A 288,358-nucleotide genomic window follows, 5' to 3' on the forward strand; every position below is an offset into this window, starting at 1 on the left:
GGAACTCAGAATATAACTGGAAGTCCAGAGAAAACCACTGATAGGGCTACACATTGATTGCTGAACAAAATCCCAGAGTTTTTCAAGACTTGTTCTTACACTTTTGAAAATTTGTTCTTTTACTGTTGAAAAAACCTTTAGTGTAAAAAAGTAGAATAAACAGCATGGAAAATCATAGGCTCATGGATCCGTAGTAGTGATACTAGTACTAACGGGAAGGCATGCAGGTGGACCCGTGGGGAATCATCATACAGAGGAGGTGGAGGTTTTCTGCCTGTGATTATCTGGATAGTATGAAATACTGAAAAGACCAAGTTGTTTATCTTCATGATTGGAGGTCAGATCCTCTCAGCAAAATATGGTATGATGGAGACTGGTGTCATCCCTGCCCCATCAACATCATCTCACTCTTTGCAGCACTCAGCTTTGACGCCAAAGACCTCTGCAAAACCCTCAAGAGCTTAGGGCTACTCTTTGTGCAAATGTAAAGGTAATACAGGATAGAATGTTATTTGCATATCGCAAGCATTGTATTCTGTGCTGTCCATACCTTTTCAGAAGACCTAATGGACCCTTTATTTCCAAGCCATCTGATTTTATGCATTGTTAATGCATAGTGAGATAGCAAGTAGTTGACATGTAGACAGAACTCCTTACAGGTACCGTGTCTCTATATTAGAATTTTAGGTGCTATTAAGGTACAAATTGTATAACCAGAATAAATTACAACTTTTGTCCAACAAATTAGCCAGTGTCAAAAATGAACTTCCAAAAACTCAGAAGCAGTTTTCTACTATCTTCTCCAACCTTCTGACAGTCCCTTGACTATTCCTTGAAAAGACTGACAAGGCCATTAATCCCTGCAGTCTGACCTGGCTAGTACCAATGATAATGAAAGTTGTGTGTGTGGTAAAGGCTGGGCTTTCCTGCACCTTTTTCCTTAAAAGAAAAAAAAAAGTATAAAAAAAAATAAAACAGTGGGCTGAGTGTATTAAGAACAGAAAAACGGTCATAGTGAGCGGTACTAAATGGCCACTTATCCTTGTATCCTGGCCCTGTCAGTGGCAAAAAGCACATCCTGCACACTTTTCAAGTGTAAAGAAGATAAGAACAGGGCAAGCACATATAATCTTTCCCCAAGTACCTTCCTGGATTCCATCATTTTGCAATTCAAAAATCCCTTGAGCAGGATGCAATTTCTATGTATAAGAATCCTCACCAGATTACTCTTCCATAAATTTGTCTGGACTTCTCCTGAACTGAACTGAACTGAACTGAACTGAACTGAACTGAATTGAACTGAATCGAATCAAATTGAATGGAATGAAATTTTCACACTTTGCTTTTATGCTCAGTGTAGGCACTTGCAACCAAGAGGCTGCCCAGTAAGTTCTCTTTTCACTGATGGTGGGAAGGTGAAGAAAGAGGCTAAATGGACAATCTATGACACTCAGTTGTGGAATTCAGTTTGGCAAAAGTGAAAATACTGATTTTCTCAAAGTTCTTTCCCCCAGGCATAGCAAGGGCCAGCTTTCAACAGAGTAGGAGGGTGTCTCATCATTTGGTATGATGGAAAGCCCGTAAGCTAGCCCAAAAATTGTTACTGTGATGCAATCAGTCATTCCTCTAGGGGTAATCTAGGAAGATAATACAAAGTGTAAGATGGGTACAAGACCCTCTAGTGTTTGTCAAGAACAATGACTGATGGTCTGGAATAGAGATTACTCAGCAGAATGTCTCTGGTGCACCCTGGGCAGAATGCTGCATCACAGTGGCCTAGTGGACCAAACATCTTAGGCCATGTTAATTCTGTCCTTTTTCCTCTGCACTATATTTTTGTTCTGTGCACCTGGCAAAATGGGGTCCTAGCTCATGACTAAGCCTCTTGGAAAAACACAAATTAAGAAATAATAGCTGCTTATCTGTGAGATGAAGAACATACACACCCTAAAATACCTGCAAGGATTTCTATAGCTGGATTTGAGAGTCAGAAGAAAGACACAATGCAACCTATAGGCTATGTCCGTCTCTTTGAGGGGACACCTTAACCATAAATGAAAAGCAAGTTTATGATGTTACAACCCTTCTGGAGCGGTGAGTATACCTCCTTCAGTTCATCCTCTCCTCACTTAAAAGGGCAGCTGACAAACATTCATGTCTGTTTTCAAATCAGCCTCTTCTCAAGACCTTTTCTTTTTCTTTTGTTCACTTGTTCGCTTGTGACATAATGCCCAAGTGTAAGGATTAAGAGCTGACAATGGTAGCATAAAATGAGTGTTTATTGCAATTGCCTAATTAGCACACTGAAATACCAACTTCTGAGGTCAAAATGCTTCACGGATGTATGGATTTTATTTGTTTACTACAATTTCAATGAAAGTTAGTTGGAAGTTACCTCCTTTGCTTTAGGTTTTACAACTAGACTACAACTACTCAAAATGTTTGTAAGTAGAGATAGTCTTGCATATTTCTAAGTTGCTGAAACTTATACAGACCTCAAATGCATCTTTTTTCTCTGAAACAATATTCAGCAAAAACCAAGCAATTTCTTTTTCCCAAAGTACAGATTACTCCTATGATTAACCCTTAAAGCTTGTAAAACAGAAGTTAAACAGTTTAAATTGTTTGGGCAATGAATTACCATGTCGCACGACAAGGTTTCCTTTATACTCTGTAAATGAAAGTTTTAAAATGGAAGGGGCAGTTATATGTAGCACAAATAAAAGACTTGCAGAAGAATCTTCAGCCAAAAGAGATGATGGATCAGATGAGATACCTTGCAGAAGCTCAACTGCAGTCCCACTTGGTGTGTCATTATTCTTTGCATACTTTAATTAGAAAATACTTCTGTTATAAAACAGAAGCATGTTGTGGTTTATAAAATATGATTTTAAAATGTGCTTGATAGCTTCTTAGGTCTTAGTACAGTTACATTGGCAATTTAGACTGGCAAATTAATATATAATTCTGGTGCAGAACCACCTGCCTCAGCAAACCTCATCTGTTCTCACATTATTTTACCTCCTATGTAAAACTGCAGTAGTGGAAGTTTTCCTAGTCTTTTGTTAGATAAGTGGCATAGTTCAATCTGGCAAAAAGCACCCATGCCATCAATGTGCAATGGCATTTTATATACTATCACCTCCTGTTGTCTGGGTAATTTTAATGCATTGTCTCTGATAAGATTCCTTCACAATAAAATTTGAAACATGCATTAGTGATTTTAACAAAAAGAATAATTAATAGTACATCTAAATAAGATTTGAGTTTTAGGCACTAAGGAGTAAATTCAGAAGGTTCTCTGAATGTGTAGGCAACGTGCAAAACCACATAATCAATGAATGGAATTCCTTATCCTACAGATGTCATAGACGCATCATGTTTTCTAGCTGGGAATTTAGCAATGCAGCATCAAGTCCAAAAGTGACTTCTGATACCCTGCAGCTTTCATTTCCAACTTGTACCAGAAGGCAAACACGATCGAATACATGCCCAAATCCAAGGATGGTATTTAAAATACATTTCCAAAGTAGTTACAAGTAATTATCACTGGAGTGAAAGTTTGGTAAAGCTGCAGCAGCTTGAGTTCCTGAGGGGCCCTTTACTGATAGCTGTGATGATCTATAAGCTCCTAGTAATTGCAGATAGAGTCTGCTCTGTGATACTGCTTCTGCTTTGCATCTGACTTGTTTATTCCTTCTTCTAGTAATATACCCAAATTCAGCCATAAAGTTCAGAATGACTTGCATCAACAACATTTAAAGCCTACAGACTAGAACTCTACTTGATCTGGCTCAGATTGTATGCATTCCCGCCATCTTCCTTCTCTTAATCCTTGTATTGCTCTTCTAATGAGCTCCTTCTAGCTGTTTTAATGGCAAGCAGAAACCAGCACAGAGGTAGAGAGAAACCCTTTAAGGAAATCATTCCGACTCCTCAACATTCAGGAGATGAACATCTTGCTTTTATTTGATTCTCATCTGAGCTGCTTAAAAGCAATATTCATCCATGAAATAGTTCAGAAATTAACAACCAAAGCACGCTCCCTGTCTTTTCTTTAATTGTTCCCGAGTAGCCTGGCTGATAGCAAAACAACATATTACACTTAAGAAGTTAACTTTTGGGGAGGAGATGTAGAATCAGTTTATTGTCTCTGTTCTGACAGAACCTACATTTTAAAACTTTCAAATTGCCTTCACAGTTTTTTATGGGATGTTTTTAGACATAAGGATCTGTACAGATCCTTTATGAGTATATCAAGTGGGTTTGTATTATTTCTTCATTTAAAAAATAATATAAGGTACTTTTATCCCTTCTATTTAGCTGCATTTCAGGAATGGATCATTCCTGTTCAGGTGTGGCGCTGAAAGGTGGTAGTGGCTACCAATAAGAGAGTCTTTGATGCAAAGATAATTACAGCTTCAGACCACTGTTCCTCAGCTTGGGAGTTTTGGAGGCAGTGACAGCCAAGGGGCTCCCAGGCCTCACCGTTCATCTCCATACCCGGTGAGCACCAGGCTAACTGTGCAGCCATTTGTGCAGCCATTTACCATACTGTAAATGTTATAGCTTAACTGAGGCCAAGTTAAGAAACAATCACCCAAAAGAAGAGGGCAGTTATTTTGACTGGATTCTTTCAGTACTTTGGTTACTGCAGTCCAAAAGGCAGCTGTACCCTGAAAATGAATGGGTGCAGCAGAGGGAGGAGCAAAGACAAACTCTAAGCCTACTCTAAGCCTCTAACTCTAACGTGCTGTTGAAGCCCAATCTTATGAAATTACAGCCCTGGAACCTTTCTCTATCTCTGCAGCACTGTTTTGAGATAGTTATTGTGTAAAACACAGCGACAGACAACGTTCAACACCACAGAGCTCAAGCTCTGTGAGCTAACAAGCAAGGATAGAACTGAATGTAAAATACTGCATAAAAATAATGCTCAACACCTTTTCTCCAAAATTTTTTTCAGATTGCCTTCAAACATTACTTATGTTAGTCTCATGACACTCCTGTTGGAGCATAAGTTTTTTTAGGGTGATTTTTCTGGGTTGAATAGGAAGCCCAGAGGACTTTTCTACATTTAATAATGTGAGTCAGGCCTAAAAATAGTATAAAACCTCAGATTTATCATTAAGCCACAAAGCTACCCTTTCATTCTAAGACTATGTTAGAGCAAGTACTGTTCAAGTACTACAGTGCAATGTGAGTAGATATGATGAAAATATAAGAACATATATGATTCTAAGGCTTCTGGCCTTAAGAAAGGAAGGAAGGGTGGTTTTGTGGTGAAAGACTAGCCTGGAACTAAGGAGTTTAATTAGTGTCTTTGCCTCAGGCTTCTTGGACCGTTTAGGACCTGCTTTCAGAAAAGCTATATATCCACAGCTTTTATTGACTGCAGCTGAAGTTGTGCACACGAGCTCTGAAAATCAGTCTCTTAAGCTCTCAGGACCACAGTCTGAAAACAGAGACTACCTGATGACTTCAGCAGCAAGTTAGTTATTATTTCCCTTTATTCCGATGTGCACATAGGGTGTTTTTACCAACTTCTGTTTTCTAGGGTTCTTGTATACCATCTCCACTTTTCATGTAACGTTGGTGGTCTTTCAACGCGTCTTGGAGTTTAGCACTTCTTCACTTAAAGAATTCAGCTTAATGCCTGCTTGGTTTATACTGCTTGAGTCCTTTATACAGCCTTCACTTTGAGACTGAATTCACTGAAGTCTCTCTAGCAGAGAAAATAAGTACCTCTTGTAAAGCCTGACATGCTCATGTGCCCTGTGCCCTAGTATATAAAGGGCAGATTAATTCCAAGCTATAAAAATAAATAGCTCTGTTTGTTCTTAAGAGGATTTAGATTGAGCAAAGTTGCTTTACAAGTATATGACTTCTTAATATCGAAGTTGGGAAATGAAACAGAAAACATACCATCCTCTCTCAGTTCAAAAATTTCTGCTCTGGTATTTTCAATTTAGCTATTCCCTGGGCTTGAATTTATCCAGATTTCATGCTTTTAGGTTACTATAGCCTTTTTTTTTTTTTTTTAAATGACTACAAAAGAACTCCAAAACCGAATCTGTCATGGAGAGATGAAAGAGAGGCAGTGAGGGAAATTCGTAACATATATCTAACTGAACAGCCCTAGTGGACCATTCCAAGAAGCACAGCAGTCTCTAGCCCCTTCCAAGCAACACTCCCCACTAGCAGTGGGGAATTCTGTGATGGTATTTTCATATGGTTTTAAAACAAAATCCAGCCATGGAGTTCCATACAATTGTGTGTGTTTGATCTTGCACACAAGGCTTTTGAAAGTAGCCTTTTCTCCTTTTCTTTTTACAAACATTAGAAATCCCAGACAGTTTTTTGGAAGAGTAGGATTTAATCCCTCTACTCTTGGCCCAGATTGCTCTCACCTGCTTATTCCAACACCATGCCATAGGGAGTAGAGCCCTACCACTTCCATTCTAGCCTGATGCGGCTACATCAGGTAAGTGATGAGGTGTTTTCAAGTTTGAGGTGATGCTGCAAGTGCGTAAAGGGGAAAGGTTATGTTCATAACACAGACAGAACATGCCCTCAAAGGAAGATCACAACAAAGAAAATAAAGAGGCAGGTGTGGTTTGTGAAACTGGAATGAGAAACCCTCATGGGACAACTAGTAGGTTTCGGTGAGGTTGTAACAGGAAGCGAGAGCAACAACCCTCAATCAAGAGCTTCCTCTGGAGCTGGGAAGTGTCATGTGATGCATGAAGACAGCAAAGGGTGTAGCTGAAAAAGGAAGCTAAAGGTGTCAATAAGTACAGAAAGATGGGGTTCCAGCTTGACAAAACTTCCATAAAAAAGAACAACTGTAATTAGAAGCAGAGGTAAGTGAGAGATAAGGAAGGAATTCAGCGCTGAAATATAGTCCCAGTGTAGATATAATTGGGGAGGATATAGGGGCTAAATGAAGCAGACTATATTCCTGTAACATAGGGCTGTGCAGCCACGTTCGTCTCCCCAGTTAAATACTTTCCTTTGCCAAAGCTGCGGACAACTTCATGACCTTCCTCTGTTCTTGGCATCCTTTCCATGCAGCAAAGACTCTCATGCACTCTTCTCAGTTTCACCACGTTCCTCCAAACCATCCATTAACAGGCTCCTTAGTATTTAAAGAAGTAACAAATTATTTTGGCTTTAAGTAAGCGTGAAGGCTGTGGTGCAACTCATCTATGCAACAGGTATATCACTTTAGACCAGTCCAGAATTACTTGTTTCTTTCTTAACCTGTGTGGCTAATGACAGCTCTGTCACACTATTCCAACTGGGAATTTCTAGGTACTGGAACAATGTTGTTTCAGGTACAAGAAACAATGCAACCTTCCAATAAGGCATGCTGAAAGAGTTCCTGTCACAGTAAAATCAGGAAGGTGGCGCATCTTACATGATTGTTCCTTAGAAGTTTTTGATAAGCAGTACCGTTTGCTGAAGTAATTAGCGACAGCACCAAACGTGCATGGCAGGATCCATGGATGACAACACTGCAAGACAAACTTTGCAGCTGGCGCCTTCCATCTCACGACTGCCCTTCTCTACGGTAAGGCACCGCACAAGCGCAGAGGCCCAGCGCCGGGACCAACCTGTGGTGGGTGCAATTAAATAGCTGTATATACCAGCGCCTTAGGCGTATTATCTTTTGGTAGAAACCACCCTTCCTTATTTTCCCCTCACATCATCAGGCACGCATGGATGGTTTTCGACCACGTGCTGACTGGAAACGCATACTTTGCAGTTACAGCTGCCTGGAAAGGACGCAGCGTGCTAAGGCCGCTCCTCCTGCGGGGTAAGACACCGCCCCGGCCCCCCGCCCCAGGGCGCTCCCAACGGGCGGCCACGCTGACGCGCTTCCGCCGGCGCCGCGGCAGCGGCCGTTAACGGTCGGTTCCGGCGGACTACAGGTCCCAGGGCGCCCCGCGGGCCGGGGCGCGGGCGCGGCGGCCATGTCGGGCGGCGGGGTGGCGGCGGCGGGCGAGGTGGCCGACTACGAGGTGGCGGAGCTGTACACGCGCGTGTTCCGCGTGGGCGCCCTGGGGCGCTGCTGGCGGCAGCAGCTGGGGCCGCCCGACCTGTCGCTGGCGGCGGAGGCGGAGGAGGAGGAGGAGGAGGCGGCGGCGGCCGTGGCGGCGGAGCTGGGCTGCGCGGTGGAGACGGCGGCCGAGCTGCAGGCCGTGTGCAGGTGGGCGCTCTCCCGGCGGCGGCGGCGGCGGCCCCCCCGCCTCCTGCGGCGCTGCCCCCCTGGCCCCGTGCCGTCTTTGCCGCCTCGGTGCCGTGCGGCGCCTCGTTTATTTATTTCTTCCTTCCTCCGGAGTCAGTATGCTGTGGAGCAAGGGTGCGTCGTGTCTCTGGAGGATAACGCTGTGCTGGCAGAAGCTGTCAGCTTGGGTTGTGCCTTACGGTGTGGCCTAGCAGTCAGGAGCAAGCCCCTGAAACGTTCACTAGTCACTTCAAATGCAAGGTGGAAGCTGTTCACCTTCACACGCGGAGTAGAATGACCTTAGTTTCAGGTATGGGGTAAGAAGGAAAAAAAATCTGTAAAGTTAAGTAGAACTTAACACAGTAGAATGTGTTGAGCTCTCTTTGAGTTTTACTTCAGTGGCCTGCGTGTGTGATACATACAAAGAAATGCAGGTGTTGTGCAGTGGGTACATGCTCCTAAATATTTTCAGAGTTATACCCCAAACCGTGGGGATAACTTTAGAGCAACATGAATTATGATGAAGCCAGTAATAATCAAGTTAGTAAGCTAAGTCACTAACTGAAGTTAGTGAAGTCACTAACTGGAAAAAATTCATTTGATAATTGTTGTTTATTTAAAGGATGATGATGCCTGAGGAGAAGGAGGGAGAGGGTTAGGAACGATTTTTGCCTTAACAAAAGGCAAGGAGCAAGTAGCTGTAGGAATAGGAGCCCCAGAGCTCTGAGTTCAGTATCTGAGCCAAAGTACACCTGCATGACAGTGTTGTGTCTGATGGTGACAGCTTTACGAGCTTTTCAGAAATTGAGACTTTCAGAGGCGCTTTTAAGCCAGGAAGAAAACACTACTTACTGAATTATATCCCGCCTTGACTGTAGAGGAAAAATTTGCCAGATGTTCTTACTTCTAATGCTGGCTCAACTAAACCAATCTTCAGTTGATTGTGGTGGGTTTATTTTTTTTGTTTTTTTACTATTATGAGGCTCACTAGAAGCAGAGGCTGCCGTTAACATTACAGAAGGTGCAGCCATTCTCATGTGGCAGCGACTCTGTGAATTATTCCATAAGGTTTCCCAGGGTAGGTGTAGTTCCTGACTGCTCCTATTCTGCAGGTGGTTCTCTTCAGAAACACTATTGCTTGATTCTGTCTATTCCTATTTTTGCTTGAATGTTGGTCCCATTTTCTATACTTTGGTTATTTTTACCTTCCATGATTCCACTTTCTCTTCTCTTCTTCCTTCCATCTGTGACTGCTACATTTCGTTTACTGTCTGCACTTTCTGGTGTTACAGAGTGGTGCTCTTCATTTGCTGCTCACTATATTGTGGAAAGTGGTGCTGTCTGGTGAAAGATTTGAGGAAGAAAAAGAGGACAAATGATCTTTCTAGGGGAATGAGCAGGTCATCTGGCAGCAGCCCTCTGGCTTTGCAGGAGAATGAAGATAAATCTGCACATCCTGGCGTGACATTTACCCTGTGCAGGCTACAAATCCCAGTCCCTAATCTCCACGTGCTTTTGCTTTTCAGATTGAATGGTCCTAGTCTCTTGAGTCTCTCTTTACATGGGCCAGCCTCAAATTACTACCTCTCATTACTTTCACTCGCCTGCTGTGTGCTGTTTGTATTCCTCCTATCAAAACAGATGACAATATTGGACCATTCTAAGATATGTTCTGTGGAGTCTCTGGGTCGCATTTAGTATTGGTCTGAATGTAGTTTCTATGTACTGAAGTGAAGACATCCTCGATGTAAAAACTTATTTTTTGACTGTGAATTACAGCTCTTTGTGGAAGTTAAGCAGGTTTCCTCTGGGTAGAGGAGAGATGGGAAGGTGTGGGTACTCCCCTACATCTGTTTTAAAAAAGCAAATGTCAATGGGTTATGAGAATCTTTCATGAAGTCAGGATTAAGTTTTTTAATGTCCATAGAAAATCTTGTTTAGAATATACATGACATAATACACATACAAGTATTCTTGATGGTTAAGGGTTTTCTACTGAAAAGAAATGGAATAATATTTAACTTGCTGTACATCCCAATAAGCTGTGATTGAGACAGTGATTTTTTTTTTCCTCTATAAAAACGAAACAGAATGCAGGGAGATTGAGGAAAAAATCATTTTTCACTCATTTGGATCTGAACTGGGAAGAATGCTATTCTATTTGCTTGCGCACTGTTCAAGCTGTAGGCAAACAATCACAGTGTAGCTTGTTTGGGTTTTCATCTGATTTTGAGCGGATGTGAGATACTACCCTTAACTGTGAGATTCCATCAGTAATTCTCTTAACTAACCAAAAGATTCTGAGGGTGTAATTTTAAGTTTTATTCAAATGTCTTGGCAGTCTGAGTGCAGAGAGGTTTGCGTTGGTTTTCATTATTGATGTTTGGGTGATTTAAGTCTTTTGAGTGGTGGAAAAGCTAAGTTCTGTTACTCTGTTTTGCCTGCTGAGTGATTTGTTGTATACGTGTAGGATAGGCTTAGACTCAGATCAATGTGGATTTTAGGTAGGTCAAGGGAGGTGAGGTTTACAGGTACCTTATTCCACTTCAGCCCTAATTCACCTTCTTGTTTTATTAGAAGGGGTGATTGTAAATATCTCTAGGGACGTGTTATAAAGCTGCGTTAAGCTAGCATTAGCGTCTTAACGTATTAGTATTTAGCATCTTGCAGTATTAGTGTCTCAAAGGTGATGAAAGTACTACCCTTAAAATATATGCAATTTAGAGGGCAATATAAACACTGTGTCTGTTTACCAGGAAAACATCAGGCAAAATATTAAAGCATCTTTTAAGTACAATTTCTGAAAGTGAGAAGGCTGATTGGGCTGCCACAGTATTCTGAGAAAAGTAAAGTCATGGTGATTCAAAGGCTTCAGTGGCAGTTTATTTCCATCTCCAAATTTCTGCAGACTTTCACTAGCCTTCTAAAAACATATTTCTAGGAGACACCAATTCCATGTAACTTTTTGCATTCTTTTCTCAAGGGAGACCTTCAAATGTTGTTCCTCATCGCTTTCCTACAGTTCACCTTAGCATTCCTGAAACACTTGGGCTAGTGTCTTTGGCCATTGTTTTCCCCCCCTCGCATGACTGAGTGCGCTAGTAGTTGTTTATAGGATATTTTTTGTGCTGTCTCCGTAGGGATGTTCTCTGCAGGGTCACCATGGAATCCCATACTCGCACCTATCAGGAGCGATTTACGCCTGACTTTGCACAAATTTTGTGTGAGTTTCTCCTTGTTCTAGCTACAGTTCTGTCGTTATAAGGAAAATGAGAAAGCAACTTACCTGCCTTCTCTTTTATATTATGTCTGCGTGGAGTTGCTCACTGGAGAACTGTAGAGCAGGAGCACAGTGAGCACCATGCAGATAGCACAGCTAGAAGTCCCTGGTGCGTTCTGGGGCTGTGCTGTGTGGGGAGGAGCGTGCAGTGACTGCTGCCACTGGGTTCTGACATCACACCTGTGTATAAAGGGAAACTGGAAACTGTCAGCTTTGGTGCAGGTGAAGCTTTGTTGCAGGAGGTAATTGACGTTTTCTGATCCTGCAGACAACCTACTTCTTTTTTTTTAAAGAATATACAGAGATGTCTGCAAAACGTCAGGTCGTAACTGACTCGAGCCTCTCTGCTGAATGGGAATACTCACCTGCGTGCAGGGAGACTTAGATAAGCAAGTCCGAGTGTGCTGGTGGGAGATTGATTTTTTTTTTTTTTTTTTTTAAATTGGGCACAGGACGGTCCATTGTAAGTTGCGTTACCCAGCAGGGGCTATATATTGCTTAAATACGTGTCAATTCATATCACTAATCTACACTGGATGGAGGAGAACAGCCCCATCTAAGAGGTTGCCGCTTGTTCCCTGTTTTCATGTTCCTCTCCAGTCTGTTAATTAAATTACTATTCCTGAGCACGAGTGCAGTTTGCACTTGATTTAAGGCTCATTTGTTTCTGCCTCTAGTTCCTTCAGTGGGAATCTAAGGATAAGGTTGATTCTTTTTACAGGAGGTTGTAACTAATTTATGCACACCTTGTTTTAAAAAAGGTGCACCTGAATGATGAATCCCCTTGCCTCACTAACTTAAAAAGAAGATTCTTCCATTTGGAATAAAATCTCTAAGAGAGGAAGGTTAAAATTCTTAGTGGACTGCTGGATGGTAAGAAAGTATTGAAACGATAGCAAGTACAAATCGTCTTAAATGCAAACTGGCCTTGTTGGGTTGTGAGAACTAGGTCATCTACACAGAACCAAAATTTTATCAGACTCTCACTCTTTGTAGGCTGAAATCAGCTGATTCCAGACTTGCCAATTACTGTATATTCCTATGCCTAAGAGTTTTACTCTTAAGGCTTATTCATTACTGCAGTGATGCTGTTACCTAGCTTAATATTGTTGATGTGAAAGCCATGATTGTATTCTTTTCTTATTAGCATCTTATAAAATCATAAATTATATTCAGAGTAGATGGTACTCTCTAAATCTTTATTTTCTGAGCTCTGCCAGTGGTTAGTTTGTCCATATATAGAGGTGGGTTTGCATGAGAGCTTCTTGGGTTTGACACTGGACACTAACTTAATGCTGTGAGCGCTTCTTCTACATACTTTGCAAGCAAATAGGAGACAGAACAGGCCAAGCCTGATTCAAAGGGATTGATACTTTTCTATTTTAAATAATATTTTCTAGACAATTTGTAAGTTAGACAGACAAAGTTCTTTTCTTATTAGTACAAAGTGACTACTGTATTTGAACCAGCATTGTGTTGTATGTTTCTGAATAAAACGGTAACAGATACTTTTACAATAGTGTCAGTATTATAGCAGCCTGTGGTTGGAGAGTTCAATCTGTTTGTGCTACGGCTTAGGGGAACTTTATATTATTAAAAATATGAAGGGGGCAGATATGGTATCCTACAGGATTCAGTTTTGTGGCATCTTTGCAAGAAGTTGCACCTCCATTTATGTTACAAAAACCTGATGTTTTGTAAATGTTTTGTTTATTGTTCTAGTGTTGATATGTTAATGCCTCCTGATGAAGAAAAGGACCCAGAAGTAATTCCTGAAGACAGTAGTCTACTAACGCTTCGGTATGTTGTTGTAGTGCACTAAGAGAACCCGGATTTAAAGACAAACAAACAAAAAAACCTAGTAACAAAAGCACGGCTGGTTACATGTTCCTATTCCAGGCAGTGGTGTGCTTTCTGAAGCAGTTTCCAGAAGTGCTCTAACTTCAAAAACACCATGTCCTGATGTAATAATTGGTATTAGCCTTCTTCTTTAATGTTTCTTAGGAATGTTTTAGTAAGAAACACGAAACATGCTGTCTGTGTTGAAGCAGTTGGCTGAAGCGGTTGTTACTTAACGAAAAGACCTGGGGAGTTCTGGCTATAGATGCCTCTGAAATAGCACCTGAATTTTGAGCACGCCTTCATGCTCAGGGGAACTTGACACAAGGATGTAAGGGAGGTTCCTCCAAAGCCTTATGAAATAGGTCTGTAAGCTCTTATTTCTAGTGGCACACAGTCATGCTGTGACACGCAAAGTGTAAATGCTCAAGCTGCAGTCTTTTATCTCTTGTATCTCTGTTATCTGTCCCTGTTCTTAATGGAGTTCATTAATTTGACCAGTGCATTTCCAGGGTTTGAGCCGTATGTGTTACAATTACATCACTTACGGAACTGTAAATTCACACTGGGCCGATTCAGACCTTTGTTGTGCTTGAATTTCAGTTTGCTTAGTACTAATGCGAAGAAATGTATGCTAAGGCTGCGATCAGTGTTAGTATTATTGAAAACTTACCGGAAGGTCTTGAAGTAAAAGGACTCGTCCTGGAAGTTAAAGTGGGCTCAGTAGACAGTGGTTAAATGTATGCATTGCAATCGATATTCTGTGTCTGAGAAATGATACTCTTTCTTCTAGAAATGATGTCCTGGTTTCTATGCCAGAAAAGTATCTATGCCTTGGGGTTATGAAGGTTTATTTTCCCATCTTGTTTTGTACTTGAACAAGAGCTGAATTCCTCTAGAGTGGGAGGAATAGTTGAAACAGCTTCCTCATAGGTAGCAGAATATTTTTTCTGGGAGAGGCTGCTCACAGAAGATTTTCTGGACAAGTGTTGTAAGGCTGCCCGCTAATTGGGGTGACTCTTGAATATGGCGGGAGGGGAATCCATAAGCTGATCTTTGTACCGCCAGTTTTCTTTAAGAGTCAGGAGAGAGGGAGTCACATAGTCTCTCATACTAAGACTGCCAGAAGTCCTGCTCTTTGAAAAAGGCATGGTAGTAGCTTCTGTGATGTTTGAAAATCTGCCTAGAGATTAGCTGTTAGTGTATAATGCTATTTAATGAAGTTTTTTCCTATGTTCCTGCCCCTCAGAATTAGAAAGAAGGCACTAGAGAGAAGAGAAGAAACCATAATTGTGGATCGGGCTTGCAGACAAGAAACACTTGCTTATGAGATGGTAAGATAACCTGTCACCTGACAGGATCTCACGACACTCTAGCACAGCTAAAATCCAACCTCTGGTTGCTTCTTTTCTTTTTCTTTTTTTCTCTCTCTTTCCCGTGCGTCTGTATGTTGTTTATGCAGACTATGAGTTTGCCGGTAATGTAACCAGATTAGAGAGACTTTATAGAAAAGTAATCCACATGGTAACATGTTAGAGACAGGAACTCTTCTCTTAAATAGTACCAAGTGTAGTAAAGAGGAACTCCAGCCCATTACTACTGTGTGATTGATTATTCTTACTTGTTTGCTACCAGAGCAGTGTGCAGGGGATCCAGTGTTCGGAGCATCACAGGAATGTACTGTGGAACTAAACAAAATGCTTAGTGTCTTTCCTGCTGGAGTCCTATTTTGGAATGTAAGCTGTCATGTATAAATGGTTGTGGCCTGGGTTCTGCAGGGCTGAAAAAGAAAGACAATAGGGGCATGGTGATGGTAACTTCCTAATTCTGAGCTGCACAAAACACGTTTCTGAGCCACTCTGAGCTGTCAGGAATTAAGAGTGCAGTGATCAGCCCCTTAAAAGCCATTTTGGAATTACTCTAACTGTTCTTTTTACCTTTTCTGAAGATTTTGTTCACAACCAGTAAAGCTAGATATCCTAGATAGAAAAATTAAGTTCTGAAATCTCCAAGTGCTGGAGTCCGTTGCTTGAACAAGAAAGACAAGAGCCACTGTTAAAGGTAGGAATGGAAGTACAGAGAGGGAGGGACATCACTTGTGACTTTCCTTACGGTTTCCTGATCTGTCATGTCCGATCTTCTTTCAACCGTCTGGAGGCCCAAGTGCAGGCTTTCACAAACGGTGTCGTATTTCTATTTCTGAAGGACAATCATGTGGTTAGTTACTTCATCCTTTAAGGAGGTTATGGTAAGTGGTTTGTGTGCCGGAGGCAGTTGCGACCGAGCTGTGTGACGTAGAATGCAAAGGGTAACCCAACATGAGTTTGGAATCTGTTCACACTAGGAAATGATGCAGAGGGATAGAGCACATGTATTTCTGCACCGACACCTAACAGCAGTATCCAGTTCTGTAACTACATTTGAAGAACACTTTGTGTTTGTGAGAAGTGTTTTTGCATCTGGCATTCTCTCTTGGTTCGTTGCAGTAGTAGGAAGCTATGATTGCCACAGAAAGTGCCCTCCCTCATCTTCACATTTGAAGCTATGTCTTAAACAGACTAGAACAGAAATGCTTTCAGTTCTTCTCTAAAATATAGCTGTGTAGCAGGGCAGTGCTGGATTTGGGGGTTGGATTTTGACAAAATTGAGACCCCCAACTATGTCCAGCTTCCTTAATAAAAGATGGTTTTGCACTAACACTTGTTAGCCTCACCCTGTGGCTAGTTTCTAGGTCAGTCTTTCTCAAGCTGGGAGTTGTGATTCCCCTTTTGGTGGGAAAGCATTCAAAGGGTGCTTCTGAGTGAAGTGGTAGAAATTGACAGCGGTTGGGCTCCACAAGGGCAGAGGAGTGGCTAGCTGTCTCTAATTCCTGGAAATAACTCAGTTACTCCAGAGCTGAAGAATGAAGTAATTACAGCAGTTTCTCACCTCCATATCTTGGAAGAACTAGACTATTGTGATTCAGAAGGCTACACTAAGACAGAGTTGAAAAGGAGTTATAGTTAGGACAGAGTTTATCAAACTTTTATCCAGGGGATATATCCACAGTTACCAACATAATATGTATGCATATCTTTATTTTTCCAGGAGTCTCATGCAATTGGAAAGAGGCCAGACAATCCAGCAGATCTAGTGGAGGAGGGAGAACTGCTTTTGACTCTAAATATCTTCTATCCCGTCATATTTCAGAAGGTTGGTACTGAATTTTCCACAGTAATGCCTTTTCCATACTCAGACAATGCCCTGCTTCCGCCAGCAGTTAAAATCAGTGAGACCACTGAGGGAGTGTGTTATTACACAAGGTAAACCCTCAAGCTGTAGTAACTTCTCAAGACCTTGTTAGAATATGACTTTAATTGTCTTTCAGTGATTTACAGAAAGAAATGCTTACAGTAATTACTCAGTAGTTACTTAATTTCACAAAAGGCTCAAAATGTGTAAAACATTTGGAGTAAGTGTGCTCAAGCTTCCTGTCTTTCGTGAGCTTTCTTGTTGGGAATGTAACTTTGGACCTTCAAAAGAACTCTCTAATCACCTGCAGCCTTAAGAAAAGCTGAGACAAGATGCTGTTTTCAGTGTTGTATGGGGAGTGTTGTGCCACTGCTAATGACCCCAAGTGATCACTGAAGAGCGGTTCTAATGCTGAAGGATGTTTTTTATTTGAAGCTCATATGCTGTTTTTTCTGTAGCATAAATATCACAAACCTTATCAGACAGTCCTTGTACTGGGCAGTCAGAAGCTCACTGAACTGAGAGACTCAATTTCCTGCGTCAGTGACCTCCAGATAGGTGGTGAGTTCAGCAGTCAGCCAGATCAAGCACCAGAACACATCAGCAAGGTAAAACCTTCTGCTTGGAAAGCCCTGCCTGTGTAGGGAATTTGGAGAACATGCAAGAGAGAGGGAGGGAGGATTTCTTTTCAGCATAAATTTAGCTGGAATGGTTTTGATTGTGGGTTACATCAAAAGTAACTACTGTGTGGTGGCATTGCCAAGCTGAACTGTTTTGTGCATTCTTGATGGCACGTGAAGAGAAATATCTTTAGTGCCAGCACTGGGCAGTATTACTAGTAGCAGTAAGTTCGTGCATAGACGTGTGCCTGTGGACTGGCTTTTCATTGAAATATGTTCTAAAATGCCAGAAATAAAGTGAGATGGTAAACCTTTGGATTTCTGTTAACTGATAAGCTTTGGTGTTTGCAAGTGGTTGCTGAGCAAACGTAGAAATGAAGATGATTTCCCTCTGTTCCCCACCCCATTCAGTTGCTGTTCTCTTGGGGTGCACACAAAGGATCCATGAAAAATTAAAATATGGAAAGACTTCGCACCTTCTTGTTTAAGAACACAGAGACATCCCAAGTATTAGTCTTCACTTGTGCAGGAGTGAATGGAAAGATATGAACAAACCTTTCTACCACTAGCTGGTCAAACAGTAGTTGATTAGCTCTGAGTTCAGAGGCTCAGCTCTCTTGTGGTCAGGCAGAGGAGTCATTTGAGACTGTCGTGAAAGACAGGGTTGAGACTTGGTTTTGTGACACAGATGATTTCTGTAAAGTAAATGAATAACACCGTGTCTGGCCTGCCATCAAGTGTTGATAATAAGCAGTGTGCGTTAATTCCATTTGTTTGCGTCAACGATGATTGTGAATTTACAACTTGCAGTGGAGTGTTGGCTCAGCGTGTGGAAAGTCTTCATGATGAAATTTGCATGTAGCTTCAGCAAGATGGTAATTAACTGTCAGTGGGGGAAGGATTTGCCTCCTTTCAGGCAGGAAGGGGAGTGGCATCCTGACCTGCCAGAAGTACATTAGCTGTTTGAAATAGAAGAACAACTTCTGACTAATTAAAGAATCGGAGAGGCAGATTTAAATCTGAATGGCACTCCTAGACTCCCTGGAAGAGGCTATATGTATAAGTTACCTGTTGGTGTCAGCCCTGGCTTCTCTTAAAGTGCAGTTAAGAGTATACAGGCTATGCAAAAGGACCAAGTTCCTGCTCTCATAAGTTAGGTAAACATCTGTAGCTTGTTACCTGGTACGGAGACGGTAAGAGAAGCTTTTTTGATTTTTTTTTTTTTGTTAGTATAAATAGGTTTAGCTTCTCTTTCGTTCCTCCTCTTTGTGTTTTTTTTTGTCAGCCTTTGCTTTTGTGCAGCAGTCATGGATCTTTTATGCAGAGGCTACTACTCCCAGGGTTCCCTGGAGAAATCTGATGGGGGATCTCTCCTCACAGACTGAGGGATAATGCAAGGTGTGAGAGGAAGAAGCATCTCTGAGCCATAATTGTGGCTAGCGTTCATCAGGAAAGATCTGACTGAAATTCCTAAGAAGTTTATAACAATGCGTCCAGTGACCGCCTTCTGTTCACTCTGATGGATTGCTGTCTTTTGAAATTTAGGGGAACTTTAAAGCAGTGACTGACTTGGAACTGTGTGACCCCCAAAATTGGTAAGGAGTTGCCAGAGTGTAGCAGTATTTAGGCTTTATATGTAATTACTCAATAGTAACCTTCACTTATGTGTAAGCTTGTACATGCTTACCGTAATTAGAGGGAAGGGTGTAGAACTTGGGTCTACCTCACTGTCTTAGGTAATCCTGTCGCTATCTGGATGTCATGCACATCTGGGAGGTACTCTGCCAAAATGCTCTTGAGGTCCACAAATGAAAGGTTCATTCAAGTATATTGCATATGAACAGACCTTTTAAAAGGGCTTTGTGCAATACCTGAGTGCTAGTATGTAATTAACAGATAAGTTTTTTGCCGGAAGGTAAACAGTACCTCTGCTCTTTGAAGAGCAACTGGAAATATTGGAAAATTTGTGTTTTGTAACCTTTTTAACAGTTCAACTGTACATGTACACAGTGTATTTTAGTATCACTTTTGTGTTACAGATCTGCATAAATATACTGCATATGCAGAACGTGTCCCTAAGCAGCAGTCTATTATTCCACTCTGAAATGATTCCACATGGGTTCAGTCAGTGTCTCTAAACTTCCCTGTACTTCCAGTAATGAATGCTGTGCAAGGCAGCTTGCCCTTTTCCCCAGGCCAGGATGGGTTTGTGTGGTAGCTATGTCACTCTTGTGATAGATGTGGTTGTTATTTTTTTGCTGTTGTTTTTCTTCGGCAAAATGTAATAAACTAATTGGACGGTATGGTTCCTTACTTGCTTTTGGTTCTGGGTCTGGGGCATCTCCCTGCTTCAAGATCCACTGCACAAGGCTGTTTCCTGCCTCTTCTAACTGTTTGCTAAGCCCTCTACAGGGGTTGTGTTCAGCTTGGTAACATACACTGTAATCTGGCCTCAGTCATTAGGAAATTATTGAAAAGGAACCAAAACAACTTCCTTTTATATGCCAGAAAGAACCTGGAAGAGCACAATTCAAAGGTTTAAAAAAAAAAAAAAACTTACATGGATGAAAAAGCACAGCCTTTCCTAGTCTTTTTCTCTCTCCTCAAGTCACTTGTTTCTATAAAACTGTTTTGACAGCAGCAACAAAAAATTAAAATGATGAGAAACAAATGTTTGTCTTAAGTTACCAGTTACTTCTTTTTTAGATGCTAAATTGCACGTGGTTTTAAATTAAAAATTTGTATGTTTTCTTTTTCTCTTTTTGGCTGTAATATGTCATGTTAATCTGTTCCACTTCTTTCTGCTGTTATATAGCTGTTTTAAACTTCCAAACCCACACATAATTAACATTTTGTAAAAATACAATTTGTCTCTAATTTTTAGTTTTAGGAGAGGACAAATCTATGAATGTTGTTGTGCAAGCAGTATAGATAGATGAACAGAATGATACTTGGTTGTGTTGTCTTAGTGGGATGTTTTCCCCTCCTTATCTATTTCGTGAGGTTGCAGGTGCCTCAGAACCTACACGATTATTTCTGTATGTGGATTAGTTATGTGGTCCTGCTGCAGAATTTATTACATGTGTATGGAACGCTAATGGATTAGCTTAATTTCTTGAGATGATTCATGATCCCATGAGTCCTGGCACTGCTGAGAAGTGCCATAAAATGCTAATTGTCTTTGGTAGAGAAAAGAGTGGTAAAAACAGCCTGTCTGCATGTGACAAATTGTGTAACTAAGGGCGCATTTCGAAGATGATGGATTTCTTTCTGAGACCCCAAAAGTGGGATGATTCAACCTTCTGAAATTGGATGTCTGTCTTTCTTAACGTGGATGTGAATTGGGACTTGCTCCCAGGTGGCTGTTTTCACTGCTTGTGTGTTTGGAGGGGGAAGGAGAGAGGAGGATTGCAACAGTTCACTGTCATCCCAGCAAGAGCTGTTTTGTAGCAAGGTTTGTCCTGACCTTGCTAGGTGGGTGGGGTTTTGGGTTTGGTTTTTTTTTTTTTTTTTTTGTCAGTGCTTGTGTCCTTGTTTTGTGTTTTGATAGAAAACTGTAAGAGCTAAGATGGGGATAGTGGTGAAAGAACTAAGATAACCTGTATTGGCTTTAGGGTAACATTAGCAAAGTGACTCCATAGTCAGCAGTTGTGTAAGCCTTTTTGGGTCATCAGCATCTAAAACCAGTGCACAGCTTATCTTAGGAAGCTATTGAATGAGGCATTTTTATGTAGTTTAGATAACTAAAGTGCACATTCTTGTCATGGTTTTGTAATGTTTTGAGTGTTGAATCTCCTGTAACACTAATGCAGACTTCTCTTTCTCTCTCTCTCTCTCTCTCTCTACTTCTTTCTCTCCATATCCTTCTCCCTCTCCCTCCCTCTCACCTTTCCCTCCCCCTCCCCCCCACCCAGGAGCTCTACAAATCTGCCTTCTTTTATTTTGAAGGCATCTTTTATAACGATAAAAGATACCCAGAGTGCAGAGATCTGAGCAGGTATGGTATATACATTGACTAGGGAAAACCTTTAGGGAAGGAAAATTTTATCTCTTTTTTTAATGATTTGTGGTGTTTTTAGGACTGGAAAGTCTAGTATATGAAGCTAGAATGGACTTTGTATGCTACCTGTTTGTTAAATAGATTTTCAAGTAGTTGTTTATTTTTTAAATTTACTTGCTTCTTCTACCTACTTCCCTTCTGAAAAGGGGAAGAACGCATATTTTTCCTGCAGATCCAGTTTTTGCTCTGTTGTGATAGGATGCTGCAGAAAGGAAGACATTGACAGCTGCCAGTCTGTATTGGCTTTTTAAATGACGTCTCTGGTTGTGATGATCACCAAAGAAACCTCACCTGTGAGGTAGATGATGGGGTAGGAAGAGAATAAGCTCTACTGTGTAGGGGCTGTTTTTCTGCTCAGTCTTGGAAATGTGCCGAATGCCTTCACACTAAAGTGAGCAGGAGATTCTATGACTGTTGAGGAAAAGAAATCTGAGAGGACACTGACAAGAGCCTTGGATTTCTTTTATTTGGAGGTATAGCTCACACTAATTGAGCCTGAGAGCTATCCATTTAAACGTTACATACTTGTTTATTGTAAGGAAGTATGGGCTTTTTGACACATTGATGAGACTTAGGAGATCAAGCTGTTAGAACAGGTGGTATGGAAGAAGCATATGTTTGAACTCGGTTCCTGTTTTGCTGGACTTTGTGTGTGACTTCAAAGAAATGAATTACTTGACTCCTCTTTCTTTTTCTGTTCATGAGTGATGATGATCCTCATGGAAGAGTTTGTTATATGCTGTTTGCAGAAGTGCTAATATTGTTCTGGAAACACTTTCAAATCTTGTAGAAGTACAAGTCTGGTATGTATGAGTGTGCTGAAAGGCCAAGAAATAGTTGCAACAGTGGCCACTGCCCCTCCATTCCTAAGTTTTGGAAATCTAAATTGTGCCGTTGTTAGGCATCTATTTAAGACAAACTCTTCAGGAAAATGCCTGCTGGGGCTTTAGAGGCAAACGTCTGTAGACAGTGCACAGTTCTGTGGGGCTGTGGTCTTACTATGAAGTTATTTCATATTACTATGAACTGCTGGGAACTGTTGTGATTTGAATCTTTTAACTGTATCCCCGTGCAAAGTTTTGCAGGTTCCCTAAAATGTAAGGAAAGTGACCTTCCTTTCCTGTGCACTTGCAGTTCTAGCTTTGCTACACTGATGACCTTTCTGTTTTCAGAACAGTTATTGAGTGGTCAGAATCTCATGATAGAGGCTATGGAAATCTTCAGTCTGTCAAGATGGAAGACTATACATTTAATGATTTGTCCCTCAGAGTTGGCTTTCCATACCTTTTCTGCCACCAAGGGGACTGTGAGCACATCATCATCATCACAGATATAAGGTAAATGGCTGCTTTTTGGGAATTCTCTGGTAGTTGAAAGCAAGCCTGCTGTGGAAATACTTCAGACGTTGTGTTAAATGTTTGTTAGAATACCTTTTTTAACAGTAATCTGTAATACTGCTTTCTAACTAGCATGACACGACCGCAGTATGGGAGGAACGGCACCCAAGGTGAAAAGCACTTTCTGTACAAAGCAAGCATGTGGCATATCTGCATACTAATTCTGGGGCACTGGGGAGCACAGTGCTGACAGCGCCTCTGGCTAGAGTTAGCTGGGCTTGTTAGTTTGAACTTGGTGCCAAGCAGCGGGACGTAAGAATAGAACAGAAGAATGGAAATAGTGGGCTGAGGTGGTTAGGCGAGGAAGGGAAAGAGGAGTTGATAGTGGCCGTGAAGTGGCAACTACATCAACAGTTTTGTTGATTATTTTTATTGCATGTACTTCACTCGGCGTATGCTCAGAGTATGGTGGGTAGCATAACACTGGCTGGCTGTGGTGGGAGGAAAATCATTTTCTGTTTCCAGAAGCCTGATGTATCTAAGCGTTGTTAATACATTGTACTTCTGAAGAGGAATACAACCCAAAAAAGGCATAGGTGTTGCAAGTAGATGATGTCAGGATTATGAGCTTCTAAACATTTCCTGATGATGTTTATGTCTCTCTATTAGTCTGTGTAGGAGACATAAGCTTTTGAGCGCTCTGAATTGTATCTTGAATGCCTGAAGTAGATGGTTTGTATACTTCTGAGTTGCTCATACAGGCTCCTAACTAATTTACTCCTAACCATAAAAGCCAAGGATGGAGCAGTCAAAGCTCCAGGACTTTATCGCTGTTAAGAGATGCTAAACAGAAGTTTCGTCCTAGTTTGCACTAGGATCTAAATCATGCCTTTATCGTCAATATCCATGCTTACGTTCGGATCAGTTTAAATGTGGCTGTCTCTTTATTGTGTCTTTTTTTTCCCCAAGGCTTGTTCATCATGACGACTGCCTGGACAGGAACCTCTATCCCTTGCTAATCAAGAAACACTGGTTATGTACCAGAAAATGCTTTGTGTGCAAAATGTATACAGCCAGGTATGCTGCGTTCTCCATCCTTTTAAGATGTCGTCTTCAAGAAATCTTTCTAGGTGCCTCTAGTAACGTTCTAAAAAATCTGAGCTCTGTGTATATTTGTGCTATGCTGTGCAAAATAATCTTTATGCAAAAATTCTTTGATATCTGAATCCTATCTTGATCTGATCTAAATATCAGATCTTCAGGCAAGTTGTCCTCTCACAGCCCTGGAAAAGGCTTCTTGTCGGAAGTATTCACTGGAGATGATTTAGGATGATCAAAAGAACTGGAATGAAGAGGTTAAGTCTCTGACTTGAATTCTTCTGCATACATAGAGCTAGGTTCCTGATCAGTTACTTACTTTTGAAAATCTAACTGCTGGGAGAAAATGCTGCATTTTCTGTTCTGACAGGATGAGTAATTCAAATTCCTTTGCAAGAAGCCTTATGGAGCTTTCATGCAATCCAGTGTATATGTAGAGGGAAGTTTGGATCTCGGCAACTTAACTCCAGATTTTACCGTATTACGTTAGAAGAAGCCGTACGGCTTGCCCCTGTACCCTCAACAGAAATTCATGACCTCTGCATGAAAGCTCTGGGCCATGCAGCTGTGCTTGAAGGAACTTTGATGCGTGTATCTTCTGCAGTGAAAAGAACAGAACACGAACTTGGTGCTCCTTCTGGTATTTAATGCTGTTTGCGTAGATAGGAGAAAGCCCATCATTAGGCATGGCAGAAATCAGTCTCAGGGAGCTCTACAGAACTTAACTAGGCTTCCTGATTTCACAGAATTCTAGATTAACTATTTCCAAAAGCACCTGCTGCCCTTCTTTCTGCAGGGCAGCTTGCACTCTGCCTCAGTTTGACACAGCAGGTGTACCGTTACCTTACTTATTTGGCCTTAGTCTTCCCTGGAATCAGGCAAAGAGGCCAATTCCCATCATGGTGGGAGCCCGTTTCTAGTGTTTTTAGTAGAGCCCCTAGGATGGCTTCACAGGTGGTTATAATCTGTGAGGCCTTTAGCCATAAGGGGAGGTGGAGCCACAGGGTCAATGTAGGGGGAAGATGGGATGGGGAAGGCATTACCAGAGGTGATGTAAATGCATTAAATTAAAACCAGGATTAAGCACTAAGCTTATGTGGGGAGATGCTAAACCATGGATAGCCAGAGCTGCTTTGGCTGGCTGTCCTGCATGTTCTAATCTGTGCAGATAGCATCTTTAATCACTGGAGGCCTTGAACTGTCAGGGCCTCTGAGTGCTACCATAAATTGCTCCGTGACATGACAGCCCATCCGTGTGCTGGCAACTGAGTTTATGTTAACTCTGCTGCTTGCTTGGGTGTGCGGCAATCGCCTCCTTGTTTTGCCTGCATCATCCAGGCCCTTCCTGTAGCCCTCTAAATGGGTTTGGTTCTTGTTCAGAGTAGTTTGGGACAGTTACAAGTCTATTCCATATCAAAGGCTCTTCTTTAAAAGATAAATCTATTTACCCTTAATGACTGAAATTGCCATAGGGTGGACAGGAGCTTCCTGTTAACATTTCTTTTTGGTTACTCACTGTACCAGCTATGCAGGTTTGAGGAGTTGCCCAGGAAATGCTGCTGTAAGCAGTGTAAGACAGCAATTGGGGTTGACACAGAGTGGGTAGGCATTTGGAAAGAAGTTGTATGCCTGGGGTGGGAGGGAGGTGTGCAATGTATGTAGGACCTGGTCAGTATAACTTCATTGCTGATGTTTGCTGTCCATCCCCAGCTTTGAGTAAAATGTTGATATGTTTGTCATGTATGTGTTAGACTTTCATGGAAAACACCTCTATTTTGTAACCTGTAGGTGGGTAACCAACAAAGACAGTTTGGCACCAGAGGATCCTTGTTTCTTCTGCGATGTTTGTTTTCGAATGCTCCATTATGATGCGGACGGCAATAAACTGGGGGAGTTTCTTGCATACCCTTATGTTGATCCTGGGATTTTCAACTAAAGCTGACATCAACCAGAATGAATTCTGTGAGATGCCTTGATGAATCTGTTGCTGTGGCTGTTAAAACCACCAAACAGCTTGAGTGTTTTGGTTGCTGGCTTTTGGGTTAGGCTTTTATGCCTCTCCTATGAAGTGGAAGGAGCCTTTTGGAAGCATACCTTTTTGGTATGCTTCTTTTCTGACCGGTAAATAAAAGTATGATTGTAAAAGATGTTAGCATGGAAAAAATGTGCTCAGACGTGTACTTTATTTTAATAAAGAACGTTTTTGAATATGCTTTGACTGCAGTATAGTAGTTTGGAGACTACAGCCTTTGAAAGTCGGTATGTTTAAAAAGTACCTTGCAAAAGCAGTCAGTTTCTTGAGAAATTCTGCACATTCAGGTCTCTAACTTGAAAGGATGACAGCGTGGTCTTTGAACATCTTGCCTTGAAAAATTGGGCATTTGCCATCTGTGAAAAAGGGTGGCTAGTAGGTGCACTGAGTTGGTTGAGAGGAGAACGCATTCGAAGAGATGGGTCAAAGTGCCGATTGCTTTTGAGATCTTTCCTTCAAATAGAGGGTACTTGTTTCTGTAAGCTACCATTATCTTTGCCTTCTGGCTCTGAGGACTGACCTTGTGAGGAGTAAAATACACTTCATTGATTACCGATTTGTGGCCTGCCTTTCCAATAACTTGGTTAACTTGGTGTTTAGAGGGTATGCAATTTTAACAGTTCATGAAGTAGTGTTAATTGTGTACTTCTCCTTTTTTTTGGTATCATTCTGTTTGTTATTTTAAGTCCTGTCACATTTTAATAAAAATAACAAATTTGTACTTATCCTGATGATTTGATGTTATACTGAAACTCTACTTGCCATGGCAGAATATATGTAACTAGTGTCTTGCTTTTTAAAGCTGTCTGGAATTCAGAGCAGTTCAGTGGAGACCTTTCCTGTTTAGGGAAGCTAGTAACACTAACTACTTTTCTTGTGCAAACGTGAGACAGTTCTCCCAAAAAGAAAAAATGTTTTGCTTAGTGTAAAAGACATTTTACTATGATAACCTGCGTACGGAAACACATTTGATGAACTGAATTCTTCTACTGAGTCCCGTGACCATAGATCATGGAAGTGGCTACCTGATTATTTTAGAGGTCTTGAAACAAAAATGTTTCAAATAAACATTTGCAGGACTCAGTTCAATATGACTGCTTTCCAGTGGTATATTAAGTCATGTGAATATACACCTGTACTTTTTTTTTTTAAGACGAAAAAAAGAGAACGTGAAGAAAAATGCATCACCTTTAACTCAGTCAGCTGTTGGTCTGCTTACTTTGAAAACAAAGTAGTGAATCTAGCACTTATGACAGAGGTCATTTTAAGATTATCATAGTTTCTATCTAGAAGTTAAATCTATAAAGATAGGAATAGCAAGTATGTTTGAGGTATTTAGGCTTTATCTGCTATTCTGTTTCTCTTCAAGCTTGACTGCGTTGTGGTGCTATAAAAGCTTTTTTAAAAATCCATGAGAGTACAACCCTGATTGTGACTTTATTATTTTCCTCATCAGCTGCTACTCTTATCTTCCCTGGCCCCCCTCTTCTTCAGCTGTCCCTTGTTAACATATGGGCTGTTCAGTCCCCTTTGGCATTGAAACTGTGATCAGATAGACAGCTGGTGTAATTTCTAAAGCTATTATTTGCTTATTTGGTAGCTTATCATGCTGAATTCTAGGAAGGCCATCAGTATATTTTTAGGCTTTGTGTTTTAGCAGTAGGGGGAAGGGAAAAGACAAGATAGGAGGAATCCAAAATGTGAATTTAATCTTTAATTAAACTGATTCACCCCAGTATGCTATCCTTTGCCCAAGGCATTTACTTTCTTTCCATTAAAAAGTTATGGTTAAAGACATTTCAAAATTGCTCTATCTGTGGGTGAAAAAATCTTGTTTGGGCCAGGCCCATACTTCCCAATAAGGGAAGGAGAAGCTGGCAACAGTTCTGGGTGTGGGAGTTGCGTGTATCTGTGCTTAACTACAACATGGGGAAGAGCTCATCTTAGAGGCTGTTGTATGGTGTGTTCTGGTTCTATTTCGTATTGAATGATTCTGCTAAAATGAAAAAGGAAGGGAAAAGGTTGCAATAAGTAACAGTTTTTAAAAAATCCTTTAATTCCCAGGAGCTGTCACAGGACAGCCGGATCTAGCTTTGATTTAAAGTTTCCTTTGGAATGAGTTGTCTGAGTGAAATCCAGTATTCGACCCAGCTGCCCATTCATAATTAAATTTCTGTGATGAGTATTGGTGCTTTGGTTACTTGTTACATGCTGTTAGCATTTAAATGATCACAACCTCAAAGTAGGCTTATTACTGTATGATGAAAAAAAAAGACTTATTTTAATAATCTCTTCTCCATGTGCTTTTTGTGGAGGAAGGAAAAGATTAAAAAAAAAAAAAAAAGGACAAACAGCAGTTCCTTTTCCTATGCCTTATTAAAGTGAGCTGGATATAAGGTGATGCAACTTGGTAATATTTGGAATCATACTCAAATGAAATTTTAAGGACCCTGACTGCTGGCATGCACAGTCTTGTGTCTGCACTTACTGAGAAGCAAAAAGGCTGGAGTATTAAAAACTAGTTGAGGCTAGGTATAATATATATATATTAAAGAAATGATTAGTAAAAAGCTCTTAGGATGATCTCACTTTTATCCATCTATAAGATCCTGTGAGGGGAAAAGAAGTGTGCTGAAAACTTTTCTTTCTTGAACATTTCCAAAACAAATTTGAAAGCAGGGAGATAACAGCACTCTTTAAAAGGCTTAGCTAGGCAGAAGTCCTCTCTGTCCCTGCCCCCCTGTTCCCCTCTCCCCCTAAAAAAGAGGGGGGGGGAAAAAGGCATTAACCTGAATCTCTGGTTTTGGTGTTATGTTTTGAGCTTTTTAAAGGCTTGGTAATTTGCCAGCGTGCACCGTTTTAAGTTACCTCAAACTTCCAAACAGTCTTTGAGTTTCTTGCCTAATAAAAATTTAGTAGTGCCAGAGAGATGATGAGACAGAACACCGTTTATCGTGTTGAGGAAAAGGAGCGGCCCCTCTGATTTTACCGCTGGTGTAAAGTTACCAAGCAAAATGTGATTCATATAGACAGCATCACTTTCCAAGTGCTACCTGGGCACTTTTAACACTGTCACAACAATCCCTGCTCACTTGAATGACAAAACACTGAGCAGCCCTATTGAGTTGCTTAAGCTATAGTAAACTCGACTCTGGAAGTAGGGGTCACTACTGTCAAAACTAATCCTGCTTTAAGTTTTATGTGTTATCTGTGTCTTGTCCCCTTTCTGCAAAAGAAATGGCATTGTTCCTTGGGAGATTACAGAAGTTTGACTTACCTACTCAGTTCTCAGCTCACAGAAGTGGTATTTATATCTTTCTTTAGGCACAGCTGATGGGAGAGCATTGGTCAAGATGCTTAATCCGGAAAAGTGAGACAGTCATTTCTGGAGCTGATTGAATATGAACTACTTTCTCCTGATTTGTAATTCAGACAGTAAATGGGCACTAAATTCAAGCAGTGAAAGCCTGAACGGATAATGTGTTATAGTGTCTTGCAGTGTATATGAAGACATCTTTGTCTTCATGTCACTTCTTTGCAGCAGTGGAACGGTTGAGCCTATGTCTGTTAAACAGTTGTGAAATGTTTATTAGCTCACTACACTTTCTTCTAGTAAGACTGAGAACAAGGTACCTGGCATGGTTGTGAAATACACAGTGCTTCTTTTTTGGTCAGAGGGCCTTGGGTACAAAGGAATGGTAACCATCATATACTGACTACGTGAGAATTCCCATTTATTATGAGCTAAGATCTTTACAGAAAGACTTTTGTGGGAGAAACATGTTCTTTTACTTTCCCAGGGTACTAAATAAATTTTGTGACTAGCCGTGTGTAGAAGGATGCAAATTCTGTACTGCAAAAACCACCTGTATTTGGAAGCTGAAAGAGAGTGCTGTCATCTGTTGATCCAGCTCTAGAGTCATTTTGCCCCCTTAACAGTGGTCTGTTGCAAAACACTGCAGATTGCTGAAACTCCAAATTTGTGGAAGCTAAACACCATGTCTGTGGCCAAGAACTTCACACTGGGAGTTGTCAGGACTATCGTTATACCAGGTTTGACTCAAGGTACAGCCTTCAAAAGCTGTAAGGTATTGAATTTTGTTATACAAATATATATTCATTATGCATGTGAAGAGCCTCGCCAGTGATCTTAGCGTTTAGTTGTGTAAGTACTTGCATGTTTTTTGCTGGGGGAGGGAAGACGGCAAGTAACTTCATATACGCAAAATCTAACTATATTTTTGCAAACTAAAACTTTTTTCCATGCTGGGGCTTACCTTCTAGTAATCACATAAGTGGATTCTGCTCGGTAAATACAAGCTTCAATATTTAAATCATTAACCTTTTTAAAGGCCTGTAGTTTGAGACTTTAGTTTCTCAAGGCAGCCAGCCTTACTATAAAGTGCTACTTACTTCATCGTATTGCTCTTAGTAGTAAGTTAAGTCCTGCAAGTTTATATTTGAAGGTCTTGTGCAAAATAATTAGCAGAATGAAGGCCTGTACAGCATGTTCTGAATTAGTTAGTATGACATGATGTTTCAACTCTGAAGTGTGTTCTTCAGCTTAAAAGCCAGCTTGGTTTTACTGAGTGGTAACTGGATCAAGGCACACGTATAGAAATAACCAGTCCGTCCTTCAGTCCAGCTGCCTTCTGGCGTTTTTGTAGTTTGTAGCATGAAAGAACTCTTTTTATAAGCTGTTTGGATGACTGGCTATGGTTGTCAGTCTACAAATTTAGACTATCTGACCTAATTATAATGTACGTATCTTCTCTACCTGTGCCACCTCACTCCAAAGTTGTTTTCAGCCTGAGTCTACTGACCCGTTCCTATTCAATCTATGAAACATACTAAAGAAAAGTTGTCATCAGGGGCCTTATATTTAATATGTGAGGGCCTCTGCCTCTCTTAGAATATGCAAATCAGTATATTAAAACAGCAGAACTTGGTATATGAGGTGTGTTTTTTATTTGTTTTATGCCACTGTATGTTTTGTACAAAAAGTAATTTATGAGCATGCTTCTCCGAGCAAAATGGAGGCCTTCCCTTGACACTCTTCACAGCTCTTTCCCTCTTTGGTTAAGACAGTGGGTAAGATAGAATACAGAGTTTGCAACTTATGGCAGAAAGGTGGTAGTGATCAGTACAGATATAAACATGTACGTATGCTTCTATCCACTGACACAGCACGAACGACTAAAAAGCTGATAGTGAAGTACTACAGAACGGTAGGGGTAAAACATCTTTGCATATATAAAACTTAAACTCCTCAGCTCAGTGTAGTGAATTAGTCTTTAGAAGGCATGCAGAATATTCTAACATTATTAAACTTGGTGAATAAATGCAGTAAAACAGGCATCTAAATTCAACTGCTGGAAAGTAGTGTTTTTAATATGTACTGTAATTACCAAACCATAATTTTGCCTAGTCTTAATATTGCAACCAGTTTACAGATTAATGAAACTTAAGTAAATGTAATAGGTTCTGGTAAAGACAACATACAAGCAGTAACAGCATCCAGGTGTACCACTGCACGAGTGGTCAGTTAAGAGTTAGTCAAACTACTTCAAAACAGGCATTAGCAGCAGCCTGTCTGTAGTAACTTCATGTTGCACACATGGTCTCAGGAGGAGTGGCAGAAAAAAACCACTCACCTTCACAGATACTGTCGAGGTTAAAAGCAGTCAATGCAACAGGTAGTGCAAGCTAGCAAAGATGACAAAGACTGGTTATTTAGTCAAAGAACAGCATTTTTAAAGAGAATGAACTTTTAAGACTGCTTGTGCAGTAAATATCAGATACTAGAGTTCTGGATTCAGCCTTTCCATCCTTTCTCCTGCATGTCTGGTCACTAGTAAGGGTTATTTTTGGTTGTTTCGAACACATACAGGAAGAGGAGGGGAGGCTAGGCTACGACCCCGAAATAAGATTAGCATGCAGTTTCCTTTTCTGGCCTACTGTTAGGCCAGAAAAACACTGACAGTGCTACAAAGATGCATTTTTGTCTGTTCAGAATTAGAAGGAGAACAAGAAGTTACTTTAGAATCTGTAGTGCTGGACTTCAGCGCAAAAAAAAAAAAAAAAAAGCATTAATCTCAAAATAAATGTCATCTTCACCTTCTGAAAAACAGAAAAGTTTGAGAGCAGTACTACAGGAATTACAACTTCACCTGGCCTAGTTCATGAAATATGTAGGACTGATGTTGCATATTTCCTATTACTGAATAGGTAAGTGTTGCTAAGTGGCAAGCTTAACACTACTGTAAAAGCAGAATGGCAAACAAGTAAGAATTGTACCAATCTGTTGAAGCTGAAGTGGAAAAAAAATTCTGTATTAGATGCCATCCATAGCAGTCTTGTTTTATGTGTAAGCAGAAGTCCCCCCTTCCTCCTAATGCTGTGGTAAAAAGGAGACAGGCTGCCTGAAGAGGCTACGGCAATTTTACAAGGCTTGTAAGCAAGAAATAATCTGACTTTCCATTACTTGATACCATGCTGTTTCGGTGGTTCTAGGTTACTAAAAGTTTTCGTTGAATAGTGTGAGTTAAAACCTTCACAAGCACTGCTTGGAAGGTGTAGTCACATTTTTCTGCTGCTGCCTTGAAGGTGATAGAAATTAGTTGCCTTGTATTTTAACCTCGTTATCCTGTCAAATACTATTTTCTAGTCGCATACAAATTTCTCCTAGGTCTGATGTTAAGGCAAGGTGCATGTTTCGCGAGAAAATTTTCTGTGTAGCTCATGCACATCGCATGCTTTTCATGCCTTTAAAAACTTCTCTTAAAATTCTTCGCCAGTGTTTCTATAAAACTGAACTTACAAATCCCCAAGCTAATGCAATGGCCAAGCTCTTCTTTTAAAACTGAAACTAAAAACAGGTTATTTATAGTCCACATGAATATGTCAGTTTATACAAGTTATTAAGAACCAATTTCCTTACATCAGTTTAAATTCTTTAATTTTAGAAGCTGTTCAAGACAAGTGTTTTCCAACCAATGTGTAGCAACAGGTTCAGTGAAAACACCAGAGTTTTTCTAGTATACTTATTATACGAAAAGCAAACCATGAAAAGTCACATAGCAGTAAATTGGCACAATGAGTTTTGCAAGAACAGAACTAAACTTCTTTTAAAAAAAAATGATCAAGTATACTCACACGTTAACATTTTAACAGCTATAAAAATGCTGCTTCCAACTCCTACAAAACACAATGAAAAGACATCCTGACAAGCGTTGAAAAACTATGCACAAACAGGTCAGTATCATAGGATGTGAGGAGGTTTTATACAAATGGAGCGATCAGGCAGTTAAAAGTATTTACACTTTTTCCTGCTATTAACTAGACAAACATACAGTAGTCAGATAAAAATATACTACAACTCTAATTCATGTAACATTTGTTTTCTAAATGGAATTTTGTCTTCATGTTTTCAAATGTGTTACATGTTAATACTGGATGAAACTATTGGCAAAAGTGTTTAAGTATTTTTAAAACCAAGATTAAAGGGGATTTTTATTCCACAAAATTTAACATTAAAATACTATGCTTATAAAATTATTTAAAACTTTCAGCAGTCTATAGATTTCAAATGCAAAACTTAACAATCTTCTTTAATCTTATTTAAAAAAATACACTCCAGTGGTGTCATTTGTTTTCAAAGGCAGATTCTTTTGATGGTTTTTCAAGCTCTCTCTCTTCACCAGATGTCCTAGAAACATAGTAAAGCAACGTTAATGACCATGTAAAAAAGCTGAGAGCAAGTCCTATTCTAGATGACTTGTGTTTAGTAAACTAAGTGGTGCTGATATACGTTCATCAGTAGATGAAGTCTGGAGAACTGAAGCAGTTAGCAATGCTGTCTGTCTTCCCCTTAAGATGATTGCCCCCAAACATTCAGGTAAGCCAGCAGTGATTCATACTGCATTAATATACCACCAACCTGTGAATGGCAGTCGTTCAGAGGTTGATTTGTGTTCCATTCAGGTGTTTCTCCTTGGTCTGCTGCCAAACGTGTATTAGCTCATTTGAAAAAGCACCCTAGCTTTTTTTCATGTGACATGTGCACATTTAACTTATATTACCAATTATGACTTTTCTCAGTGCTATGGAAAAATTCAGCCTGTGCCCCAGACTTTAAGAAAGTAACCCAAGGAAGCAGTATATACCCCTGTCACCACAGAACAGAAAGTGGTTCTCAAGCACCAATCACTCTGGACAATAGTAAGTTATGAAAGTCCGCCATCTTCCAAAATTATTGAAGTATTACATCTTCAGAAAGGTATGAAAATGTTTCGTCTTTAACAAAGAGTAAAGGTACAGTGCTACCTAGAGTTCAGAACTGAGACAGCTGTGATTTGAGAAGAAATTTGCAAATCATTTCCTTAGATGCAAGGTGGAAACTGTTGTGGTGTTTTTTTTATGTTCATGATTTGTTCATGTTTATTTTGCTTACCAGTATCTCTCCTTTAAACAACTTGTTTCAGGCATGATGTGCAAGTATCTGGAGCATCTGCCTTTAGTTTGCTTTGACTGATATCATGGAGTGTCATATATGCACCCAAATATCCTTTTAATTTCAAATATAAAGGGCAAACTGACTGAGTATGTCTTTTTGCCACTGCAAAATCCAACTATTGCCAGGTTCTGCAGGAAGAAGACAGGGAACAGCCCTGAAAACTTTTACGTTGGCGAGCCAGTTCTTAAGTAGTCATTTATTTTCAACTACTTGATCAAATATTCCACTGCTGAACTGCTTTGTTACTGATTTCAAATTACTCAGCTGCTGGCCCACTGCAAGTTCTTCTGGCCTGGTTTCAGAAGTATGAGAACAGTGATGAAAAGGAAAGCTTTCTTCAGCAGATACAGCTGGACAAAAAGAATCCATGGTCACAGAAGGGCTGTGCCTCAGAGAAAAAGAATTAGTGCTGCAACAAAACAGTTCAGCTCCAGGTTGATTTTAGGCCTTTCCTTCATTTTGCACAAAATTCTGTTAAGCATTCCTTATGTTGCACGAGAGAGATTTGTTTGTCTGTCTTGTTTAAAAAGTACTAGCTTATAACGCAGAAGAGAGAGATACAGAGTTGCTGGGGCTAGTTTTAAATATTTACCTCCAGAAAAATCCAAGCATTCGTATGGCTTTTTGATTGGAAACAGTAAGGTAAGCATGTCGTCCTCTGTAGAGCTGTCACACTTAAGAGTTCTGAAATTTCAGAAGTGTGAGTTCTAGCATGCAGTTTACCTGTATATGGGCAATTCTATAGCCACATTATAGAACACTGATCAGAGTAGGTGGCTTTTCCACTGATTTGAATAAACGATTTTGTAAAACCTTGATAAATCCTTTTAGCTTCTGTACAGTTTGGTTCAGACATCCTTTGCTTCCAACTTAACAGCATCAAGTAGCCTAAAATACAGAAGGTTATACTTTGCTCCGTCTCAGTCCAAACTCTTTTTCCTCCTGACAGGCCATCCCTTAAAATTTCCTCTGCGTACACTATAGAATTGAGTGAAGCAATTTTTGAAGTGTTCATTCAAAACCTGAGCAAAATTAACATGCTATTATTATTCTGTAAAGTTGAGAGAGAACCCTGTAAAGAAAACAGTAACTGAACATGTGTAAATAAATCTGTGGATGTTTTATTTATATTGTTTTGCTTTAGCAGAACAAATGCTTAGTGCAGTAGTTAACTCACTTTTTCTTACTGCCAACTTCATGCTTATCTTTCTTTTCCTCAGTGTTATCTCCATTGTGTTGTGTTTGGCTGGTGTCTTGAGTTTCAGAGCCTCCATTCAGTACCTTGGAACCTTTAAAATTGAAGGGGAGGGAAAAACAGTACTGCAGAAAGCAAAACTGTGGTAGAAGACGACCCAAAGAATTTCTCTACCATGTGTTATCAACTCTAACGCTAGAGATGTTTTTCTCTGATCTTGATACCTAGCTGCTGAAACAGTATAAAGGAAAGAACTGATATGATTTCAATTTCCCAAATTCCATCTGCCTAGCCTCCTCCCATGATTTTTCTCATGTAAAATGAGAGTGTATATATTTCAAGAGATTTCTGGTTCTTTCTGTGTGTGCCAGACTACAGATAATAAGACTAATGCTTATTTCTATTCCAAGCAGTGAGAAAATAGCACATAAGCAGCAATACATTTTGTTTTTTCTGTAGCCCAGTCAGACAACTTTTGGAAATTTCTGATAGTTTAACTGGAAGGAGTTATTAGTTCCATGGATTCTCATTTATTTTCAACTCTAATGAATGTGTATATAAACTGTCGTATTTTGATTATCTATGAAGTAAAAAAGTTTAGTGTATAAGAGTAACTGTGGTAACTACTTGAAGAGTAAACATACCCATCATGCAGTTGTCATAACCAATATACTATGTAGTTGTATTTAGTTAACTCAGAGCAGGAATATTTATCCTTTTCTGAATTACTGGGATGAATAAAACATTTTGCCCTGCTATTATAAGTGAATGAATTTTTGGGTGAATTATTGTGGAATGTCACTCTAGGTTTAATTCAGAATTGACGCTCCATTTTATTCAAAATTGCAGGTTTACAAAAAAAAAGAAATCTCTATTAAACTACCATGCTACTTCAGAAAAAATGCAACACACTATTCATCTCAACATTTACAGGCTAAGAAGATACTAATAAAGAGCAGAAAGACCATTTTAAGGTGACGCTCCAGTAGTTAGATCTATTTAGACTCTCTAAATCAGTCTGAGTTTATTGCCATGAGAAGAATTCAATGAAGTAACACGAGGGCTATTGTCGCCTTGTGACAGAGTAGATAGATGAAGAATAAGGAGTTAAAAGTAGCAAATGAATTGCTATTTCATTGCTTTTAATTTATTATTTTGTTGCAATTGTAGTACTTGGTAAGGATGGTACAAGTTCAGCAGAATGCAGCAGTTCACGTTTTTAAAAGGGCATAGGAAATACCAACGTAAGGAACTAGAATTTCTCTTCGTAGCAAATAGAAAAATCCCTTTTCATGAAGCATCCAGCTATTCTGAATGAGCTTGTTATGTCTCCGTTTGACTGATGGACAAAATGGTATTCCAGTGTTTTCTGCTGAAGTCGTGTTAATTTTACTACATAGAAAAAATCTTGGAGTAGCTTCATTAGTCAGATCATTCAACTTGCAGTAAGTCTTTGAGCGTAGATTTTTTTAATTCAAATATTTAACCATGTCTGTCACAGGGGCTGGGAGAAATCTTCTATGTGGAAGTTTCACTACATCATATGTTGCTTTTCTCTCACCATGAAATATCAAGGTAAGTTTTAAGATCGTCTTTGCTTCCTGAATAGTTACAAATACAGTGCTATTTCAACTACAGTTAAGCTGAATCCTTAACATCCTCATTTACAGCAACTTGTTTATTCCAACTCAAGGCACCATAGCCTTCAAACAATTTCACTGAATTTTTCTCTCAGGATTCAAATTCAAAGTAAATCAAAATTCTGTCCAATCTTGTGGAGATGAAGTATATAAAGGATTTTAATAGATGGGTACAGCTCCTACATCTTCAAGGATCTAAACATCTTTGCAGCGCTGCTTGCCAGTGTGTCTGCCTCTCTTTGTCCCTCTATGCAAAAGTATCTTGGTACTACATTCCCTTCATAAAGGTGTTTTTTTTTTTTTTTTAACTCTTAAGTTACTGGATAGTTTTTAGTATGGGAAAACTTTCAATATTGTGCTGTACTTTATTTCATGACAAGAGCTCATGATTAATCTTGAATAGTATGGCCAAGAGCATAAAGGCCTTTTCTTCCCAAAGACAAATATTCCTTTACTGTTAGACTGCACCACTGTTAAGGAGTCCCTGACTATGCTACTGATCACGCATCGCAAAAATGCTATGCAGATGGCCATGGCCAAAACCTGCTGCTGCATGTAGTAGCATGTATATGAAGAGGCTAGTAGAGGGAATTAAGCAAAGAAAAGGTGGAAATATAGGCACCAAAAGTCACTCGAAGGATAGGAGGTAGTATGTTGTTCTCCCTAACATTCCCCCCCCCCCGCCCCCGCCCCGCAAGGTAGTGAAGTTAGGAAATTATAAAGTAAAAAATGCTGCATTCTCACTTTTTACAAAAGCCCTTCCCTTGAAGCAACAAAGAAAACAGCCATGAAAATATTCATAAATTTTGCCCTTGAACTTGATAGTTAGTTATAACAATATTGAGTATTTCAGATAATATAAAGGTTTTAACTGATAGCTAGAATTCCTTCATCTTCAAACATCGTCTGAAGTTAGCTCACCATGAATAGAGACTGGGTGACCAGAAACAAAAAATAAAGACATACCTGTTTGGTCCTTTTCCATTTTTTTGTTTGTTCCTTTCTTCCACTGTTCTTTGGTTTTGTTGGCTTCCTCATGCTGCTTCTGCTCAGCAAGTGACTTATTTAGCACTTGAGAGAGAACAGAATCTCCTTCCCCAACTAGAAACATGGTCTTGAACTTGTTATACAGCATTGTAGATTTCTCCATGATAACCTGGCTAACTTTGAATTTTCGTATCTAAAACCAAAGCAGTAAAACAATCAATCAGCTCTGTTCACATAGCTATGTATGTATTCAGTGCTAGATGAAATTCTTAATTTATTTTGCTTAAAACTGAAATGAGATTATGGACTTTTAAATACTGTAAAGTAGTAAATAAATCCAATTTCATTTAAGAAAATACATGTTTCCCTTTTGAAATTATATTGAATAATATTGTAGATCTCACCTTCTTTAGAGTCAAAATCATCTCTGTATGTTTCTGAGCTTGCTGCATTGTGACTTGAAGGGATGCAAGCTCATCAAGAGCCTCGATACATCTCTTTACATCCTGTATATAAACAAAGTGGTGGTAGCTTACATGCTAATAATCCTTAATTTGCCACGCTAAATTCATTTCCATGCTTAATGATACTTTCCTATAAGATCCTTAATTTGACTATGTACTTAAGTTTAGAACAATTTATACAGTCACACTTGCAAACAAAGATTACCGCTGGGTGCATTTCAACTACTATCATGCCAAAGACACATGCTATTTGAATAACCTGTAAGTAATACTAATTTTATACTTTCATTATACAGCCTCAAGCTTCATGCTGCTTTTGCATTTTCAGTACTTTAGTATCTAAAGTTGATTCCCCATATATTCAACCCATTCCATATGTAATATTTTCCCAACTGATCAGCCACTGAGAAAGTCGCAAAGCAGCTTAAGTGGACTGCAGCTAGTGTATAGAACTTTATCTTCATAGTCTTTTCAGTTAAAAAAAATTGATAAATGATGCACTACACAAGAAACTCAGAAGTTACAATGTGATCTTGTGATCCACTTCCAAGAACCACTGCACTGAAATCTTCTTAGAAGACCTTTAAGTCTTAACTATCAGTTGCCTTTTCTTCAGCTTCTCTTGCTTATTTCATTTTCCATTTAGAACTAAGACGATTCATCTCCAGCACAGCTCATGACAATATTTTTCATATTTATAGAAAGTTTTAGCTTCTGTTCTCAAAGGAAATAGGGGAAAAAAACACATCAGGCCTACTCTAAGTAGAATTATTATTCTTATGTTTACTTAATAAATACGATTATGATAAATTAAGTGTTCTTGCCCTAGCTCTACAATCAATTTTCCACTTATCCACATTTTAAGATGTTTGTTCTATTATGTCTCTGAATTCAAGATTTTTGTTGTTCTGTTTTTGTTTTTGTTTTTTTTTTTTAATTTCAGGGAAATTTAATATCTGGGTTAGGCCAACAGAGTAATATATTTAAGCCAAAACATTAAGTTGTGATTTAAAATTTTAAAGTGAATTATTTCAATTCAAAATATTGGCATTGGTTTAAATAAAATAGCTGAATATTAGGCCATACTGAAAATGAATGTATAATGCTTAATTCTGACAGCACAACTTCCTGAGTTGAAACAGCTGGCTACTGCTTATGCTACAGTGCTTCTCTGCCTAAATAGCCTTCAAAAAAAAAAAAAATTCATGAAACCAAAGGCTGAACCCCTTTCAATACTTTCTATGCCATGGTACTCTGAGAAGATCGCATAATTAGTCAAAGAAAGTCAGTACATAGAAAGGAGAAGGGGGTTGGAAAGAATAGAGTCTTCTACTTGTCTTACTCAGTTATGTAAATATAAGTGGTCTTCAAAGGTTTGCATCCCCTGAAAGATCTCAAATCAGAAGAGAGACTGGTTAAGTATTTTTGGTGTGGTCCCATGATTTGAGCTGTCAATTACAGGAAAAAAAAGCAAACCAGAACAAAGACGTAGATACCCTTGGATTCTGATTACACCTGGTACTGTTGTTCTAAAGCACTAAAGGTCTAGAAATTAAAATAGACTTAAAAATAAAAGGTTGAGGGTAGAAAGCTATATTCCTGCCCCATCTGTTTCCACCAGCTAAGGTTAATAATGGACTTGGGATTCCATTGGTGTAAGAACTTAAAGTGAAGTACGTAAGAGAAAGTACAATGCCTATTTGCAGAATCACAGAACAGTTGAGGCCAGCAGGCAGCAGCTCTGGAGATCTAGTCCAACATCCCTGCTTAGGGCAGGGTCAGCTATGGCAGGCTGCTCAAGACCGCATCCAGTTGAGTTTTCAATGACTCCAAGGATGGACACTCCACAACGTCTTTGGGCAACACGCTCTAGTGTCCAACCATCCTCACAAAAAAAAAAAAAAGTTTTTTTCTTATATTTAAACAGTATTTGCTGTATTTGTGGCCACTACCTCTTGCCCTTTCTCTGTGCACCATGGAGAAGTGTCTGGCTCCGTCTTTTTTATACCCTCCCTTCAGATGTTTATATGCATTGATAAGATCCCCTCTCTCTTTTCCTCTCCAGGCTAAACAGCCCCAGCTCTCTCAGCCTCTCCTTGTACAAGAGATGCTCCAAGCCCTTAATTAGTCTTTGTGGCCCTTCACTGGACTCGCTCAGCTATGTCCCTGTCTCTCTTGTAGCGGGGAGCCCAGAACCGAACACAGCACTTCAGATGTGGCCTGACCAGTGTCAAGTAGAGGAGAAGAATCACCTCCTTTGACCTGCTGGCAACACTTTTCCTAGTGCAGCTGAGGAGGCTGTTGGACTTCTTTGCCATAGGGGACCATTGTTGGTTCATGTTCAACTTTGTGTTCTCCAGGACACCTAGGGCCTTTTCCTGAAGGCTTGTTTCCAGCCAGTTGACCCAGCCTGTCCTGGTGTGAGGGACTGTTCCTCCCCAGGTGCAGGGCTTTGTACTTCTCTTAATTGAAATTGAGGATGCTCCCAAAAGCCCCCTTCTCCAGCTTGTTGAGGACCCTGTGAATAGCAGCACAGCTGTCTGATCTGTCAGCTCTCAGTTTTGTCTTGCTGAGTGTGCGCTCTGTCCCGTCACCGAGGTCGTTCTTGAAGTTAAACAGCATTCACCCCAGTATTAAACCCTGCAGCATGCCACTAGTGACTGGCCTCTAGCTAGACTTCATGCTACCACTCACAACCTTCTGAGCCCAGCTGTTTAGCCAGTTTTAATCCACCTGTCCACTTATGTAGCCCATACTTCATCAGCTTGTTTAAGAGGATCTGACAGGAAGCAGTATCAAAAGCTTTACTCAAGTCAAAATAAATACCACCCACTGTTCTCCCCTCATGCACAAAGCCAGTCATCTCATTGTAGAGGCTATCATCAGGCTGGTTAAGCAGAGTTTTGCCTTCATAATCTATGCTGACTACTCCCAATCGCCTTGTCCTTCATGTATATGAAGACGGTTTCCAGAAGGATTTGTTCTGTCACTTTCCTAAGGATTGAGGTGAGGCTGACCAGCCTGTAGTTCCCTAGATCCTTCTCTTTGCCCTTTCTGGGGCATATATTTGCACAAGAATATTTGCTTTCTTCCAGTCCTCAGGAACCTGCCCCAGTCACCATGACTTTTCAAATATACGTGAAAAGTGGCCTCCCAGTGACATTATCCAGTTCCCTCAGCACTTGTGCATCCCATCATGTCCCATGGACTTTACGTCCAGTTTGTTTTACTGAGAGTAAGTTTGGACTTGCTCTGCACTGTCTCATGGGTTTCAGGGACCTGGGATTCCTGAAGGCTGCTTGTACCAGCAAAGACTGATGTAAAGAAGACAAAGGACATGAAGAAGGCTGAAATACTTAATGCCACCAGTTCCCCTGCCCATTCAGCTGCAGGCCTGTGTTTTCCCTGGTCTTCTCTTTGCTGCTGACGTATTTGTAGAAGTCTTTATTGCCTTTTGCATCCCTCACCGTATTCAACTGGAGATGGGCTTTGGCTTTCCTAACTAACTCCATCCCTGCCTGGCTTGGACAGTGTCTATATATTCCTCATGGGCCACCTGTCCCTGCTTCCACCTCCTGTACCTGTTCATCTTGGAGTTTATTCAGAAGCTCCTTGTTCATCCATGAAGCCTTCCTGCTGCCTTTGCTTAAGGAGGAGGGAATCCTTGAAAAATCAGCCAGCTCTCCTGGACCACTCTTCTCCCCATGCCTGTCTCCCATAGTACTCTTTCAAGCAGGCCCTTGAACATGCTGAAGTCTATTCTGCTGTAGTTCAGGGTTATGATCCTGCTATTTGCCTTGTTCCCTCCTTTCAGGATCCTAAATTCTGCCATCTTATAGTCATTGTGAAAGTCAGGGGCAGCCTCGGCTGCAGTCCCAAACAGTTCTTCTTTTCAAGTATGAGGTCCAGCAGAATGCCTCTCCCTCTCAGCTCCTTGATTGTCTGTGTTAGGAAATTATTATTATTCATTCCAGAAGCCTCCTGCATTGCTTATGCACTGCTGTGTTACCCCTCTAGCTGATATTGGGGTGGTTCAATGAGTACCAGAGGCTGTGAACCTGAGGATTCTTCCAGTTAGATGAAGGCCACCTTATTTTCTACTTCTCTCTGATCAAGGTGGTCTGCAGCAGACACCCACAGCGTCACCCACGTTAGTTTGCCTGCTAATCCTCAGCCAGGAGCTCTTGGCTCACTCATCATCTGTCTCAAAACAAAGATCCATGCATCCCTGCTGCCCTGTAATGTAAAAGATGATTCTTCCTGCTCCTCACCTTCCTGGCCTGTCCTTCCTAAAAGCCTGTATCCATCCATTGCAGCATTCCAGTTGTGTGACCCAGCCCACCAGATCTCTGCGATGTCAGTGAGACCACAGCACTGCAACTAATTCCTCCTGTTTGCTCCCTATGCTGTGTATATCAGTATACAGGCACTTAAGCGAGGCACCCCACTGCGCTGATTTTCAAGAAATGGTTCCAGATCTTTCCTCATAATGCAGTCCTCTCGGCACTTCCCTGTGTGCATATGCTTGGGGTGACCCCGGTTCAGCCCTGTTTTGTTGATTACAGTGTCCCTTCTGTTCACGTCACGCTGCATCCCTTGCTTGCCAACACAGTCCACCACTTCCTCACTGGATTGCTGATCATCCTTTCCATCCCTTGCTGTTCCTAGTTTAAAGCTTTTCTTACCAGGCTGGCCAGCCAGCTGGCAAAGTACTTTTGCCATACTTAGTCAGGGGGATCCCACCTCTTCCTAGTAGTCCTTGATCCTCAGAGAGGGTCCCATTACCATAAAAGCTAAAAACCCTGTTGCTGACACCAGCTACCCAACCAATTGTTGACCCACAGGATTTGTCCAGTCCTTCACAAACGCCTTCCTCTCACCCATAGGATAGAGAACACCACCTGGGCTCCCATGCCTTTGACCACAGTCCCCATAGCCATGCAGACACACCTGACACTTTCCAGGTCACCCCTGGCCATATCTTTGTTCCAGGCAAAAGAGCAGCAGCAGATAATAGCCTGAGGGCTAGATAAGCCTCAGCAGTCTTTCAGCAACGTCCCAAATACAAGCCCCTGGCAAGCAGCAAACCTGCCTGGATGACAGGCCAGGTTAACAGATGGGGGCCTCTTCCCCACCACAGGGAGTCTCCCACTACCAACATTCATTGCTTCTGGTGCTCCTGCATGGCTCAAGCTCAGCTGGCACAGATGCTTTATTTGACTGAATTTTGTCTGAATGTTTCTGGTAAATAATTTATAATAAAGTCTTTTTAAATAAGTTTCAACAATCTATCTTCTAGTCTTTACAATACCCTCATTTGAACAGTATAGCTGTCTTTCAAACTGAAGAAATTCTTTTCCTTCTCGGAATATTAAGAGAAACATGTATGCCAAAAGTGTTTCCTGCCAGAATTGAACATATACATCAGTTTAAAAAAAAAAATACTTACAAGATTATCAATTTTCAGCGAGTTTTTAATTTCTGCATGTATCCTTTGAAGCCTAGAATCCATTGAAGTTTCTAAAGATTAAAAATAGCATGTATGAATATTTATTAATGATATCAGGTTTGTTTTTGCAGAAACCTTTCTGCAAACCTAAACTCGACACAGACTGAAAAAAATATGGACAGGCAATCACATCAAATAAACCCAACAGGCGCACAGATGAATATAGTATGGAGCTTACGATCAAAAATACAGTATTTAGCTTTTTTTCAGTTGGACACTATTAGCAGCCTATATAGTTTTCTTCTCAGGAATTACAAATTGAAAATTATTTTCTATCACAATATCCAGCTGTCACAAAATCCATTTGTCCACCAGGTTAAAAGGAAGTTTCACTAAATAATAAGAGTTAAAAAGCTGGAAAGCCTTTGATGAAAGGGTATCTGGATACTGAAGCTTTTCTTTTTCCAGTCAGTTGCACAAAATCATTTCAATCACAGTCCAACTCCATCCAATAAAATGGTTTGCAATAGACATCATCTGACAGGTGTGTGAGACAAATGAAGATGCCATCTTGCTCATTTGCACTGAATGCCTGTTTGGATTTTTGTAATATATCATTGACTAGATCCTGAACAATACTGCAGGCAACATTGTTTTTTTTATATAAGTCTAGTCTGTCCTGGATGGGTTTAGATAAAAATGTCTTCCCTGCCAACACTGCAACTGGTTGGAGTCCATGCCACTAGATCTTTACTCTGTAACAGATTAAAGCCAGTGGTAGTTTGGACTGCCCTTAAAAGAAAAAACATAACTAAGGGAATACTAAAAAGGGAAAATACTTATCCTTATAAAGGTTAGGTTATAAGTCTGGGTTAATGGACAAAACCACAGTAATCATCCTGGATCTAAGCTTCTTGCTTGGGAAGAGGTAATTTCTAAATACTTGCAAGAGGCTCTTCAGATTATTCTGCTATGAAGCAACAGAAAGGAAAAAGCAAGAAGAGCAAACTAAAGAGATTCAGTTCAAAGAATCAGAACTTTTGCTTTCTGTTCACCAACAGAAGTGATCATCTGGAAAGGTTTAAAAGCTCAGATGACAGTAAAATGGGAATAGTGAAGACCTGTTCTGATGCACTGAAGAAACAATGTTTAACAAGAACGCGCAGCTTCACAAATCTGAAGGAAGCAGTCTGGGATCAAATGTACTGGACTGAGATCCCCAAACCCCCTTAGCAGTAAGTTGTTTTATCCAGATAGATACTTCTGTTCAAAATTCAAGATGACCAAAAACATCTGTTTAGCTTCTTTAAACTAACCTCTCTTCTTCTCAGTCTTCTTAGCTTCTGGCTTCTTGCCTTCTTCTTTACTCTGCCTATCAAAAATGTTAAAGTATGTTTTTACAATGTTGTCTTTTAAAGGCCGTTCCTCAGTCTTTAAAAAAAAAAATTTAAAAATAAGATGCCATGTTGTAGGTACTGTCTCACCCAAACATTAGCATGTTAAAACATAAAAGCTAAACCTCGATTTTCAAAGACTGAAATAAATTAGTGAAATTTATTTATTCATCTAAGATATTGCAGGTAATAAATCTTCCACCCTGACAGATGTTTTCTCCTAGAAGCAGCAAATTACAGTACTTAATACAATTTACAAATATGTCTTGTTTTTAATCTGGTTTGTTTGTATGTGAAGATTTGTAAAACTGCATTGTATGAAACAGATTTATGGAGAGAGAAAATATTTTGAATGGAATGACAAATTTTAAACTGCCATTTACATTTACCACAGGGAATTATAGGAAAATATTTATCTTTCTTGAATCGTTCCTATGTGACTTATTTTCTCACGTAATCAACAGCTAAGCATCCTACAACTGACTGTAATGTATCAATGATAATTTTAATATAACCAATAGCATAATAAAGGAAAAAAGGTTATTATAAATTCAGTGAAGTCTCCTGGCTGTTTCTCTAATTACCTCACTAAAAATAAAACCAGGACTCAGGAAAATACAAAGCTTGGTTCCATCTTAGTTACAGGAGGAATACACGTTATAAAAGCCTTTCAAAGAAGCTTTTTAACTCTTTATTCAGAGATCATGAACCCCTGTTCAGCAAGTCCTCAGTCTTGTCTTGCTGAGGAGTTTCAAAGCCTCACTTTAAAATTTGCATATTTCAGCATGCTATGATTAAATATTTTGTACATGATTTTCTTCTTGTCACAACAGTACGCATCCAGAAGTTCCGTCCTGCCTCTCTGACATCTTCCATGTTCCTTTCATTTTCTATCCAATTACAGAATCAAAGATTTTCAAAAACATAAGATTTTACTTCAGTCAGCAACTGCATAGACCTATGCCCTTAGAAAAAGTGAGACTTCCATGGCTTTGGCAAGAAGCACTGCTATTAGGCTTATATAAATATTAATAATACTAATGAAGTCGTCACAAAGACTAGAAAACGGATGTTAAAGTAATGAGAAAGGTAACAAAAAACACCCCAGCCTATATTCCGCATATTCATAGAGGAATCTTGAAGGCAGACAGCACAAAAGGAAAAAAGTCTTCACTTTTAATTAATATTAAGTTTTGCAATTAATATTGGTCATCAGCTATAATCAAAGCTATGCAGTCACTAAGAAAAGTGGCTGCTTTTATTTTACTGAAGCAAAGCTCTATCTGCTCTCAAGTGCATGAAATATGAGAGCCATTTAAAAGTAGAAGAGATTTAATTAGTATAATCAAATCAATGCATGACAGTTTACTGCAGAAATCAATCAGTACCTATCAGATTTAAACAGTAAAACATTAAGAGTAGGAAAAAAGGCAAGGACAATTTAGTCCTTACCATTTCCTTTAGCTGGAAACGCATAGATTTGCTGCAGGTAAGAAAGGGAAGTATATTAGGTTTCCAGGGAAGGAATGAATGACAGGAAGAGGAGGAGGAGAAAGAGCTAGAGGATAAAAAGCCCCAAACAAACTAGATTTCTGTTAATATACGGGAAGAAGTTAGAATTTTGTTGTTACAAGTGAAGGGGACCATTCTCCTCCTCCTGTTTCTCAGGACTTTTACCTTGTTCTCCCTTTCTTCTGCCCTCCCACCAACTGTGGGAATGGGAACATCATGCTCTTGCGGTGGCAGCTTCTTCACCCATTTGCAGAATAGCTCTTGAGAATGGGTCAGATTTCTTCCTACTGTCCCACCCCCCAAGTTTCTGGCAGGATCTTCTCTCCATGCTCATGCTTGATTCATTTGTCATAAATTATCTTCTGAATGCAGACTGCTCTTGATATCACTCAACTGGCTTTGCAGTGCCAGAGTAGCATAAGTCTTAATTTTTTCCTTGTTCTGTCTGACGGTGTGTGCTCCAGCTGCCAGACAGAGAAGGAAATGTTTTCCAGGGAACCCTAGGCATTCCACAACCTGATCAAAAATCCATAGCCATGGACTAATAGATCCTACCAGTCTCTCTAATGTATTCCAGACTTAAGGTAAAGTACATGGCTGTGCTGAACAATGATACTTCTGAAAAGAACCCACCAGCTGTCCTCGTGCTAGAAATTCTAAGTCACTGAAAGATGGACATTGCTTAATTTCTAGGTTCAATTCTTCCCATCCTCCCACAATTGTACATATTGATTTAGAGGAGTTTTTTTACTCTCCACGGAAAAAAGGGTAAATACTGCTAGACAAAAAAGGGTGGGGGGAGAGAACAACAGAACACAGTGCAAACTACATTGATTTTTTTTTCAGATTTTGTTTCCTCCTGTCAGTTTCAAAGTATTCCTGCAACTTGCAGACATCCCATATTAAAATATACTCACGGCTCAGATTCCAGCTGTTCCTCTTGCCTACGTTTTCTTTCTGCTACTTCTCTCTCATGTTGGCCTCTTATAATATTTCTTCTGTGAGCTGCCTGAAAGCCTCTTCCTCCTTTTTTCTTCTGTTTTTATGTAGCATTTTTGGATTGAAGAGGAAAGAAGGAAGGATTTTTTAGACTACTAAAAAGCAAGGCTATTAAATCATTGTCTACGTAAACAGGTAAACCTACCTGCTCTAAATGTCTTTGTAGCAACTCTGGTCAATGGAACAACCTGACAAGTTGGCTTTCCCTACAACTGAATACAAGACCTCCATATACTGGTAAGTTCTGAAAGATATTACTGCTTTCTCCCTTTTTCCTTCTCCCGTGTACAGAAAAAAATATCCTAAATACCACGAAAATCAAGAAATTCCAAATGATTGGCTAGAGACAGCTCTATACCTTTCAAAAGTGTATTTCATAAAAACTAAAGGCTTTCTTAGAACCATTAATGGAAAAAAATAGATACGCATTCAAAAAAGTATATATGGAAAAGAGCTTTCTGACAAAGTGAGTGACTGCTACATTTAAATCCATCTTAAGAAACAATGTCTTAGAAAAAGTGCTTTTCTTGGAAAAATACCAAAAAAGGTTACTGAAAGAACTATTTGACAGACAACTGCAAATTTTGCTCTACCTATCTATATTAGCCAGCCACAGGGCTCCAACCCATACTACACAAAATTGAAGATCTAGCATTAGTTTCAAGAAAAATCTTCACTGAACTGCTCTCTTCTGTAAGAAATAGATCAGTAAAGCAAAATATACCTTGTCACCTTCTTGCTCTTCTCCATCATCTTCAGAATCAGAAGCCGACACAGAACCAACTTTCCCAGCATTTTTCCTTTTTGGTTCAGCCTCTTTCTTTCCTTCTTTTTTGTCAAATTCCTTCTTTGGTTTTTCTTCTTCCTTCTGACTCTCCTCATCTTTTTTCCCTTGCTTCTTGGGCTTTTCTTCTGGTCCTTTTTTCTTCACTTTCTCCTCTTCGTTAACACTAAAACATAAGCAGTATTTATGAATGATTGCATTCTCTTAAATCAGGATTTTGAAAAAACTATAGAACAGTAAGTTACAAAGTTAGTTTATCCTTAGCTCTTTAATGTAAAGATTCTTCCAAAAAATAGTTTTTTCTAAAACTATACCCTATTATCTATATGTGAAAGAGAAATACAGTAATAACAGTATGGAGGTCCAATGAAACAAACATTGAAACAACTTAAAACCTCCGCAAAAGTTAATGCTCAGATGTTCTTCGTATCCGTAAGTGTCTGTAGGAGGCAGGACTATTCAGCAGTGCAAACACTGTAAACTAACTTTATGAAGTGTATACAAGGTGTACATATAGTGAAACTGCACATTTGCTAGCCTGTAGAAAATGCCAATGCTCAACTTTTACTTTTTCTAGTAACTGAAGTACAAGTTTGTCATGAAAACGAAATAGCATAAAAATGAAATTTAGGTAGCAGATCAGTAAGACAGCTGGAATTCACTCAGAAATGACTTTTGAAACAAAAATGTAAGTTGATAATTTAGTTTTGCACGATCTTCTCTTTCTTCTTCACAAATATTCCCTTCGCAGATACCTCACTTTTATACAAATAACACAGCATTACAGATATATAAGGACTTTTGCACAGGTTGTATAAGTTAGAAAGGTTAAGATCTTCCCTCTCTTGTTCCAAAACTGTACTAACATGAGCTACTATCTATTAATTGCCTGAGCTGTAAATAAAAACATGAAAGCAAACAGTAATTCATACTGAACATTGCAAGGCAAACGCACGTCAGGAACTCAGTACTAATCATGCAAGCTTGTCAAAAGCAGCCATTTGGTTTACAATGAAGAAATTTTACATAAAAAGCAAAAAAAACCAAAAAGCCAACAACTCACAGGTCACTCTCTGAAGGACAAGGTGGTTTCACCAGTTTGGGTCTCCCTCTTGGTTTAGGGATCTTTACTTCAGAAGCTAGTATTTATACAGAAAAAACAGGTTAGTCTAAAGCCATCATGCAGCCTTGTCCATGAGGACTGATTCTAACTCAAAAGACAGAAGTAATACCTGAATTTGAATATCTACACTACTAACTGTGTTACTGTAAAAAATTCAGGTGTTACAACTGCGTATCAAAGTTTGATCAAGATCTCTTTGAAAAATTACAGAGTTATTCCATAATTTAGAAGCTCTTAAACCACATGCTTAAACTACTTATTCCTGTGGTTTTTTCCACTTCTCGTGCACTCCTTATCATTTCAAATGTTGCAGTTAATATAAACAAGTCTGAAATTTGAGAACCAGAAATAAGTAGGGAAAAAAATAACTCAGTGGGCACATCTACACTCAGCCTATTTACTGCTATTATTTTTTTAGAAATATCATGGAGCTTCCATTGCTGCTCTTCAGAAGAGGTCACTGTCAAGAAATTCTACTGCCACAGTACAGTATAGGGCAAAACTTTTCATTTCCTCAGCTTCACCATTATTAAAGCACGATAAATACTCTATCTGCCTGCTTGGCATATATACCTTTCAATTCTGTAAAAGAAAAATACTTCGTACACTGCTTTTACAGATTCAAAGTTCAAGAAAGTGCTTGTCTGATACAACAGTGAACATGCGGTTAGGAAACATAATACTCAGTGTCTGAATTCCTGCTGGTGTTAGTATATAGCTCTACTAAGCAAGAGATGCATCCATCATGGAAACACGAGGTAATGCTGCCTCTTCCAATAACGTGTTTCATACAGGGGGAGAAAGCACCTCTTCTTATCCTTTCCTGGTCTTATAGCCAGTAGTTAAATGAGTTTTGCTTATATTAAAAGAGAACAAACACATAAAAATATAAAGAGTGTTTAGTTAGCAAGTGTAATGAAATGTGTGGAGGACTAAAGCAGTACCTCTTTCCTCGCAGCTTCCAAGGCGAATGTAATTAAGTCTAGTTAACTATGGCTGCACTTTTTTATAAGTTGTTTTCATAGCGTCAACAGATACAGAGTTTGAAGTATTATCTGTTTCCCAGACTAGATGCTTATACAGTGCGCTTAACTGCTGAAAGAACTGTCTTCTCCTGTAGTAGTTAATGACCAAGTCAAACATATCTGCAAGCTTACCACAAAAATTCCAATAAATTAGATCATTGCTACTTGGAAAACACCACTGTAGAATTATTAGCAAATGGTTCAAATTATACTTTTTTTTTTTTTTTTAAAAAGATAGTTGTATTTCTTCTCACTTGTCCAATCCACACAGATTGTTTTTAAATTTTATTTTATTTTATTTTATTTATTTTTTTTTTAGGTAAGCCTCACGAGCTCTTTCCTTGATTTTCTTGTCCTCCGAGCTCCACCTATAGGCACAGTCTTGTTTTCTTACTTACGTTTTATGTGTAGTTAGACATAATTTAACTATTCATTTCATAGCCCTTTGATGAAGATAAACTTTTTATGGCACAATATGGAACAATAATGGACAAAGAGTTCTTATGGTATACTCCACAATTTAGGGGCATTCTATGAAGATTTTTCTAAAGATGACCTGTAAACAAATATAATGATTCTTACTCAGACGTCTGAGCATAAATGCTAATGATTTAAATTCAGTTTTGTCTTGAATTCCTCAGTTTGAGATGCCAGATGTTTTATCATAATAACCAATTATCACAAAATTGCTTTTCGTATTAAGAAATACTCTGTAGTACTTTCCGGTAAGGGGACAGTGAATCCTCTAACTACTTCTGTTAAGATATCTTTGTGGTGACAAATTTATATCAAATCCTTCATTTAAAGTTACCTGCTGGCCTTCCTCTTTTGGGGCTTACTTTTGGAGCCACTGCCACAGCAGCTGCTGCCGCTGCTGCCACTGCTGCTGCTGTTGCCACTGCTGCTGCTTCCTCAGCTTCAGCTTGTTTCTCAGCCTAATTTAAAGAATGCAATTCACAAGTGAAAACCATAGGGCATCTATTTTTCAACTGTTTCCTGAAACAGCAGTTTAAAGCTGCCGAAAATGTATTATCATAATATTGTGTCCAAATACTAAACAATAAGAATTCCAAAATTTAATAAAAGATTATATTTAAATCTCACGCACCTCACCCTTTCATGACTAACTCATACAGTAATATTTTTGTACCGTTTTTAACCAGCACATTCGACTTCAGAACGATGGCCTATCATGGCACAAAGCACAAAAATGGTTTACAACCATTTTTAAGGTCACCATAAAACTGGCTTTTGGCATGCTGTTATGTAGGTAAATTCACTTCTCCCAAATACAATTTTCTTTCAGATGCTATTATCTCCCTGTAGCTTCGCTGAATCATACCAGTAGATGGAGCCATTCAGAAAAACACCAACTTCCAGGTCTATAGCCAGCTGTCCACAATGAAAAACTGCTATTAACGTTCTAAAATCAGTATGTGCCAAACTACACTAACTGAACACAGTGAACTTCAACTACATAGTCATTTTAGGGGGCTGGGTTGGAAAGACAGACAGAACTTACGACAAAAGAAGATCCTGATAAAAGGATACATGTTAGTCTCCCTGCAAAAACATCCAGTAAATGCAGATGAAAAGAATCCAGAAAAATTCCAACTGAAGAAAATATTCATGGAAGTTAATATTTATCTGTCCTGAATGGAGAAGCATCAGCTAGCAGCAACATGGGCAAATACATATTTATCTTACTATTATTCATTGTGGCCACCATTAAATAATAAAATACCTGTTAGAATCTTTTTATACAATCCCTGGACAACAAAACGCCACATTTCTTTTTAATACGATTAAGGAATGTATTCAAGAGTGAATAAGCATATAGCCAATCCTCCGTTCCAACCCACAAGCACCCCATTCCTTGAAATACCATGTTATTCTGTTCAGCAATAGCCTGTAGCGTGGTGAGTTTCTGTTAAACCACTGCCACACACAGTGTGCGCCACACAAGTCTTAACTCAAGCTACTTCACGTGACGTAGGAAACCTTCTTGGGCATGGATGCCCTTTTAATGCCAAGAATCAGAAGACTTGAGTGCTTTAAGAAAAGGTAAAGAATAAGAGGTCTTTTGGGACTATCATCTGAGATGTCCCTGTTTCCATTTACAAACTGAAATCATATGCATGCACACTCATTCTTTCAAATCCTCACTGACCCAGACTGGACAATTTTTAAAATTTTAGGTTATGCACATGTATATGTATTTACATAAGGTATAAAGTTATAGCTTTTAAAGATTCAAGTCATTTCTGTTAAAAAGAAACAAAATCCAAATACTGCCTATTTCTTTCTCCTGAGGCAAAGGATATTCAGCATGCTACTCATCTGCAGCACAAGGCACTAAGGTTACAGCTACACCTTGTCATTCATCTCTGCTGTCAGCATTAATGTAACAAGTTAAAGTAGGAAATGGTTCGAAATTAAAATTATACTTTGCCCCACTTTAATCTAGTTTTCAGTTGGATCAGTGCCCTGATGTGGCATGTGTGACCACATGAACATTAAAGGTGGAACAAGCTGAGCAAGCAACTGGGACTTCTTTCAAACGTAACCCAGATTTATAACAGGTTGAAGAGGTCACAAAAGCACAACCTCATGAAAAGAGCGAGCATTTTAAGTGTTGGATTTAGGGCAGTGAAGATGTTAAGTAAGTTTTCCAGAGTTTCTAAAGAGATTGTTTTGTTAGCAGTTGAACAACAGTTTGTCTTCAAATTTATTCCCCATACTGAAATTCCCCATACTGAAGTATTTGGAAAAAGATGGGAGCTCCCAATTCTGCATTAAGTTTAACCAGAACTCAGGGAAGTAAAACAGCCTCTGGGAATACTTTCATTCCTACAGATTTTTCAGCTATTTGAAAGTAAAAAAAAAAAAAAAAAAAAAAAAGAAAGAAAGGAAAAAAAAGGAAGAAAAAGGTCAAGCATCTTCACTTGTGCATAATTTGTCATTAAAGAAAACAGAATATCCGGGATCATCATGTCCAAAGGCTCTAATAAGTTAAAGTAATTGAGCATACTGTTACCTTTCTTTTTCTTCCTCTTCTAGCAACTTTAGGAATAGATGTATCATTTGTCTTCACCACATCCTGTGAAGATAAAAGGACAGAAGGACTCTTAGCAGTTTTTCTTTTTTCTTTTCTTTTTCTTTTTTTAAAAAGTTTCTCAGGGTAATCACGTAACTGACGGTTCTGGTATACATTTAAGGCAAAAGTTTCTTAACGCACTTGAAAACACTTTCTGCTTTTAAATATCTTTTTTTTGAAAGAGAGAGAAATTTGATTACCAGTTAAGAAATAATATTGTTTCTTTAAAAAAAAGAGAAAAAAAAAGGTATGTAGTCATATTTTAGTGAATTTGAACTCTTTATCTAGTCCTTTGAAAAAGTACACTTGCAACCAAGAGTAAGTGATAAAAAAGTTTCAGCTGCTTTAACTTATAGAGAAGCCAGACTACATTTTCCTCTCTGATGAAAGCTTTAACTCCTGTTGACTTCAATGAGATGTATAAACGTAACTGAATGCATATGAGGTCTTACATTTTAAACTGCTTCTGGACAGTCACACTGGTAGTAATTGTAGTTTCTCAGTATTCAAAGATTAAATTTATGAGTCAACTGATATAGCACTGAAATGTTTTCCTTGATATGGAAAAAGATAAGCTTTCACGTACTTCACTGCTTGGTTTTTCAGAAGGTACTTCATCTTCCTTTGTTGAATCCATCTCTTTTTCTTCTGTTTCAGCTTCTGCAGGTAAGTTACTATCCTCTTTAGGAGACAACTGCAAATTGAAAAATCAACATAGCGTAACTAAAAAAAGTATAGGAAAAAGAAATTTAGAGAAATAAAAGTGGAACGAGAACAGACTAATAACCATCAGCCTGCTACTACTAGCCTGCTTTGCTAAAATAATTTAAATCTGGATATACACTGCTTTTTCAGGGAGACAATAAGCACCTAAGCCAGGACCACTTTCGCTCCAGGATATAGTTGCAGATAATAGTCAGAACAGGTCAAAACACAGCAGCGTGCCAAGATGGAACTTCAATTCCAATTTGTGTTCATGACAACGTAACTATGTTTTTTTTTTTTTTTTTAAACCATATCACTGTTTCATCAGCACTTCTAAACGTTCATACCACTATTCAAGATTCATTTGGATCACTGTTTGTTCTCACATATATATGAGTAAGAGTCACAGACCACATTTATCAAAGGACATCACTCTACTGAATAGGGACATCCTGCAGTAGACAGGCCACAAACAAGATGTTTCATCACTTGTGAGCTTTTTTTGTGCCTTTTTTCATGTTTGAGAGCATTTAAATTTGAAAATCAAGCATTCATAGTAGCTTATTTGGACACGATCGTCATATCCTTGCAGCCAACGTACGTGCATTTTTTTTTTTTTTTTACATCTTCGGTGTATCTTTTTAACTTTCAATGCTTACAGCCTTGTCCCACTTGCAAGCAACGTCTGTGAATTTCCCTTTTCAAAGCAAGTACAGCTCTTGAAATTTCAACATTGAACAAACAATTCAGGCAGAAGGCTATTGTGCAATGTTCATAGTTATTTGAAGACAGGCAGTATCACTAATTCTTTCTACAGATTAGAATTAAGAGAAAAGAATCACTGGTACACTAAAAACCTGGGCAACCAGAGAGAGTACAATGATCAGTTTAAAAGAATGTTGGAACTACATTAGTATCAAAACAAAAGGAATGAGAGATTTACTTGCAGATCTGATCCATATTTTGCCCTAAGCTGATTAAAAGATTAAAGAAACGTATGTAAAAAGATCCCTTTAGGATCTTCCATTCCATCTTTGCACTTAAAGGACTCTCTATATGGTCCTCCTACTTCCCTTTGAAAATGCCAACTTGGGACAGCATTAAAACACTTTTCAGGGGAAACATGGGCCTAAGACAACGCCACCCCTTCCCACCACCCTTGCACAGCTTTCACAGTGAGGCAGACTGGTTAACCCATCCAGTTTAAAAAGTTTTCTTCCAGCAGTATTAAACCCAGGGGAATAAAAGCTTTTATCAGCACTGTACATAAGGAGAAAGAACAACAAAAACTGGTTAAGTAATACCACCAGAAAGTTACTTATCAAACTGTGCTCCTAAAGTATAGCAAAATAGAAGCCAAAACACACTAATCTTCCAAATATGGAAGCATTAAATGAAGATTTAAAGCAAGAAGTTGGGAGAAACAATCTATAAATAAGAACTACTGACAAACATCTGCAGACTCCCACTTGTTTTAACAACTCTGGATATCATCTATCAGTATAGCACCAGTAGACCAGACTTTTATCAAAGGTCTCTTTTTCCACCACTTGAAAAAAAAGCTATATAGAGCTATAAGACTCCTCCATGAGGAACATTTGCTATGTCTCTAACACTTTGGAAATTCTTCTGTTTCAATTATGAATCAATGCTGAAAGACATTGTCAGCTATGTCTACAGAAAGATAGCATTAAAGTCTGGCAAATAATCAAAAGGCAAACTATCAGAACTAAGGCAACTCTGTCCAAAAGAGTCTGGCAGCGCTGTAATTAAGGACACTGATATCCTGTAAGGTCGTTACTTCCAGAAGTGACTCAGAAAGAACTGATACACTATAAATGTATTAATACTATCTCCATCAAGAGCTTTGTGATTTTAGGACTCTGTTCTCCTTTTAATAAATCTGAAAAGAAATCATACACTTATTTTCCATACCATGGAAACAAAACCCCACATAAACAAAACGAAGTATTCAAGGATGCAGAGAGTCCAAAGATATGTTCTACACTCCGTAACATCATCAAGTGCATAATAAACTAGAAGGTTCCCCTCTCATAAAAGGGATTTCATACAGCACCAAAGACATTTCAGAGAGACATACGTTTTCTTAGTGTAGATACAATATGTTTAAAAAGAACAGAATCTTGTTTCAGAAGGATTTTAAAACATGGATGCGTTTATGCAGCCAAAAAGCTAAACTTTGCCTATGTAAACTAGTACATACCAATTACTGACAAACACTTTCCTGATCTGGAGTTTGAGTGATACAACTATGAAATCTTTTATGTGCATTCACACTACAGAACGTGGAGTAAAATCAAACTGACCCATGAAGTCCGTTTAGTCAAATACACCAAAGTGCTGTTTCAGCCTAGACAGAACCTAATGCTCTGTTAGGCTCTTCAACCAAAGGTGTCACAGCTAAAGAGAGCCCTACCTGTCTAGGCTATTAAGCAGTCTTCAGAAAGGAAAAAGAAAGCTTAATGGTAAACCTTGGTAATCACTTACTTTCACGTAGCCAAGAAATACTGTATGAATTTTGTTCAAGTGTATACTGATTTAGAAAGATAGATTTGTAAAGAAATTCATTTTCTAAAATATCTGTATCGCCTTAAAAGAGATAGAGAAGAACAAAAATAGAGTATATGCCAGAAAACAAGCAAAGAAAAGGCAGTCACAACAGTAAAGCACCATCACTTTAAAGTATTTAAGTAAGAATTTTTCAATATAGTTTTTGCTTTAAAAAAATTGTTTTTTGATAAAATAAAAAAACATGAATGTAGTTACTTACTTTTGGGACAGCAGGCTTTCTCCTTTTGGCTCCTGCTTTTTCTTCACTCCACTCAGCAGGCTCCTGAATGCTTTCTTGACCAGCTTCTTTGATAGGACTGTTAACAGCTAGATGAGACTTCAATATAAAAACATCACTGTTAAGATGGAAATCCCTTTCTGAACTACAGAGTAACGATATCAAGAGATGTTCTGCCATTTGTAAGTTACTGAAGAAACCGTAAGAAACCCTCTACTAGGGCTACAATAATAAAAAAAATATATTTTTTACATCTTTTGATTTAAATTACATTTTCATTAACTAACTTTCAAGCTCCCAAGCAATAACAGTAATTTATCTTCACACTACAAATACTGCAAGGTAACATTTACCTTAAGTATAAATTAGAAAGGAGCTTTGAGCCACACACAATTTGTGAAGCTCCTCGGCCAAGAGATGTAGTCACACTATAAATCAATTTCAGTATAAGGTACTGTCTCTGAATGGCGGTGAACATAAGGCAAACTCCACATGTGTTTTTGTCTGTGTATCTGAAAATGTAATAAAACCATTTAACAATCCAAAATCCGCTATGGAGAACTTTCCAGGCATTGTAAAAGAAAAAAAAAAAAAGGGAGGGGGCAAACTAAAAAGACCCCCACCACACTGGGTAAAAAAGCAAGTCTGAGCTCCATCCTGGCCAAAAAGTGCATTTTCATATTAGCTATCAGTCCTAACCGAGCAAGGAGAGTACTATCTATTCCGAAAAATATGAGCAGAACAACATAACAAAAGCTAAAGAATTAAATTCAAAGATATGGAAATAGAGGAGGGAAAGGCAAAATTACTATTTTTAATTCCATTACTTTGTGGACAGCATTTTCACTCTTAAGCATTAGCTCTTTTGAACAAAGCCAGCAGAACTCCCTTGACTCTTAATTTTTCCCGCACTGAGGAAATGGTTTTGGATTTAAGCCCAAACCACAACCTCCCTTCTACGCTCCACCTCTCCTACTAACAGTTACAAGCAACATCTGCAAAGTACTGCTTTCAGAACATTCCAGCTAGTTCTGTCAGTTAAACTGAAAAAAAAATGTAGCTCTCTGGACTTAAAGACAAAATACACCTAGTAAAGTGGAAAAAAAAAAAAGTTGAAAAAAAATTTGTGAAAAAGTTAATCTCTCTTCATGAATGACTGATAAGTTTATCCCGTTCATACTATCTTGTATCCAACCTAAAAATTCAATTTTGCCAACATCTCAATAGAATTATCACACTCTAACCTTATTCTCTGTACCCAAACACTAAATTCTCTACCCAACCTTATTTTTAAAGCTCTAACAACCATATCATCTTTATATTGCACCATAATTGTGCTTCATGTTACTCTTTTAATCAAAGAATTTGCATGTAGAGCATACACAAAGATCAAACAACATCTTAAGATACATCCACATAAGTCCAACAGTACAGATAAAAAGCTTGTGTCAGCCTCCCTACAACCTCATGTAATGACTCTCGCAACATGCTATTTGGCCATAATATGTGTCCAACTTTAATATTAAATTACTGGAAAAATATTTTTCTCAACTTATTAGCTTAATCATGTTAACTTCCCTCTGAATCTTCATTCTTTTTCACCAAATATTTGTGTGATAACATTTATACCAGTATCTTTACATCAACATCTTCACTTTCAAGATCACTCACTGCCTATGCTGACACTCTTTTATACCCCCTCTTTGGCAGCCTGGGATCCCAGCTTTTGTCTTTGCCTATTTTAACCACTGCTGCCCTTAAAGTAGGCACAGGTTTCCCCATGAACTCCCATAAAATTGCAATACTATATACAAGTGCTCTTAAACACGTTTTCCTTCCCTAACTGAAGTGTCTATAAGCCTCCACCCCTCAAAGAAACCCTTAACATTAATTAGGACAGAAGTAAAGATTATTTCACTTCAGGCAGGTGTGCCTCCTTTTCCTTACTGCTAGAAGGAAGACTCGTACTCATTTCTCCAGCTTAGCTAATAAGATGCTAAAGTAACACCCTCACAAATTAGGAAAGTTGCAACATAGCCAAACACCAAGGGAACTAGCAGAATGTAAGAAAGGTAATTCTTAAGTGTCATCATTGTGAACTATATGTTATACTGCAAAACATGTACAGAAATAAAGCTTATTTCAGCATATCAGCTGAAAACAAGTAAAATGAAACAAAAACAAACATCACTCTCCCTCCCGCCTTGGGTAAAGTGGCACCTTCCTTCATCTTATCTGTGGTTTTTGAAGGAAAAGTGACACAATATTCCATTCTGAGAATTAAGTCCCCAAAATAGTGCTTTGTGAAAAAACATGGAAGATCACACAACTGATTTGAAAACGATCAATGTTCACCAAAGTAAAGCATCTCTGAATTAGGTCCTACTGGCAGTTTTATTGCAGATCAGGTAAACCTTAATTTGTCTGTTTTATAATCTGATCCATTTTCTAAAACGGCAAGTTTAGTCAGCTATTTGGAGATGTTCTCCTTCAGCACCAACAAGAACTGCCCACAAACAGGAACAGGAGCTGGCTGATTCCTAATGCCTTGATTTGCTGCAAGTGAAATCTCCTTTTAACAATGCAAAGCACAGGATATAGAGAGGGTTAGCAAAGAAAGTTAAAGTGAAGATTCAGAAGAAAATTTATCCAAGTCTACTGCATTGCTTCATTCATTCTATAAAACTGAATAAACAACAGTGAAGTAGTTATTAGGGCCCTGTAGTCTTGTTGCTTTAACTGGTGAGCTGTCACTACTAAGTGACATTTCTTCTTTCAGTATGCTTAAGGCTGTACAGGGGGAAAATTTAAATGTGACTTGTGGAAAGAAAAATGAAGAAATGAAAGGGGAAAAATAGCAAGGAACAATTCAATGGCTCTAGCCAGATCCTGACTTGTTCACAGCAGTCTGAAAGAGCTGGCTCTAGCCAGATCCTGACTTGTTCACAGCAGTCTGAAAGAGCTGTCACAGAATCTGAAGGTGTCCCAATGGAACTCAAGAGACGGAAAACACTGCTCCTCAGAAAAAGCTGCTCTGCTGGACAGTATGTATGTATCTGTTGATGGCATGTTTTACGTATTTCCCTTTGGAAATGTAAGCTATTTAGGAAAGTGTGAACTGCTATGAAAGCAACTCAAAGCACTGTTTAATTGAAGTCATTGGGCCTTGCTATAAGACAAAATATTAGAAGGGCTCTTTGTTGTGGATTATTTAAACGCAGATTTTCAACTTGTTTGGACTGACTGGTGACATAAAACTCAGTTACAGTTCTCAACTGCCTCAGTTATCCTAAACCCTGTCACAGTGAAAAAAGTGAAGAGGTATAGTGATTTATATTTTTCAGTAGCAGGAAGAACCTGTCCCCTATTAATAAAGCCCTTCCTCACTGCGACATAGGGATTATGATATTTTCATATCCATAGCAGAAAAAGATATTCCTCCAGAATAAAGCATCTTATCTGCTGATTCCACCTCAGAATCTCCAACTCCTTCTCTATACAGGTTCTCCTTCAAACTAGGCACACAGTAACTTGGAATGTTTTATGGAGGAAGGAATAGCTACTGCAAAAATACCTGAGATGCCAGAGTGCTAAGAGCATCGAATAACCAATTTTTGTTATTTTTGCTGCAGTGTTGTCTACAGCATCCAGTATGCAATTAGGGTCCACTGTGCATAGCAAAAACCTGCTATGCAAACACTGTGCATAGCAAACAACCTGCTATAGGATGTTTGCAGCAAGTAGGCAAAGACAAAACGAGCATGTCCATTTCTTGGTCTTCAGACTAAATTTGGGGTTTCTTGTAGATAGACAGATATAGAGCTCCAGTTTAAGCCTGGAAGACTCACCAAGAGGTCAAGAAATGAGGAATCACTGACAGATAAATATTGAATCAAGCATGTTAAGTGACAGTTTGGGGGCAAGAGGGAAGTGCTGCATTGCTTCCAACCACTAAAAGGAAAATGTAGTGCACAAAGTAATCATGGAATGAAATGTGACAGAGATATCTGTGGAGAAAAACACTTGGGCTTAGAGGGTAAAAGTATGGTGGCTGAGGTTCCAAAAAATCATTACTTTTGAAGCATGTTTTTATAGCACCTATGAAATTTGTAACTTGAGACGTATTGTGACAGAGTAGGATTTTAAAAACACATTCATCTTTTAAAAATGTTAGCCCTGTACTCTGAAACTGTCAGCATGATTCCTCCTGAACTTACTACTGACATCTCCAATTATACAAAAGAACCATTTCTTATGTTACAAAAATACAAGAACAATTGTTCAAAAAATCCAGCACACTCTGGATGACTCACCTGCTGATGAGAGAACTTCACTTTAGGATTGTTGTCAATTTCCCATAACCCTTCATTAAAACCTTTCCTTTTATTTGGTTTGCCATATTTATCTTTATTTTCAGAATAAGGGAATATATCCTTTGGTCCCAAAAAAGCCCTTCAGGAGAGAGAGGAAAAAAAATTACCACAAAATCTCATGTTTTAACATGGCTACTCTTTTCAAAGGAGAATAAGCACCAGATGTTATTAAGATGCAAAATCCATTACGGAGGCACCTGATTCTACTACATAACCATCTTAATTTTCCTAAACTTCTGCCTTCAACAGCCCTAGTTTTCCCTTACTGCCACCACACAGCGCTTTTCTCTTGCTTAGGATGTGTCTAGGGCAAGAAACTGCCAATGCTGTGTCCCATCAAGATTACAGCTGATTAAGACAACCAACTACTGTGAACTAGAACAATTAAAAACTAAGCAGCTCATTTATGCACAGAAAGAGTAGTTGCTTCCTTAGGGGGAAAAAGGCTAAAATTTGAAGAATAAAGAATTGTTAAATCCTGACAAGGTAACGTAAGAAAGCAATTAAAAGCAGAAGATATGGCTCCAAGCCAACAAAGAAAAGTCTGTCAAAGTTATTAAATTAGAAGCACTATAGTTCAAAGATAAAATTTAAGAAAAAAATTCAATGTATCTGAAATGAAAAAGCAGTATCGGCGTACACTGAATGCCCAGGTCTTTGTAAGAATCCTACGTAATTCGGTATTAATCCCAGAGTTTTCAGTGTGTGAAGGCAGGACTTTGATCATTGGATTTGCTTATGTAAGTCATAAAAATATGAAACTGCTCCTTACTTTAAGGTTCTTCAACCCTATCCTTGACAAAACACACATTAAAAAATGTTTTTTGTTTACTCTATTCTCTTAGTAGAGGACTTAGGATAGTTTTTATATCCTTGTCTTCATCTGGCATCCCCTAAAACAGCCAAGCCCCACAACACAGTAGTACCCCTAGTGCCAGCTGCACAGCTAAAGCTGTTGGCTTAGTAGCTCTCCCTGTCAAAGTAACAGTATCCACACTGATACTTTTTTCTAAGTATTACTTCTTCTAAACCGGACTTGTGAAAACAAGGTAACAAATTACTGCAGACCAACATTCTGGTGTGTGCTGAAGAACATCAAGGCATACTTCGTTTCTGTTGTACTTCTATCTGGATTTCACAGAAGCCAGCCAAATGATGCTAACGGAAAAAGATGACTTTTCAGTGGTTCATTTTCACTGTGAAAATGAACTGACATTCATTTTCATGTGCTCATACCCAGCTCAGTCCAATTTTACGTATGTAAGATCCAACTATTTGAGAAGTGTAGCTACTTGCTTTATGAAGTAGCGGCTCATGGAAAAGTTAAATGGATATCACGAAGCTCCACTTTCCTATTTTCTCCATCATCTTTAAAAAGAGATACTTGAGACTGACATCCTATTGAATAAAAAGAGAAGCTATAAATCATCTAGAAAGCTTAAGCATTTTCTACCCCAGCAGTAGAACACTTACCTATGTGCACAAAGTATTAAGTGGCAGGTTAGACTGCAAATCACCCACCTCTTTGCAAGAGATGGTTAGAAAGGATTCAGTCAGCATGGGAACCATGCACCTGCAAAGTCTACTTAAACAGAGCAAAAGGCTGGGGAGAGAGACAGAAATGGCAAGAGACAAAATAGGGAACACTATCTCCATTCTTCCCTGAAGGGAAGCATTTTTCCAAGGCTTGTAAGGCTCTTCCCACATTGCTCAGGCTCCAAAGAACATCAGGAAGTGACTACCCTGAAAAGGTCATGTAGCCTGTTAGGTTGCTGAAGTTAACCTCATCACGTACCAAAAAGAAAAAGGACCAGGAAAGCTTGAACAGCAGAGACATTACCCTAATCCATAGAGTTCTGGAACTACAGTTCAGAGTGCGACCTTCTGCTTGCCTGTCACTAGCTAAAATTTGCTAATGTGATTTACTGGTACAACAGATCCAAACAAAGCTTTTATTAATATACAAATATATTCTTCATTACTATCCTTGAAAAAAAGTGTACTATTCCTATGGTAAGACAGCATAAGAATAAACAAAACATACCTCAGTCAAATCCCAAAAGCCTATTTTAAGAAGCATCTCTATACACTGCACAGCTGGCAGTGGCACATTTAGTTGGGTCTGGCAAAACTTCCAGAAAAATCAACAATGGCAATCAAAATACAAGCTTATACTTGCTTACAATAACTTGCAAAAATGAATTAATATTTTTCCTAGAAGTCAGGTGACAATCAATCTGGAACAAGGTTTTTGGGGTTTTTTTTTTCCTCCTTTAGGTCCTCTCTCTGTTGCAACCTTCCATGTAACTAGAAAATATCACCCCTTACACAAAAGGGTTTTTCACCATGATCAAGCACATAATCTTAATTTTCAGAGTTACTGTTAATTAAAGTAAGATAGGCTGCCTATATGCACAGTAATAAAGTCCTGATGCCACACTGTTAATAGGTGCGCACAGGTGTATAATTTTAACCACAAAAAGTACACGGCAGAACAAGTTCACTGAATTTATCTTAACTCCTGTTAAAAAGTATGGAAAATGGTTGCTTCTACCTCATTCCTGAAAGACCACTAATCCATTACTCACTGCTACAAAGCTAAATAAAATTAAATGCCATGGAACAGCGCTCTCCATTTTCACTTGGTCTACTCCTTCCTCTTGTAGCACACAGCCATCTGCCTAGATGTTTAGCTACACATAGAAAGCAGAAGTACCACAAAATCAAGGAGTATGGGAGTTTCACCTATTACCACTCCAAGGATCACAACATAAATGAGATGCCTAAGAACAAAGACTACAAGACAGCTGGGTCATGGAAATATCCTGTAGTTCGTAAGGTACAGGAAAAACAAGTAACAGAACTTTCTCTTATGTTCTAAAGAAAATCTCTTGAGGACTTCAAAATACAGTAACCCTGAATCTACAGCCTCACCAGAACTAGATCTCAGTAAAACTTTGTTTTGTAAGAACATTAGAGTGAGGAATAGACATTTCAAATTTATGCATGTACATAAGCCAAAAACACACACACACAATCCAGCATGATTTAGAAACCTAAGTTACATTTAAAACAGGTTATGATGCTTCTCAAAACTTTACAAATTTATTTTTAAAGCTTTATATGAGAAGTTATTTCTTTCTAACCATAGTTGATCCATGTACCTGAACTTGTTTTCAGAGACTATACAAAAAGAAGCGGTGCAATCCAGAATGACATACATTATCGAGAAAAGAAATAAAACAATATTGTGTTTTTAACTGCCAAAACATCCTGGAAAAAAAATAAGGAGAAAGGTAACCTACCATATACTGCTTAAAACTAGCATTAAAAAAAACAGGATTCAAACCTAGCAAGCTTGAATTAAATTCCAGGAGCCCCTTTTTGCCCACAAAACTACACACAGAAAAATAACCAAACCCCTGAACAGCTCCACTGAAAGATAAGAACAATTAAACAATGCATGGTAAACTGACCCAAGCACATGGACAACTTTTTGACAGAGCAGTTACTTCTTAGAAAAGAACTAAGTAGAAAGTTGAAGTATTACTTATTTTTACAGATAGGTGAGAAGTGCCAGATTAAAGAGATTTCAATACATGAAAATTAAATTTTCATGATATGAAAATTAAAGTAAAGCCTTTCTAGAACCTGCAAGAAACAGAGCAGCTGTATACACAACTTCCATTTCTGTGACCTGCTTATCTACAAATTTGCTATTTTGTTAAGAAAAAAAAGCAGCAATAAAGAATGGCATTGCAGCTTTTTAAAAGCAAATCAGGCAGTACAGGTGGCACTGAACTTGAAGTCTTCACAACCTACTCTAGAACAATGAGTCATATCATAAAGTAAGATGATGATTTCCAATGAAACAGTCAAGAGAACAGCACAAAAAGCAACATATTTAGAAGCATGTTCAGGAATGGAAGAAACATAGTCCCTTCAAAGCAAATTTTGTATTTTAGCACAACGTGCTAACATCCAACAAAGATAAACGTTTTGCAGGATGACAGGTATAAAACTAACTGGGATGAGACCTGGACTATCAACTGCATCCCCTCATTTTCCCTTCAATATCTTCAGAACGAATAAACAAGACACCTCCAAAACCCCTCAGGAAAAAAAAAAAAGTCAATGAAGATCTTTGTCTGTTTCTCCAATTTTACCTATTTCATTATTCTCAGCTGTATTTCAATATCTTTGAGAAACTATTTCTGAGAATTTGGGAGTACATAAGACTGTAATTAAAATCCATTACAAAGGAAAGAGAAAGTTACCAATCATACCACTTAAGGTAGGATTTGGGTTTTTTCAGATTAGAAAATAGTACATGATACAGTTACAACCTACTAGTCCCATGAATAGCTTACTGCAAATGTTAAAAGAAAGCTGCCTGTTTTGTCAAACAAGATTAATTTAGGAAGAGATGGTCTGCTATTGAATTCTATAGTTTTAAAATATACTACATTCCGGGAAGCTGTTAAGTTACTGCCGAGGCATTCTGCAGTGAAAAAAAAAAAAAAAAAAAGCATGCCCTTTAATATGAAGGACTTACGTCTCATGGGTGCCAAAAAAGAAAATAGGCATTTTATTTGTAGGAGGTTTTACTGCTCCATCGGGAACTTCATCCACCTAAGGGAAAGAGAGACTATAATTAAAGCTGAGTAACAGTTAAAAACAGTCCAAGAGGAAATATTTGAAAGTGTTAAGCGTGAAAGAAGAGATGCTACAGAAAAGCAAGGAAGTTAAACAAAACGGGTCTCAAAGATTATGTGCTTTAAATATGTAACCAAATCAAAGATAGTATCAGCAACAATAGGAAATGACAACTCTTTCTGTGTTACAGCAACACTTATGTTACCATTTTCAACAACAAAAACCTAGGACAGGCTAAAAGTAAAAACAGAATTCAATCCCATCCAAATACTGCCTCCCCCTTAGAATAAACTATAGCCACACTTCCTATCCTTACACCGAACTGATGACTTGTCCAATATTTTGAAAATTAAAAGGTCATTAAACTTGTTTTTAAACAACTCTTAACCCAGCAACTTAGCTAAACCTTTGGTAATTAGTCTTTTATCTACATTCCCACAACCCCCACGTGAACTAAAGCAGTCACAAAACTTGGCACCACTCTTTCAAGTGAGCAGGGAGAACAAGAAAGAGGACCGGACAACTATTACATACACTCAATTTAGGGAAAAACTATAGCATTAGCTGGGTTAACTAGCAAAAAGTAACCCTCCCATATATTTTTTTTTGTTTGTGTGTAAAAAAGGAAAAGATACCCAGGAATAGCATTTTTGTATGGTTAGGGTCTTACGGAGTTCCAGACCTTGTTATGCTACTAAGCAGCATTTCTCGTTCCTAAAAACAGAATTAAATGATGCAGTAATTCAAATGCTTCTGATATTTTACCCCCCAAAAAGAGTACGAACTTAGTGTTTTGCAAATAAAAAGAGATGTCTTTAATGAAGAGGCATGTAGAAAGTTTTAAGCTTTTATCCCACCTCAAAACTCTGCCCAGAAGTTCATTTAAAAGTTTTCTAAGGTTCATCAGAGAGCACTGCTTGACATGAGGTGAAACCATTATATACGTCTTGACGTTCTAAAATTCAAGCACCCCTTCACTAGCTTGGAAAGGGGGAAGAGGCAACCAAAAATCTGTTTGACAGGTGTATATGTATCACAAGAGAAGAGACTTATAGAGCAGCATGAGCATGCCAGAGTGGAGCACCCGCAATGCGATTTAGGAGTCATGGCCAGCACGAGAAGTGCTATCGCGCCCTGCCTCACCCAAGGGGACACTGAAGGCAGAGGCGACTTAACCCCGTTTCTGCCCACACGTGTCTGCTAACGCCCCTGGGAGCCCAAAGCTAAGGCGGCGGGAGGGAGGGAGGGGGAGAGGGGCGGGTGGGGCCGAAGGAGGCGGTGGCCCGCGCCGGACGAGGGGGCGCCTTACCCTGGCCGGCCAGTGCGGATAGCCCTTCATCTTGGCGAAGATCAGGTCGCCGGGTTTGAAATCGCGGCTCATGTTTTTTCACCGAGGCGCCGCGAGGCCAAGAGGGCCGAGGGAGGAGTACGAGGGGGCACCTCCTCCTCCTCCTCCTCCTCCGCCGCCGCCGCCGCCGCGCTGCCAGCTGCCGAGGTCCCGCTGCCGGGCCGGGAGAAAGGCGACCCAGGAGGCGCGTCAAGGCCGCGCTCCGCCGCCGGCGGGCGGGCGGGCGGGGGGGCGGGGGCCCCGCCGCCCCCCAACCGCCGCGCCAACCGCCACGCCCCCCGCTCGCGGCGCCGACGCCACACGCGCACCCGCGCGGCCCGCTCGCGCCCGCCTCCGCCGCCCCGGCCCCGGCCCCGCGCAGCTCCCGCCACACGGCCGCCCGCCCGGCAGGCAGAACGCGCGCTGCAGCGGAAGCGGCGCGGCGCCGCGGGCAGAAAGGCCCAGCTCCCCCCCGGCCTGCCCGCCCGCGACCCACCGCGCGGGGGCCCGGCCCGGCCCGGCCCGGCCCGGCCCGCCGCCCACCTCAGTCCGCCGCCACCGCCGCCGCGGGAAGCGCCGCCGCGCTGCCTGCTCCCGCCAGGCGGGGCGATACCAAGCGCTGCGCGGCCGCCGGGGGAGGGCGGCGAAGCCGCGCAGGCCTCGCCGGAGGGAGGTGACTCCGCTCCGCTCCGCCCCCGCGGGCGTGAGCGGGGGTGTCGGGGCGGCCCGGGCCAGAGATCACCCTCCTGCTGGCGGTGGGGAGGAGAGGGCGAGCCCCGCCTGGCCCCGCTCCCCCCTCCTCCCCCCCCCAGAAGTGGCTCGTTCCACCTCCCGCTGGGGGCGGGGCGGGCGCTGCCGCCGCGCAGGGGGGAGGGAGGCGGCGGCGGCGCTACGGTGGCCGCTCGCCGCCTCCTCCTGCTCCTGGTCCGGTCCGGTCCGGGCGGCCAGGCCGCGGGCCGGCACCGGGAGCCCTCAGGGGCGCGGAGGGGGCGCCCAGCTCGGCCGTTGCTTGTTTCCGTTAGTGCGACCCGGGGCGGCGGCCCGGCCTGCCCCCGCGGGGCAGCCGGCTTGTGCAACGCTCTCGTCAGGACGCTGCGGTAACTCAGGCTCGGGGCTTTTTGTAGCCACCCGGGTGAAATGGGTGGCCGCGGGCTATGCACCGCTGAAGTCCCATTTGCTCCCTGAAAGCAGTTTTCACCACTGTTTAAGCCTGTTGGCCTGTGCAGAGTCTCTTCCCGGGGGGGGGGATTTCACCCATTCACAAAATAGATCTAATTATCGCTGTCCGTTTGGAAAATAAAAGCTTATGTTTGTGTGTGCCCCTCCCCCCCGTTCCCTTGTTCTGCTGTTTTTCTCTCACCACATAAATCCCATTAGTGTCTCCTCACCAACAGTCCTCCCGTTCCTAAACTTTTCATCTCACATTGCTGCCAGTCCCAAAGCTATTGAAATTCCCCAGTTACCCCTTCTCTTTTTTTATTCTTGATTCTCTGATTTCTTCCAACATCCAGCAACTCGTGACTTGGTTTCAATCTCAGACAAACCTTTCTCACCTGCAACTCCACCATCAAACTCCTGTTCTTTCCTGGGATTCATTCAGACTTTGCCTTACTCTCCTTGGCCCCGCCGTATCTACTGGCTTCCACTGTTTGCCTGTTACACTCATTCCTCTCTCATCTAATTTCAGGGACTGCAGCCTCCCCTCTTTCTCAGCCCATCTCCCAGTCTCCTTGTTGAGGGCATCAGGCACCTTCAGTCTCCCCCTGCTTTCTCATGCAAATACCTTTTCCGGACAGAAAATTAAAGGTGCAGATTTATAGTCGACAAGTTCTTTGTCCCTGTCTTTATCACTGTCAGACCCTCTTGGGTTTGGTTCTTCTTTCCCTGCATTCAAAATTAGCAGGCCCATCAGCTTCCCCTATCTGATCCCACACTGCACCACTTGGAAATCACAGAACTATTCACACGGGGGCCAAACCAGGAAAAAGACCAGTAGAAAACAGTAGTGGCACAAAATTTTACTTCTTACAGTTACATTATCTAACACTGGCAGACTTAACCATTTCGTGCTTGAACACTCGTTGTCTGCACATGCCCTAGTGCAGGAGATTTGCAGGCCAGATTTCTGCCAGTGGTCCTCCGTGCTGGGTCCTCTGGGCCCAGAAGTGAAGTCCTTAGGAGAAGAACAATGTTACTACTCTCAGGTTTGGATACTGAAACACAAGTCAGGCACAAAACACCCACTTATGCAGAGAGTCACCCAATCAGGGCAGAGAAAGTTCTGCTTGTTCTAGACGCTCTTCTTCATGCAAAAAGGTCTTTTATAAAAGTTTCTGCAGCTAAGAGATTAAAATGCCTTACCGGTGCTATTATATTTTGAGCAGTACTATATCCTCATTTTTAGGTAAATGATTTTTGTTTTGAATGATAGACTCTTAAGAGCTTCAGCTAGACCTGCCACCTACTGTAAAAGCAAAAGGTCAGTCCACTGAGCAAAAATGAGTCCAAAAGCAATGACTTACAAGCCTTGTATGAACCTAGAGGTGAAAAACAGTTTCTCCCATGAGCGGTTGACCGTGTGGCGCTTCCGACTGTCTGCAGTAGTTCCAACTGATTTCCTGCAGGTGTGGGTTACGCTGCATTGCAAAGAAGCAAGCTGGTATCCTGTCTGAAAGTGAAGCAGTTGCACTTTGCTAAGGTCAGAACCAGACTGAAGTATCATAGATATCATATTCTCACCCCTTGTGCCTGAGCATCAAGCACTCCTTTTAGGCACATCATAAGCAGGTCTCTCTTCAGAATCTATTTCATGGAAATAAGTTAATGTTGGGTGCAATATGTGATATGGTTTTGATTAGTTTCTAAAGATATACGTATCTCCATATTTAGACTGAAATATCTCCTTGAACTGTACAGGAAGGTCTAAGACCTTGTATACATTTTTTTTTTTTGATAAAGGAGGAAGGAAAGGCATTTGTTTTGCTACATGGGTGCAGCAACACTGTTTTGTCTTAAGGAACTTTTGTGAATCGAAGCAAAAAAGATGTGCATTTTATTTTCAGCAGAGAAACTGATCTGCTAATAGGGTCAGTACTTAGTAAGCTATTATGGTACTGAAATCTATTAGACTTGGGGCATGGTGTTAAACCTCTATGATTTCTTTCGTACTATCCCCTAAATTAGCTAGTGCTGTTTTCCAGCTGGTTCAATTTCTAACTACTTTTCTGACAAAAGCAGAGAGGGAGCCCTGTTGACTACTGTATTTTCGATCAGTAAGAAAATGTTGTGTTTAGAGGTGTAACATAATAAAATCTTTCAATTTGTGCACCAGGACAGAGTCAAAGAACTTTACTGACTTGGTATATAATAGGACACTTAAAACAACTACATAATGCAGAAGTAGCAAGGACATAGAAAAAAGCCAGTTGTACAGATCAAGTCACAAACTAGAAATTAAGATTTGAGATTTATCATTATTTTGGAGGGTGGTTATGAGATTTTTTTTTTTGGTCTCAATTAGAATTTTAATCTGAATCCTAGAGGATATTATTACCAGGCTATCTTTCACCTAACAGCTTAGAAAATTTCAGCCTAAAGTGACATTCTGGCAGTTACTAGTAACAGGAAATAACTTTGGTATAAAAAGTGCCAATGGATCTTAACTACTGTGACAGTACTCCTAATCATGATGCAAGTCACGCTGACTTAAAATCTAAACCTATTAGCTATACTTCAAATTCAGTATGAGTATACTGTTTTCTTGAGTGTGGTTAAGATAAGCTGATTCTGACTTTATAAGTAACTACCTTTAGCGAACGTTATTTTTGCTACTACGGGGAATTCCAGCTAGGAAAATTCATTAATTTTTATGTGGGTTGAATTTGCTTTCATTTCAATTATGAATAGTAGAAATGTTTGTGAAGAAGTTTTCTGAGCGATATAATCTGAGACCTTTAGTTTCGAAAGTCTAAATTAAAGAAAGATTTAGATTCGATTCTGCTTGCCTCCAGTTGTTGCATTCAGATTTAACACTCACACTGAATTTGGAAAGTAGGTTACCAGACCAGATACAGCCAAGAAAATCTTGTTAACAAGTATTACTGTACAGCTTTACAGCCCTTTAATTATAAGAAAAAACTTACGTAAGTAGCTGTGCAGGTCAGTTCCGCAGATGCAGCACTGAAGACAACATGACATCTACACAGTTCACTAGGATTTGGTAGTTTTATATACCCAATTGGGTAGGAAGTATGTGTCTTCACCTGATCTATTCCTTACAGTTAACTTTGATTTTCCCACAGTTAAGTTATATGATTCCTTGTATAGGCAAGGCTGATTGACTTTCCCACAAAAGATCTGCTCTCTTACATTTTAAATACATCCATTCTATATGGTTGATCTGTTGATTTATAGTTCTCCCAGATGACCTACTCTTCTACTGGACTGTGCTCTCAAATAACCTAGCTGTCTTTGGACCATATATTTTCTTAGATTAACCTAGTCATTTTGTGATTATACTTTTTCCCAGATAATCTGCTAATCTGTGGACATGATGGTATATTTTTCTTCAGGCGCACATCAATGTTCTTTCAAGGCACAGTATCTCAGACTTTCCAGGTGTGGCTCATGATAGCTTATTGTGCTTCATCGCAGATCTGTTGTTATTTTAGAAGGTCCAGACTTTCTCGTGCCTGTGGAAATTCAGTTTACATACCGATAGTAAACGAAAACATACACAAAAAGCAAATTTTCTGATTGCTTGTTCTAACGTACGTCAAACTAGATTAGCGTCAAAATTGTTTATGGAAAAGTTCATTTCTCTTCAGGCTGCTGTACAGTTTCTAACAGAAAGCCCTCTCCACTTCTCTGGGCAACGTTAGGGGAGGTTTCACTCAGCCTCCCGCGCTGCTGCGGCCTGACGTCGCACCTGCTCAACGCGTTGCTGCGGCCTGACGTCGCACCTGCTTCAACGCGGGGCGGCTGCGCAGCTCGCCACTCTCGCTCCTCCACACCGGCGGCCGCTCGCCCCCTTCGGCAGCGCGCAGCGCCGCCACCCCGGCGGCCCCCGCCCGCGGCCCGCCCCGACGCGCCGACCCCGCCCCTCCCCCGTGCGGCGCAGGCGCCCTGCGCGCCCGCGCTCCCGCCCAGCCGGCAGCCCGCCGCCGCCGAAGCGAGGGGCGGTGCGGCGCGGCGCGGCTCGCCCCGCGCATGCGCCCCGCCCCGCCCCGCCTCGCCCCGCCCCGCCCCCAGCTTGCGGACGCGACGCGACGCGACGGTCGCCGGGGCGCTTTGTCGCCGCCGGGGTTCCGGTACCGGAAGTCGCCGTTGGAGCTTCGCCCCTCCCCCCGCGCGGGGCGTGTCCGCGTCCCCCCGCCGGGCCCTAGCGACCGCGCGGCGTCGCCGGCGGAGGAGAAGGAAAGGTGGGGTGCGGGGCCGGGGCCGGGGGCCGGGGCCGGCTCGGCTCGGCCCGGCCCGGCCCGGCCCGGCCCGGCCCGGCCCTGCCGGCGGGCTCGGGGGCGGAGGGGTCCGTGCCCCACCGGCTGGGCCGCCCGCTGGGCCGGCTCCTCGGCGGCGGGCGGGCGGGCGGCGCTGCCGCTGGCAGGCGGTGCCCTTGGGGCCGGGGGAGCTGCCGTGCGGCTGTAAGGGGCAGGGGCGCAGGCTTGGCGCTGTTGGTGAAGTTCCCCAAAGTAGCGGAGGAGTTGTGTAATTTTTGCGAGGCGAAGATTTTTAGGTTTTTGAGTTTTTTTTTTAATGGTGGTCGCGTTTGGGTGTTACTAACGTACTGCTCTGGACGCTCATTAAATCTGACAGCTCTGTGGGCGTTTTCCCTTTAGCTACAAGCATGCCGACATGTTTCCATAGACTTGCTGGATATACCCTCTAAACCACTAACAACATTACTAGCTTAAATAAAATATAGTTGTGGTAGTAAAATATATAATAAAATATAGTACGCTCTGTAAGCGTACTGAAAGGACGATATAACTTTGATTATAGCTTGCGTAGAAATTTTGCTCTGTATTTGTAAAAATCCCGTGATACTTTTGGCATAAACCACCGATTACACTTTTTTTTTTAGTTTCTAGTGTGAAAAAGTTATTTATGCTTGATTTTGCAGGTCAGATTGGCTTTACTTTGGGAAGTCTCACTGACGTTAGTAAAGTTAGTTAAGTATGATCAGAAGCTTGTGGAAAGAGTATACGGCACCGTTTGTAGGAAGTGCTCACCAAATACACGCTAACTTATTAAACAAAGACTACTTTTACTGTTTGTTTTAATTTTATAGGGCTCCCACAAGCCATGGCATCTGAATGCTTCATTTTTTTTATCAGTGAAATAGTGTTCTTGTCTTGAGTGTTTGTATTTATTGCTAATCAGAGATTAATACATATTTAATAAGGGAGTGTTGCATATTAAAGACCCATTCAAAAGTAGCATTTGCATGGAACATTCTTTAGATTTTTTCTGTCTGCATGACTTAGGAGTTATTTCAGGAGCTTTTCAAATTGCACAGTGATGTCAATGTGATGGTATGTTTTGATTATGTTTTGGGATTACAATTTTTCACACAAGGTATTCACTGTTGAGTAGAGTTAGTGGTGTTTCTATTCTTGAGAGGAAGCAAAGGCTTTCCAACTTAGAAGGTCTTATTTATAGCTACGTATATTTTTTCATATAGCTCATTATGAGATGCTGAGGCAGGATGCAGTGACTTATCTTAGAGCCCAGTAATCAGCCTGTTTGTCTTTCAGTGAATGCTAGCTAATGAGCCGTTTAGGAGGACCCCATTCACAGGACAGTCAAGTGCAACTTGAAGGTGACTAGTTAATGATTATAAGGCCTATCTCAAATATAGTACATAATTACCTGCAATTGTTTGAACTGTGTATCTAGGCTGATAAAAGTTTTGAGCTGGCTTCTTAAAGAATGTGGAGATTATGGGGAAAAAGGTCCGTGTATACATTAGTTAATTATCCTTGAGAGATGGTCTTTAAGGGCTGATCTGTTTCCTAGCTAAGGCTTAAAAAGCTCTCAGTGTTGAGGGCTACATCTTAATATGAACAATGCACAGTGAATTGATAAGGAACAATTAATAGAGGTATAGTTTTCCTAAACCCTTACTGTCACCTATTTTGCTTTATCATAGAGAGTGATTTGGAGTCTCCTGCTATGAATACTCTATCAGGGTTGTATTTCAGTCTCTGCATCTTCTAAAATTGGAGTTGTTCTCCATTAACTAATAATTTAATGGGCCTTAACATGTGTCTGGCAATCGTACCATGGACATACCTGTACTTCTAAAATGAGATCTTCAACAGTTTTCTCAGGTGAGATGGAAAGGAAACTGTGACTCCTTAGGACAGGGGTCATCTTGTGAGTGACAGCTCTATGGTAGTTACATGGTTTGGTGCTTAAAAACATGTCTACCAAGTTGAATTCTGATTGTGATTAAAATCACAAATGATGCCTTTAGATATCCTTATTAAAAACTGGAGCAAACTATTCCATTGTGCTTTTGTTTCCATATTACTCCACTTGCTTTTGCAGGTACTTTGGAGTAACTTTGAGTGCTTGAGTATAAAGCAGTGTGAGAAAAAATGTTTTATAAAAAAGTGGTATGAGAAAGAAGAAAAGGACTTACCTTACTATGCTTTTGCATAAAGAAAAGTTACAGGATTATTCTAGCTGCATAATCTGCTAAGCTTACATATTCAAGCAGAAATGCATTTTTATTAACTATATTTCTAGTGGGGAAATTAAAAAAAACACTAGAATAAACAATTTTAGCTTGTAGTTCATATCCTGCACCAAACACTTCTGTTTTCAGTCAGGCGGAAATAGATTGGGGCAACATGTAGCCACAAGCTTGAGATGGTAAAGAAGACCTACAGGCTAGGTTCATGTTTTGCGCCTTGGTATGGAAGTCCACCTGATGTGAAATTTAAAAACAAAGCTTCATAGCTTACTAATCTTACTGCTGGATATGGCTTACCCTCATGAGGCCTTTTTTTAAGGCAAATACGCTATGGATTTATTTTTATCAGTGACACTGAATCGGCAATTTTCTTCTAGAAGTTCAGTTCAGTTTAATGCTACTGTATATGCCCAAATACTACTGATACATTTAATAGGCCATAAAAATACTTTCACATAGAAAATACCAGGTTTATTAGCAATTAGAGTCCTTGCTATGTAAAAGGATATCATACAGAAACATTTTAATATTGACCTACTTTGAAAAAATTCATAGTACATTCATTTTTCTCCAGTTATAATTACAGAATTTATGGAATCTGTTCTCTTAGGAAGAGAATAATCTTCACAGAATAACATTTTGTGTTGATATCCTTCTGAAGACTCTACCAGCAGATATTTTTCAAAATATATTTTTTCTGTTTTCATCTGCAAAATTCAAGCTTAGAGTCTGAGCCTGTAAGAGAACAGTTCCTACTGTCAGCTAAGGCTGATGTTGAATTACATTTGATGGTCGTTGTTCACATGATTTAGTAGTGATACTGTTTGGTAACTATTTATGAGTATTGACAAATTGTTCTTTTACTATGTTGCCAAGTAAACTAAAGCATATCTCTGTATTACAGCTTTTAATACATTTCTATGATATGGAAAAGAGAAATTTTTGAAGCTTTCCAATTCCTGTAGAAGTATTTATAGTAGAAGATTCAAGTCTCTAAACTCTGGAAAATGAACATAAAAGCTGCGTGTTGAACATCATGAGTTTGTCCTCTCCGATTAGCTACACTGTCCCTGAAGTTAAATGGTAAGCTCCAATTTCTTATTTTAAAGTCTACTAATTTGGGTAATTTTTTTGGTGTTTTGTTTGAGAGATCTCTGAAAATATGTAGTTCAGAATGAAGAAGAGCCAGATAAATAATACGATACATAAAAGTTGTGTCGTGTTAACATAATTATAAGACAGGATTTCCTAGGAGGCATACATCAGATGTACAAAAATTCTCGTACAATTGAAAAAACATGGCTTAGAGACTGAGGCAGTTGCTGTATAAACAAAATAAATTAGGAGAACTTAGAGTTCCAGAAAGTTTTCCTGCATAAGTTGGAATGATGGATGTCAGCTACTCTATATGCACACACATGCACACACAGAGAACAAGTTTCTATCTTTGTCAGAGCAAAGAACTAAATATTGAGGGACTTGGAAAATATTTTCAGTGGTTATTGTATATTGAATAAAATGAGTGTATGGAGGGGGTTGTTTAGCACTTTTCCTTCTTCTGCTTTCTTTTAATTTACTGCAAGACACCCATATTTCTTTCAGAGCACTTACTTTAAGTGGGATGTCCTGACCCATAAAATTGTTTAATGTATTCCAAGGAAGGCAAGAAACAAACCTTCAGTTAAAGGTTTTCTGGTCTTGCATGTGTTTTTTATTTTGTACAACCTGATATGCGTCAGATCTTTGGCACAATTGAAGTAGACTTTAATTCATTTTGCCTATCTTAGTTGTAACAGCTATTTGTCACTATTTAAAGCCCGATTATACAAAGTTGCCAGTTACTTAGGGAGAAATTGCAAAATTCCATGACTGAGAACTTTGGTTAGCAAATTGAACGGAAGGCCATTCCTTCAGCCATGGAGGTTTAGAAAATCCCAATGACAGGTTAATAAATGAAAGAAAATATATCTCTTTGTATTATGAAGTTACTCTACCTTTTCTGTCAGATATGAGAAAAAGCTGGTTAAAAAACTTTCCCTGTAACGTTCTGTATCCAGTGTAATTAGCTGACTTATGAAGTGAATGTCAGTTTAAGTTTTTTGAGTTACAAAAAATTCATTCTACAGTGTAGAAGTTATTGGCTGTTTCACCTGCTTTTATGTTTTCCTGAAGAATCTTAAAAATGCTGTGAAAGATAGTGCCTTAGATAAAAGCTGTGGTTGATAAAGTACGTATATTTTGAAAAAACAATTGTTGATTAACTATTAACATGGGAAAGCAGAAGTACAAAGCTTTCTTTGAATTCCTATTAGATTGTGAATCATAGGCACTGTGAAACTTCCCAGAGACTGTATGTGATTTTGTCTTTCATTTAAGCTCCCGTTAGCTTTAATTATGCCTATAACGCTCTTACTCATCCTATGAATGTGGAAGCAATAATCTCCTTCAACAGATAGTGTGAAGTGTTCATAAAGTACTACGTATGCTGGAGGCCCTGCAGAGGTTAAAGAAAATGTTCTCACAGAAGTAAATTATAAGGCCAATCTGTACTGTAATTAAAAGGGTTTGAGTAGACGTTTAAGTAAGTTAAATAATTTAATAGTTAATATTGAGCGATACTAATGGTTCAATTTAAGACTATACTAAGAACAAAAGTAGGTTTCTTTTGTCTTACAGTCTTAATGCTTAAGTAATATGAATTTAGAAGTTTTGCAGAAAATGCTGTTTTAAAAAGGAGTCTAATTCTTTTTCTTTCTGCAGCTACTGTTGTGTCTTTAGTGCTCCTGGACATGTTTTTCATTTCTGTACTGTCCCCGATGTGTTATTATTTATGATATTGTGTAACTTTTGCTTTTTTTTCCCACTAGTCCAATTCTGGAGAGCAATTAATCACATAGTTAAATTTTCCACTGAGTCAGTTTTATTGTGTAGCTATCTCAATTGTGTTGGGCTGTTTTTTTTCTTTTTGAGAATCAGCAGAACGGTTGCAAGGAATGGTTTTCTTGAAAGCTGCTCAATATACTTTTTAATACACCTCTGAGGATTTAAAGGTGTTTTTATTTACTGCACAAGAAGTTATTAATTTCCTAGCTTTACATATTCAGCCTACTCTGCGTAAAAGGAATCTTAAATATCGTCAGATGTATAAGAAGCAACCCCACCAGCCTGAGAATAAAGTCATTAGCCTTTCCATGCCCCTCATTTCTTTGTACTATACTTTTCCCCAAAGGCTTACAGTTCTGTTTCAGGTTGTGTTCTGTTTTTCTCCTTAATCCGTACTTTGCCAACTTGGCCAGAAGGCTATCTGACCTTCTTTCAGTTATTTTTAGTTAAGGCTGTTCCGTCTTGCATTATAGCTAAATAAGCTGATTTGCCTACTTTTCACCTCTGTTTCCCTAGACATTAAAAAAAAAAAAAAAAGGCTCCGTATGCCTTTTCTGTGGTATCCACAAATGAGCTTTTACACAGTTTCCAGTAGCTCTGGCTGTTCAGAGCCTTCTTATTTCTTGCTTGACTTACCTCCTCATCTTGTTGCTGTAGTGAAGAGTTGTATAAAGTAGTGATACTTGACTTACTCATAAATCTTATTGCTGTCCCTTTCCCCTAAGTCACTATGGTTCCTTTAGCTGTGGCTCCCACGTTAATCCTGAAAGCTAATAATGTGGCTCTGATGTTCTTGCAGTGCGTTCAATTTTTAATGTTCTTTGTCTCCTAGATAATAAATAAAATGTGTGTTAAATACATGACATTCTGTGGAACAGTTATCGATGACATACAGTTACTCAGCTCTTATATGGTGAAGTCTGTCTTGTTTTTAAATGAAAATAGACATAGTATTTAATACATCATAAAATATTTTTGAGGTACTGCTAAAAACTTAAATGTCTTCTATTGTTACTAGTAACGTATTTACATTTTTAAGTATTGCCTTTAAATTATTGTTCCTCTTCTCACAACATTCTTATCTGTTCTTGCTGGTCAATTTATGTGAGGGAAGAATATATTGTAAGGTAGAGTTCTCAGTCCATGAACATACTAATGATGTCTGTGCACAAACCGAAGCATGAAGTTGTCATTTTTCATTTATAAAAGACCCAAATGATTAAATCCCAGTAAGTCTGATAGTTTTTGTAACTAATATTTAAGACTTCATGTAGACGAAGAAGCTGCTTTTGCATTTTCAGCTTTGTATGAAATGGTACCAACTTTATGATTAAGTTAATTATACTTCTCTTTGCAATGTATTTTTTATTTTGCTGCGCTGACAACTTACTTTTTGTGTCTTGCAGGTAACTATTTAGCCAGTCTTGTTTATATAAGATACCGTGAAAACTGATTTTTAGCTCTTGAAATCAATTTAAAATTGGCCAGTTTGATGTTGTGCATAAGATTGATAAACTAGTTTGTTTTACTGTAATTAAACATGTATCACTCTATGTATAAAAGCTTGTTTGGATTATTGTAACAGTTTGTCAAACTCGAGAGCTGATGCCACTAAATGCCGAGTAGTATTCATTTTAAATAAAATGAAATGAAATCGTCAAGGAAATGAAGAGATGAAGTTGTTGGAATGATATTTTTGCAGCATCTCAAAATTTTATTGAATTAATGATAAAGATAATGGGGGAAAAAAAAGAGAGACCGGGATGTATTTAACTTTAAGAAAACCCAAGAATATATCTGTGTCTGCAGCTATCTTGCACAATATGTAATTATAAAACTTCTCTTTAAAAAGCAATAGTATGATGACAACTGCATAATTTTACTTAAGTGCATGTTTTGAGTTTTTGTCTCACAGTCTGAGCATTGAAAGAAGGGGACGTTCAGCTATGTGAGGAATATTCACGTTGTTTGAAAATATTGGTATTTTGCAGTTTACGTGGTGCCAAGAGTGAGTCACGTTTATTACAAAATAGCAGTGAATCAGAATTGGACATTGCTGAAGATCTGAGAAGGAAACTCCATCAAGCTAAGAAAGAAAAATTAGACATAACCATTAAACACAATCAGGATGTAAGGTTTTTTTTTTTATTCTCTTTAATTATTTTATTATTGGAATAAATGTAATCTTGTTTCATTAAAATAATCCTTCCAGGTGGTGTATCAAAAGGTCAGTTACTACCTTTAAAAAAAGCAAGGAAAGGGATACTGTACAGGCCTTTCGTATCTGTTCATAGGGACTGTCTGCCCCCCCTGCTGGCATTCACAGCTCAAATCTAGACTGTTTTTAGTTAGTTGTTTGTTGTTTTTTTTTTGCGGAGAGTTAAGGTATCATTTTAATTCATTTAATATAATTTTTGCGGAAATCAGCTACAGCCCATAAACTTAGTATAATGTTTTTGTGGATGTGTGCACCAAATCCAGACAGAATATCCTTTAATAGTCTTGCAGCTTCTTGGCTTGGGTAAATTTGCAATTTTGCAAAATTTTGTTTTTTACACTAAAATATACAGAACACAAATATGATGACTTGTTTGTCAATAACTTCATACTTCAAATGAGAACTTCCCTTAAAGGGAAACATGACTTCTACTTTTCCCACATTACAAAGGTTTTTCTTGATGATACTGTAACAAACTAGTACTGAAATGAAGTAATAGTAAGAAACTAGTTTATTAATATTTCTTTAACATGAATATCAGCTTTTCATTAGTGTATATACAAGGAAAGGTGGGCACTGAGTACAGAAGTAGTGGTAATCAACTTTGAACTTGTTGCTACTAGGAACACTTTCCACAATTGCTAATGACATCTGACAGCTGATACCCTGGTTTGAACTGTGCTGGTGTGGAAGAATTACTACTACTCTGGATAACACTTCTGCTCCTAACAGTCTTCTGGGGGGCAGTTGATGCAAGTGCTCCTTTGTCTGTTTTGGGCAAAATCAGGCCAATAAACCAAGCCCGTTCCAAGCCCGTTTATTTTTAGGGAATGAGTCCAGATTAAGAGATTCCTGCCTCTCTTTTAGGAACTTGCTCCCATGTTGCAGTTAATTCCTTCCTTTCCTGTTGTCCTGTTCAACTGTTGGGCTGTCCTGTAGAAGGAATACCTGGAATTATGTGGATTTAAAGCAGCTCTTAAAATGAGAATTTGTAAGCAGAGCGTACACAGTAAAGATTACCTGCAGTGTCATGTCTGTGTAGTGGTTTGCACCACAAAGTTAGGTTAAGTAACTGAATTACTTCAGACTCTGTTCCTTTCCTTCTCTGCTTGCTGTACAGTTCCAGGTAATAGGAGCGCTCAAGTTACCCACGTGCAATATTGTTAAAGTTAAGGGGCTACTCTGTAGGCATCCTGAAGAAATCTCTATTTTACTTTCCACCTTCCTGTCTTGAAGTAGTTTGAACTTGGTTTTCTGAACCCAGTTTTTTGATGGCGGCGATGGGGCTGTGCTCCTTGATTTGAGCAAAATCACTCTTCAGAGCATTTCCATTCTAATTTGTTGCTTATAAAATTTAGTTGGATTCTTCTTCATTCTTGAATGCTTTCATTGGAGTTAATTTTATGTTCATATGCATGTTAGTCAGTTACTGGTCAGTTATTATGTTGGTCTGATAGGCTAGCATCCTGACATGACTATTTTTTACTGTGCAATTTGATTAATGTTACCAGAACATTGTCTGTTGAACACAATGATTCGGTTACTGCAGTTTTTAATTTGACATGCAGAAAGAGGACAATGTTATGACTATTTCTGTTTTTGTAAGGCAATATATTTTTGGAAAAAAGCAGGAGGTTTTTAAAGTACATGAACTTGATTTAATTTGCATAGAAACAACAATAAATCACTCAGAATCTGCATAAATACGCATTGTCACTTGCAAGGCTCCAAGTATTTTAAGTTCAAATGGAGTAAGAAGATAGCTATACACAAAATTCAGAGTATCTTTTGAAAACATTCTGTAGCTATATTTCTGTAATGTTACATTTTCTTAAGGAGTGTTGTTGACAGTTCTGTGGAACAAATTTCTTTTACAGCTGTCCAGCTATGAAAGTCAGATCGCCAAATTACGGTCTGAAATTGAGAAAGGAGAGGCTGTTCGACAAAGCCTGGAGTATGACCTGGCAATTGCCAGAAAAGACGCTGGCCTGAAAATATATGCTGCAGAAGAAAAATTAAGTGACGCAAACAAGCGGCTTGAGCAACTGCAAGGTAGGTTTCAAAAGAGCAAACACAGAACAATAAATAAGTCTTTTGCAAGTCAGGAAGACAACAGAGATACAGTAACTTCATTATGTTTTCCAGTTATTGCTATTTTTCTTGGCTCTCTCTTCTTTCCCATCTCATATCCATCTGTTTTGGTAAACTCTTATCCTTGCTGTCTCACGTGAAAATGAAAACTAGCCTACTAAGCCTATCAGCGCTTTTTCCTTTTGGTCGTTATCTTTCATTCCTATTCAACTTTCTGTTGTTCCCCCCTTTGTTTTATTTTCAGGTTTCGCTGCTGTCTGTGTACAGGATTGTAATCGTAGTGGTTATCTCCATATCCAGCAGTTCTTTTTCTTCTTACTTTTCTATGTCAAGAAAAATAAAATCATCCATTCCTGCTTATTTTTGGCCAGTCTGTATTTCATTTACTTGAACTCTAACAAATTCTGATCACACTGCTTCTATATTTCATCTTTTCAAAGTTTCAAGCTTTTTGGTATTCATGTCCGGTTTACTTCCTTCTCCTCCTCTTCCTTATTTCCCCTTTTATAGGTAATGGAACATGTGTGTTGTAGAGTTACTCTGTTCTGTGGAAGGGAACATAACAGTAGTGTATGGAGGGGAGTTTTTACCTAAGCATCTTTTTTTGCGCTTGATTTTATACTCAGAAATTTGGATTTCCTTGGTCCTTCCCAACAGAGAGTGGGCAGATTTCTGGTTCTTACAAGGAAGTGATGTGCGTTTTTATTTATCTAAGCAAGTGTAATACCTTTTCAACCTAATACAGGAAATACTTCTATGAATTTGACCTTTTATATTCCATGAACAGTTTAGAATTACACATACACATTGTTTCAAGAAGGACTTAGAAACACCTAAGAATTTAAGTATTTTAAAGTTTCCAAGACAATTAGAAAGTTGAAATTTTGACTGGTTGGGGAGACTCAAAAGCAAAGTAAAACATTCTTACAGACAGTACAATGAAAAAAAAAAAGTATTTTTTCCTGTGGAAATTCCTTTACCGTTGCAAAACTAGCTGTTAGTTTATGTAGAGGAAAGCTGTCTTTTTTTCCTATGCATGCTCATTCTGTCTGCTTGCCAGTTTCTAAATGTCCTTTGAAAGTGTGTGCTTTAGAAGGGAATAGTGCTTTTGTGTGTATTTTAAAATGCCAGATATTAAAATCTTGTTTTGTGATTTACTTTATGATTTAGAAAACGAATTGTCTGCCAAAAGTGAAATCATTGTGACATTGCTTTTTGTTTTTTTGTAGTTAGTGACTACTGGTTTTTTTTTTTCCTGATCACTTAGAGCTGCCTTTATCTTTTGATTCATACTTTAATGTGACCAGTATTTGACTGCTTGGACAGAGAGGCCCTTTTGTGGCTTGCTATCCTCTTCTGTAGTTCCTTCAATATATTTTTCTTCTCTTCTCAGTGAGCCATGTGATAGTCTTTTCCCATTGTTTGTTCCATTGCTTGCCTACTGCTTTCTGATGCGTCTCTTCTGTTTGTTTTACCCTTCTTAAGTTGAGATGAAATTACAGAAACCTGCACGAAATTGAAATAAGAATATATTAGAAAGTGATGATCGCTTAAATGTCAGCATAGCTCGTTGTATACAGCAGAATGAGAAATTAATATGAAGTAGCTTCATCTGAAAGCCAGTTTGTAAAAGGAAATTACTCAGTCAATCTCTATTACATAATAGCCGTATGTCATGAAGATTTCAGCAGTATTTATAGCTTTTGCAGAAGACTACGCACAGTCTTCCTCTATGTTAGGGCGTTTACTGTGCTGAAGTTCTAATTCCCTTGAGCAGCAGTAAATTTACTTAGAACTAAGTTAAACCTAGCATAACCTGCCTTAGGATTTCCTGTGACTCTCTTCACTGCACAGGCTACCTTTACTGTAACTTAAAATGAGCTCATTCCTGTAAAATATGTAAAACGTCCATTCATGTGTTTGCAGATCTGTGTGCTTAGGCTTGGAAAGCAAACATTTTGGGAGAGATCAAGGAAATTCAGAATAGGTCAAGGTTGTTTCGTCCTAAAAATTATAGGGGTTAAGGGTATCTCGTGGTAGTAATCTCGTTTCCTTCGAAAACCTACAGGAATGTTGATGAGGGAATAGGGAATAAGAAAGAAGAGAAAGGGGATTCTAGTGTTCCAGAAAGTATAATGACCTGCTGGAGTACAGTATCTTAACAAAAGTTGTAGTGGACTTTTCAGTAGTTCACATTTTAGGATATAAGAGAGTGTTTACTCACTTGGACATACAGGACTTCAGAGAGCTGTGAAATAGCAAGGTTAGTAGCAAGAGGAGAAGACAGTATGAACTATAGTTTAAAAGAAAGAACAATGGAAAACGTGGTAGAGGTATTTGAATTCAAATGTATTCAGTTCAGTTCTTCCATTCTGAACAGTAACTTGAAAGATGCCCTTCACGTTAGCTCAGTGTGTATATATTATTGGATGTTTGGAAGTTTGGGTGAAATGGGATTTGACACTTAATAATAATGTTGATTGGTAGAAAAATAACCAGCAAAGTTAACTGGTATAGACTAATCTCTATATCAGAGCTGGCCAAGGCTTGTGGAAATTGAGTCCTCCGTGCTGTAGACACCTCACTTGAAAGAGTAATCTCTAGTTTTTATCCCCTCCAAGAGGCACTGAATTTTGATTTATCAAACACTAAACCATTTTTAGGTTCTTGTGTGAAAGATGCTATTGGGACACAAAATTTTATTATTTCTTTATAAAGAAGATAGTGATCTTCAGTGCTAGAAATCTTAATGTTGTAACGTACCACAGAATATCACAAAACACAGGAGAACCAACACTCACTATACAATTTTTCTGAACAAACTTAGCAACGATACTTGTCTTGTTTCTTTTTCTGTAAATAATAGTATTGAATGAAAATCTTCAGCAGAAAGTGGCAGAGACTGAGAAGATGTTTCATATTGCTCAGCAGAAATGGAAAGAACATCAGCAAAGACTTGCAAGTGACTTAAATGAGAAGGATGATATTCTCAGGACCTGTAATAATGAGTATGAATTGCTTCTTAAGGAAAGAATCAAACTAGAAAGTGTTTTGCAGGTATGGTATCTTATAGTTGGGAAGATGAATTGCATGAGATGATGTCTGGAACTTTTATGGTGAGAAAATGTATGGTGGGTGGGTTTTTTCTGGTCTGGGAAAAAAAAATCCCCAAAACAGAGAAATATTGCAGAATATGTGTGAAGAATATACTTTTGTAAAGTCATATTATTTCAATCTTTCTCCCTTTGTTGGAATATATTGTTGCTGTTTTTCATGGTAAACAACTAAACCAAGTTCTCAGTGCAAATTGGTGGTTGGGTGTTTGCACTGGAGTGCAAAGCTGAGTTAGTAAAATCAGGGAAGCAGAAGACCTAGCCTCTAAATCCATTTCCCTCTTATCTCCCCAGTCTGACATGTAACAGCCTCTGAAACTGAAAATCATATGTAATATGGAGACAACACATCTGTCAGACAAACCAAACTGTGATTATGGGATTTCCAGCAGCGTTGTGTGTTATCTGGTCCATTCCCATGTGAAAGATATGATGGCCTAAAACCTCATTGACGTCTTTTTTTTCTGTAGACTTAGTGCAGGTGGAAGGAATGACTGTTGTTGGAATTTCTGCTATTTGATTAGAAAAGAAACACACTCCCTGCTAAGAAGAGACTATATAATCTGTTTTATACTGTGGGTTTGTATTCTTCAGATAATCAATTTCATTGTAGTACTGGAAAAAAGTCATCTTTAAAGTTCTGTTGCACTGATATGCATAAATCACGTAGATGTTAAATATGTTTTTCTTATTATTTCTTATTTTTCCCACAGTCAAACAATTCAAAACTGAATTATATTTCAAAGGAATCTAGTCATTATGATGTGGAAGTGCTGAGCTAGCATGCCCGATCTTGACCTGTTACATAGGGACAAAAATGATCACATGAATATAATTTAATCATTTCAGTCTTAATTATCCACAATTAAGCCACCTTATACCTTTAGCAACATAAATGAGTGTATACTCAATTATAGTTATTTTTTATGCTTTGAAAGTGCAGTGTGGAGGCACTGGTAAGGCTGATAGCCATTTACTTATATGCGTGATGTACACAGAGAACAGCTTGCTACCTAAAGATTTGCTTTCTTTCATTTAGCTAGAGAGATTTTTTTTATATTCACGTTTTCTTCTTTATATGTCCTTTTAACACTTGAGAGACTTGACTCAGTTGGGCTGAGCGTTGCTCAAACTGTGGAAAATTTATTTGGCTTTCTTCCCACCCAGTCAGCTCCAAGTCTGGAACAGCGTCAAACAGTCTTCCCAAATGACATGAAATAATCTGGTAGCCTAAAAACTAAGTTCTGACAGTAAATCCATCTGTTGTACTATGTTATGATGCTGTTCAGGCAACAGAATTTTTTTTTTAGTAGTAAGATAGGGCTTACAAGGTAAACTGCAGGATATGAGTTTATGCTTTCATAGGATGTTGTAGCAGTTTGAAGAGTATCTTCAGTTATGAAGTTATCCTTTGCCCGATCAAGGAGACCCCAGAGCGTAGCAAGGATTAAAGACATATGATAGAATTCCAGAGCAGAGAGGCAGTCTTAAAGGAGTTTGGGTTTCAGTCAGAACAATGGGAAGCAGAAAGAATGGTGTAGTTGATGTTGCAGGTGTTTTATTGATATTTTACTGGTTAAAAACACCTGTTTCAAGCATAAGCAAAGCAAACTATCTGTATTACACCATCAAAGCTTCTATTTGTTTATGAATATTCAGTAGCTTCCTGAAGTTCAGAGTCTGCTATTTATTGACAGAATAGCTTCAATATGGTTGGAATAGGTAGGAATAGCTTTTTTCTTTTTCTTTCTTTTTTCTTTTTATTCTTTTTTTCCTCTTTTCTCCCCTTGCCCTCTTCCTTTGCTTCTTTCCAAAGGACTTACCAGCCAGGCAGAACTTCTGGGATCGTGACAGTAGGCTATGCTATTTTAACGGAGTTGGGAATTACTGCTCTCTCCTTTCCAAGCAGCCCTCTTCTCAGAGGCAGGGAATGGCCAGTAGTCGTGCTGATACTGTCCTAGAAATATGCTCATTCAAAACAGTCATTCTGCATTCTACCTGCTTTTTGAATGTTTCATTTTGGTTGCAGTCGATCTCAGCTGGATTTGGATTTACTACTAATGGAGTCACATTAGTAATTTGTACCGAGTACGTTCAAGTCGGTTCAAATTTACTAGACTGAACAAATGAAAACTCAGTTACTCAGTCTGTTTTACCTTCCTCCCTCTACCCTGAACCTTTGACAATATGGAGTTCCCTTTGAGAGTGTGTGATTCTTTTTTATTTTTTTTAAACAGCACCGAACTGTATTTACCTAGCATATATTTTATAAAAGTCACAATGTGAATACGCGTTTTAGTACAATTTTGTATCTGCTTGACTTTTCAGATATGTTGAGGATACTTGGGTTCAGAAAATAGGATGTCTGCAGAGTTGATGTGAAGGATTAAGCAATTTTTTTCAGATGAAATACCTAATATAACCTGCATATAGTCCCTGGGAAGTGAATCGATTTGATAGAGTGATTTTTAGGGTGGAAGAAATAAATAGTTGTTTGTTTTTATATATTATGATGTTGAATCTTGCCTAATTTTTTTAGAACATGGCAAATCTTAAAAAAAGGCATTTTTGTATTTTATACAGTGTAAACACTCCCAAAATTTTCTTTGTGTTTTTGTTTGTCCACAAGGAATTGATTTCAACTTGAGTCTTGGTTAAACCCTGCGCTGTATCTTTAGGAGCATCTCTTAAAGCATATAAGCAGAGAAGATTCCCTACTTATCTTTGTTTCCAGAGTATTGTCTCTTCAGCTGTTTGTTTAAGGGCAGGACCTAGAGAGAAGGTGGAATAGTGAGACATAAGGTAGAAATCAGGTAGCATGTGGATTCATAGTGTGTTCACGCTTGTACTGTAACAGGAATTGTGTTGTGCTGTTATCTTAGTGGCCAGGAGTCCTGGTTGTGGAGCCAGGACCTCACTGCACTGAGTTTTCTTCAAATGATGGACAAAAAGGAAATCTCTGTGACAAAGGCAATCTGCCCTCCAAAAAAAACTAACCAGGTAAATGTGAGAAAATAGGAGGATAGGCACTCATTGGTGTTCAGGCAAGTTTCCCTAAAAATGAAAGAATGACTTGAGATGGAGGTGTAAATTTACCTGAGATAAGGTGTCCAAGAATAAAGTGTGTAGTGTAGTCTGTTCCTGCCCAGACTTCTGGAGAACAAAGGTGAAATGCTGCAGAAGCTCTCCCTCTGAAAGTTCATGGTTATGTTGGCAAATGCTTTGAAGGAACAGTAGGAGAAGCATAAAAGAATAATTTAACAAATAAAGTGAAGGAGAAGGAGAATATTTTAGAGAAAAACATGACTTGATTGACAGATGACTCCCTAAAATCTTTCCTAAACCAGCACATACATGATTGACTTTTCATTCAAAGTCATATGTTTATGAAAGTTATATTAGCTACAGGCTATGAAGAAACTTACCTTTAGATACAGCGTGTTTTTAACCTTGGTAAGTAAAAGAGCATGGGCTTTGAGACCTGCCTAAGAGTAGACTGGCTTGATTTGAAGAGGGTTTCCACTGGACTTACCTTAAGTTCACAGATTCACAGAATGGCCGAGGTTGGAAGGGGCCTCTGGAGATCATCTAGTCCAACCCCCCTGCTCAGGCAGGGTCCTCTAGAGCATAGTTCCCAGGATCACGTCCAGGCAGGTTCTGAATATCTCCAGCGAAGGAGACTCCACAACTTCTCTGGGCAACCTCTCCCAGCGCTCTGTCTCCCTCACAGCAAAGAAGTTTTTCCTCAGGTTCAGACAGAAACTGCCTGTGGTTCAGTTTCTGCCCGTTGCCTCCTGTCCTGTCGCTGGGCACCACGGAGAAGAGACTGGCCCCATCCTCTCGACACCGTCCCTTCAGATATTTGTATACATTGATGAGATCCCCTCTCAGGTCCTCTCTTCTCCAGGCTGAACAGGCCCAGCTCTCGCAGCCTTTCTTCAGAGGAGAGGTGCTCCAGTCCCCTCAGCATCTTTGTAGCCCTCCGCTGGACTCTCCCCAGTAGCGCCATGCCCCTCTTGTCCTGGGGAGCCCAGCACGGGACACAGGACTCCAGGTGAGGCCTCCCCAGGGATGAGGAGAGGGAGAGGATGGTGGAGGAGGGGGTCCCTCCACCTGTTGGCAACACTCCTCCTAATGCACCCCAGGATCCCCTTGGCCTTCTTGGCCACAAGGGCACGTTGCTGGCTCATGCTCAACTTGTTCTCCACCACGACTCCCAGGTCCTTCTCTGCAGAGCTGCTTTCCAACAGGTCAGCCCCCAACCTGCACTGGTGCAGGGGGTTATTCCTCCCCAGGGGCAGGAGCCTGCACTTGCCTTTGTTGCATTTCATGAGGTACCTCTCCGCTCATCTCTCCAGCTTGTCGAGATCCCTCTGAATGGCAGCACGGCCCCCTGGTGTGTCAGCCACTCCTCCCAGTTTTGTATCATCAGCAAACTGATGCTGTGGGTGCACTCTGTGCCTTCCTCCAGGGCACTGATGAATAAGTTGAACAAGACTGGGCCCAGGACTGACCCTTGGGGGACACCGCTAGCTACATACAGGCCTCCAGCTGCACCACTGACCACAACCCTCTGAGCTCGGCCATCCAGCCAGTTCTCAATCCACCTCACTCTCCACTCAGCCAACCCCCGCTTCCTGAGTTTACCTAGGAGGATGTGCTGGGAGACAGTGTCCAAAGCCTTGCTGAAGTCCGGGGAGACAGCATCCGCTGCTCTGCCCTCATTGACCCAGCCAGTCATTCCATCACAGAAGGCTATCACATTGGTCAAGCATGATTTCACCCCTTGGTGAATCCGTGCTGGCTACTCCTGGTCACCTTCTTGTCCTCCACGTGCTTAGTGGATGACCTCCAGCATGAGCTGTTCCATCACCTTTCCCGGGATGGAGGTGAGGCTGACAGGCCTGGAGTTCTCCGTGTCCTCCTTCTTGCCCTTTTGGAAGACTGGGGTGACATTGGCTTTCTTCCAGTCCTCAGGCACCTCTCCTGTTCTCCTTGACCTTTCAAAGATGATGGGGAGTGGCCTAGCAATAACATCCGCCAGCTTCCGCAGCACTCGGGGTGCATCCCATCAGGGCCCATGGATTTGTGGGTGTCAAGTTTGGACAAAAGATCTCTAACCTGATCCGCCTTGACCAAGGGAGAGTCTTCCTTTCTCCAGACTCTCTCTCTTGCCTCCAGGGTCAGGAATTCCTGAGGGCTGGCCTTAGCAGTAAAGACCGAAGCAAAGAAGGCGTTCAGAAACTCTGCCTTGTCTGTATCCTTCGTCACCAGGGCGCCCGCCCCATTCAGCAGCGGGCCCACGCGTTCCCTAGTCTTCCTTTTGCTCTTGATGTATTTGAAGAAGGCCTTCTTGTTGTCCTTGACATCCCTTGCCAGGTTTAATTCCAAACGGGCCTTAGCCTTCCTTGTCGCATCCCTGCATACTCTTGACAGTGTTCCTATATTCCTCCCAAGTGGCCCGTCCCCTTTCCCACATTCTGTAGGCTTCTTCTGTCAGGAGTTCCTTGCTCATCCATGCCGGTCTCTTGCCCACTTTGCTGGACTTGTTACTCAGAGGGACGCACCGATCTCGAGCCTGGAGGAAGTGATGCTTGAATATTAACCAGCTCTCCTGGACCCCTCTTCCTTCTAGGGCCGTAACCCGTGGGATTCCTCCAAGTAGGTCCCTGAGGAGGCCAAAGTTTGCTCCCCTGAAGTGCAGGGTTGCGATCCTACTTATTGCCCTGCTTCCTCCTCGCAGGAGCCTGAACTCCACCATCTCATGGTCACTGCAGCCAAGGCTGCCCGCAGCCTTCACATCTCCAGCCAGGCCTTCTTTGTTGGTTAGTACAAGGTCCAGCAGCACGCCTCTCCTTGTTGGCGTCTCCACCACCTGTGTCAAAAAGTTCTCCTCAGTGCTCTGCAGGAACCTCCTCGACTGTCTGTGCCTAGCTGAGCTGTCTTCCCAACAGATGTCAAGGTGGCTGAAGTCACCCATGAGAACCAGGGCCTGTGATCGTGAGGCTACTTCCAGCTGTCTGTAGAAGGCCTCATCGACGTCCTCTTCCTCATCAGGTGGCCTGTAGTAAACCCCCACAACAGTCTTAGCCTGCCCTGTAACCCTTACCCACAAGCTCTCAGCTTGCTTTTCATCCACCCCGAGGCAGAGCTCCATACATTCTAGTTGCTCCCTCACATAAAGAGCAACTGCAGCACCGTGCCTTCCTGGCCCGTCTTTCCTAAAAAAAACACGTAGCCATCCATGCCGGCGTTCCAGTGATGCGAGCTATGCCACTATGTTTCTGTCACTGCAATGAGATCATGGCCCTGCGACCGCACACAGATCTCTGATTCTTCTTGTTTATTCCCCATGCTGTGTGTGTTGGTGTACAGGCATTTCAGAGAGGTCATCGAGCGTGCAGGTTTCCCAGGAGGGGTGCAAGAGGATCCTCCTCCAGTTCTATGCAGTGTTTTGTAGAAGCCATGGTCACTGAGCTTTAATACTGAAAAGAGAGGTAGAAAAAGGTCAGTGTTAGAGAGGTACACTGTCTCAAGTGAAGTTTGGCCTAAGATCAGGAGTAGAGGTTTGTTTGGGACGTTATATTCTCTGTCAGTGGGTACATATGCAGACGTAAAAGTCATTTTCAGTGGCAAGTGGTCAGCTAGAAAGTTTTTCACTCCTGAAGTAAACCTGATTCACTGCTAAGTGTCAAATCTTAATCTAGTTTCAACAGGAAAAACATTCTCTTTCCCAGTATTGCTTTGTTTTGTATCTGTTCCTTTGCCAGTCATATGTGTCAGCAAATACAGAATACATAAACATTAAAAATGCCCTTGACTGCATTAGTTGTTACTTGGAAGTTGTGCGTGTTAAAGTTTTAAATTTTACTTGGTTTAAATTGGGCAAATAAACAAATGCCTGAAAGATCTGAGTTTATAAAAGGTAACTTCAAAATTGTTCCAGTCTTTTGCATCAGTTATTTACAGGCCTATTTTAAAGACTTTTACAGCTGTTGTGAGTTATGAAAAGAAAGCTAGCTAAAGTTGATTTAATTTTCGTCTTAATATGAATACAGAAATGAGATTCTAAGCAAGTATGCAAATTCTGGCTAGAAAAGCTGCATTTCATGAACTGGCTATGATAGTCTTCATCTGCATGTAGAAATGAAGACAGCTTAATTTACTGTCTCTAAGAGATGGAGGGAAAGCAATCCTCTCAGCTTTCCAACAGGTTTTGTGATGTGCTCGTTTGGGTGTGCTTAGCATGCCATCTGCTTCATGATCAGAAAAAGCAGAGTATAGTAAGAGCAATAGCATCACCTTGTGGTTATCCAAAAGAGAATATTCCTTCCCAGAAATAACCCAGGGATCAGTCTTAAACTACTTGTGAATTTCTTGTTTATACACTTAAAAAAAAATTAGTTGTCTCTTTCATAAAGAAACATAAAGAATAACAGTGTATTTTGTGACATGCAGGTATATAAACATATGTATGCCTTTTACAAAGTGAAATGTGTTTTTCTTCGTACCTTGTAACTACAGGTGACCATTCGAATAAACTCACAGTTTTATGTTGGACAGGAATCTGAAAAGTTTTGAGTCTTCTGGCATATTCTGAAATTGTACAACTCCTGTTGAATTACGTGACAAACTTGATGTGTTCAGATTGATTTTTAGTCTGGTTAATGTTATCTACATTTCCAGTGTAAAGTATTTTTAAGTCTTGATACGGTGTTTTCCATCCATCTACACATTATTCCATCAGTGAAGTCTTTCCTCAGTATGCTGCTGTTAATGTCAGGAAAATGTACCTGGAGAGATCAATATCTCTGTCTTTTTAGCATACTGTGAATAGTTATATGTTTCTATATGAATAGTTAAATGTGTTTTTTAGTATACTGGTAGGAAGAAACCTATGTGTTGATTTGATATTACAGGAATAGATATTAGGGGATTAGTTCATATCTGGGTATGTTATTACTGAAGTATCAGAAATCGCTTCAAATTCCTGTTTTTTCTTCACGTTTGTTTCCCACGCATGTCCCTTGCTGTTTTTTCAGGGAACATGAATGAAATCGAGCCATAATGCCTCTGCATGAAAGAAGAGAGAAAATAAACTTAAGTTTTTAGTTAATAGTTGATAGCACTTAGCATTGCAGAATGATCATACTTCCACTGTTGTCGTGTTTGAGTGGTCAGAACTTTCTATCTGCAGTCTGGAGGAATTTGTTTCTTTGATCTTCATGTATCAACACAGTCCTGTTAGACTTCAGTCTTTGAAAGAATCACTCTGTATGAATAATGCATTTTCTCTTCCTCCTCCTCCCTGCTCTAGGTATGCTTAATGATTTGTAATTTCCAGGAACAAGAATATGTGACGTAAGAGTAATAGCAGGATTTGCAGCTGGATAGCTCTGGTTTGTTTTCACAAAATGTCTTGCAGTGATGCTGAATAGGAATAAATGAGCAGGAGGACTTAGGGTAATAGTTCTTTTTTTTTTTTTTTTTCTCCCCCCCCACAGAAAGACACTTTAAGAAATTGAGTCTCTGAAGGTTCTTCAACTAAACCATTGGATTTGTAGCTTGTTTCTGGTGCTAGTTATGGAAAAGCTTATTCCTGTCCGCTAAACCAAAGCTATTCTTATTGGCACTTCTGGGATCCTCCAGCTTAAGTATGTGCAAGGCTACTGGGGGTTCATTATTCAGCTACTTTCCTCCCAGCCTGGGGTGGTGTTCTTACATGTGAGATTTTATAGCTGTGACTCCACAGAAACGCTCCTTCTAGCAGCGTTAGTAATTATCCCAGCTCTAGCTGGTTCAGCTTCCAAATGTGGAATCTGGAAATAGGGAACAGCTTGCTTATTTTATAGTACTGAGCTCTTCATAGTTCGCTTAGATAATTGTCTAAAATAGTTCAGTTTCTAGACAGAAGAGTTTCTCTTAGTATTTAGTTTAAGGCAGTAACCATTTGTAAAAACGTCTGATTCAATTTCAAGTTCCAGTAATTAAAACCAAAATCAAATAGAACATCCTCTCCATATTTATCCTTTCATCAGGTTTACTTAACTCTTTCCCTCCCCATCATTCCTGTTCAGCTGGGAGAAGGAAGAGATTGGCAGAGCAGCCTGCTTTAAGCTGTACAAGGTAACAGGGCAAGGTTTTTCTGTGGAGAGATGACTCTGTTTTTTAGAATGACTGCAGAAGATTATACTCATGGTGATTTTAAGCAAACATATTTTACTTGATAGTGAATGAAGAGCATGTGGGCTGTTGGGTCAATGGTTTCAGTAATAAGTGTGAACTTTTTAGGTTCTAGTAACCTGTTCTCAAGCTGTCTATATTCTAATTGTATTCCTCTTTTAAACTCCTTTAGTTTAATACTCTATCTCAGTAAAAGTATGCCCTTCAAATTCTAATTTTTTCTAGGACCAGAATAATGCACTGCAAAATATGCACAAGAAAATGAAAGATATGGAGCTGGAACATAACAACTGTTCTGAGCTCCTGAGACGACAGGCCAGTGAGCTTGAATACGGCACTGAACGAGAGGAGCGACTTAAAAAAGAAATTGAAGTAAGGTTTTTTGATTATTATCACTCCTAGTCTCGACAAGCCCTGAAATGTGTGTGTTTGAGCAATTTTATTTTTGAAGGATGGAACTCCTGGTAGGCTGCGAATTCACTGTAGTGCGTTCACTAATGTTGAACATCCATTTTGCAGAATAGGTTGAAGAGGTCAGTGTCACTAACTTTTTGTGTCTGGTTTGAGCCTGGGGTTTGAACAGTGTATGGGAAAAGGCTTATGAGAGGACAAAAACAAGGCTAAACTCAGTGCAACTTCATTTACTTTAAGAAATCTGCAAATTCTGCCTAACCGCTTAATTTGTCTATCTTCTTAGGTTTTTGGCTTAAGAGACCATCTGTACATAATTCCATTTTCTAAAATTAGTAATTTTTGTCAAAAAGAGTCTATTAGAGCTTAGAAAGGTACCACATAGTGCGCTAGGAGACAGAAATGAAATACTGGAACACCACCATGGTGTTTTGCAGCCTCTTCCAATCTAGGCTTAAATGTTAAAGGTGGTTTTATTTTGCTTGTCTGAGTGACATGTGTCACTGAGAAGTCTCAGGTTTTTTTAGGCTAGCATCTTGTACTAAACTGCTACTTATGGTTCTCTCCTCAGTTTCAGCTGAGCTTCAGCTAAGTTTCAGCTTACCTGCTGAGTAGGATTTGTAGTAACTGTGTTACCTGAACATACAGTCTGGACTGAGACTTTCTTGGTAGAACATTTGTCACTGTGGGAAAGCAGTGACCAGATGGCTTTTATCCGGATGTACCTTTTTTTACCAGTAGAACCTTTAAACGTTTCCTGTAACCAATTTTGAAGAATGAGCACTTGCAGGATATTTGGAGTCCTTAGAGGAATAAATGACGTACAGTTTTCAGCTGTATCTGTTCTCTGTTATCTTTCTCTTAAAGACAAAAAAAGTGTTTAAAGCATTAATTGCTAGATGGTTAAGAGTACCGCATTAAAGGCAAAGTACAAAAGAAGATTCCTACATTGTCAGCTAAAAAACCACTGACTTATTGACCAACAAGGCAGATCTCTGAGGACACAAATATCTACAGGAAATCTATTCTTAGATACCGTGAGCTGGACATATTGGCCTAGGCAGAATTACCTTGAGTTGGAAAGTACAGCACACTGTGAGTTCCAATAAGCCTTTTAAAAACAAAGATTTTTGCTTCCAACTGTTTACTTAGAGGCTTTTCTTCAAGCTCCCTGGCTTTTAAGATATCAACATCCATCTGTAGACTTGAAGAGATCAGTTCCTTGAAAACAAAAAAACTGTTGTGCCCTGGAGGTGGTTTTAATCGGGGAATGCTATCTTATTGACCACAATCAGCTAAGATATTTTCATTATTGCTTGATTTTTATTAGAATTTTTAAAATCTAGAGAGAAAACAACATATTCAAATTGCAGGGAGAAAAATCTTCTCATGATACTTGTAAGTGTATGCTTCAGCAATGATTAAGGAGAGTGTTTAACAGAGGGCCTTGCATACAAAGGTTTATACAAGTTAGTGAAAGTCCCTGTGATTTAAAAGATGTAGGTCATCTTAAATTAAACTAGAGTGCATGTGTTTTGGTCTCACTGTACAGCGTCTCACTGCTAGCGTCTCACTGTACAATTGCAAAAGTTAATTGCTTACAATTGCAAAAGTTAATTGCTTGTATGTAAATGTCTGAAAGCACCTACAACACTAACTTCGCCTTTTTGTACTTGAAGTCAAAGAGAAATTAATGAGCCTCTGAAAATGCCATTGTTCTTTAAGAAGCACAGGCTCCAGATATTTTGAGCTTTTAGTGTTGCTTATTGTAGAGTTTGGAGTGAAAGTGGACTATGGCACCAGGGTTTGTAACAACAGCATTATCTGCATGATACAAGGTACTGATGCTCTGCCTTTCCATTTGTAGAACAAAGTTTGTTCTGCTTTTTCTGTGGTTATGAAAGGCTACTGCTTCAGGATGACATGGGTTCTGAAGTCCAAAATTCAGGTTGATAACATCCATTTTAAGCTGGGTTCTCTCACCCGTAATCTTCACCCCAAAAATTTAGACATATGCAGAAGCAACTTAGTATTAACAGAGCTTGAAGTCTAGTTCACATCCAAAACCTTTCTTGGGATTAGTGGATTTGTCTTTCCTCTTCCTATCTTATCTTCTGGAGTTTGATTAGACACAGAGGTATTGTCTGTCCTTCCTGCTGAAATGGAGTAGAAAGTCTTCAACGAAAAAAACAGAAAACTTATTTTTCACTCCTGTAGACTGGTTGTTGGGACTTTCTCCTGGGAGACTGGAGGAGAAGGAACTGTAGAAGTATTCAAGGACATACTAGTTGATAAAGGAGGCAAACTGACAACAGCCTTCTCTTCTAGCTGTATTTGAAAGAAAGAATTTATGCACTCCATTTTCCAAAGGGCCTACTGTATCCCAAGAAGAAAGAAGGGCTTCTGTGAAGCCTGGAGATGGTTGGAATTTAGACACATTGCTGTCAATAGAATTTCCTCCCCTCTGCCTTAAGCAGCTGCCTCCTTAGCATACTAGCTTCTCCAGATCACATTCCTAGTTGTTGCCAAATGCTTCCCACACATTGTGAAAGGAAACTGTAAAGGAGGACACTAAAATGTGGGCAGTTGTTTTCACTGTGTGGCAAGGTACTGAAGTCTTCCTGTGGTTCTGCCCGTCCTGGGTTGGTCTCACCTAACTCTGTTCTGTTCCAGCTGTCGATTTAAAACGCCTAAATGTAATGGAACAAGTATTACCAGTAAAAGGAAAAAACTTATGTAAAATCTGATAACTCTTATTTTTGCCCATAATATCAGATTTTGAGATAGATTTCCATTCAGATATCAGATATTGAGTTAAATTTCCATTCAGATATAGAAGATTTAAATCAGTAGACCCCAGAAGGAAGGCTCTACATTTTGCATGAACTAGCCCTATATTTCTTTCTCTCCCTTTAAGGATTATTTAGAGTATAGATTGAAATTCCTTTTTCCTAGAAAATGAATTACATTCACGGAATGAATTAATCATGACAGAACAATCTATTAGTACAAGAAACACCTTTTGTTTCAGTATCTATGTAGACTACCTTGTTTTAATGAACTTTTAGTTAGATAACATACGCTTAAGTTCTTGATAATGGCGCTGATCATCTTAAGGTGATTTATGTGGAATGTAGTATCATTTTAATTAAAGCGTTTACACCTTTTGCTATATACTACTTCTTGACAGGCAGTGAAGAGGAACATTTTTGGAGTTCACAAAGCTACTCCTGTACTACCCTCTGCTGGACATAAGAGAGAAGTTCATGAAAAAATACTTGCATTTTAGTTATGAATGGCAGTGATAAATTTAAAATCATTTTTCTTCTTGTACTTTGGCACTCTTATGTTACTATAAATTAAAGAACTATATGTAATAGATTATATTGCAAAGATATAAATGAGGGAAAAGTCCCTTATTTTTTTTAAAATAACATTTTTTTTTTATCCGTAAATCATTATTCTGAACATGGTTTAGAACATTCACATTTGCCAAGTAGGGCAGAGTACATTTGTAGTCTGTAGGATTAGAAACTAAGAGAGAATAATGGCAAGTTTCCGTATGCTCTTCAGTTGAAACAGGGCTGTTGTTATAGTAACTAATCTTTTAGTTTCCTACCTTGCAATGATGCCAATGTGAGATACCTTTACGTGGGCATGGAGCACTTCTGAAGCAGAACACACTGCAATAGAAAAAGTTAAAATGAAAACCTTATTCCCATTCCCTTATTTTGCCTCTTTTGCCTAAGATTCAGTAGTCAAACAAATTTCTGGTATTTTGGTTTTGTATTAAGCTCACCATGTTTCTACTACTGCTTACAAATGTTATCATTTCCTGGAACTAGTGTCGTTTATTTTAGGTCTTTGCTCCATTGCTGTGGAAAGATGATTTCTTGGGAAAACACAAAGCAGTTTGTTTATAAAAAAATAGTGCTTCTTGTGATGTGTCTAGGTGCCAAAAAGCTGGGTGGGAAAGCTGTGTGACGAACAGTGGAGGAGGGGGGAATGTGGTTTTTACCATGAGAAAAGGAATTATTGGTTCATAAATTTCAAGTTCTTTGTACTGTTCACAGAAGTGTAGAGATTTTCTGTTGTTTGTTTTATGTGGTTGAGGCTGCCAAGTCTTAGTAAGCTGAAGCTCAAGGTCTCTGAAGGTTTTTAAACCCTTCTCACGAGACCTGAAAAATGTCCCATAACTTATGCCATTATATTTCTGAGACTTTGAGTGGATTGCCTTTTAAAGACCATTCCTTTAGTTTTCATGATGTTCTTTCTCTCCCCACCATTGCCTCCTAAGTACTTGTTCTTGCCCTGCTAATTGTATCATCTTGAATTAACTTTGTAATGCTGCTATGATGTGGCGGTGACTTGAAGAAAACTTACTGTACTTGAATGATGCCATGTCTGTGTTTAGAGTAGGTGTATGTACGTTAAATAATTTAAGGCTATGTGTGTACTAAATTTCTCTCCATCTACACATGTTAGTATATAAGGTCATGTAAATAAAAAAAAATTGTCAGATCTCAGGAAAAAAAAGCAAAAACAAAAACAGACTTTCTTTTTACTTTCTTGCTATTAGCTTCACTACTAATTTCAGTTTCAGATAAGTGGCAGCAGAAGAAAGGTCTTATTAGAAAGATTTGAAAAAGCTCAGAACAGAAAAAGCTCAGGGAGGACACGTTCCTCAGCTAGTTAAAAGTGCCACCTGTTAAACTTTAAGCTCCTTTCTGTCTTCTATGAGCACACATTCTTTGGCTTACCCTTACTTGATCCTCTGTTCTCTAGTGTCCACCTAGGACTACTGTCACTGTCCAGTATATCCACTAGGCACCACAGTTTTCATAATGAGATCTCTGTGGTGATTCCAAAGTTCATGTTTCTCCAGTGACGTGTTTACCAACATAAGGGACTTTATCATCTCATGTGTCATTGTATTATTCAAGTCCAGGTTGAAGACTGTTTACTCACTCGCTACCAGACCAGAGTTGTTTGAATGCTGTCTTCGGTAGCCCTCATCAGCAGTTAGTAACAAAACACCTGCTATTCTTGTCTGCCTGCTCCTATGAAGTAACATTGTCAGTTCATGCCCTTACACAGGAGTTATAAAGGTCCCCAGGCATTCACCACTAAGTCAGAGTCAGACTCTTATACGATCGTTTACTTCGGCTCGAGCTGGGTGCCTCCGCAGAGGGACCCAAAATAAAGAAATTCTAGGATAATTATGCTCCTTACAGTCTTATTTCCCTGCCTGCCAGTTACAGTCTCTTCCCATCGTCTTTTCTGAGTCGGTGGTCTCTATCCTTTTAATTGGTTCGTGTCTACAGGATGGTTGCTGTGTTCCTGCTTCACAGTGCCTTATCTTACCCAGAGGTTAACTGTTACCTCTGTCCATTGTGTTCTGTATCTTTGAGGGCTGATTCTAGCTGGTCCTGCAGTTGTTCTGTCAGCAGTATCCCACAGGTTTGGTTAAAGTTCAAACTTAGGCCTGCAGACTTCACTACTCCAAGCACTGATGCTAAGTTTAATCAAGGTTATGCCAATGGAAATAACAGTAGTTTTCTTACAGTGGGGTTTACTAGCTATCATGCATGAGAACCAGGAGAGAGAACCTTTTCCTCTTGAGGCTCTATAGAAAGGGAGAGCTGCTCAGGTGTGTTCATAAGCACATTTCCCAACTTGATTGGAAATTGTAAGAGGGCTGGGCTTAATCTCAAGGCAGCCAACCTATTTCAGTTTAGTAGACCGAGCTTCTTACTTTTTTCCTAAGGCTAAGCATATAGGTTATCCTGTAGCCCCCAAGTCAGTGTAGTTGCTGATCTGGTGTTATACCCTAAGCCGGTCAAATATGTCTCCCTTGCCAAGGAGTCCTATTACTCAAGACTTCAGTACATGTGGAATGTTTATACTGAGGATTGACCCCACTTTGTCAGGTTGAAAGAACATTTACCTCAGCGGTTAAGAATTGTTTGTAGTTAACCTACATTGTTATTAACAAGTTGTTTATTATCTGGACAGGAGATGGCTCCACCTTACCATGATCAAGAGGCATCAGCATTTCTAACACTAGGTGGAAGTGGTCAGCCCATCTCCCAAAGAAGTGCTTAGACCTGACGTCCTGGTTTAAGTTATGAATTATAAGGCTATGCTTTTAAGCAGGAAAAAGGAAGATCATAATCTGAATATGGAAGCAGAGAAATATAGTGGGTGGATTACGATCCTGATATGAAAGGCATATATCTCCTCTTCAGGGAAAATTTTATTTTGGGTAAGCATTTCATAGAAGAATTGGACCTCAGCCATGGGGAAATGCAAGTATCCTGGCAACTTGTTGGTAGGATGAGACTGAAAAATCTGGCTGAAGTGATCGAAATACAAGCAGAGAAAAGAAAAATTGCTTCTATTTACTGTATTTAGGCTTAGAAGCTTTTGTAAAAACACTTTTTCTGTTTTTTTCCCTGTTATTTTCTTTGTAATTTATCTGATGATGAAGGGGATTTTGATGTAACTGTAAACATCAGTGTTCCATTTTCGTGGATGTGACATTGCACAAACACAGGATACTGAATTACTCTTTTAGTACTGAATGCCCCAGTATTCGTAAATCTTGCAGTACTTGAAGAAATGGTGAGGGGCTGAGAAAGGTGGAAGCCACACAAACTAGTTTGGGAGATAGCACTACAAAATGTTAGCATGCAGAAAATGTATCCTAGAAACCACAGTAGCACTGGCATGCAACAGGACAATGGAAAAAGTGACTGAATCATAAGACCTCGGAGTAAACATGTAGCATGGTTTTCTACACGGGCTTGCAGTGAAATTTTCTTAGCCATTTTGTTCACTGAAATATTGTATAATGTTTCTCAAAAGTCTGAGTTGTTTCTCAGAAGTTAAAGTCACAGTTTTATCTGTGCTATCACGGAAACAGATCCCAGACATCTTTATTATTCAAGTTAAGGCTGAAATTGGTTCAGCTTGAATATACAAGGAAACTTGGGAGATTCTGTGCATGTGTGTGTGGTATCTTACTTCAGATGTCTGTCTTCATATACCCTGCGTGTGCATGTGGAAGTCATAGATAAGCACCTCTGCTACTGAATCTTACTGGGATAAGCAATGTTAGATAACCAAACACCATAACCACTGGATAAACCCACTTTTTGATTGAATCCTTGAGAAAGAGGTCTCTGACTTGGACAAGAAGTAGTCCAAGTTAGAAAGGAAAGTATTCCCATCTGACTCCCAGCTGAGAGACTGTGGCCCAGATATCTAAGGCTTGCACCCTGTCTCTGTAACTTGTTTTCCCATGGCTTCTTATTTCTAGGCAGGCATTGTGTAAAGCTGTTGGACACGTACGTGGTTCTGTAACACGACAGTGTGATGCTCATCTTTGGTCAGATTCAGAGAGGTTTGCTTGGCTAAGGTGATTCTGGTACTAATATCTTTCTGTTTCTCACAGAGGAGTCCAGAACTGCTCTCCCCACCCCCACGCTCATTATGGAGTTGTTAACATGTATTACAGACTAGAATCATCCCTGGCTTTTCTTTCTTTCCAAAACAGAATGGATAATGGATCTTTCTTGTTATGCAGCATGCAGCTTCTTACCGTGAAGGGAAGTCCCCAAAAGTATCAGTAGAGTGTGTATGAGGCATTATTAGCAAAGTGGGAAAGGTTTTTTATCTGGGGTTATTTTGCAGCTATATTTCTGCCAAATAAAGCTTCAGTTTCATTTTAGACATCCAGGTGCCACTTCTTCAGACTTGGATTTTTGTTGTCCACCTTGCTGTGGTAGTGAATTAATTCTCTACCTGTCAGTTTCCCAAATGATTACTCTACTTGTCTGTGATTCCTTCAGTTGGATGGCTGATCTTTGCTTATTAAATAGCAATTCCAAGATTCTGTTCTTCCAGCAGTCTAAGCAAATCTGAGTTTCTGTTATATTTAATAACTTTTTTTGGTTGCTTAGCAAGGCTCGTGTGCTAATTGCTGGTTATCCCTCTTGAAGCTTCCCTCTTTCCCCTCCAGTAATTTCTCATTTGCTGCTATCAGACTTTGTTTAAATGTGCTGGAAGTATGGTGAGCCATAAGCTGCAGCAATCAAATCCTAGAACCCAGAAAGAAGAAAATTCATTACTCTGCCAGACACAGACAACACCTATGTTATTTCCCAATTTACTTGTGTAATTTTTATGCAAGCTCTTTTAAACATCTGAATCTCTTCTGAGTAAAACAGCTGTTCATACTGGTAAGCTAAGGCTCAGGTTTACATAAGTAATCTGAGACTTTTGAGGAAAATGTAGTTCACTCATCGCTTGATTTCTAGCAATATACCATATTGGTGGCAGTTTCTGTGATGTCCCTAACGCTGACCTGTCTTGCATGAAACTATGTTTTCATTCTCTCCCTAATTTTTTGTTTCCTGAAGCACTGGTGAACTTATTTAAACAAAATTTTAAAGCGAAAGATGCAACAAACTACTGGTATGAAGCAAGGCTTTAAAGAATCAGGCTGTAGAGTTAGATGAAGATTAGAAGCAAGAACAGGAATTGGGACCCTAACCTTGCTAGGAAATCTTGATCTTGAACAAGTCACTTACCCTACCCGTTATTAGAGAGCCTGTCTGTATATTTATCTGTCCCACAGATATTTTGACTTCTAGTAGATAACTTATTTTTCCATGTGTATATTGTCTTGAACCTGTTTGAACTGAACCTGTTTGAATGCTTTCTTTGGATACCTGTCATCTCCACCTAGTTCTTCTTTGGTCAATGCCTAGTATTTATACCTTTTTGGCTGTGTTCTAGACATACTATCTTTTATGCCTGTTGTTAGCTGGGAGCCTGTTTTTCACATTCCACAGATCATCGGGAATCTCTGTAGCTGAAATGCTAGTTTTCCCAGTGCTTCCCTTTTATAGGCATGGTAGTTCTGCAGCTTCACCCTTCAGTGACTTGAGTGATAACTCAAACAAATGAACCTTTTGTAAATACGTCTATTTTTAAATGCAGTATCCTACTTCAGACAGCAGAAGTGGTATGTGGCCACTTCTTACAGGTATCTACTTGTTCCTACATCCTTTTCTTCATTGTTGCAGGATTTTCTTTAGGACTGAAGCGTCTATGTTTCTGGGTATTTGGGTGTCCTTGGACCACCTCTCTTGCCCTTGCAGTTAATGTATATTAGTATCGGCAGTCAGAAAGGGTTGTATTTGCTCTAGGAATCTTCTTCCTTTTGAAATGTTCTCTATTTTTGAAGTAATATACCGAGAACTTTATTTGTTTTCAGTTTTGGAGAACATGATTGCCCCAGTTTTTCATTCTTGTGGAAACAAAGAATCAAGCTGTTTTTTTTTCTTTCTATTTTTAGTTTTCTTCCTGGGACTAATGAAACTGAACTGTTCCAGTGGGCCTCCATTTGAGAGGGAAGATAACCCTTTTTATCCACTCTTTTGCATCAAGTAGAAAATTATTCCCTTCTCTCAGCTGAACAGAGATTGAGATGAAGGTACAGGGCAGAGTTCTCGTTTGGAGTGGTGCCCAGAGAATAAAATAAGACTTAATAGTCAAATGCAGTATAGGGCTTGTGAGTTAGTAAGATAGACCTAAAAGCTTTATTTGCAGAATCACTCTTTTTTCAACTTTTTTCCCATTTTCCAATTTCAATGTTTGCTGTGAAAACAGACACAGTGGTCTGACTCAAACAAGCCAGCCAGAAACTTTTCCTACTCTAAATGTTGTTATAGGCATCTTCCTCACTCTTTCCTTTATTCTGTTAATCAAACTTAAGTTGAATTATATTCAAGGTTATTCTTTCAACACTGTTAAAGAAGAAACAAAATCCAGATAACTTATTTTTATTGTCTACTTACTACTTTTACCAGACTGGCAGTATTCTTCTGTAAAACCATCCTGTTAACAGATGTTGATCTATTGGAAGATGCTAAGGAAGTCCTTCTAACTTGCTGTTGTAGGTAGTTCAATAATTTTACATTAAGGGTAAAGGGGAGTAGGAGTTCTGCTTTAGTAGGTTGTTTAGAAGAGTGGAACTGTTAGAATATAAATCAAGATATTTTCAAGGATAGATCCTGAAGGTGTAGAAGTACAGGGAGAGTATTTGTGTGCTATTTTTTAAATCTATTTTAACTATTTTTTAAGCAGATAAAACTCCTGGAAAGAGGTAAATTTTAAACCTCTCAGCAGCTCTTACTGTGTAGTAGGTTGATAAGTTCCTTGCTGTTGCTCTTTTTCTCTTTAAGTAGGCCTTCTATGGACATCAGTTTCAAAATTCTTTCTTTTGTGTTCCCCCCCCCCCCACCCCCCCCCCGGTGATTCTCTAATCTACAGAAACATAAAAAAGTTAAAATTTATTGCCAAGAACTTTTTTTGTAATGTATATTAATGTTTCTCTCTCTTCACTTAAATATTCAGAATCAGGATGCAGTCCCACATACTTGCTACCTTGTTTCAGTTTCCCAGAATCAATAACTTTGAGTGTATTTATGTAACCTTGAATGAGCTTATGCTAACTGACTTTTTTTACTATTAATTTCTTTCTCTTGATTTCCCTAATTTAACTTGAAGTCAACAGACAGTTTAGGATGCAGTCATTTCAATTCAGTCATCAGTCAAAATGAAAAAAATGTTCATGCTAGGAAATAGTGTAGTTAAAATTGCACGTGTTTTCCATTGTCTTTAGTTACTGCTCATGATAAAATTATTTGTCAAGGTGAAATTCTGTGTCCAGGACTTTATCTAGACGTGCATATCTGGTGATTATTTTTGTGTTTAATGTAACTTTTTTCAAATGTGAATCATTTAAAAAAATAAATAAATAATAGCGTAGCCTACCTTTTGAACTTTTTTGGCCTATCTAAAGCAGGTTTTTTTTTTTTTTTTTTTTTTTGCTTTTCTAAATATTGAAAGATTGGGTAAGAAAGCTGCAACAGTTTAATTCGGACCATCTCACAGTACATAAATGATGCATGCATGTGCAGGTGTTCTGTTGTCTAGAGAAATGTGATAACTGATAAAACTGATCAGGATATTTGCTAAAAGACATCCTGCATGTCTTGGTATTTTCTAGACAAAAACAGCAGAATGGTTACAGGTGAAGGAATGCAGCCATAAAAAGACTAGTTTAGTGCTTTGAAACATTACAGGCGTTGCAGATTTTCAATACAGAGAAACTGTGACTTGTCTAGGGCTGCAAAGCAATCTGTTCTTGGCACCTGAACTGGAAAAAGCTAAATCTTTCCACCAAACAGCATAGTTTTATTGAATCCTGTGATCTTGATTTATCTCATATCTGAAATTGTAGGTACTGTATTGGTATTTCAGTTATATTTTGGAATATACGGGGTGGAGTTATGTTGCATCAGGTGACAATTTTGATGATAAAGCAAATAGTAAGTTAATATGTGGAATGTTTAACTTTGTCTCTTTGCTTTTTAACTCCAGGTACTGTTTCTTGATTCTACAAATGTAGTAGTAACATAATGATATATGTATTTCTTTAGCTAAATATAAATTCATAATTTAATATTCTAGGTCTGTAAAAACTGTAAACTGTATAAACTACGTGTATTTCTTTTGTATGAATCCTCATGATTCTGAAGTATAAGCCGTTCAGATGCCATAGCGGATTGAAGCATGGAATCCTAATAAACTGAACAGAATGAACAGAAGAGTCTCTTTGTTATATTTATCATCTTTTTCTGGGCTTAAATTTCCTCAAAATATATTTTCAGGCAGCTACAGTGAGAATAAAGAAACTGGAAGAAAACATTGAAGCAGAGAGAGCAGCACATTTGGAATCCAAATTCAATTCAGAAATCATCCAGGTAAACTTACTGCTAAATACTTTGTGGAAGTTTACAGTGAAGCAGCTGGTGAAGCTGCTTGTGTCAGGTGAAGACACTAGATTTTTTTTTTTTTTTTTTTTGGTGACTAGAGTCTTAAAATTGTAATAACTGCTACATAAGGGAATGAAATAACAGGAGGGAGAGAGGGTATAAAAACCTGCTTTTTGGTGAACATTAAAAATTATTGGAATGAATGTTAAAAATAAATTAATTTTCCAGCTGTATGTTTGAGGAAGGGATTTCCCCTAGGATTTAAACAGTGTGGGGAAAGGAATTTTCCACAGTAGTTAAACACTGTATTACTATTTAAATATCCTGCCCTATATTTTTGAAATGGTGCTTATTAGAACTATTTAGAGATTTAGTGCGTGCATCTGACTTTTCTGCGCGTGGTAACTTAAATCAATGCTCCCTGAAACTGCTGCTGCAAATATGATTATTCACAGTAGTTTTCAGCTTCAAACAAAATTATGATATCTGCAGTTACCAGTAAAAATTGATTATATGAGAAAACGTAGTGGATAACGTTGAATATTAAATCTTTGTATTATTAAGCTATATCATACAGGATTTCAACTAGTAAGGAAATCATGGTTTATTTTAAAAAAACAAACATGAAAAATTTAAATGACGATTGCTTAGTGATCATACATTAAGTAGCAGATCTTTCACATTTAACTTACCAAAAACTAAATTGAAAAAGGAATTTTGGTATTTTTCTTTTATTTTCTGGGTAACAAAAATAATTACTGCCATTGTTTTGTTAGTTATTTTATTGTTCTCATGATCTTCTCTATTTACAAGCACTTACATTTTTTTAAGTGACCATTGCACTAGTAGAAAGGAAAGATCTTGTTAGTTTCATTCCTCCCTCTCCTTTTTACTACATGCAAAGGAACTGTGAGGGCAACGTTCTCTAAAGTTAGAGACCTCTCTTGTATGGATGAATGACTGATAAGTTTTTCTTCCTCGTTGATGCACATGGATTTTTCAAGTGTGTTTTTTGCCGAGGGGAAGCATAGCCTTTCCTGTTAATCGCACACTTTCACGAGGCCACTGAAAATATAGAGTTCCCCTGGCAAACCTTACTAATAGTTAAAACCAAACCGAACCAACAACAACCACAACCCCTCTCCCCCACCAATGAACCCAGAGACTATCGAAGGAGACTGAGTGGTGCTTTTTGGTCAGCGTATCTCCTTCTCTGTCTTTATTCCATCCTGATTGTATTCATACACTTTGCATGTGTTCAGCACTTTCTCTCTCTATAATTTTATTGTCCTAGAATATAATTATCTTTGAAACAGAATGGAACATGGAGCAGCATTGAAGATCATGGTAGCTTTTCTAACTTGCTTTAATTGCTTTCTTATCGCTTGGTAGTTAAGGATTCGAGACCTTGAAGGAGCTTTGCAGGTAGAAAAAGCCAGCCAAGCAGAAGCTCTTTCCAATTTAGAAATGATCAAGAAAGAGTTCAAAGAAGTAGAAAATGCATATGAGAGAGAAAAGCGCAATGCCCAAGAGAACTTGGAAAAACTCAATATGTAAGTTATCTTTTAAATTTATTGTAAGATGCCAGTAGACAGCTTGTATACCACTTAGAGTTTAAATTCTCTATAGTTTTGAGTCTCTAGAAAATAACACAATCATATGCACTTTAGCAAACCTAGTTAAGGTTCAAAATCTGGTGCTCCATCAGTAACAGGTTCACACTGGTAGGCATTTGGGAAGGTAAAGAAAATAATTGATCTGTTTTGTAGATTATTTGCCAAAGCAGAAATGTTAAGAGATCCAGCTGTCAGTGTTGTATCTCCAGTAGTGTCTGGTGCTTGGGAGGGAAGTAGGAAGAAACATGTGGAATGTGTAAGACAGATTTTTTTTCTCTATACACTTGCATTATTATGAAAACATTACTTCTCACTTCAGCAAGCTAGATTGGTGACTGCTGTTTGGAAGTGGTGGGTTATTTATGGTGAATAATCTCAGTTTTCAGCTTTTGGATAAATGTGGGATGTTTTTGAACCGGTAAGGAAAATGTAGGGAAAGGAGTGAAGTGTGTGAAAACAGACAAAATTACTTGGGCTTCTTTCCCTACTCAGCCCAACCTGCTGTGTCTATGGTAACTGACAAGTTAGTAGGAATTGCTTTGTTGTATTCCTTAGGTAGACAGGAGGATGAACAGTACTGAGCAGTAAATGAAAGGATCTTCCCTGGCTGAACCAAGTAGATCCTGAGGAGAGAAAATTTCAGGGAGAGGAATGGTGTTGGAAGATACAGAACTAAGTAATAGGTTGAAGTGAAGGGTAGTAGTAGGTGACATCTATGGGAAGAAGAGTTTAAAGACTTTATAAAGGGGGTGGTTGCAGGGTGGGGGAGTGAGAAGAGATTCAAGCTAAGAGAATGGATTGGAAAAAGAGGGGTGATAGCCCCTTCAGTCTAGGATTAGGTGGGTCTTTATATGTAAGTATTTATTTTGACTTATTCATGCAAGTACTAGCATAAGACAGTGGAAATTGTTTTTCCTACAAGTTAGGTGAGTTAGTGTGCCTTTCTGAGAGTGCTGAATTTAGCTTCTCTGCGTAGGATTGTAGAGGTGTTTTTAGTAACATATTTATAGCATCATATCCCGTGTTATAAACGTGTTGGCACTTTTCATCAAAGTAATGCCACAAGAGGTCTACGTGTGGGATTGTGCGTTTAGGCAAATTGGATTCACATAAAATCATGGTTTTTTTCTTCAAAGAAAAGGAAATAAAATTTATGTTAATATTTGTGAAAATGCCTGAAATATATCATGATAATCATTTGCTATGAGTCTTCAGGAAGGTAACAGTCTTCACACCTGAGAAGCTTACTGAGTATATTTTGAGACCATCTATGGTCCTAAGAGAACAGTAGTTAATTAGCCTGTAATTTTGTCTGTTCTGGTTGTTCTTGCTTTTGAGCTTGAATTCTTTGACAGCAGTGTATGTGTCATTAAAATAATACCACGTTTTTTGCCTTTGCATGAAATGGAGAAGGCCTGTACCAATGATTTGACGTTTTATTTGTTTCCCAACAAAAAAAAAAAGAGGCAACTCCTTTGTATTTGAAATGAACTTATTTTGAGAAATGGTAGTTGGGTCAGTAGTTCTTCTTAACAATTGGCTTTACGTTTGTGTTCTTCCTGAATATAACTTCTTATTCTTATCCTAAATATGGTCTTTTTTTTTTTTTCCTTCTCTGTGGTAGCTTTCCATTTTCAGATGATCCAGAAAATAAAGAAAATTGATTTTACAGATGAAACCTTTCTCTTCTCTTCAGACTTAAGAGTTTTCTTGAACTAATATTCTTCCAGTGCTTGTTTCTGAACAGTTTCTTCAGTCCTAATAGGGTCTAGTATTCTGAGATCCGTCTTAGTATTTGAGGCTCCACGAGCCAAATTCAGCATCCTGAAATAGAACACAGGACTTTCTGCTTTTTCTTGGCTAATGTCTATTGAATTGTAGTCTAGGACTTCCTAGTCTGTCTTGTCGACATTGCAACATCAGCATGGCTTTCTGTAGTCGGTCAAGGATCTGATGGCTTCCAAGAATCTGCATCACTTACTGTCTCCTTCTGGAAGTTTCTGACATTATTCTTTAGTTGTTTCTGTCTAAGCTCAAGAACTGGTGCTTGCATCATATGAGCAGTTCATGACTGTCATCTTATCTGTCTTCACATCTCTTGTGCTTTTAAAGAAAACAAGTGCATTTGCCCTGTTGATTTTCCTTTGAAGTGCAGGGTAATGAGATTCATGAACTAGAGATACTGCAGACTTAAGGGTGCAATCAGTTCATTCTGGGAATTAATAGGGTCGTAGAAATTGTATTCATGGCTTTTGAAAGTACATAACTTTTGAAGTGCAGAAATGCACTGTTTTTTATCTCTATAGCTGTCTGGAAAATGAATGAGAATGTGGACACGTTTCATATTCAGCTTTGATTTAGTCACAAATAAAGGGTTAAAGCTACTGAAGACTGTCTATATTCTGGTTTTGTTATTTGCTGTGGAATGAATATGGAGTCATGAATTCTGTATAAGTTGTTTTAAAAAATATTTTAATATATTGCACATACAGCAGAAATGTAAAATACGCATTGTGTAAACACACTAAGTCCTGAAAAGAAGTGCTGTTAGGAGTGCTATGTTTTACACGAGGGGTTACATACCAGTAACACAATTTGAGTCACAGGATTTCTACTGCGCTTGATATTTTAATGCTTTTCCCTGTCTGTTTTCAGTTGTTCTTTTTAACTTTAATCACAGTTGTCTTCTCAGGTTAACTTTTATCTCTGCTCAGCTGGGACTTCAATTTACGCTAGGTAGACATTACATTTTTGTAGCAAAAATGTAGAAACAACTTCAAAATTCCTATACATCTAGTTTCTCCACTCTGCCCTGCTTAGGGGCTCTTGCCATTAGCATGTAGTGAGGTCCTTTGGTTTCTCAGAGTTAGGAGTCAGCAAAAATTCCTAGAAAATTAAGCTGAGGAGGATGTAGTGTGATTCTCGGGAATGAAAGAAAGGCTTTCTCAAAGACCTGAATCTTGGGAAAGTCTTTGCAAAACATGAAGTAGCTTTATTTATGCAGTTTTATTAAATCTATATACCCCAAGGATATACCCCTCTTTCCTTTATTTTAACAAATTCTTATTTTCATGTTTCTGCAAGATATTTTTTTCTTAAATATCTGTGTGTAGTAAGATCCTTCCATTTAAACTCTTTTTGCCCTCAGAAAAGTCATAAAATGTCTGGCTCTCTCACAGCACCTCACCTACATGTTTTTTAGAAGAGATGTGAATGATTGGTTTCATAAGAATATCATCACAGTAGACCCGCATTTCCCACCCTGCACATGCACTTAAGCTTCCTTAAGAAATACAGGTTGTCAGAGCATTCCATTCCTGTTAACTGTGTTATTTTCTCAGCTGAGCAGAGAGCTTTTATCTCAAGATGTGGTCTTAAGTGGAGCACTGGCTCTGCAAGAAGTAATGCTGTCCAATTGTTGCCATGTGAAGTGCCGCTCTCACTTTTCATGTTACTTGCTTCCTTATTGACTATGAGTAGTCTTTCAACCACTCTATATTTCTTCTAAACACATTTAAAATGGAAATTATATTTTCTAAATAAGTCAGTATCAGAGAAGTGAGTCTTTAAGGCCTGAATTTTTATTATTATTATGATACATTTTGAGAATCAAGTGATAATAAGGATAAGTCAATTAGAATTAGAAGCATTTTGGATGGTGGCTTAGGAATTTTGAATTGGTTTAGGAATTTGGTAAATCATTAAAACTTCAGAAGTTTTACCACAAGATCACATTTTAATGTTATATTTTAAATTAGTAACGTTAGTTAAAAATTAATAAAATCTGTGTTAAACCATTCAGATCAGCATATGGATAATTGATAAATATTAAATTACGTTCAACTGTGTGGCATCCAATAATTTTTAATTCCATGTGAGACTTAATCTAGATGTGCAAAGCTATTTTTTAAAAAACAAAGGGATTTGTCTATGTGATTATAATTGTTATGAACTGAGATGTTATGGATGTCTTAGAAAAATCAGGAGAACTATAAACAAACAAAAACCCAAATCTCAAAAAAGGTATTTTTTTTTTCTTTAGGGAATATACATTTTGTATCTGGAATTACTTTATAAAATATCTGACCATGTTTTTATTATGGCTAAGTAAGTATCGTAATTTAACACTAGAGAATATGGTTCTTACAGTTATGGTAACAGTTGTATTAGAGATTTTGGTGTAGTGCTTACAGAGGAGTAAGTACTCATGTTACTGAAATGTGACAAGACCCTTAAAAAGCTTTTCTTCCTTTTCCTTTAAATTGTATAATTCTATCCAACATTTCTTTCCCAGGAAAGCAGATATGCCTTATTCTTATTTGTTCTGATACAGCAAAGAATTCATGCCTACTTAAAACACCTGTTCATTGGTTCTATGTGTTAAATTGGATACCAGAATGATCTTTGTTTAATATCCAAACAATGTTTTTCATTGCTTCAGATCAGCTGTTGATTCAGGCAATTGTGTGTAGCAGCTTTTGCCAACTGAATATTTTGAAAATTCTGTGCTTTCAGAGAACGCAAATCTTCCCATGTAACTTAACACAGTCAAACAATTGGAGGTTGTCTTAACAGACCTTAAAGAAACGGAAACAGCCTATCTGAAAAACTTTTGTCAATCCAAATTTCTGAATTTCCAGAGCTCCATGAAGATAGGTAGTGAAGCTCAGATGGACCATGAGTGTACTCATTTCCCTTGAGATGCTTCTATGTGGTGGGCATATACTGTCCATTTTGTTTCCCCTGACCTTTTTATGCTTTGAAATATACAAGTATAAATAATGCCAGGGATTGTTTTCTCAAGATCCCTCCAGAGAGAAGGCAAAGAACCTTTGATCCACCTACATGTCAAGGCTGCGGTCCTGGGCGGCATACAATGTCTTTTTCTTTCAAGCCATGGTTTGGCACCCTAACATATTTTCCTTTCTCCTGTAGGAGTCCGACAAGTTTGTCTTTAAGCTCTATCTTGAAAAGTCTTGGAGACTTCCATTTGTTGGGTTAGAACACTTCTATTACGTATTAGCTAGACTTGGTGTAGCATAAACAATATCAAAGGCAGAAACTTTACAAAGTTCTAAGAACTTATTTTCTCAGAAAAAAATGGATGTAATAGCTGACACCAAGCAAACCAACTTTTCTGGGTTGCATAATTTATTAATTAACTCTAAATCCAGTAGCACTATGTAAATTGGAAGCAACTGGGAATTTGGCTCGCTCTGTGAATTTACTTTCCTTGAAGAGAGAGAGCGTGCTATAAAATAAATTGGAACTCCTTTTGCTGTGTTTTTCAGAGCTGTGAGGGTAGGAGCAACTTTTGAGGACAGGAACAGACAAATTCTTTATTTAAGAATAAGTAGTAAACGTACTACAGCTGAAAGTAATTTAGAGAGGTTGAAGAAGCAGCGTGTAGGTATATATTTTGAGCACTGATAACATACTATGTAATCTAAAAGATAATGTTGAACTGTAAGAAATAAGCCAAAGACCAAATGTGATAATATTGATTCAGAAGTTTAGCAGTTGGAATTACTTTCATTTGGATTACTTTCAATTCTAGGGAGACAACAGTTAGAAGAGAAGAGACAAGAAAGAGATACTGGGTATGCCTACTATTAAGAGTTATGTCATAGAATAATTCAGATTGAAAGGAACTGTAGGAAGTCTCTAGTCCAACCATTTGCTCAAACCAGGATCAGTTATGAGACGAGGTTCCTCAAGAATTGGAGATGGCTCAACCTCTGTCAGTGCTTAACTGTTTTCATGTTGAAAAAGTTTCTCCTTATCTCTAGTGTGAACCTCTCCTGTTTCAGTTTATAATCACTACCTCTTATCCTTTCTCTTCGGCCTGGCTGTATCTTTTTGATAACCTCCTCTTAGGTATTGGATGGGTATGTGAGGTCCCTCTGAAGCCATCTCTTCTCCAGGCTGAACATGCCCTTTCTTTTCAGCCTCTTCTCATATGGCCTGCACTCCAGCTCCCGACCCTCTTGGTGGCTATCCCCTAGACTCACTCCACTCTGTCAACATTTTTCTCATATTGGGGTCTCAAAACTGGCTACTATTCCAGATGTGATGCAATGAGTGTCAAGTAGAGGGCAATAATCACTTGCCTTGATCCACTGGCTATGCTGCTGTTAACACAGCCTAGGATGCTATTAGCCTTCTTTGCTGCTGACTTTTATTTAGCTTGCTGTCTACCACGATCTGCAGGTCCTTTTGAGAAGAGCTCCTCCTCAGCCCTATTGTTCTAGGGGGCTCTCCCTTCATCAAGTGCATGTTGGCCCATTCCTCCTGCCTGCTTAGGTCCTCTTAATGGCAGTGACCTTCCCCTGGAGTATATAGGCTGTTCCTCCAGTCCAGTGTCATCTCCAAACTTGATGAGATTGTACTCCTTGCCTCCTCCGGGTCATGGGTAAAGATGTTAAGCAGGACAGATCCTGTATTTCCTGCCTTGTTCTTTTGCTCTTTTTTGAAGATAGGTTTTATATTTGCCTTTCTCCAGTTGTCAAGGACCTCCCCTGATCTCTATGACCTTTCAAAGATGATAGGCAGTAGCCTTGCTTTGACATTGGCCAGCTCTGTCAGCACCTGTGGATGTAGTCCAGCTGGTCCCTTTGACTTTTATGGGCTGAATTCTCAAAAATAATCCCTGATAAAATATAAAAATAATCCTCATCCACTACTGGCAGTTCTTCTCTTTTAGCCCTTTTACTTATCAGAGGGGCTTGAGAGACTTTGTCACTGAAGACTGAGGCAAAGAAGGCATTGAGTACTTCTGCCTTATCTGTGCCTGCTGTCACTAACTTACTTGCTCTGTGCAGAAGCAGGTCCATATTTTCTTTCTTTCTATATTGCAGTGGTAAAAGCTCTTCCTCTTGTCCTTGACATCCTTTACAAATGTCAATTCTTAACGAGCTTTGACTTTCCTAATGCTATTCTTACATGTGTAGGCATTGTTTCTAAATTCTGCCTTTTTTCTCTGTCCATGCATCTTTCTCCTGTGTACTGCCGTTTTGCATCAGAGTTCTTGCATAAGTTGCCTCTTTGGGCAAGCCAGGCTCTTGATGTATCTCCTTGTTCCTGAGTACCAGAACTCAGTACATGGACTGTTCTTGCATAAGAACCTTTAAAGTTTTCTGAGAGAATCTGCTGGTTGAGAAGTTTGATGTCATGCCATTAGAGTAGACTACAGTCATATATGTGGACACTTTAGGAGCTTGCTCTGTTCTTGAAATCAGGGATGAATATGCAAGATTTCACTTGGTCTTTCTCCAGAGAGCTACTGTGTTAACTGAAATATGATGAAATCTGTTTGTTAAATGTAAATTGGAAGCCATATCAAGATGACCAGATATACTTATGACTGGAAGCCTAACATAAGCCATTGGTAACTGAAAAGAAGATACCACTTCTTGAGAGACCTTTCTTGGAAAGCATGTAGAACCTTTTTCATTTAAGAAATGCAGCTTTTGAAGCTTTATAAAATGCAAACATCACATGTGTTGTTGATTATATTTAAAAGTATATAACACGTTGGCAGAAATATTTTTGTGAAAGTGTTTTAATGCTGAAATTTTTCAGATTAGAAAAAGAGTATTTTTCCACAAACAAGCAACTGAATGAGGAGATTGAGGAAAAGAAGAAGGTAATTACAGACCTCTCTGAGAAACTGTGGGCTAATGAAAAAAGTTCCAAAGAATTACAGAATGAACTGGCAATGGTAAGACAGAAGCCCTGCGGCACTTATTCTTTAGGTTTTTTTAGACATAATGTGAACATAAAATGAGTCTGTTGTACTAACCAGTGAAAAGATTCTGCCATTTTGTTATTCTGTGACTTTAGTCGTGTTACTTTACCTCCCTGTCGTAGTTTTTTTTAAAAAATGAGTAAATGAGGAGCTAATTTGAAAACATATTTAAATGATACACTATGTTTTTAACTTAACAGTTATCTGCAGAAAACAATTATTTTAAAACTATGCCTGTGAGTGGAAAAGTAACTTATCTTTACGTTCTTAGAGAAGATAGTGATTGATTTAGACATGGATTATGATTCCTTTTAGAGAATGGGAGCATGAGTTTCGATATTTTTTACTTAGCCATTGTAAACTTTTGATACTGGCTTGCAAATTTCTGCTCTTTCTGTCTCTTGAAGCTGTGTGTGTGGGAGGTAACTACGGTCTATACCATGCTGCTGACAGATTCCTTGTCAGTGAAAAGCAGCAGAGACCTACATCAAAGGATCTTCAGGCTTTTTGCTGTATTCTCTTGTGCTTATCAGAAAAATTGCAAACAGTTATCCCTTAAATCTTTTCTATCTGTAGACAACTACATGATGAAAAAATAGATTTAAGTAGACAATTATTATAACTTCATTGGCTATAGATAGTCAAATAGATAAAATTTTCCAGTTAAATAGTGTTCAATTAGAAATGGAGCCTGTAAATGACAGTAAGTGCCTTGTGGAGTAAATTTACTTAACAATTATGGATTCTCAATCATTGATCTTAAAATCATGTGATTTCTGTATATGATTTCTAGAAGTGTCATATATTTTAATTCAGCTAGGAATTAGTTCATGGAGGTCTCCAGCCTGTGTTTATAGAGTCTGATAAGCTGTTGGGTTGGGATTTGCTGACTAGGTGATTCCTCTTCATTCTGTAGTCTGAAAATAGAGCAATTAAAAGAGCTATTAGGATGTTTTGTATATAGGTACTTTGATTTCTCATATACCCATCTCTGCTGCTCTTGGCAATATTTTAGTGCATCGCTTCCTACAACTGACACTTACTTTGCTTTCAAAATTGCATTGGTTGGCCGTTCTTACAGTAACTTGCAATGGTTGTGAGTGTGAATGGCAATGCATTCAGTGATTTCAGAGAGCAATGCTTACAGGATTTCAAGTGATGCCAAATGGTTAATCTGCCCTTTTAGTCTTGGAGGCTATGGTACTACTCTGTATGTTGTTTCAGTGCTATTGTTCTCCAGATAGATTGGTAACTAATACATTGAAAAAACCAAAAAGTTGATAGTCATTATCATCTTCTTTCTGGGAATTTTACAGCTTCTTCCATCCAAGTGTATTTTAATGTATTAAAAGATACTTGCTGGTCTAGTTAGTTTGGAGAAGTCATCTTATCTAGCACAAAGGGAATAAGAAGAAACAAAAACAACAGTGTCTTGTAACTGTTTTCCATAGTGATATATAAAATATGATATTTATTAATGTAAAATATGAACTCAAAGCTGACAAGCTTCAACTAAGAATCATGGTCACATGCTAACTCTAGGATATGAATTTTCCCTTTTATTTTGTATTCCTTAGTAAAGTGTATGTTGTATCTTGACAGATTAAAATTCCAGGAGAAAATTCTAGTTTTGGCTATGGGTTTTGGTAATGGCAAAATCATTAAATGGGGTACTCAAAATGAGCAGTATGTTCCTGAAAAGGAAAAAAGCAGAATGGATTGTTTCAGTTAAGAAAAGTGTCTTGTTCACACAGAACTGATTGTTTTAAGTGTTACATTGGAATGATTTCAAACCACAAGACCATCTTGAACAGGTTAAAAAAAATATTCAATTCTTGAGCAGTTGTATTACTTGTCCCCTACGGAATTAGATTTTTTTCGCCTTGGATGGCTTAATATTTTTCCTGAAGACTTTCAGGTTTGTTTGGGAAGCAGTAGTGGCTGTGTGTGGTCCTGTTTACTCAGTCTGGAAAACTTCTTGCTCTTTTTCTTCCCAAAATGAAAAAGCAGAAGGCTCTAGCAAAAACTCAATGTAGATAACATTGTTATCAGGCTTCCCTATACCCATACTGACATTGTGTGAAAACGTCAGTGTGTTCTCTTCCCTTCATTTCTCCCTCCTGCTTTCTTGGTCTATCTATTACTTTTTTCTATTTTATATTAGTATTAGACATTCTGAATATGTTCTTTTGCACTGCAGACTGATAACCTTATGTTCGGTGGTTTCTCATTGTGCTGCTGTAATACAAGATAATGTTTTTGTTTATAAAATGTTTCAGGAAATATTACCAAATCAGTGAAGGCCCTTTGTTTTTGGAGAAGCAGACTTATATGGAGACCTAATACATTATTTGGAAACTTTTTATGTCAAAAAGAACATTTTTCTGTATGGCTCAGTTCAGTATACAGTAAAGTAGTTATTCTACTTTTACTTTTAAATACCAGCATGTTGCAGAAGTTTGCCAGAAATTTGCAAGGATCAAATGTGATAGGATCTGTTAGTATCAAACACAACTACTTATTAATGTTCAGCATGGGCAAGATCTCAAGATTTCCACTGTGCTTTTACTAAGGAAATTGGTCTCAGGTTTGTCATTATTTCCCACTAGGATTTTAAGAATTGTTGATTAAAGAATAGAAATTTGGAAGAATGACCATTGTGGTTCGGAACTTGCTTTAAACTGGAACAGCGCCAGCTGTATTCCTGCCCCATGAAAAGAATAAGTGTTGTCTTGAATAGTTTTAAAAGTTACTCGAGATATTTAGATTTCTGGCACCTTGTAGTGGATGATCTCTAGTTTTTAGCGGTGAACAAGAGGGAGAGCTTTGTTTTACGAGAAATGTGTATTGAAATTTAGGGAACTTGCCAATTCACTGAAAAGCATATTATTAGGAAATTGCAGTCATCACAAATAGCTCATTTTAGTGTAAATGTCCAATTTGGATGCATTATGTTTTCATTTCCTCCTCCTGGTACAGATGCTATCAGGAATAGTATAATTAGTGTGTAAGTAGTGTAATAGATTATACCTGAGGCTTGTCTGTCTTTGCTTGATGGCATACAAAACACTGTCTCACTGGAGTGCATGAATGTACTGTACATGTACTGTATACATTTAGACAGCCTTCTACATTATTACAAAATGAAAGTCAGGTTGAAAGTCAAGTTGAATGTGTTTGTGAACATAGTTCCTGTACACTGCACTGGCAATAGCCATTATAATATATATAATATAATAGCCATTATGAGTAGCACTGTCTTAAGTATTAGTTGAACAGAAAATAAGACACCCTAAAGATTATGATTCTGCTGTACAAATTCTAAGGAGCAGAATCTGCTACTGAAAGACAAAGATGTGAATCTAATGTGGATAATTTAACGTGTACCAAGATTTTTTGTTTCAATATTTAAAAATAGAGAGGCGCAGTCTGTGTTAAGTGAGTGCTAAAGATTGTTGAATGTTTTGTTAGCTTGATTCTTATTTTGCTTCCTTTAACTCCGTGGTCGAATATTCCTAACACCCAGATAATAGTTCCTTTTTTGTCCTAATTTAAGGAGAGCTTTCAGTCTATAAAATAGGCTGAAATAAATAAATAAAAGCCACTGATATCAAGCATATGCTTAAATGATCTTCTAAAATGAAATCAGTTTCATAGTTTGCTCTGGAAATGGTGATGTCAGTCAAACCTTGATGCCCCAGTGTTTGAAGACAGGCACCTAAAAAATACTTTTAAATTGCCAGGTTTTGATTTTTTTTTTAAATACTTAAAAAAAAAAACAAAAAAAACTAAAGAGAAGTTTCACAAAATTCCCTCCCACAAAAAGTTTGTTACCATCCTCTTTAGGGGACTAGAATAATTCAAATAAAACTTGAGCATTTTTGAGGAATTTTATTTCAGGTGATTAAGACTGAAATATTAAATTTCTTAAGAAATTATATTTAATTTGTCCATGGCGGGACACTTTTTAAAGCCACTTCTATGGACTTCTGAAAATTATAGCTATTATAAGAAAATAAAGAAACCGGATGAAGTATTTAGTAGTCAGATAACTTAAGCAAAAAGAAATAATAGGCTGAGGAGAGAGTTTGGTAGCGAGGAGGTGGTTTTCTTTTTAATATTCATGCTTGGCTGCTTAACGCTTGTGGCATTTTTCTATTTTACAGAACATGTAAAACGTTTTATGTTTTATGTTTATGTTCTGGCTGCTCCAGAACCATGGAGCAGCCTTTTCGCACTTATTTCTATAAACGCTCAGCTCTGGTTCCTCAAAGATCATGCACAGGAAACATTCTGGTGCTTTTGTAAGCCACTTACTCAAGGAGTAGCTGAGCATCCTGTTTTCTGGTGGCATTGTGGATAGTGGTAACTGTGGCACTTGCTCTGGCATCTCCACGCAGGGCTTGTATTACAAACCAAGTAAGTGAATTAGTCCAAGTGCAAAGAGAGCCACAGAAAAATAAACAAACAGGAGAAACCTTGTAACTGTTTCCAACAGGGCAGGCAGTGCTCCTGAGAAATTCCTTCCTGGAGTTTCAGACTACAGGACTATACCTGGGTTCACTGCGTTAGCAGGGCGGTTCACATCCATGCAGGCCTTCTGCCACCTTTGCTTTACTTCCTGCTTGTCAGGACAGCCCATTCTTGAGCTTGGAGGAGGTGATCCTTGAAAATCACCTTCTCTAAGGTCATGAATGGTCCATCCCAATGAGGACAGCCATGGAAATCAAGTGCAGTCAGCAAAGAAGCTGACTTCACAAGTGTACCTTCATGCCGTTCTGCTAGTCTGGGCGGGTAAACATACTCTTAAGTAAGGGCTTTAGGGCTCTGTCACCGTATTTCCCTTTTGAAGCTATTTGAGGAACGCTCCCCTAAGTACCTTCATAGTAGATGTACAGAAATGGTCTCCCCTAACACAATTGTAATGGTGGGCAGGAGTACCATGGGAAGTTAATCTCATCTCCTGGAATAGCTGAATCTGGAAGAAGACATCTTTCAGGAGCTGCAGTTGATTTTACGTTTGACTTCTGCGCTCTTGTGGAATCCATTTTCCTTTTGGAAGTATAAAGTTGTTAACAATAGCGTTTGTTCAGCCTGAAGAAAAGAAAGCTAAGTGAGATCTGACTACTGCCGTCAGCTACCAAATGAGCGTTTATGGAAATGACAGACCCACAACCCTCTTAGAAGTGCGCAGCAAAAGAATAAGAGGAAACACATAAGTTTTAGAAAAGGATGTTCTAGTTAGCTGTGTGAGGGAGAGAAAAGATCACAGTGAGGGTGGTGAGATACTGGAACAGGTTGCCTGGAGGGATTGTAGAATTTGTGTCCCTAGAGATGCAAAAAACTGGACTGCACAAAATCCTGAGCAACCTAACCTGGCTTTAGGGTTGACCGTGCTTTGAGTGGGGATTGGGACCAGATGACTTCCAGAAATTGAGTCAGCTTAAATTATTCTGTGTTTCTATGACATTATACATTCTTATTAAATACCTCTCAGTGGAATGTAAGAAATCAATTTTTATTTTCAGATCCTTTTGAATTCATACCTTTGTTTAGTTTTCCAACAATAGTTTACATAATTTTTCTTAAATCTGTAACAGCGGGCGAGACTGATTCAAAACAGGAGTTAGAAAGGAAGGGTACTGAATTGTTTGCAGCTAAAGTACAGAACAAGTGGCTAGTGTAAGAAACGTCCATTTGTTCTTTAATACTGTTAAGAAAGTCTGAAATTGGCTTAGAGAATGTAGATGCAGTCAGCGAATAGAGCACAGAGAAGTGCTGAAGACCAAATAAACTGGAATATACTGAGACCTAGTGGTGGCAAGTTAACTAAACTGAATGGAAAAACTTGAAGGGGAAGATAGAAAATAATTCTCATGTTTGATTTTTCCACAGGAAAAGATTTTTGTGAGAAGATCTAGTCTGACCTTGTCTATACGGGAGTGTTTTATATTAAAAAAGAGAGTATTTGTTTTATTGTGATACTGATCATGTTTCATTTTCTTGTTTGTAATATGTGCAGTCTCCAAGATGAAGAAGTACATTAGGGCAAATGATTTTAATGTATTTGCATCCTACAAAATGTTGTTAGCTGGAATTCAAGAAATACAAGCTCTGTTTATATAGAGAGCTCTATGTAGAGAAGAAGAGAAAATTATTTATTTTTGGATATATACAGAAATAGTTTCAAAATTCTGTATGAAGTGTAGTGCAAATTCTCACACAAGGAAAGGCATGTAAATGGTACAGGGGACCTAACATTGAAATACACATATGAATAATATATTAGTTGATATACAGTACATATAATTAATATTGAAAGAGTAAAGTAAATTTATAAAATATTTAAACTGAATAGTGAAGAACACTGCAGAGAATTAGCTTGCCAGTTATATGCTACCAGTATCTCGCAATTTTCATGGGGAGGATGTTTCTCACACTTGAGAAATTGACCAGATCCTACATATGCAATGAAGCACAGTTGAAGCAATAGTTTATAGGTATTATAGAAAACAGAGCAGGATTCTTCCCAGTGCAAAGAGGGTAAACTTCCATAATAAAATAAAAGAGGAAATGATTCAAATAGGTGTTATAATTTAGAATAAAAATAAACTGAGTAGTTAATAGTAATGGGACATCTTTAAACATAACCTTTGACATAAAAAATGGTGAAGAGATAGTTAAATCTCCTCTTGACCTTTTTTTTTTTTTTCTAGTAACTGCCCAGATGTATCACTTTTTGTCAGTGGGCTGCTAAAATTACAGGTTTGTTTGAAAAGTAAAATCTATGTATGTCCCTCAACGGAGGTACAATAGGAACTTCATTCTGCCTGGAATCTGAAATATACAGCTTTGAAAATTGCAAGCTTTAGTATCAGATGTAAATTGAAGGAATAGTTTGATACAAGTTTTTTATTTCAGTGATAAATCTCTGCTATAAAGTCTTTCTGCCTTCAAAATAAAGCAAACGTCTTAATTTGAACAATAGGCGGCACTCGATGAAATTCTTACTTTAAGAAAATACAGTTCTAGGAGCTGAAGAACTCTGTTGCTTCATATTCCATCCATCAGTAGAAGTTTTTGAGACTGAAGAAATCACTAGCAAGCATGGAAGACATTAACAATTTAAGTAGGCAGGTTTGCAATGAGAGTAGGTATAGGATTTGACTGAGTGCCAAATCATGGATTTCCAGCCTGCCTGCCGGTAGTTTGGTGTCTTTCTGGATGCCCTTGTAGGGTGTAACAATAGATTTCATTGCTTGCATAAATAGGCAGCAATTAATTAGTATTCGCTATGATATTTTTAAAGCAGAAGATTAAGACTGGGTCATTTATTTTGACTACCAGAAGCCTTAAATTTTATTTTAAATGTGTTTCAGGGTTCCATGAAATCTTTCATTACTTATTTGCGATGTCATGTTAGCTATCTTGATTCAAGAAAAAGGAATGATAAGAAACATAGCTGGAATTACTTAGAGGGGAACAAAAAGATCACTGTGATCTGTATTTTTTTTCTGTTTACTATTTTAATGGGTTTCTTTTTTTCCCTTCTTGTCTTGTCTGTATCTCCTGTCAAATAAAGGCCAAGAAACACCAGGCCTTTCTAACAGAGACGTGTGAAAACAACATGAGAGAGCTGGAGTTACTCTTGGACAGCTTTGCTATGTCAGGCCAGCGGACAGCAGGTTAGTTGAAGGTATAAGATGACAGATGCATCTGTCAACGTTCCAAAGTCACTACATTGTGGGAATTCTGCAGATGCCTCTTGCATTCCCTCTTCTCAACATGCTTTGATTTGATGACATGATAAGAGCAGTTCTCACAGCAGTCAAATGGCCTTGCTAGCTGAGAAAGGGTGACGGAATGTGGACCTGCTGTTGTCAGCCCAGAGCTTGATTTACAAATGCCGGGGTCTTTATGATCGGTCAGAAAAGGGCTCACTTGCTGTGCTCTAAATCCAACTGAGAAAAAAGTCCTTACAGTGTACCTGCAAAGGGAACAGATGTTTTGCCTGAACTGAGCCAAATTCTGAGGCAACCTTCAGCAACTTAAAGGTCATATATTCAAAAAGGTTGTATAGGACACATGATAGAGCACACTACTTTTCACTGTTGTCTGTGGAGCAGTATTTTATTGCATTCGTTTGATCTAAAACAGTGCAAATATTTCTCTGTTCGCAGTTAAATAAAATGTAAGTTAGTGGTTGTCACTCTGTTACCTAGCTTTATGTGTAATTATTGTATCAAACTCAACAAACTGCTGGGTGCTTAAACATTTGAGATGGTAGCTAACATGAGCAGACTGAATTTTAACATGGAAGCTAGTAATTTTTTTCAAGGTGATGGTAGTATATTTTTCCTTTAAAGTCTTTATTTAAAATTACATAAAAGTATTCTGTGTAGTTCCTGTTAGAAAGTCACAGATTAGGTACAGAATGCTTCCAACTTACAGAGCAATAAACTGGAAAAAAGACGGCTGATTTTGCCTGCTACATAAAGCAGGTAAAAAAAAATTGCCTAAAGAGCAAAGGGGTTTATTTTATGTAGGCTGTGATGATACATTTCTGCTGTGTCTGTTTAACCACAGTAGACATAAATGGCTGCTATAACACCTTTTAATGGAGATATATGTGCATATTTGGAGATATCTTTAGGGCCTGGTAACATCAAAATTGAGTAAAGAAACTTCCTAGGATTCCAATTCACTATAAAAGCGTAGGCTTCAGTTTGAATCTGTGATGCATTGACTTCCCCACCTTGGCTCTATAAATTTTTATTTAGGAACTGGTAACAATTTTGTTCTGTAATTATAGATTTAACTCCTGTAAGTAATACTTGTAGGTTTACTGAAAATGCATCAGCTCTTTCAAACTATGTTTTCCTCGGTATTGCCAAGTTCCCCATGCTCGTCTGCAAGTCTGGAGAGAGCAGGATGCTGCTATCAAAGTGCAGTTCCAAAGCAATAATTGTCTTTTGGGTAGATTTTCTCCTTAATGGTAAGCATTTCAGAGAACAGTTTTGAGCTGTTCCTGTTCATTTAGGGATTCAGTAATGTGTGTGTTAATTTGCTTTGTTATGTAAGGTAAACTTTGAAAGAGCTCATTTGAACAGATTTTTTTTAAGCTCGGTTTTTAGTAGCTCGGTTGAGGCACAAGACCAAACTTCCTGTCATGTGAATTGAGTCTTCATAGCTAATGTTGAAGTGGGCATTTGTTCTGCACGTTCGCTGCGCTTCTAAATGTGAATGTAATTTAATTGGTGGGTAGTTTTTTTAGGCTATTGTCTTACTATGTTGTACTTACAGATTTGTTATGTAATTTTATTTCTTTCATTTTTACAGAAATGGGTGATATTTGAAGTAGGAAAATCTAGGAACAAATAAAAGTCAAAATTTCTAATAAATCTTCAAAGTCTAACTAGCAGGAGAGAGGAATTGGCCCAACATGAACCACAGTTAGCTAGATACTCATTCTTTCTTGTTTTAATATTTTTGACTTTTAACTAAAATGGTTGAAAGAGCTCAGTATTAAACGGCCTATTTCTTCACTTAAGGGATAGTTCCTATGCTTTTGGGGCCATATAGAAAAAAGAAGATAAGCCTTTATATTTATAAAATTAAAAAATATACATATTTAAGAAAAACTTTCTTAATATCCCTTCCAAAATAAGAAGCGCAAACCTGTACTTTCTCCCTTTTCAGGTGACCTTTAAAAGTGTTCCTCAGCGTTGTTCTTAACTAGGCAATATGCACGATGTTCAGTTTGTCATATTTTGTAGTTACTCAGCCACAAGGTTTGTGCTCAAGATTAGTCTTCATTTAAGGCAAAATGTTTCTGTGATTGCAGAAACATGAAAAAAGTGAACTGAGTATAAACTGATAGTGTTACCCACCTGAGTTAGCAGAAAGTCTGAAGCAGTAGTTTTAAAAGAGTTTACTCACCTGTTTACCTCCTGTTAGAGCCCTGTAGAACGTGTAAAAGCTCACTTGGTATCGTGATAGTGACCAAATGCTTCAAGTATGTGTGTATTTATGTATGTATGTATTTATGTATTTATTGTTTATCATTGCCAAAGTAGACCTACCAAAACAGCATTGTTCGGATTATTTTGTGTGTCTCCTGCATTGCTGTATGAAAACAGAGGGCAGCTGGCCAGAATTAGAGCAATAGTCTTAGCTGAAAACAACTTCAACTAGTGCAGGAGGGTAGAATCTGGTATTTTTGTTGGCAAACTGGGCTTTCTAGAAAACAGCATCGCAGCCAAAGCAGCGAATACCAGGATGGTAAGTTGACTGGAAAAAGCCTGTTCTTGGCAAACTTGATCTAAATAAAGATAGTTCAGAATCATGCTTCAGGGACAGCATTGCAATTTGGGGCTTCAGAAATGAAGACGTATTACTTAGCTTAATGAAAAGGTGGGGTGGAAGGCAACCCCTCAATTTACTTCAGGTATTATTTTAAACTGAGTTATAGTTGTGAGTTATAGCTTCTTCAGAGCTGCAAGAAGTAACAAAGAGAAGTATTTTGTTTCTGTGCAGTAAGATGGCTGCAAAATGTTCTTACATTGGGTAATAAGAGATAGTCACTGTTTCTGAGGATACAGGAGTGGAGTCTTGTGCCTATATAACTTTAGCTGTGCTTAAGTGATAAATTCAATAGCCATGTAAGATGTTACAAATCTATTTCTTAAATCTAAATAAAATCTAACATTTTGATATGGGGTCAAACTCTAAGAACTGTTCGCAGGTTGTTTTTAGGTGTAATGTATTGCTAAATGGGATAGCTCTACCACTCACAGATTTAGTTCAGAGCACTGGACTCCCATTAAGGAGCAGATTGTGCTACTCCCTAACTCTTAAGATCCTGTGGTAAATACCTGTAAACCAGAGTACCTTAAATGACAGAGCAAAATTCTATCCTTAGGGTGTGCACTCTTTTTAAACTGACTTGCATATTGTACAGTGAATTTTGCTTCTGTAACTGAAAACAATCTCAAAGCTGCATTGATTTGACTAAGTGTGACTCTGACGCTAACAGCTGACTGAGGAGTCAAAGTGGAAAGCTCATGTGCAGTACTGAATAGTGTTCAGCTATATTGTGTGCTTTCTGGTATTACCAAAATAACTGGGAAAGAGGGTGGTAAATTTAAAACTTAAATTTGCAGAATGGCTGTTGGCGATACTTTCTGACTTAAACGCATACATAAATTTTTTGTTGACTGCTGTTGCTCCTTATTGGTAGCCTATAGAACAAACCTACTGTTTATGTATAATGCTTTGAATAGAATATCATGCTTATGAGATAACAGTAGCCATAGGATTCTTTCTGCAAGTTGGTAAGGGCATCTTTTCTAGCTGACAAAATTTTATGGGTGACTATAGCTGCCCAATGAAAAGGCTTCCAGTCTGGTATCTGGTTTGACTTTGAGACATCCTAGGTAAATACCTTTGAGACATTGGCCTTTCAGAGGTGGTAAACATCTGTACATGCGTTTATTTCCACTGGGAGCTATGATTGCTTAGCATTACTGGAAGTTAGATGCTTCTGATTTTGCACTGCTTCTTTTGTAAAGTAAACATGGCGTTGTGGTTGTTGAAGTTAGTTCTGTTTATAAAGTTTGTTAAAGACTTGAGGAAAAGGTGATATGATCATTGGTTACAATATAGGTCAACAAATGCTGCACAGTTCTATAAACAACGCTAAGGAAGAAGAATCTGTCAATAACTTGCTATTTTGCTGTAACACCAGAAAAACTGAAGAGGTGATTGTCAGAAATTTAATATCAGCTGACATCTTGTGACCTCTTGATCAATATAGTATTGTTTTGCTTTCTTAGCACATTGTTCTACTGGCTCTGGAATGCTCAAACTCTTGTTCATATATCCCTAATTAAAGCAACAAGATCAGAAGTCTCGTCTAAAGGTTTAATAAATAAGTGTAGTGTGTATATAATGGATATATCAGCTTTAAGATTTATAATTGAAACATTATGTAGGACTCTGCAGACAGATAATAAAAATTTTTTATTATTTCCTTTGGAGTGAAATTCCAGATCATTTAAAGGGTTTTTAAGATCTCTCCAAGCATAACATAGTCATGTGATCTTTGGCTCAGTAGAGCTCTGACTAGAAGAAGTACTGCATTATAATATGCGTGCTTAGTCACAACAGCAAAATAATGGCAGGAAAAATGTAACACACTTAACTTCTAGGCAGCATGTTTTTCAAAGTGTGTTGCTGTGTGGTTTTAATGTTGGCTGGTCTGACTGAATGACACGGACTTGACCACGGCTGAAATTATACGCAAGACTGCATGCTGAATACATTAGGTAGAAATGTAATCTAGTATTTGCAGTTCTGTATCTTATACTAAAGCTTTTATACAAATGTCTGTCAGCTGTATTTGTTATCAAAGTATGGCTATTCAGCTGCATACCTTGTTCTGTACTGCCACTGCAGCCCTACCTGATTTTTAATACCTGTCCTCCAGTGTGAATGTTTTTCTCTCTGTGGCTTTAAGGGCTTAATTTTCATTTTATATTTTTCTTCAGGCATTTGTAAGGACAAAGATAAACCTCCAGGCCCCTCTGTTGTCCTTGAGACTTTGAGGTGTACCTTGACAGATTACCAGAACAAGCTGGAAGAGACATCTAATGAGGTAACACTTGCACTGTTTGGCTCTATACGTATTGCCTTCAGCCTGCAGCGGTACATATTCTTTGCTTGTAACAAAGGTCAGAAGAATGAGACTGCTGAGCTGACAGCTTCGCATATACCAAAAGAAAGAAACTCTGTCACTAGTCTTTCTCTAAGCTTGCCCTACAGTAATATTTCATTTATATGGGGGGGGGGGGAAGGGTTGGTGTTTTTTTTTTTTTTTTTTTTTAAATCTTTTAGGCTTATTATTTTCAATAAGCATTCATGAAACTGAGTCTTCTCTGTCTAAGAATTTCAGTTAAAAGATGATGATGTAAGAGTTTGATGTGCAGTCTGTATTACATTACTGTTAAATACATGACACTTGAACCTTAACAGTCATTCATATCACATATGTAAATGTGCATGCCCATGTGCATTTAAAAAGTAGCATAATTTTCTGAGAGGAGGGTGTTTATGATGAAATCTTTAATTTTTTGTGCTATTTGAGATCTTTTCAGGTAAAATAGTGCCTTGAAAATACTTTCTTCAAGATAACTAAGACAGTAATAAAAATATTTTAATTTTGGAAGTCCTTCCCTCAAAAAAACCCCTAATGTTTGTCACACAGTCCTAGTAAACTTGTAGTTTACTGACTGAAAAGTCAGTCTTGCATTTATTTTCTCATTTGTGTTGCTAATGTAATTCAGTTAATCCTCTTGGGTTTAAATGTTTTATGAATTTGTGGCTTTAAAGACTGTAGAAAGAAGTTAACTAGACTCTGTTAAAGCTTTTCTGTACAAAATTGCAATTAGTTTATCATTTGATAAAATTGGCAAACGCAGAAGAACAAGGTCTAGCAAGATTATAAAAATGCCAGCGCTCATATTCTTTCATTTCGAGGTTTTGTCTTTTGTTTTGACAAATGCATAGTCTAGCTAGTCACTCACAACATTTAAAAAATGCATTAGCTTTGCCGCTTTTATTGCAAAAAGAATGATCTCCCACAAGACCTTTGAGATTGTTCTAAGGGGCACAAAAATAAATGACCATGGAAACAATTATACTTTTGTAAACAGCAAGCACTGTTAGGTCTGTCCCAGTGAGATAAGAGAACCAATGTGTATAGTAGTTATGAAAGTCTTCTGAGACCCAAGTCTGGAAGCTGCAGAGTAACTAAGAACATACTACCCACAGCGAGCTGCTATTTGGGAGGAGGAATGTCACATGATCCTCAGCCCAGTTGAAAAGTCGACTCAGCAGGCTTTGGCTTTGCAGTGTGCTTTGTTGTGAAACTGTGCCAGAGACAGCAGTGGGGAGACCAAGGGGGTGGCTGCTAAGAAAGCAAAGAGAGTATTCTGACAGAAAGAAGAATGAACTGTCAAGGAAAATAAATCGCAAGCAGAGCAGGACCAACTGATGACCTGCCACAAGACTTCCCAGTAGGACCACATATGACTGACCCTGAGGTTGTCATACAGAGCCAGAGATCACTGAGTACCTTCATAGTGCACGAAAAGGGCAGTGCTCAGTCCTTCTTGATTCCCCTCACCCCCACAGATACCACTGCTTCTGGCTTTTTATACATTAGATATGTTTAGTAATAAAACTGTTTTTAGTAATGCAGTAAAACTGAAAGGGACTATGAAGGGCACTATGCGATTAAAATAGGATGTCATGATACACAGCAATAAGGGTTTAGTTTTGAGTAATTATATAATGATCCTCTTATACAGAAATTTCCAACAAGACTCCACATATTGATGAAGTTATTAATGTACATATATAGGTGTATATGTACATGAACTATGTCATGTATCACCTTTAAATTACAGTGTTAACCATTAAGTGATCTGTTTTGCTTGTGTGACTGAAAGGTGTATGAGTGTTTTGTTTTGGATGGAGAATAAACTTTCACCTTTCCATACAGTGTAGAGACTAGAGTATGTTCGGGGAGAGAAGGAAAGTTAGTAAAATAAAATAAAAAGAACCTTTAAAATGTTTGAGTTGCATTGCGTAATTTACCACAAATATTTCTAAGGGCTCTCAGGTCTCCTGATCAAGATCAAACAAAAATATAATTTGCAAAGTAATCTGTAAATTTGTAAATGAGATAGCTTACTTCTGACTTGTTCCTGAGAGCTGCAGGGCCAGTTGTAATTTGCACTGTGTCTCTATTTGATGCCTTCTTTCAGATATAGAAGTTGCTAAGCTTATCGTAAGGTAGCTGAAGATATAGTGATGTGGCACAAAAATAAGTGACCTTGGAAACAACTCTCTTTTTTTGAAAGTGAAAGGTGAAGCTAGCACATGGTGAGGTCATGAACTATCTCAAAGATGGTTGCTTGTATTGCTGCAAGTAGTTTTCTAGTCACCATGCCTTTCTTAGGGAGCATTGCTGCTCCTTATGGATATGTGAATACTGTCCAGCATTTATTTAAAAAACAGAGACTATTCCTAGTCAGGCTCTTTTTGCAAAGGGCCACTGACTTCAAAAACTGATTTTCGTAAAACACTTCTCAAATCATAATCTGGACTTACTACGTTTTATAGTATATTTCAAAGTCCTCCTTTTTGTCAGATGTTTTGAGAGTTGGGAAGAGCAACAGTGGGCTGAGTTTAAGACTTTAGCAGCTGCTGTTTTATCTTTAATCATTATAAAAAGTTATGTAGTGCTTCTTTAACGGTACATTAATTGCTCTCTATAAACTAGAAACATTGTCAAACGAATTTTAGAATTTTAGTTTGTTTGTGTTGTTTTGTTTTTTTTTACATTAATGCGCAAAATGTGTGCTTTATAGTCAAGTGATTATGTAGCTTTTTGGTTACAGCATGTTTGCCCTCCATATTTTTCACAGCTTGGGAAAATCAAGGCTTTGTATGAGAAGAAGGGTGAGAAAATATGTTCTCTAAGTCAAGACCTTAAGGTATGGGTTTGTGAATTTGACATAGAAATAGAAAACTCTACAAAAAAAAAAAATCTTTCTGGATATATGCTATTCCTTTTGTTTTATCAGAGTTAGTCTCTATCACTGCATTCTATTAAACAGATTATTTAAGCTGCAAGCTTATGTGAAGGCATGTTGCCATGTCGTGGTTGCAACCTATCTAAATCTACATAACTGAGCATTTCCATAATTGCAATTTTGAAACAATTTGCAGTCCATTATCAATTTGCAAAGTATTATTTTATACTGAAATCAGCCTCAGTAATTTTTTTCTCTTAACCAACTGCGTACATCTTTTTTCTCAAGAAAGCTGAAAAGGAGCAATGCATTTAATTAATTCCTTCTGTTCATATAAAAGCACATTTTATTAAAGAAGTCCTTTCTTTATTTTTTAAATCAGACAAATATTTCAGTCAGATTTTATGATACATCAGGTTATCCTTGACAGTTCTAGAACGTGCAGCCTAGTGTTATTTAGAGTAAAAGGTGCTTGATAACTGACAAAACCTTTTAAAACTCTTTTCTCTACTTTTTGAGCAAGAGCTAGTTTTTTATCTTTTTTTTTTTTTGGCCGACACACCACTTTTGTAATGTCCTGTCTGGTAACCTCACTGGCCAAGGGAGTAAGGAAGTCCTGAATTCACTGTTAAACTGAATCTCCCGCCTGGCAGTGTGTTATATTACTGCCAAAATAAAAGATGGCCACTCCCACCCACTCCCACTGTGAGTTCTCAGAATCCTTTGCTGGAGGTCTGCTGACTTTTGCAACATTCATTGAATCTTAATGCTATTTTGTACGTGTACACGATCTCCTGTCATCTGATCTGAACTGTCTTTACTAACCAATTCGTGTTCAAAACACTTAAGACTTCTGCTGCAAGACTTTCTTAAAGCACCTGAGAATTTTGCAGACCCATTGCAACAAAAATGTACACTCTTTGTGCAGAAGCTGAGTTTGCTACACATAGGATGTGCTGCTTTTCATAAAGTACGCTAGTTTCTGATCTCTTTAAAACTTCAGTAATAGAATTTAATATATGAGTGAAAACTAGATCTAGTCTAAAATATTTCTGATAAAAATTTAACAATGCTAAATTTAATCTCCTAATATTTTCATTAAGAAAAATGAAAGTTCTCATTATCTGATAAATTAGAAGTATGCTTCCTGTTAGACTTCTTATATAAGCAGTTGTGATTTTATGAAAAGTGAAAAATGTTTTCAGTTCAACTTTCAACAAACTTTAGCAGTGCTGGAAATAGAAGTCCAGTGCTTATGGGAAAGGTGAACATGTGTATTCGTACCATCTCAGCCATCTTTTGACTTGAAAGGGCGATTTAATAAATTATTTGTTTTTCTTGTGAGATCTGTTATTGGCAAGGTAGTGGTAATAATAATGACCATTTCTGATTGTTAGTTTCTTCCCGTGGTCAAACCTCCAAAGGGAGTCCTCCTTTTTTTTCAAGCAGACAGCAAAAAATATGGTGGGTAACCGTTCTTCTTGTCTACCAACCTGAGTGTGATGGAGAAAATGATCTATTTATGAAAATAATATATACTTTTACTAGCTCTGAAAGCCCTCCATTTCTTGGAGGGTGACTGGTGTCCATGCATTTTGCATTCCCAGTTGTAAGGGATAAACCTAATTCTGAATTACAAAGGTAATTCAGGTCTTTGCATCATGGAGAGTTTGATTTTTAGAGATGAATTTCAGATGCTCACTAGTTCCAGGATGTGCTGAAGAACCATTGTTTGATTTAGAAAATCTGTCATTCGCAAGATGTAGTCAGGTTAATCTGTACTTTTCTGAGCATGTGTTAAGTATGGATGTTTCCTTCCTCAGATACTAAGCATTGAGTTAAGGTAACGTTTTACAGAGTAAAACTCTAACTAGCTTTTCTGTTCTACTTCTCTGTTCTACAGGAAGCTCAGGATAACCTGGCTGATGCCAATAAAGAGTTAAATCATCTGCATACTAAGTGTACAGACAGAGAGACTTTAATAGGCACTTTAAAAATGGAACTACAGAATGTACTGCAATGCTGGGAGAAAGAGAAAGTACGTGCCACAGAATCTGAAAATGAAATCCAGAAGCTTACCAGGGCTTACCAGAAGGATATGGAGGTATTACCAGAGACAAGAGGACTGTCAAAAATAGTCTTTATTTAATCTTAGCTTTATACATTTACATACATCAGATGTTTACTTTTAGGCCTAACAGATTTATCCCCCAAATTTGATTTTAAGATACGTATTTTGAAATATGTATTTAGTATCTACAAAATCTCAGTGTATATTGTTTCACCTTCTTTCTATATCTGAACTAATAGCTTAACCCTTTCAGTCTTTTGAAATTTTTAGTGACTGAATTAGTTATGCACGAAGAATTTTCTTTCTTTCAGATTGAAAGTAAGCACAAATGTTTTACAGTTGAAACATACAATAATATCATCATGTGCCGTTAATTTCTGATTCAGCTAGCAAATGATAGATAGGCAAATGTGGAATTGAGATTGTTCTGCCTACCTGCTATGATATCTATACATCTTGTTTGTGATGTGTTAGCTGATCGTGGTGTGCTGTGTGTGGGAATTGCTTCACTAAGTTTTATTTTAGAACTGTTTTCTCCTTATGTTTGTTTACTGATCTTAACAATATAGTTTTCTTGTTTTAAATTTTTCCCCCCACTAAAGTAGTTCAGTATCAATGGTTGTTCTTTATCATAGTTGTCCTGCATATTGAGCTCGTTACTTTGGCAGATTTGAACATGAATGCCAACCTAGTAAAAAGGAAACATTCTTTCCACCTCTCTTGTAGTCCGGTATTTAAATAGCGTCCACATGAAGCAGTTGGAATTGTTATACACATCAGATAATGATTAAAGTGAAGGAAACCTGAAGCTTGACTGTTGTTAAGTCAGCATGTCTACAGTACTGTGGTTGCGTTCAACATGTGTGAATTGGATTTTTTTGGGTCTTGGGATCCCATTTTGCATGCCAAATGGGTAATTATCATCCTTGGTTTATCACAGCCCAAGTGAAAACATTACAATGGTGGCACACCGGATTTTCTTTGAGGAATTAGAAGACTCATTAGAAACAAAGCTAAACAAAACTAAAATGAAATATTTTATTGCTTAAAATATCATGAAATAATTATGACCTACATGCACCTAAGCACAGTGCAAAAGACTCAGAAAAACATAGTTGCTCAGCTCAGTCACCTGTAATTTCTCAATGTAAGGCCTCATCCAGGGCTAATGGAAAACAATGGGACCTTTCCATAGGTTTATTGGGCTTTGAATAAAGACTCTGTTTCTTGTGGCTTTTCATGAGCAGCTTTGCGTTGTCTTAATCAAAGTGGCTGAGTTGCATATATGTACTAAAAGGATGAAGGATGGAATTTGCGTTGCATGCTGTTGTTACTGCAGATTGTTTATAACTTGTATCATTTCATTATACCATTGACTATTATCAGTGTAAACGGATGAGACATGGCTTGTGGAATTTAACTGATGAAGCTATAAACCTATTTTTTCTAGATGTTCAGTCACACGTAATAAATGCATGAAAAACATGGAAATACAGTTTTTGAAAGATTGTAAGGCGATAGCTGTAGAAAGAGTGTTTTGTGCTGTCAGGCTCTTCTGTGTGCTGTGCACAGATATTGGAAGGAGATACAATCTGAATAAAGCTTAAAGTGTTAACATGGATAATTAAATTGCATCTATTGATTGCACTGAAACTTTTATTTATATCACATCATGGTCATGAACACTGCAAAACTATGTACTACATCTACTTAGACAAATTTTTTAAAACAGTGGCTTTAATATGTTTAGCTATAGATATTAACAATATTACTTTCGAAAAGGTTTGAAAATGAGCTTTACATTTTTTCAGGTGTGTGCAGTTTACATTACTGTATGTGTGATGTTTCTCTTTGGAGACCAACACTGTTTGTATACAACAGTTAATTTTTCTTTTTTGTCTCAGGAGAAGCTAACCTTCCTTCATAACTTATATCAGCATTTGGTAGCAGGCTGTGTGCTTATAAAACAACCAGAAGGCATCCTAGATAGATTCTCTTGGCCTGAGCTTTGTGCAGTCTTACAGGAGAATGTTGATGCCATGATCTTAGACCTTAGCAGGGCTAATGAGAAGGTAAGTGTCCTTAGGCACTAGCTACCTCTATTAAATTCAGTGACATTTGTCCACATCACAGTATCATTAAAAGGGACTGACATTCATCTTATTTCAAAAAGAATTTGGACGTTAATAATTCAACACCATTAATTATGGCTTGTCTACAACTCAGTTTGATGCCATTGCTATGGGCATGTAAATGTGACTGAAGTCTGTATGAAGTCTCTAAGCTCCACTTTCTGTGCAGGACATGCTAATACTACTAGCCAATATTAGCCATAGGGACCTAATTAAAAGAAAATAAATTAGTCTTACTGATGAAGCAATTCAAAGAACTTAGGCATTTACACTAATAAAGCAACTCTTTATTTTAGCATAAAACAGAAACAAAATGCACTTACTCCAGGAACATCATCTTTAAGATATATGCTTAAGATTCAAGGGTACTATTTGGAAAAAATGCTGTTGTGGGTTTTTTGTTTAATTACAGTCTTTGGTTATGACATTTATAATCTGAAATACAATAGCAAATACTTATTTTTTAAAAGTCTCTCTATATTTAATAAATATTTGTTGAAGAGGGAAACTGTACTTTTTCGGAGCGATTTTAATGATAATAAGCATCCTGCCCCCTAAGCCCGTCATTAATAATATGTTTTTTTTAAGGCTTGTTTTTTCAATACCTTAAACTGGCTCTGCAGACTAATATATGCCACTGTTTAGAATTTCAGTTCATGTTCTTGCTCCACTGATCAGGTCAGCCTTGTGTTGCTGTGGTCTAGTAGAGAGATTCCAGATCTGGCTGCCCTGCCATTTTATTCTTAAGGGATAGGAAGGGAAAAAAATGTTTCATAAGTTTCTCATCTGCTGGAATTATGACCATTCTTCTGGCTTGAGTACAGGGACAAGGCTGCTTACAGTAAATCATTTTGACTTTGCCCATCTTAGTAAATATCCTAGCGGTCAGTGGTAATTATTAAAGAGGGTTGGTTTAAAATAAATTGTGGTTTATACAGATTGGGTCTAGAGGCAACATTTCTAGTTTCCCTTCAAAGCAGGGGAGGGGAGGGAAGGGAGTGAACATTGCTGGCAATGTTGGGAGGAGTTGTGTCATACTATCTCTTGCTTTTTAATTTAGTATAGTTACTGAGATCAGTGAGCTGGTCTCTAGAGCTCTGCTGTGTACTTACCAGCTTTACAGGATTTTGGGGCAGTGTTATCGGTACTGTACCTGCTTCCTGAGAACAATTTTTTTTTTTATCCTGAAGTTTTGCACGATCCTGTTGAAAGTAATATTGCTAATATTCCTGCATACCAAAGTGAAAGTGTAGATATTTGTATTTACGGGTCATTCTTAGCTTGATTCATTCCTCCATTTAGTTTGAATGGAAGTTGCAACGTTAAATCATGGAGTGAATCCCTTCATACTTGTTGAAATCATATCGTAAACTAATGAGCTAGTTGCAGGAAATGCCTTGTGTACACTAAAGCATCCTGAAATTATTTTAGTGCTCAGTAATAGATGGAATATCTTGCTTTTCCAATAAAACATAATATAAAAATAAGGACTAATTTTTCATTATTATTTAATTTGCTAGAGAACAGCTATACTAGGAATACTGATTAGCAGCACAAAATTTAATGCAGTCATTTCAAAATGAGTAAGGGAAGTGGCCTGTCCAGGTTTCCAACAGAGAAGGCAATAGTTCATCTTCAGTAGGGCATAGAAAGATGGGAAAACTGAAATCACAGAAAATCCATTATTCCAAAACAATGTGTCAGTTTTTTATCAAGATTCAAGGAAGTGATCTATAATGAGTTTTTTTTTAAATTACTTCTAGTAAGTATGTTGAAGAAATTTCAATTTAGATTTTATACTCAAAGTCTGTACTTAAACTGATACGTACAATTAATGCAAAAATGTTTTTGGGAGGTAATTTTTTTTTCAATGCTTATTACAGATATCTCACCTAGAACTTGTTTGTAAGAACAAGTCTGATACTATGAAGGAGCTTCAGCAGACCCAGGGAGATGCTTTTAACAAAATGGCTGAACAAATGAAAGCACAGGAAAGCTGCTGGCAGAAACAGAAAAAAGATCTGGAGCAGCGGTACTCTGGTCTCCTTGGGGAAGTTCATGCAAGGGCACAGGTAAGCTACTTATACTGGATCTGTGAAGTTATGAATTGTTTTTTCTTGTAAATATTTAATGGATTATTTCCATAGTTGGAGTTGCTAAGCAATTTAGAGTTGCTTGAGAATTTTAGTATATCTTTAGAGTAAATAAATAAATAATTCTGCTAGTCTTACCCTCACTTATTTTAGAAAATGAGTGGCTGCTTGTTAAAATGTTTCAGAAATACATTGCTTAATTTGGTCCTGAAATAGTCGATGATATTTTTGTTTTGACGATGTTAAAGCTGAAGGATGAGGATTGTTTCTTGTATGGATTACATAGGGCAGCAGTTACTTTTCAGTGTCATGCTTAGCAAAGTTTCTGTAGAATGATAGTAATTTGGGTCATTTTGGTAGACCCTGGGAGTAACCCTGGGAACAAAGAGGACCTGTTCATACAGATCATACAGTGAGCAACAGTTCTAAAGTGTATGACCATCATCACCGATTGTTAGAGAAGTTACTTACAATCTAATTTTTCCCTGCCATTCTACAGCTAGAATTCAGTGTCTTTATGGTCACATTCCTTTAGAAGATACTGTAGTCAAACGTGTTGTGGAATATAGGAAACAAGCTAAGCTGTTTTGTGGTTGCTATGTGAAACTTTCTGCAGTGGAAGAATGGTGTGTTTGTTTCTGATATTAGGCTTGGAAGTCTTTGCGCTCTTAAAAGCAGATTTATGAAGCAAGTGTATTCTTTAGACGAAACACTTCATTGTAATTTCTTGGGAATGAGCAACAATCTTACATACTTTTTTTTTTTTTTTTTAATCTGAGATTTACATTTCCTATTGGATACTGGAATGCTGAGACAGACCTATAAGTGGAATAAGTAGCATCCAGACATGTATTTAAAGTTCCTGTAACATCCTGTAAGTTTCATCATCTGACATCATCTTCAGCAAAAAGAATGATGCAGTAAAGGAACTTAATTTTAATTTTAAAAATTACTCTTCCTTTTCATTAAAAGAAATGTGAGGTTTGGCTGTTCAGACTCCTACCTGTCATAGATACCACATGAAATAAAGGCCTGTGTAAACTCTGTCAGCACTCTAGTGTCTGAGGGAGAATTTGAGCTGTGGAGTACTGTACCTTTCTGGAGGGTGGTGCTGAACCTGTTGTTCTTCTCAAGCGAATTTTGTGGAGAGCGCACATGGTGTGTACTGAAAACGTGGCTGTATTCAGTGGAGTGTGCATTAGGTATGTCTTCTGGAAAAGATTGTCAGTCAACTTGCTGTGGAAAAAAAATACTGGATTTTTAAACAGGAAATGCCTTTCTTTACAAACATCTGGACATGGTTTCTAATGCAAGTTAACGTAGTGTTGGAGTACGAACTGATAGTGTTTTAATTGAGGCAGCACTATGATTGTGTGCACTCACATGACTGAACAAAATTTTGTCTCCTCTTTGTGCCTGCTCATGTTCCAGCTTCACTGCATTACTATTTAGTGTCAGTTTGGAGTGAACACAGTGTAGTTTCCTGTGGATTTCTCTCTCATGAGTAACTTTGGGCCTGCTAATTCCAGATAAAGATTTTCCATTACTGGGATCGGTGGACTCCATGATGTCCAATGTTAGGGCTGTTCTAGTCCTGACTGCTTGGTTTTCATAAAACTTGATTTTTCTTTTGCATATTTCTTTTTGAGCCCATTAGGTACATTTGTCTGCAAGATAATTGATGTGCTGTGTAGACAGGGTAATACAGTAGCCCTCTTTCCACGGGAAATAAGGCAAAATACTTCACAAATTTCAGAATCCCTCTGAAGGTTCTTTCAGAGATTACTGGATGCTGGTGGTTACATAAAGATACAGAGTACGATTTTCATTCATATTTTACATGAAACATACCAGTCAATGTAAGTGGAATGTAATTGCCCTGTGTTCTACATTTTGATGCAGGCTTGCTCAGGATGGTGAGGGACTCCTTTGGGATAAAGATGAAACAATTATTTTGCAGTATTTTGTTTTTGCCTCATTTATTCTCAGCCTCCTTCACTCTTTCTCCCCTTTCTCAGACTGCGAGTTCATTTGTGTTAATGTCTTAAGTTTAAAAGAAGATTTAGCTTTCTGAATTTTGGGAAGTCCTTCATTAGGTCAAACTCAGGAGCTCCTGTTGCCTATACTGTCAGGATGTGAGGTCATCTAAAGAAAACTGTAAAGCGTAAATTACTGTATCTGCTTTCTAAGAGTCAAAGTGGTTGAACACCACCTCTTGCAATCAAGTCTTAAGAGTAACTTAGTCCTTGCTTACCTTCCTCTGAGTAAGAGCAGGCAAGGATCAGGCTGTGGGGTTTTCGCATTCCAGGGTACGCTCTACAAGTGTATTCTTGGTGGTAGGCAAAGATGGGTTTGCAGAAGAATCACTGCAGAAGCAGAAATGTGGCTGTGTTTTTGGAAACATGTTAGATTGTTTAGTTAATTCTGGCTTTGGAAATATGCTTACGCGTAATATGGTAAATAGCACCCATCAATAGGTACACTTGAATTTTAAGGGAAAATGCTGATCATAAAAATGATGGAAAGTTTTCATATAAAACTTGATTAGTGGGTATGCACTGCAGCAGCCTTAGCAGGGTGTTTCTTCACCTTCCATACTGGGGACCTAGTCAGCGTGCCACAACTTCCAACCTGTGTGCCTGGATTTCTTTCTTGCAAAACCAAGAAGACTACTTCTTACCTTGATCTTGCTCAGATAATGGATCAAACACAACTGCAGTCTGCAGCTGTTTGCAGAGAAGTGGGTCTCATCACGTTAGCATGTTTATTCTAGCACTGTAAGGAAACTGTAGCAATTGATTGCTGTATTTCCATCTAAAAATCTGAATGCTCATTACAAGCAGGTTAACGAATTAAACCTTGCAGATACTAGCTCCATTGTGTAAAGCAAAGATAAGTGATTCTTGCTAGGTCTTGCATCAAGCTAGTGGTACATCATGGAACAAAGCTGCATCCTTTTGTTTGTGCCTCTGTCTTCAACTGCTGTACCATGTTTTCCTCTAGACTTTTTCTCCTCAGAGCTGCTGGATAAAGACTTCTTTAATTTTTTTTTAATTGTTGGTGGCGCACTGAAGACTGCCAATTCGGACAGGTGTCTTAGATCTGTATGGGTGAGGTAATCCAGTTAAACAAGAGCTATAACCGCACAATAGTAAGCGATGTGTCTTGGAGTTTCTTAGAACTGCGGTGGAGAAGTAGAGCTTTTCAGAATGGTCTCCTTAGTCACCTGAGTAAAATACAACATTGCAATTTGGGAGTTTTAGTAATAATGACACCTGCCAGTGCTTCTATCCCCAGCCAATACTATTCAGGTCTCTGACCTCAAATGGTGTCTCTGGGTATTACCAGGTACTATTTCACAGCTGTTGCTGTCAGTCAGCTAGATGATGTAATCAGAAAGCAGTTTCACTTTTTTTCCCTGTAGGACAGAAATACCCAAAGTGGCCTTCTTGTGGCTCAGCAACAAAAAGACTCTCTATAGATACTGCTCTTTTTGATAGCATGGAGACCATGGACCAAGAAGAGCCTAAAATAAATATCCTTTTTACTTGCCTTTGTAGAAGGAACACAGTCCCCTTAATTTGGTAGTTGTGTGTCCGTTTTTACAGTGTTACTGTGCCTGTTCCTTAACCTCATACAAATTACTTATTCAAACTGTGCACAGTCTCGTAGGAATTGTCCTCTGAATTTTAACTATCAGATATTTGATTGTTATTTAGAGATTTATTAATCAGTCCTCATTTTTTGTGGAAGCCACTTAAAATAGTAAGGCTTTTTTTTGTTCTGATATGCAAAAAGATGTTATGAGAGCAAAATCCAGTAACTACTTTAAAAAATGTTTATTTTAACAAGAAAATAAAAAGTTTGCTAAATAGGAAACGGAAAAAATCCTCTAGGGAGGAAAAAATGTCTCATATTGGGTTTTTTCATTAAGAAGCTTTGCTTCTACAGCAAGGCGGGTGAATTAGCTAAAGGCTGTGGTATCTTCCAATTGTATCAGCAGTCAGTGTTGTAACGAAAGGCAAAACACCTGAAATACAGGAAGACCTTTTGAAGTCAGTGTGTCATTAAACTTCTAGTTTCCAATTCCATCTTTTTGCCAATGTCAAGGATAAGGACAAGTAAGAAATAGGATAAAATAAAGTTTCTGCTTCCTAGGGGAGCATTCAATTTTTTTTTTTTTTTAAGTGTTTTTGGAGTCCACCAAGCTCTGTAACTCAGTGAAACTGGGTTACACCAAAAGCTCAAACACGCAAGGAAATCAGCCCGCCAACATTTAGGAGGAGAATTCTATGTTCCTTTCAAAAATTGTACTTTGAAATTTTGAAGAAGACACTAGAAAGAATATACAGTAAGAGAGAAATCAATTATCAACCATTAGAAACAAGAATATGTATTTTCTTATCAAATTTTTTAATTCCTGTAGGCAGAGGGCTATATAATTTTACAGTAAGATTGTCTTGTTTGTTTATGCATGTTATACTATAACAGTAAGCTTTAAAACACTGTATTTTTTTAAAAAGAATAAGCTTTAAACAGCCAGAGCACTGAATGTTAGTATTGGTACTGAACAGCCGTATGGGGATCATACTTTAAGCTGTTTTACGTAAACATTGGCCTTTAACCAGTGATGGTGAGAAACCGTAAGCTATTTTCTAAATTCGAGATACCTTTATAGTTCCTTCCAGCCATGCTATCGAGCTTTTTTCCTGCAAAAATCAAACACTGTGAATGATGTAGTAGCTCTGAAAGTATTGTACATATCCATTCCTAATTTTAGAGTAGATGAGTGACGTGCAAGGCTTGCAAATTGCATTTTGAAACTAAATCTTTTAGTTACCCTTTCCATTTCTGTATCTCCAGAGGTATTTAAATACTAACATTTTACATGTATTCAAGTTTTATTTATGCCATTCTCTCAACATCAATACTGTGTGAATCTGTAAAGTTCATCTGCTGAAATTTAAATTTTTCTCATAAAAAGGAAGGCTTGCAAGTTCATCTTCTTCCTCCAGTTAAAATCCTGCCTCTTTCCCCCCCACACAAAATAAATATTTCCTTGGCCGAAGACGTTCTGAAATGATGACTAGGATACTTCTCTACAGAAGCATGCATTTACAGAAGCATGCATTTACACTTGCATTTACATTCCAGGGATAGCTTATGTATTTTTTTCTCCTTTGTTTCTTGGATGGAGGAGGAAGAATAACCCAAGGCATCCCTTTCTCCACTTGCTTCTGACAGTGATTCTTGGCCTGCAGCAAAGCAGATAAGTGGGTACATGGCTGGATGATGCCTTTTTACTTCTCCTTTGGCCACTGTCTAAAGGAATAATCCCTGCTCTGTTTTTAACAAAACTATTTAGGGCTCTGGGAGAGGGAATTGAAGCTTAAGATAATCCTTTTTTTCTTCGTCATACTGACTTCCCATTCACAGAATCGTTTAGGTTGGAAGGGGCCTCTGGAGATCATCTAGTCCAACCCCCCTGCTCAGGCAGGGTCCTCTAGAGCATATTTCCCAGGATCACGTCCAGGCAGGTTCTGAATATCTCCAGCGAAGGAGACTCCACAACTTCTCTGGGCAACCTCTCCCAGCGCTCTGTCTCCCTCACAGCAAAGAAGTTTTTCCTCAGGTTCAGACAGAAACTGCCTGTGGTTCAGTTTCTGCCCGTTGCCTCCTGTCCTGTCGCTGGGCACCACGGAGAAGAGACTGGCCCCATCCTCTTGACACCGTCCCTTCAGATATTTGTATACATTGAAGAGATCCCCTCTCAGGTCCTCTCTTCTCCAGGCTGAACAGTCCTATGAGTTCCACTCATGTTTACCTACTTGTGTGCATATACTGTAACAGGAATGTAAGCAATTAACTGGAGCCTGTGTGTTCTTTGTGAAAAGTGCCTGCAAAGTGTTACTTCCTTGCATCTTTGGATCCAGTTTAAATCTAGCCTTAAGTGATTTTTCCAATTGCATAGGGACTCTGATGCGTCAGGAAGCCAGTCTAGGTCTCTGAGGTCCCAGCCTATACTGTCTTGATTCCTGGACAAGAACTGTGTATCATCAAAAGGAAGCAAGCTGATGAATCTTAACTCTGAAATTCCCTAGCTTTTTGGTGTCTTCATCTTGCTATTGTAGTTAGTACTGTTTTAAATCTTCATCTTTGCCTAGGTAGGGCATAGAGAGAAAAAGTAAGTTCCGCAAGTTGTAAAATCTGTCACGGTACAAGTTGAAATAAAACAAAATATGTGTACTACACTGTTCTCTAGAAAACACAATTCTGTATGCGACCTAATTAATCTGTGAATATATAAGTAGGGGGTTGATTACAAAGTAATTAAGGGATCACCTTTACTTCCCCTTTCCCAGCTGCTGCCAATCTGTCTAGTTCTGTCTTCCAGGATTTTCTTTATTTTTTTTCCTCTCTTACGTGAACTTTCCTCTCTGCCTTGAAGAGCAAGTGTTCTTCCTGAAATTGGGGTGTATAATTGCTGATTGTTAAGCCAACTGATTCTACTGATAGACCTTTTGTGTTCTATTGCAGTACTAGTGGATTAGCTTGAGAAAATCTGGTATCCATTTGCAATTGAGCATTGTGGCAGGTTTTCCTCATACCATTGATTTGATTGCATATATCTGATCCTGTAATTGTTTGCTATGAGAGTGCTTTGGCAATCATGACTAATAATCTGTGGTTCTTTAATTCATTATCATTTCACCTGAAAAAAGGAGACTTAATTTTTTGTTCATTTTTGTCTAGCTAAACACAATTTTGTTAGTTTTATAAAAAATATATTTGAGCTAATATTTCTTCTGTTTCTGTTTGGTTTTTCCCTCCACCAGAAATACCAAGAAACAGCAGAAAAAAATAAGGAAAGATCTTCTATCCTTGAAAAAAAACGGGAGAAATTGGCCCTTGAAAATGTACATATGAAAAATACATTAACACAGATTCAGAAGGAGCGTTCATCTCTCCTGGCAGCCTGTGCCCTAATGGCAGGTGCTCTGTATCCTCTCTATGGCCGATCATGTGCTTTGTCTACCCAAAGAGACCTTCTCCAGGACCAGGTCAACGTTTATGAATTAGTCAACCAGGAAATTAGGACTCTGGTCCATGCGCTCTCTGATATAGAGGAAAAGAAGCAAGATGAAGCAAAAATAAAGCAAAGAAAATTCAGAAACCTGACACGTATATTCCGGAAAGGTGTTATTGCAGTTTTGGCAGCCAACAGACTAAAAGTCTTAGGACAGTCTTGCAGTGCTCTCTTCTCCTGGGTAGATGGCTTCAAAGAAGGCGTTGGAATACTAGTTTGTGTAGGAGACTCCAAAGGCAAGTATAATTTGTCAAGTAAGCTGACTGATTGTTTGATAAGTGTTATGTCAAATCACACGGTTGGTGCTTAACAAATCATAATTATTATTAGTAGAGTGTAAAGACAGATGTAATGACTGAACATAGACATGACTGCTTAACGTATAGTCAGAGATTATATCAGAAGTACTCGTGAAAGAAAATACTTTGTGTCTGTTAGGACTGAAAAAAAAGTTGCAGCTATACTTGTGGACTCCTACTGTTTGATATTCCAGATATTCATGTTGTGTGTTGCGAAAGTAGATGCTAGCACAACTTCTCTGTAGTTCTTTTCAGACAGTATAATACTTTGTAATCTCCCTACATGACTGACCATCAATTTTTTGTTTGTTTTTTTTTTTTAGTGTGTTAAAGAGAATTCCTCTTCTTTCATTAACCTCTTTTAGTACTTATTTCCAACTAAAAATGGAAAAAGTTACATTTTTATTCAGGTAAAATGTTAGTATAGGATTTCTAAATTTTTTTGTAAATTATGTAGTCTGTGTCTCTCTTCATGTTACTGTAAAAGCAGATGCTTTTACCTTTAAAAAAAAAAAAACAAAAAACCCAAAAAACTCAAAACTTTTCTCAATTTAGCAGATGCATTTAATTTTGTTTTGATAGCTAAAGTTGTCCAAGCATAGCAAATATAGTCTAAAGTGACCTGAAGGAAGAATAATTTAAGGGCTTATATACTTATTTTTGATCAACTTCTGAAAGAGTTGAGAATATTAATGTGCCTTATCTGTATTACTCAGTTTTACTGGTAGCTACGATTCTATTTCACAGGACACAAAAAGGAACAAATTCACTGTGTTGAAGCACTCAGCTGGTTTACTAGTTCTGACCTCCTCGCTGCCGTGATCAGTTCTGTGGCTGAATTACACGATGTTGTTAGCAAAACAGGTAATTTTAAAAAGTGTATTCCTGTAGTAGAAAATATAAAATATCGGAGTGTTTATATTATTTCCTCTGTCAGGATTTTATATAAATTATTCTGGAGCAAACTTCTGAAGAGCTCTGTTTGAACAGATTTTCTTTTATGTTGGTATTATGATACTTATGCTTAATAATTTCTGTACATAGAGTCAGGGAAACATAAGGCTAGGGAGTGCTTCTAGAAATCATCTGGACGGTTTTGTCATCTTTGTTGAGAGACAGAAAAAAATATGTCGACAGCTTGCTAATAGATATTTGTCTAACCTGTTCTTAAAAACTTCCATTGAAGTAGCAATTCACAGGTTTCCTAGTTCTCCCGTTCTGATGTTAAATTTGAAAAGCATTTTACTGAATTTCAGCCTAGTCTTCTGTGAATAGACAAAGCCTACACCATTTTTCTCTATTCGGTCTGTGTATGTATTTATTGTGAACCCCAAAACTGGCCATATTCACCCTGGGGCTTTACCACTGCTGACAAAAAAGAAATAATTTCCTACTGTGTTTTTTATGATACGAACCTTTTAATGTATCCAAGAGTGAGATTTGTTTTTTTATAATGGTAGCCCGTACTTAATCTGGAACTGGAACAGTATAACACTGTTACACTGTTTCCTATTGCAAAACTGAAATTCTTCAGCTGCTTTACACTTTTTCACCCTTGTGTTAATACTGTTAACTTGGTCAGAGCCAGTGAGCCAGTTAGGCAGCCAGGATCTTTTTTGTGTAGTTTTGAGGGGGTTATAATGTCTGTTCTCTTGTCTTGTAGCTGCATGTGGGTATTGTCATTGTGATTTCCAGTGATTTTTTTTTTTTCTAGCTGCTTTCAGACAATTTTTAATTCATGCTGGGGTTTCAGGTCACCTTGGAGAAGCTGCAGGATCAGAGTCCAGCAAAGGAGATCTGGGCTGCTGAAATGTGCCCAGTTCTGACTTACCACAGTTGTTCTCCAATGTTTTCTTTGGTTAAAGTCTTGTTCAAGTCGGTAGCGGAAGGGGAATGAAGAATTACTGTCTTGGAAGCAAGGACTGCTGTATCCACCGGTTATTTTACTCTGTGGTTGCTTTGTGATGAGAGTGTCTGAGCTGGTGTAGGTCAGAGGTTTGTCTCATTCAGTGTTCTGGCTCTGACAGTGCCTGTATCACTAGTTAATTTGGACATGGAAATCTTTTTCTGAATGATATAAAACTCCTTTTTTGTTCTACCTTACTTATTCATAGTAATCAGATAAATGGCTAATCATTTCTAATGGCACAGAATTGCTGGTTTCTGAAAGACCATTGTGTTTGACAATATTTTTTCATCTGTTTAAAAACATACTTTTTTGTTTTATTTGCAATATTATTTTGTTTTATATCTTAGTTTTGAGAGAGAAATAAAGACCTCTCAATTTATACACACTAGAGCATTCCTTATTTTATGTCTCTACTGTATTTACTATCTACTTTAACAAGGGAAATTACAGGACAGAGAGAAGGTGATACAGTTCAAACCTGAACAGTAGGCTGGTTCTAGAAGTCAGCCATTGAATCAGGAGTGTTTTGAATCACCATTTCAGAAACTCTTTTCTTGGGTCATCTTGTTTTTCAGCAACTTAAGTTTGCATCCTTACAAAACAGTGTTTGAACTGTGTTTCGCAATATTTATAGGGAAGATACTGCAAGTGTTCCTGTATATAGACAGCTGAACAAGAACAGCAGACTGAAGGAGAATCAGAGATAAGTTTTACAACAGTGGCACGGTGCTGAAATGACTAATTTTAGTACTCCAGACCTCATGATATTTTTCCCATATTGAAGTATATGAGGCTTCTGGTGGACCCAATTTACTTCAAGCTTCAGTACTCTTTACAGTTTTGATGCTCAGAATTAGCAAGAGCCATGCTTATAATGTTAGGGCTGCAATTGGTTTGGTGAGCCTTTCATAGCTCCTCTCTAAGTCATTTCCACAGAATCCCAAGATCTAACTGTCCATGTATTACATGGGACACTGTTGCTCCTGGGATCAACCTCTCTCAAGAACCTTTGGTTCCGCCAATTTTAATAAATGATTTAGTCGGACATGAAATTTCCAGAAGTACCAAAGTGATAAGGCTCCGAATGGGAATATATTTGGGTTGCATAGTTACGCAGTACTAAAGATACGTGTTCTTTTGTTATATAAGTCATATTTCAACTAGGATTTCAACTCACAAATTCACTTAAATGATTTTTAATTTTTTGGAAGGTAAATAAGCAATCTGAGAGGCATCTAGTCTCTTCAGATCTTGAAATTATGTCAGTTTCAGTTTCAGATTAAACTGCAGATCACAGGAGAGAGTAGGCACAAGTCAGTGCTGTGTGGAACTAGGACGTGGAATGCTTTGGTGCCTTAGAAAGGTTCTAAGGAAGGCCAGGTTCTGAGGAAGCATGTGAGTCAACTGAAAGGAACTAAATCCCTAGCAGCCAGATTACCCTGGGACTTGTGGTTGTGCTCTGTGGATTGGCATGTTGTTTGGCACATTTAAAAACAATGTATTTTTCATCTATCTTTTGACATTTATGTTCATTTACTGTTCATTTACTGTTGCTCTGTTCATTAGTAATTCGGTTTGCATTCTGGCAAATTATCTTGGAATAATCTCTTAGCCTCAGCTTGAATAGTTCTTTAAAGTGTATTTTTTGGTAGAGTTAGTGTGGTGTCTTTTGGGGTGTCTTTTGGGGGTTTTGGTGTTTTAACAGAAGCAGTGTTGCAGTAAGTCAGAGAGGGTAAAGATCAAGTTTGTTTGAATACAAATATCATCAGCTGTAACATCAAAGTGCTTGATGCTTAGCATGAACATTTTAGTCTTGTGTAACATACTGAGTTCATTCTTGCTGACTGTTCTATTTCACCAAAACAAACTAGAATTCCGTCTTCTTCTGTCACTGAAGTAAGATTTTCTTCATTTGTTTAATATCAGATTAATTGCTTCTTGTGATATGACTGTATTTAAGTCATTTCTTGCATCATTTAATAATGCTTTTACTGTAATTCCTTGATTGTTTGTGGGCAGATACTTAAGTGTATATGCTTAAAGTTTATATTCTCTTCTCACTAGTTGTTGGAATCTTGCATGGAAGGTAATACAAATGTTCTGGTTTGAAATTTAGGTTAATTTAACTGAACATTTAAATTAGTATTGGCATCATAACTGGAGAAAAGAGGGCCTTTGAAACTAAAAGATAGGTGGAAAAGGGTAAGCTGTGATAGGAATTAAAATGATGAAAAGCAGTGTATCTTTGATGTGGTAAGTAAGGGAAAACCAACAAAAGGAAAAAGGGACGAGTCTTTTCGAAGTGGAGAAAGCATTAGAATAGTAGTTTCTTCTGGATATGAGGAGAGTAATCTTTTTTGTGTCAAAGAATGTTGGATAACTAAAGTACAAGATGAAAATGTTGGTAAAGATTTTTAGCTTTGGAGGTGAACAGAAACAGCCATATCTTAGACATGGTAAAATGAAAGATTTACTACTTCAGTGGGTTTTGAACTGAACACAGGGATGATAGGAAGGCTAGTGTTTTGAAACCAAGCTAGAGGATGGCTCTGAAAAAAGAAAATTTGACTTTATCATGTGCTAAATTTTTTTGCTTGCTTGCTTAGGGGTAAAATGGATCTCATATGTATAAATGATATATTCTTTATGATCAGAATCAAAGATAGTCTAAATATAGCAACCATCTTTTTGTCTTTGAACTTTGGCTTTATCCTTATACTGTGTAAAAATTAATTCTTTCACTTAAAAAAGCCATCATGATTTTTTTTTCCTGTTTACTTTTAAATAAATATTTTAAATCGCTACAGCAACAGGAGATCTGCTGTACACTGAATGTAAATAAGCTCTTCCATGCTTGTCATCTTACACTCTAGTATCATAAAGACAAGTAATGACAGATTAAGACCTGCCTAGCAGAGGGAAAACTAAATTACAAGACTTTTATTAAGGCATAAATAAACCTATTAACTGTTATCTGGAATACCAATTAGTGGAAGGAGCACTGACAATTTTATTTATCAACATTAAACACAATTATTAATTACAGACCTGACGAATCTAGCAGTAAGCAGGACATGTTGGGTGTGCTGGGGCCTTAAGTCCATTATATGAGAAGGATGATTACCAAAATCCTGTGGGGAAATAAGTAATTGTAGCTGTAAAATTTTAATTGCCTTGAAATAAGGTAAATTATATTCTCTTGTCTCAGAATATAAATAGTATGGCCTTAAGGTACCAAGCCTCACTAGTTTTGAACAGCAATGATTTAGACATCTATTGGGGGGGCAGAAAATACTCAGAAATTTGCATTGTAAATATTACAGTGAAGTGAATCACCTTGTGTGGTTGCATGTGACATATATCAGCTGGCTTATGTTTAGCTTGCATCAGAGTTATACAAGTTTTGGGAATCACAAAGTTAGAACATGCAAGAAGGACTTAATGTATAGCATTGGAAGAAAATAGAAAAACAACTGGAAAGTTACTCTTGACAACCAAATCCAATTTTTTAGAATCCTTTCTTACCCTTTCTCTTGCAAGATTGGTAGAAATAGTTTGTTCATTCCTGAAGACAAAATTTGTCCTGGATTCTCTGAGGAAGTCCCTTGAGCTCATTCTTCCACTCTTAGTTTAATGGAAATTTCCTGCACAGTACATTTAGAGAGACATTATTTGTTGTTGATTTCCCCCTCCCTTGCCCCCCAGTGCGAATGTCTACTTAATGTTTCTTTCTTGTGCTGTTATCTTTTTTTAAAGATCCAAATTCCTGGCTTTCTGGACACTTGCTTGTAAGTTCAGCCAGAAACTCTTTTTCAAAACTTATGGAGAAGCTTAATGTAATAATGGACACTGTACCACTAGACAGCAGCAGGAGCATTACTTATGTGGAGAAGGACTCCTTGGTACAGAGGCTGGCTCGTGGACTTCATAAAATAAATGCACAGGCCCTAAAAGCTGGATTATGTGACAGACTACCCATTATGGTATGCATATTTATAGTGCTATTTCATGGAAACAGTAGGTTCACAGCGTTAAGTATTATGGTAGAGCTCTCCTGATAGTACTGTTAATTTTATTTCAGATTCTTTGAGTCATTTACATTGAAGTCCTATATAGAAAATCATAACTTGATTTACAACACCCCAGAAGCAATAGGCCCTGAGTAGATCTTGTATTTTATTGTTATATTAAAGAATTTTAAGAAAAGAGATGTTATATATTCCAAGAATGATATTTTAAATTCTGTCAAAATTGCATGTGCTTTGTAAGAACAAACTTGTTATTCCCTTTAACTAAAAGGTTAAGATTCTTTGTCTTTTTCCTGCTTACTACTCTGTCTTTCAGTAAAGATACATCCCTCTTCCTCCCTGCTGTCCTCCGCTGGTAACTGAAATTAAAAGATAAAACTTCTTTCTTTCAGAATATGTCTTTTATTGTGCAGCTTCCTTGAAAATGGATACCTTCTTGAGAACAAATTTTTCAGTAACCCTCAGTGGTAGATGAAGCTGGTTCACATTTGTGCATTTGTGTATGTATTTGAGATAGAGGCAAATGACAGCTTTGTCTCATTTGCTTGGGTATTAAATGTGATTGATTTTATTGCTAACATAGCACATTTTATAGCACATAAAATTGTTTCCGTTTACTAACAGAAAAGCATAGCATCCTTGCAGAAGCACATATTTGAATTTACACAAAGGCTTCATACAGCAGAGGTGGAACGCCGTTCACTGCGCTTAGAACTTGCAGAATTCAAACGGAATTTGAATGAGATGAAAAAAGAAGCTGACAAAGCCCAGAGCCTGCAAGAGCAATTAAATATGTTTAAGCAATCTGTAAGTATATTTGATTTAGAAAGGACTGCTTACAGAAGAGACCTTTTTAAACATATTTTGATTTGTGTTCTTCAGAAAAACAAGTATAAAACCAATCTACTATTAACAGAATTTTCCAGAAAACTTGCCTTGTAAATGTCACTAAACTATAAGCCAGATGTATTTAAAATAGTCTTCTTTCCACAGGTGTTTCTCTTTGATTTGCAGTGTGGTATTCTGTGTAAATTACTTGTTTGGTCTTCAGTAATCCAGGTTTTCTTCCGTATGTTGGAAATGTTGGCGTGATTTATATACCATAAGAGGATTTATAGATGTTACTTCAAAAGAGTTGAGTCAGCTGAAATATGGAGATTTAATAAATATGTTCATGACAAGCTCATAAAGCATAAATGTAATATTTGAACCCTGCAATGATATTCCTGAATATTATGATAGGTCTTTTACTCTTTCAGTTTACTTGTAGGAGGGAATTTATGGTTAAAAAAAAAAAAAAAATCTCCTTTCTGCATTCTTGGTGCATACAGGCTATTAAGTCCCTCTTGCCGTTTGCTAGAGTTAAAGGGTTTACTTCCACAGGTTGGGTGTGGTAACCTGTAAATAGCACTAACTGTCAGGTGTGAAGAGAGGTTAGGAAAAAAGGTTGCTTAACCACTTAAAGCCGCAGTATAGCAGATGATGGACACAGTGCTTGAGGGATTTATTTTCACTGCTCAATGGCTGGAGTTCTCTGTATGCAAATATGTCATTGTGCCAGACTGTTGGTTTGTTTACCATCGTGTGTGTGCGTGTGTGTGTGTGCACGCGCAGTCCCTATAGCAGGGGAGCAACCTGCCCTTTTTCAGGATGCTAGAGACCCACTGGGCACCTTCCCTCCTGTACTTGCTTTCTGTAGGTTGCATTCAGAATTGGTCGCATCTGAGCAATCTGAGGAAGTGAATGGATAAATATTCCTGTGTGTGCTTTATAGGTGCCCTAGTATATCTGAAATAGTCGTAGTCCAGAATGAGCAGTATTTTCTATAGCTGTGCCCTGAGTTGATCCCGAGAGTTCTTTGGTAGACCTATCATTGTGACCCTATCCAAACATTTCCAAACCCAGAATATTTAATAGATGATTTCATATCTCTTTATACGTGGTATTAAAACATATATATTCTTTTGGAAATGTGGTACTCTTAACAAATGAGAAAGGATGATAAAGAAAAGAGGGGCTTTAGAGAACAAATGTAGTATGTCTCAAAGATAGGATTATTTTGATGATTTAAGGATACTGGCAAGACAAGGCTTTTGGGTAGAAATCACGTTCTTTTTTCAGCTATTTTGGTCAGATAAGACAAGCTTTCGGGCTTGCAAGTTTTATCATATTTTAAATAGAAGCTTGAAAGCTAAATGTAGCTTTAGAACAGTTAAATGAACTATGAAAACCAATTGCTAAACTAAACTAATTGCTTTTTATTGCCTATTTTTTTCTCTCTATCCATTCCTGGTATGTGTAAACTATTTTGAGTCCTCTTCTATTGAGTGTCACTCCAAAGCTAAGTGTTTATATCCTCTTCTGAGCAGATGGAAACAGATGAAGTACTCTGTAGTTTTACTTTCCCATATCGAAAGCATGTCCGTTCTCTTTCCTGTTCCTATGGGTAGATTGGCTCTTTAATTCATATCATCAAGCGTATCTAGTTGTCTTCAGTTTTGTTCTTAACAAATGTTATTCCCTTGCAGTTCTGGACATGCATATTTCTTTCTTCATTAGTAATGATTCTTTAAAACCTGCAGTGTTAGATTTGGAAAGAATAATTCATACTGTTTGCAGTAGCCTGAATGTTTCCTTGAAAAACTACAGTAAATAAAATTATCTACCATTCAGTGTTTAATGGCTTGTCTTTATGTTTAAAAAACTGAATATTCATCTTGAACATGCTTTTCTGTTAGAGTGTTAGCGTGTTATTAAGCGGAACTCTAAAGGTCAAGCATATAACAGATAAATACAGTTAACATAATCAAACACAATCTATTTCACTTATCAGAAATTGATCACCAACGAGAGGTTTGAAAGTGCATGTGAAGAATTAAATCATGCATTACATCGTGAGCATCAGGCACAAATGCTTTTGAATGAACAAGCCCAACAGCTACAGGAATTAAATAATAAACTAGAATTGCACTGCAGTGAAGAAGCAGACAAAAACCAAATGTTAAGTGAAACTGTAAAGGTAAGATGATTTTCCTTCTACAATAGATACCAGCAATTTACCTTTTGGCGAATGAGCCAAATCTCACAGTTCTTGTGCAAATAATACTATATATTGTGAGAGATATTTAGGGACGAAACAACAAAGAGCAGTCAAGAGGCAGGAGGAGAACCAAAAAGAGACACAAGCTGTGAAACTAGTAGAAATGAGGAAAAAGGTTGCTGACAGTGTTAGTGAAAACTGATGACACGGAAGATGAGTTGCCACAAAGAGTTACAGTCTGGAGTGGTATACAGTCAAGAAAGCTGAAGGGATATCATTCAATGTATTAATATTAAGAAAGTTTTTTTTAGTAGTACGGGTATTTACTGAAAATTACATACCTCGTTAAGGGTGAAAGATGATGTCGTCTCCAGTTTACCTGTTGCTTTTTGTGGTCTTTCTCCCTCTCCATCCCCCAGCTGTGGACATTACATTTTGATATAAGAATTGATTAAACATATCTTAACGTTTAAGTAAGTGTTTTGCTTGTTAATGCTACTGCATTTTTGTTTCAGATTTAACTAGACTATATACAAGCCGTTAGGCTTGTGCTTAGTTAGTTTCTTTAGGAAATACTTGACTCAAAATTTTTAAAGGATATTGAGATTGTAAAGAAGAGAAGGAGTAGGAGACAAGTGTTATCATTTGAAATCTTCATTAGAGTCTGCTTTTTATATGTTGCTGCATATCGCCATATGATACTTTGTATTTAAACATTCCTTTGCATTTGCTCAGGCACGGTCAAACAAAAAGTGAATTGTTAACATTCAGAGTACAGTATGGAGTTTTAAATACATTATGTGGGTTATAGGTTACTGAATTAGATTCTATAGCTTGTGAGTTTTATTAATTAAAATCCTGATGCAAGTTTTTGAGAATGTGAGAGTCCAAAAATATTTCTTATTTTTGCAGCCTGCTCCAGCAGTTGTTGCCTTTTGGAACACCATGATTTAGTGTAAAGCACTTGCTTGAATATAGCCTGCTGAACCCTACCCTAGCTGCTGTGGTAGGCTGAAATCTAAAGAAGTGGACAAAATAAGCCTTGAAGTTGAAATTTGCTTTTACCACTTACAGATATGCTGACATGGTTTTCTAAATGTGTCACTCCATAATTCTCAGTTCTTTCCTTGGGAGATTTTTGAGCCAAATATAAGTTGTAGGCTTCTTGTCACATACTTGCCCTGTGGTAATTAAAGCTAGTAGTACTTTCCATTTAAGGTTGAGAGGGTTGACTGGTGTCTCTTTAATTCCTTTGTGATGTTTCCTACCTAGGTTAGCATAAAATCACGTATGGTTGTAAAAGTCTGTATCAGTGATTATACCAAGGGAAAAGAAAGGATCAGCTGTGGTAGCACAGCAGCACACGTTCGTGATCTGGTGCTCCTTGATCTTTATATCAAGCATATGTGATTTCATAATTCATTATTCCGAAATCATCATCTCCCCTCAGTTTTTCTCACTGCTTTTTACAGTCTATATAAAACAGCCCAAAAAAGAGTTAGAAAAGTGTGCTGAATACAGACTTCCTAAATCCAGAGTGTAGTCTGACAGAAACTACTTTGATACCAAGAGGAGAAGGAAGTTTTTTACTTTAAGCTGTACCATATCACATGTTTTTTGAAGTTTAATAAAAAGTCTTTTTCTTAAACTTTTCTTTTTTATTTCAGTTTACCAGAGTCCCATTTTATTTGTGGCTTATATGGTAGATGGAAGCGGTCTGTTCTTTGCCCTGATGTTTTAAATGCCAGACACTTCCTCTTGGATGATCCCTTTTTTGTGATTTAAAATAGTTTTTTTGTAGCTGTTATTTTGCGATACAGTAAAACAATCTCATCTCCACCTAGACCTTTTTAAGAAATAGTGTTCTTACAGTTTGATAAGCTTGTAAAGTCTTAAATAGTACATAACCGGGGAGAAAAGCGGAGTTGCACAGAGGAAATATATTTCATCTTAGATTTCAAAATAGCATCAGTCTAAACTAAGCATATTTACAATGCTGGAGAATATGGTAGTATAAAAGTGATATTTCAGGTAAATACTAGACTGATCAAGGGGTAAAGCTAAATGAAGAGCTTGCCTTGAAGTCCTCATTCATAGTTTCCCAGTAGGGAAGGAAGGGGAAAAAATAGTAGAAAATATTGGAAATTTTTACGTTTGATAACTTATTTTGAAATTCATCCATACTTTCATAGTAGTCAGTAAAGAGAGATCTTGGTATTCACATACTTTCATAAAGTAGATTTATTAAAGGAGTAATGCTTAATTTCTTAGCTTTATCTGTTCCGATTTTAATCCCATTTATTTTTATCTTCTTAATGGCATATACCGTAGAGACACTCGAGGTAGCCAATTACATTTCAAGGTCAACTAGAACTAAGCAACCCTTTTACACCACTTTTCTTTATTAGATGAGTTAAGTTGCTAACTGTGATTCCCTGGTCTTTGAAGAGAGATTGTTATACATATGCTAAGTAGGCATCCACAGCAGATAAAATTTTTACTCTTAATACAAGCATGTCTTAATTCCAGTAGAATCCTTTTCTTCCTGCTGGCAGGCGCTATGTATATTTTTATGTGTATTTACTTCCTTTTAGGAATGTTTATTAGTACATGTAATAAAAACAATGTTGTTTTTTTTTTTATCTTTAATTTATTGGAAAGTGTCCTGTAAATTAGTAGCAACTCTATGCGCATTTCAGGTTTCAAGTGCAAGATATGTTAAGTTATGTGACTTGCTACAGATATGCCCCAAAATATGCTTAAGTGCGTGTTTCAGAAGAGGGTGATTCCCTGACTAGACTCTGGTCTCATTTACTCTTCATTAAGCTTTCATTGATTTATTACAGAGTAAATGAGAAAAGAACCTCATTCAAGAGCTTTGAGAGCACCCACAAAAAACATTTTCTTCTTGTGATGGGAAGATTTGGAGGATTTATTTTCACTATGATTTCATTTAAGTTATTATAAATTATATACGTACTCTGTGTTTAGTGTAAAGTATGGAAAACTTTGCTAACCAATCGCATCCAGCTAAATTAAATTTTGATGGAGGATGGGGCTGTCTTTTCTGTTAGAAGTAGATATTTTTCCTGAGCAGGCTCTCTGGTACAGTGAAAGTGGTGCAGAATTTGCTGGGTTTATTGCTTTTACTCCTCAGACATTTATAGCCACATATTTTCCCTGGAGAATCATTTCAATTATTTATACAGTTCTTTTTATTTGTACACACTTTGCAAGTCCGTTTTATATTTAGCAGTTTCTGCAATAATTTCAGTGTTATAACTTATAGAAAGGTTAAATGATTTCACTTACACGAGGAAGAGCAAGTGATTTTCATGCTCCCCAAATAGAACTACAAGAATTAATAGAATAGATTACAGTCACTGTAAAAACAAGTTAATAGCTTTGGATTTTCTTTTTAATTCTCTGAGATTTTGAGTTGGAAAGTCTTGTCAAGATTTGAATGCACTTTGGGAGACTATGGATTCTTAGAAACATGTTTGTCCCTTTGGCAAGAAAGGGTATTTCTGTGCATTGTCATATTAACTTAACGGCTGTTCTTCAGAGAAAGTAATATGGTTGATTACTTATTAGCATGTAACTTAATAGAAAATTTGTGTTAATCAAGTTTACCACATTAAAGACCAACAAGCTCCTTTCTGAATTAGAGACTGAAATTCATAAATCATTAATTAAGTATTTTAGTTTTTTTTTAAGTTCTTATACTGAGAACGGTATATTCTGAACACCTAAATAATTTATAAAGTTACTGAGAATAAAATAAAAATTAGTATTGCTATCTGCCCTGTTCTCAATCGAAAGAGATCACATGTTCTTGTACCTCAAAGGATTACAGGTTAGATGGTTTTGTCCTGTGCTTCTATTTGTATTACAGCATTTATCTGCAAAATAAGGGAGTATGCTCATTTCCTTCTCTGTGATGTAACTTCCAGTAACGCCAATTTTTTAGGCAGATAGTTTTCAAAGGGTTTGGCCAGCTGAAGACTTGCTCTGGAGCTGACCCTTTGTGTTTTCTTCATTTAAAGGTTATACTATATTTTACAGGGGATTTAGGTATATGGAAAAGGGATACCTTTCCCAGGCTTCTTCCCAGCAGCTGCTTTCTTAATATGGCAGAAAGGTCAAATATAGGGAATCCTGTGATGGACAGCACCTGTGAGATACAGAGGTTCCTTTTGCATTTCTTTTCTGGGTATAAGACTGCATTATTACTCTATCTCCATTTTCAGCTATCTAAACTTAAGCTTCACCTTAAACATCACTTTTATGGGAAAACCATAGAAAAGTCTGTATTTGTTTCATTGTCTCTAGCGTTTTGTAGGCAGCTCTTTATGTTCTATTGCACTGTTCTCCTTGCTCTGCCTCTCTGGTTAGCCTCTAACATTGAGGATCTAAGGGCTGTCTGTTTTTTTTCCACTTTACGGATCACCTCATTAAGAAAATTGATCCCCTGCATTCCCTCACTGAACTTACTTCCTAGTAAGATTGTTAGGTCTGTGTATTTCCTTTGGTCTGTGCCTGGAACATTCATCAGTATCAATGGGAGTTGCCTGGAGGGACTGAGGTCAGTACATGGCCTTTAGAAAAATATTGAATTTGCACCATAGTTATCAATGAAGAAATCCTGCTAGTAACTAAGTTGTTAGAGGTCTGTCTTAAGACCTCTTTTTTTTGGTTAGCTTTTCTGGAAAAAAATATAAGCAATGAGCAGAATAAGAGAAAAAATAAGTTTATAAATTTGGGTTATAGTATGTGTATTATTTGCTTTAACGTAAAGTTCAGTGCACCAATTCACAATTTTGTGGTGAGAATCACATAAGCATGATTCAGTTAGAATCTCCTATTTTATGATGTGGGCATTACCATTTTGTTATGCTGTTTCATTCTTCTGCAGTTCCTCTTGTCCAGTTTTGCCAATTGAATGCATCAGTAATAATTCATTGTAATTTGAGCACTGTTAAGATTTTACACCAGAATTTGGATACTTACACCAAGTAAACATTTTTGTTGTTTCTAAAATTTTCTTACTGCAGATTTTTACTACTAAATATTTTATTGTTTAGAATTAAGAATGTTATTCAGAATGTTAGGGAACCTGATTTTCTTGGGCAAATTTATACTATACTGTCTTTGTGTAGTAAGAAAATAATAAAATAACGCCCAAAATTCCATCTACTTTACATTGAGAAGAGAGTGAATAAAATTGTCAGTTTATTACATTTGCAGTCAGTCTATTCAGGTGCAAACATTTTAAAGATATACTTTTCAATTTTATGTTTAAAAGTCATATTTTGTTTTTAATGTGTCAGATAGTTTAAGATAACTGAGGCACATGTTCTCACCATGTTATAACAATTTGGATGTAATTTAGCTTCTGAAAGGGAACACTGTGGAATAAATCATGATTACATAACATCACTGGAGTTAGTCTTTGAGAGCTAATTATAACTAGTTGATTTCCAACTAAGAGTAGATGTTTCCTTCTAAGAAAATTATGGAATTACTTTGGTCATGCTAGCCTGATTTGATGAAAAATCTTAATTTTAAGAGTCATTTGACTGCTTGCGCGCTCAAGTACCCTTACAGTATTTTGCAGAGGAAGATTCGTAACTAAGGCAGGTAGAAGTCTGTTTAGGAATGTTGCAACATATGTGGAAACAAGAATCACAAGTAACAGTAGTTTGGACTGAACTTATTCCTGAATAGATGGTTCAGATCTTGCAGGGGGTCTGGTGTAATGTATTAATGACTAGCGTATGGTGAGATCTGGAATACTTCATTTACATCTTTACATTGTAGTAATATTGCCCACTAAGGAGACTGCTTTTGTTATCTTGGAATCTCTTTCCGGCACTGTATTGTTTAAAAAAATTCTAACATTCTGTCATAGATTAATTAAAAAAAGAAAAAAGAAAAAGCTTTAACAAAGTAATTGAAAAAAGTAGAGTATTTTTATGGTCTTTTAAAAATAACTTTTGATACTCTTTGCATGTTCCATATGTAGGAATTTTTAGTTCCCTTTGGGGCAAAAAAAAAAAAAAAAAATCTGAATCTAAAAGCTTAATAGCATTTTTGCTGCTTTATAATTATACTAATAAACACCCCTGTCCATGACCTTGGAATTTATAGTGCAATGGGAAAGATTTATTGACATGTGATTTGGAAGAAAAATGGTATTATTGCATAATTTACAGTATGTGGTTATTTAGCGTATGTACTTGCATAGCATTTATCCCTGTTATTTTAAGACCTTCAGCTATCTTTCAGTTTTCATTTAAGACTACAGAAAGCATTCTTGGTAAATACAGATGCCTGGGAGATCTTTGTTATATTATTGAGTCAGCTACAAAGTAACCGTCTTACGTTGAGATGTACAGATCTTTAAAACTGCATGTAATTTTTTTAGAAAAAGTTTTAAACGCTATTTTTCCTAGTAGTTTAGATACCACTGTGTAGGGCTGATATACAGGTTCTTGATATACAAGCACTTTATGTGTAGATTTGCTTCTTGCTGCTGTTTATCTAAGATACCTCTAGGGTCCCTTTATTTTTCACCTTAGTCAAATTTTCCCATGATCTCCCTTTCTGCTCTTGTGAAGTTAACTGTATAAAGACCTTTAAATCTTCTTGTGAAGCCATAACTAACTCTCAAACAACTGTGTGAATGCAACTAAGTATGTATCTCAGTGGCATAAGGGAAGAGATACATTCCTTCACAATTCTACCCCCTTTCTCAACTACACACAGTGAGAGCGTCTGTGCCTAACTTTTGTCTAATTTGGTTTTTGAATTTGTTGGATTCAGCTATTTTCATTAGGCGTTAGATGATTTTCAAGGGCAAGTCTTTTTTTCCAAAATTCATACCATCCTCAGCTTCCAAAATCTATAGCTACATTGTCTTGTCTTTATCATGATAAAGTGTGGAAGCTCTTTGAGTGTGTAGCAGAATAACAAATTCAAAACACAAATGAAATTTTTATGGATTGCCTAATGAAGAGACGGTTACAATATATATTTATGGTAAACTTGCTTAAATTCTTGAAGAATGCCATGTGAATCTTTATGCTGTCTCAGGAAGGCCTTTTTCAAAGTTTTTAACAGTTTCCAACTAAAGTAAACCCACCTTAAGCCTTTTTTTTTTTTTGTCTGCAGACTGTGAAGTAAGTAGTCAAGTGATCTAAAAATGATGAATTCAAGATTCTCAAATTCTAATGAAAGTTTCAAGTTTTTATTTATAAATGGTAGTTTACTGCCATACAATAAGAAGAATTCCCAGCTGTGAGGATGAAGAAATGACGTTTTTGTTCTCAAAAAGTTAATGATAATTCACTAGAATAATTACTTTTTTTTTTTTAATATAACCCAACATGTTTGATAATGTGCTGTGTTTATTACTAATTCTTATGTAGCTTAATGAAGCAGGTAATATTCTAGGTTTTCTAACATCATGGGACCATTTTATCTTATACTATACATACAAAAAAAAAAAAAGCTGAAAAATGTGGCTAGTAATTCGACTTAATAGTTGCAGTGATTCATTGATATCAGTAATTGTAACTTATCTGCTTCACGATGTTTGTGTCATGCTCAGAAAACGTACTCCTCTTAAGGACTGTGCTCTCTTTTGGCACTTGATATGCCACAAAGCATGCCTACAGGAAAAGGAGACACCCAACCAGTATGCCTTTATAGCCCTTTGATCTCTGTGTTCAATATTGGGATGTAATATATCTTTACATTCTCAACAGAATGATTTAGAAGTTTCCTTTTACCTTAGTTAAATTTTGTTTCGCTATATCTATTCCTTCTGCCGAGAAGATTCTGCTGTTCAGCCTTTAAAAGGGATAGTAATGACCTGCATAAAAACAAAGGTAGAGACTTTTTAGTATGAAATGACATATTTATCAATTCATTCTTATTTTATTGAGATTTAAAGAGTAAAAGGAATAAAGAGAATCATGTATGCATGTTTTCCCCCTGCAGATATTTCATGCAGTAGGATGTAGTTAGCATAATATTAAAATAAAATATGCATATACTAAACAGCATTTGGGGCCGTCTGTGGAAACACATGTACCTGAATACAAATGTGCCAGTTGTCAGAACTGTTCTACTAAAAGAAAACTCAGTGTGTGAATATAACCTGCATAAACTGGTAAATCTGCCTAGGCTGACTTTAGTATCGATGCCATGTTTTTTAAAAAAAAAAAAAAACAGCAACAACAATTTCTCAAATTCATTATTAAAGAAAATGGAAAACTGTTGCTAAAGCAAGATCAGAACTTCAGCTGGTATAAACTGACATACTTGGCACTATTTGTTACTGCTTAATGTGATAGCCCACGCTAATGCAGTACTGTCTAGTGGAACTGTGTAACAGCCTTATTCAAGAAATTGCTGCAGAATGAACTGTAGCAGTAAAATAAATTAACTGGGAAAACGAGTATTACTGAACTCATGGAATGTATATATTCCTACTGAGAATTCAATCTTAATTTCTGTGTAACCAGTTTACTGAAATTATTATCAAGATTTTTTAAGATTCTCATTTTTGATTTGAAGTAAAGACTAGTATACTTCGTATACTGTAATACTTGTTTATTAATTTTAGTTAGGAAACAGAATGCTGGGTAGTTTAGCCTATCCCTAATGCCCTTTAAGTCTGTGACCTGATTCTCAGTGACTTCAGATTTTATGCCTTTTTGGATAGGTGACAATGTTGCTAATTATTTAATTTGTAGGTAATGTTTCTTCGTCACTGTCATTTTTGTTGCTGTGGTTTCTCCTTGTTCCTCAATTATTTAAACTAGCTGATGTAGTATAGAAATAACCAACCAAATTCAGTCATGTAGGTCCACTGGAGGAGCACTTTTGGAGAGCTTCATATGGTCTATTCCTGGACTTAGAAATGTCACTAATAATGCATAATTATTAAGACCAGGAGGACATGATTGGAGATAGTAGTGTAAGCCCATTTCGCCTATGGTGAAATATGAGAAATTGAAGCAATATGTTGTATTACCATTAAGTATTAATGTGTATGTACAAAGCAGCTTATGTAAACCATAACAAAAATAAGGGATACGGTCTGTATCTTTATCTCGTACACTGTGTGGTAACATGCATATTTAAATAATGAGTAGCACAATTAAGCAACAGTATTGTGGATGCCTGCCTATAGTGAGAACAGTGTTACAGAGCAGCATGAAAGACTTTCCCTGTAAAATTAGGTGCCTTGCTTATGCAAGAATTACAAAAAGACCTCTTTTACAGCATAAAGTATAAAACATCTTTGTTAAATCTTAAACTGTAACAAGTTTAGGATTGGGTGCCCTCTGTGTAACAATGGAAAAAAAAACCCAGCATTCTGTCTTTTCTGTGGCACTTAAGTAGCTATATAAGGGCTCGGCACTTTCAATGCACAAAAAAGGTGCTGCTGATGTAGGGCTGGACCTTATTTAGCCTATGTCTCTGGAGCATGGGCTTTTATGTTGGGAGAGGAATTTACTTTTCTAGGGAGAAAGAAGCAGCATCCATTCCCCCCCCCCCCCCTCTTTTTTCTTTTCATCATTTGAAGTTGCTCAGGTTTCTGGAATGTTTAAAAAATTGTGGGAGGGAATTAGTAGCAAGAGGGCAGGTAGTATGTCGGAGGAGAATGAGAAATGAATGATTAGACATGTAGACTTGCTGTGAAGCATATGATTCTAGCAATTTATACTCACTTAATCATACTGATTTTTTAAAAAAAAAAAGTCATAAAGCCTAAAATTTTATATTTTTACTTTTGATTATATTGTATTAAGATAGTTAGAATCCTTCTCTGCAAGTGATTATTCTAGAGCTTCCCAGTAATATTAATATAATTCACTTAGCTCAGAAGACAGTAAAAATTCTGGATTATCATGCCCATAAATTTTGTAATATATATACTTTAACATTTTCCCAAACCTTCTTTAGAAATTCAGCTTTATTATCTCTGTCTGGTTTCATGTATATCTGGCAGACCCAATGCATCTTGGTGTTCAAAAGAACGTCCCTCATTTGAGATGGCTTTTCAGCTTGCATTCAAATACAGCAGTGTACCACCTAAAGCTTTTTAAGCAAGCTTTGCTTGCTTAAGCAATTATTCAATAAATTCCTTAAGTAATTACTTAAGTAAAACTTGAGGAATTACTGGAAAAGCAATTTCAAAATAGAAACTTCTAATACTATGCTTACTCTGAAAATTAGTGATGTGAACAGAGTGTGTCTAGTCTGAAAAAAATGTGAGTATGTGGAATTACTCAGGAATAGCTACTGTGTTTAAATTAATAAACTTCTATTTCATGATAACTTTCAGGCGTACAGAGCTTGCTGACTTAAAGCATATTCAGTCATGATATCTTACACTTTTTGGAATGTTAAAAAAATGGAATGTTAAAAAACATTCCTTTCTTGTTGATCAGAATAGATTTTTTGTGTTGTTGTTGAGATATGAATTAAGATACATGGCTAAGTCTGCATTTTTACTCACCGCACTGTAGCGTAGAGATATCAAACATAGCTTTAAATTCTTGAAACAATGTAATCCAGCCTGAGCCAGTGCAGGTAAAATGCTTCTGGTACCTAAACTCACTTGGATGTCTCATACCTGTTTTTCAGTAACTAAACAGACAATTATCTAGACATGCAGGGGTAATGCCATTCATTTTCAGAATGTGAACAGCTACAGTTTCAAATGACTTTCGTAAGAAGAATCTCTTGCAAGATGAAGATTTCTCTGTTTCCCCATCCACTCGAGTAAGTAACTTTCTTGAATAGAACTTTTTGTTGAGTATTTCTTAGGGGGTTCTAGTTATTGTAGAGTAACTGTGTATTGCAGGCCCTCTTTGAGCCACCAGCATCCTCATTTAACTTCTCTTAATTGTCTGTAGATAACTACTTGATTTTTTTTTTAAACAGCACTGATTTTGCTAAAATTTTCTGCTATTAGCACAGTCTGTATTTCAATATTATGAGGGCTTCTCGTAGGGAACAATCACAAACAATTGTATCTGACCACGTCAGAAACGTCAAAATAGGTCTGAATGTATCCCTTACTTCAACAGTGTTTTGCTGGTTATTTATTAGAATCATTATGATGATTAGTGTTACCATTGTGCATACTAGTCCCACTCATGCCCGGTGATCTCATTATGCTGGGCACTTTCTAACACAGAACGAAAGCCTTTTTCTACTTCCAGATATATTATGATCTGTACGCTATGTTTAAGCACTTCCACACTACATCACACAGTTCGGAGAAGATGGATCAGGTCTGTCATTCCTCAGAATGTCAGAACATCAAAAGATTGCTGCTGTCATGCTGAAGGTCCAGCAGGAAAGAGGTTAAAAATATCACTGCTTTTTTGCAAAGCAAGTAAAGCTCATTCAAAGGTCTTTTTGAGTACATACGCGTTTCTTATGCTAGAGAAGTTTAAAGGGTATGTGGAAGCATCTGTTATTGAAGGGATGTCATGGGTGGTGAGCCTCAGGTTAGTTCTGTTTTCTGAGAGCAGAACAGCCACACAGTTCATTTCAAACTGTTTTAAGACACTACTGCAGTTACTCTGAAACACACAGTGAATCCAGATAGGGTAGGCTGCTATTACAGAGTTTGATTTCCGCTTGAGAAGTCTAAGTCCATCTTGTTTGTTGACACATCTCTAAATGTATGTCTTAGATTTTTTTTTTTTCATATATTGATGAGTCTCTGGTTTTTGCCACAGAACTATTTTCTGTGAAAATCTTTAGTCTCTTATTTTGATAGAAAAAGTTTAATTTCAGTTTGTTCTTGATGAGTAGAGACTCTCTACAGAAACAAAAATTCTTGGAAATTTCACTGTATAGTATGAGTTAATGCAATTTGGTTTGCATTGCAGTCACACATGCTGGAAATATACTTAACATTAAATATTGATATAACTTTTTGTACGTTTTGGATTTGGATCTTTCGAAGATCCAGGATTTCTTCAGGGTATGTGTAGACTGTATTTTGAGGGGAACTCAAAGACCATCCTAAAGATCATATTTGCCAGCAGGCATTGAATTTGTCAGAATGATCAAAGACGGAGAGAGGGCAGATGACCTACTAGATGTCAGCTTGAACCGGCTGTCCATTGGCAATCAGGTTTTGCCCATGGTGCTCTTCTATGGCTAGAAGCCAAAGGAATAGTGGAGATTGCTACGTTAAAAACATAAACATATAAAAATACTTCACATTTTTATTCTTGAAAGAGGTATTATTCCCCAAAGTAATATCTACATAATACTTGCTTTTAGTGGAAGGGTGAAAATGTATTAGCCGTTATTTTCTAAATATGTCTTCTTGTCTCATAAAGAACAGTAGGACATCAGTGTACTAATAAGAATAGTTTCACTGGAATATATAAAGCAAAATAATGCATGGGAAAAAGGCCAATAAAAAGATCAGGGCAGTACATGCCTCTTGAATGCCAGCACGGAGAACTGAGCAAAACTGATTAGACTAGTTTAAACTTCCTCTTACAGCTGGCATTTTGATATATTGTTTTGAATGGTAGGAACTTCTCCTAGCTAGGAATTTTTATATGCTTCAGCCTTCTTTCTGACTATTATCCTGAGCTACTACTTACATGAGCTCTTGGGACATTTTTGCAGGGTGGGAACTGTGAAATCCAACTGCTTTTTACTTTGTTGTGTTCTCCTAAATATATTGCATTTTTCTGTTAAATCTTTTGTAGCTCTATTGTAGCATTTAAATGTACTACTTCTCCTCCTGCTGCTTTGTAACATTGAAAGCTATGTGTGGTTTTAGTTTGAAGCAATTAACTTCTTTCCCTGTCTCCCTTAAGCACCCTTTGAGTCTGGTTGCTGAGTTGAGCATCTGATCTTACAGAAGAAGCATGGATAGGTGCAAACCATGTATACATGAAGTTCTTTTGTAGCTTGTTACATGCTGGTGCAAATATGGTGAGATTTAGAATGTATCTTTCTTTACACTTTCTGACTTTCTTTCCTTCTCTATATTCTGGCTGGAATGTCTTTGCCGTAGAAAAGGCTTTGTCAGCCTCACCTCCATCCCTGGAAAGGTGATGGAACAGCTCATGCTGGGGGTCATCCACTAAGCACGTGGAGGACAAGAAGGTGACCAGGAGTAGCCAGCACGGATTCACCAAGGGGGTGAAATCATGCTTGACCAATGTGATAGCCTTCTGTGATGGAATGACTGGCTGGGTCAATGAGGGCAGAGCAGCGGATGCTGTCTCCCCGGACTTCAGCAAGGCTTTGGACACTGTCTCCCAGCACATCCTCCTAGGTAAACTCAGGAAGCGGGGGTTGGCTGAGTGGAGAGTGAGGTGGATTGAGAACTGGCTGGATGGCCGAGCTCAGAGGGTTGTGGTCAGTGGTGCAGCTGGAGGCCTGTATGTAGCTAGCGGTGTCCCCCAAGGGTCAGTCCTGGGCCCAGTCTTGTTCAACTTATTCATCAGTGCCCTGGAGGAAGGCACAGAGTGCACCCACAGCATCAGTTTGCTGATGATACAAAACTGGGAGGAGTGGCTGACACACCAGGGGGCCGTGCTGCCATTCAGAGGGATCTCGACAAGCTGGAGAGATGAGCGGAGAGGTACCTCATGAAATGCAACAAAGGCAAGTGCAGGCTCCTGCCCCTGGGGAGGAATAACCCCCTGCACCAGTGCAGGTTGGGGGCTGACCTGCTGGAAAGCAGCTCTGCAGAGAAGGACCTGGGAGTCGTGGTGGAGAACAAGTTGAGCATGAGCCAGCAACGTGCCCTTGTGGCCAAGAAGGCCAAGGGGATCCTGGGGTGCATTAGGAGGAGTGTTGCCAACAGGTGGAGGGACCCCCTCCTCCACCATCCTCTCCCTCTCCTCATCCCTGGGGAGGCCTCACCTGGAGTCCTGTGTCCCGTGCTGGGCTCCCCAGGACAAGAGGGGCATGGCGCTACTGGGGAGAGTCCAGCGGAGGGCTACAAAGATGCTGAGGGGACTGGAGCACCTCTCCTCTGAAGAAAGGCTGCGAGAGCTGGGCCTGTTCAGCCTGGAGAAGAGAGGACCTGAGAGGGGATCTCATCAATGTATACAAATATCTGAAGGGACGGTGTCGAGAGGATGGGGCCAGTCTCTTCTCCGTGGTGCCCAGCGACAGGACAGGAGGCAACGGGCAGAAACTGAACCACAGGCAGTTTCTGTCTGAACCTGAGGAAAAACTTCTTTGCTGTGAGGGAGACAGAGCGCTGGGAGAGGTTGCCCAGAGAAGTTGTGGAGTCTCCTTCGCTGGAGATATTCAGAACCTGCCTGGACGTGATCCTGGGAAATATGCTCTAGAGGACCCTGCCTGAGCAGGGGGGTTGGACTAGATGATCTCCAGAGGCCCCTTCCAACCTCGGCCATTCTGTGATGTTTTTTAGATTACGGTGGAATGTACATGAACAATTGGGATGATTTCCTGAACGAGGACATGAATACCTAAACATTTAAACTAAACTAGATAATTGGCTATTTACTAAATGTCAACAAACTGACGTTTGGCTTGTAAGTTCGTTGAAAATCACTTGTCAAAAGTGAAAGCTCAGCATCTTCACAAAACTATATGCAGGCATAGTAGGTTTTTAAAACTCCCTTCTTGTTATCATATTTAGCCTTAACTTTCTAACAATTGTAATTGTCCACAGAAACACTCGAAGATAAATGCATTATCAGGTTTTGAAATTTTCTTATTTTTGTAAATATTAAGACCTAGGGAGCAAAATAAGGGCTGTATTGTGGATTAAGTGAAATATCTCAAGGCTGTGCTTTTCTGATAACTGAACCTGAAGTGACCTTTCTCAGACACAATTACAGAGCTGTATGTTTTTCCTTTAATTTCATCAGGGGTTTAATTAGTATACAAATAAAACTTCCCTTATCTTCCTTTCTACCTAATTGGCTTGTCTTCGCTTATATATGAAGTATGTGAAAATGGGCTGTAATTAGGGTGACCGTGTTAACCTTTTTTTCTCAAATGTACTGTTGCCTAAAGGCCTCAAGGCCTAGAAACAGTGCTTTGGATTATTGCTTTGCAATCACTGTGGCTCTCCCATAGGTTTTCTCATGAGCAGAAGGGCTTTGGGTGCTGCAGGTTCCCACTGCTTAACGGGATCTTCATTCTTCTCCCCACTAAATGTTTATTGATTATCTCACTGCTCCACACTCAGCCTCCAACAACTTAATATCAGGTGACAGTCAGGAGAGTTCTCCAAGTAATTAGAGTGGAGCATTGAGGGAACAATTAGGAGCAGAGTTATTAAACTTGATTTATCCTATTCTCTCCTGAACAGTTTCTTGGATATCAGAACATCACACTTTCACAATCTACCCTGGCTGAGAAATTAGTGGCTAACCTACTGCTTATCATTGTTGCCTTGCTGCCTTGAGGCACACCCTCTTGGTTTCAGTCACTCAGCTGGAAATATTAGAGTCCATAAAGTTTATCAAGGGTTTTAATTAGATCAATCTGAAGAAGGAAAAAAAGGAGAGGCTTAGCAGCCATTACTTTAGAACATTCTAAACTGCATCTGAGCAATTTTCAAGGCTTGACTTTAACCCACAGTTGCAAGGAGCTGAAGTGAAGGCTGAAACTGTTTTGGGGTAGCTTGTTTGTTTACATTATGCTTAGATACTGCAACATTGCTAATAGGTGAAGTCTGAATCCTTTGGACATTTAGGTAATTAACTCGCAAAGTTTTGAAAAGCAATTATTCATTGAAAATTTTGATTTTATCATTTCTCTGTTGCTTCGTCACTAGCTAATGCACGTTACTGGCTGTGTCTGTCCTAGAGTTAGTCTTTATGCTTTCATCCCTCTTACTGTCTCATTTATAGACCTACGCCTGCAGTTCGTTTGCAGGACTAGCTAGCAGCCCATACTAGATTTGGATACCTAGTGAATGTCTTCACTGTCTGCAATCAGTGATGAAACCTGTATGCTGCAACAGCCAGCACTTCGGCCCCTGTAGAAGCATAGCCATCTAATTAAAGCAAAATAAATATGCATCCCCTCTTACCAGAGTGTTCATATAAGCCTGTCTTTCTTCAGCCATCCAGTCCACCAAAATGTTGGAGCCTCACTCTCTGCCTCCACCTCACAAGTTGCAGTTAACCATCATGTTGCCTCAAGATAAAATTTTCAGAATTTTCCTCTTTCCTCCACATGTTAGAGCTCTGTCCTGTGATTGCCTCCCGAAAACCCTTTTTTTTTTCCAATCACATCAGGAAAATGGGGTGAACCAAGCATTGGCACCATAGACTCTTCTCTTTATCCAGTAAATATCTGTCAAAAAACAAGAACATGGATGGGACACGGCTTTAACAGAACTGATTCTTCAATGCTGACTTTGTGTATTATAAAGAAACAGTAAACAGAAAAAATTGAAGAAGATACAGTGTTATTAAATTGTATATGGCACCTTTTATCCTTGCAAATACAGATCTGGTTTATTGGAAACAACTTTACTTTCAGCAAAGCTGTTCAGTCTTTGATAGTCACTGAGTAGACTTTCTGTAAGCAACACTCCCGTTTTTTGATGTCTTCATGCAAATAACACAATGGAAGAATGAGACTTATGTGCTTTTTTTTTTTTTTAGGTGCAAAATGGTATATTTAGTTAAAATTAATAAGATGATAGGCAGAATGGATGAACCTTCATTAATTTTAGCAAGACTCTAATATTAAACACCTCTATATTTTAGGGTTTTGTAAATAAATTTCTGAGTGTTTTTTTTTTTTTTTTTCCTAAACAGTGATTAATCTCAGCTTGGATTTTGTAAATTGCCAAACAGAGACTTTTGGTAGTGGTGCTGTACCTTGCAATACAGTGTTGAAATAACTGACTGCTATTGTTATATTGAGAAAAGTATTTCAAAAAAAAACCAAACCAATCCACTGATTTCAGTTTGCTTTGCATGATTATAATGTTTGATGCCACAGTTTTTCTTTCATATCTGTTATTTTGTAGGACTTTTGCCTAGCATTTTGTTTTTGAGATGCTTTTGAGTCTTGATTAGGTCTGAATCTTTTTCAGATTAGTCAAGTTTTAAGTTTTCAGTGCCTTGCAAATGTATATCAGACTTTTGTATATACTATTCTTAATACATATTCACAGCATAATGCATATGCTCAGTGTTCCACAGTCCAAATCATGTACTCCTGAGTACAAATTATGCAGAGCGTTCTTAAAACTTAAGCAGAAAACATACCCATAAATTTTGACAACAGCGTGCAAGAACTCAGTCTCTTGCAATTGTGCTACCTTTTTATATTCCGTATCCTTCCGTATATTGATTTAGAATTTGACAGGAAATTTACATCTTATAAAAGAATGTTTACAGCCACCTATTATGGTTTGTTTCTAAAGAAGACAAAATGAACAAGTGTAAGTAAAATATAAAATTTAGCAATATAAGCACATCGTTAACACTCCAGTCTCCAAAACTAATGATTTATCCCAGCAGAAAGAAGTAAGAACTAGCCAGGTTCGTTATTAATTAGTTCCATGTGCTATTTGTCGTCTATTGAATTAATCTAAATTGATTTAAAACATGTTGTGTTAATTCTAAGCCAGAGAGAAACATTAAGAGAAACTATTAAAAATAGGTGTACTATTTTGTGTTTTGGAAAACTCATGTTAAAGTAGTGAAAGTGCCATAAAGTAGTGTTTTAGTCTTAACAAGAATTTCAGCAAAAATATATTTAGTGCTCTAGCAGAGAATATTGGGTTCGTACTTACTTATATCCTGAACTGTCTGGTTTATAGTGCAGAATATTTAAATAGATGCTACTTTGTTATTTTTCCTTTTTTTTTTTTTGCATGAGAATTCTTTTCTTGTGATGTTCCTTTTAAAATTATGGTTTCAAAACATTTTATTCTCTTTAATGCTTCATTCTTGATTATTTTCACTGTATTTAGATCTAGTATCTGTAAGTATACCCACAGCATAGTATATCTGCCTGTTGGGTCAACAAAACACTTTATTCTATAAAATGTATTTATGAATAAACAATACACTAAAAATTAGGGTTTTGTGAGTTAGTAATGTTTCTGTTAGATAATTCGTAAAACCTTAGTATGCAGTGGCCCAAATCTGCTTTACAGTCAGTCTGTACTCCTCTTTGTTTAATAGCCTGTGGCATAAATTGAAGTTAATTATTGGGGCTGACAAGTAACTCTGCTTTCTGTCTGCTTGCAGAGTCTCTCCAAGGCAAAGATGGAGCTGAGAAGAAAAGATCAATCTCTGCGTCAGCTCAATAGACTTCTTACCCAGCTGGAGCAGGACAAGCGTCGACTGGAAGAGAGCATCCATGATGCAGAGAGTGCCCTCTGCATGGCAGCGAAGTGAGCACAGGGACCTTGGGGAGATCACTTAAAACAGACAAAAGATCAATTCTTACTTTCATTCGCAGGGTTTTAGCCCTGGCTAATGTAATGCTAGAAAACAAAAGTACAGCTGTCTCTCTTTGAAATTCAATGATAGTCTTTTAAAAGGAAGAGTCTTAGTTCAACATACTAAATGTATGTTTTCTGTAGTAAACCTATGAAAGTGCTCCAAATTCTGGGTCCTGAAAGTAGCATGGGCTTTTTTTTTTTGCCCAGTTATGTTACTGATTTGACAACATCTGTTTTCTCTCTCTAATTATTTGAGAAATAAGATTACTTTTTTCCCCCATTGCCACATCCCTTTGTAGAGACATACAATTTACTTACCATACATATATTTCTTATACAGCGATGTCACCATGGGGACATGTATTAATTGCAAAAAAGGTTGAAAACTGTTTTCGACCTGGTTTTAGCTATGGAACAGTAAAGATTTTTCAGATGGTTTAATGGGATTTAGCCATAAAACCTGTGCCTTTTTGTACCATAACATGAAGAGTGGGAAGAAATGTTAAAGATGAAGAGATGCGTAGTCAAAACATGTTCCACTGGTTTTAATGAGCTTATTGCTAACCTCTTGCAGTCGTATAGTCAGATAAAAAGATAAAGCTCTGTAGGCTCTATGTGTTAGCTGTTATTCTTATCATCGTATGTACTTCAGATATTACTGGTCCATGACTAAGATTTATTAACTTTTTAAAATTTCTTTTTATACCTAATACGTTTGACCTGTGCAAAACAATAGCTTAGAAACTTTAAAGGTTTTATGCACAAGTAAAATATAATAATTATTAAAGGAGTTTTCTGTGAGATGCTTAACAGGGCAATTAAAATGACAAATGCTATTTACTGTGAGTGTGTTAAAGCAGACTTGACCTGAAGAAGGATTTGTTTTCCCAAAGGGTTGCTGCTCTCCTCCTTGCCATCAGGTGACTTTACTCACTCCAGTGAAGAACTTTCCGTATAGCTGTACTCAAATTTAGGAATTTATATTTTTCTTTACATAAAATGTTTTTAAAAAGGTCATTTCTGTATATAGTAGTCAAATATTGACCAAGTGAAAAATATACCCCTCATTGTTCTACCAACTCTTCATAGTTGTTTGTTTTTTTTTTTCCCCTTTAAAATGTATCAGTAGCTGGGGAAAGAGATTTAACGCTTGTCCAGAAAATCTTATTTTAATACCTCTTCCACAACCTGTATGGTTGAAAGCAAAGCAGATTTATTCCCATGCTCCTGGGCTTCTTTTAAGTTCTTTCTTAATCTTTTCTACAGCCTTAAATGATAGTAAGATGATTGGCTCATTCTGAAAGAGACTTGGTGCTATCTAGAGTGCTGATGCGAAAATATGAAACTTAAAATGAAAGTGGTTGGAGTTGGAATGAAAATGGCTGTCTTGAGTCTCTGGCAGCAGTGGCCAACAGTTTTGCTCTGCTTATCTTCATAATAGGACGCAGTATTAACAAAAGACGATCTGTTAGCAGTGAACATGACAGAGATTTAAGTACAAAATTTGTGTGCATTTGGTCATCTGCCTGCTAGATAAAAATCGCCTGTCAAATGTGCTCCCCAGCCATCGTGTAAAAAATGACCCAGGACATGTTTACCATGGCTGAACTACATTAATGCATAATAATCCTTCAGAATAGTTCTGTGATCCAATTCTGACTTTCCTGAAACCTATAGGAGTCAACATATAAGGAAAGACTGAATGACGCTTGGATGTGGCCATGCAGGGGGGCAATAGATTCATTTTTTTTAAACCTTTTCCTAGGTGTTGCACACAAACATTATCAAAGATTTTAAGATTTTACATAACTAAAAGGCAAGATAATAAATCACCCATAGTCAGAATGTTTTCTGTTCATGAGAATACGCACCTGCAGACCACCTATAAAAGCAGTCCAAAATTCCATCTAAAGTTACTATCCTTTTTATGTTGAAGAACACCTCAGAGTGTACAAGGAATAGATTGTCTTCCACATCATTAACTAACTTAAAAGTGAATGCTGTTGAACTGGCTCTCTAGAGCTGACTTAACACGGATAAATAGCAGTTGCTATATAAATGAGACGGGTAAAGAAGCTGAACAGTGTGTCCCTGTCAGTCTGGTCCAAAGAAAGTTAAGATCCTGAAAAGACAAAATCTATGTGACAGCCTTACTAAGAAAGTAAAGCCAATCTTACTTTTCTGTGCTTCTTCCTATTTTTGCTGCTGGGATAACGTGAGTCAAGAAAATGAGGAAGCAGTGGTCATTCCAAGCAGAACACAATGGTTCTGACTTCTGGATGTTTTACTTCCTAAAATAGAATTTTCAGATAGCTGCTGAGATAAAAAGATAGTTTTATATATCAGCTTTTCTGGCATAGATTGTTTTGGTATCATGTTATGTTCTCATTTCCCCTAGTAATGTTGCCTTGTGCTACCTTAATTACGTTTCTGTTGGCGCATCTGATGAGATCAGTGTTTTTTATGGTAGCATAACTGTTTGAAGCTATCTTTCTTACTGAATCCTTGGTCTACAAAAGGCCTCAATTAGTACGCTAAACTTCTATTTCGTAAATACAAGATCCTTGATTGTACTTTTGTCAGAAAAGACTGATGGCACATGTAATGAAGTGTTCAGGTTCATAAAAGAAGGTTGTTCTTTGTGTACAAGAATTCTTCATGAAAAACATAGACTCTGTCATTGTTTTGCAGAATGAAAATCCCTTCCTACTAGAGTCTGGAAACCATTCAGTGTGCTCTTTTTATCCAAGGCTGCAGATTTCTTCTCTTATAACAGAATAGTGCTAAGTGTAGTTATTTAGTTATCCACTGATATTTCTATAAACATAGCTGATTTAATGTTTACGCAGTAAAGAAGTATCTTTCATATTGAAACATGCATCAAATAGTGGTCTATGACCTGTTATTACACAGTGTGCATTTGAAGTATAAGCAGAAGAGATACAAATAAAGCATTTTCTGAGTTGCCAAAAATTATTTTTAAAGACATCATGGTTATAAAGTTCTTATCAGCAGAAAATAAATTTGTACATAAGTACAGCTTCAGTTTTATTAAAAACACTGTTTTTTTCTCATAAAATAGAGACAAAGAATTGATTGCCAGTCATATGAAATCTGTGGAAGCCACTCTTCAAAAGGTAAGAATTTGAAGCGTTCCCACTGTTTCATTTTTATCTCTAATCACATCAAGCTTTTACAACTGCTTGTTTGCAAGGAAGTGAGCGGTGGAAATTGTTGTAAAGCAACTCTCTTTCATCAGTGTAAGTTTTTTTACCTTCAACTTATTTCGCATCCAAAAAGTGTTCAGATTTGGTGAAATAAAATACAGCTTTGTGGTAAATGGGCAGCCTATTTTTAATATAAAGCTTGCTACAAAATTCACTTTATTTCCCTCAATCACTGAATACCAGTTCTGTTTACTAAGTAAACACTATCAGTCATCCAAACAGTTTGTAATTGTTGCTGAATTATCTCTGTACTGAGAGAGGCAAAGGTCATCCAATGAGGTCACATATGGGGTGGTCATATGATGTTTGGCTCTGTGGATACTGGTTTGGTGCTTGATACATGATAAATAAAATAAGGATAGATGGTAAGTTTTAACCTATAATCAAAAAAATTGATATTTTTCAAACTTTTTTTCACCTGGTCTTAAGTTGACCCATTGACTTATACTGTTTTGCTGTGTTGTAGTATTCTTCGAAGGTCCAGCAAGGTTGAATATATTACTTATTTGGGAGAAAGCATTGTTTTTAACTGTAGCTGTAGGGACCAGTTGTTCTTTAAGTGTTTTTAGTCCAGAATAGCACAGAGGAAAAAAGTATTTATTTCTGTTACCTTGGAGTGTCCATTTCCCTTGTCACGTCTGGAATTCCCAGCAATATGTGAACCTATATCATTATTTTCATCTTCTGCATTCATCAAAACTGCTGTTAATTTTCAGATACCTTTCTCAAGCTTTTCTTTTCTATAAGGTTCACAAAGTGACAACATCAAAACAGCGTTTGTGTTTTAGCTGCAGCATGCTGTGGTGATAGCTAATGTCTTCTTATGAAGAAGATGGGGAAAGATAAAAAGATACCTCTGTGTTTTTGCACTAGCTGGTGCTTTCTGTCCTTGGTCTTGAGAATTTATTGTTCTGGATTAAAAGTTTACTTTTCAGTGATTTAGAAAGCAGTGCTGTGTATGCGTAAATGTTTGGGGCAAGGTTATAAAAAGGTTGCATATGTCTTAATTCTACCTTGCCTAATGCAGGGAGTGATCAAGAAGCTGCCATCGTTCTTTGAGAATGTTAGTTACCACAACAGCTTCTTATTTCTCACCGTTTGTTAGAATTGCACAGAGCTGTTAGGACCAAATAGCTAATTATTGAGCAGCAGAGTAATTTCTTTTTTCTGTTCTGTCAACCTGAGGAACAAAGAAAAGCGTAAGAAATATCAGGATGCTCCTTTCCGCAGGAAATATAAAGAATTGATTGTAAATCATTCATAATTTGACATATCATTTCTCCTAGAAGAACAGTAATGAACATAGATGATGTGTAGACTGTCATGTTTATATTCTTGTTCTCATGACTTTTTCCTACACAGAGTGAAAAATTAGAACACGACGAAGTAGATTAAATACTAGTAAAGGAACCGTAAGCCTATCTCTTCCCCCATAGGAATTCTGAGAATTGCATTTATTTTTTAAGGAAGGAATTAAAAGAAAATGAATAAAGTTCTGAGTCATCTGTAGCTGAAGAAGTGTTAATGTGAGTTGAAAATATATTTGAGGGAGCCTGACATTGAACGTTCTGGTATGGATGCAGTCATGAGCAAGTATCTACGGAATTCCACTGCATCACCTGTAGGATCTATTATGAATGCCTAGTAATAACTTTTTGCTTATAGAGTTGGTGGATTTTACAGTCCTAGATGGATAGTAATCAGTTAGACTCAGAATAAGAGGTTGTACACCTATATCTGTCAATATGACTTCATTTCTTTTCTAAACTCTCACTACAAGAATTCCAGAAGGGAGCAGTGTATGCACCAGATCATCTCTCTTTGTGTGTACTTGGGTGTAGCCCTCAGCCTAGAAGTAGCAGTAGAACGTAGCAAGGTTTAGGCAGACACAGTCGCTGCACATGCTTCTGCTGTACCTCTAGACAAGGGACCATTTCCAACGTTTCCTGCCCCCTGGGACTGGTTTGGAAGATCCCATGTCATACATCTGGCTACTTTGTGCCAAGTACAGAGTCTGATGTCTAGAATGATTCTTCTAAGACCTTTCCAGAACCTTCTGCTGAAAAGGTTGATTTTTAAATCGTCGCTAATGTTTATGAAGCACTTGAAGAATTTGAGCTTGTGCTATGGTGAAAGAAAATAATCTTAGCAGCTAGTCTACTGTCTTTCATGACCTGCAAGATACTGTCTAGCAGCACAGTTGGAATCTTATCCTGAATCTTATCATCTTAGCTGTTTTCTTCTGAAATCTAGGTTATTTGCACAAGAATCCCTGTTGCCATTGAAGCAGGAGAAAATTTTTTGTTTTAGACTGCTTTAAGTATTGAAGAAAAATTTGAAAATGCAATAATGGAATGTTGGACCAAAGGGACAGAAAACAGCAAGGGCACTTCAAATGCAAAGGACCTCACATGGATTTTATTTTGGTTTTGTTTTAATCTCATAATATTTAAGAAGACCAAAAGGTAATAGCTGAATTTTTGAATCCTTAGGTTTGGAAAATGCATACAGAAATTTTTATTAGATCTATTGGATAAGCTTAACCTGAAAAACAAAGCAAAATAGAACAAGTTTAAACATTGGCTGCTTAGAGGACTTGTGTCCATAACTTGACCAATTCCTTAAAAAAAAAAAAAAAAAACCAATGTAGGAAAGCAAAACGCTAGTAGAAAGAAATTAATTTTTTTTGGAACAGTTCTTGGAAGAAATTCCATGTGCTTGGAGAAGTTCAAATGTACAGAATTTTTTCTCATTGAAAGAAAAAGCATTTAAAGAAGTATCTTCTTATAAAATTTATCTACAGACCCTTTTTAATGTGCATGAAAAATAAATGTTTTTTGCAACGTTTCTCTCTGAAAAACGTGGTGAGAAGTGATTTTTGGTATAAATATAAACATTATATTTCCAGATAAACTGTACTTCATTATTAATGTCTTCTGTACTTCTTCAGATCAATATCCTGTATGCATGAAACACAGTAAGAAGCTTTAAACCTGTTTTTTAATACAATTATATTTATTAGTGTACGTTGTTAGTGACTTACTGGTCATGATAATCCGGTCAGGGGAAGAAGTAGCTCAACTCTCTCTCTGCTGAAATCCTACGTCATGTCTTTATATTGCCTCTGGATTTGAGCGCTGCAACTCCCTTTTCTTCAGCCTCCCCAAATCCCTATTCTCTAGGCTTCTGCCTGTGCAAAATACTGTCATGGGAAATCATCCCAGTGAGTCAGCCTGCAGAGAACTATAATATTGTTTATTTTTTCCGCTTGTACTCTTAACTATTAAAGTTCTGATGAGCCTTATGAGGCAAATTTTTCAGCCTCCTCCAACACCAGCTGCTTAGTATTTGAACCTTTTAACAGACTAATAAAATACCATTTCTTCCCAAGCTTAGACTGTTAACTTGCTATCCAGTTGCGGGTATCTAGAAAACCTCCGGTCCAGGAGGTTGATGAGCTGTGATAATGAGTTAGTAAACAAAACAAAACAAAAAAAACCCTCAACTTTTTCCGAATACCACGCGACAGGAACTATTCCTTCTGGCAGTTTGGAACAGTTCAGGGATCACAGTACCTAGCCAGCCTGCTGCTTTCCTTTTGGTGCTAGGATTAGCAAATTTCTCTTCATTTCACTTCTTTAATCACTTCCTTTGCTGCTGATTGAAAGGTTCTTAAGTGATTTGGCAGAAGTTGCTTCCATGCAGACCCATCAGCAGTCACTTCTTGGAATCCTTCTGCTATTGTGTTAAACTGCCCCACTGTTGCTACCGTTCTACTTTCCTCTTGTCTTCTCTAAAAAGCCCATTAAATGACTGAGGTTTGGGCCTCATAGTATTATCGGCTGTAAAAATTTGAATGCTATACAAACCATCGTGTTAAATTTGTAGAATATGAAGGCAAAATCATCTTTCTTTTTCCAGTTTAATGATTTTTCTTCTGTAGGACAAAGGGACAGTTGGAGATGAGGTGAGACTATAGAACACTTGAGAATTAGTAATGTGGTAGTGTTAGATTGCTGTTTCAGATGTCATCCATAGCAATAAAGTGCATTTTCTTATGAAGGTCATTTTATGGCCAGTAGAAAATATATTTCCCGTATGTTTAAGTCCACCTCGAAGTGACCACATCAGTAAAAACTTTCATTATAAGTGGCTTTAATTGTTAATTTCAGCAGGAAGACCACAAATTGATCAGGCCTGGTAAAATAGAGCAGTTATTATGGCTGACAGAATCAGACCTCAACAGACCCGACATGTTTTTCGACGTACCCATCAGCCCCATATCTGAGTTGACTGGGATGAGTAAGAGTCCATCGTATTATTTAGGTATCTCAGTATTGATTTAAAATGTCTTATTTTAGAAGTTGAAATTTGAAAATTTTGTCTGAGGCTAATTTCACTGCTGGAGCTCATGGTTCTTTTACTGTATTTAGGCACTTCAATAGGGAAGTGATGCCCTGTATCTTCAGGGTCTATTCATTGCTGTGGTCCTCAGTTTTCTTAAACTGGCCCTATCACCAGCTTCTTGAAATAGTGAGTATGTGTATATGGAAAAAAACTACCAAAAAAAAAAAAAAAGACTTAATTAGCATATTGAAACTCTAAATAACCACTGTGAGGAATTTGTAATCAGAAACAAGCTGTTATTTCACTGTGATAGAAAAAATGCAATAAAAAAGACTTTTCCTCCTCACCCATCTCAAATTAGCACTTCTTCATGTAAATGTTTTAGAAATGACTTTTGATTTCCCCACTAGTAATCTGACTTTCTTGATCCTTGTTCCTAAAGATCAGTTGTGCAGGACATACAGGTGTTAGCACAGCTGGCTTGCTGATGACAACTTCGTCCATATAGCTGTCTAGTGTGTCATCACTCATATTGTTCAGTGTCATTCTGACCTAGCCAAGCTAAAAATGGTACTCCAGCTCAAGAGGGATTTAAAAACCTTGACAAACTAAAGATAAGGCATTGCAGAATGTCATATCCATGTTCTTAACTGTTTTTAGTTTAGACATATCTAAATAACAAATTTCAGAGCTTATCTCTCTCCGTTTTTTTTTTTGAAGTCTTAATACTTTTATGTAGTTTACCTTCAGTAAGGAAGAATCCTTGTTTGGAGAACTGCGGAGTTAGTGAGTGCATTAAGCATATTTTCTGTAGATATAGGTTCATTTTCAGCCCAAGGTCATTGAAATCCATTCCTAGGGGATGAATGTATTATAGTGCACATCCTGCAACTGCATCAAAGCTTTGAGGCAGTGGTCAGTTTTTGCAAAAAAAAAAAAAAAAAAAAAAAAAAGTCCGTTGGATCAAATTAACATCTTTTTCAATAGAGCATATAGAGTGTATCTGTGTGTTTAATATGTAAAAGCTTGAGCTAAACTTTTAGGCAAGTTGGGGATAGTATTCTTCTACTCTGTAAATGAACTTCCAGATACTTGAATGGTCTTTAAAAAATAAAAAAATAAGAAGGCACTCCCCAAACATCAGCTTTGTATAGTTAAACCTCTTTACACAACAGCTGTTTATGTTGCTTTGTAACTTATGTTCTTTTAAATATTGTCTATAAAATGTGTTGTATTGTAAGTAAAGATTTGGGAAAATAGTTTGTTCATGGCAACAATATAAAAAGAGTTGCTAAACCTTGTAAATCAGGATTTTTTTAACAGTTTTCATTTAAGTGAAATATTTTGTATGTATGATTAGATTGATTGTTAGATCCGTGTGTGGCTACCTATATCAGGTATGTGCAGATGCTATTTAAAACCTCCATTCTCAGCAGATGTCAAACCCTTGGGTTTGAGTATGTGCTGCTTCTTTTGGTGAGAGAATATAAAATGATCTGATGGCCTTCAATAAGTGCTTAAACCAAACTATGATGGCTACATAACAGCTGTGCATGTCTAAGCAAAAGTATTTGCATTTTGGTGTAGTTTGACTGTCTTTCTTAAACTTTTTTCTTTTTTTTTTTTTTTTTTTTTTAAGAGGTTCACAGTAGGCTTGTACTTGGCTAGCTCTGTTCCCAACATTCCTAACCTGTTTCACTTTCTTTACTTGTAGCTTATCCTGTTGTCTTCCAATTTTCAGGTATTTGATTTAAATTGCCTTGAATTTAAGAAGCACAATCTCATCATCTCTCTGCTTCTGGAGTTGTCCGTGACTCTTGAAACCTCCTGATGAGGTTTTGTTTCTAGAATTATATGGGCCCTCTTTCGATAAGAATATACACTTTCTGTGTGATTTCCCTAATTTCAGGACACAGTTATTGGTGATTCTGAGCAACTATTGTTAACAGATTCTGTTGGATCTATTAGGGTGCTCCAGTATATATTTGTTTGTGTGTCACCTGTGCCAAGTCCTTCAGCAAAGCTTTTTGCATTTATGTTGTCTTTAAAGGGCAAAGACCTTAGGTGTAATCACAGTTTTCTGGAGTGCTTGTACTCAGCAATGACTGTATATGGGTATCCTTAAAACATAGTTTTTTTACCTTGGTTGCTAATACACAACAATTGTTATCAGCCCTATTCAGTACTATTGTTGGTACAAAATCTTTCAGGTATATTTACTTTTGTTTAGGCTAGAGTAAGAGAACGTTAATAGTATGCAACTAAGCATTAAAAAATAAGTTTTCGTGATTTAATTCTGCCCACCAATGTTATGTTTTTTATTATTGTTCCATGATCTTTTGTATCACTTCAAGAAAAATAAGTTTCATAGAAACTCTTATGAACTGGCAGTTATTTGTCAAAGTGCTTTGCATTGAAGAAAGCAAAAGACCAGATTCAGTGCAGCTGCAACAGCCACTTCATGTCCTTGTTTTGTGCAATATGGCCTCCATTCAATGTGCTGCTAAGGAGATATGAACATTCCTTATGCAGCTTAACCAGCACATATTTGAAAGACTGTGGTTAAAAGTAAGATGCGGTTTGCATTCTAACTGCCTCCTTCCTATTTTTAAAAAGTTTCTAAAAACATTATTGTTAATTATATGGTGCTTGCAGAATACATAATGGTGTGGTATAAACTATTTTACAGGCACTCTTTTAGAATGATTTGCATAATGTAGTTATAACTTCTAATAACTCAGCGATATGGTCATCTCAATGTCAAGCAGACTAAATCATTGTATGCTGTTCACTATGACCAAATCATTGAGTCATTGTACCTTTTTTATTCTGATGTTTAATTGCAGCGAATATGCCATTAAAAGCAATAATAGGAAATGAAAGCAAAGTGAGCTCTCAGTCTTTTTACCTGCTAGGAACTATATTTTTAGTATGATTGGTCTACTTTGAACTTATGAAAGATTCTTCTGCGTAGCCCATGTAGCAATGTATATATCCTTAAATAATTTCATTTTTCTTCAAGGTGAAAAAGCAGTGGAGAATTAAGCACAAAATGAGGGACTAAAATCTGGAGTTTTTTGTACCAGGCAAAGAGAAATTGGGCAAGATGTTGAAGAGAAATAAACACATCTTAATACTATTTACAATAGTAAATATTATAGTACAATATTATTTACTTGCATATTATTTACTTGTATTATTGTAAATAATGCAATATTATTTACTTGCTAGCATTTAGTACTGTGTCTCTATTGGTGCGATTGGGCATACCAGCTCAAACTCTGCAGACAGAAAACAAAGGATTGAGCACAGAAGTGGGCTGCAGCCAAAGTTATTTCTATCTCCGATCAGCAGAGAGTTTTTAACATCATTTTTGGACATAGAGATTTAGTGCATCAAATTCTGCACTTTGATTTAGTCAGTAGCATAACTTTTGTTTTCCAGTTTCAGCTTTGATCTGAATTCATCAGTACTTTATTGGTTTTGAGTGGTTATAGGGGTTTTTCTGTGTGGCTCTCCTAATTAATTAAACAGACTTAAATGTTTTAAAGTCACTATGCTCCATTGTTTTAAAATGTTTTGATTATTATAGTAGAGTTGTATGGACCAGTATATGGTTTTGCCCATTTTCAGACAGTAGTTATATAATTAAGGGAAAAACCTTGCTGCTGTTGGGTGTAGATACATTTGTGAAATTTCCTTCTCTATTCATTTCTTGGTGTAAGAAATTGGAACCAGTCTTAGGCATTTTTAATCATTGCAATAAGCCTAATTAGTTATTTAGATTATAACATCAGGTGTCTAGCCTACGGATCCTTTTCAGATTTAATATTCTTACTTCAGATTTCATGCAGGGGGAAAAAAAAGGTCATTAAATGCAATAAAAGCTCTGAAATTATCTGCATAAAACTTAGCTTTATAAGATTTTTCTCCCTGACAGTCTTAGAAAAAGTATATTTTATAGAATTATCTCACCATAACTGTTTTACCTTTGACTAAAATTTCTGTAATGTAAGTGTGTGTGTAAATACTATGTTTACTTCCTTAGAGGAAGAAAAAAAAATCACAGACTCCCAACTGCAGACTTTGTCTTTCTAGCTCTTGAAAAGCCAATAGATAGGAAATGATGAGAGTAGTTCTTAAGTGAAGATTTCATATAGACATAGCCTATCCAATGTGATGCCATATGCCATAATATCTTTAAATTCTTGAGGAGGTAGCCAGCTGAAAGACTATGTCCATTTTAAGAAAAACAGTGCAAGAATATTGGCACATTATGTGCCCAGTCTTTTGTTTGCAGTATTTTTCCTGAACCTTTCTGAGTATTTCTGAAAGGAAAGCTATTGCTTCATTTTTTTAGGTAGAGTTTTCTCAGTATGCTTTTTGATAATGAGATTCACTCTTCAATATCTAAATATTTAAAACCAAAAAAGTTTGTGTTTTTTTACTATGAGTCTTCATATCAAATGCCATACACTTTAAGGATAGTGTGTACCTTTCTGGTGTTGTAATATCAATGTTTCATGTTTACCACACTTGAGCCATTTAAAAAGATAGTCTTTGTATTTTATTGTTCAGTGAGTGTCAGGCCCCAGTACTGAAATGCAAAGTTTGATACTAATAGGGTTAAAAGGACCTCCACAGTCTGCATTGTGTGTGTATTATACTTACATTGCTTATACATTGTTTTTTTTCCCCCTAGTATTAGCAATCTGCTTTTGTACTTTGACATAGGGATTTCCCTTGTGAATTTTGTCACAGAAAAAAGAGAATCATCAATATCGCAGTTAAACTTGACTTTCAAAGCTAATAGTATCTCATTTGGGGGCTCAAATTTAATAAATTTTCTTTGATTCTGGGTGAGTTTTTAAACATCAAACAATGAATTGGCCAGGGTGCAGTAAAATATTTAGATCTATTGACTACGGTTCAGAAGGGTAGAAGGCAAAACACTGGTGGTTTGATGTTGATAAATTCTTAGTACCTTAATCCACATTAATGTTTTCTTTTATCTATGTGTATACTGGCAACGAAAAGACACTGAAAAGTTGGAATATATAAACTGTAAAAATTTAAATCAAGTGTATGTGTGTTTTGTGTGTTTATATCCATATATGTGTATTTAAAATACTATTTTTTGTTATATTCAGCAAGGTTAACATCTGACCAGAATTACACATGCTGACAGAACACCCTGGAGAGTATGTTTGTTCCACAGGACTGTATATCCTGAACCTAGTGCACTATGTGTGCAAAAAATGTGCAGAGGACCTTTCCTGTTATAAAAATTGCATCATAGTGCATATGTTTGGCAGCCACAGGTATTGACAGGAATTCTTTAGGTCAACCTGGGAAATGTAAGGCTCCCTATTCCCACAGAACAGGGCAAAGAATAAAACAAAATCTTTTCGTCTTTGTATCAGTAGATGCACACATGCCTGCTTCCAAAGGCTGTGCTAGTATTTGAAATATGTTCACTCGCAATCAACACTTAAAGAAAAAAATAATTTTGTACGTGGCTACAAAAAAGTAATGTGGGATTTAAAATGAAAGGGCACATATTTTAATTTATGATTGATGAGTTCTTTTGAGCAAGGGGGCTCTGAGGAAGGAAAAACTGTCATATTTATTTAAAATAATAAATGGTGTATTAACTGATCTATATGTATTTTAGTATATATTTAGTGTATGTTATTGATGTTTTAGTATCTGGGCGTGTATTTGTTAAAGGCAGTCAATTTTTGCAATACTAGCTATTCTTACTCTGAACAGATACTTTGTCATGTTCATGTGTTTCATCTGTTCATGCACAGTAATACATACCTGTGTGTGTGTGTCTATCCATCTGTATTAGAATCTAATCTGACTACTGGGATCTTCTGGAGGTGGACATGATAATTTTTGTATTAAATAGAATGAATAATAGGTGTTTGAAACATATAGTACATGAATATAGGTGATATGTTCATGGAAGTTACATATTTAAAATACCTATCATTTCACATCCACACTGATAGCATTATTACATACGTAGTATGTGAAAAATGCTGAAAAATAAATAATTATTAAAATAATCGTCTCAATCTGGTTGTTCAGAGAAAAATGTTAATCATTTTATATTGCTGAGAGTTTTTATCATTCTGACAGCATGCAAGTTTCTGAATTAAAAACAATTTCTCTCTTAGTCAGCAGGTGGCACTGTGATACCAACTGCATTTGGTTATGTTTGTGGACGTATGTAGGAAACATTGATAGCATTTGGGGATTTTGTTTTATCCTTAGCTTTTGGACTGTCTGAGAAATTAAATAAATAAATGTCAAACTCTTTGAATCTTCTATAAATTGTAGTGTTCTGCCTCCAAATTAACGTATTTAGAAATTGTATAAAAAGTTGATCAATACCAGTATGATGCATTATTTCTTAAGTGTGAGTCTGCAATAGGAAATCTAATAGCTCTGTGGTTAATAGAAGGAGAAAAAAATCCTGCTACAGGTTAGTTTTTGTTTTGCTTGAGGATTATTTATTTCAATCAAGGATTTAATTGAACTAATACTAAATGAATCTTGTTGTGAAGAACTGGTGTGATCTCCATACAGTAGACAGAGCTCACTTATCAGTTCCTTGTTTGTATGACTGCATAGTATTTTTTAATTTCGTAGTTGATGTCTGTTGAGTCAGAAGTACAATTATACTTCTTTTCTTATTAGGTTTTTTGGGGGACAGGTCTATATAATGTAAACACCAGTTGGGCTTGTGAGCCCTTAGCATCTCTTCTTTCCTTCTCATTTCAGGCCAGAGGAGGATGCTTTTTCTTCTTAACATTCTCTCCCAGCACTCTGAATTAGAGATTTATTTGCAACGAAAAATCAATTAGTCCTAAATTTATTCATGGATTTCAGGTCCAGCGATCAATGCAAGTCCACTCAGTGGGCTCAGGGGGACCCAGTTCATCCCAGTTAATGTGTCTGAAGGGGAATTACCATTGATGCTGTTTTTTTCCCTTTAGGTCAGAGATCAGACCTTGCTGTCACGGACTGCGGCAACCAGGAATGACTTCACCCTGCAGCTACCCAAACTGCACCTGGAGACCTTTGCAGTAGAAGGGCTGAAAGGCGGGCCAGAGGTGGTAGCATTTCAGGTTAGAGTCTAAAATAATCGTGTTTCTTTTTTTCCTTTTTCTGTATCTGAGACAGAATGAGAAACTAGACTGCTCTGAACATGTGAAGAACAAAAATCTTTATGATTATTGTAGTCAACAGTTGAAAGAGAAATAATTCCTATATATATATCCTTGAATGTCATATTTCAGAGATGATGCAGACTTTTAATTTTCCAGTTATAATGTTAAAAAAAATGGACAGGAATATGATCATGAGAAAATACAAATGTTAAGTTTGAAAATTAGTATCAGTCTCACCCCTATTTGACCTAATTTAGGAATGACAAAAAGAAAGTATTTGTGTGCTTCTTCTGATCCGTATCAGGTTTTTTTATGTTGCAATTTTAGAACTACTCATTATTTTAAGAGCATTTCTAATTAAAAAAAAGATGCAGATTAGAGTAGTCAAACACAAAAGCTATTCTGCTTATGTCTGTTTAAAGACTGGTATGTTTCAAAATAATAATTTATTAAGGAGGGAACAATGGAGAAAAACAGAAATGAACTAAATATATACATATTTTCAGCTCCAAATATTAATTCTGTGCAATGTCTCCTTCTCTTATTTTTAGGTTTGTTGTACAAGCTGTCCCTCAGTTTTTTTATAGCCATTGAGAGTGACTTCATTCTTGTGAAACATTATTGCTAAAGGCAGAACATTTTGTTTTCTGAATGAGAAAATGAAAGGGATAGAGAGTAAATGTTTCTTTCACTGTGCTCTCCTATGTGGATATGAGAGGGTAGAGTCAGTCATATGAAGTGGAGGGAAGTCAGTCACTGCAAATGTTGCATAGCATGCCTGCCTTTCTGTAGTAATCCTTTTTAATTCGATGAAGATTGTCTGTTCTAGATGCAGTATATTATTGCAGGAACAGGGCCACAAAATGGAACATTCAAAAAATTGAGGTTCCAAGCTGGACACTTCTCACCTTTGTTCTCTTGCACAGATGCATTTCAGTATGATGAAGTTTTAAATTATGTGTTTATTGTCACGTTTTCATAGTGATACAGTAAAGCGTAATACTTGGATTTCTCATGAACTTTAATTATGTAGAAGCTTATCTCTACTTTATAAGGAAGTTGGCAGAGGATGGAGTTCCAGATGTCTCCCTAGCAGAGCAATGGTCACTTTTATGGCTGTGAGAAAGATTCCCCAGGTAGCTTCTTCTCAAAGAAACTGCCGTGGAAATCACCAACTTTTAAATGCTGTTTTTTTCATTCAGTGGCCTGTCTTTGGTACCTGCCTTTCTGCACCCTTTCTTTTTTGACCTCAGAAATATTGTAGAAGTATTTACAAGACAGCCCATTCCTTGTTCCTTTCTAAAAGAATGGAGAGACAAGGGGGCATGAGAAGTTACATCGCACATCTGTACAGAGTGCTTGTGGTAGAGAATAATGCATAGCAAGGCATGCTCTGAATGGCTTACTGGTGGTGCAATATTGCAACATATTTTATTTTCACCCCAAAGCTCCAAGCTTGGTTACTCTGTACACACATGTGCAGAATCAGCGGTCTATCATAGTCTGTCTTACTGCGAGTTTTTTTTTTTTTTATTTTTTTCTCCTGATTCTAATTATTCAGTGTCTTTTTGAAGAAACATTTACGTTAATAACTTTCTAGGTACATTATAAGATTTTATTTTAATAGTTCCTTTTCATAGCTGGGAGCCAGTTAATTTATTTTAATTTCACCACTGTATGCAAAACTATGTTAAGGGCAATTCTGAATGAGGTAAGCTGCTTGTAATCACTTTATGGTCCCTTCTTATTAAAAACAGTGGAAGTGTTTGCATGTTTGGTCTCTAACAGCTATACATGTATTTTGTAGTTACTCTGTGACTGATACTTGTAATTAAAGATTTTATTGTCTACGAGTGTAAACTAAAGGAGTTATTTACCAAGACTAAATTTATTGATATTTGATGGTTTTCTTTAAGAAAAAGTTGCTGAAAAATAAAGATTCTAAAGTAAGCAGCAGGATGGGCTAGCTATCAAAACTGATAAAGACTCACAGAAGAGAGCACTGTTTCATTTTTATTTGTAATGCCTTCAATCTGTAGCAGGTGACTGGAATTAGGAATTAATCTTCATTTTCTGTCCAACATTTCAGTATGTTTCACTGTTTTATGTGAGAGGAAGATTAAAAAAATGCATATTTGTATGTGCACACACATGTACGTAGATAGGAAATGCAGTCCCATGAATCTAGAAAAAATGTGACAGAGGATGGGGAAGAGGAGGTTATATTTCTTCCAAAGTTTTGTGAAAGCAAGTGACACTTAAGGGGTCTGACGGGATGAAATCTTCTCCTCTTAATGTAGTTGATGGCCTCAGAGGCATGAGGGATCTATATTCCTTGCCAGTGGGAATATAGGAAGTCTGCAAGTGTTAGAAATCTTGGAACCTTTAAATTGCTGTTATCTCAATAGGAATATTGCTTGGGAAAGATGTGCTTTCTTTTCAGGAAACAAGTGCAAAGAATATCTGCATAATACTGAGTTGCTTGAATGTGAGCTAGACTAATCAGAGATTTGCTTGTTTCTGGCATACTTAATTATGTTGCAAAACCAGAAGAATATTTTTTTGGGCAAACAGATTCAGCATTCCAAAACCATGAATATTTACAGTGCTGGTCAAACAAACAAACAAGCAAAACCCTTGTCACTCCTAAATGAAATAATTGTTGAACTATATAGTCGTGAAGTACATCTAATAAAGAAAATGTATTACACACTAGTGGCAGAGCTGTAGATTATGAAACATTAGGGACAGAAAGTTCTGTATTTGTCCTCCAAAGCCTGCACTTTATGTAATGACACTTGTATTTTAAAATTGCATAATAAATTGAAATGCAAGTTATTCAAGAATATTGCACTGAATGTCTTCTAAAAACTCATGCAAATAGTAAAATGAAAGATCTATATTCAATGTAGGTAGCAATAAATTTGACCTAATTTGTAGATATTTGTTAAATTCTTGGAAGCTGAAACAAGAATCACTATAATAAAGTTTGAAAGTGTCAGTTGACATGGATAATTAGTGAAAAAGCCCAGTACCTCCAAGAATAAAACCATATGGGGGCTAGAGCTTTGAAATACCCTCATCTGGTATTTAATTTACTGTAAAGGATGTTTAAGTCACAAAGTTACATTGTTTGTTACATAAATAAGTTTGAAAATGCAAAATATAGAACTTCTCTCAAGCTACTGAAACTGGTGACAGCAGGATTTTAGGTGTACTTTTCTGGCCATGCCCGAATGTTTCTATGGAAGACAAACAATGAAACCATATGTTTCATTCCAGCATATAGGTTGCAAAAGAGAACTGAAATGGCGTGAGAGTCTTAATTCTAGTAGTCTAATTTGGCAGATGACTGTCTGAGTTAACTAGTAAAGACTGCCAACTTTTGAATAAAATATAAAATTGAATTTTTGAAATACCTTTGTTAAGAGAAGGATAATATGTTCTTTCTCATTTGAAAGAGTTTATTGGCTATTGGCTTATATAAAAAGTTGTCGTTCAGAAGATTCGTTCTGTGTTGTCACAAGTACTCTTAAATCAAATACATAGTTCATACTTAATGACAAGCAATTTGATATAAAAAGGAAAGCATAAAGTCACCAAATAAACCAGATAAAGTGTAAAGGTACATGTATGCATAGTAAAGCACTGTTACACAGGCAAAATAACTCTGTTCAGAGATGTAGATGCAGAAGGATAAAAATAAGTATCAAAGAAACCACTTGAAACAAATTTAGGTACGTCAGACTAGTTTCCTAATAGCCACACATGAGGAACATAGAATAGAAAACATTCACTCCCGTTTTCAGCAGTAGTAAGTGGCTTGATTCCCAAACAGGGAAAGGCTGGCAACTTACAAATCAATGGCTTTACCCTGTATATCAAGGTGATGCAATGTGTCTGCTGATGCAGGTTGATTTTATAGGAGGTATAGGAACTGTTTAAACAAACTAAAGGAGCGCTGTCTTTTTGGAGGATGCCCCAGATTTTCTAGTACACCGAGGAAACACAGATTCATCCAGGCAATGACAATGGAAAAACAGCGCAAACAAGAAACTAGCTGCAGTTGTCATAATCATATCTGCTGCCTGCCTGAAATATACTATTTAAAGCATGTGTATATGGCTGCATGAATAGACAGCCACTGACGTTCACGCATTTTTAGCTGCTTGCGTGTGTTCAGTTAGAGAAAGAGTAATCATCTTCTGTATCATGGAACTGCCCTGACCTTGATCTTAAAAGTCCACACTTGCATATTTTATTAATTAGTTCTATTAATTTGTGGTGGTCACTTTTGGTCAGTATTTTGGTGAGATTAGAGGAAGATGACCCTTCCCTCGGGTTGCTAAAGGATATCATGTGAGTTCTGGTTATTGGTTTGAGAGCTGATATTTGCAGATGAGCTTGTGTTGCTCTTTTTCTTACAGGGTTAGGATGAAGTAGAGATGCCAAATGGGTGAGTTTTGTGAGTGGTTTTAGTGAGGATATGAATATTTGATATCCTTATATTGTGTGTGGAAAAGGCAGGCTTAGGGATGAGAATATAAGCAGTCTTCTCGCGTAAAAGGGGTGCACATACATTTATCTGTACTTGTCAGTATTTATAATATACCAGTGGATAAGTGTTAGGAGAAGCATTTTTATATGCTGGCCTCTAGCTGAGTGGAAAGTTATTGAAAATTCCATTGCATTTTTTTTTTAAATCTTAGTTTATTTTAACCTTTTCTTACGTGTGAGTTGTTTAAGCATATCTGTATTCATCAATAATAAGTTCTGTCTTAATTTTGAAATGGGTAGTATACACTTACACTTGCAGTTTGCTTTCTGTCCTTTAGGTGTGTTTGAGATGGATACATTTTGACTTTTTTGCTTGCTTTTGCAGTCCTTTGTGTATGTCCGTCTGTTCATGCAGACTAGGAAGTTCGCATGGGATTTATATACTTCTTTCACTTTCTCAAGTGTTTTCAGATTATTTGAAGTAAGTAGTGCAGTATAAACATAAGAGCTAATACAGCTATTAAGCAGCGGTAGGAATATGGTTGAATAGTGACATACCTTCATTGAGAGCATATAATCATTATAAATTTATAAAGGAGTAGGTTCTTACCATTTATTTTATGTAAATTATGTATTCGTGTATGATTTAGTCGTATATTATTGTGTTCTACGTCCATTTTTTCTAATTGGACAAATAGGCATATAGTTTAAGGAATTAGGAGCAGCTTAATTTGCATTTATTTTCACTTGTTCATTAGTTTTAGATTTATATTTGACAGATAAGAAGATAAAAGGTAATACATAGTTTTGCTGATTATTTTTCTTAAAATAATAAATACTTTTTTGTTCCCATGTTTACTTCTTGTAAATAAAAAAGTTCTCACCAAATTGACCACATAAGTGATTTAAAAGTTAACACTGTAATTCTGTCATCGTGTGTTATCATCTACATAAGGCAAGTCTTTGAAACAGTAAATCAAAATCTGTTATGAGGGCTCAATGGGGTAAATGACTTGTGTAACAGCTTCTTGAACATTGAATTGTTAGTTCTTCAAATCAGGTCCTTCTGTCTGGGCTATCTGGGGGTCTTTTTCTGTAGTTCTTTCTAGCATGATTATTAAAAGAACAAATAATGATGGACTTTTTTGCGCTTAATATTTTGGAGAGGAGAAACCTGCTTAAGATAGTCTAGAAGGTAGTGCATTTATATGTATGTATGCACCCAATGTGCATACACTGTTATATTTCTCATTTTGTTTCTCCTGTTGCAACCACAGAATCTCATTCTTTCAGAGAAGTTATCCATTTTATTATAGAGGCTGGAATGGAATCCAGCCTCCTCTGGAATCTAAATACTGCTTATTGTTGGTTAAAATTGGGTCTTTGTCCCAGCAAGCTGCTATCAACAGTATCTGAACTGCCTTTCCTCTATTCATTCTCCTCTCCAAAAGAGCTAATTTCCTACCTAGTGTCAAAATATGCTGCTTCTGGACTAACTACCAGCCTGCCTTCTAACATAAGTGTTTAAAGAGACAAATGATTGTTTATTAATATAGTAATACCTTGTCCTTGCCCCTTGGGTTGAAATATTCATAAATAAGTAAGTGTTTTAAACTCATTAGAGTGGTGTGACACTTCCTGCAAGCCTCACCTTTTGAGGACCTAAATTTATCAGAAATAAAGTTGGTGAAGAAACAATAATTAGCAGCTAAAGAAAATCTGAATGACTAGACTGAACAGATCTAACAGGATGTGTACCTGAAGTCTTATGAAGTAGGTTATATCATGATAATAAATATATATGAGCCATTTAGCATGGTTTATTAACTGTAACTCTTTTAAAGATAATGTTCGTTGTGAGTAGGTAAAATTGATTGTGTAGTTACATATCTTGGGCGTGTTCATGTGAATGACCTGATAGAAAGCGCTCTTTCTGGAGTATGTACATATCTGGATTATTAAGTGGTGGTGATCATGGTCAAGTCACATATTTTGAAAATCTTGCAGTGTATTTTGTGATATTCAGAGTAAATGCATGCTCCTTAGATACAAATTTCGTTAGAAGATATAGTGCCTTTGGCACAAGATTTCTTCGTATCATAATATAACCTCAGGTGCCCAGAATTCCAGCTGATTTGTTATAGGATGTTTCTGTGAGGACAACGGTGAAAGCTGCTGTTTAGAAAAGACTAATTTTGATGATTTTACTAGATCGAGCAGCCTTAAAAACATGATAAATTGCAAGCCTACTTTTGTTGTTGTTTAGATAACAACGTTTTTAACAAACTTGTTAATAAAACATAACATGCTATAATTAAAAATACATCTTCATTTTTTTTTTTACATGTACCAGCTATATGAGCTTTGGAAATTCCATTCAGTGTTTGTGTAGATCATCTCTGATGCAATTTATTGTACGGGGAGAGACCATTCTTGGCAGGTCTATGAGGTTCAGAAGATACTGCAGTGTTTGGGCAGCCAGTTATCCCTGTGAAAAGTGCCTCTAGTACCAGTTGGGAGTGAGGCATCTTCAAAGTACCAGTGATGTTGGAAACTTGGCTTTTATAATTTGAACTTCACACCTCTTTTCCCTTCTGCTGATGGTGTTCCCAGCTTCCTCTCTTCACAACATTTCTTTTAGCAGCCTTTTCCTCCCTATCTTCTATGGGTACTTTATCCCTCTCTTCTTTTTCCCCAGTTTTTCTTCTCCTTGTTATCAGACTCTTTCCCACACTTTCTCAGCGATCTTTCGCTTTTTTCTTTCTTTCCTTGCCTTTCTCTGTTCTAAGAAATAAATGGATACTGTATGAAGAAATCTTGTCAGCAGACTTGGTATTTAGCTGGTACATTGATTGTACCCCATCCTACTGAAGGCTTTAGCACTGTGGTACCATAAATATAAAGTCAGTGTCTGTAATCAGCAATTAAAGCATATACAGAAAGCTATCTCTTTATGTCTGTGAAACTTACCTGAAACCATAAATGTTTGTCCAGCCTCTCTCATAAGCATAATCAGTTTTTTTGAAAACCTTTGGTCGAGATCTGCTGATTACTTTTATGTAATGCTAAAGGTGGTATATAATTATTTAACCATTCAGTATCTTAATGGAATGTTTTCTTTCTTAACACTGCATTGCAATCCTGTAACAGTCTGCTTTTATTCACTTACAGGTTTTCAAACATTTATGTCTGTGGCACATAGGTAATCTGATATAAATGATCTGTGCAGATATGCAAGAAAATCCTGCACAAACTCTTTAAGGTATTACCTTAATTCACCAAGTTCTATAACAGTTGCTCTTTTTTTAGTAAGAATAAGAACGTTTGTAAGAAAATAGAACTAGAGCCTGTGAAACATGAAGGAAGATAGAATTCAAGCAAAGTTGCCAATAAATCAAGAGAGCACTGAAACAAACATAAAAACCTTGAGATATTTTGTTCTTGCATCTCAGGTGTGGAAGCCATACATGGGGCTCTGCAGAATATCTTTCAGCTTTTTCTTCTCCCTTATTTTTGTGCACAATACTTGCCATTGTTTGAAAATACAGTCCTTTCATATACATATATGTGAATATAAGCAACTAGTGAAAATAATGTTTTTTTAACATTAAAGAGGAAAGCTGAATCATCCTAATGTACGTAATGTCAGAAGACAAAACAAAGGTTTATTGTCAAGGGCTTTATTTTTAGATAGAGCAGGGTGAGGTGACAACGATTTTTACAACTTTGGCTCACAAAGTATTCAGTCTCTGAAATAAAAGGTTAATTATACGGAAAAAAAAATCTTTCCATTATTACATTTTGGAGAAAAAGGAGAAGGGAGTGGATCCTACTTTTCCTTTCATTTTCTAATATCCTACGTTGACTTTCAATTTTACTTAGTTTGGCAATTGACTGTAATCCTGGTTTCTTTTCAGCTGGTGACCAAGTTCTTGTACCTTTCAGCATAAGAACAGAAGAGGAAGAGGAAGCGTCTTTATTGTTTTCTAACTGCTGTTCTTTTATGAGAGAAATTAATGACATGATGATCTCAAAATGTGTCCAAAGCTGCCTGCATCAATGACAGCAGACTCCTGAATACTATTACTACAAGAGTAAAACATTGACCCAATAGCAGAAAATAACAAACACAGTAAAAATATTTTTATTATTTTTAGTACTTCTTGGGGTGCTAGGAAATTTTTCTCAGTTCAGAAATCCTCTTCTCTCAGAAATGAATGGGATTATCGATGTGTAATATCTCCTGAAAAAGTCACTTTATCACATAACCACTCCATAGCTTGGATGTGACTATAATCTTTCTCCTATTATTGCTATTATCTCCTATTATTTCTCCTATTATATGCAGTGTACAGTGTTGTAACAGATAAACCAGTTCAGAGACATAGCTATTAAACTATTGAAAATCATAAATATTTGTGAAGCAAATACTGTAAAAGGTTAGTAACGGTCTGGAGTCTTACTTTTGTACTGGTTCTTTTAATTTCAGCAGTGTTTTGCTGAAAGTTTATGCAATGGGAAAGAAGTTTATGCAAGGCATTAATAAGACCTTATTACACTGATATCGTAGCAGTAGGAACAGAGTGAAATCATTTTCTGTTTTTAATTACATCCATGACAGTAAACTTAAAAAAAAAAAAAAAAAACCTGAATGCCTAATAACCATTTTTCATTTAACCGCTTAGTATGTCATCATTATAAAACATCTTGCTATGTGTTCTGTTCATATTCATATTGACACTTTATAGGTTAAAAAAAAAAAAAATTATGAAGAAATGCACTGTATTAGTGGAAGAATTTTGTAACAGAATGAAAGGAGACATTTCTGCCCAGAACATTTGATGGGCCTTGTAGTTAAAGACCTGGAAAAGGAAGGGGTTATCTGCAACCTCAGTGAGTTTATTATGGCTTAGTGATTTGCTGATTGATTTCATTTGCTGTCAGCTAAGGCTCTCTTAATGTCAGTTTTCTTTGCATAATGCTTGAAATAAAGACTGATGAAGTTTTTCAGATTGATGCTGCTTACATAAACTGACCCTGATTTGCCCTATTCTGGATGACAATATAAGTGACAGCGGTTAGAGGAAAATATAGCAATGAATATGCAAGTTAAGGATTAAGAAAAACACAGTAAACTGTGCAGAATATAAAACGGCATAAAAAAAACCAGCCAGCTCTGTTAATTTCAATTTAAGAAACAGGCCAGGATAGTATTCCAAGTGGTGCACTGATGAAGTGAAATTCAGAGGAAGAATTTTAGAAGGATTAAAAATTAACTATTTTTTCCCCAAATGGTACTAATTTGCTGTTAATTAGTTACTTTTTAAAATAATATATTAAAAGACTTATAAAGTCACATATCTTATAACTTTAGATTTTTCTCATTTGTATTATAATCTTACAGGAATCACAATGAAGGATTTTGAAACCATTGTCTTGATTTTTTGGTTATTGAATTTATTGGTGGGCTAGTGATATCTGCTGCTAGAGTCCTAAGGTCACAAGTTCCAGCAGTGTTTATTAGATTGTGAAAAGCACAAATTGATAAATTCTTCCTGCTGTAGGTGTTCTAGAAGAAATATACTTGAAATAGGGCACTTATTTTTAACAAATACTTGTCCTTTACAGTACCCAGTTTGATTTCAATTTTCCTTACCCCTTCACTCGTTACGGGCTCTTCCAGTTGTAAGAGAAAAGATGAAAAGAAAACATGAGGGGGGAGGGAGAGAAGGGGTTGGCAGGGATTAGAGAGAGCTACTGTACTGGAAATAGGGTAAATGTGATATTTTCTTGTGAACTTGAATAATAGGGAAACACAGCTTGCAGGTTGACAGGTTTACATATGAAAGACTGAGTCTTTCATGGCTTCTAAAAAAAATAATATCCAGAAAAACACTGCTGTTTATTTATCCTTCTGGAACCTCAATACAACTTCTTCTTAGAGTCTTTTGGATTGCTTCCACATTATGATTTTTCTCAACAAAAGTAGAGTTCTAAAATAAAGATCAGGAAGACACAATCACTCATTCCATCTCTTAGGCAAACTTTGAGTGCCCACTTCTTTTAATGCTTCAAGACTACGATTCAGTTCTCTTTTAAAGTTCTTTCTGTTAGAGGCAGACTGTGTGGTCTTTTTCACTACCAACGCTCAGTGTAGGTACCTCTTTACTGATCTTAACGTAGTTGACAAATACAAAAGGTAGAGATTAGAGAGCAAAGCATCATGCCGTTGCTACAGCCTACAGTGCCAAACTTTCTCTCCATCTTAATTCCCATTTTCAAAGAAATCATTTGTTTTATAGATGACCTCAGTACTGTGCCAGCTAGAGGTTGCAAGTTAAAGTTTAATTTCTGAAGTTCTTGCAAATAATTACAAAGACCACAGGACTGGGTTTTGAGCAGTGAATCTTCTGCATGTCAAAATTTGATCTTTGCCTGAACCTTGGAAAAGGTCATTATCCCAGATTCTTGGTTTGTTCTGCATTTACTCCATGAGACACATACTGCAAAGTTTATTCTTTTGGGAAATAGACTATGGAACTAAGTAAAAATTTATGCCTAGAGGGTTCCTACAGTAGAAGTGAATATGGTTGTCTCTGCTTAGAAAGGTTGGATAGAGGGAAGTAAGCAATGGCAAGAGCATTAGAAAGAGGGCTATAGCTTCTACCAAATCTCTTCAAGCCTTCATCATTTTAGTTAAAGGACTTCTGAGCCAAAGATCACATTTTTGTATTTCACAGCTTTCAATGGTTTTTTTCTTTTTTTCCATTTATTGTCTAATTGCTTTTTGAACCCATGTAAACTTAAGCATTCACTTGGCTGTGGAAAAGACTTCCACAGCTTAACTGCTTACTTTCTGAAAAAACCGTCTTCTGTGTTTATTTTGAATATGCTGTTTGCTACTTCATTTAATATTCTTTTGTTTTTATATTGGAAGAAAGAGTGAATAATTATTACCAATTCACATTCTCCATGCCACTCATTTTTTGGGATGGTCTTATCCCCTTCACTCCTATTTCACCAGCAGTTGTTTCTTTTCAGGTTACTTTCCTCATTGTCAAGTATGGAAAGGTGGAATAACCTAGAGGACACTTACAGTTTATAGATTTGATAAGCAGTGGAAGGGATTTCTCTTTGTAATTTACTTCTGTAGGCAGAATCACTCATAAAAGACCTGACTACAAGTAATGGTCCAGCTCTGAATAACGAAGTAGTGTGCTGCTGAGATTGTTAACTGAAGATGTACTTCTGAAAATGCTGTGCTCTAAAGTGTTTTTAAGCCTGGTAGGCTGAGATTAGAGTGCATTAGAACTAGTCCTCTTTTTTGATCCTCCACTGAGTTTGCCAAAAAAAATATATGATGTAGTGGCTGCAATCATTACCAAATCTGGTGAAAAATGAAGATGAAGGACTTTCTCTATCTGATTATGATACTTTGTGCAATGGTATTTTGCTTCTAATCATATTATCAAAGACTACCTCATGCTCTCCAGGCAAATTCGTGTCACTAGTGCCTATCTTCCTTAGTTTTTTCCTTTGAGCATTCCTATAAGCATCCAGTTTTGCAAACATTTTAAATAGTCATTTTATCTTCTCCTGTTTTGCTTCTAAAGATTTGGACACAAGTATTGACTATTGGCTACGCATAGGAAGGGACTATAATGGCCTGTTACTCGTATTTTGGGCTCCCAATCTAATAATTCAAATCCTATCCTGCAATCCAATGAAATGTTTCCATTTGATGCATAGGAAGACAAAGCAGAAAATCAGTCTTTTACTATTATTTCCAAATTATCTGAAGAAGCTTGTCAGACATCAGCATGTCTTTGTATAATTGGTCTGAATGATGTCAATGAGAGCTCTGCCAACAGAAATGTTAGCATCTCTCTGGTTTGTCTTTCACGCTGTTCCAAGTGAACTGCGTTCTCACTTATCCTATTGACTTATTACATAGAAGAGGCTTTATTTGCAAACTTGAGTATACTGGAGTCTCATTCATCCACCGGTTCTTTAATGTGGTGATTGAGATTTATACGTTTCTGAAGTGAGATAATCCATCTTCTGTATGACAAAAGCCAAAAAGATGGGCAGACGGAATCCATTTCTCCAAAAAGGGTTTTCTTCAGCTCTGAATTCTTTTTGTTAGTAGAACTAGGTTTTCAGAGAGCACAGGAATCATTTTTTCGCTTTTCTTCCTCGGACTATGATGATAAAAAGCATGGTTTGGGAGGAAAATGTTTTCTTCATACTAATCTTAAGGATAACAAATTATCAAGCTGTATTAGCTCAGTAGCGATACTTTGGCAGAAGTTGCTCATATTCTCCAACTCTTGTTTTTGAACAAAGGATGCTAATTTGTCTGTTCATTGTGAAGGCCAGTAGCAGGTGTAGTGTGCTCTTACCATTTTCCTTCAGATTCTGCAGCAAGAGCTGCTGTTGTCTGTGCAGTTTCCAATAAAACTTACTTACCTTAAATCATGTCTTAAAACCAAGTCTGATTGACGATCTATCCATTTGAATGTTATTTTAATACAAGTTTTGATGAAATTCAAGAACATATGAAGCAAACTAGGTATTTGGCTAGTGTCTTAGTTTAGACATATCCAAGGGAAAACAACTATCCATCCTTTGTGTGGGCAGCAGACATTCAGCTAAGGGTTTTACCATTTTCCTGAGCAGTGCAATTCAGTTTTTCTACACCATTACTTTCTCTTTAGAGACTGAGTGGTGCTTTCTCCTATGTTCATGTAATAAATTTGGGGACATAACTGATTTTAGATTCAGAATCTAAAATAAAAGATTGTTTTGTTATCCAATCTAATAGCAATACTTTATGGTTTCCTTTATGTAGGGTTACGTTGCTTTATGTAGGTTTAAATAGTTCTGTGGAATTAGAATTCAGTGTTACTTTGAGTACTTTGTAAGAAAAGCAAAGGAAATTAAGTGACTATCCCAAAACTTTGTGTAGTTTTTTAGCCCCTGGGCTCCATTAGACTTGAGCATCACTTAAAATCTGATATGAAGCAGGACTCAGTGCTGATTATTTATGTCTGAGCCATACAATAGTAGTTCTCATATCTGCTTAACCTGCAAGTTACAGATCTTTGTTGCTCCTAACAAGTGGCAACTACCTCCAGAGTGTAGATTGTCTTAATCTTACTCATGAAGAACACAATGCAGAAAAATTTTCTTCTTCTAAGTATATGTAAAGTATTTTATTTAATTTGATTTGCAAATATTTTAATTTATAATGGAGACGTTTCCTCTTGTGGCTAGAAAGGAATTATCTATATTCCTTTATAGCTAAGATACTTAATGAAATGTCTGTGCTGAACCCAGATTTTGTGGGGTGATTGTTTTCTTCTGTGGAAGTCAGTGGTACAGACTTTTTCTACACTAGTTAAAAATCCGTATTTTTTCATAAGTCTGTAAAAATATTCCTAAAAAGTCCTAGTAGCATCTATTTGTCTGTATAGGGTATTTTTTAAACTAGAAGGATTTAAAGTTGGTGCTTAAACAATTTATGAAATACCCCTTATAACCAAAGAAATAAGTGTCTTTAGTTTTCTGTTAAAATATTGTTATTGTTTGGCAAGTAGTGCTCTTTGATTAAGTTACCTATACTGGATAGTTTACACACAGCATCTCAGAAGAAAAAACAGTTTTCCAGATCTTCACCAGCCTTCCATGTAAAGTTGTTTCAGACTTTCCTGTTTAATAACTTGATAGATTAATGTTTGCTTCTATCCCATCCTTAAAATGTTCTCAGATGATAATTAATCCATGAGATTTCAGGCAGTTCAGACTTACAGTTTAAGTAATATTTATTTTTAAATATTCTTCTAATATGCTTATGTAGGATATCCTGTCCTTATGTAGGATTCTTACAAAAATGGGAAAGAGCAGACTTTATCTTTATTGATTCTACATATATATGAGTTTGACTGTGAAAAGAGGATTCTATGCTTTAGCTTTTTTTTCTTTTTTTATATTTCTGAGATGTTACTCTAATAGACTAAAAGCAACATCATCCATAGGCAGCTTGTACTTTCACTCGACACTCAGCTGGGGTTTTGATGATAGGTTTTATTCCCTTTTGTCACCTCAAGACTGAATGTTTGATGGGGCAGAGCCATTTTTGAATAAAAGTGCATCCCAACTTTTCTGTTGGGTTTGGTGCTTTTTAGTTCTTCCCGTTAGTGGGAATATGTTGTATTCACTCTTAAGATTTTCGTGATTATAGTGGAGGCGCTTCAAGAGACTCTTTGTTTCAATGACTACCTGTCCCTCTTTCTTTTCTCCCTGCAGGAGAAATTCAAAGGAACTGTTCCAACTAGAAGTTTCTTTCAGTTCCGTGACTTAATTGCCAAAACCATTTTCTTGAAGGTTGTCTTTATGCATGAGACACTAACACATTCTTTTTGTATCACCACCGTTAAGATGAAGGTGAGGAGGAGTGGGACACAATATTTTGCTTACATTTTCCCCTTATCTGTTGCGCTAATGGTAAGATCTTTGGGCAACAATTTATTTTCAATTAGTTGTTTTTTACATCTTGCATGCAGCTGTGCTTTCTCAACATCCAGTGAGAGTAAGTTTGCACATATAAACATTATTAGCATATAAAATCCCACTTTTCCTTAGTTTTCTTAAGTGGCAATTTACTTGCATGATCAGGGGACTTTTCTGAGTATTAGGGCTGCAGGTAACTTCTTTACTATAAAATTCTCAGGATCCTTTGTATCTTACTGTATCAACAAACTCGTTGCCTCATGGTCTTAATCTGTCAGTTTCTAGAAGAAAAATGTTATTTTTGAAACTCTTATGCTTTGTAATAATTTTCATGGCAATTTTTTTTTATTCCCATCTACTGTGATTTCCAGAAGAAGCACTTTCTTTTCAATCTCTGTCAATTTCAATTCTCCCTTTTCAATTTTCTTGTAGGAAGTCATGTCATTACCTCTTGCAGAGAATCTAGTCTTTTATTTAGAGCTTTGTTCCCTTGGGCTATCTCCTCTGAGACCTTCGGGGTAAAGTAATTGTTATTGAAGCGAAGGGATAGAGTTAGGCCCCAAGTGTGGCACTGAGTCAGCTTTGGTTGGAAAAAAAAAGTTGTAACAGAACTGGCCTGCTTTTTGGCACATTTAAATTGTGCATGCCACGCTTCAGTGGAACCCAACAAAAAGTGTAGTGTCGAAACAAGATACAAGGAGAATAGATCATTAAAGAAGTGCCAAACAGCTGCAAAAGTGCAATTTTGCTGAATGTTGTTTCCCTTGAGGTTTTCTTCTGATGCCTGAGAAGCCGCAGTATTTACATCCTCCACTGATGTTGCCACTAGACATTTTGGACTATGGGACACAGCAGCCAGAATGGATTTTGAAATGCTAAAATCAATGGGACAAATGAATTTTAATCCTTTCTCCCCCCAAATAATAAATATCCTTAAATCTTTTTTTCTGAAAACCAAAATTAATTGGTTTTTTTTTGCTTTTGTGAATTTGTTTTAAGTAATCTTATTTATGTCAGTTTGAGACAAGGCAGTAATGACAGGCATACGATAAGTTTTCCATTAAACATGCAGAACTCCAATCCATGGAGTTTTGTTTTTACATCAGTTGCTTTTGCCCATGTTGCACTTCAGCCAAACTCTGTGGCATAAATAAAATCTTAGTCTTTTCAGATCCTCAGCTGAGTACTTTGTTGTACTAAAGTTGATCTTTCATTCTTCCGAAGTCTATTTATTATTCCTTCTCTTGTTCTTTTTCGTCTCTTTGTACATATTGCCCTTAGGTAAATTTACTACCTGCTAACATTCTTTTTAGTTCAAGAATTTCCTGAAGGGAGAACCTAACAGACAAATGTTAATTTTAACTCTTTTCTTTCTTTCTTTCTTTCTTTCTTTTTTTTAAGCAACATTGTGTAGAAGAGGTGGTCTTTTTATTTTGGCTGCTGTGTATAACGCTACAAATTCAATACTTATATTGTCAGGCTGCTACTCTGTTTGATATTTTTTTATAAAAGTATCATCACTTCACACCAGGTTTCCTTCCTTTATTTTTGTTCTCTTCTAAACAGGAAATACAGTTCTATGGCGACATCAGGCCAGGTAAGATCCTGAGTCAGTGGCATGCCGTGGATGTAAAAATAAAGAAACTGCTTTTTAATCACTGAGAATTTTCCATATGATATTTTATTTGCAACTTGGAAATAGTCTAAAGCTTTAAATGGATGCTTCCATTTGCAACTATTTGTAATTCATAATTCAAATAAAACAGTTTGCTTTGAGTTGTATTCATTCTCAGTGGCCAAGCATTGAGCGAAGGGATATTTTTTGCTAAGAGAGAAAACAGGTACAGTATTTTAAATTGGGATAAAAACCTACCATTTTTATAATGTATAATGAAACATCTAAATTTTTGCAAGAGGTTTGTTACTAATTTGCATATGCTGATCTATATATTTATTGTAACGTTCCTACTTTAAACTGCGAACAACTGAAGTTTGAGTAACCTTTGATAAATTTGTTTTAAAATAAGGGTTAGTTTTCTTTTTACGTTTCATTTTCTTTACACATTGTGGTATTATTTATCAGTACCAGCTAGCAAAATGCCATTTTTCGCTTTATATAAAGTACTCCTAAAGTCTGAAGTCTGCCTGTCTGGCAAATTGATAGCTAGTCATGCAAAAACTGTTTTAAAAGATCATCCAGCACAGTGCGTCTTAAAATTACTGGTTCTAGAAGCAGTGTACAGCACAAGAAAATTATTGATTATTCAAAAGTAAAAAGACAGAATATTGTAAACTACTGTTCTTACATGCCCTCCAGAAGAGTGTCTCTAATGTTAAGTATTTCTCAGTTCTTTTTATGATTAATATGGAGAAAGAAATCACAAGTTGAAGTTTGCTATTTTGATCCACAGTTCATCGGTTTATAGCCTACAAAGAGCAGTGAATCATCTTGTTTGTCCTCTCAAGTTTCTTAGCTTCACCAACCTATAGGTTTAGCCAAAATTTTCATTGGTAACCATGTACTACAGATATGTCATTTATGAACAGGGAAGTAGCTAGTTCTTTCTTACGCCCTCATCTGTTAAACCGCATATGCTAATTTTGTCTTTAAACAAGGCTTGTTTAATTTTGGTTAAGTTTTTTATATATTCTCTTTTATCTACCTGTGTGGCTATCTGCTTATCATCAGGTTATTGGCGCCCAGTCCAGCACCTTCAGCAGGAAAGCACTCTTTCTTCATGCCGATCTTCTGAATACATTTTTATATAATGAGTTGCAGCCAATGATTTAAGAAGCTTCTGTTTTCATGGAGCTGCCTATGTCCTGAGTTAAGATGTTGGCACATGGGTCTTCTCTCACATTGAAAATATTTTTGACATTGAAAATACTTCTGACGTAATAATTTGCTTCTACCAGATCAGTAGCACAAGATGTAGAACTTTACATACTAGTGCAATCTTTTATAAAATGAGGGACTGTAGAGAATAGAAGGAAAGGGAAGAGGTCACTGGAAAAAGCAGTTCAACGGTCTATTTCCTCTCTCTCTCTTTTCCTCTCTCTCTCTTTTCCTCTCTCTCTCTTTTCCTCTCTCTCTCTTTTCCTCTCTCTCTCTTTTCCTCTCTCTCTCTTTTCCTCTCTCTCTCTTTTCCTCTCTCTCTCTTTTCCTCTCTCTCTCTTTTCCTCTCTCTCTCTTTTCCTCTCTCTCTCTTTTCCTCTCTCTCTCTTTTCCTCTCTCTCTCTTTTCCTCTCTCTCTCTTTTCCTCTCTCTCTCTTTTCCTCTCTCTCTCTTTTCCTCTCTCTCTCTTTTCCTCTCTCTCTCTTTTCCTCTCTCTCTCTTTTCCTCTCTCTCTCTTTTCCTCTCTCTCTCTTTTCCTCTCTCTCTCTTTTCCTCTCTCTCTCTTTTCCTCTCTCTCTCTTTTCCTCTCTCTCTCTTTTCCTCTCTCTCTCTTTTCCTCTCTCTCTCTTTTCCTCTCTCTCTCTTTTCCTCTCTCTCTCTTTTCCTCTCTCTCTCTTTTCCTCTCTCTCTCTTTTCCTCTCTCTCTCTTTTCCTCTCTCTCTCTTTTCCTCTCTCTCTCTTTTCCTCTCTCTCTCTTTTCCTCTCTCTCTCTTTTCCTCTCTCTCTCTTTTCCTCTCTCTCTCTTTTCCTCTCTCTCTCTTTTCCTCTCTCTCTCTTTTCCTCTCTCTCTCTTTTCCTCTCTCTCTCTTTTCCTCTCTCTCTCTTTTCCTCTCTCTCTCTTTTCCTCTCTCTCTCTTTTCCTCTCTCTCTCTTTTCCTCTCTCTCTCTTTTCCTCTCTCTCTCTTTTCCTCTCTCTCTCTTTTCCTCTCTCTCTCTTTTCCTCTCTCTCTCTTTTCCTCTCTCTCTCTTTTCCTCTCTCTCTCTTTTCCTCTCTCTCTCTTTTCCTCTCTCTCTCTTTTCCTCTCTCTCTCTTTTCCTCTCTCTCTCTTTTCCTCTCTCTCTCTCTCTTTTTCTTTTATTAACACAGGATAATCAGTACAATTTCTGTTCTTAAAATTGACAGACCTATGTAAATTTCAACCATTACTAAATTGTGTCCTTTACTCCATCCTTCGAATGGCTTTATAATGTTTAAAATTAGCATTCCCTGGCCCCCGGAATTGCTTTGACTTCCTTGTCTAAGTCTTCTCTCTGCTAGGCTTCCTATAAAACTCTTGGGTCTGAAAAAGTTTTCGCTTTTAAGGTGTGTGTGTGCAAAGATGTCTGGGTTGCAATAAAAATGCTTGCTACAATGTTTAGGGATCACTGTCTCTGGCCTTTGTGAATAGAAATCAATTGGAGATGCTGTGTATTTTAAAATGTTCTTTATTTGTAATGAAAGAAAATTTTTAATTGTTTCAAATGTTATGTTCCCAGTTTGCATGTCACACTACTACCAATGCATTCAAAAACAGAAATGCTCACTAAAATGTAGTCCTGCAGATGTGTCTGAATTTTTTGCTATAAAAATTAATCAGCAGGTTGCTGAAGTATCTTGCATCTTACTGCTATATCTAAATAAAAACAAAGAAACAAAAACATATTTAGTGAGCAAGTAAGGAAAAAAAAATTTCAGCAGGACTGCATGTCCTTCTTTGAAGTTCTCTTAACAGACATTGTTCATCACAACAGTTTCCAGAGCTGCAGATATGTTCATATCTGAAACTTACCAATAGTAATCTAAATACAACTGTTGAACCCCTTTAGCAATTTGTTTAATTATTATTTGACAGAACTTACAACATGCAAGTGACCAAATCCTATCGCCATTCTCTGTATGTCAGGGTTTCTAATGAGTGAAACTTTTGTACTGTGGAAGACAGATTTGTGACTCAGCATGTAACTGACATGATTTATGTAGAATTGGATGTAAATGAATGCCTTCCAATGGCACCTCTAAAAATGTATTTGCCAGCTTCCAGAGGACATTTAAAATCAATATTCTGCTTGTCCATTGTCAAGGATTCCATAGCATGTTTCAGAAGATGAAAAAATGTTGTTTTCTGCGGCATGAATGAAGAAGAATCTAAGCTGACCTGGGCTATTTGCTAGGGAACTGGAATATACAGAAAAGAATGATTATCTAAGAATGTAAAAATGCCATCTTCCACATTGGTACTGAAGAGTTAATAATCAAGAAATTGCTTCCTTCCATATTTAAAAAAAAAAAAATTCTTAGAAAAAAACATTTGCCATACTTGGAAATAGAAGTTGTAGAATGAATGCATTTTGTCTGACTGAAAATATTTTCAGTTTGTTTAACTTGTTTCTTAACCTGAACAAGGTGACAAATGAAATAGCTGAGTTGAGAGAGCTTTCAATTTTGTGTTGAAGTGGATTTGGTGAATGAAGTAGCATTTTTGGAAGAAGTTTTCAGCAAGGAATTACTACTGCTGTTTCAGATAGCTGGATGGACTTCATGTGGCACTAGACAGGAAGGTTGAATCTGTATAGTTTAGTGGGTTCACTAGCTTTGTGGTAGTGGAGGTGAAAGGAAGAAGGTCAGGAATCTTCTCTATGCATTCTAATTTAGAGATGCCTTTAAATATCATATAGGAAGTATCAATTAAAAGATCAAGTAAGTTTGGTTTTTTTTTTTTTTCCTGTGAGTTTTGTGACGCAGCTGGTTGTGAGACGTTGGCATAATCCTTGTTTATGAGTCATGGCCCCAGTCCACTGAGGTATTTCAACATATGTCTAACTTTTAACATGCGGGCAGCCGCCCTGTGAAGGCTTTCATGCAGTTTTATATGGGGTGTGATTTGTATCCACATTCTTGCTCAGTATTGTTTGTAAGGACCTGTGACATTTTAGTCTAGCTGAATGTAAATGAAATAATTTTAAATACAGGGTCAGACCTGGCAGAGGCAGATTTATAGCCCTGTGTGGATCTACTTTTAGAGCTAGTGCTGTAGTATGTAAGATATTTTAAGTATTCTTTTTTTATTGAAGAAATATACAATGGTAATTTTTTGCCATGGCTGTTTTCTACATTTGACAATAAGGTAACTTGATTGATTTCAGCTTTGTTACTTTTATTTTATTCTCATAAGCAGTAATGTCCTTCAAAACAAAGACAGGAAAACTGTAAAAATCTTTATGAATGTCAGTTTGTGGTACTAAGTTTGTTTTTTGACTATACTAAAGAATTATGTTCAAAGGGCCAATTTCATATTATCTGTAATATGTTCTTACAGTAGAAACTTGCTACAGGTCATTTCTGAAGGGAAAACTATAACCTATAAAACGTGATTAACCAGTTGTAAAGAAGTCCAATAAGCTCAACAGTGTTACACTACTTAGGATAGCTATAAAGTTACCGGTACTGCCAAATCATTTGTACTCTCTTGTGCTGTTAACTTTATTATCAGTCTGATCAATATTACACAATTGGGACATTCTTTCACTATATACATGAAAACAATTATATTTTCCCAGTTATACTGTAATCAGATTATTTACTTTCAGAGGTGTGTAGGTTTACCCTGTTTCTTTTGTTTCTGCCAAATGATTTTTTTTTAACGTGGAGTAGGAGAATTAGTAACTCAACTGATTTTGAAAATATGAACATGAAACTGTATAGTTGTTTCAATAGCTAGAAATTGAACTTGTATTGACTCTTCTATTTAAATACAATGAAAACTAATGTCAGCTGTTCAATGCCGTGGTTCGTGTTTGAAAACAACACATCACAACACCTTCTAATAAGAATATATGGTCTTTTGCTTTTCTTTGGTGCTATTTAGTATTTACAGCAATAGAAGGAGTACAAAAAGCGTTGTTAGACCTCTTTAATATTTAAGTTCAGAGTCTGAAATGTAGCCTTTTTTTATTTTTTTATTAAGTCTGTATTGAATTTGGATATATGCTATTTGGCCTTTAAGGATAGCCTCCTGGCACTGATTATTTATTTTACTTTTTAAAGGCTATGATTAAAAGTTTCATGGATGTCTACCAACTTGCAAGCTCCAGAGTTGGCATGTTAGAGAGAGAAATAGCATCTCATCGGCTTCACATTGCAGCCCTGAAGTCCGAGCTCCAAACGGCTTGTCTCCGTGAAAGTGAAAGCTTACAATTGGTAAGTCTGCTCTTCAAGTCATTTTTATCATTTGGATATACAGTTTCCGAAACAGCATCTCTCTTCATGTTGCATAGTTCCTATAGGGAAATACATAATATTTCATTATAAATATAATAAAGCAATAAAAATAGTATCAACAAGAAATCTTTTGAGACTTCTTCAGAAGTGAAGTGGGATAGTAGAAGTTAACACTAGGATTAATTTTACTACTGTATCTTGTACAAAGACCTGTTCATTGCTGCTATAGCTGAATAAGTACTACATTGTGATTTCTCTGTCTTTGGGAGTACAGCCAATAGTTTGGACCTAAAGAATTTAACTGTCTAAAGATATAGCATCCCATTAAACCAGAATGAAATTAATTGTGCATATAACTAAAATGTTAATTAGGATACATGACTGTTTTTTAGACAGCTGTGCTTATGAATAATACATCTCACTAAATAAAAATACTATGATTCAGTTACAAGGTTAAAATCCAATTTCAGAAATCATTTCTTGTCTAAAATGTTGCTTCCTACAAAGATACTTGGACTTGTTTAAGGCTAATAAGGTGATTCTTCAGATCCAGGGGGATTATTGAATGCAGATGCATTTGTGTCACACACATAAATATGTAGCCAAGTATGTCTACAATGAAACTGTGTAGGGTATGCAAGTTGCATATTCTTGATGTGTTTCTTCTCCACCTTTCTCTCCTTTTTCACACAAGATAAAGGAGAGTGCTTTGGAGTTTGTTTGAGATTCTTTTTTGTTTTTCTCTCCTTTCCCATTTCTTTTCTTTTACTTTTGTGAAGCAGAAGACCACAAGGAAAACAGAGATTGTTTATTTCTCTTTTTGAAACAGAATATCTGTAAGAGTGTGATCACTAAAGAAAATGACATGAACACATCAGTAAACAGACATCCAAAGGCTGTGTCTGTGACTTTGTGTCCCAAAGAACTGCATTAATTTCTTGACATGCTTCTAAGTTGGATCAGCATAAAGAGAGATTAGGACAAACTGAATTTCAGTTTTAAGATCTTTAGGCGATAGTTGTTGGATGAAAGCATTTTTTCATTGTGACTCTGCACAACCTTTGTAAGAAACTCACTGAAATTACTTCACTGAGATTACTTCTCATCTCCTCCAGCCAGCCTTCCTTTATCTTTTGTTTTCTAGTAGGTTTACATGTGTCCTGCTGAGCCTGTGTGCAGCCTAATTGGGTTGCTCCTTGGTCTGCATGTTATGATTGTTTTTGTTCTTTAAATCAAGATGACCACTCCTGTACTAAGGATTGGGAAGTCTGCCAAACGTGCTGCAGTGAGGTTTGCTTTCATTTGGATTGAGAGTGCTTTTAGCAGAGGTTATGAAAGTGGTGTCTTTGAAGGGCTGTGCTGTGGCTTGGTATGTCACAATGAAAACAAACAAACAAACAAATACCTCCCGCCCCGCAGCTCTCTGATGCCTGTGATTAAATGCAACCCTTTTGTAAGCAATTTGTGTCTGCCTACAGTATCAGTGTAAAGATGATACTATTCATATTGTAGTACAGCCTGTCACCTCTGCTTTACGAAAAAAAGTTTTTCCTTTGAGATGCAATTTAATTTTAATTGTAACCTAAGCGTAAATATTAATAGAAGATACTGTACAATTTTAAGGAAAAGATAAAAAATTCAGAGTGATATTTTCTCAAGTTTTCTCAAGTTTCTTTAAAGAATGACAAATGTTTACGGTCTATTTTGTAATATTTGTGTTTTCTGTAAAGCTTGTCCCTAACATTTGTAAAAGTTGCCTCAACTGTGAGTTTTAATAGCCTTAGTCATCACAGCTTTCCAGAGTGGCTTTTACCTTTTAAAACTTCAACCCATATTGTTTTATGTCATTTTTGAGGGGGAAGTTTTGCACTGATTTTCTTCCTACACGGAAGAAAAAAAACCTTAATTTTTTTTCTTATAATGTGAGCACTTTCTTTGATTATTTTAAAGGAAAGAGGATGATATCTTTTCCCAGACATCTATCAGGTTTCAAATTTCTATATACTTTGTTGCTTTCAGTTCATTGTGTTTAATCACATGCACGGTAACCCTTGTTAGGCTGGCAAAAGTTTTCAGGCAGGAGGCAAGCACTCAGTGCCAGGACTGTCTTAGTTGGTTTATGCTCTCTGTCAGTTTACAGAAATTGTATGATGTGACAAGAACAATAGAGCAATATTCTTCTGTTTAGTACTGAAAAATTTTTGGAAAGTCCTTCATATGTATGCCAAGTGTGGTCTCTTCCCTTGTTAAGTCTGGTTTTATTTTATTGTGTCCTGTCTGTTTCTTGATGTTTTTCGCACTAGTTGCATATGGTTCCATGCCCTCCCAACTGTCCATTGCATCCAAGTCTGCGCCATTCATCGGCACTGGTCTCTTTATTGTTCAGAAGATATTATTTTTCTAACTGACCTCTTTATATTGATATATAAAGACCTTACCAAGTGGGGCACGCGTGTCTTTGCCAACAGGTTGGCCAGCCTCGTAAAGAGGGCTTTAAACTAGGCAAGATGGGGGAAGGGGAGTGGTATAGTGGCAGGGGAGTCAGTAAAACACCGCTCAAGTCAGGATGCCTCCAGCAGGTGCATGCAGCCAGGGGAGACAGCATGGGACATGGCTATGGAGGCTCCTCTTGCACCTCTCCTGGGAAGCTCGCATGCTTGACTGGCTCTCTGAAATGCCTGTATACCAATGCACGCAGCATGGGGAATAAACAGGAAGAGTTAGAGATCTGTGTGCAGTCACAGGGCCATGATCTCATTGCAGTGACAGAGACATGGTGGGATAGTTCACATGACTGGGATGCTGTCATGGATGGCTATGTGCTTTTTAGGAAAGACGGGCCAGGAAGGCGAGGTGGTGGAGTTGCTCTTTATGTGAGGGAGCAACTAGAATGTATGGAGCTCTGCCTCGGGGTGGATGAAGAGCAAGTTGAGAGCCTATGGGTAAGGATTCAAGGGCAGGGTAACATGGGTGACACTGTTGTGGGGGTTTACTACAGGCCACCTGACCAGGAGGAAGTCATCGATGAGGCCTTCTACCGACAGCTGGAAGTAGCCTCACGTTCACAGGCCCTGGTTCTCATGGGGGACTTCAACCACCCTGACATCTGCTGGGGAGACAGCACAGCTAGGCACAAACAGTCAAAGAGGTTCCTGCAGAGGACTGATGATAATTTCTTGACCCAGGTGGTGGAGACGCCAACGAGGAGAGGTGCAATGTTAGACCTTGTACTAATGAACAAAGAAGGTCTAGTTGGAGATGTGAAGGTTGGGGGCAGCCTTGGCTGCAGTGACCATGAGATGGTGGAGTTCAGGATCCTACGAGGAGGGAGCAGGGCAATGAGTAGGATTGCAACTTGAGGAGAGCTAACTTTGGCCTCTTGAGGGACCTACTTAGGGGAATCTCCTGGGGTAGGGCCCTAGAAGGAAGAGGGGTCCAAGAAAGCTGGTTAATATTCAAGCATCACCTCCTCCAGGCTCAAGATTGGTGCATCCCTCTGAGTAAGAAGTCAAGCAAAGCGGGCAGGAGACCTGCATGGATGAGCAAGGAACTCCTGGCAAAACTCCAACAGAAGAAGGAAGTCTACAGAATGTGGGAAAGGGGACAGGCCACTTGGGAGGAATACAGGGACGTTGTCAGAGTGTGCAAGGATACAACAAGGAAGGCTAAGGCCCGTTTGGAATTAAACCTGGCAAGGGATGTCAAGGACAACAAGAAGGCCTTCTTCAAATACATCAAGAGCAAAAGGAAGACTAGGGAACGCGTGGGCCCGCTGCTGAATGGGGCGGGTGCCCTGGTGACGAAGGATACAGACAAGGCAGAGTTTCTGAATGCCTTCTTTGCTTCAGTCTTCACTGGTAAGGCCAGTCCTCAGGAATTCCAGACCTTGGAGACAGGAGAGGAAGTCTGGAGAAAGGAAGACTCTCCCTTGGTGGAGCAGGATCAGGTTAGAGATCTTTTGTCCAAACTTGACACCCACAAATCCATGGGCCCTGATGGGATGCTTCCACGAGAGCTGAGGGAGCTGTTGGATGCTATCGCTAGGCCACTCCCCATCATCTTTGAAAGGTCAAGGAGATCAGGAGAGGTGCCTGAGGACTGGAAGAAAGCCAATGTCACCCCAGTCTTCCAAAAGGGCAAGAAGGAGGACACGGAGAACTCCAGGCCTGTCAGCCTCACCTCCATCCCGGGAAAGGTGATGGAACAGCTCATGCTGGAGGTCATCCACTAAGCACGTGGAGGACAAGAAGGTGACCAGGAGTAGCCAGCACGGATTCACCAAGGGGGTGAAATCATGCTTGACCAATGTGATAGCCTTCTATGATGGAATGACTGGCTGGGTAGATGAGGGCAGAGCAGTGGATGTTGTCTCCCCGGACTTCAGCAAGGCTTTGGACACTGTTTCCCAGCACATCCTCCTAGGTAAGCTCAGGAAGTGTGGGCTAGATGAGTGGACAGTGAGGTGGATTGAGAACTGGCTGGATGGCCGAGCTCAGAGGGTTGTGGTGAATGACGCAGAGTCTCGTTGGAGGCCTGTGGCTAGTGGTGTCCCCCAGGGGTCAGTGCTGGGTCCAGTCTTCTTCAATATATTCATCAGTGACCTGGAGGAAGGGACAGAGTGCACCTTCAGCAAGTTTGCTGATGATACTAAACTGGGGGGAGAGGCTAACACACCAGAAGGGTGTGCTGCCATTCAGAGGGACCTGGACAGGCTGGAGAGCTGGGCGGAGAGGAACCTCATGGAGTTCAACAAAGGCAAGGGCAAGGTCCTGCGCCTAGGAAGGAATAACCCCCTGCACCAGTCCAGGCTGGGGGTTGGCCTGCTGGAAAGGAGCTCTGCAGAGAAGGACCTGGGAGTGCTGGTGAACAACAAGTTAAACATGAGCCAGCAGTGTGCCCTTGTGGCCAAGAAGGCCAAGGGGATCCTGGGGTGCATTAGGCAGAGCGTTGCCAGCAGGTCGAGGGAGGTGATCCTGCCCCTCTACTCAGCCCTGGGTAGGCCACACCTGGAGTACTGTGTCCCGTGCTGGGCTCCCCAGTACAAGAGAGACATGGCACTCCTGCAGAGAGTCCAGCGGAGGGCTACCAAGATGATTAGAGGGCTGGAGCACCTCTCCTCTGAAGAAAGACTGCAAGAGCTGGGCCTGTTCAGCCTGGAGAAGAGAAGATTGAGAGGCGATCTCATCAATGTGTACCAGTATCTGAAGAGAGGGTGTCAAGAGGATGGGGCCAGTCTCTTCTCCGTGGTGCCCAGTGATAGGACAAGAGGCAAGGGGCACAAACTGAACCACAGGCAGTTCCGTCTGAACGTGAGGAAAAACTTCTTTGCTGTGAGGGTGACAGGGCCTTGGCACAGGTTGCCCAGCGAGGTAGTGGAGTCTCCTTCGCTGGAGATATTCAAAACCCGTCTGGATGTGATCCTGGGCAAAGTGCTCTAGAGGACCCTGCCTGAGCAGGGAGGTTGGACTAGATGATCTCCAGAGGTCCCTTCCAACCTAAACATTTCTGTGATTCTGTGGTATCTGATAACTACATCATCTTTCTTTCTATTCACACCACCTTATCCACTGCTTCTGCTTAGGGTTTTGCTGATTATTGTAAAAACAAAACTGATTCCATAAGGCATTATTAGTGGTCGTGAATCCTTATCTTCAGTCTAAGCCTCTGAAGTGACATCTCCATCCTCCAATCTACTTCCAGCCTTACTGCTTTCCTTGTAGTCAATAGTGTTTAAATTCTGAGATTGTTGTCTGTGCTTATGCTAATACCAGCTGAGAAGAACAGGAAGGGATATGATCATGACAAACAGAGGTGACGTAAACAATGGTTAGGGAGAAGAGAATAATTATGTGGGGTGAAAGGGAGTCATGGTAGTCTACATGGTAGAATGTATTCTATAGCTTTATTAGTGTCTGGCTCCGTCGTCTGTCTCTGGTGATTCTTCGGCTCTGCAGCCCTTTATCTGCCTTTCTCTAGTATATTTTTCATTCTTGCAACTCTTTCACGTTCAATACAGCTAAAATACAGCTTAATATTTTTTTTTTCCAAGACCAACATTTTTCCATTGTTTCCTGTTGTCTGTATCTCCTTTCTTGTCTGTTTTGTGATTTCTCTTCCATTTTTTTCCTTTATCAAAAAGTCCTGCAGCATCCATTATGTTTCTGAAATTTCTTTTTCTTTTATTCCTGTTATGAAAATGTTGAAATTTCATAAAAGTCTTTCTTTCTCAAGTACAGCAATTTTGCTTTGTTGTATTTCCCTGCTTTTTTAAAGTTGCTTCTTCTGAAATCCAACTGCCACAATCACGATTCTGACCTCCATAACTTGTTGCATCCCCGCATTGAGGGCTGTGTCCATAGCTGGTAGAGCTCTAGTTCAGCTAATAAGATGCCATTGATATGGCCATGTATAGACTTGGCTATGATGGTATAGGTTGCTGAAGTAAGAGCAGAGAAGCCAGCTATCAGTCTCATGAAATAAGATGGAGAATTTCATTAGCACTGAATTCATCATTGGACTGCCACTGCCATTTTCTCCATGAAATTTAAGAAACTCTATTACCCTTACAGATGTCTTTATATTTTGTGCATATCTCTGTCCTAATGTCTTATTCTTTAGGAAAGCTTAGTGCGCTTAGATGAGCTTAGTGAAAGAAATTCACCAATAGTACTTGCACACGTAATTTTGAATCTGTGTAAAGTATATAACTAGTGAAGATATCTCCTGAAATGTTCTTCTATTTCTTTTTGTCCTGCCTATTTATTGTTTAGCAACATCTAGTAATGTAGACATCACAGACTGGACTGTTCTTCAAGGTTTCCTATTAAAGGTTAACACTTGTCAGTTTAACAGTACTGGTCTATGCTGCTTTGATCCATTTTATTTCTCCTTCAAATACATTAGCTTATTACTGTGCTTATGCTTCTGTTCAGAGTTGCGGTAACAAATAGTCTTTGGACTGAGAGCTTTTGAGAGCTGTACTATGCAGTAATACAGTCCTAAGCAATTACTTTGTGGTTGCTTCAGGATAACATGTGGCATCTTATAATTCACATGGCAAGCATGTGAATCTATGATATCCATACTGCCAAAGAAGAATCTCTTGCTCCAAGCGCAGCGTTGTGGGGAGTGGATGTAGTGGCGCTGTATTTTCCAGTGTGATCTCTGACGTGTAGGAGGAAGTGACAAAATTCAATTCATATTATAATGAACACTCCAGAAAGTGTTGTTTTCATAGCTTTCAGCCCTGAGGTTTTGTGCGCTGGTGTCAGCACTACTGTCAGAATTTTACGAACTTAAAATATCTTAGTATCGCTTATGGCAGGCAAAAGAACACACTGTTGTTCCATTCCAGGTAGCGAGGTGTTTCTCTGATCCTGAATGTGCTGCATTTTCTCTTCTACAATGTCTACCCATGGGCAAACCAGCATAAGAATAGATAGATGGAAAGCTGTACTTAAGTCACCCAGAACCATTCAGCTGATCTGGTGATACTCCTTCCTCTTTTGCTTTAACTTCAGAATGGAAGGAGAGTAGAAAATAAGTGGGCAAAGAGAGTAACGTGTAAAGATGATGAAGAAAGAAAAGCCTTGTGTGCACTGGAGAAACGAAAAGCCAAAAGAAAACCTTTTAACTGAAGGGGAGGGAGAGAAAGTGAGTCTCAGATGGGTGAGAGAGGAGTGAAGTGAAGGTCTGGAAGAAGACCGGAGTTCTCAAGCTAACCCTTAAAAAAACTGTTGTCTTTGGATGCTTATCCTAACCTGTGTTGAAAATCAAACTACTCTTTGCTTTTTGTGGCTTTGCATCATCCATATGTTTTTATTCCCCACAGTTGTGGCTGTATCTGTCCTTTGTCTGAAAATGCCTAATGGTGTCATGTAGAGTACTGAAAAGCCAAGGACTGTAGGTTTTAGTAAGGTGACAGAAGCAAGTGGAGTGATCTAATTTGTGAGAAATCCATATTCATAGCTGAGATACTGGTAACTGAAATATACTTTCATACTTTTTATTGAAGAACTGCCTTAAGCATATGTAAACTTTTCTTCCTACTCAGAGGACCAGCAGTCAGCCCTTAACTTTCATGAGGTACTTGAACCTGGGTAATGGAGGGGGAAGGGAGAAAAGAAATGTTTTAAACTCAAACCTGTCAGGTAACTACAACACTGACAAGTTTCTTCGCGCGTTAGCCACGCTGGTCAGAGTAGTACTTGTACATGTATTTCTTCCAAGTTCTTGTTTTCCATGTCAGCAGCCTCAATCAGTGTATCAAGGCTGTGAGACCCACTTCTAACAGGGTACCATATGTGGTGTCTTACATTTAGAATTATGAAGAAGGAGCTGGAGAGAAGGAAAGAAAAAAATTGTTTGCCTTTTAACTTGCTATACGGGAGAAAAGCACTCACTCCGTAGATGTAAGTGTTAAATGTCAGGGAATGTCTTTCATGGGCAGGAGCCATATCTCTTGTGTTAGAGCATGGAATGACTGATGTAGCTGGGAGAATTCTTCCCAGATGTTGCAAGAGCAGATAGGTCCTGGATGAAAACTACTTGGCTTTTCCACTACTTCATACGAGCCTGATGCGCAGTTGAACTGAGAAGATTTTTTGAAAGTTTTGGAATTGAACTGTTTTTTGAAAGATTTGGAATTGGTTCTGGGGAGCAATTTGGGTGTAAGAGGTATTAGTTCTTAATTTTGCCTCAGAAAATAATTAAGCTTATTATTTTCATTGTTACCTCTTTTCTTGTAGTGTTTTTTTGGCAGTAGTTCAGGATAGAATTCAGTAAGATGTGGACTTCAAATAACTGTAACTTTTGCTCAGCACTCTTAATTACCAGTGCATGTTTTATTTCATGTGAAACACAGGAATGTTCTTAAAGTGATAATAAGTAAAGAAAAACATGACAGGTGCAAATGGAATGTTTCCTTACTATTGACATGATAATAAACATGAAAGACTGACATATCAGTATGGGCAAAAATAGAGAGCCTATTAGAAATATTAACTTTACTTGAATCTTCTATCAGGATAAATCCAGAAAGCAGTAATATCTTCCAGAGAGTTTTTTTTTTTAATTGAAATGTTTGCATTTCTTACTTGATTGTAAACAATTGGCCATCAATTGCCAGCCTTACAGCATAGGCAAGGAATGCAGATATGAGTGTAAATACCTTGTCATGTGGTATTGCTTACGTAAGTAATAGTTGTAACCAAACAGTCTAAATCATATAATTTAAACTGTTTGGTTCTTAAATATAGTAGTGACAATAAATATGATAATTTGAAACCAGTATTATAATATGACTTGGGGCACGGTGTTCAAAATCAGTTATGGTAATCCAAAAATACGTTTACTTTTTTGTAAAGAATATTTCCTTTTCTGTGCAAAACGTTTCTGATGTCAATATTCTAGGTGGGTGAACTTTTAACTTGTCAGACTGTTGTAACATATTTGAAAATTACGGTAATTTGATTAAAATGTTGCCTATAAGGCAAAAGGCTCAGTTAATAGAACCCATATGTAATTAAAATGCAGAACTAAATGTAATCAGACTCCAGTGACTGGTGCCTTCGTATTGATAGTTTTACAATGGCCTCTGGGGTTGAAAGTTTATGTTAAAACTACTAATGTAGCTGTGCTCCAGAAAATGAGCAAGACAGTTCAGCCATTTCAAGTATGACAATGTGGGGAAGTGATAGTCGCATACACCAAAAAATCTGATCCTCTGAATTTCAGGGGGATCTCTCATTGGCAGGTGGTAGAAACACAAGACTGCTTGAATGTGCTAGTCAGAGAACGGCACTCAGCAGCAGCACTGTTATATAAACATCCCTAAATGAAGGATCATGCTGTGAGCAAGTGATGGCGTATTTTTTTTTAAATACTGTAGTTATTTAATTTGTGCGAATTCACATTTGAATCATCTGAAAGTTATAGACACAACAGTATGTACCAAGCCACAAAAAAACTTTTAAAAAAAGTTTCTGAACTTTGAAAAAAAAAAAATTATTTTCTCTGGACAGTTTTAAGAGTCGACATCCTGTGTTAGAGTTCTCTAATCATCACCAGCACAATTTACAATCAGAACACACAGAGAGCCAGTTCAGACCAGCTCATCTGTTGACTTTGGCAGAAGCCCTTAATCTCACTGTGTGCAGCTGCCACTTGAGAGATGGGGACTCGGCAGAGAGCCGAAGGAGGGTGGGATACAGGGTTGGTCAAGGCATGAATACATAGGCCTGCTTCATTTCAACAGTCGTACACTGCTTTTTTTATAGTCTTTTCATTTTACTGCCTTTTTTTTTAACCTGAAATTAAATGAGGACCTCTCATGAGCCACTGCGCTCCAGGCATAAGAAATTGTAATGTCTGGCTTCCAGAAACTGTCCCGTCAAAATGTGCTTCTGATTAGGTGGCTTAATTACAGCTGTGAAAACAATGTTGATTTAGGCCTCAAGATTCCAGTGCATGTCAGCCGTTATTAGCTAGCCTTGGACTGAAGCCACCATTTTAAGACTCTGTACCACTAAAGTCACACACTGCCTGACAACTTTTTATTTAGGCAGAAATGTTGCCAGAAGCAACACATTTTATGCAAAATATTTTTCATTGCACAAATTTCAAATGTGACACTATTGATGGACATAAAATGGGTAGTTACGATTGGACTTCACCAAGTCCAAAGCCTAACTTTTGCAAAAAAGAAAAAAAACCTGTTCAAAATAGTTTTTATAAACTTTGACTGACATAATGCTTAATTTTAATTCCTTTAATTCAGTTTTATTCCAAATCCAGCATGTTGGTTTAACCACCCAATTTTATTGCATCTAAATTTTCCTGACAGTTTCATTTGCTGTTGGGAAATAAAATTGCCATTTTTGCAACATGGGAAATAATGGCTAGTTTCAAAACCAATATGTTTGAAACTTCCTTTGCCTGAAGCAGGTTAAGGCACACACTCAATTTACTTTAGGGGAAAAAAGCTCATTAAATAGTTTTTAATATTTTAATATAATTTAAGTAACTGCTTTCACAGTGGGAAAGCTTATTAGGTCCATGTATTTACACCTGCAGAGAGGTAAATGTTTGGGTAATTAGGTGGTTTCCAATACTTCAGCTTTTCAGAGTAGCTGCAGAGTTAATATTATAAATACTGTAAATGGACACAATGCATTCATTGCATTTAAACATTGCATTTCCACTGACAGTGGTTTGCTTTCAGGTGCTTAAGAAAGAAGTTTAATTGCTTTCCTTTGTTTTGTCTGTTTTTAAAGTCTCCTTAATGACATGAAATTGGCCAAGGAATGTGAGTGTATGTGTGTGGGTGTTAGCTCAAGGCAGAGGCCTGTGCTTTGGAAAAGCAAGATCTGCATTCTCACTTCACAGTTGCCATGAAATTCCAAATGTCCATGCTGTGCAGTTTAATGGAAACCATGAAGTTCCTAAATGACCGCAGGTTTGTTCCAATGCTAAGCACAAAACAAATCTTTCAAGTCATTGGCTGAGTTGCAAAAAAGGAGGGTCATGTCTTCAGGAAGCTAATCTCTTTTCCCTTTTTCGTTCATGGTTTGCATTTCTATGGCATTAGAAATGTGTTTCTAGTGAGGTACTGGAACTACCAGCTCACAAACAAGGGTCCTTAGTTCCCAGGACTGAAAATAAGTTGGAACCTTAACCTCTTGGAACCTAAAGTTGTATTCTCTTACGTTAAATGCTCAGGCCGGTGCAATAGTTATACCTCCTAGAGTAACTAATTGGAAATTAGTTTGGAGAGACTAATGATTTGGATAAGGGAACAAGTCTAAAGTGTAGATTCAAGTTTGCTCTTTAGAAAAACATCATACATTCATTCACTGTCTGCAACAGATTAACAGAGAAAAAGGAAGTGAATGCTTATACTTCATTTTGTTCAGCTTTTGAAGGAAAAAGATAGGAAGAGCTAGACTTTTATTTTATTTTCTTTGCAGAATGGTACTTGGAGTTTCCTGGAGTTGAATGTTTCAGAAAGGGCGCGTGGCAGTGGAGGGCAACTTGAAGTCGGGAGACAACTGTGTGATGTTTTCTTTATCAGACGTTTTTGCAGTAGTCTTGCAACACGTTTCATTAATACTGTACAATGAGTTTTATTCACCAACTGCAACATGGTAGTATACGTTTACTTACTCTTTTCCACATGGCTTCATTCCTCTTTGCCTTCCTCCCACGCCTCTCAAAGCGACATTTTCAGCACATCAAAACAGAAGAAATTTTTGTATATTATTACCTGTACTGCTAATGCTGCAGTAGAAATGAAAGCATTGAGAGTGCTAGACAGGCTGTTATTTTGAGAACTGGATATGAGAGACCAGGACATTTAACCCTGAGAAAAAGTTTTTACAGAAGAACAGAGCTAAGGACACAATTTTACTGGCTTTGTAGAAGAAAAGGAATATTTTCTACAAAGGCAGCTGAATTCACTTCTTTCCAGACTCAAGGACTTTTACTCAGGCCATAAGGTGCTTCCTCCTCCCTTTTGAAGAAGTTATTTCAAGAAAGGGAGCTGGTAAGCTTCTATTATTCCCTGTTAAACTGTGGGTTAAACATAAAGGGAATGTCTGTTTGTTCTGTGACTGTGAATCTGCTGAGAAATTTTTGGAAAGGATTAAAGCATAGCTGTGCTTGAATGAGTCCAGCTCAGATACTTAAATGGCATATAAATCCACGGAATCCAGATTGTCATCTTCCTGATATTTTCTTGCCATCTTTAATTTAGATCATATGAAGTATACTGTTGTGAATAATTTTCTTGTTCTGACACCTGTTTGGTTTTGCGCTTCTGTGCATTTTTAGCTAATTATACAAAGTACCATTCATAAGGAGAAAATTCATCGCTGATCTCCATTCATTAGCTTTGATATGTAGTGTAAGATGTGTACATGCTACCTCTGCATAATGCTTAGGCTTACTGGTATAGGAGAAGGGAAAGATTTTTGCTACCTTTCAGGATGTTTCTTGTTACCCTAGATTATAGCTCATTGTCCAGTGTGCAGAGAAAAAAGACAAGAGAGTAAGACCTAGTGACTGTTTCTAGAAGGAGTGCATGTACCTCTGGCAGCCTCAGTAATGCATGTATATACAGCATGCCCCCATTTATAATGTAGCATGTGTAACACCACATGCATCCATTAAGGGAAAAAAGAAAAAAGTTTAAAAAAAAAGAAGACGAAGAAGAAGTAGTACTGACATTTAACTGAATTGGGCTGGAGAGTCTACTTTAGCATAATAACACATTTTTAAGGAATGGGGAAGTGAATCTTCCCCTCAAAGGACACATTGTTAATGTTTGTACAGCAAAATCTCATGTTTACATGTTTGTATTTCCCTCTGGATGGCAGAGAGACACTGCTCCAGAACCAGAGCATTCAGTGCCAGCAGAATGGCGAGTCTTTCTTCAGAGGAGACAGTTCCTCTCTCTGATGGCTCTGTTTCTCCTGTGGCTTTCTGCTCCTGGTTCACTAACTGGAAGGAAGGGTCATGAGATCACAAGGCTGGATATAATCTCTTCTCTTGGTCCCACAACAGACTTCTTAGCTGTCAGACCACACCTCACTAATAGGAGCAGAGAAGGAAGAGGAGGAGGAGTGGATCCTCCTCTGGGGTGGCAGTGCTTGTCCCCAGACCAAAGGGAGATAATGAGAGAATAAAGAAGGGTGGCTAGAAACCGTAGCAGTTTCCTTTACTCTGTGCGTTTGTGGAATCTGTAGAATCAAGTTATTTCTTGGTTGGTTTGCCTATGCTTTTTATCCTGTGCCTTCTTTCCTACCAGCGTGTATTTTCTCATCCTTTTCTCTTGGGAGGAAAAAAAAAAAAGAAAAACAAACCCTCACATTCTTTTCTATGACATTTTTGCTCCAGAGTAATATGTTTTTGTAGAAATACATGTGCTTACCCACTTCTGTTGCTTGATCTTTTGCATTTTGTACTTTAAGCATAAACCTTAATACCAGACATGGAAAAAAAAAAAACAAAAAACCTTTAAAATATATGAGAGAGTATGATTAAAACATAGGAAATGCAGAATTAGGGCGTGAAGCATGACACTGCTTTAATTCATAGTTTTATTCCTGTAATGCTGACATGATTTAAATGTGTATAGTCAGCAAGTTACATCTTAATGCTTACTTTTATCGGGTTTTACATATTTAAGTGACACTGACTAATATTAACCCAATGTTTATTTATTTATTTTTGTTATTTTTAAATTAAATATAAAAATCTTTCATAGGTGTCTGTGAAACCTACGTTACGTAGTAAAGGCATGGTTTTTCCAGCTGATGATAGTGGGGACCCATTTTCTCCAGAGGCCACGAAGACTCTGTGAAGCCGTTTAGTCAGCTGAATAAATTGGTACTTAAACAAATTTTTGAAATATCAAATGAGTACCTGGTAGGATAGAGAGCTTCATTGTCAGCTAGAAGGATGTTATCATGATGATGATCTTTTTTTTTTTTTTTTTTCAGAAAACTTTTGTTTCCTCCAGTTTACTTATCAGTTAGATTAGATCAAGAGATCCATTACAAGAACTTGGTTTTTGTTGACTTGTTTCAGAAATGCTACCTTTTGGAAGGGAAGGCCTTTTTTTTTTTTGTTAAGGAGTCATTTAGCCTTTTTTTTTTTTTTTTTTTTTTTAATAGAAGGCAAGGTACCTTTTAATACACCTGTTAAAAATATAGGCAAAATAGTATGGCTAATCACCAGCAGTTTCCCTACTGCATGTGATACTAGGAAAGCAAAGTCACATTGGCATGGAAAAATGATACCATTTCATCCTTTTCAAATGGTGCAACTGATTCAATTGCTATAGCTTTTTGGAGAGGGTCCTATGGAACCTTTAAAGCTATATTGCTTTAAGATGCCACTTGTTGAGTCTGCGTGCAAACTCGGACTGTATTGGCCCATAAAAACGTGGTTCATCCATTAAATGTCGTTATAAAGCTGACATTGCAAAACTTTCTTTTGTTAAATTTGTATGCTTGCCTCTATGTTTGAGAAACCTTTTGTCCTATCTAGTTGTTACAGATAAGATTAGTGTGATGAAGTAAGCCCTTGGAGACCAGAGCCACTATCATAAAATAGTTCACTAATTTTCCAGCCTTTGTTGTATACTAAAGGTCTCATTTGTTCATAAAGTGATCAGCTTACGTGATGGTGATAGACTCATGGTAAGGGTCCCTGTTAGTCTTTCAGAGTCTGTGTGACTTCAGATTTTCTTTTATGGGATCTTGTAAATAATTGTAATTTCTTCTGGGTGCCTGGGCATATCTTGTAACTGAATCAGGACTTAGCAAAGCTTCCTGACACTAAAAGTCTTCCAGTTTCATTTTAATCTGAGCATGTCAAAACATCCTATTACTTTAAGAATTTCTAGTCGAATTTAATACCTCACAGAGGTTCACTCTAAGTGACTTTTTAAAAGAACGTAATCTAATCAGGAACTCTGAGTAACAGGAATTTAAGGTATCATTCTGGAACTTAAAAGAAGTACCAAATTACTGAAATGTCCTTGTGTATAAAGATTTTTTAAAGTTATGCTACAACTTCCATGCCGAACAAACCAAAAAGCTGAAGGAGCTTCTCTCAAAGTTTTCTTCTGTGCTCCTCACGAAATTTCTGATACTTTGCATGCCTGCTGAAATTTTGTAATGTTACGTGTGGGGTAGTTTTCTGTTTTTCTAACTCTTCTGTGCTTGCAGAACACAGATTTGGCATATATATACACCAAAAGATGAAATTCCATTAACATTTTTTAGTGTTGATTCATATAAAATATGATTGGTATGCAGGAAATATTAGTTCCATTTGCTTAGTAGACTTACTCAGACTGCATGTTCAGCCTCACAGAAAGTGATGATCTAGTACCTGAACTAAGAGCTGTTCTAAAAGGCTCATTGTACTCTTGAATCTAATAAGTATACAAAGTTCTGTTGAAGTAATTATTAGGTTTTTATTTAATCTCAGTCTGAAGTATAACTGTGTATATAAATTGGGCCAAAACCAATAGAGACAGTAACCTTAGCTCACCCACACTCAAGTTGTTTATAACTGATAAGCTTGATTCCTTGCCCAGTTAATATAATTTGGATCTTGCATTTACAGAAGACCTACATGTTAGCCACCAACTGAAATTGTCTGAAGTATTTTTTCTAGGCCATTAGATATCAACTGATATTTGTAAGTAGTGCTGCAGGAAGGCCAGTTCTCTTCTCTGTCTAGTTTGTGATTTAAAAGCTCGCAAATGGTGGCTGACTCTTAATTTCACAGCACCAAGCATCAGGAATCACATGTCATTACTCTACTAGAGTACCAATGTGAGTAGGATCTGAATTTAGCCCAGTCTGCTGAATATAACTTGTTTTTTTGTTTGCAGGTTCAGATGTGCCAGCAGCACTTAAAAATTCAGTCTTCTCTGTCACTTTAAAATAGCTCTGCACTCCTGATTGCAATCTGATTGAATGAAATGAGCTGATGTAGTTTTCCTGGATGATTTACTAAGTACCTTTTTTAAAAGAACTGTTCTGCTGTGTTCCCTAAATTTCGCTGCTATACAACAACCATTTACAGCTCTCTAATGAATAGGCGCTTCATCAGATATAATATATAATTGGTGGGGGGGAGGAGAAGGAATTCCCTTCTAAAGTTACTTGAACTAAGTTTTGCTGGGTATGAATGAACATCAGAATGTTTGGTTTGGATAAGCAAACAAAAAGTATGAAAAATAACCCAAAACTATTGGGAGCCCAAAGGTACTTCCTCTTGATGAATCTTTCTCTGATGTGTTTTATGCAGAGAGGGAGAGGGATGGAGCCCTGATCAGGATTTTGGCTTGGAGTTTTTAAGGGCTGCACATCTATGCTGGATAATCTAGAAAATGCACACTGCATTGTGCAGTGGTAAGAGGGTGAACCCTTTGTCCTCCTGATATATTGATAATTTCAATAGGCAGCATTCCTTTCAAGAAAATAAGGTTGACGCCAACAATAGCTCACTTTTAAGCGTACAGCGTAATTGTGCCATTTTTTACTCTATCATTCGAGCATCTTTTTAAGTCCACTCAGTTTCATACAGTTATTCTGGATGAGCTGAGTTACAGGGCTGTAGCCTAATACAAATACAGATGTCCTTACTCTACATGCAAATGCTTGTTTTATGAATAACAGATTGCAATCAATCTTTTTTTCAAATAGGTGCAGATAGGTTGTATTAACCATGTCTGTATGCAGTTTGATCTTAATTCTCTTGGCTCCTGAGAGCTAACTTCAATCTACAGTTTGTTATAGGATGTTAAAGGCTATCGGTTCATGAGATGAGCATCACCCTTCCCACTTCAGGATTATGGACTGCACAGGGTTGTATTTTCACAAGCAAGTGGAAAGAAATCATTCTTTGCTCATCTAAAGGTTTTTGGAGAGATCTGCAGTTAAATTCTCCACTAAAAGGCCTTGTATGTCCCTGGCACTTCAGTTTAAGTCTGAGTAATATCATTTTCCTACTTGAAGCCTAAGTGAGATGTTTGCTACATTTTTTTTCATTCCTGTACACTACCCGTTTTAGCATCAGTTAGCTCTTCAAAGGTGTATGAGTTCCAAGTCCTTATGACTTGCTTCTTTTCACCATGGTTCATAAAGATAAGTTGGTTCTATGTCCTTGCTATAAATTCCTATTGAGAGAGGTGCCTGCTTTACACCTCGGTCAATAAGTTTTCTTTTTGGTTCCCTTCCCTCATGCTTATGGCTTTTCTGGAGCATCTGCTTTCTACAAACTGGACGTCTGCTTCTGTTCATAAAGAACAGAAAAATGCTCTTTCAGCGTTTTATAGAGAGAATTTCAATGAGACTAGTCACTGTAAGTATGCTAGGAAAGCACATGGGTGACATAATCCATCTGAACTTGCTGTAGTGCAGCAAGCACACAGAAAGTGAAGGAGTCAATGGATAGTCCTTCAGGTCTTGCCTTTCTGGAGTTCTAATAATTGAATCCCGTAAGGCTACCACAAGGCATTCACTGCAGCTACTCTCATAATCCTACTATCCAGATACCAGTGCTTATCTAGACTGTTCCATCTTTGGTAATAGGACTCTTCATCAAACGGTACTCAAACGTTATCAGTACATATTGACCTACATATAGGTTTTCAAGGCCTTTCTGAATTAATTCATATATTTAATGAAAATACATTTAAGAGTTGTAGTGAGCAAGCTGGAGTATTCTCAGTGCAGCTGTTTGCAAAGAACAGTACACAGGCTTCGTGTTTATTCCTAGTTTTAAATAAGCTATCAGTGGAACCCTAAAATGTTTTTCCCATTTTTTTAGTAAATCTTTTGTTTTGAACGTTATTCCTTAAAAATACTGCACATTTGGCAGAAATGCATAGCAAAAATTAATCTTCTGATGCCTAGAGATTTTTTTAATGCAAGAAAGCTGAATCATAAAGACACTCTCATTGTTCCTAGACCTTTCTCCTTTTTGCTGTAAAATGTTACTATTAGAAATAATTATTTTTTCTGTATTTTCCCCTTGTATCTGATACAATATATCTTTATTAATTATAAAATGATTGAAGTATTTTACTGAATCACTTTAATTTCTTAAATTTTATCGAAATGTTTCTGATGATTAGCTGTGGGATTCCTCTTTAAAATTAGTCTTCAGTGAAAGATACATTAATGCACTGCTGGCAAAGCTCAGGTTTCCTTGTCTAGTTTAGTTACGGGATGACTAAATTGTAGTTGTACCAGTTCTGAGCAAACAGACAAAAAGGAAGGTAGCTAAGCATCTTGCTGTGTGTGAGCAGTTAGAGGGCAAGCAGACACCATGCACCTTGACCACCTATTATGAAGCTTTTTGCTGCAATGTCAAGTGAAAGCGAGTTAATTGGGTGAAGCTGTAGAGCATGTTAGGGGCATGGTAAAGGGTTGCTGTCTGACAGCTGAATGTCAGCAGAAGCTAGTCAAGTGTGGCTGAGAGACAGAGACCTGTCACAAAGTTCATGTGGACTGTAGCACAGTTAGGGAGATGAAATGTGGTTCTGTCTCACTTTCTCCCTCATTGCATTCAAGCACCTTAAGATTTCACACTGTATGTGTCAACCCTTGTTCTCTAAGCTGTTTTCTTCTAACACTTCTACATTCAAATGATTGGACAGAAGATGCTAATGTTTGGCCAAATGAATGTAAATACACTTTTTCCTCTTTTTCTGCTAGAATGGCAGTATACATGCAACTCGAGAAACTTTGAAGGCTTACGTCGGACAGTCACACTTCCTAAGAGTTCAGTTGATGACTGAACACATTTCTCAAGAGAATATGAGGCTTGACGCCTTTAATTGTTAAATATGGAATATTTTCCCACTGCCACTGGCAGGGAAAAGGGCTAAGTGGGGAGGACTACTCCATAGCTGCTTGTGCCTCAGCAGGGTATTGAAATCATGTGCATTTTAGTCTCTGTTTCTAGTCTTTCACTCCTCTTCTTGCTGGAAAAAAGCAAGGCTGTGAAGGCAACCATCCTCTGATGCACATACTGGTCAGAGGCAGTGAGGATCTGTGGGAAAACTCATGTGCTAGGGAGAGGCTTTCCTCGAACTCAGAGGAGCATCAGTTGCAGATGATAACAATCTCATACACTGATGCAAAGCATGGAGAAGTGGCACAACAATTTAGTAAGAGTACAGTATACCCGTCAATGTTGGTTGCAATACACAGGACAAACTAAACAAATGGCTATTCAGGTTAGCTAGTCAGGTTAAAAATAAATCGATAAAAGTTGCCTTTATTCTTGAGAAAGTAGAAGTACACTGGTAAGTAGCATGGGCAAGAAGTCTCTCATTGTGTTGAGACTGTGTTCCATTACTAAGAATTTGGAAACTTGGATCAAAATCAAAATGCAGACCGAGCATTTCACTATGAAAATAGCACACTACATAATTTGCCTAATGTTTTGGTATTACTAAAGTGTGATACCGAGAACTTGACCTGAGAACTGGAAACTTTCATGTGTATTCCAAGGCAGTATTTGGAAGAGAAACACACTAAGCAGGCTGTGTGGCGGATTTTTGCCAAAGTATTTAGGAATTATCAAAATTAGCAATGCAAAATCAAATTCTTAATCATCCAGTCAACAAAACATTGAAAATAAGGTGTTCATCTGTGATGTTCATCTGCGATAATCAACCTGATCACGTGTTCTTCAAACATACCAGGTTTAAGTACGTTTGAAACATACCAGATTTGAATAAAGTAGGAGTTTCTTTTAAGAAAAATAAATACAGTATTAGAAAATTTTTCTTTTAATTGATTTTAATTGGTGTCTTTAGAGAGCGATTCTACTGAACACTATAAATGCTAAAGCACTTTTAAAAGCAGGAAAAAAATTACAACTTCCAGATATTTCAGAATCATTTGTTTGCATAAAACTCCTGACAGTGGAAAAGGGAATTCTTTCATCTTAAAGAAAGCTATTAGAGTTGTTGGTTAGCAGCACCCAAAGAAGACAGTGTGGTGTGTGGCTTAATATGTATTGAGTTGGCAAACCCCTGAATTATTTTCTGGTAGCACATGTTTGTATAATCCAGGCAGGAGTGCTGGCAATTAAAACTTAAACTGAATATCACTGTGTTGCTACTTTGTGCTTGTGTCAGAGCACCAGCTTAGTCTTACTGCCGCAGCATACAGAATTGTGAAATCATTGACAGGGGAAACAAAATCTCCATGTTTGGCTTACATACATTTTTGCTTTGACAGAATTTGCTAACTAGCTTTATATTACAGTGACATCGAGTAGCTCTATTTCCCATTTGAAGCACAAGTTTTTAGCATTTTCCTCAGTCTATTATTTTATTTGCCAGAGATTGAGAAATGGTTTTTGACCTACTTTCAACAACAAAAGATTAAGCAGCATGTTGATCGTCCATGGTAATTGCCATTTTGCAGCAAAAGCAACTCAGTGTTGGGAATAGCAGTCTGATAAGGAGGTTCTGAGTGATCTGAAAGCGTGCGTCTCTTTGTGGGGAAACAACCTTTTTCATAGTAATGCTGCAAAATGTTTATTAAAAACAAGCACTATCTCTGACAGTGGTGCAACATAGAATGAGAGACGGGAGAAGCTGAAAAGCTGGCCATGACTGGCCATTTGGCTTGCTGTTTGTTGGTGTTACTGTGCATGTGTATGTTCTGGAGTTGGGATGAGAGGAAGAGAAGGAATCATTATTGGAAATCAATTATGGAGAATATATTGACTCTTCCCCACTTTCTCTCTGTATTTGTGCTTACCTTGAACTTCTTCCTACTCTTGAGTGGCTGTGCTACAAGCTCTTCAGAGGTTTTAAGGGATGCTGGAATTCAAAAGAAGATACTGGTTTGCTGCTCCTCTGTGTGTTTGCTGACAGGCATCCTTACGTACTAGGTATCGTGGGGTCAGCTGATTTTCAGTAGGTCACCCTTTGTCCGTGCAGTTCAGCAAGTGGTACAACACAGAGAATGTGATCTGCACCCAAGGAACGCCCATAATTGATTCTTGTATTGTATTTATTGTAATTTCACTATTACTCTTTCTGCCCTTTCATTTCATCCCTTACCCTAGTTGTCTTCTATTCTGACTCTTAAGTGGTTTTATCTTTTGTTTACCTCAGTCGAAACGATATATGCAAGCTTGTTATTCACAATTCAGAAATCTTAACTCATGAAGAACCTTACCATTTTTTACTGTTTTTTTTTTTTTTAAATAATATGTTGCATGTTGTACGTGGGAATGTTAAGAAAGTGGAAGGGAAGTTCAAGCTATGGTATTGTGAAATTGAATATTTGAAAGCAATTTAAAGTAACAAAAATTAATGATGGGAAATCCCAAAAGTTGAAGGAGGTATTGTTGTAGCATTCACATAATAGAGGAAAAGGGAAAAGTTGGAGTGAGTTATTATAATAAAGATTATTGTTCAGTAAAATTTTCCTCGCATAAACTTCGAAGGCTGAAACTGTGGTGACTGATTTGCGCTTTCAGCTCTAGTTATAGATTTTATACTGCTACAATTGAGGATAAACAATATACTTCTAATAGTGGATTAAAGTTATCTGTTTGCACCACTATCAAAACATGTGTGTAGTCTTCTAATTCCAAGTGTCAAACTGTGCATATTATTCCATAAGTATTGATATATATAAAAGCAAAATGGGGAGCCTTTGATCACAACGTTGCTTTTGAAGAGACTGACGTTTCAGTAAAACCATACATAAGGGTATGATACATTATAATATTATTATATTCCCTCACAATATCATACGTAGTAAAGGAACACACTATAAATCAGTTTTAACTTTGGTATAACAGCTTATATTTTAATATAATTACAGTATGTAAACTAGTTCCTAAATATGATCATAGGTTAGTCACCAAAGAAAAACAGTAGACTGTAATTGTTTTAGAAACCTTTTTCCGTGTCTATTATTAAAAAATGGCCTAAGTTAAATCTAGTTTAGAGAGCGATTATTTCATAATCTAGACTAACCTTTTATATTTTAGTCTTTAGGAAAGTTTGTTTTATGAAGTTAGACTACCAGAGTTTGAAAAATGACCATGCAACATGACCAATTACGATGTTCCATAAATATTTTTGAGAACCTATTTTGGCTAGATGTATTGTGTCCTAAATATCTATTTACCTGATGAACTGTAACAGTTCAGACGAAATCATTTACAACTTATTGGGTAAATAAAAGTGCTACACTAAAGAGTTATTTGAACAGAGCCCTTATTCCTCTTCTAAAAATTACCTAAATGCATATTTATATGATGGATTATCATCACAGTTTTGGCATATCACTTGAGTTTGTCAGTTTAATATGTGTTTTAGAAAGGTGTCTAAATATAATAATGCTGAATGGGGTCTGTTGGGGAAATTTTAACTGCTTTTAAAATTCCTGCATACAGGTAAGTGTTCAGCCAATGTGTATTGTATCAGTCTCAAGTGCTTTTTTTTTTTTTTTTTTAACTAACCTATAGGATACTATTTTTTTTGATTCGTCAGGAGTGTGTATAATAGTATGGGATCAAAACAGTTCTTATCAATAACAGCCAAGATATTTTTACATCAAGCATATTGCTTATAAGATCCTATTTCCCTTCTGTTCGATGAATAGTATTCTGTTCTTTGTATGAAGTACAATAGAGGATATGGTTAACTAAAACAGAGCTTTTTTCCTCCAACAGAGAGGCTTTTACTGTAACATAGTGTATTGACTTGCTAATCATTAAGTTTCATACTTTTTTTTTTTTTTGGCAACTCTCAAAGGAAATCTGATTTCTTATCCCCTTAGTAAGGTTTTTGATGCCGTATTCTTCAAAAAAAAAAAAAAATCACTACACCTGGAAAAAGTGTAGTGTGAGAGTGTAATTGTAGCAGGTGGTTTTTAATCATTATGATACTCTGATTAATTGAGACACTGAAAGCAATGCAAACCAGTATGTAAAGAGTAGTCTTCAATGTTTGTTACCCAGAGTGAAACCAGTTTATAGCTTATGTCTTAGTCACTTCATTTACTTATACTCAGAAAAATCTTACACAAGTTATTTGCATATTTTACTATTGTCTTATTATTTTCATATGATTAACTTATTTTAGAGAGACTCTTGGCTATGTGGTCAGCTAGGTAAGGCATGCAAACAACAAACTGTTAATTGGTAAAATTGGTGGATGTTATTATTGAGATATCATTTCAGATATGCAGAGATAAATGCAGTAAGGATTGTTTGTGCTTTTAATAGTTCCTGTTCTGCATAGTGTTGAGCAGATAAGCATCTGCCACTTCTGTTGGTTATTTCATCTTTGTAAATCCTGGAGTTTAGCAAAACTCAAGACACTATATCATTTTTAATATCTCCCTGAAATAGTAATGTAAATCTGCTGCCAAATGGGTTCTTCATGAAAGTCTAGCACAACCTAGCTATTTTGAGTAGCTACAAGATAGCTTGTGGTGTATCAGGAAATCAAAAGACTCCATATCAAAGGAAACTGTTGAAGTAGATGTTAGAGGCAGCCATTGATTTTTCTCCAGCAATAGTAACAGAGGAAGGGAGAATCTTGCATGAATATGCGTTTATATGTCTGAATATCTGCATTTATTGAAATATGAGTACACACACACACGCACACACACACACTGTCTCTGTGGATATATATGAGTGTATATTAGACTCTGTGTGTGTGTGTGTGTGTGTGTGTCTGCCTGCATATGTATGTCTGTATACTGTTCCTGAAATGCCAAGGAATGTTTTAAAAAGTGAAATATACAGTAGCAGACTTTCAGTATCTAAATTTTTATCTTTTCCATGCTTGCTTTTTGCATGTGAAATTTTCACGAGTTTTATGGCTTGATGAAATAAATAATTGTAATTTCCACAGCCATATAATGCATTAATTAAAATATCCTAGAAAAGAACAGAAGAGCAGTATGATATAGTGTTTTCTTATTTGTTTATAGATATTTGAGGGAATACAGAGTGCCTTTATTTAGCAATTTAGAAAATTATTGATAGTGATATACTGCTATTATCTATAATCTTTAAAGCTAGGATGCACAGTGTTTTAGTGCTGCCAGTTCTTTAATGTTGAATTTTACCTGGTCTAACTTTTGTAATTGTTTGAATGAATGTCTAGACTCATTGAAATATGAATCATGTTTCCATGTATATGTTCAACATATGTTCTCTTACCACCTTCTAACAGAGTAACATGAAAAGAGTACTAAGCATTTGATTTTAAGTAATGGTAAAATTTATTTAAAATAAAACCTTTCGTGGGTGGCATGGCATATTCTCCCTAATAATAGTGTTGTGGAGCTGGTCGAATAAGTTCGTTTACTTCATTAAAAAAGCACGTAAAAATGATATTGAGGAGGGTTAGAAAATTACTGTAAGTATTTGAAGCATCTCAAATAACATAGGATAAAGCACTTAGTAGCGTAGAATTCACAAGCTAATATCCTTTTCTGCTGCTTATCAAAGGTTAATATAGATTTTCAGGTATCGTATACTTTAAATAAATGTTTGAAACAAGAAACAAATGCTTGCAAATACTTCTGTATACATACACTTGTGTAAGGTGTAATGAAATTATTTTTCTTGCTTGTTTCATTCTGAGTGTAGATTCTGTTTAGTTTGTTTCTTTTTATTGTTGTTATTATTTTTTTTTTACTCCAGGAATCAAGAGACAGTTCAAACATCACCATGGCTTCAAGCTAGGAATTCAGCTGGACCAGAGTTGTATCCCAGATTTTTTTTGCCATTGCAAGCTGAGCTTGACACATCCTACAGTTTTATACACAATAGAGCCAATTCACAGTCTTCAGTCTATGCCTGCAGCCTGAATGTCACATCCAGTCCCAAAAGAACAATGGAAAATGGATTTTAAGACTCTTTGTATCGATAATCTTTTAGAAGGAAAAAATTGTATTAATGTAAAATGATGCAATTAAAGTGCAATTTTGTTGCTACCTTTGAATTGTAGTTCAGCGTATACATTTTTTGACATTAATTTTACATTTTTATGAAAATGTGCATTCAAATGTTCCCATTTCTATGGTCTCATTCCCTGCATACTGAAACAGTTATTTTTTTTAAAGTTTTATTTATTGCCGTTGCTCATTTTTTATGTAATATGTTTTTAAATGTTAAAGAATGACACATTTTGGGTAATTTTCTTCAGACTTAAAAAAAAAAAAATCAATAAGCCATTTTAGTCTCTATCTATCAAAGTTGTTTCATACTTGTCTATTTTAAAGCAGGACTGCAATACTTTAATAGGATTGAGAGAGCTATTTGAAATGTATGCCAATGATTCCTGTCATTTCATGGCAGCCCTGCCATGGTTCACTGAGCCCCCTCTTTTCTCTTGTCAGCTCAACTGAAGACAAGCATTTAGTTGCAAACTTTAAGCAGGTTGTGCAAAACAGAAATGATGTGACTGCTTCTCTTCCTGCACAATAATGTCACTGCTGGTCAATGTGAGAAGGTCAGGTTGCTCCTTGTAAAGCTACATGATACCACTTGCCTATTTGAACAAGTTAAGTTAACTGCTGAATCTGGTCCCTGCAGGCGTTGAAAACGCACCCTTTTATCAAGTCTGCATTTCATAAGAAAGAACAGTTGTGCAGGGAGGATTTCTGATGATATGTTTATGTACTTTATAAGGACAGTTCCCAAACCAGTGTTGCAGGTAATCTGTTTAGTTTAAACTGAAAGACTTTAAAGTAATGGCTGTTTTGACCTTCAAATAGACTCCTTTTTTGTTGTTGTTGGTAGGACCCAAGAGTGACGCCCATCTTTGATGCTGACAGAATTTAAAGCAAGGCCATTGCCCTGCATTTTCTGCCTTGTAGCACACAAAAGTAAAATTGTATGTCAGGCCGAGATGTCGGGGAGCTGACAAGATGCCCCAGTGACATTTCAGCTGGAAAGAGCAAGTGTCTTGCAACCAAGTGGTCAAATATCAAATAATAGGTCAAGCAGGAAGGAGCTGAGTTCTAACCACAAAGAGGTTTCTGGTAACTTACTTGACAAGCTTTTGGGCGCTTTGTGGCTTGACAAAGTGATGTTCTGTTGGGTATCGCTAGACAGACTGTTCTTTATCGCCTTCAGAAGATCAGACATTGACATTGATTAAACTCTTTAACCCTTAAAGGTTAAATCCTAGCAGTTTCATCACTGTGAATGAAGAACAAAAGGAAATTTGTAGTATACCATTTGTTTTTGTATTAATCACTGAACTCCCCAGTGTTATTAACTTTTGATGTGCTATGTAGTTTTTGACAAAAAGATTGAATGCAAAATCCATATAATAGATTGTTTCTCATTATGGGCCAGTGATACATTAGAAAAATAATAATATGCATTATGGAATTTGTAATTTCTTCTGATGCGTCACAAGCAGGGTTTGATTTTAAAGAGTTCTGAATACTGAATTTCTATTTTGGCTGGAGAAAAATATTTGCCTAAATAATAATACTGCTTATAATGACGAAAGTCTTACGAATGCCCTTGATTTCAGATACTGAAGAGGCTAACACAAATCTCCGATATAAGAAATAAAAACTTTAATCAAAAAGATTTTCACACTTGTCAGGGGTTTGTCCATTTTGCTGGTCCATTGTTCATAGCCACAATGTGTATGTATGTATAAATGCTAACATAGAGCTACACAAAAACAAATAATAAATCATCCCAAACTCTCAAATGTGAGAGTTGGCTGAGACAGGAAGAGCACTCCTTTTCTTTATGATAATGTAAAGAAAAGGAGTATTTCATCTTCATGACTGACCTGATCTCAAGGTACTAAAGAAAATCACAGGTTGCATCTTTCTCCCTTCTGACATCATTGACACTGCATGCAATATAGTGTACGTATACACGGAAGAAGAATCTCTTTCTGAAAGCTGTTTCTGATCCTGAAATCAACATTTTACTGACACCAGGTCTGATCATCTTCAGTTACTATGACTGCTCCATGCATGAGCTTCATATGGTTTCACAGGGGCTACAGCAAACTGACTGTTGTTAACAGAAATAATCTAGTGAGCTGTCATTTGTCATGAGAACTAGTTTTATGTTTTATTGAAAAGGGGAGACCTACCTCAATTACTTCATTTAAATATTGACTAACTGGGAGTTTCAGGCTGTTGTTCTTAAACCCAGACACTCTGAAGAGACTTTGAAATATGTGTTGTTTAGATATCAAACATCCCATTTGAAAAGGGAAGCTCCTCTTTCCCGTGTTATGGAGAAGTTGTTGAGTAATACACTGGATGGATCATCATTAGTCAAATATTCTTGTGTTGCTTTTCCAGGCATCTGATAAATTGGAGTTTGTAATAAGTTCCAAAGGAAGAGAAGAAATCCAGCTGGATCCCCTGTTAGCAGTCTACAAATGTTCCACCAGAGCATGTCTTTTGGGGCATACAGTGAAAATCATGCTTGTGTAGGATGTGGCAACGCAGTAGCTGCCAAAAGAGCATCTTGACTGTAGCGTATCATCTGGTCTCTCTGGCTTCCTTCAAAGACTGTACAGTTTCAGATCCTGAACATTGCTTTCAAAGCTCTGCATAGTTTGGGTACAGGATGTCAAGAGGACTGCTTCATTTTGGGAGCCTCAGCTCCATCGTTAGCACTGTTTCATGAGAGGAACCGAACTGTTTGCTTAGAGAAGGAAGCTTGTGTTTGGTGGGGTTAGAGTAGTTTGCCTATTTTTTGGAGCCTGGCAAGACAAAAAACTGACCACAGATACCTCTTCTGATAGAGGTTTTGTATCAAAACAAAATTCCTGTTATTTTTCCCACCAAGCAACTCATCTCTTAATAACTTTTTTTTTTTTTTTGGCCTACATAGACTGCAAGTGTATGATTAACTTCCCTAGAAGAGGAAGTTTTAGTTGTTAGAATGAATCATTTGTATGTGTACTCAGCAAAGAGCTTTGGTATTAACATGACTATAAGATTACTTCTCATGTAGTTAGCAGTTAGTAGTGCAGCAGTAGCACAGAAGAGCTTTTTAGCTCTCCTCTTCCCCTATTTGCAAGTTCAGCACAAGCCTTATTGTTAGTCGTGTCTGACAAACAATCATGGGAGTCTTGTCCATTGCTAGAAAAAAATCTTGGATCTCCTTAGTAAATTAATCCCATAAATACTCAAACGTGGGTTGCTCTGCTGTCTAAAGGGCTCTCAGAACTCTAAACACTCTGAAACCTCTGCGTTAAGTGAAATGCTTTATTTTATATAACCTGTTTGTGAATTAGGTCAGTTTGATCATTTGACCATTTACAGCAGCATCTGATCAGGGTGCTGTCATCCTATACTTAAAAGTTTATCCAGTTTTTCCAAGGCTTTTTGTAAGTCTACATGTTCAGAGTATTACTTGGTTCCTAAGAATTATGTAATCTGTCTTCTAAAATACAAAGTTGCTATATGGGGGTTTTCTTTGCTGTTTCATTGTTCTTTGCTGCCTAAAAGCCAAGAAGCCCTTGGACGGTATTCACTGTTGGTTAGAAATCTGTATGTGAAGAGCACCTTTCTCCCATTGCTGCTAATGAGCACCAAGCTTACTCACTGTTAACCTCTCTCCCTTTTTTTTTCAGTTGGCCTTGAAATCCAACCTCACAAAAATAATCTTTCAGGAGGCTCTTTCCTGTCTCTAGCTTTCATCCTGCTCAGTAAAGTTGTTAGAGTTTCACTAATTTGGCTTTACTTTGGCCTTCATAAGCCCTGGCTGATCCATTTTGGACAATCATTTCACATCATGTCTGGTCCCAAAATGTACCTCAGTGTTTTATTTGGAAAGTATTTAAGTGTCGTCTTTACCCCATGCTAAACATTAGTTTTCTGTCCGTCTAAAACAATGGAATCTAAAGTTATCTTTTTATAAATTAGAATTCAGTTATTTTACTGTTTTATGTGCAGTGTTTTTGGATTAAAAGCGGTGTAAATGCAGACTCTGACAAATTCCTCACCTTTATTGTGACTTCAACTTTATAAATGTTGAGTTGGATTTCAGTTAGGTCTCTGCAAATGGACCTTCCCTATCAGTGGAAGAGGGAAGGTGACATGTTCTTTGTCATGCTAGTGGATCCATTCCGTGGATCTGATTGCTGTCGTGGGGAGCATCCTGTAGGGATTATATAATTTTATATATTGCAGTTGGATGTTAATATTTTTTAAAAAATTGTTTCTTACTGTATGAATCAGTCATTCACGATCAGTGCATATGAGACGAACTCTTTGTCTGCCGTTTCTGGTCTCTAGTGACATGATAAAACTGAAAAAGGACAAAGACACAAAATGAAGAAGGGGAGATCCACTGGACAATTTTCCTTCAGCTCTTTGTTTACCGCTTTACAATGCTTTCTGTCTCTTCATAGGATAATAATACTAGTAATCATTACTGATATTATATCTCTAGACCTCTCATGGCCCTACTGTGCCCAGACTTCAGAATTTGTTGGATTTTGTTTTACCTGATTCAATACAAGGGCCTAATTTAAAAGATAAAATACATTGAATTTTCTTTAAGCACAAGTATTACGAGCATTACTGTGAAAGTATCCTTTTTTCATGGTGAATAGATTTTTTAACTTTTGCCCAATGGTAACAAAGCAGATTGTTCAAAATGAAAGCAACAAGCCAATTATATTTAATATATTAACATTAATTGCTTTACATTCCTCTCTGTATAATACGTAGCCGTTTAATTTTTGTTTTGCTCAAACAGCTGCCCCATAGCTGTTGATTTGTAGGTGCTTTAATAGTTTAATTCACAGTGGTGAGGCTGGTATACCTGTGAACAATAGTTTAAGTAAAGCATACACCTTTTACGCTATACAGAGAAAAAAGCCTTTAGCTGTAAGAATCTGCCACATGTGCATAGCAGTGGTGCATTCGTATGAATGAGGAAAGAGTTTCAGTAACTTTCAGTGACTACTGAGTTGATTTGCCAGCCCCAGGCAACACTGACCCCATCGTGATTTCGTACAGAAAGTCTTTTCAATGCATTGGGTTCCGCTGACACAGGCTGAAGCCCGAAGCCATACCCCGTTCCGTAACTTTCTGATTACAGTTTAGATTTTTATTTAATAAAAAAAACTTTTTAAAAATCATTTCAGCGTATGATAGTCAACCAAAAAGCAAGGGAATTAGGAATTAAATATGAAATCCTTTCCTACCTCTATGCCATATGAAGGTTAATAAACTTTATTCCTACAGACAATAGCACGGGAGAAATTTTTAACGTGTTTGCCATACAAGGTAGATCCTGGCTTTAGTCTTGATTTTCAGTTGGCTTACTGATACAGGTTGAAGTCAAGACACTTGAGGAGGGAAGCCGTATATATTAAAGCACTGGCCTTAATGAGAGTCGTGCAGCTAAAATCCTGCACAGTTCCTTTAAAATGTCAGGGGTTAATGTTATTTAAATGCAGTATTTGATGGTCTAATTGAGTCATGCTTCGTTGTCTTTTACTGCACATTAATGCCAGTGAAACACTGATTGTTGACAGAAAGTTCTCCTCAGCAAAGTATCCACTGACATATTGTGCTGCTATGGAAAAATAGTGCAGAAGACAGAACCGTCTTACTCTGCTGGAGGAGGAATCCTATATTGTCTAAATGGTGGCAACATTCATTATACATTGACAGGAAATACGGATTCAATTTTTTTTTTTCATCTACAATTTCAGGCTGCCTTTTGAGAGGACTGATAAGACAGAATTTCTATATCTGTAGATAAATGTATTCATGTCAAGATTTTGTGATGAGTGTGTTACGTAAGTTAGTAAATGAACCTTGAAAAATGCAAAGGCAACTCCAGAAGGCAGGTTTGTTACGGGGGCATTTTCTAATATCTTTTGTAAGCTTGCCTTAGGACACGCAAATGGTTTTTCATCTTGCCTTTGTCTAAGTTTAGAGAAAATAACTTCAGGTCATTCTTCTGAATACTCCTCGATGTTAAGTCTCCATGCCAGTCTAAAACCCTCAAGGGGCAACAGAGGCAAGCACAGCAAGTGAGGTACAGAAAATGCACTTAAGAGTGCACTTTAAAACTTTTAAAGAGAAACCTGGGAAATGATATATACTGGGGCTTGTGTGCACAAGAGGGGGTGGGGGGCATATTATTTCATCCTTTGCTTTTGCACAGTAGAATGAGTCTTGCAAAATAACAGCCCTCATATGGACAGCTGCTATGTAGTTCCTTATTTTGGCTGCAGTAGTCAGTGTGCTGTTTGTCTATTCCCAAAGGGCTTTGTTATGCTTTTGGGCTCTGTGCTTTCCAGGATTTTTCTCATGACTACGGGTTACTTTCTGGAAGTCATTAGAATTCTGAGTCCTGGAAATAAGTTTGTAAATGCTCGTGAGTTATGACTTCTTTGATTTTTGCAAGCCAATGCCATTTTTCAAGTTGATGTCAGCCAGCCTGGTTGAAGCCTGCAACTGCAAATGGACCTAACCTATATAGATCTTTTGATGTATTGTGTGAACTTCCTGGTTCTAATACCATCTTATCAGATGATATCAGGAGCATTGTTTTTAACATGTGGGCTCCTTAAGGTATAACCAAGTAGTTGAGTCTTCTGTGAGTGGTAAATCACCTAGAAGACCATAAGAGTCACTGCATCTTAGAAGTAGCAACTCACTTAAAGTACCTGTCTTTGTGGATTTAAGTAAATACATTTAATTTCCTCCTGGTGTGTAAGATATCATGAAAATGTTTGGAATCTGACTAGCTATTTCACAGTAGGGATTGCCAGTTTAGGTTGCAGATTTATGTCTTCTTCCAGGCTCTGTACTGAGCCTCTTACATACTGTGGAGAGTAGTATAGTTCAGCAGTCAGGGCATATAGCACTCTGAGCTACAGGAATGGGACTCAATTCTTCCGTCTGCCACTGCCTCAAGGGTAAAAATAAATCTTTCTAGCTTCCAGAAATGCCGAACTGTCCTGCAAAGAGTGCTGAGCCATACAGATGGGTGAAGTCATAAGCAAACTTGCAGGATCCTGCTGTAGTTCAAAGTCTAATTGTCCATGCAATGTGTTAGCATATGAACGTTTGAGTTGAGTGTTGGCTTTCTAAACATGCTAATGCTTTATTTTATCTAATGTGTTATTTAGCACTCTGTGGTTTATGTGCTGTTATGTATTGTATACATTGCATTGAACTACTATTTTTTTAATCCAGAAGCTCTTACGGCAAACAAGTAGAACCAAGTGTTGCTTGGTGAACTCTTGAACCTCTGTTCAGGCAGAATATGTTAAATTGTTAGCAAGAGAGAGGGAGAAACTTGATGAGTACCAGCAAGCTGAGAAGTTTACATTGTTCAGCATTGGAGATAAACCCCTTTTTAAGGCCTTGTGAGCCAAATAACTCAGTCTTAGGCTTAATTGCAAAACAGTTCTAGTCAGTTGTTCAAAAAGCTGTAAAAAGGAAGGCATGTAGAACTAACCAATTAGAAAAAGTGTGCTAATATTTTCCTAATGGATGTCCTAATTTACAGAAACAATATAGGTATAGTTGTGAAGGATCAGAAAGATCAGAAGAACCAGAAATCTTTGGAGGTCTTCAGAGGACCTCAAATATCTTGTAGCTTGTACAGTGGCCAAAGGCTTTACTTATTTCTGAGGAAAGGGTTTGTGTGGTTTTATCAAATTAAGGTTTGGACAGCAAATACTGGCTATGTCTCCCTATTTCACAAAAGAGCAAAAAAACCCTCACCCTGCATCTCAAATCCTCCTCCTCCTGAAAAACAAAAGAAAACAAACAAGCAAACAAAAATCTTCAGGATGAAATCCCTTTGTCCAGGTTCCTGAATGCAAGTTCTCCTAAGTGTGAATTTCTTCCCATTTTTCTACAGCACTTTAAAAAATTCTCAGATGGAAAATGTTACCTTCTTGCAGAGTTCTTTCATCTGTTCTCTATTAATATCCTGTACTCTGTGAAGGTATTCTAATTTACTGAAAATGCAAATTTTCTCCAGTGTAAAACATTCACCTTAACAACTGTTACTACACGAAGTGTCTTTTATTAAGTTTTTGTGGAATATTTATTTTGTCAGGATTTCCACTTCTGTACCTGCATGATTGGCTGATCACTGCACTGGGAAAGGTAGGGAAAGCAATAAACATTACTTTTGAGATGCTGGAATTTGCTGGAATTTCAAATAAATTGCTTAAAACCTAAGAGAGAACACCCTAACTGATGTGATTTTGGACTGTCACTAATGGTAAATTTAAAAGGAAGTGATAAATAAGACCTATTATGAATAGTCCAGACGTTTTCCTGTAAATTAAAATCAGAACCTGCCAGTTTTCTACAGAAATACAGTCGAAAAACTATGTTAAAGGACCTACTTTCCATTTTCTTTGCAGGAGAAATTTGCCTCCAGTAGTCTCCTGTGGTTATGGGTCCTGACCAGGCTACAAAAGGATAAAGATTCATAAGCCATACAGTGCCATTCTCTGCAAAGGAAAATTAGGTTCCTCCCCCTGTCAGAAGCAGCTAGTTGTACTGTGGACCAAGCAGAACCATAAGATTCTTCCTGTTTCAGCAAAAATGTTTCCCTCTCACGTACACACACAGCTTGACTTCGTGAAGGGTACAGATTAAACAGTTGGGGTTATTTGAAAAAGTGTCTGAAGTCCTCCTCCTAGGCAGAAAGAATTGCACTATAAAGATTTATAATTTGAAAGGGAGGAGTTTCCTCTTTTTGGTGCTGCACAAAAAGAGTTGGTTTCTTTTAATAACTGAAATGGTTTCTACCTCTATCAGAGTCTGCAAGAACCTCTTACAAAGTTCACAGAGTAGTTATAGTTCACCATGTGAACTAGCAGAATACAAACTTTGAGCAACTGCTAGTCATCTTTGTTCATTGAACCAGTTGTCTAATTCTCATCCAATTTAGAGACTATAATTTTATAGTCAAATGTGAAGCTGTCATGAAGATATGAATCTTAAGGACAGGAAGATGAAATACGTAAGAGTTATTAGGGTTGACTTTAGACTGGAATCTGGGCCACAGTCCTGAGGAAAGTGTTGGGACAGAAATTTCTGCGTAGCTTCTGCAGGCTTTTCTTTAACTTTCCCTTCTCATTTTCCTCTATGTCTGCTCTGTTCTTTTCATTGTGTGTATATATATTTATACTTTTTCACATCCAGAATTTTACCTTTTCTGATTCCCTTTTTTCTTTTCCCTTTCCAAAATGAAAGAGTTTTCTGTGAGAAAAAGGGGAGAAAAAAAATGGTTGCAGTTAGTGCGACTTTGAAGGTTTCTAGACTTGCCACAATATTAAAGCAGAGTTTAAGCATTTAAGTATGGGCTCACTGAATTGGCTTGCAAACTCGATACCCCAGGTTTCTTGTTCTTACTACCACTGTAAGTCATTTCTACGTGACAATTAATTTATTTTCTTTGCCCCAGTTATTCATACTGTGAAGGGTCTACCTAGAAATTTATCCTGTCCCCAAGGACAGCGTTATTTCATTGTTATTACACAAACTCAGCTGCTTTTATTAAAACAAGTTAATAAATTTTACCATTTACATGTTAACCAAAAAGTTCCAAGGCAGGAGTTTAGAGGAACGTGAAGGTGATAGAAGTATGGAGGTCATTAAAACCAATTTATTCACTTGGCAGAAATATGAAACAGCAAAGTTTGCCAAGTGCTATAATGACAAGACACACCAATATATAGGCACCCAGGAATCAGTCTAACAATAGATTGAAAGGGGAATTCAGTTATTGTAAAATCTAAGGTTTGTGTCCACAGTAAAGGAGAGGACCAGCATGTCCTAAAATTCCATGGTTTGCTGTCTCTGTCTTTTGCTCGTCATCCCCAGGAGTGTTTGGTTTTTCTAGGAGCCATTTCTGGTTCATGACCGTTACCTCATCGTTCCCTGATACCACCACAAGGATGATGTCGCCAAAGTCATTAAAGTCTTGCAGCAAATAAGTGCAAGTAAGCCACTGGCAGAAATTTTTACAAAGGAATGAAATTATGAAAATGAATGCAGGAGATAAACACACTAAGTCTCCTTGTCCACTTGAAAATAAGTTGTGTTAATAAAAACTACCTGTAACTGTTGATTTCATCGATTAGCAGGAGTAAACAGTAGCAGGAGACAAACATCCAGTCATGTCCACAGCTGTCCTGTGCCACATGTGACCAAAACTGAGCAGGAATATGGCTGTTTGTTCACATGCTACGGACTGCCAAAGCTTCCACCACGTTCATTTTGATGAACTTAATTATCACCTCGGATTCCCTGAGTTTAAAAGTTAGCCTGCATCTGAAAATAAGTTGCTTAACAGTATTTGTGGCAGGGAAAATTGGTATGTTATCCACACCTGAAACAAGTTTTGCAGATAGATATGGAAGTATCTGCAGAGCTGAAATTTATTCTCTTTTGCCATGTCAAAGATAAGAAATTCTGAGAGTAATAAGGAAATTTTATAAAAAATTTATTTCATGTTATTGGTTAATAGAGCCCTCTCTGCAGTATAAAAAAATACTTCAGAAGAACGTGGTGAATAAGAACAGGTAATATAACACGTGGATAAAAGTGGAAATTATAAAAAACCGCTGATACTCAGAAAATAAAAGGACTGGTAATAGCAATTAATGGTTGTGAAGTCTGCTGCTCTGTCCTGTGAGATGTTAAAACCCTGTCTGAAAAGGGGAGAAGATTAAAATACATATTGATTGGCTGATGGGCAAAAGGTAAGGTTTAAAAGCAAAGAATTGACTAATATGCATTGTATTAATTAGACTCTTTCTCATCATCATGAATAAACAAGGACTGATAACCCATATCTGTAAATTCCTGAATTGATTCCAGATTGAGTGTACTTCAAAGGTCTGGTGCCATATAAACCAGAAATCAGCTTCAGAAGGTTCTTTTTCTGCAGCTTAGGGGAATGGTAAGGCACAATGTTTTCTGCTGCACAATTTTCCATCTGAGTTTTCCTACTGATTTAATAGGGAACATGTGGTGGGTGGATTGATAAGATGATAGGCCCTAAAGCATACAAGTTCACCAGAAAAATCTGCTCGCTGCTAAATGTGTCTTCCATGAAGATCGACGAAGAAGGAAAAGCCAGTGTGTCAATATCATCACCTGCTGGGAGCCAGATGTGACACAGTTGTATCTGGGAAAAACCTGCAACATGGAGACAGCATAGTCCTGAGAACGGAGGGTGCGGGTGGCTCTTTGCAAGCAAGGCTGATAAACCACATAGAGTCAAAGGGGAGATACTTCCTGTGTGAAATCCTGACTCTGTTGAAGTCACTATTGAAGTTTTGGCCTTTGTTTTCACCAAGACCTATGTGACACCTAAGGCTGTTAGGAGAATAAAATTTACCTACTAGGTAAATTCTTTTACCTACTAGGGTGCTCAGTGCTTTAAGGAATTACTGAGCCAATGTTTGCTTCTCGGTGTTTCTCCTCTCCTTCAGTGAGTAGGTGCTGTAGATTTTTTTGTTAGCAGAAATAACAACAAAACTTTGTAAATTTTTCCTTTCCTCTGAGGCTTTGAAAGCCTTTTTACACAGTGAGTGCTCTCAGTTCATTTGAGGACTGCTGCACTATGGCCCAGAGAAGTTTTAAAGAATTTGTCTAAGCTGAGCCATGTCCTAGTTTGGAATAAGTAGCCCCCAAGCATTCTGCCTCCTCATCTTCATTTTAAATTATTTAGGTCTCATAGCCCTCATCTGTAGTTCTCTCACACAACTGAAAACTTTAAATACATTTTAAAAGTTAGGAGAAGGAAATCTAGTTTAGAAGATTTATATGAAGATGGCAAACTGGCTGCTGTGTGACTAGATAGTGTCCCCAGCTTGTAAAAATGAAGTGTGATGCAGGAGAGGGCAGGTTATGTTCTCCGATGTACTCCTCTATACTTACGTTTCACACCAACATTAAAGACTATCCTGGCACCACCAAAAAAGAGCTGTGCAGAAATGGCAAAAAAAAAAGGCAGGCAGAGAAAATGGGTCCCTCCTTGCTGTCAGCTGAGAGCACAGAAGGATTTCTGCAGTTTAGCAGAGGCCCTACATAAAATATTTAGTTGAAACTCAACCCATGTAAGTAAAGTTGACTCAGTCTTGTGTGTTGACTAGCCTGACAGTTGTTTCTGAAGTTAAACATAAATTAGTTGTTCCAAAATATTTCAGAATCTGAGTTTAGGATTTTAGCTGTAGCTCGTCCATCTCTCCACAGCGCAGGTTCAGACTGGGCAGCCCACTGCAAATGCCCACCACTGCCCTGTTGCTGTGCCAAACCCCCTTGTCCAGAAAGGCCACCTCCACACCCACTTGGCGTTTCTGCAGTGACCACTTGAGGCACTGACTGTTGGCACACATGGGCATTTGTCATGGCTGATCATCCACTTAGTTTTCCAGTCAAGCTTTGATATGTTTTGAAATTTTCATTGCATTCAAAGAGTTTTGCAGGCTCCGGATGGCATTAGCTTTGGCCTGCCAGTGTCTTGCATGTCTCGTCTGAAGTGCTGGCCCTCCCATGCAGGGTCTTAATTACTCGTGAGGCCAGAAGGGACGGGCACGGGCCCTGAACGACTGCTCGTTCTTGCATTCCTAACACGTATTCGGACAGCGGAGCTATGTCATCTGCAGTCTTTTTCACTTGCTTCTCTTCATTCGTATCTAAAGCCCTTATTAGAGTTTTTGATTGATTTCTGCTGCTGCGTCACCCAGTCAATTGCGACACAGCACAGTGCAAGGTTTTAAAAAAAAAAAAACTGCCACCTTGGTTACTCCCTGGGTTGTCTGTAAGCCGTTTGGGATTCCCTGCTGTTTGTTTTCACATAACATTCAACTCCGCTTTATAGGCTTCTAGCAAAACCAGTGATCTCGATAGCAAAGTTGCATTGGTAGCATCACTGTGGAGATTTCTCTGTTTCTCCTGTCTAAGCTCCTTGAAAAAGTGAGGAAGTTGATTATCAGGCTGTTTTAACTACTTAGCGCTGCTCTACAGTATGTCAAGATGTATCAGACAAGGCAGTTTCAAACTGTTTGTTCTCTAATGTGCATTTCCAAAGGCATCAATTCACAAACTAGCACCCCTACCTCATCAGACAATTGAACTGGTTTACTGTATTTTACCCGAATATACCTCCTGCTTTTCATCAGAAGATCCTACATCTTCATGGGAGACACTCAAGTATTCATATCTCTCTCCATCATTTGCACACGGTAGCTCAGGTGCAGAGAGGTTAAGTGGCTGGCCCTAAATGCTAACCTAGAGCAAATTTTAAAAAGAGCCGTGGGATCCAGGCTCTCTGCCCCCTTTCAAGACACCAAATTGCACTTGTTTTTTTGTGTTGTTATTTCACATGCTTTCCACTCGTAAATCAAAATGCACCAATTCAGCACTAATCTATGGCCGAGACTTTCAAAGGAATCTTAAGAAATTCCACTTTTGCTTCCTAGTTAGTTTCAATCAAAGCTGAAATGTAACTGCCTTAGAGATGTAATATTTCAACCTCCGAGCTAAATGAAAGGCAAGACCTATTCCTGGCAAGTTTGTTCATGAGAACAGTCCTTTTTACTTCAATGGAGCCCTGTGCAGAGAGCCGTGTTCTTGGCATGACCTTGCTATAATTTGCAAATAGTCTGAATGCACCATTCTTTGTTTGAATCTACTTATATAATGGAGAGAATGAGGACTAATCCTGTTGTGTCTTTTCCACTGCATCAGTTCAGTGAATTCCTTGTGAAGGCCATCAGGAGGCATGGGTGGAAAACACATGTGTAATCTGACTTTTATGATAAACTGCCTGAAAATGATGACTGGATAAATATTTTTGAAAGCGAGCAAAGTGCATTTACTTGCCCTTTAAATCCACTTACAAAATTGGCACCGATTCTCCTTTTTGTTTGGTTTCTTCGTTCTGTCACGTTAAGAAGTGGCCTGCACTGCTAGTATCTGTCAAGCTTCCCCTTCGTACTGGAAACACGCTGCAGCTTGTCCCACTGGAGATGTTTAGGCATATTGTCTCCAAACCTTACTTTTGCTGAAGATATATAGCTACAGCTCATGAGGCTAATGCAATGAATAATTAGGAGCAATTACAAGGAAATCTAGCAAATTACTAAAACCAGACAGGAGTTAAAAAAAAAAAAGTCAGTGTTCACAATTTAATTATTTATTTACTGGGCATAGCGCAGTTCAAAGAAAGAGACCCTTAGGACTGAATCCTCCTGCCTGGGGGAAGGACAAAGAGAGAAGGGGAGCACACCCAGGATGTGGTGCAGGGAACTCTGTTTCCCTGGGAAGATGCAGTGTGTCTGGAGACCCTTTGCCTGAAGACATGCCTCAGAGGTTCAGCTCCAGACACAGGGAAAGGTCTGTTTTTGCTTTTCAGTGCCTACCTCTCGCTCTAGCAACATCTTCCAGGGTTTGGAGGATGCTCTTTCCTGACCAGTCTGTCCACACAGAAACCAGTCACTTCAGTGGGCATGCAAATTGTGTGGCGGCAGGATGTGCAGACAGAAGAAAAAGATGTACCAAAGGGAAACCTGGCATTAACGTGGTAGAAACATTATCACTTAACACAAGAACAAGGTAGTGCTGTGGAAGAGAACATTTTGCAGCAAGGCGAAAGGAACAGCAACGAATTTCTAAAGTTGCGTTGAGCCAGCTCAGCATGTCTTTTTGACCCGTGACAGTTGGATGTCTGTAGCACTGAACGCCATCCAACTCTCGGTTTGCGTACACAAAACGCTGACTCCCACAGTGCCTGGCAGGATTTTGCTAAGAGGGTTTTTACACTCATTCTCCTTACAACAGAAAAGACAGCAAAAGATTTCAATTGTAGGACTTCTTTTCCCTCTCTCCCTCCTGCTCTCACACATCTAGGTCCCTGTCACCATAATACGTCCGTGCCTTTCAACCCGTGTCTATTAAGGAGTTAGTTTAACCAGGCTATGCATCCTTTATGCTTTGCCTGGGTTTTTCAGAAATGTTCTGGTTTAGTCTCTGCTCTTATTCAGGGGAAGGAGAGCAACAAGTGCTGTTAAAAGTCCCAAAGACAGTCATCTTGAAAGAGCGGGTGAGAGTCTGGAAATAACACTGTCAGGAACTAAGAATCTATAAATATATGAAATCGGGTTTTCTTCTTCCACGTTATTTCCTCAGTTTCTACCCTCTTAGGGGTGCTCTGGGTAGGAGCCACGCTTCTAGTAACGTACGATGTTTTCAGACCCTTCAAATTGCGTCGATAAGTGGAAGTCAAAGCGAACCAAAATGTTGAGCCTGCTGTCATTTCTTCACAAACGCTGGAAAAATGGCCTTCTGCAATAGTTACTCTTTCGCTGCCCAGGGGAGCTGGATGTAGCATTTTCAAGAGGCAGACAAGGCTGTTCCCAAGCGCATCAGAAAGAGAGATCATTTTGCAGTGACAGGGCTGTTTGGGGGGCTGTCAATCGCAGCCTTTGAGAAGCAGGTCCCCAAAATGCTGTTTGCGCAGTCACCTTTCAGAGCAGACGCACGCTCTGACTTAGAGTATTGAAGTATTGTTTGTGAGCTGTGGTAATTTAATGTTCGTACTGCAGTAAATTTTAGGCAGGCCGACGCCAACTCTATCAGTAACCACCTCCGCTGCGTCTCGCTGATAACACTGACACCGAAGTTTTTATCGTGCTGTAGGAGCTCAAGGCTTTTTTGCCGGAATGTTGCAAAACCTGAGATAAGTTAATTAGTAACTAAAAGCAGTAAAAAGGCTTTACATTGCAAATATGGCATTGCAGGGACCTTTCCAAAAATGTTTCCAGTAAAAGCCCCCTCCCCGCCCCCCCCGCCCCAACCCCGTGCCTTAAGCCCTGTGAGCTGTGCACAGCTTGGTAACATAAACGAGAATAAATCCCACACGTGCAGGCGAATGCTGCAACGCGCTCTTTTTGACCAGTTGTGAAAACTTACCGGCGCGGCTGCGAATTCGCACCGTGATGGGTGCCGCCGGGATGAGCTCGGTGCATCAAGCCCAGCCAATTTGGAGACTTGCTGCGGGCAGCGGGGGCTGCGGGTCGGGGGCCGGGTCGGGGGCCGCGGAGGGCGGTTCGGGGGCCGGGGGGCCGCGGCTCGGGGCGCCGCCGGGGCTCCACCGCCCGGCGCGGGCAGATGTCCTCGAGACGATCCACAAAACTGTAATTACACGCAATAAGAGCAAATGTTTAATTAATCAGGTCTCGTGTCCTTATTATCCCCTCACTGAGTTTCGCTAATAATGACCCAGAGGAAAATTCGGCTCCTGTCTGTGAATTATATTTTATTTACAAGGGTTTCGTTTCTTAGATGATTTTTCCCCCCCCTCACGTTCCTGGGTAGAACTAGCAGGAAGAAAATAAAATCCCGATGTCTTTGAAAAGTATAACTTGTGACTGGTCTAAAACTCAAAATCAGGGAGGGCTTTGTGCTACCTCTCATGACTACTTTCACAGAATAAATCGGAATAACTTAGCACCTAATACCTCTCTTGCCTCACATTTCACATGGCGCACAAATATTTGGCTATAATCCTGTAAGTAAAGCTGAAAGGAAAAGAAAAGACGGCTTGAATGAAAAGCTTTTCGGGATGAGAAAAGAAAACAAACCCTGCCAAACTGGTTTGCAGCCCATATAAAGGGTTAAATTGTGCCACAACAGTCTGGGGAGCAAGGAGGGAGTTCAGGCCTGATTCACCAGCCGGCTGGCTGGGTATCTGCCACCCCCTGCAATTTGCTCGTCTCTGGAAAGAAAGTGTTAAAAAGGATATTGTTTGCATTAAGGGGCTGAATTTTCCACTGGGTAATCATCAGTGAAACCCAGTGAAGGGCAAATGAGGATGGCTGGCCTGATTAATTAAACATGTGCTACGGTGCTAAGAGCAAGACTTATGCTATTGGTTTTACAAGAGTCATTGATATTAATACTGCTGGTGGAAATTTTCAGTTGCTGTTTACTATTTCCATTTTTCACTGCAGCACTGGTGTTCAAAGTAGAAATGAGAGGTTGCAGAGCATCGCTGTAATACTGTAGTCCCTCTCTAAATGTGACTCCTTTTTTTCAGAAGAGTGTTCTTCTTGCACTCTGCGCAATTTCCATGATAAGCTCCAATTCTGAAGGCTTTTTAACTAACTAACTCGATTGTAAAAATTTGCTTTCGGCTTATAAAGATCTCAATCCAAGATATATCTGTTTGCTTATGTATATGTAAGCACACGCCCATTTATGCAGAACATTATGTGGAACTTCTTTAAAAAACAAAAAGTTGAAAGAAAAATAACAGTGTATGGATTTGTAAGTTCCAGGAATGCAAATATAAACATATCTGCCAGTAATCTGTGAAGCCGTGCATATGCTGATGCGTGACATAATGTTCTGCTAAAGCCAAATGACACAGGCTGTTCGACTCCGGCAGAGACAAGTGCCGTTACAAAACACGGAGCAGCACAAAATCAAATTTGGGGGGAAACAAGGGCTACTGTTCATGGGTGCATCCTCCCCGAAGCAAAGAGAAGCTTTTACAAAGCTGTTAAGCATTTTCATCACTTCCAGGCTGATACGCAGCGCGTGCAGAAGTATCTCTTTCACAGGGTGCTGGTACAGCAGGAGCTGAACGCCCGTGTACCATAAACGCTGTTTCAGAAATGCGTTTATAGGCAGTCCTGGTTTTGCTCATTAATATGCCACAGGAAAAACAGCAGTAAAATCTGAAGTGCGGGGCGTGATCGTGTGTCCTGGGTCGGGGGGGGGGGGGGGGTTGTCTGTCGCAAGCCAGGTCGCTCAGACCGCGCAGCGCGTGAACGGCAACAGCCGGGTCGGTGTCAGCTCAGCCTTTCTCTTCCTGATAATGCAGTCATGTGTTTACGTGTGCTATTACACTAATATGGAGCATTTTGTTGGAATCATTCCTTTTCCTCTGGGGTAGTTTTTTTTTTTCTTTCCCAACAAGAAACTCTCAAGAGTCGAGAGTAGCCCAATAAACGCTGCATTACTATTTCTAGTAAAGGCTGCAGATTTTGCAATAACTTTGCACGGCCTCAGGACTGCTGCTTGCCAGGCTTTGTGTGGGGTCTTCTTGGCTTGCCTGGAGCTTTGTTTCAGTTAATTTAGCTGTGACAGCAACTTTTCTAATGACCAGGTGGCTATTGCCTAATTTGTTTTACTTTTGCTTATCTTTGTAGAATCACAGAATAGCCATAATTTCATAAAGATAGTATAGTTATTCTGTGTAGAATGAAATATTTACGATGAATATAATGATGTCGTGCGGAGGAAGACGGGCCTGGTGTGATAGCAGAGGCCTCAAGAATGGGGACACGGCTGCGACGTGGAGGAGTGCCGGCACGGGATGATACGGGAGAGCGAGCAGGACGGCGCTGGAGGCCCCAGGCTCTCTCTGCACATCCCACCAGTGGCCAGCTGAAGACATGCAGACCGGAGCAGAGCTAGTTGCAGGGGTAACAAATGAAAAGGATATAGCATACGTAAAAGAGACCACAGCTGGTAAATTAGGATGCAACATGGAACTACAGACCAATGCAGAAAGAGCAAAGCATAAAAAGTATGTCAGAAAATGTGTAAAATAGCCCCAAGAGAACTCTAGAGTGCAGAAGAGGAAACCAGAACGATCATGGTCCTCCCAGAGGAGAAGGAGGAAGCAATTTCATTATGAGCGTCGTGGTCCCCCCAGCGAGAGGTGTGGGTGCGGGGGACTGGCTGTAGCACCCCACCTCTTCCCGGGAAGGATGAGCACTGCTGGCACCCTGGGGGCTGCAGAAAGGTAAACATGACACCAGAGAAAGGGGAAGGTACTAGGAAGTTCTGTATAACAATTATTAAGTTGTATTATTAATGAGATTTATTTTGCCTTATTTAGATGATTTGGCCTGTGAATGTTAGTACCGTTCTTGCTGGACTACTCGTAAGCACTATTTGTTGTAGCTTAGTTACACTGTAGGATTTTAATTAAACTAACAAGAAATTCTTGGCTTCCCATATAAGGTGTGCTGCCCTTTTTGCCCCACAGCAAGTTTTTGAGTGCAACATCAAAAAGTGCTGTTGCAGATGAGAAATTGCTGTTTGTTTGTTTCGTTAAGGGTTTTCTTCTCATGGGGGACGATGCAGGAGGAGCTAAGTGTTATAGCTCGGATGGCGCCTGCCTTGATATGGTAACTCAGTCAGTTTTTTTCTGTAGCAACATTTTTCCTGTATTTATCTTCATAAGACAGATAGCGAGTGACAGCTTTGATGGAAAATTCATTGTAATATATATTTTAAAATACAGAACAAGCCAAGCCAGTAACCTCAGATAAGTGTCTCCCTCGATCTAAGCCCAGAAAGTCTTAAGGCTTATGGAGACCTCAGCAAAAACTGGATCTTCAGGCAAGCTCAGCAGCTCTAGGGCACCTATCTGATGCTGGGCATCATGTGAATTTTCTGAAGTGCCAGGAGGGGTTTCCTCTCCCCCAGACCTTTCTCTGTCCAGCCAGGCCTGCCAGGACACTAATCCCACATCGTCATTTTCATTTGTGAAATACAAAAGAGGTTCTGGAGAAATGGTGGCCTTGCCTGCCTTTAGACTAATCTAATGGTTTACGTGCAGCTGGGCTACCTTTCACAGTTTTTATGGCATGACGTGCCTTCTTGAAGTCTTGCATCTGCCAGTTTGCCGCTGACAGCGCTATCTGGAAACACGACTGTTGACTTCAGGTGATGGGGGGACCTGTATGAATTCATAATTCTTGTTGTGATGGGCTTAATTGCCTGAAAAGGACGCTTACAAATGGAGCTGCTCACTGCTGCAGAGCTGTCTTCTCAGCTGGGTCTCCACCAGCCAGGGGGAAATCCAGCGCCGCTGAGATCTGTCACAGGTGTGGACTTGCTGTGAGTGATGTGGAGAGGTATTCACTCTTTGTGCATCCTGTTTAAAGGCAGTCTCCAAGTACAGTGCAGGTCAAGGAGGTCTGCTAAGAAATGGAACTAAGTACTGTTAAATTAGATGACACTTTTAACAAGAGAAAGACTTTTTAGTTTTATGTGGCACAGTAGTATGAGCTGAAAAATTTACTCAGCCTAGAGTGTTAAGAGCAACATGAACTTGCTGTTCATCCTGTAAGGAACCAAGTTCCTGTTTGGGTCTGCTGTCCGCTCTGGGTGGCACTATGAGGGAGTATTTGAAGCTAACTCTAACTTGGTTTTCCCAATTTTTTAATTGTTTTCACCATTCATATGATAGTATGACTCCAATTAACCCTATGACAGCTCTTTTTGTGGTTTTAAAGGAGCCATGTTTTAAAAGAGCCATGGATATGTGTATGGATATGGAAGACAAGTAACAGTTAAAGCTGACACGTCTGTTGTTTTGCCACTCAAAACAGTGAACTAGTTTGAGGAAAAAGAGATTACCTTGATTCTTTGTTCCAAGTGTGCATTGGACTCTGATCAAGTGCTTATAATAATTATATTTAATATTGCAGGTTTTGTTTCCTTTGAAGTTTGTTGTGGCTATGCGGGTCCTGGTTCTTGCGGTTCAGAAGTCCAGAAGTACCAGAAATCCCTTGTGTAGATGTAAACTGGAGTGCGCAGACCTAAAGTGTATGCACATATCTGTTCTCATCTATTTCATCAGTTTTGCAGGGTAACTTAGCTTATGAGAATACCTGGAGCTTTAACCTCCCCTGTACAGTGTCCACCAATATTTGTGTTTGAGGTTCCCTAAGGATTAAGTTGAGACATTTTTCACATCAGATGCCTAGTTTAGGTGTTTGGAATAGGAGCTCAAAGTTTAGCTCACCCTGTAGCCAGCAGTGGGTGACTCTAAGCTAAGTGTGTCTCCAGTCTCACCCTTACTCCACAACATGTTTTCAGAGATGCTTACTACGCTCCCCTAATGGTACCTAAATAAAGTCAGCCATATTTTCTGAGCTGTTGGCAGCTCCTTTTGGGTATAGCCCAGTGCGCACTGCATTTGCAAATCATATTCATTTTGTTCTGAAAAATAATAGAAGTGGCAAGCTGGAAAGATCTTTTTTGGTTGTTTTCTGAATGGCTGAAGTGTGGTACATATATTTGCATCCTAGAAAAGATGAATAGGTTAGTTCAGATGAATAGAGTGGGTAGGAAGAACTTGTGGAAATATTTCAGTATCTCATCCTCCTGTTGAAAAATATCCCTTTAATTATTTATTTTATGATGATGATGATCTAAATGATAATATCTTGTCTCTTTTCTAATTACATTTCGTTTCATGTTGCTGGTTTTCCTTCATTTTTAAAGCCCTGCTTCTTCACTGCTCTTGCCATCTTCTGCAGATACCAAGCTAGTGTAGGCACCAGCTGCTCCACTCACTGCCCTAGCAGGTGGAGATGCCCTCAGAAGGAGTAATCCATAGTTTTCAAGAGTCAGGTGCTGCATGTGGGACTTTAGTCCAAGTGCCATATGCAGCCAGCTCCCCCTGCCTGCTCCTCAAATTTCTCAAAATTGTAGCTAGCAATTTTCTAACTTAAAATGTGTTGCATGCAACTCAAGGGAGCTCTGTGTTAGACTTCACTTTGATAGACAAGAAGAAATTGATCTCAGAACTAAAAATTAGTAATTTTTTAGATGCGAATGCTCTTCATTTGATTACAGTTGTTATGTGCAAATAGAATACAGTCCAAACCAGCAACACATGTACAAACGGATGTTGAAGGGCCAGTTTCACAGATTTGAAAACAATTATGAGTTGAATTCATCTGGGAAAAAGAATTCAAACAGAAAAATGTAAGTAATAATTGGGATTTGTTATAAAACATTTCACTAGCTACCCGACAAACTTGCAGTCAAAAGGACTATTATAATGTAGGCTTTTGACATTATTTGTGCTTATTTTATGGGCTTGGCATAGAAGTGAAAGCAAACATATATTTTTTTCCCAGCAATATAAAAATTTGGAGATGAAGGAAAAATAACAAAAGTGAACATGAGCTAAAAGGCAAGAAAGATAGAAAACTGGCAAAGGAAGCAAAAGTTCACACGGAGAAGTCTATGGATAAAGTCTACTGAGAAACAAAAGAAATCAGCAATGACCCATTACAAGTTGATACACTTATTATTTATAGTGCAGAAAGACATGACAGTTCAGCAAATATTTTTGTTCCAGGTTAAAAAAACCATGTATTTTTATCATGTAAAGCTAGATGCCTATCATATGTAGTGCTAACTAAAGATGATAGAGAACTTCACTGAAAATCAGATGTTTTAATCAGCTAACTGAAATAACTTGTATCAGAGAATTTTGAACGGAACAGATGAGAAATTCTCTGCAGTGTTGACATTGATGTTGCTCCCCAACACACCATACTGCAGGCATTCCAGTAGACTTGAGTAAAGCAAATACCGGGTCAGAATATAAAGGGGCTACTAAGCCTGCAGTTTTGGGCATCAGTGCTATGCAAAATAATGGAAAATCAGTATAGGTCCTAAGTTAAGGAATGATAGTTCTGTTAATAGCAGTCAGCATAGGTTAGGGGAATAGGCTTGGGGAAATAACTGATGACATTAAGAAATCCAGTTTGATAAAAGCAGCATGATGATATAATAAGCACAGGCGTTTTATTTGGCTCTGAGGCACTTCATTTTGTATTTAGCTGCTGTTTGATTGAAAACCTAGAGCACCACCAAAGAGACGTGGCGCTCTGCTAACAGCTAAGGGACAGGTGGCAGAAAGGTAGTTAGAAGCACCTCCTTTTCCCAGGCCACAGAAATGTGACCTTACTCTCTATTTTGGGCTCCGCTGTGGAAAAGGCAGCGGCCGGCGGCCCGGCGAGGCAGGGGGGCACCGTGCCGGGCGCAGGGGCGGTCGCCCCGGGAGATGGGGGCGTCCCCCCAGCTGGCCCTGCGGCCTGCACCCAAGCTAGATAGAGTCTGACTTAAAATAAGGCAGTTCTTGAAAAGTGATAGTCGGCGAAATGACAGGGGTTGTTCTGAGTTGTAACTGGGGCAATCACTTCAGCCAAGGTGGTGGTTTTTTTCCTCAGAGGTGCTCTGTGGCTGTAGAGCATGCCGCGGGCAGAAGTGGGGATTTGTTAAGGGAAGTTCTGTGTGTTTTGTTATGACGAGTCCGTTCTGACATTAAATCCTATTGATCTATTCATAGAGGCTAAAGTCAATATTTAAGCATATCAATAACAGGCCTGACTTTTCAAAATTCTTCATTTGATTTCATTAACCTTAAGTTCTGCTTGTTATTCTGCTTGTCACTGATTACTTGTATATTTACAAGTAATGTATGATTATGATTCTGACTATGGAAAAATTATTGTCTGTAACATTATTGTAAAGAAATAGAATTTCAAATGCTGTTTATGTTTTTGTATATAACAGTTCTCTCATTTTGCATTTTTTACCACAGAGGATGATACTGGTAAAGGATCAGTCTTTCCTCTGGTGAGTTACAATAGTAAATCTGGTCGTGGCTGTCTTGATCTATTAAGCGTTGTTTACTTTTCCAGTGGAAGCAATGGAATAGCATGGATTGAAAAAAAGTTACATTTACTGCTGTGTTGAATTGACTTGCATATTTGAGTTCATTTTAAGACACAGCCTCTTAACGCCATCAGACCTCTGATGCTATCTAAGACCTATTTCCAGCTGTCTGTGCTTGAAGCTTGCTGTCAACTTGAAGCTTAAAAATTGTTCATTTCATGAAAATAGTCAGAGAAACTTTCTGGTCCAGCTAAAACGTTCCTAGATTTCTGTTGTATTTTCACTTCTTCCATTGAGCCCCTGCTTCAAAAACACTGCTATTCAGGAGTTATGCTGAAACATCAATTTAAAACGATGTCTGTAAGTTTTAAACAAATGCTTCAAGTAAGGAAGAGAGACTGGTTACATTTCTAGCTCAGATACCACAATATGTAATATGTGCCTTCAGGACGATGGTAAATGACCTCAACTGTTGCTAAAATTAATATTCATTCTGCTGCAGGAGCAGGCCCAGGAACAGCAGAACAGCAGAAACCTCTGCCTGCAGTCGTTTCTGCTATGCATGTGAGTGAGGGCGCTCACATGTCCCTGTCTTGTAGACATTGCTGTAAAGGACAGGCTTCAAGGCTTCATGTTCACAGAGTGAGGTTCTGGCTTAATTATGTTTTCTGAATATTTTTGCTAAATGATCCAGGTAGCAGACTAATTTCGCTGGAGCAGGCAACCTGCTTCAGTCATCTAGTTTGATTCCAGGGTAGCAGTAATTTTTAATGTAAAACTGTGAAGTATATCTTTATTTAAGACATAACCCATGCAGAAAGGAAACTTTAAGTAGTATTTTAAATGCATTTCTACATTGCATTGGTTTCTGTCATGTGAAGGTTTAGCCTGTCCAGGCTGTTTCCTTTCCCAGTGTTTTTTTTACCCATTAATCACTTATTTTCCTAGGAATTCTGTGCTTCCTAAGGAGAGAGCTCACTCTACTTTAATTTCTGGCTTCATTTTTTGTTTAAATCTTTTATTCTAATCTAACATTTCCTTCGTAACTTGGCAAAATGACTGAAAGAAAAACAATGCATTCCATTTCCCAGCTTGCAACCTGTCAAAAGTGAGGGATTTTTCTGAACAATGAACACTAGGTTGTTGTTTTTAAATTTTCTGCTCTTATACTTATGGTTCCTTTCTAACGGCATGACAAACTGACTGGTGAAAAACCACACAAAAATAAAATCTGGAATGAAATATGGAGAATGAACACGTATAGATATTTAATACAATTTTTTTGGTTTTCTGAACAAGCTGTGGGAGACATTCTCTTTAAGTGATACATCCTGTAGCAGTACGTACAGGTAAACCCCTGACAACACACCTTATGACTTCTTGAAAATGAGTTTGGAGACATTTAGTGAGTTTGTCAATCATTTTGTCCATCACTAGATTCTGGAGGTCTCCACGGCAAACTGTTCTTTGCGCTAGTAGAAAATTAGCCAAAAGTTTAACCCAGGCTGGCTGAAGTTTGTAGCATACATTTTAGGAGCCAATACCAGATACAGCAAAATAGTTTACATCTTGGATATGAGCTCTGCTTATTAACCTGAAGAACTTTATCCTTTAAATTGAACCAAATCAGATGGTGGCATAAATTCCTAATTAAGAAATGCTATTCTATTCCAGGTAGCGCTTAAGTTTGGACGTATGCCTAAAGGTGGATATATGCTTAAGTACTATATGGAGCAAGGATAAATTTAATTAGTCTACTGCCAAAAACCTGTGAAAGCCTCCTCTTCAGCCACTGACAATTTGCTCATGGGTTGAGGGCATAAGGTCCGCGTCCCCTAGCTGTTCAGCTTCATTGTAAGAACTTTGATATCACTGGAACATCTGCTACAAAGCAAACACAGGGTTTTCCTTCCAGACTTAGATTATCGGTGTTGAAGCTAACATGACAACGGAATTGAAAGATTTTGTTGTCAGTCATGGTCAGATATGAGAGGGTCATGGATGACTGTCATGAATGTGTAGCATTTAGGTTAGGAAGAAAAATCACAGTGTTTTCCTTCCAGCAAATCAAGGTGGCCATTATTGATCTCAACAAGCCTTTGGTTAATGTGAAAGAAACAAAGATGCAATAAGTCAGGTTTTAAAGGGGTTGCAGCCACTTTTGTTGTACCGAGCATCAAGGCTTGCATTGATCTTGGGGCTTTTCTTGGCTGAATGAAGATCTTGGGATAATTCCAAAGCACTTGAAGGAGTCTCTGCTCCATCGAGGTTAGGTGTTCATTCAGGAAAATTTTTCAGCTTGCATAGCTGGAGGAGCTTGTCATGTGACACTAACTCGCAGTGATATAAAGCAGGGTATGAAATATATATGTGATATATATAGAAATATAAAAAACAAAGTAGCTTGCCTGGAGAATAACTTCCTTATCTGATTCTTAACTGTTTGAAGATGCTCTAAAAATATCGGTATAAATTGTTTCTTCACATAACTCTGCTAAAGATCAAGGTGATACAGCTACAGAGCATTCAAACCTTAATGCCATTTGGCATTATTCAGAAATGATTATGAAGAGAGGCTTTCTACACCCTTGAATGTAGGCTGAGTCATTTGGGGAAGAGGCAGAAAAGTAATGCTTTTTCTGAACTGGCGCTTTGCCACAGCCCCCTGTTGAACTGGCGGATGTGTTAAGTGAGGTTTTCCACAAATACTGTATGTAGGTAAAATGAGAGCAATTTTGGCACTGTTGTTCACTAAAGGTAGGAAACGGGATACTTAAGGCAGTGAGCTGGATGTGCAGCCGCTGTTGGTGCTGCGCTTCATAAGAAAGCTCAAGCAGACTCAAATTTCCACTTTCAGAGAGACTGAAGAAAAGCTGTGCAACCTGGGGAGGAACAGACATTATCTTCAAGTTGTGTCCCTTGCAGGGAAGACCATACTCCTCCTTTTTAATGCTAAGGCTGTCAGAAGCTTTTTATAGCAAACTCATGAATCGTCATGTTAAAAAAAAGACAAATCCAGAATAGAAATCAATACCTATAAACAAATAAAACGGGTAGCAGCAGAAACAATAGTGAGGAAAATTCAATTTAAAAAAGCGAAAGAATGAGTCAATGACCCTTTATATGAACTTCAATATTCAGGTTTTCCACAGATGCCATCTAACTCACGCAAATATGCCATGCCAAAAGCATTTTAGAAGAATAAATAAATAAATACCATCTGGAGATTGGATTGGTCAGCATGCCAGAACTAACCTTTGAACCAAACTCTGGTTCTAAATATGGGGAAGAGGGAGGAAAAAAAAAAAATGAAAAAAGATCTTTTGTTTTCTTTATGGAAGGGAGACAGCTCATTGCTCCTGGCAGTCCCAGGGAGAGTTCGCTGTTCTGGGACACCTTGTCATTTTGGTGTTGTTGCTGGGCTCCTGCTCTTTGTCATACTCCATTGCAGACTGGGATTTGACTTGACAGCAACAAAGGGTTTCTCTGAAATTAATTCAGCTGGTTAGCACTGCATCCACCCACCCATATGCAAAAAGTCCCGAAGTGTCCGCAGTCACTGATAATTTTCTGAAAAAAACACGAACTCCTTGACTCCCGTAGGAACTATGACAAAAAAATGCAGCTTTAGCAATGACTCAGTTATTGAAACTATGTTTTTTCCAGTGGCTATTTTCTTCTTTTTTCTCCTCAGTCTGAAAAAAAAAACAAAACAAAAAATATTCAAACATGTTTTCTTCTCTAAAATGGAATTGAAATCCGATCTTTTCCACATGTAGGTATTCACATGCATCATGTTTAGGCAAATGTCTACTTTTGATAAGAGAATTAGGTAACTAAACATAACCCATCACTCTTTATTGTGATATGCTATCCGAAACTGTGTATGATAGAAAGATGCATGTGTCTCCTCCCTTGCCACAATAGGATTTTGACCAATCTGCCTAACACCACAATTGAACTCCTGATATAGACCATTGCAACCACAAGAGTTTCCAATGACACTGATATTTATATTTTAATATGAATGCACTTTATATGAGTGTCAGGTTCCATGTAAGCTGATCCAGTTGCTGATCACATTCTGGATGTAATGTGATACCTAACTTTGCACAGAATGTCATAAAAGTAATGTGAATCTGTTCCTCAGCTTTGTGGTCAGGGACTGGGGAGAAGCTGGATTCCCTATTTCTTTGCCAGAATGAGCAATAGTGGACAATAAAAATAAAAACTTACCTCCTGATCCAGTAGAAGTCCTAAGTCAGGCAGCTGCAATCATATGCATATATTTGTATACACACATGCATATATATTTGTATGTCATAGATATCTAACATACATATACATACGCTAGTTTTGTACATGTAGGTACATGTATGTACATATATATATATATACTATATATGTTTGTTAGTAGAGGAAATTTATTCTATACTTCTGAGTATAGAGTATAAGAGAGAAAAAACTCTCCTCTGTGTGGCCTAAAACCAGCTGAGTAGAAACATAAGAGGTGTGTGGAGGAGAGAGAGTTGGACTGTGAGAGAGAAGCAAGGAGGGTGCCTGGGGACCTTCAGACAAATCAATGATTTCAAGGGACATAGCTTCACAGCATTTATTAAAATTAAACCAAGAGAAGGAGTTGACTGAGGGAGGGGGAACTGGTAATGCTCATAAAATGCAATGAACTCATTTAAGGTGTTTGGGCATACAAGAGGGGACTGACTCCAAACCAAAAAAAATTTTGTCTCCTTGTCTGGAAGTTATTAACTTCTAATATTATTAATTTTGCTAAATTTCAGGATAAAAAAGGCATACATCCTCCTCCTGAGTTGTGTTTATTTAAACAGGCCATGGAGAATAAAAGTTGCTGGGATCTACTGTTATAGTCTAAGGGCCAGCCATGAAGTTATATATCCATGTATTGATCCGTGTTACATATCTAGTCGATATCCATGAAGTCTCACTCATTTATAACACTTGCTTAAGCAACAAACCAAACAGAGCTGAGGGCAGGTAGATTCTTTAAATTCTTGCTAATTTTTCCTTAGTCAAACTTTCAACATTTTGAATTTAATGGAGGCTTGTCTGTTGTTACTTCAAGTTAATCTAAAACATATGGAAGAAGAAGAGGCATTATGTGAATGGCTCAGATGTTTGATAGACCTGTACATTGTTACACGTGTGATATTCCTGGAATATTATTTAATGAGAATACAGTTCAGCTCCTTCCAAAGCATTTGCTGTTTTCGTAAATAGGATCAACCGCATTGGGACTGATATTCTACTGGTGATGGGCTTCTGTTCACAAGGTGTTCCTGTTGCATTCCAAAATACAATTTCTTTTATAATAGTTCATAAAGGGTTGATCAGTGCTTACTATAGGTGAAATGGAGGCATCAGCATTGGAGTTACTTGTGGTATAGGTTATAAGCATATACCTTATAGGCAATAAGCATTGGTAGAAGGTGTAATGCATGGTTTTTAATAATGGTTTGCAATCTGTAGACTGACTGGATTTTATAATAATTGATTATTTATTACAACATCTATTAATCTGTTTTGGTTATTATCATTTATTAACTTTCCATTTGCTATTTATACAGAGAAATTTGATGTAAAAGTGTGTATAAAATGACAATAAAGAAACCAAAGTAAATGCAGATCATTAAAATCTGACTTAAGTATGAAAAGATCGAGTTTTAATGATTAATTTTTTGTGCTTCCATCCTTCTGTATTATATCTATATGTCTGATTATTTTTAACTCATGCAAATACTTAAAACCTGTAAAAACATATTTCAATCTGTGAGGTAAACTTAAGATTTTCTCTGGCATTTATTCAAGAACCTGATTTTATCAAGGAGTTCATTAGTTTTCCACAGGAACAAAAACAAGAGTAAAAATCTGGTCTTGGTCCTTTTGTTTTAGGTGCTAGAAGGAATATCTCATGAGTTTGAGCAAAAATTTGGGGATATATTTGAATAATACTCCAAGAGGAGGTGCTAATAAGCATAGCATGAGTACAAGCTGAAGCTGGGTCTGAGTTAAGGGGAAGCTGCTCCACAGTCCTTTCTTTTTTATTTCAAAAAACATTTGTTAAGAAGGACATCTAGTGGGTCGTCTGGTTCAGCAGCCACAGCATGGTTGTAAATGTAGTGTGTGGGGGTAAATATGTAAATATGTTGGTAAATAGATACCAGGGTTGAAGGGCAGAAGTCTCAGAGGGCAAAGACGTAGGATGGAGGCTGCACTGAGCCCAGCACAGATTGGTGGTCACCGTGTCGCTCACTGAAGTCTCTCGTTGCTTCATCATGTCCTCTCGTGCTCTCCATGAGATACCAAACAAAGCCTCATCCTGGTTCTCCACAGCATCCTTGCAACTTTACAAATGGCCTCTTTCAGTGGTTAGTGTTGAACCTTCTTCTAACCCAAGGAAATTCCCATAGACCAAATCAGCTGAACCAGCTATTTACAGTAACAGCAACAAAAGCAGCAATTGTAGGTTGCATTTGATAGGCATAAATCCCACCACAACCACCACCATTTTAACTGTGAGACAGAGGGCCTAGCCTCAGAAACGTATGTAGAGTTTTTGTTCTCCTTTCTGCTCCAAGTTTCAGTAACATATGAAGCCAACACCACCATTTTATTACATCTAGAAAAAATGCTAATGTTGCTAAATTAAGAGTGCCTCCAGCATCCCGCTTGCCTGCTATTCGTAAAACATATAGCTCAAACCTGTGGTGTTCTTAAACCAAGGCTACTTTTTTGACCAGAAAGGAGTTAATACTTTCAACATAGAGCTCTTTCATGGTAGTGGACATATGCCTCTGTAAAGACCAAGTAGTCTGCGAGGTACAAGCACCCTTAGCACTCTTCATATGATTTATGCCTCACTGTAGCCTAAACCCTGCAAAGTTGTGCCCTAATGTCAAGGAAGAGTATGGCCCACAGGCTCAGAGAATAAACAAGTAACTTGATGAAAAAACTGTGGCCAAAAGAGGTGACTTCCTGAAAGAGATGAGTCTGACACTTTAAGAGATAAACAAAAACCCACCACTTCCATCCTCTTATTAGGATTATAATTCAGCTGCTTGGGCCTCAGCAGCTATCCACATGGATCTCCCTCTCTGCTGCCCCATCACGTCTCATTCATGTCTGCGTTGTGTCATCGCTCTCACGAAGAGAACAGGCAACTCGGAGAATTTCCTTTGCTGCTACCTGATACACCATTATTCACCTCTTATCATTTTAGCAAAGCAGTTATGCTGCTGTCAGAGGTAATGGAGACTGTGCCACTAAGAAAATTGGCTGTAATTTATTTATCAATTGTTTCTACATACCACAAAAGAGACCATCTACTTTATGACTGGGTCTAAGGTATCTGAGAGCCCTTGAAGTTCATGGTTTTCCGGTATTCTAAGTTCTGCTTATGGCTTTTCCTGTATATGACACACAACACCACCCCTGTGGTCTTGAAGGCCGATTTCTTCTTTGCTTTCTTTAGTCACAAATCATTCTGAGGCATCCCTTAAGTGCATTTGTATTGTTAAGTGCACCGGCCTGATTTGGTGTTAATTCAATTTGAGTGCCCTTAATATCTTATGGGGGTGAGGCAATGCATGCAAGCTGTACCTTGTAAAAACAGGTTCCAGGTCTGCCTGAGAGCAAAGCACCTTTCCCACAGCAATTTACCAAAGTTGCTGATAAAATTTTCATAAGGAAACCTTTTTAGTCTGACCCTATTGTGTTATTCTACCATTAAGACTCGAGGAACTGAGACTGTCTTCTGGTGACAGTTTATCGTGTTCTCCATTATTTCAGTGTATACACAGCCTACTGATGGGTCACAGCCTACCTCCCCTCCTCTTACAATATGGAAACAGCTTTCAGAGCCAGAGCCAGGAGGCTTGAGTCTGCCAGTTTCAGGGTACGTGTGTCAATATAACGGAGGTGAACTCTAGGTAAACCACTCACCTCTAACCTTCAAATGATGGGAGATGGGGCATTTTAGTGCATTTGGGGCCAAAAGGGGAGAGGGAAAAGGAGAAATAAGCCACAGGAATAAAGAGTTAGCCCTATGAAACATGTAGAAGAACCAGAATATCAAATTTTGATTAAAGAAAGAGTATTTGCTAATAATCAAGGATGAAAAGTAATCTTTAAAGTAATTAGGATAAGCAAATGCTATCTTCACACATGTGGGGACTGATTTTGCACTCAGCTGAGCCTTTGTAAATCCTAAACAACTCCACCATTAACTGAAAAAGTTTACCTTAGAAAGATGCACTCACTCTAGTTAGTCAATACCAAGAAAAGCAAATGCTTGCCTACCTGGCAGGCTCCCTCCCTCAGATTTTGGAGTGTGAGGAGCTGCAGCAAAGGGGTCAGGCTGGAGGGCTCAGCTACTATATGTGTGAGGTTTCAGCACGTGTATGTTATATCACGAATTATAAACACATTTCTTCCAACTATGTTATAGAAACTGTAGTCAAATTAGCTATGGAAAGGGAGCCTTCTCATGACCTGGACACATCTCCTCTGAATTCCAGCCCAGCTTTCGGAGGCAAGACGAGAAGACTGATTCCTCCGTAAAGGAAAGGAAGAAAGGCAGAGAGAAAGGGAGAGAGGTGGAGAGAAAAAGGAGAGAAAGAAAGAGAGAGAGAGAAAGAGAGAGAGGGAAAAGGAAAGAGAATGAGCACAAGAGTAAGAGGAAAAGAGAGAGAAAGAGAGAGAACGAAAGAATGAAAGAGGAGACAGGAAGGAAGGCAGGAGGGAAGGCAGGAAGGCAGATAGAAGGAAGGAAAGAAAGAAGGAAAGAAAGAAAGAAAAGAAAGAAAGAAAAAGAAGGAAGGAATGAAGAAAGAAGAAAGTAGAAGCAGGAAGGGAGAGAAAGAAAAGGATGAAATTGCATCAGGGTTTTACACTGAATTTAACCGAGGCTGAAAGCGAAGTCTGGGACCTTGGCCAGCGCGGCCCGGCTGTTCAGCCCCGGTACCTAAGCAGTGAGACCCAGCGGTGTGACCACAGGGAGCTGCTGTCTCAGGGCAGCAGGCGATGGCAGATGTGCCCGCCTGTGAGAGCGCTGCCCTCCCACCACCAGCCCCGGCTCGGCTGTCGGTGGCTGCTGGGCCCGCAGCCCGCGGAAGTCGATGGGAGCGCTGCCTTTGACTTCAGTGAGCGCTAGATCAGACCCCAGGTGGAAAACAATAACTTCACTTAGGGTCAGGCCAAACTGATGAATAAATCAGAGCCTTGCGTGCCTGGTGGAGCCAGGGCAGGTTGTGAGCGTCTCTTGCAGAGGCGTTTTGCAGTCCAAGTATCTGTGACCAAGGCAATCTGATTAATTATTGGATAAAGCTTGAGGCAAGCACAGAGGTACAGATAGCAGCCGGAGAACTGAGTTACGGAGGAATTTATAATAACTTTGACTCTCAGCCTCTTGATCTTCAGGGGTATTCAAGGAAGATGGAGATGAGGCAATTTTTTACTTGTATTTTCAAAAAAGGAGGAAAAAGAGGCAGCAAATATGTACAGCCTTTTCTCTCTCTAGCACTCAGTACTATGCTTTAAAACTATGCTCTACTTCCCATTATTTTCAAAGAAGCATGTAAGTTCTCAGAGAAGAGAACTGAATGGTTTTAATATTTTTTCCATCTCCTCCACCAGATCCTGAAGTGTGAACGTGGCAGTTGGCTGGAGTTTTGCTGCTCACACTACCCTGCTGCACCTAAACGAGGTAAAAGCCTGACAAGGGCAGGGTCCTGGTTTCTGCGGCCAGTCCTGCTGTGTCTCTGTGCAACACTCAGGTGTGTGGCAGGGCAAGGCCCTGTGGCCATCCGAGCCAAGTGCTTGCAAACTCGGCTAGACTCTGGCTATTTTGTCCTAGTCTGGGTCTGTTCTGGCCCTCAGAGGTACCCAGAATCTCCTCACTCCTCCTGAGCTCTGCCTAATGTCATGCCATAAATTTTGTAGGGAGAGGGCTATTGTCTGACCTAGTTTTGGTATCTGAAATGCTGGGAAAATGTGTGTGCATATTTAAGGTGGCCAAACAGTGTTAGCGATTTCAGGAAGAGGAGCTCACCAGGATGTTCCAGGTGACCTCCTGCCAGCTATGTGCCTAAACTCTAGTGAGCTGCTGACCTGGAAAGAAAGGGGTAGAAAGGGGAACTGTCTGGGTGATGTCTGATAGCACTGCAAGGCCAACTTGTGCAGCAGATGGCCCTTCAGGGTGTGTTGGTGAATCCCACCATGGCATCCACAGACGCTGCCCAAGGAGCGACGGGTGGGTTAGGAGGTCCTTCCTAACATACCAGTGGTGGCTCAGGGAAAGGCATGGAGGGAGGGTAATTCCACTGGAAGAGCTGAGCAGCTGAGAGAGGGAACTGCACCCTCTGTGCGGTAGAGAAACTTGGGCAGGGGGAACTACACTCTCAGGCTGGAAAGGCAATTTTAGGGGAATCAGAAATTTACACTTATTGCAATAGGCTCTGGATCATTTTAAGAGTTAATGGGAAGGTTATTAGCAGGGAACTTCAGGGGCGGAAAGGCTATGTTGGCAGGATTTGTGCTATCCTTGAAGCAGCAGAGAGGGAACGCTTTGTGAGAGGTGGGACACTGCACAGCACTCGGGAGCCTTCCAGCATTGTTTTCCTTCCATCTAAGGATAAGTGAATGCCTTTGTGTATGGTACTTTGAGAGAGAAAACTCCAGCTGAATCAGGGAAGTAGTCTTTGACTTCCTAATCCATGGAGAAATGGAAATGCTCTTCTTCTCTCTCCCTTCCCCTTCATTAGTTTATGTACATCAGCTCTCATCATGTTTACCTGCGAAGAAGTGGTTTCAGTATGACTGCTGTCTTTGTAGGTTTTTCTATAAACACTTCAAGCCCAGTTGTATAACTTAGATGGAAGCTAAATAAGCATTCAAATGAAACAAAAAACCTCAGGAGATCTTTCTGCCAGGACATAAGCTATGTAGTCAGGAGAAAAATAGCCCACGTAAGAAGCTATGGGCCATGTCTCGCACTAACAGAGACACAGGTGTTTCCCCTGACTATTTTGAAATGAGGCCTGAGCCAAGCCCTCTCCACATGGCTTCAAGTGGGAATGCATCTTATTGCTCAAGATGCTAAAATATTTGAGGGATTTGCACACTTCTAAACCTACTCTGCACTTCCACCATTAATCATACGCAATCCACAGCAATGTCACTTTCTTTGTGCACCGTGATGTAAGTATCCATGTATCATATATTCAAATTACATCGTGTGCTTGAGGGAGCTCATGATCCCCTGCAAACTTCTGTGGCAGCACAGCTTGCAGGCTCCACACACTACCTGTGAACCGTCTATTGTGTATGTGACTGCAAGCTTGAATCCCTGCCTGGGATTATCTGAAAACTCTGGAACTTGCCAGCAGGAGAATTTGCAGCTAAACAATTATATTGTTGAAACTCTGACAAATCCACCCCAGTTTATGACTTTGAAAATAGGGCTAGGTGTGAGCAACTGAATATATTATACACTGTAGCGTGGCCTCCTGGGGGCTGCAATATAGAATCTGTTTATTTTGACTGACACTTTTCATTTTTCTTTTCTTCCAGACATTATTGGTGCAAATGATATTTCTGCTCAATATGGATTTGTTCCTCAAAAAACTGTTTAGATATTTGGATAAACATCTTCTAAACAAGTTCTTTTTATGATTTTGATGATGATTTTTGGAAGCAATCCAGCAATAATGCAACAGGCATATACCACAATGAGTAAAAGCAAACAGACATGTTATACTAGTATATCACATTGCATGGAGGTGGACTTTCCAAAACTTCTCTACAATGTAAAATAGTTATTAAAACTGCACATCTGGACTCAAAGGAGAGCTGATTTTTTTTCCTCATCATTTTTCTGAAAGCAGAAGTTTAAACCCTCTAAAATAAAGAGGTAACTTCTTGTCAAGGGTGAAATAAATCTCACTCAAGCACAGCATAGCATTCATTCTACCCAGAGCCCATAAGCAGGCAGGGGCATTCTTAAGCTACACAGAAAAGGGAAGATGTTAAAGCCAATGACAGCACTTCTCGTCAGAATCAGCACTGGGGGATGCAAAGTGGCAGCGTCTTTTTCCTGCTGTGTTTGTACCAGAAATTGGAAATTAAGTATAATTCTCTAGTTCCTTCCAAAATTCCAGTGTCTCAGATGCCGAATGCAAGGACAGACAGCAATGCCTCATGGCCATGTTGTGCACTGGCACGCTCTCTATCAGAGGAAAAGTAGAAGAGCGAAGTTTCTTTTCCAGAGCCTTCCCTGAATTGCAAATAAATCATTCTTCATCCCACCCAGGCGGGACCAAAGAATAGCTTTTAGACAGAGATGGCTGAGAGAAGGGAGTTTTTTCAATGTATGCTTGAATAGTAGTAAAACACAAAGGTATATCTTTTAAATACAGTTTTGTGAGCAGGCAAAAAATATATTTTGGTCTGATGCAAGAATCTTTCCTCTACCTTAACCCTCCCGCTTTTATTTCTGGATTTTGGGAATATCCCAAATGGTCTCTGTTTCTCTTTCTGTAGTTTCTTTCCTTTGGCAGCCAGCATTAACGTTTCTTCCAGAGAGTGAAAGTTGCTTACGGGTTTGATGTATCTTGCCCTGCACTTGGGGTGGATACGATGCTTTCTAGAGATCTCTAAGAAAAAAATTCCTCCTGGTTCAAGCCAAGGAAGGCTAATTTCAGTGTTGAGTTCTTGCAGGATGTGAGAAATGCAGAAGAGCTGCAGAAGTAACTTCAAAGCTTATGCCAATGAAGTCTCACAATAAACTCCAATTTCTCTAGTTCCTTCATGACTGCTGATAATGGCGCTTGCTGTGCAGCACATGGGGAAATAGAAAGATTGCTCGGGGAAACTGGGGCACCCTCTACACACTTCAGGAGCTGCTGTGCTTGTTTCTGAAGAAACTTAGAGGGGATCTTGGAGAAGTCTGCACAAGTACATGCTACTGTGTTTCTGGACTAAGGGAGGTTTCGACTCCTGTTATTGTCTGGAACTCCTCCTGTGAAATCCCAAGAAATTAAATTAAGGCAGCATTCATACAAATGCAGCACATGCAAAAGCTCACATTTCTTTATCCCCCCTGGATTCATGTTGTTCATTTATGTTTAATGATGTAAAATGTGACCAGAAGTTCAGGCAATGGATTGCATCTTATAAATAAAAATAAATAATCATGTCATGCGCACATCACATTTTCACCTTTATTAGAAACCATAAAATCCTAGGAGGAGAGAATAAGAGGTAAGTCACTCATTGATCTTTTCATGCAGTGTCTTCAACATATTTACTGCCACGTGAGAATTTTCAAGGCTGGTCATGCATTCAGAGCTGTCCCTACTAGTGATCAGTGTGAGCTGAATCTGGCTGACTCTTTGCTGAGACTGAAAAGAAAAAGACACTAAGCAGTTCCTGTGGCAGTAGTGGCTTCCTATTTTGGCTCAAAGCTTCAGTAAATTAAAACAAAGGCTTGCCAGTAAAGGACGATTTCACCTGAAAATATTCTACTGCCTCAGCAGGAACTCTGCACTCCAAGCACTTTTGTAAGCAGCACTGATAATTTGCTTCATAGTGGAAAGAAAGGTGAAGTTGTAGGGGAACCGAGTAAACTTGCCTGGCTGACAGAGGTATATAGTTCACTGGTTGATCCTACTAGTCATTTAGTTAGTGTTTTCCCTGAAATTTTCAGGTTGGGAAAAAGTGAAGGTACTCACCTTTTCCTATCTGTTGCCACCTCTCCAGATTTTCTACCATTTTTTCCTTCCCAACTTCAAGCAGCAGACAAAGCAAAGATGGAACCAGGAAGTCAACACAGATATTTTTTACACGGACTTTTTTTAATGTGTCCCACAGCACACAGAAGCTCAGGCATCATGAGTGATTAGAGTCGGAGAGAGGCCCAGTCATCACTGTCCAGTGGTTTTGAATTTTGTATACATAATTTATGGCAACAGTTAGCAGTAGACAATGTGTGGTGATTTGCTGAGGGTATCTATGAGCAGAGTCTTGTTTTAAATGTAATCCTGAGCAAGAGGCTATGGAGAATCTACCTAAGACCTAGACAGTATTTAAAACTTGCCATTCACCCCTGAAAGCCCCTCCTTCCTTTGACATCCCATGTCAGCTCCTTAAATCAAACTCCTCAGACTCAGGAATGAAGTAAATAAATTATAAGCTTTATTGATTGTGTCTGCTGTGTGAGCGTTCTGTAGCGTTGACTAAGCTGTCCAAACCGTTGTCCCAACATGGATCAGGCTCCCCATAAAACCTGAAATGGCTGCTCAGAAGGGAACAGAAATGTTTTCTTTGGTTGATCCAAGGTTCTGTCAGGGAAGGTTTTGATCTCTAGCACTTTACAACATCCATATGCTCAGGAATGAATTAGCTGGCTTCTTTCAGTGGGATACGGGATCAGAGTTTTAGATTGGACAAAAGCCCACTGTGATACAGTCTTTTTTCTTCTTCTTCTTCTTTTTTTTTAATGAATATCAGTGAATTTCCTATGATGTTTGGAACGAAGGACCTAATTCGTCTCTCACTTAGTCTGTTCTCCCATCTGTATAACGCTGTTGACTTCAGCCGAATTACTGGCATAAATGTACCTCAAGCTTCTGTTCCAACTAATGGCGGTAGTGCTGGTGCTGGCTGGTTTGGGTTATTGGCGGGAACTGGGGGGTTGTTTTTTGTTTTTGCTTTAAAGTAAGGCAGTGTGGTAAATCACAGGCATCTTTCTTGGGATGGAGATAATAAATCACTCTTCCCAGGTGAAATCTTTTATTTATGCGTTGGGATTCCATTTCATTGAAGAAAGGTATGTTCTTTTGGCTTCAGCTGGTCTGCACTTTAGCAAGTGATTCAAATCAAGCTGACACTTATTAGTGAGCATGCTGAACACTTTGCTCTCAGGCACTTCACTGGGCTGCCACCATCCTCCCATCTTCACAGATGTTTGTTCTCCTCAGGTTTCATCTGGAAGCAAAATCACTGCCTGCGCCTCATGTCAGTGGAAAGTCAACTGCAAAGGGCAGCTTGATTTTAGAGACGATGGATCATTCCCGCCCATAAAAAACAAATAGAAGGGGAGATGAAATAATACACTCACAGATCAGCTTGAGCTCATTCTTCTGCTCTGAAAGTGACCAAGCAAACCTCTTATTACCATTTATGAGGTGTTGAGTCCTGTCACTGTTCTCACTGTGCACAATACATTCAGTAGCAACAGCTCCAAGGACAGTATTGGCAAAATGAAAGGCGATCATACAGACAATAATTATTTAATTGCAAAGCACCTACTGTCATGGCAAGTTGTGGCTTATTTGCACTCTCTCCCCAAAAATCTTCAGTAAACAACCTAATTACACAGACAAGCATATAGATTCTAAGGGCTGTCCTTTCTCCAGAAGCATTATAAGTTAAAGCCTTGCACAGGATGCTTAAGTAGTTTTTGCACTGCATTTCAGCTAACTAGATTCACGTACTCGTGTACCACCCTGAGCAAATGCAGTTCAGAGGCATGAGCCTGCAACTGAGAAAGTCATGCTGCCGGGGAAGAAGGAAGCAATGGCAGAAACTCACCTGAAGAGTCTCTTGGGTAAATCTAGGCTTAGCTGAGTCCAGAATGAAGAGTAACCTTGCAATTGGCCAGACCACAGATGTTTGTCAGGGAGACAAACATTTTCACTGTTGCCTCAAGTAAAAAAAAGGCAGCAGACACAGAGGTTTTCTCTGTAACCTAACATATACAGTGGAAAGGAACTGTAGATAATGGGGACTGCATATTGCAAGGACCTGATTATTATCTTAATTTGCTGTACTGCATGGCTGTCATGGGGTCCTTCCTACACTAAGTGGTGGAGGCAACTTGCTGTTTCCAAGACGTAAATTTTGGCATCACAACTGAAAACGGAACGCCTGCAGAAAGGAAACGAGCACTACTTGTAGCATGAGTTAGTGTGCACTGGAGTTTGAAGGCTCAAGTCATATTTGAACACAAAGAGGGACTATGCAAAATGGATGACCTGGAAAGGTGACCCTTCCATTTAAGCAGTTACACATGGCTAAAAAACAATGAAGGAAAAAAGCCCCCCTTTAAAAAAACAGGTTCTTTTCATTTAACATAAACATAAAGGAAACCACTACGAAGTCAAGGATAATATGTGTGTTTCTTCCTTTCCATGAACATTTTACTGTATTTCAGCATCTCCAGTGTCTATCTAATATGTTACATATTTTAAGACATCAATATACCTACAAAATTTATATAAAACAATAACTCTAAAACCTTTTCCAAATAAACCGTCCCTGTCCCCTGGCATGGGAGGCAAAACAGCTAGGCTTTGTCGGAATGAAGAAAGAGCAAGTTCCCCAGCCCAGAGGAGGCACCTGGGGGAGGTGCTTGTCCATGGACCGCTGCCTCAGCAAAGTCACAGGTGAGCTGGCTGACTGCGTCTGCAGCCGTGCCAACCAAGGCCCTTGTGTTCACGGGAACCTCATTAAGAAACAGGAAGCAGAGCAATACTAAGTGTGCAGTGGCAACAGCTGCAAGCCGATCAGTGGACTTGCTAGGAATGGAGGAAAAGGACTCACAAGTTTTCATGGACATCAACAGCCTGCTTCTGTGAGAGACCTTCAGGAAAATGGGACAGTTCATAATTTCCGGGAAAGGCTGATGGTGATCAGCTGTGTGGACCAACACATACAAGAATATCGTTATAAATGTGAAAATAGTCTATGCAGTGGGCAGTTTCGATCTTGGCAATAAATTATCCTGCTACATACATGGAGGATATTTCTGTTTTTCTGCAAAATCTTATTATAATCATAAAATTCACCACTTTCCCAATGCCACTACAGTATATTTACTTATTAACTAGTGGCTCTTTATTCTTATCTTCCTAGCTATCTTCAGACTGACAACTTTCAGTTGAGATTAGTGGAGATCTGGCACTGGGATAGGTGGAAAATATTGCAAGTGGGAGTCTATCAACTAGAAAAGAAAATGTATGTTGTGATTAAACCAGTAAGTGGTCAGTTGCTCTGAATCTTGACAATTGGGGTTTTCTTCATGCTTTACCATTAATAGCAATGGCTATCTATATGACTGCGTTGATAGCAGTATTATTTGAGAAAGAATTTTTATTACCAAATATAAATACAGCATGTGTTTATTATTTTAATTACGTGTAACATTATTAAGAAAGATCACTGATTGTTCCCAGGATATGGCAGTAAAATATTTACTATGTACTAAAATTAAAGCTAGTTTTAGAGCAGTGTCGTGTGGGATAATGCAAAACAAAAAAGGTGCCAAAAATTAACAATAAATAAATGAATAGAAAAAAGAAGGAAAATAATGTCCTTGTGTCTGAGGATAGCCTGACTGGATTCAGAATTAGAGATGCAAACAGTTTTTATGAGGTTGTACTTGTTCTTCATAAGATAAGGACAGGCTTGGTAGCCTGAAAGACATTTTTAAGGTTTTCATGACTTGATGAGAAAAAGGATCGCTGAGGTTAGGGACCTATGTAACTTAGCACGCGCCAGCTCCAATGAAAAATCATTGCTCCTAAGTTGCTTACATGGTTTTGGAAATGCCATATTAACTCTTTGAGTCCCTTCCATAAGAATTTGAAATAGATTTTATTTTCCCAGATCAGTACCATCTGTCTTCTTTAAAAAGTCAGCTTAAGATAACTCTCCTATCCTCCTTGCCACATGAAAGTCCTGATTCTGCAACCAAAAAGGTTGCACCCACTCAGCAGCATGCCTGACCACTACCAAGAATTTGATGGTCTGAAGAAAAGGTTTATGGTGAGGCAGCGGTCAGGCATAAATGATATCAAAATGTCTCACAAAAGCGAAGCTTCATAAATAAATATGATGATGGCTTTGCAATACTTATAACAATATCACTCCAAACAACTTCCTAGCAAGTAAGTGCTGAAAGCCCTTGAAAAGACATACCTGATTTAGTAAATGTGTAATGAAAACAGAAAGAAATACTCATTATTCAAATTTCCGTTTTTTACCTGCACTTTAAGCTTGTATGGAAGGTTCAGTGATTTTTTTTTTTTGTTAAATATATGGGAGATCACAGTCTAAATAACGTGTTTCATTGATCAACTTCTTTTCTGTTCCCGAGCTGATGAGACCCTTGAAGCAAGTACAGCATTTGCTTCTATGGACAATGGGTATTAGGAAATGTACCTTTTGCTGTTTAACACAACCAAGCAGCTGGAAACAAGGAGAAAAAGCAGCCCCATGTGATCAGCCTTTTATCTGCAGAGCGTGTGGATAACACCTGCCAACTTGCAGAAAAAAATCCACCTTGTGAAGAGCAGCAGAAGGCCAGGGCAAAGGCTACAGAGTAGCCCACAATGCAAGAACATAAGTGAAATGTTTAAAATAAGGAATGGTACAGTGACAGCAAATTGTCTGTTTCTATTTACCCTTTCCTTAAAAAAAAAAAGTGATGCGTTTCTCAAAGAAACTGAGAAATGATGAAAGAAAATACCCTTTTATTTGGCGGAGGTTCCAACAACAATACTGTGTTGGCAATTTTCTCTTCAATTATCACTATTCTTTGTTCTAGTTTGTTATGTTTTGATTTTCTTTCAGAAATGTTTGTTTTAATTTTCATTTCAGAAATGAAGAAAGTTGAGAAAATTCGCCCATGTTCACAGACTATGCTGCCCAGCATGGGAGTCCCAGAGAGACCTTCTAGGGATCAGAGGCAGCTGATGCTGCGACGACCAGCCACGACCCTGGCAGACCCCTGGGGCTGGCCTAGGCTGTGCAGGAGGGAGAGAGGAGGGGAGGAGTGGGGCTGGGAATTGCATTATTTAGGGGGAGGAGAGGATTCTTATTTCCACTTTCTAAAGCATGAAAGTAGCCTTAGCTTCAAAACTACCTGTGGCCAGTTCAGTGCATCACTGAAACGAGGAGCATAACGCTCTCTATTAATGGTTTAGACAGCATAGGGAAAATGAGAAGGTCCACTCAAGCAGGCAAAACTAAATGGGTTTTATAAACCTTAATGCTCTGGAGCAAAAATTTCTCACTAATTGAGAGAGAACTAGGAACAAACCTCACTGGAGGTCAAGTTATTCTAGGTTAGTCCAACTGGAGGTCAAGTTATTCTAGGTTAGTCCATTACATGGTTACTGCAACTCGATCTGAGCATAGGTACTTGATGAGGTTTGTATGGGATGGCAGATGTTTCACCAGCACAGTCAATGTTCCCACTTTCTGCATCTGTGTAGACCCTATATATAGGCTCCTAGGATTTCCTCAGTGAATTTTGATCTCACACCAAAGAAATGCCCTTTCCTCTCTCTAATGCTGTTTGTTTTATTCCTCCATACTTTCTCATCCTCTTCATCAGAGATGTCTTATCCCTGAAAATCATACAAGTATTTCTGTAGATCAAATATTTTGCCTTAAGAGTTGATCAAGCTGCATGAAGTGGTGAATGATTTGTGAAAAATTCACAGAGGGACAGTATATCTGCACTTTCCACAAAGCCTGCAGTGCTGGGCAACCAGAACATTCAAAACAGTGTTCCTGGAGAATGGTTACAGGGAAAACCGTTTTCTCCTATGACGAAACAAATTAATATAGTGTGTAAATTCATCATACACTCTCAGCTCGTGAACCTTGGGGTAAAGGGGCTCCTAGTAATTTGAAGGGGAACAGGAGGATATTCAGGTGTGGTGGGGGAACTTTTAAAAAAATATTGGCAGATGCCTGATTCGGGCCTGCAGCCTAACCTCCCTCCTATACTCACAATGGCCAAGGCTGCCCTGGTAGGCAGGCTGCTGGGGTCTGGAAACACTGACCGACCCTTTCTTTCCCCAGTTCCCTCACCAGCTCTGGAGAGGACATCATCCTCACCTCTGAAGCAGCCACCGGCTCCATCCAGAGGCTCTTGATCACTGTAAAGGGTTCAGAGGCAATCCTGCCCCCCGCCCATACGCTCCGTGGAGGTAAGTCCAGCATCCGTAACCACTTCAGCTCTCACACTCTCACCTTCCCTTGGCCCCACACTTTTTCTCTCTCTATCCTCTCTCCAGGATGTGACTTGGAGGTACCTGCTTCCTGAGATGGTTGGCCCTGCGCAGAACCAAATCAGCAGCATCTCCTTCCTGCACTGCCATTTGCACCTGTGCAGCAAGGAAAATAAGAGGGGAATGAGGAGCACTGGACCTCCGGGCCTCCCCGAGGAACACTGGGAAGAAAGAACTGTCACATGGTGTAAAAATAGAGTGCAATGCCACTTTATTAGCATCCAGCACACAAATCTTTTCCAGTTGTCAAGTGCATGCAGACAGTCTGGGTCTAATGGAAAGAGTCTTCTGGCAAGGCTGAGACCCAAAAGGCAACTTGCTTAGCAGCGCTCCAGGGATCACCCCACTCATTTGGGAGTCTTCAAAAAATAAACAACAACTGTCCAAAACAAGAGAGGACATGTACCTACAGGTCAGCCCTCCTTAATGGGGTCAGCTCAGATTAGGCATAATTCTCTCGCAAGACATGAAGAAACCGCCCCCTCTGCTTGCTGCTGACGGGTCCAGCTGGAATCCCTCCGTGTCTGCTCAGATTAAACGCAGATAGACTACGGCCTGGGACAGGCTACTCAGGCAAAGACATAGAAATGTAAACATATGCCAAATCTTGACCCTTGAAGGCACCTGAGAAACAAAGTACACTGGTAACACCAGTCTGCATTCACAGAAATTGAGCAAACAAGAAGAAGGGGCAATCCCAGGCTACAAATTGTGGCTCTGGGCTGTCCCTTGGTGAGGTTTTTTTTTTTTAAGAGCCTCCTACGACCACCGCTGTAAGGAAGTAGACAGAGCATCTCATCTTACAGGTGGTAAAAACAAGGAAAAAAAAGAAACCACTCTTCAAACCAGAGCAGAGACTTCTGAGGTCCCTGATTGCCTGATGAGGCCTGCATCTGCCACCTCCATGCCATTCAGCTGGGCTAGTTCAGCCCTTCACAGGGTAGGCAGCGTAGGGCGCTGCTGGGTTGGTCACAGCCGTCTGTAGAGCCCATGGCTGCTTTCCTGCTGCCTCATGTCCTGTGCCAGCAGTGCGGTGCAGCTAAGCCTGTTATCCCAACTGCTTTCCTGCTGTTCTTCCTGGAGACCTCTCCTAAGTCGGAGGCTTCAGCGTTGCTTTTTTGGAGGTCTGCCAACCTTGCAGAGACGCTCATGGGTGATGATGCCAGGAACATCCACTCCTAAAACAAGGCTGCATTCCCACCCAGAGCAATTGTTCCCATCTTTGGCTTGGGCCTACACATCAATAAGCTTTCTTATCTTAGTGCCTCACTGTTCCTATGATCTTACAGTCCCTACAGCTAGGGTGGACAAGCTTTTGAAAATTTGCAAACCTGTTGCTACTGCATGGAAAAGTGTGTGCAGGAGCTTTCCCTGATCCTGTTGTTTTCCACACCCTTTAGACAAGAGGTAGGTTGAGTTCATTGTAATGATAACATGACTTTAGACAAGGGATTACTTCTAAAACTAGATGTTGCAGGTGTTCAGGGAGTTTGTTTCCAGAGCCCATGCAGCCAAGTCTGTATGCAGAGAGCACAAACACTGCTAAATTACAGTTGAGAAAAAAATGGAAATTCACAACCTGTTCCCTTACAGCAATTGTAAACTCTGCAGAAAGCCAGATAAAAGAGAACAAGACTAGTGCTTAACATATAGGACAGACAGCAGACTTGTCTTTCATCAGTGGCTTTGACTTGCAGTCTCCACAGATGCTTTTGAAGAGAGCATGTCCTGCTGTTGAAGTGGACAAGGGACACTGCCTACAACCCGAAGTACCAGAAATTAGCCCAGCATTTGCAGTGCAGCAGGATAAGAAGAATAACAGAATTTGAAGTGCAGTTATCTTCTCACAATTTCTTGTGGTTTTGTAGAGAGAAAAAAGTTATCCTGTCATATGTTTGCGGGCAGGACCATAGGATATTGCAACGCCACATATATTTCCAGTGTTTACATACACTGTGAGCTGAGAACAGGCTCCAGCTCTCCAGAGGATTTTACTGCTTGATGACATCTTCATTGTTATTATTACTTATTACAAACAGATTTCTGGGAGTGAGGTCATTCAATAGCAAACCCATCACAAGCATTTCCCCAAAAGTGTTCTTGGAGAAACCTTTTGGACACATTGTAGCCACAATGAAAGCAAGAAATGAATAGAAGAAGCTGGTGTTGCTTGGGATTTGCAAAACCTAAACTTTATCTATTCCGTGTCTTCTGCTACATGATGTCCCGCCTCTAAGTTAATCAAACATAAAAACCCAAATCTCTATGAATTTCCTTTAAAAACAACAACGTATCTATTCTAGAAGTGGAACTCACCCTGAAAAAGCAAATGCTGGTTTGGAAATAACTCCTGCTTTACCTTTCTCAAGGATTAAATAAGCAAAATAATATCTAGAGGACACAGCCCACTAAAACGAACCACTGAACACTGAATGGAACAGCAGTGTTTGCAGCTCATTTCTGAGCCCGAAAGCTGTGTTTTCTGAATGAGCCCTTACTAATGCAGGCGAGCCACTTGGGGAAAGGGAGCCTTGTGCCATACCCTTCCTCTGTGGATATGGCATTATTTTTTTCTAGTTATTTTTCTTTAGGTAGGCAAGTTTCCAACCTGTCTCCCTGTGATATCTGTGGTCTGTATACAGCTTAAAGTTCTGGCCCAGGCCCTTCTGAACGTGGAATACTTTTAATCAATTCATGTAGGTAAGATGATGCTCAAACATGATTTGACTTTGAATTTTTGTTCTTTTTTCAGCAAAGTTTGATTACTCCTTCTATTTTCTATTAGTAGGATATTTCAGCTTTTTTTCCGAGGTCATCCATGACAAGGTAAATAAGAGTTTTTTTTTTTGCATTAAACATTGCAAAGCCCCCCAAAGGCATTTACTCCTGATATTGATTCTTGTCCAATAGCAGCTATGTTATGCAAAGTTCAGCATTTCTGATTAAAATAAGGCTTTAATTCTGCAAGTATAGAGCTGCTTTTGATTATAGGAAAAATGCGGCAATTTCATCAATTAACTTTATTATTTGAACGGGGAGTAGAAATCCAAATCTGCTTGGCCATTTTGGTTTTGGGTGTTTTTTTGTGCTTGTATGTTTCTTAAGCCTCTTACTTTCCTTGGCCTTATGGAGGTGTTTTCCTTCTTTCTTTTTCTTTCTTTTTTTTTTTCATAAGAAGAGGACTAGCACAGGAAAACCCCTGACAGTAGCAGTAACTCCTTTTCCAAGAGCCGGCAGAAAACTAAACCATAAAGATATACCAAAAAAGGATGTAAATTGGAACAGAATGTATATAGACTTTGTCCAATATGCAGTGGTGTTAGATACAGATTGTCTTTATTCTTTCTCATCTACTTTGTTCATTGGTGAAATAGTTAATAATAAAGATTTTACACAGAATCATTGTAAAAATTTGGACTTAAGACATGGTGAAGAAAATCTTCTCTCATTCAAAGAATCATATCTTCCCAGGGGTGTTGTTTTGGGCTGTCTGCTGGCTTGGGAAGAGAAAATTGCATTGTTTTATGCTTGAGTCACAAGTTGAGAGTTAACTCTGGTCTTCTAGGAACTCTAGAGTTAGGCCAGTTTTTGCTAGCATAAATATTTAACTCCAGGCTACTGTGGCTAGTTTATATCACTTTCTTAGCAGCTGTATTTTAATTTTTAGATATATTGAGTAGCACCAGCTCCAGTTACCTTGCATGGGACTGTGTGTGCATACCAGCCTTTGTTTTGTGATTAATAAGTCACTGAATTTGGCTCTTATTTGAGAGTTGGGGCACAAAGAACCCAGAACACCGTGGGGACACTGTGAAACCAACTGCGCTTTCACTAAGGAAACTACTCCGTGTACAGAGAAATTACTTAGAGAGAAATTATTTTTAAAAAGTACTTTCTAACTGAAAGATCAGTTCACATCTTCTAAAATACAGAGAAACGAAAATGCCAGCCTCAGAATGCTTGAGGTCGAGTCATTTTATGGGGTTACTTTACTTGGCTATCCTTTGCCTTTAGCTTCTCTCCGCAGGTACATTTTCTGTCACTGTCCATTTTAGCCTGTCTCTTTGCTCTTATTTTCTTCACCTCCTTGCAAATCCTGTGTTACTGCCAGGCTCCGCTCACTCTTATTTCTTCCTTGTGCACACTTCATAACCTAAAAGAAAATCCTTTTCCATTTCTCCCCCCCTCTAATCCCATATTTTTACACACTCTCTTGGTCTTATTGTATAATTTCTTCCAGACAACTGGTGCAACAGCCTGCTGGGGGCAGATACTTTTTTCCTCTGACATCTCCCTCATTGCTTCCATTCATCCCTGAAGACAATACCACCATCACTTCTGTGCTGTGGTTGGAAATGTGTCTGAATTTGTTCCCTGGTCTGCTTTAACTGATTTTTATATACAACATAATACTATAGCAATAAGATATTAAAAATATACTTTAATGATCTGGAACACTAATTTCTTTACAGAAGTTAGTAGCATTACCTCTGTTTTTTTACATGAATATTGAAAAGCTAACCTCTGAGTTACTGGAAGTCAAACTGCATATTCTAAAACAGTAACCTGTATCTTGGCCTGTGTGTGTTCATCCTACCCAATTTTAGATACTTGAATAGAAATATCTAAGTTAGGGGCTTCATCGCAGCAAGTTGGCTCTGTTATAGACCAAGGAAGGGTAGGTGAGAGGTCCGAACCACTCTTTGAAGATGCCCAATTCACTTCAAGGATTATGAGGAGCATTTATGATATCTTTCTCTTAATTTTCTGGATTCTCTGAAAGTTAGGGGGTTGACATCAGGGCCTAGGTCCTGCACTCTGCCCATCAGTAACGTTCAGTGACCATGATGCAGGAAGGCCAGCCGATCAAACAAGAGTGCAAAGAAAGTGGAGGAGAAGGCCTGGCTTTGGAGCCCTGTTCTCTTCCAGTCAACACTAAATGGGGTTCGCCAAAAGAAAGCTGCCTTGTGAATGAGTCTGACCATCATGTGAGGCCTAGCAATGAATAACACAATCCAAAAGGATTGTATTTATGGCATTTAAGTAAGTTTGTCGTTCCACAGAACCTGCATTTAACATCAAACCCTGTGTCAGCAAGGTAAATCTCACTTTCATTGCTTTATGTCTTTAAAATTGTCACTGGAATTCTACTTGGACAAATATATGGTAATGAACTCATCTGATGGCAAACCTGAGAGGCATTTGTGCCAACTGGATTTTTCCCAGGGGTGGTATTAGAAAACCAGGACTGTACTGAAAAGACAAGACGATAAAGCAGAAAAAAGGGTTCATTTTTATTTAAAGAGAGATGCTCAATCTGTTTGAATCCCTCTCAAAAAATAATAATTGACCTTTTGCTAAGTAACATAGTTTTCATCTGGAACTATGTTGACACTGATGTTTAGTATGGTGCTTTTTGTGTGCAACAAGCTCTGAAACATTTGGACCTCCTTTTAGAAAAATTTCATGCCAAGGAAATAAGGAATACACATGTTAAGGAGTAAATGTGTATATCGAAACCTCTGTCATATCCCGTGTTTTAATACTAATTAAATCAGCAAAGCCATGATGCTTGGCTGCATGGTGGTTGACCCACCATGAAGTTGGGTTCTACGCCATTTAAAATGAGTGCTTTCTAGTACAAGTATGAAAGTATCTAGGCCACTCACTGTTCGGGGAGGGTTGAGTTCTCATGTTCTGCACTTTCCATTTTAAACTTCTCATACAGCATTGCTCTATGTCATTAAACAGTTGCCAAGTTTTACCACAGGGGAGGCTGTATTTCAGTGCTGGATAAAATGATCCCTTTACACAAATATCTTAAGCAAGCACTCAAGGGACCAGGAAATACATCAGTTGCTTGGACAAGGTAGTCTTCAGTATAGGTTGAATCATTGGGGATGCCATAAAGTGATTCCTATGAAGCAGCAGAAGGTTACCCACTGAAAGGGCTCAATCTTGCAAGGTGCTGAATGCTCACAGATCTCTTTGGTGAATAAGAAATGAGGATTTTTTGCAAGTGTCTCTTAAATACTTGACATATTCCAGGACAGCTCTGAATGCAAGGTTCACTGTAGAGTTTGTTAATCCTTTGCTAATATTTGGCTATAGGTTTCAGCTGCGCCAGCAGTAATGGGGTGTTAGCGGTGGGGGTAGGGGTGGGAATGGGGGGGTATTTCCTGAGTCCAGTTCAGCAAAATGTTCCGTCAGTGAAAACTCTCTCCGGCAGGGTGACTGCAGAAATGAGACACTTTTCCAGTTCCTATACCGCTGAGATTCTGTCAGGGTCTAGGGGAAGACTGAAAATTAGCAATGCTGTCAAGTCTGAAATTCCTGGGAGTGCAGGTAGCCTTCACTGGCTTGAAACTTCTTCAAAACTTAACAACTTCTAAGTTTTTCGAAATTAAACTGTTGTGCAATCTTGGAGATATGTGAAATGCATTTGACCCAAGATTACTATTATCATGTAGGCAACTCACAATTATCATACAATGAGTTATCAGTGACAGTTTAATCTCTCTAGATATTGGTTGGAACTGAAACAATATTTTGACTTTGCAAAAATAAAAGGTGGCCTGCAAAAGTGATTTTTTTTTTTTTATGGCACGCAAAAAATGGGGAAATAGTTGCTTTATTTTGGTGAACCTGAACAGCACAATAACCAGTTGCACTGAGGAAGGTTCACAGTGAGGTCTAGCCCACCTACCTGCTGGTCTGTCTCCTGGAGTCACAAAAGAAGGGCTGGCTTACAACATCTGATGCTGTCCCTCTTTTACAGAGGTCACTGTGAGTCCAAACTGCTGAAGTTCAGCGCACTCTGACTGCTGCTGTTTTCGAATGTGCCCAAAATCCCAAAGCAAACCCTAAGTAAAGTATCTGAAATGCTCTTGAACCTCGTAATAGGCTTAGAACCTGGTTTAAATTTGCCCGAAAATAGATCAAGATTCAAACTTCAAAGATGAACCTAGCTGCAGTGTTGAGCTTTGGGCCTACAAGAAAGAGAATTTTCAGATGTTATTGTCAGTAGACTTCTGTTCAGCTGTCTTAACAACCATGATATTATTCCTTTACATCAGGCACAAGACCTTTCACATAACACTAGCAAATTCAGCCCTGTCACTGATCTAAATAGCTGCTGCAAGTTACCTTTCAGCTGAAGTGGCACTTGACAAACAACTTATGACTTAGATAAGTCTTCATGGTAATGATGACATAGTATCCTGCTTCATGCGTTTTTATCTGAGGTGTTTTCAGGACTATGATTCAGTTGTCTAGGGTATTTACTAAAAAGCCAGGTGGAAAAGCTTTGTAACTTCTTTTCTGTTGCATTGAAAAAGTTTCTCTGTCTCCTCTGTGATCAGCTTATCAATACACGTCTTTTACAGACTATATATTTAAGGTTTAGTTTTATCCAGGTCCAGGACAGAGTGCGGTTTGATGTCACCCAAGGCTTCTACCGCAACCTCTAAAACCTTTTCTGTTGCTGTTTCTGTTGCATATTGTAAATTCCAAATTAAAGGATCCCATTTGCAGATCAGTTATGCTGTTCTTCCTCCAGAGCAAAAGCTATGTATATATTTCTTGGTTAGATATATTTTACCACAGTTTATGGTCAATATGCTCAGTTAGGACTTAACTTTCTGCTGTAGGGAAAGCTGGGAACAAGCTCATTTCAAAAAGAGGAAGAGAAAAGGAGTTTTGATTTCTTTTACATGGACTATACATAAACTTCTCCAAGAACATATATGACTTAGGTGTTTACACTTCCCTGGAGTGGTAAATTTGATGCTTGTTGTGAGCATATAGGTGCTTTGAAAATCAGATGCCCTTTTTCTTTCCTTCTGTTGAAATAGGAATGGCTTCAAGCACTTCCCACTGGAAGGCTGTCCGCAGCCGTCATTGCTCCTGGACCTCCAAAATCTTTGCTGAATCGTTCCATTGTGAGTTACAGTAGCAGCACTCCATAAATCATGGGGGATGTCTCTGCTACCTCCTGCAGCAGCAGCATTGGGCAGAGGTTACTTTTTTCTCCTGGCAGTGGTAGGCCATGTTTGTATTAAAACTAGGATAAATTAGAATGACGGCATATGTTACCTGAATTTCCTTACATTTCCTAGGAAAAAATCAACCTCAAACGTCTGAAGGCTGAGAAAGAAATTCTACATTTTAGAAATTTTTGTAGATTAGTGACTCATAATTGCAGATTAGTGACTTTCAATTAATGACTTCGTATACAACCTATGCAATCCAATCAACTCTGGTGATAGATGCTGTAGAGGTACATAAAAGAGTATCCCTTCCGTAAGACTACATCTTAAGGGCCAAGACAAAGGAGAAGAGGAAGAAACTATTGAAATTCCAACTTTGCATAGAGGGAACCGAGTAACAGTCATTAACTAACTTGCCCATAGTCACCATGACCAAGCAAATCAGAAGCAGAGCTTCTTTTGCTACTGTCCATATAGCACAGCACATTGTACTAGTATGTTCTTGTTTTTCTTTAGACCCATCACATCATGCTAATATTGCATTAATGTCCATGTGTTACCGCAGATGCTTAGAAGAACTAATTGGAAACCATATCTTGTTGGCCTCCAGAGTACTAACACAAAGCAGAAAAGGTCCCTGCCACAACGGGTTTGCAGTCAAGACCCCCTCTAAACCTGGTGCTATCTAGAGTTCGTTCTCATGCCATTCAGAGTTAATTGAAAGCCTCAATTTTTATTCCAGTCAAAAATCCTTGGAAAGACAGCTTCATTCACTAAATTCACAGATCAATGCAGCAAGAAGATTTGCATATAGGCAAGTATATAAATCCTGCTTTGCAGTATATTTTCCTTCTCTTGCACTGTGAATTTTTAAAGAGTCTCACGTCAGGGAGAGGCAATAGCCTGACAGCGCTAGAAAATGAACTCCTTTGTTTATCTGAAGAGCAGGTATAACCCACGCAGAAGCAGTATAAGCTTTCTCCAGCTGTGTCCACCCATCTGGCAGGAAGCCTTTCAGGAAAATAGAAGACAGCTCAGCCTGCATGTTTTTTCAGTCTTTGGCTATCTTTCCA

The 288,358-nt window shown here is 38.3% G+C and overlaps 3 protein-coding genes and 1 long non-coding RNA gene across 12 annotated transcripts; 2 read left to right on the top strand and 2 right to left on the bottom strand.

Moving 5' to 3' along the window:
- The first annotated feature begins 7,955 nt into the window (after positions 1-7,955).
- Positions 7,956-26,453, top strand: SNAPC3 (small nuclear RNA activating complex polypeptide 3). Its single transcript, XM_068928026.1, has 9 exons — positions 7,956-8,212; positions 13,233-13,310; positions 14,599-14,683; positions 16,437-16,541; positions 17,039-17,188; positions 21,115-21,197; positions 22,433-22,597; positions 23,567-23,674; positions 25,484-26,453. Exons 1-9 carry the CDS (start codon positions 7,977-7,979, stop codon positions 25,629-25,631), a joined length of 1,158 nt encoding a protein of 385 aa, XP_068784127.1. The 5' UTR covers positions 7,956-7,976; the 3' UTR covers positions 25,632-26,453.
- A 6,215-nt stretch (positions 26,454-32,668) lies between these two features.
- PSIP1 (PC4 and SRSF1 interacting protein 1) lies at positions 32,669-68,472 on the bottom strand. The gene is made up of 17 exons (XM_068928888.1): positions 68,325-68,472; positions 67,764-67,955; positions 66,354-66,430; positions 61,739-61,877; positions 57,408-57,524; positions 54,498-54,605; positions 53,852-53,914; positions 51,626-51,749; positions 49,730-49,805; positions 48,607-48,832; positions 47,801-47,919; positions 45,294-45,349; positions 43,978-44,048; positions 38,469-38,570; positions 38,044-38,257; positions 35,420-35,531; positions 32,669-33,435 (listed from the first exon to the last, which is right to left on the bottom strand). The coding sequence occupies exons 2-17, from the start codon at positions 67,833-67,835 to the stop codon at positions 33,372-33,374; spliced, it is 1,740 nt and encodes a 579-aa protein (XP_068784989.1). The 5' UTR covers positions 67,836-67,955; positions 68,325-68,472; the 3' UTR covers positions 32,669-33,371.
- A 1,312-nt stretch (positions 68,473-69,784) lies between these two features.
- On the bottom strand, positions 69,785-72,788 carry LOC138064559 (uncharacterized). Its single transcript, XR_011137818.1, has 3 exons — positions 71,924-72,788; positions 70,304-70,449; positions 69,785-69,954 (listed from the first exon to the last, which is right to left on the bottom strand). It is a non-coding gene; the product is annotated as an uncharacterized lncRNA (long non-coding RNA).
- Positions 72,789-72,975: 187 nt separating this feature from the next.
- On the top strand, positions 72,976-235,689 carry CCDC171 (coiled-coil domain containing 171). 9 transcript variants are annotated; one of them, XM_068927239.1, is made up of 27 exons: positions 73,024-73,201; positions 74,534-74,598; positions 74,929-75,109; positions 76,382-76,560; positions 80,352-80,490; positions 82,456-82,630; positions 85,536-85,726; positions 95,191-95,337; positions 107,121-107,213; positions 108,618-108,778; positions 116,423-116,561; positions 124,171-124,273; positions 129,137-129,243; positions 132,080-132,148; positions 134,091-134,291; positions 136,163-136,330; positions 138,274-138,462; positions 145,320-145,806; positions 146,617-146,733; positions 151,535-151,761; positions 152,431-152,613; positions 154,640-154,825; positions 173,110-173,255; positions 176,389-176,443; positions 187,888-188,019; positions 209,991-210,143; positions 235,389-235,689. In XM_068927239.1, the coding sequence occupies exons 4-27, from the start codon at positions 76,514-76,516 to the stop codon at positions 235,428-235,430; spliced, it is 3,657 nt and encodes a 1,218-aa protein (XP_068783340.1). In that variant the 5' UTR covers positions 73,024-73,201; positions 74,534-74,598; positions 74,929-75,109; positions 76,382-76,513; the 3' UTR covers positions 235,431-235,689. The 9 variants fall into 9 exon arrangements, 6 of the variants coding, with proteins under 6 accessions (XP_068783339.1, XP_068783338.1, XP_068783344.1 ...); XM_068927237.1 differs by lacking the exon at positions 74,534-74,598 and having other exon boundaries at positions 73,014-73,201; XM_068927238.1 differs by lacking the exons at positions 74,534-74,598; positions 74,929-75,109 and having other exon boundaries at positions 72,976-73,201.
- The last annotated feature ends 52,669 nt before the right edge of the window (positions 235,690-288,358 follow it).

The sequence above is a fragment of the Struthio camelus genome, chromosome Z (genome assembly GCF_040807025.1).
Source record: "Struthio camelus isolate bStrCam1 chromosome Z, bStrCam1.hap1, whole genome shotgun sequence".
Classification (NCBI taxonomy): Eukaryota; Metazoa; Chordata; class Aves; order Struthioniformes; family Struthionidae; genus Struthio; species Struthio camelus.

Excerpts from the sequence above, each read along its gene's own strand:
- CCDC171 (XM_068927238.1), top strand. The coding sequence starts at position 76,514 with ATGAGTTTGTCCTCTCCGATTAGCTACACTGTCCCTGAAGTTAAATG. Across the intron at positions 76,561-80,351 it reads ACTGTCCCTGAAGTTAAATG|TTTACGTGGTGCCAAGAGTG; the intron begins GTAAGCTCCAAT and ends GGTATTTTGCAG. Across the intron at positions 85,727-95,190 it reads AACTAGAAAGTGTTTTGCAG|GACCAGAATAATGCACTGCA; the intron begins GTATGGTATCTT and ends AATTTTTTCTAG.
- PSIP1 (XM_068928888.1), bottom strand. The coding sequence starts at position 67,835 with ATGAGCCGCGATTTCAAACCCGGCGACCTGATCTTCGCCAAGATGAAG. Across the intron at positions 38,571-43,977 it reads CGCTGAAAATTGATAATCTT|GATGTAAAGAGATGTATCGA; the intron begins GTAAGTATTTTT and ends GTTTATATACAG. Across the intron at positions 33,436-35,419 it reads GAAGTTGGCAGTAAGAAAAA|GACATCTGGTGAAGAGAGAG; the intron begins GTGAGTTAACTA and ends CTATGTTTCTAG.
- SNAPC3 (XM_068928026.1), top strand. The coding sequence starts at position 7,977 with ATGTCGGGCGGCGGGGTGGCGGCGGCGGGCGAGGTGGCCGACTACGAG. Across the intron at positions 16,542-17,038 it reads ATCCCGTCATATTTCAGAAG|CATAAATATCACAAACCTTA; the intron begins GTTGGTACTGAA and ends TTTTTTCTGTAG. Across the intron at positions 22,598-23,566 it reads ATCATCATCACAGATATAAG|GCTTGTTCATCATGACGACT; the intron begins GTAAATGGCTGC and ends TTTTTCCCCAAG.